General features: G+C 38.4%; 13 protein-coding genes, 1 long non-coding RNA gene and 1 pseudogene across 38 annotated transcripts; 9 read left to right on the forward strand and 6 right to left on the reverse strand.

Moving 5' to 3' along the window:
• Positions 1-10932: 10932 nt before the first annotated feature.
• Positions 10933-18437, forward strand: LOC112567073. The gene is made up of 6 exons (XM_025243618.1): positions 10933-10977; positions 14979-15134; positions 15689-15820; positions 16039-16119; positions 16590-16700; positions 17487-18437. The coding sequence occupies exons 2-6, from the start codon at positions 15123-15125 to the stop codon at positions 17625-17627; spliced, it is 477 nt and encodes a 158-aa protein (XP_025099403.1). The 5' UTR covers positions 10933-10977; positions 14979-15122; the 3' UTR covers positions 17628-18437.
• Positions 18438-18539: 102 nt separating this feature from the next.
• Positions 18540-42120, reverse strand: LOC112567071. 2 transcript variants are annotated; one of them, XM_025243615.1, is made up of 7 exons: positions 41509-42120; positions 41185-41301; positions 34688-34734; positions 33063-33681; positions 31363-31467; positions 30815-30851; positions 18540-26224 (listed from the first exon to the last, which is right to left on the reverse strand). In XM_025243615.1, exons 1-6 carry the CDS (start codon positions 41866-41868, stop codon positions 30843-30845), a joined length of 1257 nt encoding a protein of 418 aa, XP_025099400.1. In that variant the 5' UTR covers positions 41869-42120; the 3' UTR covers positions 18540-26224; positions 30815-30842. The 2 variants fall into 2 exon arrangements, with proteins under 2 accessions (XP_025099400.1, XP_025099399.1); XM_025243614.1 differs by lacking the exon at positions 30815-30851 and having other exon boundaries at positions 41509-42119.
• Positions 42121-42146: 26 nt separating this feature from the next.
• On the forward strand, positions 42147-44224 carry LOC112567074. The gene is made up of 2 exons (XR_003099742.1): positions 42147-42264; positions 42709-44224. It is a non-coding gene; the product is annotated as an uncharacterized LOC112567074 (long non-coding RNA).
• On the reverse strand, positions 43217-104831 carry LOC112567070 (protein phosphatase 1 regulatory subunit 12A-like). Of its 8 annotated transcripts, XM_025243608.1 has the most exons (25): positions 104544-104830; positions 90817-90947; positions 90246-90364; positions 88960-89119; positions 88648-88792; positions 88383-88457; positions 87890-87954; positions 85279-85451; positions 84588-84631; positions 83567-83908; positions 81452-81526; positions 80132-80329; positions 78928-79049; positions 76921-77190; positions 75937-76027; positions 75393-75695; positions 74145-74241; positions 73131-73316; positions 72675-72775; positions 70265-70324; positions 59479-59613; positions 59092-59223; positions 58323-58373; positions 56837-56923; positions 43217-53143 (listed from the first exon to the last, which is right to left on the reverse strand). In XM_025243608.1, exons 1-24 carry the CDS (start codon positions 104787-104789, stop codon positions 56837-56839), a joined length of 3408 nt encoding a protein of 1135 aa, XP_025099393.1. In that variant the 5' UTR covers positions 104790-104830; the 3' UTR covers positions 43217-53143. The 8 variants fall into 8 exon arrangements, 7 of the variants coding, with proteins under 7 accessions (XP_025099393.1, XP_025099392.1, XP_025099395.1 ...); XM_025243607.1 differs by lacking the exon at positions 56837-56923 and having other exon boundaries at positions 104544-104829; XM_025243610.1 differs by lacking the exons at positions 56837-56923; positions 80132-80329 and having other exon boundaries at positions 104544-104829.
• Position 104832: 1 nt separating this feature from the next.
• On the forward strand, positions 104833-111154 carry LOC112567072 (28S ribosomal protein S35, mitochondrial-like). Its single transcript, XM_025243617.1, has 9 exons — positions 104833-105032; positions 106079-106161; positions 106571-106690; positions 107015-107135; positions 107567-107706; positions 108153-108262; positions 109642-109711; positions 110006-110125; positions 110513-111154. The coding sequence occupies exons 1-9, from the start codon at positions 104870-104872 to the stop codon at positions 110711-110713; spliced, it is 1128 nt and encodes a 375-aa protein (XP_025099402.1). The 5' UTR covers positions 104833-104869; the 3' UTR covers positions 110714-111154.
• Positions 111155-113340: 2186 nt separating this feature from the next.
• LOC112566896 (neuroglobin-like) lies at positions 113341-139433 on the reverse strand. 2 transcript variants are annotated; one of them, XM_025243316.1, is made up of 3 exons: positions 137604-139433; positions 118901-119189; positions 113341-117401 (listed from the first exon to the last, which is right to left on the reverse strand). In XM_025243316.1, the coding sequence occupies exons 2-3, from the start codon at positions 119110-119112 to the stop codon at positions 116942-116944; spliced, it is 672 nt and encodes a 223-aa protein (XP_025099101.1). In that variant the 5' UTR covers positions 119113-119189; positions 137604-139433; the 3' UTR covers positions 113341-116941. The 2 variants fall into 2 exon arrangements, with proteins under 2 accessions (XP_025099101.1, XP_025099102.1); XM_025243317.1 differs by lacking the exon at positions 137604-139433 and having other exon boundaries at positions 118901-119634.
• Positions 122230-125582, forward strand: LOC112566897 (ganglioside GM2 activator-like). The gene is made up of 4 exons (XM_025243318.1): positions 122230-122399; positions 122920-123121; positions 124644-124812; positions 125195-125582. The coding sequence occupies exons 1-4, from the start codon at positions 122315-122317 to the stop codon at positions 125279-125281; spliced, it is 543 nt and encodes a 180-aa protein (XP_025099103.1). The 5' UTR covers positions 122230-122314; the 3' UTR covers positions 125282-125582.
• A 957-nt stretch (positions 139434-140390) lies between the features above and the next one.
• On the reverse strand, positions 140391-179133 carry LOC112565678 (anoctamin-4-like). 13 transcript variants are annotated; one of them, XM_025241306.1, is made up of 32 exons: positions 178522-179133; positions 174206-174307; positions 172827-172874; positions 171690-171749; positions 169835-169878; positions 168742-168810; positions 164726-164890; positions 164348-164446; positions 163761-163891; positions 163452-163570; positions 163151-163206; positions 162969-163025; positions 162462-162526; positions 161841-161975; positions 161144-161167; positions 159987-160153; positions 159645-159724; positions 157949-158011; positions 154645-154674; positions 152462-152485; positions 150244-150318; positions 149744-149908; positions 149387-149423; positions 148837-148948; positions 148584-148641; positions 147815-147912; positions 147155-147294; positions 146746-146898; positions 146359-146411; positions 145670-145857; positions 145040-145145; positions 140391-144678 (listed from the first exon to the last, which is right to left on the reverse strand). In XM_025241306.1, exons 1-32 carry the CDS (start codon positions 178595-178597, stop codon positions 144445-144447), a joined length of 3033 nt encoding a protein of 1010 aa, XP_025097091.1. In that variant the 5' UTR covers positions 178598-179133; the 3' UTR covers positions 140391-144444. The 13 variants fall into 13 exon arrangements, with proteins under 13 accessions (XP_025097091.1, XP_025097096.1, XP_025097098.1 ...); XM_025241311.1 differs by lacking the exon at positions 172827-172874; XM_025241313.1 differs by lacking the exon at positions 171690-171749.
• A 9142-nt stretch (positions 179134-188275) lies between these two features.
• LOC112566338 (coiled-coil domain-containing protein 174-like) lies at positions 188276-198976 on the forward strand. 2 transcript variants are annotated; one of them, XM_025242473.1, is made up of 11 exons: positions 188276-190913; positions 193213-193314; positions 193474-193580; positions 193802-193863; positions 194273-194471; positions 194855-194944; positions 195172-195323; positions 195640-195734; positions 195912-196041; positions 196223-196351; positions 196622-198976. In XM_025242473.1, the coding sequence occupies exons 1-11, from the start codon at positions 188379-188381 to the stop codon at positions 197908-197910; spliced, it is 4890 nt and encodes a 1629-aa protein (XP_025098258.1). In that variant the 5' UTR covers positions 188276-188378; the 3' UTR covers positions 197911-198976. The 2 variants fall into 2 exon arrangements, with proteins under 2 accessions (XP_025098258.1, XP_025098259.1); XM_025242474.1 differs by lacking the exon at positions 188276-190913 and adding an exon at positions 191867-192280.
• Positions 196183-201906, reverse strand: LOC112566339 (ASNSD1 upstream open reading frame protein-like). Of its 3 annotated transcripts, XM_025242476.1 has the most exons (5): positions 201804-201906; positions 200800-200853; positions 200234-200309; positions 199798-199936; positions 196183-196321 (listed from the first exon to the last, which is right to left on the reverse strand). In XM_025242476.1, the coding sequence occupies exons 1-4, from the start codon at positions 201858-201860 to the stop codon at positions 199827-199829; spliced, it is 297 nt and encodes a 98-aa protein (XP_025098261.1). In that variant the 5' UTR covers positions 201861-201906; the 3' UTR covers positions 196183-196321; positions 199798-199826. The 3 variants fall into 3 exon arrangements, with proteins under 3 accessions (XP_025098261.1, XP_025098260.1, XP_025098262.1); XM_025242475.1 differs by lacking the exon at positions 196183-196321 and having other exon boundaries at positions 199169-199936; XM_025242477.1 differs by lacking the exon at positions 196183-196321 and having other exon boundaries at positions 199169-199936; positions 200230-200309.
• Positions 201907-202893: 987 nt separating this feature from the next.
• Positions 202894-206108, reverse strand: LOC112566472 (dynein light chain Tctex-type 1). The gene is made up of 5 exons (XM_025242684.1): positions 205952-206108; positions 205657-205698; positions 205152-205275; positions 203545-203622; positions 202894-203265 (listed from the first exon to the last, which is right to left on the reverse strand). The coding sequence occupies exons 1-5, from the start codon at positions 206096-206098 to the stop codon at positions 203195-203197; spliced, it is 462 nt and encodes a 153-aa protein (XP_025098469.1). The 5' UTR covers positions 206099-206108; the 3' UTR covers positions 202894-203194.
• Positions 206109-207244: 1136 nt separating this feature from the next.
• On the forward strand, positions 207245-211376 carry LOC112566467 (cytochrome P450 2E1-like). The gene is made up of 5 exons (XM_025242676.1): positions 207245-207330; positions 207785-208107; positions 208763-209284; positions 209780-210220; positions 210509-211376. Exons 2-5 carry the CDS (start codon positions 207789-207791, stop codon positions 210688-210690), a joined length of 1464 nt encoding a protein of 487 aa, XP_025098461.1. The 5' UTR covers positions 207245-207330; positions 207785-207788; the 3' UTR covers positions 210691-211376.
• Positions 211377-213278: 1902 nt separating this feature from the next.
• LOC112566469 (cytochrome P450 2U1-like) lies at positions 213279-219235 on the forward strand. Its single transcript, XM_025242677.1, has 6 exons — positions 213279-213448; positions 215368-215423; positions 215497-215852; positions 216350-216883; positions 217135-217575; positions 218137-219235. The coding sequence occupies exons 3-6, from the start codon at positions 215501-215503 to the stop codon at positions 218340-218342; spliced, it is 1533 nt and encodes a 510-aa protein (XP_025098462.1). The 5' UTR covers positions 213279-213448; positions 215368-215423; positions 215497-215500; the 3' UTR covers positions 218343-219235.
• Positions 219236-220927: 1692 nt separating this feature from the next.
• LOC112566463 (cytochrome P450 2U1-like) lies at positions 220928-231247 on the forward strand. The gene is made up of 5 exons (XM_025242667.1): positions 220928-221172; positions 225039-225396; positions 225927-226454; positions 229105-229545; positions 230180-231247. The coding sequence occupies exons 2-5, from the start codon at positions 225045-225047 to the stop codon at positions 230383-230385; spliced, it is 1527 nt and encodes a 508-aa protein (XP_025098452.1). The 5' UTR covers positions 220928-221172; positions 225039-225044; the 3' UTR covers positions 230386-231247.
• A 3059-nt stretch (positions 231248-234306) lies between these two features.
• LOC112566460 lies at positions 234307-237997 on the forward strand (annotated as a pseudogene).
• Positions 237998-239765: the final 1768 nt, after the last annotated feature.

Here is a 239765-nt window from a genome sequence, read left to right on the forward strand (position 1 = left end):
ATTATCTTGTGACTTTTACGACTATCATTGATATTCGGTTGAGTGATTTGAAAACTGCTATGTTCAAAGACAGGCTATAAAGCCCTGATATTGCAGTTTAGTGTACAGCCATATGTTAAGTGATAATTCTACATAACCGACAGAGGTCTATATGTCAAAGTGCAGTGTCAGCAGTGTTCATGATAACAGTTTACTGACACAAGTAAAGTAGAAGACAATGGCTCTTCCTCGATGGCTGACAACAAGTTGTAACAAGTAGTCCCACATATATATCTGTCCTACATTTTTCTAGAAGGCGACCGCGTGTGTCAGTCCTGCACACTCCTCACAGGCGGCCATGATAATGTGAAGATTGAGAGAAAAAGCGAGACATGAGAGTGGAGGAATAAAAATTAAATTAATGTCATCTTGCGAACATTCTTTTCTCCTTATTTCATTCTCCAAAAACTTGCTAGCTGCAAAATAAAATTGACTGGGCTGAAGTACATCTTTTTTTTACAAAAAGTTATGAACAAGACAGGACATCAAGCTCTATAGATTGGGTTGCGGGTAATAAAACTGGAAATAGCACAGAGACTGCGTGAACTGTATGTAAAAGAAATAAAAGAATGTAATGAAGACGGAGTTTTAATCAAAGATGAAATGACCGACAACAGCATGAAAAACCTGGCAACCGTCTGGTCGTCCTCGTCTTGAGGTTCGGGTTAACACCATGGAGAGGCTTTACGGTAAAGTGATAAAATAAAAAAAATCAATTTCCTTCAGATGCTGCCGTTCGTCGGGCTGCAAACTACTTGAGTCGATAGTGTTGAAGAGTTATCGACTACGACAGACTTTAGAACACATCTCTACCTCTAGTTATGTGACAGACAGACAGACAGACAGACGGACGGACGGACGGACGAAACATTAAGGTAGTGCGTTATTTTTTTTATTTTGTGTGTGTGTGTGAATACTTTCGTCTCTTTGTACAGTGTAGATATCTAGCACAGTTAAGGGATGTAAATATCAAGATGCTGCAGTTAAAATTACGGTAATTTTACGGGATCCCGCTGTTGATGAGGGACAGATTGGCTTTCTATAAATATAACATTTACAGCTTTACCTTTATTAACCTCGAGCTCCAAGCCACAGGACGATGTGTCATACACGCTTAACTAGGGAAAAACAGTCGAGAAATGTGCAGAGTGTGGCTCTGTGGACTGACACATACAATTGACCATGTGAGGCATTTTGCAGCTACCCCTGTGAAAAAAAATCCATCCTAAAACAGGACATTAACATCCTTTTCACAAACATTAGTCTCCTACCACCACACGTACACGCCCACCCACACATTATTTTTGATTTCCTTTTTCTGATTCTACAGATTTTTTTTTTTTTACTTTCGGAATGTTGTTTTTGAAGTTTTTCTTTAAATTTATTTTCTGAACCTTTTGCACCATGTGGTCTCACAACTGTGTTTCTCATACCCGTTACTCGTACTGAAAAACAGACGTCTAGAAGAGGAAGTAGGCACTGGTCATGCGCAGTGCAAAGTTCCGGTTACCCCCACTTGTACATTTTTTATAATGTTGTTAACTGCGGCAAACAATTCCACGAGACTGTACCTTGCACAGATGGCGCACACACACACAGAAGCCGTCTGCTCAACAGGAAGTGACCTCATCTCTTTTTTCAACCCCAGGGGCTGTTTAGTCTTGCATCACGCGAATTTGTTCCAGTGCTCGGTGTCCTCGTTCCTTCAAATCTTTTGATGGTATTTTCCTGACCGGCTTAGCCGTTCGTTCCTTTGCAAAGTTCTTCCTCTCTCCCACCCCGCAGCGAGGCTGCGCCATTACCTGGCGCACAGGTGCAGCCCAGCACCTGCAACATGTCTTTGAAATATTCACCAGCATCCGATGACTCGTTAAACAATTAAGTGCCCAACGAAGTCACGCACGCGTCCGTTGCATGCAGCCGGTCGGCTGGCTGGCCGGACTTTGTTGCCTGCCTCCAGATAAGTGCTCAAGGTTCCGGGGGTTCAGTGTGATGAGACAGGCTCTGCAACATGTGTCTGTATCATCAAACTCCTAGCATCTGTGAAGTGAACCCGACAGGAGTGTGCATCCTCCTCAGGTCATATTCACGGGTATAGCAGGCCAGGTGCGCATGTGCTATGGCTGACCTGCCCAACCACAGACTGAGTGCCCAGTGTTGTTTGATTTCAAACTGTCCGACTAACATTGTCTTTCAAATGAAGCTGATTTCTAAACATTTACCTTGAAAAATACGCATTTAACCACAAGATTCGACTTGAGACAGATGCTGACATATCCGCGCCAGTAAAGGACATACTTATGGCCTACTTACGACCCTAGGGACCCAAAGTAGAGTTTGGAGGTTACCAGTACGGGGGTCCTTGACTCATGTAATTAAGGCCACATACACGCAAAAGCCATGCCAAAGTACATGGGTGACCCGTCAATGATAACGAACAGCGAGCAAATTCGCAGCCATTCGTCATCAGAGAGACAGCGAGTGCCGGAAAGAGTGTCAGAGTTATTGCCCCTCACCTCGTGTAACCCTAGAACTGGCATCAGCGACAGATACGCAGATGTCTTGTCAAGAAACAAAGGTGAAGAGATTTGGAGTCTTATTAAACCTTCTTATGTTACTGACTGTAAGAGACACGCTGGGGTCAACGGGCTGACCCCACTGTGATAGTCCACCTCGAGCGCCAGACGACCCAGTCACTATGTGGGTTCTCTGCCGTCAGGGTTGATTCCACTCTTACAAAATAAGGGGCGCCGGTAGTGTAGTGGTCACAACCCTCATTGATGCCTCCAGTGAGAAACTCAGGGTTCAGATCTCGTCTCGGGACACTGCACGTGACAACTGTCCGCAGGGCTGGGCGTCGGGGTTTTTCTCTGGGTACTCCCGTTTCCTTTCCTCGCCCTCCCTACCTTCCCTCAGGGTGAAAGCATTTTCTTACTGAACGAACGAAGATTTGTCGCAACAAGCAAATTTATTTGGCAAAAGACATGAACATATTCTTTAACTGTTTCCCTCAAACATCGAATGAAAATGTCTGCAGTGAAAATTTCATCTCACGTGACCGAATGTCGGGTTTAATGTTTTTCAAGCAAGGATTCTAGCAAAGGATTGGATAACAAGCAAGTAGCTGATAATCTGACAAACATAATCTTAATGAAAATTGTAGTCTCTTTTTTGGAGGGCGCCTCGACCCTGGTGACAGATCCGAAGATCCCTGCAGAACCTAATTAACTGATAAAGAAAACTAGTAAGCCTGTTGCCGCAGAAACCCATCGGGTCTCAGACAGACAGCAGAAATGTGGCATTCTTTTACTAAATGTATTTTTTCTGCACTGTACTAACACTAATCAGGCGCTGTAATTAAGGCCTAGATGTAAAACTCTGGTGAGCAATGACCCGACATCAATGTCCTCCATTGGACATTTAGTCCAAATCTTGTCTCATCCACATCAACCACTTCAAGGGGCTAATAGGGCGGTTGCCATGGACTGGAAGTGAACAAACTTCATGTACAACCAAAGGTCTCAGACCTATACACATCCTAGATATTGGAAGTCTCAGTCCTAGCGGTCAACTAATTTTATTCAAAATTACATTTTAGCTGACTGCTAGGCACTGTTAGCCACTCAGAGATCAGGCTAGAAGTGAACAATATGGCCAGACTAGGGTGAATTTGCCCATCTCCCCTCTGTGGCACAGATAGATAAATCTGATGACATCTCTGTTGGTCGGCCTTGCCAGTCACTTGACATTATAATCAGACCAGTGAAGCAATACAAGTTCCAAGTCCCTGCCTGGCATCTCTCCGGATTCATCTGCAGAAATAGCTAATGTGGCAGCGCCTGGTTCCAAATTGGATCTTTTCAGACAGATGTTTGTTTATGCTTCCACAATATAAAAACAGAATGCGTTTGATAGCGCTCGTCTTGTGGGGATTCTGTCCACCCCTCTATGCCCCTCCCTTCCCTACACCACAAAAGATTTACTCGACACATTATCCTGCACTTGAGATGCTTCGAACCCAGCCCACCCTCAAAAACGAAAATAAGTTAGAAAATCTTACAAGTGGAATAAAGTGCGTGTGTGTTTGTTTGAGTGTGTGCTCATGCATGAACGCATGGGTGATCTAGTGTGAATGGGCTTGCACTATTATGTGGGTTTTTTTTTCTTTTGCCGGGTGGGGAGTGAGGTGAAGGTGGGGTGGAAACGACGAGGCAAGCGCACAACCACTCCCATGCTCCTCCATGTATATTTATAATTTTATACACATGTATTCGGGGTTAAAAACAGACAACGCTCCCCCCACTTGCTGTGCTGCTCGGCAATTAAAGGTACGAACACTGATTTGCTTGACCAGGCAAGATGGCAATGAAGTCGACATCACAAACCTCTCTTTATAGATTTGTAGCAGGTGTGTGATATGTATGCCCTGGGGACCTTGTTCAAGGGAGCAAAGGTACGGAGCCGTGAAGCAGGACCACTAGAGATGTTCATGGACATGTGGAAGGTGTGCCCGAGGACAGACAATGGAGCACATAAAGACAGGCTGATGAGGAAGGGCAGATAACTCAGTACGATTCACATCACCCGAACTGTGTGCCGAAGGCAAGTGCCTTCAACTCTTTCTTCTTTTTTTAAGAAAAAAGGGGGAAAATATTAACTTAAAATAGACAGCCGTTTGGGATCAAGAATTCATTAAACAGAAATAACTCAATTGATGTCCACAGACCGACTTGTTTCTCGAGAGTGTGGCTCAGTGTGGTCATTGTTGCTGGTCCTTCTCTGTTGTTGTCTTTCTCGTGAGTCGTTAGCCGTTCATTTGCTGAAGTCATTTTTGTTGGTTATTCAATGTTCTTTTTTCTACTGCCAGTAGGAAATCCGGTATCATAATTTTCTCATCTGTGTACAAACCTGACGTCACGAGCTTGGCCTCCTGTGCATGGGGATGATTGCAGACATGAAGTCTCCAAAAACTGAATGGTCGTATTCACCCAGAAATGCACCCAACCAGAACTTCAAATGTCCGTGTTAGTCACCCTATTGAAATACTAAAATATGATACAGCAATCTTTGTTGTTGTCTGCCAGCCTGTCACAGAACCAGCGCGAGGCCAGACATGTCACAACCGAGCGGGACCAGCTAGCAAGTGTTGCTGTGTCCTTTGCAATAAGTCTTCTCTTGTCCAAATACCAGCTGCATACCTTCATGCAACCCGGAAGAAATCGCGGATTTCCTGACCTCAGAGTTCACGAACAGCTCGAGTGTTGGCCGTGTAAAGGATTCAAACCAGGACAAGAGCACGCATGTCTCAAAACACCGGCTCCAGTTCAGCAGTTTTTTTTTATGTCCAAAAACAGAAATGTTATTGTTTTCAACTTCTAAATAACCTTTGCTGAATCAAAATACGAGACACGAGATAGTCTTTGATGTATTATGCATTATATATGAATGATAGCCTAACCTCGTAATAAAATTTGTTACAATGAAAGGGTCTGTCGTGCACTGATAACAGTCTTACCTGTACACACCCAGCAATGCTATCACCTGTCGTGCGGTTTTAAATCATTGGAGATAAAAAAGACATAAATTAGAACATAGAACATATTGCATCATCTTCAACGACTGCCAGGATCACATAATCTTAAAAAAATAGTTTGTATTTACAATTATTTATTCAGTTATTTATTTGAAGCGTGTAGCTTTTTATTTCAAGTTACCCTTTGAAGCAAGTCTTTTGTGAAAGGGTGCATGGGGATTGAAATGTGAACTACGCCATGATGAAGAATCCTGTAACTGTACATGTGAGCAGAGCAAACAGAAAATGCTAATCATTATATATCACATTCAAAGGCATAGTTATAAAGGGTGTGGACGATTGGTTCTGTACCCGCTGGAGTGAGTCCACCTCTGCTTCGCTCCGTTAGTTCACCCTCCTACGACTGGTGCATGGAATGAACTTAAGGGATGAGTGTGAGAGACAGAAATTATTTCAGTATGTAAATGTATGTATTTATCTGTATATTTCTACATTTGAAAGCTATTAATGACATTAAACAATATTTTCTTGTGAGATTTTCATGATATTTAACGAATTTCTACATTTGTGATATGGTTCTTAGAGAATCGCATCTTGGAACATCTCACTCCTGGACGACCGACAGGTTAGGAGACTGGCTTTACTTTTGTAAGCTATACAGGTATACATGTCAGGACTGTCTCCCCAGTCTGTACAAACGGCTGTACAACTTCTTTCTTCAAGGCACGTGCCGCCACCTATAACTAGTCCCCACACCCCCATACACACATGCACACACACATGTACACACACATCTATACAACTTGGGAATTTTTGTCAGCCGCAGCTGTGATCCCCACCCGCTGCTTTCCAATGCTCCCTCCTGTCGTCAGATCCATCTCGATACACCTGAGTGGTCACGTGACGTCACAGGTGACAGTTTGCGATCGCTGGCGCTTGTAGGTTCTGTGACCGGAGGGAGGGAGGATCCCAGCCCCCAACTCCTCATCCGAACTCCTCTTCCTCTCCCTCCGTCCAGATCCGGTGCTGAACGAAGCGTATATACTGTTTTATTTACCGCCTTGCCACTCTGGGTTAAACAACTGGCAGACTGTCCACCGCAAGACAGCCGAAGCTTGTGACTAAAAAAAAAAACCCACCAAACAAACAAAAAAACAAAACAAAACAAAAATAACCAACAATAAAAAAAACCAAACAAACAAAAAACAAAAGAAAAAAAAACCAAGGATGAAAACAAGACCTCACCTTCTCGAGCGTGCGATGGTCGATGCGAAAGACGCACAAACAAGTCGTTACCACCCGACAAAGAAACTTTTTATCCTAAATCAACTGATGCAAACTGCTGTTACGGTTCAAAGAAAACGATCATTAATGTGTTTTGCTGTTTTATTTAGTTTTGAATAGTATTTTGTTAGACGGCTTGTTCATACTAATGTTTTTTTAATTCACAGCAGAATATTTTCACGAATGATTGCCTCCTGTTAAAGAACAGTCACGATCATACCACGTGTTTGCGAATATGTCTGTATGTGCGCGCGCGCGTTCGTTTGTGCTCAGGTTTTTTTTTCTTTTTAATGTATCTGCTGTTGGTGTGATTTTTAATGGTCTTAATGGCAGTGTTGATCGTGAACTTTGTCAACGGGTTTCGGAACGGAGGACACTATAGCTACCCCCAGGGCTTGGTGATAGGTAATAAAATATGTGGCACTATAACGGCCGGCTGAGACCCGTCTGCATCAATCAAGTGATGTGACTGAAGGAACGAAAAATGACCCTTAAGGACACACACACAAACACACACACACAAACAAACGCACCAAGAATAAACGCATATATTTGTAACGCGGGACTGAGTATATTCAGGACAACTACAAATGTCAGCTTTGAGCAACAATTCGCACGACGATCGTTAATATTTTTCACTAACTTATCCATGTTTTAAACACTCGGTAAGATGGCCTACAGACGACGGACTAGTCTGCCTACGTCACACCCGAATGTGTTGTTACCTTCTGCGTCAACCGCGAGTAACCACGGACATGGGGAACGGGTGCAGGGGGTTGATGTTTAACGCACAGCCACCAACTAACTTCCAAACAACAAGCCCTGTAAACAGGTGCAGGTGACAGAAAATGAAAAACGTGATGATAGAGAAACCAGCGATAACAGCGATGACGACACACTTGTCACAGCGTTCAGGACAACAGCAAATCTTTACCTGAAATCCGCTATCTCTGAGGTACGGCCACCCTGCGCTCATTCAAATCAGAAAACGAACAGCTGGCGCCATGGATGAACCTCCAACATGACGCTTCATTGACGTCACAGGAGGGTGCGTAATTGCTTCGCCGGGCAATTGCACGTCACATACGTCACATACGTCTCTATGGTAACTACATAGTGGCTCACGGCAGAGCTCCACTTTTTTCTCCCTAAACCTCCTTTCACAGAGCCCATCATCGGGGTAGGGTTTTGCCGGGTACTGTCGTTTCCTTTACCCATCTCTATCATCCCTCAAACCCCCTTTCCTAACATAGAGTGCGAAATAATTGCTGTCTGGGAATACTTTCTTACCAAATAAACCAACCAGATACAGTCGCTTGTCACCAAGGAGTCTCTTAGCTCGGATCTCGTGATTATTTTTCTGGATGTAGCAGCCATCTCAGTTGACTGTAAGGAGAGGGTGAGGATCTCCTTCACCTACACCACAAAAGAAATATTCACGACACACCTTCAGTCACATTACAGACCTTAATCGAACACTTGTCGACGATGGGATTATATTTGGCAACATCGTTCTATGGATGTTTCCAGAGAATCGTGACCTTTACCCGAAATGTCAGTTTACCCTCTTCTGATGTCGATTCATCTCCGCGTGTCTGTGCTTACTATGAAAATAAAAATATCAAAACATATTTAGCAAGTCACGATCAGCGTCACTTAGTTTTAAATGCACAACTGTGTTTCTCTTAAATTATGTAAACAGAGCAAGCAAAAGTACGTTTTTTAAATGACCCAAAATATATAGAGATCTTTGTGTCCTGCGGGCAAGGCCCCATCTTGTTTATCTCCGGTCACGCGCCATTTGTGAGATGAAAGACAAAGTTTTGTGAACACCCCGCGTGATCAACCGTCGCGCTTGACATGGATGGTGGCAGTAGGTATGAAGACAGTCGTCGACCACGACCTCCTCAAGTCCAGGCAGCTTGATGATTTGTTCCAACTAAGCAAAATGTTGCCCCCAACACATGTCGCACCTCAGCGCGCGTGCGTCGGTAAGCAAATTAAGACCTACAGTATTGATCTCCCTTTGCTTACAGGAAGATGGCGCAGCTGCGGTTAAGCCAACCAGTGATTCTCTACTCACTCTTTCTTTCTTTTTATTTTTCGCCTGAGGCCACAGTAACTTCTTCGTGGATGTGGGTTGTTGGTCGATGTGACAGCCGGTGACAGCCACTACGAGCTGTGAATGTACCCGTCGCCCACAGCGGCAAAGAACCCTTCAAGCTTTATTGGACATTTTCAAAGATGAGTTATCCAGAAATGGATCTTTGCCTGTGTATCAAAATGCAACCTCTTCTTGTTAAATTTTGGAAATTTGAAAAAAAAGTCTTTTCTTATAGTCTACCATCTGTGGAGACACAGGCTACTGCCATGTCCTGTCCAGAAAGACTTCTCTGTCTTTATGATTTTACTTCTTTCGCAGATGCAGAACATTTGTTTCTGACATATTATTTTTGTAACTAGTTCAAGAAACAGATGCAAGAACAAGATGTTTCCAAGTCTGTGACCATCTGGAGCACATCTACAAGTATGTCGTCGCAGAAGCTTCCGCAATATTTTGTAGCTTCGCTTTTTAGTTCATTTTACTGAAGAAAGAAAAACAAAGGAAATTGGTGCTTGAAAGGCACAAGGAAAAAATATTAGCAGAATGTGTTTTTACATTTTTTTTATTTTTTATTTTTTGCTACTTTGGTGTTATCTCAAGCATCTTAACCAGATGCTACAAGCCCCTGTGACACGCCAAACTGCCGCTTTCCCCCTTTCCGAAGGATCTACGTTAAACATCTTTAAAAAAATAATAAAAAAAATAAAGGAAGTATATAAATCGTACGATGCTACACGATACTGACCTGAGGCATGAATCCTTGATTAGAGGAAGAATTGTAGGATAGAAGAAAGGAAGAGGGAGCGAGGAGAAGGAAGTTTTTCTCGCTGAACAGATTTTTTAAGAAAATAATGGGAAAACGTGTCGAGCTCCTCATCATAGATATTTATTTATTGAAGAAGCCTTCGGCCTATTTCAAGGGGAATCCAAACAGTACACAGTACAATATAAAACAATGTAATAAATATACACCCTAAGCTTCACCAACAGTATGATGAATTAGTCAACTATTAGTTAAATTTCATACTTCACATGCCTCATGAATGTAATTTGCTAAATTATAAACTATATACTTACTAGTATTTGTTAATAGCACGGATACACGGAAAATAAATGGATATTGGTCATTTAAAAACAAAAACAAGGTACACACACACACAAACAAATTCAATTATTCTAATTATTATCATAGTTCAGTTTATGAAGCTTACATGATACCATGTTGAACGGGGCTTTAGGGACTTCCATCGCATGTCTCGAAACGGATACAAAAAACAAAAACAAAAACAAAAACAAAATACGGAGCTGCAAGCAAAATTAAGGAAAGATGAACGAAATACGAAGAAATGCAGACTATGTCCTGAAAGCATAAAGACCCGATGTGTGGGCTGATGTGTATGGATTCGAACTCGTCAGAGGACCTGACACTTTTCCGTTTGACAGCCTTGCGTAATGTGTACTTGACACTTCAGATTTCTCGGGTGACTCACGAGCAACAGCCCCCGGGTCGTTAGAAACGTGTTGCTAAGATACGTCCGACCGATACAAGTGGACTTTGGCGACGTCTGGGTCAACCAGACGTCAACCACGACATGTACGTCCTTCCAACGTAGCTTTGACGTAATGATCCTGCCCTTGAGGCTAACGGGCGTCGTACATTCGACATCGCCTATCAGTACTCTAACAATGCTTTTATCGTAAAAAATGACTAATTATTTATGAGATGCAACTCCCGTATTTGATTTGTATGTGCCCTTGCGCACGGAGAGCAGAATGGCTGGTCACCAGCCCCTGAAAATCTGTCGTAAAAAAGCCGTAAAACATATATCAGTGACACCAACAGACGGTTAACCCTTCGGTGAAGCTATGTTTCTACCTGCATTTTTTTTTTCCAGACCGCTGTGGACACTGCCTCATGCCAGTATGATCACAGACTAACCCCCGTAGCTTTTCTTTCTCCAGGTGTCCGCATGTGTGGGATATTATCCACCTCACTTCAAGAAACTCCGGCGCAAAGGTAAACATTTACAGATAGGGCATGTTCAAACAAATGGTTAATTCACGGGATTATTTAAACAATAGACAAGGAGTGTGTGTGCGTGTTTGTGTGTGTGTGCGCGTGAGGTAGAAGCGAAGTGGAGAGTATGGTATGCTCCGGCAATTTTGTATAATTAATCCACCTGTGTGTGTGTGTGTGCAAACGGCTTAAAAAGGTAAGGTCGGGTTACAAGTTCGAGGTCTACTCATTGTCTCGTTATGTGGCCTGCCAGAAAAACTACAACAATATAGGGCACCACACACACACAGAGCACATACTCACAGCACACACACACAAACACAGGGAGAGATCAGAACGCTTTCATGCCATCCTGTCTTTAGTTCTTTCAAAATGAACAGGAAATCCCAGCGCTCCCTATTGCTGTGCACACATCCGGGGGCCGTTGCCCTTGTGTTTGTGAGCGTGGATCGAGTAGCTTGCACTACACATCCCTAATGCCCTGACCAAATACAAACCAAGAAAAAAAAAGCCAAGATCATCACAGGTGTCGAGTTTAGCTATCGCCGCTTCCAGCACCAATCCCAAACGGTCGCTTCCTGCAACACATCAGGACGGTTCTTGGCCATCTTGCAGTAAACCCTCGGGATCGTATCCACATATCGACTACAGTCCATCGACAGGTGTAGGATATAGGGACGGTTAGGGGCACACATTCCCTCCGTCATGGAGTGACACCCAGCATTGCTATATGTTTGTAAACGTGCATTTCGAGAACGGAAGGGGAGTGTTCACCCAGAGTATGGGAAATTGAATCTCTCACTGAGATTTACCCATTTGTCAAAAAAAAAAAACAAAAAACAAAACAAACAAACAAACAAACAAAAAAACAACCAAACAAACAAACAAACAAAACTGCATTCCACTAGACCAGTAAACAAGTGTATAAATTCCTACAGCATCAGGGATATCTAGCAGACAAGCAAATCTCCTAGGCTTTCCAACAAGTTGAGAATTTTATTCCCTCAATTTTCCAGAAAAATCTGGCTGCTCGTGTCTTTACCCAGAACATCCAATAGAATCAACAGATGAACGGACCCAAACTGCCTCAGGAATGCTTGTGATTTGGTTTTGTAAAATAGCATGCACTTCCTGGAGTCTAATCATTTGCCCCGTTCATGAAATTTTATAAACTGCAAAATTTATTCATCAAAATTTTGCGACTAACTTTATTTACTATGATAGATCATTGGCTGTTTTTATCAACACTGTGTAAACATTTGCCAGACACCCTTCTCGTGAGTACAACATGGGAAACATTGCTCCGTGAACATCTGTGGACGAAAGAAAACTCGGAAAATTCGCTTATCCGGGATAATCTGTCCAACATGCGATGTCAGTATCGCAATGCAGCATCTGTTGGAGGAATATTCCGAGAGGACAAATACAAAAATCGAACTCTTAATAAGTAGAACCGTATTTCACTCCCTGTAAAAGTAACAGCTTTCTTGCCCCTCCTTCGCCCCCATTTTGTCTACCCCTTAAAAAAAAAAAGATATTTGAAGAAGTGAAACCAGCGTCGAAAACTTATTGATCAGGGGTTTGATTATGTTATCGACTGGCGGGACGTGTGCTAACCACTCGGCGGCTGGTGTGGAGGCAGCTGACAGATCAGTATACAGGAGGACAGCAGATGTTCCATGGCTCAACTTGCAGACGGGGCATGAACAGGACCTACAACCAGTTTCTGTTTTTGAGGGATGCTATTTGTGGATCTCTCCTTCATGTAGTACCTGTTCCATTTCCCTTGTACCTTTGAATTGTTTTCACCTACACGTGATGGCAGTTACAACACGTGCACATACGAATGCATATTATATACTTATAACATACGTACATGCTCGCATACATATATATGCACCAAATGTTTGTAGTTTTGGGGTTTACAAGTAGATAATGAGCAAAAGGTGAACGACTTCCTCCGGAACTTAGAGTCCCTCTTAACGACCGTTAAATATTTATCGTCAGATTTTAGGGAAATAGTATCTAAGAAAGATCCAGCACTCGGGCATTCCTCTAACTGCTAAATATTGTTTAGAAATATTAAACAAGGCCCGATTCTCTAGATTATATTTTCAATCCTTGTAAACGGCAAATATTGCCATCATTCTCCCCCACCCCCAACCCCCCCCCAAAAAAAAAAATCCTCGTTGTGCGTTTCATTAAAATTATCTTCTTGGTGACCCACACCCAGGATCACAGCATTTAGTCTTCCTCCTACCATAGGGTCCGCAACGCCCGGTGCTGTTTGCTCGTCTTGAATAGTCAAGGATTAAAGTGAATGTTACTGCCGACATGGTCAACTTTACCCTTGGTAAGAGACTTGAACAGGTGTTCTGTCTATTGTAATAATCATGCAAGCGCACAAAACGCGAGGCCTTGTGTTGTCAATGAAAGCTAGAAATTGGATTCTGATTAAAGCGAGCAACACTTATTGCTACCGGTCCAGGTGCTGCAGCGAGAGTTCAAAGGACAAAAGCCGCTATAGAGAAGTGCGGGCGCAGAGAACAGGTAGTAGATGGATTACATCAGCTCTTTCCAACCCCTCCGTGAAACTACTGGTTGTGACTAGTGATCTTCCATTATTTCCCTGCCACAGACCATTGTTTACACTACTTACTTTCACTGATTTTAAGACACATATAGAGAGAAAAAAAATCATTTAAAAACCCAGACAGACAAACAAAAAGTATGCTTACTGTCCAGATCATTATCTCACTACAAACTTTCCAACATATATGATGTCGGAAGAAGAGGGTATATGATCCATTACTAACATTGGAGAAAAGCATTCTACTACAAAGTGTGAAGAGAGGTGGGGTCGGTGAGATAACGAGCAGAGACTGTACATTTACTGCATTTTTCTGACAAAGTAGGTGACATGTCAGACTTTAGATGGAGAACACACCAACTGCATGAGGAGATGGGGAGATGGGTAAAGTGAGAACAAGAGAGAGAGAACGATCCATGCAACCTCGAGACTGATTTCACATCTTTCACTTACGGTAAATTTCGTTCATTTTACCGTCCTTCAGCTCGTTCACGTACTTAAGCTCACCCCTGCCCCTTTCTATTAAAAGATTTCACTCATTGCCACATTACACAAGGTCGTATCTAACTGTATGCTTGCACACCTGGGCTCAATGTTGGGGACACGCCTGGTTCATTGTTGTATGCCAGTCACCTAGTTCATACCAAGAAATGTGTATAGCCTATATACAAAGCGCTGTAAGCACAATGCTGGGCGAGACAAGGGAGGGAAGAGGGGGAACAGTTATGACCTAAAACCAATCACAGTTTAACCCCCAAGAGTTACCACATAGAAACAAGGCTGTTTTTCTGCTTTGATCAAAGAAGCGCACACGCACACAAATACAGACATGTACATACACACAATACAGTTTCAACTCGTTATTTCGCCAACCGCGCCTCTCGCCACACTTTGCAGAAGAAATGTCCCCTAAAGTTATGCCCTCGTTATGATTAATATATCCTATAGTCTCTTCCCCAACGTTTGTTTTCGATGGATGATGGCGAGATAAAGAGTTTAAAATGTACATAATATGAATGCTGGCGACGGATATTTTTATTACTATTCTGCAGAATCCAAGTCTGAATGTAATAATAAAAGCAGTTATATAAAGCACATTTCCTCACACGGAGGCGAGCTTAATATGCTTTACAGGATAAAATGGGTAGTATAGGGTAGTGATACCGTATGACAGAAAAGGAAATCACAATCAGACAATCATACAAACTATACCTGCACATTGAACCACGAACTTGTATTTCTAGAAACAAACATGGACAAGAGAAGGTGGAGACAGTCAAGGTAAACCAAGGTAATATTATATATTAAAGGTGTTTCTGAAAGAGATAAAGAAACACTATTATGTAGCACAAACTGTAAAAAGAACTGTCTTTTTTAAGCTCTGTTGGAAATATACCTTTGTGTTTTTAAGTGGAAATGGCAGTGGTGCCGGTGTCTCTCGGAGAAAAGAAAACGAAAGGAATGTACGAAGGGAAACAACTCTGTGTTACGGGGAGGTAAGCGACCGGAAGTCGTGGGAGTCGGCCGCCAGCTGATCGTCGTTGGGTTTGAGACTATGGCCAGGAAGGTACTGCAAAATCAAGTAGTCAGAAGAAATAAATACTCTCAGAAAACTTTCTTTTTAGTAGACTAACAGCGCGCCATCAGAATAAAGTGTATTTAGAAACAGCCAGTACAATACGTTGCTATAATGCAAGAACAAACTGCGCGACATCTTTGGAAAGTTCGGTTGTAAGCTAACAAAATATTCGTATTTCAGACATGAGAACAAATGCGTTACTCGACTCTGTGAGTGTATGTAAGGGGGCGATGCAGTAGAACTTAATTTGGGCACTTGGAGAATGGGAGCATCGGATGCCATAACACTTTTTATTTTACAGATAAAGGTTGGGATAAGAGATTTTTCCTCCTGGTCTCAGGTTGTACATCATGGAGTCATGACAAGTTGACAACATATGTCAATTCATGAGTTGTTCCTTTGTTTGGATGTTGTAAAGGGATTTAATAAAATATGAAGTTTAAAAAAATCTATTTACGAAAAGCAGCAGCCTTGACAAACACTGCAGTATTTTAAACATGAAAGGGAATCATGTTTTTGAGTTGCAGTTTTTTTTCTTCCAGCCAGTTTATGGAGACAGGTGGTCAGAGAGTTGCTTGGAACGTACAGAAAGTCTTGGGCTAAAAATTTTTCAAAGGGCAGCAACACGCAAAATCGTATGGCCTGCAGACAGGATTCATAGCGTCTGCGCCCAAGTAAGTTGCTTGTTTAGTAAGATTTTTCATCCTAGTGTAAATTATTTTTCTTCTAGGTATCCCATGTACCATACCTCTCAACATAAAATTGAAATATAAGGAATAAAGGCAAAGAAAACCCTTTTTTTTAGGTTATATATATATACATTTTCTGCGTAAAATATTAGACTACAGTGGGTGTTTACGTGGCATAATTTTAAAGCTTTTTTTTCTCCTAGGACCCAGTGGTACCTGTAAGCCTGGATGAAGCCTTTAGTACTATGTTGAACTTCATGTCTTTGTCTTCATGTCAGTGCAAGGTATGAAATTTAAGCCATGAAAGATAGAAAACTGGTTTTAATTTTAGGCATTATTTTAGGTTACATCGTATAAAATGCTGCCAGAACCTTTATAGGATACATCTAAAACAAAAAGCTGTCCAACAAACTTGGTTAAGAACAGTGCAATATATTCCAGCCAAATGGGTGAGTGGTTGTGGTGCACAGACTCATTTGCAGCATTGGAATGTCAAAACTAAAAAAAAGCAAACAAAAAGCCCCACTCAAGATGTGGCTTTGACAATGGCATCACCACTTTAATCAACCACATTTGTCCTCTTAAAATTTTTAACTTTTTGCATTAGGAACCTAATTATAGAATGCTAGTATAAGGTGTGTATGTGCTGTAAACTTTTACCTTGTCTGTATTATTGGCAAGACCAATCCTTTGCAGTACATTTTTAAGCTTAATATTGTACATATTGATGTCTGACTTTTTTGTGCTTTTTCAGCGTTACTTTAAAAGTGCTCATTCCAACAAATGGAGTGCACATGACTATCTACACTGTAGCAGGTATCACACCCCACCAGCAAGTACATCTAGGTCATCCCAAAGAAACCCGGTAAGATTCCAATTTTTTCCTAAGAAACAATGAGTGCATTGTTGGGTGTGTGTAGTAAATAGAGGTGTGAGGAAGAGGTATATAGGCTGCTATAATGTTTGAAACTGCCAATTATAAAAAATATTCTTGATTTTGCTGAATTATTTTTGGGGAGACTTTGGTTTTTATTAAGAGAGAAAAAAAGCAGGGCAAATTTTCTCACAGAATTTGTGAGGGTCAGACTTATTTCTCATTTCTGATTTTATTTCTTGTCCAAACAAAAAGATATCAGGGCTTCTGCTAAGGCTAAATTCTTTGGGGTCCCAGGGACCCCTTCTTCAGATTTTTAAGGGGTCCCTGTTCTTCGCCCAACTTTGGAGGGGACCCCACTGACGAAAATTGAAGGGGTCCTCCGAACTTTTAATGCGTACTGTACGCAATTTTTTGCGTAAGCAGAAGCCCTGGATATAGTTTTGAGAAATGTTCCTTTGTTGCAAATAATTTCTGAAAAAAGGAAATGGTTTCATATCTCTTTTGCATTATATAGCTCTTGATACCTGCTTAAGAATATAAAATCACCTTTGTTCAATTGGCAAACCACATTAAAAACTCTCTGATGAAGTCACTTCTAACAAACTGTGTAGCAGGAACCACTACATTGTCTATCATTGTGTTGATTTGAAACCTTCTTCCACTCCTGCCTCTATCAACTTATCCTAGTAAAGTGTGGAGAGCCTGGCCTTGTGTTGGGATTCATTCCATACAAGCCTTCTAATTATCATTATTACCTTTCTTTCCTTCTCTTAGCTGCATTGTGATGAAACGGTTCATGTGCTCTTGGCACCTGGCACCTATTCAGTGACTGCAGGAAAGGACTCCAATGTGACTCAGACACATATTGTGCATGTACATAAAGGAGAAGCTGTGAACCTGGATTTTGTACTTTGAAGTAGTCTTTATGATCCAGCTTGGTACTTGAGCAATGGAGAGTGCAATTTTTATACTTTTTTCTTTAACAAGGCCAAAATCTTTCTCAGCTGGTATGAAGAATATTTATTGTTTTGTTCATTTTTGGGTTAGGATATTTTATTTGATATATTTTTTATTTGCTCACATGCAAAAATATGGTTAATATATATACTCGTATCTTCTGTTATTATCTAAATACTTGAGGACTAATGTGTATTTCATATCTCCACAAGATAAAATATGCTATATTAGCATTTCTTGTTACTACTTGCTTTCAAGGGTCTACCCAATTACTAGAGTGCTATGTCCACATTGTCCAGATGTACAGCAAGTGTTCAGGTATCACTCGTAAATATTCTGGGGGCAAAAGCCAAATATTCTGTCATTTTTACCAATTTTGTTTTTAAACTGTACATCTTGCGTTAGGCCTCATTCAGATGACCACTAGTTATCTACATTTGTGTTTCCAGCATCATGCCCACAGGAATGTTTTACAGTATACCTAAAGCCAAACAAAAGCCTTAAGTGACTTCATAACTTCAATTTTGATACAATATATTACTATTTCTCCTCGTGTGCCATTTATTCTGGTGCTGAATCCTGAGACGCAGAGGTTTTAAGCTCAAGTAAATCAGTTTTGTCCATATTGTCCACAGGACAAACTTTTTCTGGCATAGTAGATTCTATGAAAAGTAGTTTTATGCAATCCTTATAATGCTTAAATAAAATGAGAATATACATGTATACTTTTTTGAAGATGTGTTAATAAACATTTTTTAAAATACTGAATTTGTGCCTTTTATTTTGTATTGTTCACATTTCTTGTATTTTGATGACATTATCATCCATAACCGCATAGCCATGCTGAACAAAACTGAAAAACAAAGCAAGAGTAGGTGGAATGCTTTATTTTTTTTTTAATGTGGAGAAAAGGTGAAAATACTTTTACAGAACACGGTTGCTTAAAAAGACTGAGAAGCATATTTAAAATGCCATGCCTCATATCCTTTGTGAATAACAAGTTATATTACGAACATGCCAGAACCAGCATTCCCAATCAGGAACAAATCCTGGCTAGCACTCCGAGCGACAAGTTATATCAGGCACAAACAGGCCGTTAGAAGTACACTAAGCAACCAGGATAAGCATGCTGAGTATTCTCAGTGATGGTTTGTCTCGAGCCCAGTCATGCCATGGCAAGCATTTTCACTGACCACCATCTATCACACAGCCACGTGCCATGGATGGCATCCTCAGTGCATTCACTGCACAAAATAACCCCCAAAACTCTCACTGCTTCAGCCTAGGCAACATAGGTTTATCGTTAACCCTTAATATAAATTCCCAAGATTTATGCTTAGAGGAACAGTTACATTTTTATCTGTCTTCTGCCTTTTCTAATTGGATGTAAAATACATTGGATGCTGGATTTACAAAGGGGAAACATTTCTTAGACCAAAAATAGGTTTTAAAATAAAAGGGTTCTAAAACATATGTAGTAGACTAGATGTAGATCTTACTTAAAAGTGAAAAGAAAAGTGTCAATGTCATGTTCTCCTCCAGAGTACTTGTAACCCATAATTTTTTTCTCTAGCAAAATAGGGAATTGCTGTTCCTCAAGAAATAAAAAATAAAACATGAGTTTTAAAATTCACATTAAACACAATTGCCTGGCTAAAGCCAGCACATACTTGGCTAGCTTTATATCAATGCAGTCATCACAAAACACCTTCACAACACTAGTAATATAAACTTCATTTCCATCTGTACAAAGCATGTGTTAGAAAATTACCAGATTCAAGTAAATGACCTTAAAATGTGGAAACGGTCAGCTAACAACCTAGATGTTATAAGAGTCTAACATCACCTTGTACTGTGCAATTTATTACAACCTTTGTTATTGTTCCTTTACACATGGTCTACGTCTACTACCTGACTGAGCAGAAACAAAAATCTGCTTTAATAACAATTTTATAAAATAAAGCTATCATAGTTTATGGAATGCAACACAAGAAGTCCCCAAAACAAATAGGAAATCTTTACAAATGATACCTTTTTTTTTCAGTGTCACCAATTGGAAGGAAAGTGTGTGGTCAAAAGCAGGGGAATGAGGCAAATCCTGGATGTGAAATGATCACAGAGCTAGATCACAAAAAAGCAGCCCAGCCAGCAAAGTCTACAGCTGAAAAAAAATTTCAATCACATCTTGCACTCCAGCAACACCCAAAAACATTGTCTAGGCAATAAATATGGCAAAACTGGACTTGCCTCTCATGTGTTTGGATACAGTGGTTAAATTTACGGCAACTCATTTTCAAGCAAGTAAATGTATAAAGACAAAACACAAATAGGGGAAACCTTGCCACCTCCATCTTGACTGTAAATGGTATTTACTGTATTCTTCACAACCAACTTAGAAAATGCATTATATTATAATAAGATAGTGCTGTAATTATTAGTATCTAATTATTAAAAGTGCCCCAAGCCATCAAGTTACAAGGCCAAAAAAGAAGTGAGTTACAAAACTTCTTATGCAAGTAGTCCTGTGGTTTTGTTTTAGACCTTTCCATAAAAAAAGAATGGCAATAGATTTGATAATTAAAAACAACAGAACTGCTAGTTAACACATACACTCAGATGTATTTAGATCACAGATTTAAAAGTTTTTCTTGCTCTTGACTGACAACACAGTCTGTTTTTTCGGATTACTGCTTACTGTTCACAAAGAACAGAAGCTGCAGTTGCCTTTCTTGTTGTTGATCATTCAAGCAATTGCCTTCAAGTAATTTAACAATTTTGAAAATGCATTTTATGCGAGTTCTGAGAAGACTGCTATTTTGTCCCACATAGCCAGCCATATTTCAGAGAGAGCAAAGTACTTTTCAAAGAATACAGCAGAACATCTACCTACTGTTCCCGCATATTCTTTCATGGACCATTTCTTTAAAAACTTAAGTATCCTAGAAATTTTACCAGTGTTTTTAATTTATTTAACAGAAAATTCTGCATGCATGCATGTGCTGGAACACACCCACACATGTATAGAAACTACCCCCAGACTTTGCAAATCTGTCAACTCTTGATCAGCCACTCAATGTTTATGTTATGATACAGCATTCATAAGGAGCAAAATCTTTGTATAGAGCCTGAAAAAATGGTACAATTTTGTGCACTTTCATGTTCCTATTCATAGGAAACAGAGCATATATAAATTAATAACAATAGTAGCACTTCTATAGTGCACTTTCCTGCTGGCAGCAAGCTCAATGTGCTTTGATATAATTGGTCAGCAATTGATCCTACAAATACAAGAAATATTTAAACCTATACGTTTACACTCTTCAGGTGGGTCAGAAAAAAATAACTTCCATAATAACATTCTCCATTTGATTGCTTATCAACCATAAACAGGATTATTATTCACTGAGTATTCTAACAGGAATTACCGAAATAGACTACTGCACTGTCAATGTCCATCCTGGCTTTAGTTCGTTCTCCAAGATTATAAACCCATTAACTTTTTGCATCCTCATTATGAATCAGAATATTTGCCAAAACTAATAATTTCAAAAGAAAATGTCACAAGCTAATAAACAATAAATCATTATTGCTTTGATTCAGTCAAAAATCAAAGCAGTTACATATCTCTCCTAAATCTCTTCATTATTTTCATAAAATGTAGTAATAATAAGACCTGTAAGACACTGAAGATATTTTTACATGAAGAATCTAAGCATGAAGGGCTGGAATAGATTTTTCTCAAATTTCATATGAATAAGAAAAATATGTGTCAGAAGCAGATGAAAATATGCCAGTTCAAAGACATGTCTAATATTGCCATCTTGTCCAAGTAATGCCTGCACAAAAAGGTCAACTGACAATTTACTTTTTTTAAGATGCATAATCAAACAACCATACTGACATGATCTGTCAACAATACCCGTTCTCTACTCCATCTGTGTGGGTTTGGAAGACAACAGCAGTACTGTGCCAATGGACCATCACAAGGACGTCCCATGACATTAAGGTCATCTTGTTAAACACCTTTCATACCTTATTGTCTCACTATTCCCAATCTTGTCAAACTTTCACACTTAAACACTTCTTTCACCCACAAAATGATCTTAATAATTTTTGGTTGAAATAATCTTTCATCAAAGGAATGTAACCATGAATTTTGTGGAAAAAAACACATTTGAGAGACATATTTTAAGCTTACTAAAATACAATGAATCTTAATGTGCACTTATTATATGAGCACTGACTGTAAACTTTGTTTAAAAACATTTTGATATGTTGCAAAAGTGGCTGAAAAAAATGTGCCACTGGAAAGATCACAAATTATGTAATGGCTAGCTTTAACCATGAAGAAAATGTTAAGCTAAAAATGTTTATCAATATGAAACTTTTTAGTAAAGTTCTAGTAAAAAGCTGATAAACCAAAAAAAAGCCTGCCACCTCATCATCCATGGTAAAGATCATACATTCACTTTACATGATGTGCCACAAAATCTGGTGTCCAGCACTGAATTCATACAAAATCACAAACAGTCTGAAGGATAACTTTCTCCCTCAATGTATATATTGTTCTGAATAAACCATGTTTTATAAGCTTTCCTCTTCCCTTTCCTACTAATCCAGGGAAAAAATACAGATGGTGATCTCGTTTTCCTGTCAGTAAATAAGAAAATATCTTGGGCAAACTGAAATGACTGCAAAAAAAAAAAAAATCCTTCAAATCCTGCAGTCCCAGCTCTTGTGCTATGAGGGTCAAAGTATAGCATATCACCTATGAAACATCTTAAATGCATTTGAAACTTGTCATCATCAGAGCTGGTTTATTACTTTTGTATCATGCAGATCTACGTTTATACAACATCCACTTTGATAGCAAACTATTGCTTACATCTATATTACGTGCTGTCTGAAGCAAATAATGGACTGGCATAAACAAAGCACACCATAATTATACACTTAAATAATTAATTTATAACAGATGTCAATCATTAGATTACAGATGGCTTGACAAAGCTCACAACACCTTTACAATTGTGAATGCCTTTCACTTAGATTCTCAAACGAAACTGAAAAAAAGGGTCGGGTGTAATGTGGGGCACCAAACTTGTGGAACTTCAATGAAAAACAATTTCAGTGTTTATTTCCTATAAAGAAGCACAAACTCGCACCTAACTGATATGTTACTCCCTATTAACATAGGTACACATTAATATATTTAACTGGCACATCCTTCGGCCAGTAAGGTTTGCTTATTATTTACATTGTATACTGTGAAAACTATCACAAGCAACAAACTACAGCTGCCCCTCCCCCACCCACACAACTCTACTCACTGCACCACTTTTAAGCACGCTGCCAACAATCTGTATGCTGGATAAACCCTGATCTGCTACACTCACGAGTAAAACAAACAGGTAAAAAGTGCACAACAGAAGACTTCAAGATACGACCGCACTCTATGGTCAAGTTATACTCAAGCATCTGACCAACTGATGGTTTTCTGTGAGTCAATGTGATATGCCTATACTTGAACACTATGACACTTCGAAAATTGCCAGCTAAAGAAAAAAAAAAAGGCATATCCATTAGATGCTGCAGCAGTGGCCCAGATTGATCAGGTTTCACCTGAAGTATTCAAGGTCAGCCAATCTGCTATTTGTAACAGGATTCACCAGACAAAGCTGGCAAGACCTTTCCCATATCATTCAGAGAAACGGAAAATTCTTTTGCCCGTTTAAATGAAGCTGGGTGTGTCCACTGGGTAAAAAAATCAAGAATGGAGTGCTTGCTGTTCTAAAGACAGACATGAGGATTACAAACTAAAGAAAAGGTAGACATATTTGTTACAGTCAAACTATAGATAAGATGAAAGTTTCCAATTTATAGTAACACCACAGAAATCAGGAAGGAAACCACTGAAGATGTGTTGGAAACAAGGATGGTGTTTAAATCACAAGCCCCATGCTGCAGTAGAATGCACTATCAAGTAATCTCCTTTCTCTGCCTCCCAGAAATCAGGTCTATGCATCTAAGTTCTTGAATAATTTAAAATGAAAAGATAACCACTTAAATATCTTTAAATAACGCACAAGCAAAACCTCTGATGTTTACAAACACAACAAAGTACTTTTTAAAAATCTGAACACATGAAAGAGATCTATATATTTTGTGACCATCTACAGATGAGAAATCTTATCAGTGATAATTGATATATTTTTTTGTTAAAGCTCCTGTAGTTGACATGTCATTTAGTGCACTTCATGTTTTTCTGCTGTGAAGCAACTTTTATATGACTGAAGAAAAAAAATTACATCAGAGTGATTTGCAAAAAGCACTGCTGCAAAACCAAACCACATTAAAAAGCATCAACACAATACTTTTGAGAACACAACAGAATGGAGTACAGCTGACCCTCAGCATTTGTGGGCTTTGCTTTCATGGTTTTATTTGTGGGTTTCCCTGTTATGGTTTTATTTATATCGTCAGATTTCTATTATTATAGGAATTTTTTTTTCAGTTTTGTGGCCTACCATGAAAAATTCTAGACAAGACATGTGTAGATGCATAAAGAAAGCTAAAAACAACCTAGTCATCCGTAAAGTACTGTATATGTGCTGTATTGCATCTTTTCCACGACTCCCTCTCTGGAAAAGCCAGGGAACGTTATATCAATGTAATGTTTGTATTCCCAACTTCTCAACTCAATCTCTTTTGCACATATGTGGCCTCCACCCTGTAACTACTACATCTAAGACACTTAGTACATATGTGTATGAAAGATTTTTTTTTTTAACACAAAAATGGAAAAAAATTATGCTGGTTGTAGACACCATTGACTTCATAAAGGAAGCAACTTTGACAGGAAGTTAACAAATTTCTCATCACAATCATTTTTTGCATAAAACTGGTGATTGGCAGAAGATTCAAGGTGAAGTGCTTAACTGCAGAGACTGTACCTATTAAAATATAAAACTGTAGTTGGATTGGTTTTCATCACGAGTTATGTTCATTTCATTCCACTTGATTTGCCTGCAGGAATAGAGGGTGACAAAGTAGCTCTGTAACCCTGCATGTTAGTCTTTTTCAAAAGTCCTTAGGACATACCTCATTTTGCATTTAGAAAAAAGTTTACGCTCAAGATCAACTGAGGCAGGAACCCTTGATCTCTGCTTTATTTCATGCATTTCTTATAAGTTTGTTTTCTCTTATTATCTCTTTTTTGAAAATAGAGTAATTTTGTGTGTTCCAAGGTAGCTAGCTCAATATTGTTCTTGTGCCCTCAATGAGTTAAGCACCACAAAACATGGTAATTTACTTTAGCATTAAAAAAAATGGAAAAGAACAGAAATATGGCAAACAGCACGCAAGTATTTAAAGTTTGTCTGTTATTCTCAAATTTTCATCATTCACGAGAGTCCTGCATCCCAAACCCCCCAAATATCAAGGCTGACTGTAATTATCAACAATATTTTTTCACACACGTGTGCATGTGTATACACACACACTCTCTGAAACATGCACACAGTCTACATGGACATCTCTTACATAATGCAGGAGTACTTAGATCAGCACTGAGTGGTATACATGTGGTAATAAATGCAAGAACACAACACAAAAAAAAGTTCACTTGCTTCTAGCACTCTAAACCTTTTTTTCGCATAACAATGCAGACACAACATAAAATAAATGCTACATTTACAGAAAAAGACTGTGTTTTAAAAACAAGAGGATGCATTTTCTGATAATGACATAAAACACAACGCAGGTAGCCTTGAAGTAAAAACGATATCAAGCAATAATATGACTAGGGGAGGAAATAAAAGAGCACAAAGGCACTAAAGCAATAAAAACTTTTTTTGCAACAGCAATGCAAATACTTTTAATCTAATGTTAAGAGTGGCCAATGTTTCCTCCCACAAGTCTGAGAAAAAACCCCATACTCATCAGTTCTTTTGATCTCAATACTATAATGTAAGATTTTGCTAGGCATCTGGCCATTACCTTAGATTCTGGTGGACCAGTTTTGATTCAAGCATCTCAACTATGACTTCCATCTCACAAGACTTCTACTGCTACAACTGCTTTTTGCCTACTGCTACACAAAATGAAGTTACCTTAAATATAGTTATTGAGAAGGACAATGCAAAACTGCAAAAATAAAAAAAAAGCAGCTAAAATGATGAACACAACTGTGAAAGACAAACCCACCCAAAATATGGCCTTCATGCTATAACACAAATTCTGCATAAGAAAGCCTTAGCATGATTTTTTTTTCCAGGAACCACAGCAGTTTTACAACCTGGTGAGACATTTAGGTCCCTCATCACTTTTACCATTAGGAAGTTGATGTTACCCAAGGCTACTTTCCTTATAATGGACTATTACAAAGAGTATGTTGTGAAAGCATATATGACATCCCCCACGCTGATGGTGGAAGATGGCGCAGTGAGAAGCACAGCAGACACTCAGACATTGGTGCTGAGCTGTGACATTGCACGTATGAGGGCCTTGTTCTCTTCCTGTAACTTCAGGTTGTCTTCATCCAACTCATCACATTCCTGCAATGCAAAAGACAGAAATTATATGGGGCACCACTCATTGTGTGAGCTGCAAACAACCACATATACCGGTCAACAGTTAACATTAAGAAATACTGATATGCAAAAATGTAGATAATTTTGTCCATCCTTAACACAAACAGCAACGCCAAATGCAAAAAAATCCCAGTAAATGAAATTTTAAAAATATATATATAACTGTTACATACAAAAGAAGAACAAGAAAGAACAAAAAATTGTTAAAAATCTGCCAGTACTCTATTGTTTTTGTCAATATACTACATAATATATAGAATACTAGCTCTTTTACAAAGCAAGTTAGCTTGTTCCATCTATGCTGGAATTTCTATGCCACATCTGAGTCTGGGAAAATCCACCTCTGTTTTGGCTCAAGCATCAGCTGCTGATAGCAGCAAGTTGAAGTCAATAAAATATGAACAATGACTGTCCATCCGTGAAGTCGTAGAGAAAGTAAGAATTGTATACCTGTATTCTGACTCATTTTACAAATACAGACAAAAAGTATGAGTAAACAGCTCTGTTCTTATTGACTCATGACCACATTAAGACATTTTTCAAAAAAAAAAAAAAAGCAAAAACAAAACAAAACAAACAAAATAAAAAACCCAACCCCAACAGACCCATAATCAAATCACTAAAAATATCTGATTCAATACAGATACTTAGATTCTAAGTCAGAAGATAACAAGATTACAACTGTATGAGTTAGCTTCTACTAACAAATGCCTAATACAAACAAAACAATTGTGCAAATGATATTTTTATGTCTGAAAGCATACTGCAAATAGAGCCGTAGAGGTACAATTAAAAAAACAAAAACAAAAAAGGCTATATGCATGTTTAAGGAGCTGGGATTTTGACCCGACGTTATAATCAAGGCGAAATCAGCATTCTCAGTAAGAATACAATCATGCCCTTTGATAACACTGGTGTCATGCTGTTAGGTCACATTATTTTCAAGCCAAAGAACACACAAATGCATCTGCAAGGCGAAATGCTGAACTGGAAAGCAGTCACATTTTACATTTACATCTATTTTGAAAATTTGTTACTCAAACTACTGTTCTGTGTAAAGAATTGCTGCATTTAAAAGCAGAATAAAATCTCTATAGTCTGTCACAATATTCTTTATGGTACTCTGCATGTTTTAAAGTCTTAAAAGTGCCTATCTGCCTTTTCCATCAATGTTTGGTTCACCATTTCTAATTCTGTTGACTGTCTCTCATTCTTTAAGTGTTACAAAACAGTGTTTTGTGTCCTACCAAATTCAATATTTGCTTAACTCTCAATTAGTATGCAACAGAACAAATGTGCTTTGTGACTTAATCCACTAGCATGATTTGGACATGGTTTCAATACTGAAACATGGTTGCATCAATGCAGTGACAAACCCTTAGTTGCAAGTCTCACTTGCAATGGTTATCGGCTAATATGTGATGGTTACACACTAATGTTCTTCCCTTGTCCCACTCCACCAGGTGGAATTGCCATTATATACAAACATCCCACCATAATCATGTTGCTTTCTCCCAGTCTCCGCCTTTTTCTTATTAGTTGAGTTTGTGGAAATTAACCCCAAAATAATCTTTGTCCAGTCTGCAACTCTACCAACCTCCTCACCAAGTAAATAAGCTCAATATCTCCGGGTTTTTCTCTGATTTTGATCAACTTTCTCAATCACTATAGTATTCTTCCTTGAAAACGTCCATTTTTGTCTCTCAGCCAACTCGGTGTGTTGGTTACACTCATGATGAGATCACTGCAAGATGCTGACAGCCTTATCCTCACCGCTTCTCTTGTCCTTCTGACCACTCTACTGTCTTCTGCATGCTTGATCTCTCCTCAACTTCTCATACCTATCACGAAGACAGTGGACATAACATTGAAAGTGCCAAGTCTAACGATTTTTCCTTTGAGGCACTGCGCCTCTCCTGCGTCTTCTCTCAATCATGCTACACACCATGCTCCCACTAACATTCATTTTCATCCTAACAGTCCGTCAGCACCTTAGTGCACTCTTTAAATTACTTAAGCCAAGCATGCATGCTGTCAATCTAGGCATTGCTAGTGCTCCATAAAGCTTACTATTCAGAGAACAGTGCTCAACCTTGAATCCACCACAATCTCTCCTCTTTCAACCAACTACAACTGGGAAGATTTACCTTTTCCCCCAACTTCTTTTAAAAAACAAAACAAAACAAAAACAAAACTCTTCATGAGACACAGCTCCTTTCCATTGTCTACTTAATCCCATCTCTGGTACTTCACATTCCTCCTTCCACATGACCTTCCATTTTTTAAAATCTATTTTTCTCTTTTTAACTGCAATTTGCAATTGCCCTCCCCGCCTCCTGCCAACCTTTATTTTTGTTTTGTGTGTTTAGGTGTGGCATACTTGCATGTGTTTTCCATGAATTGCTGTAGCAAGAGTGGATGCTTTATAAAAAATACTTTATTTTTATACTTAACAGACTATGAAATATATTTGTTACATCAGGATTGCATAAACATCTGGGCCCATCGGTGACTTATATGTATCTCCAAATGTGATAAACGAAAATGTAAAAACACTGTAGTAGTCTTAAACAGACCCAAGTGTAAAGTGTGCATGTGAGTATATTAAATACTGGACACTCATTGCAGGTTAACAGCTATGTCAGCAGACCTCACCGTGAGCAACAAAAATTCACTCCATCCCATGTTCAGACACACTTATCCAAATCTTAAAGCACCCAGTAAAGTAGCTGGGCACTTCTACCCACACATGAGACAACAGCAATCTCTACCCATGCACACATTTCTACAGTAATGCAGATGGGTTTTGTACGATAGCACACAGAATACTCAAGTTTATAGCTCACTGTAGTCACAGGAGGACTATATGTCCACGTTTAATTGCATGAACATTAGATGTTCTAAAATGTTATGTTGTGTTTTGTTTAGCTGTTTACATTTACCTTTCAGTAATATTTTCTCTCAACCAACCATGAACAAAACACAATGTATGATGCAAAACTCTCTACAGTCGAAGTATAATAAGGAAACACACCACTCCACTGAAGGTTAGCACAATGGAGTGCTCATGAATGACCATCGCAGAGATGTGCACCCTCCTTATTCTTGCTGCTGGCCATCAAGATGCTAAACATGTATGCAGTATGATAGCCCCTTAGTTTAGCCACTAGACTGTGCCATTTCATCCACATATGACGTGCTGTGACATTTACCTGCTTAATACCAACCAAACTTCTACCCTAGGGCATGAAAACGTAGTAAACCTGGGGAGGGATGTCAGGAGCACATCTAGTGCAGAATACCTTAATGATCATGCTTTGCTAATTGCTTTCACCTGGCACATCTACCTTCACCTCCTTCCCCAAGTCAAACCATTCTTTCCTGCTGGATGGTGGAAGTTCAGCCTCTAGGTTCATGCAGATATCCATGTGACCTTCTGCTTCCTACCTCATGCTTCTATACCTAAAAGCATTCCAACTTGGCCCAGGAGTTTGCACATGGGCTATCCTAATCACTTGTGTAAATAACTAACAACCTTGTACAATTATACAAACGCCAGGTAGGCAGATTTATCATCTGGGTTGGACGGGCACAATTGCTCATTGTTCATTACTTACATCATGAGCTTGTGTTACTGGACTGCTGGCAGATGATTTTTTTCACTTAACTACTAAAAGGAGGCATGCTTGTACAAACCTTCCGGTTTAGTCACATTCATTGGTTAGGCTTGCAGAGATTAACAGTGGAGAACTTCACAAGAGGCTAAGCGTTGGTCTTGGCAGAGAGACAGCAATCCACCTATACACATCCATGGTTATATTCATATCCTGGTTAACCTCATAAGCATTCCCCCTGAATATTACTGGGGTTTGGAATTTCATGTAAAAATGCTTAGCCCTGAGCATTACACCAGTAACCTGACAAAACAACAGATGTAGTGATAAGTGTGGAAATGATTTGCATGCCTATTCATGCCTCAGATCATGCATTTCTAAACCTTGGGAATTTAAGGGATGAAGGTGACCAAACTTTAAAACAATATATTTCTATACTCTCTGAAAGTCTTAAAAACAATCTTTAGAATCTTTATAATCACTAATAGGGAACTATTTTTTTTTCTAATTTTGTCTCAGTTTGAACTTAAGTTCTTTGCTGCTCAAGAACTACCATTTCTAAATGTTTGAATAAAACATTACAATATTTAAAGCATAATTTTTAATAGTGCCAAGAGAAAAAATATTGCTTAGGTTTAATTTGTTCATGCATTTATTCATGGTGATGATGTCTGCAATTTCTTACTAACTTGCACTAAAATAATGAACTGTGACAAATAAATGTTGAAATAAACATACAAGCAAATATGTGGCAGACGAGATCACACTAATGCAAACATAAAATGCATGTAAGAAACTCTAGCAGGACAATAACCACTCGCTAGGGATGACATGAAACACAAACAAAAGAGACAAGATTTACCATGAATCAAGACATGACCAAGGCTGGTTTAAAGTAAATAAATAAAAAAAATAAACCACCATAATCAAGCTTTGTTACCCTCGGAAACTGTCTTCCTTGTATGAAATTAGGAGTGCTGAAAGTTTAACAGAAACACCATAAACTTCAGCTGAAGAGTCTGATAAGCATTCTCAAAGGCCACATCAAGTTTATCTCGTATGTTTGACAGAACATGACTACTACCTGTCTGTCACTTATCAAATGACACCCCTTAACAATAACTATTAAAAACATACTCTACTGCTAAAACACACTTCTTTTCCAGCAAATAACCACTGCAAATCTGAGATGACAAGGTTTTGCTGTGGTGTTTTGAGAACATTTACACAAATCATAGCAAATAATATTCACATATTAAGGTATGGTTATAACTGCAAAAGAGAACAAAGACTACCACAACCTTAAAAAATCCATCAAATGTGCCCGTGCACACACACCCCTTCTCTTTCTTGCGTACACACACACATATGGTTTGGAGATAATTCGGAAAATATGCATAAGCATTCAATTACAACATACATGACACATTTAATACAAACAGCTGTATTCACAGGTGGAAACACAGCAAAATGACATGGACAGCTAACCTTATTCAACAAGGCCACCTGACGCTCAAGTTCGATAATCCGTCGGTCCTTCTGCTCCAGCTGTTGTTGTAGACGCTTGTTTTCCTCTTTCTCCTTCTCCAATTGCTGCAGAATGTGCAAAAAATGAACTGAACAAATGTTGACAACTAAGGTTGTCTATGAAGTCATGTCACATCTAGATAGCAACATGTCTCTTTTTCTCACAAGCACTTAACTCCAGCATGAAAACCTATAATATTAAACATAAGCATAAGCCAGACATATAGATAAGTAAAATATAAGTCATTGTTTTTCCATTTTCCCATTACTGGGGTGGTGTCCCTTTGCCTAACAGACTTGAGGGGGCCCGCTCTCCATTTTTTCTTCTTGATTTGTTGTGCTTGTAGTGCCTATTGTACCAATCTGCACTTCCCCCCCCTGAAGTTATCGGTATTGTGTTTGACTGGTTACCTGCCAGTGGTTTTTTATTTATTCCCCTGCTAGTTTCAACTCTCTTTTTTGTGGTTAATCCTCTCTAGTTAATGCCATCCCATTTTCTTCATTTTTATCAGTCCTGGGTGATAGACTTTACATCAGTGCCAAACGGTCATACATTTCAACAATGTACTGTAATTTCTACTTTGTGATCATCTAATAATCTCTTGATGATTTGATTTATAAACACCTATAAATTTAAGTTCATTTATTTAAATGTTAAAATAATGCTCTTATAAACCACATGCTTTTTTGTAACTATTGCAGTCACAATAAAACACAAACATTTAGTCACAATAATTTTATTTTATAAACACGTGACTTCTGCAAAAGGTTGTTAATGAAGTACAATCGACTGATGTGTGCTGGTAAAGAGACAATAATGAACTGTTGTCAGTCGAAATGACCAGGCTCAGGCTAAATGAATGGCCGAAGCGCAACACCCGTTTCACATTAACCAAAGTTCTACACATACATTTAAAAAGAAACTCTAAACTAAAGAATAATGACGATAAAAAGGCGTTTTTAGTTTTTTAAAAAAAAAAAAAGTTCAAAGAAAATCGCCTTATGATAATAGTGTGATTTGTTGTCTAAAAGTGTACTGCCAAGTGGCCATTTTTGTGTAGTAAGATTGTGTCTGAACTGGTTCAAACAACACATGGCTCTGTTGATATTTGACATTAATATCTACTCCTAGCATCGAAGATTGACTTGTCTTTTGGGCCTGGATGCATGTCAGGCAGGTGGTAGTGACTAAAGCAACAGGGTTTGGCTTGAAATCACAGGTGACACACAGAACAAGCAGTCTCTTTAAAAATATACTTATTTTACGTGATTTCTGCAGAAAATTGTAATAAAGAGTAAGCGGTCAGCCAGAAACTATTTATTTTAAAAGGCGTTTAATTTCAAATTATAACAGAGCATAAACTGCAAGTCGTAAGACGGGTTGGGGATGTAGTTCATACCAGAGATGTTAAACAGCAAAATATGTTCGTGAAAAAGTTTTGGGTCATAACTAAGATGGAGTCATAATAATAAAAAAATCTAATAAAAAGGTTTTACAGTATTAAGAACAGTTTGTAGACCGTGAAATGGCAAGTCTAACAAATTAAAAAAAGAAAAAAAATATATTGGAACATCTGTAAATGTATGTGTGATTATTCAAGTGATATTGTACATTACATTACTACAGAAGCTTTCAGCATAAGCACAGACAAAAGCCTCACCTTCTCCAGCTGAGCTGTGGCGTCGCTATTACTACTGCTGTTGTACTGGGGCACAAAGGGTCTAGCAGACTGGAAGGTGAATCGTGACGAGTGGAGATTGCTGCTACTGCTTCCCACAACTCCCCCATTACTGCCTCCTCCCACCACACCAACACTATCCCGATCCTGGAATCGAGATGACAGATAGCCACTGTATGGTTTCTCTGTTCTGCTGTATGTCTTGTCCTTGTGGCCTGTTAGACCAGAGGGCCTAGAGGTATCACTGTCTTTCGAAGACTGCTCCAATTCCCGTGGCAAGGTGTCAGGATCTCTGTTGTACCTGGACACTAAAGACAACACAGACGACTTTGGGGCTGAATGTAGGGAAGTCTTGCTTGGCTCTTGGTCAGCTGAAACTTGCTGAGCAGAGCTGGTTCCATATTTGAGTGCAGACGATGCTCTCGATGACTCTGGAGAGAACTTAGAGAAGCCAGAGGTAGGCTGGCGAGACATAAAACCCCCAGACATCTGAGTATCTGAAGACTCCGAACGGCCAATGAGTGTTAGGTTAGTTTCAGAATGACTTACAGTACTATCGTAATCCTGGTTGTCCTCTAAGTCAGCCTCCAGATCTGATGGACTGTAAAAGAGGACGAGGGAAGGGGGTGAAACTGGTTATTAAAAACAATGCATTCTTCACACACCCACTCCTACACTTCTCTTAAGACATGTTAAGATTATGTCACTGTAATAAAAACAGGCTGTGGCAAATAATCTACTCCAATGACAGACTCATTACAATTTCAAAGATATGTGCAGTTAAGGAATAATGTATCTCTTTGTTATCACAATTAAGCATCTTTCACAAAAATAGATCAACTTTGACTTAAGAATTCTCCAGGAAACTGATGTTATTTTAATATATTGTAGGAAATGTAAAATATAAACATAGTTAACAACACTTTGATTTATATTTTTGTATCGCAACAGAACGATAAGTCAGGAAAGCATGCATTTCTTACTCTTTGTGAATAAGGAGTATTATGTGAAGAGATGCAACTTATGCATCTCTTGAAAAATTAAGATCAGTTTTTCTAAGATGTTTGAGATTCCAATTCTTTTGGTTGTGTGCAGGTTTATTCAAGTAATACTGCAAGCAACTTTGAGTATGTAGTCAAAGATGGCGATGCTCTAATGACCATGTCATGACTGTTTTCTACGATTTCTCACCAATAATTACAGAGAGAATGGTACAAAAATTGTGCCAAGGAAAAAAAAAAAACAGGGTATTTTATACAGTTGATAATGCGGAGGTAAAACTAACATGCTTCTAGTAGATACTGACAATGGTGCAGCTACCATCTTTATGATTTACTTATCATCAAATTTAACTACTTTATTTTTGTTTATTTTGGAACACTTGTTGGGGACAAAATCCACGAAAGTAAAATTACGTGATTTTTAACAAAGCTCTGCTAGTATTTTAAAATTGATGCTAAAGCAAGTGACTTTGTGACTGACTGGAAATAGACATTTTTAAGAGCCAAGAAGATAACTAACACAGAAATATGACATTTGTTGAGTATTATCAAGTCATTCATCCTGGGCAACATCATTCCTGACTTTGAAAAGAAACAGCTTCTTACCTCTTGTTACCACGAGGGGAGAAATTACTTGTGGACGAATGCCGACTCTGAAACACATTTGATACCACAGATCAGTGTTTTCAAGCCATCTGCCTAAGGTAAGAAATGCCACCGTTAATAACAATAGCTTCTTTGTTGCCTTTAAAGCTTTTCCTCATCAGGTGTTAGTGAAACTAGCAGTTATTAAAAACTGCATTATACTCATGCAATCAAAAAATTTGCAGGAAACTTCTAAAAGCATTCTAACTTTTAGCAGAAATTACACTTTGGTGAAAGCTGAAATCAGATACATAAAATTGCTTTTAAAAAAGTTTTTTTTTTGAACAAGTGTGAAGAATGCACTGACCATTACAAAAATAAAATGCTATATAGCTGAAAAAGTAATCATATAAAATACAGATGGAAAAGTGCAAAATTATTAGCTTAAGATCTGTTATCAATTAATTTTATGGAAAATGTTAGGAAAAATATAGATGTGCACTAAAGTATTTTATACAGAATTTAGGTGGCCTCCATACTGTTGTGCGACTGGCATGCTACTTTTCTCTGGACTGGAGCCTTTTCAAATCCTCCAGGCATTATGCATGCTCACATATAAATTTTACTGCACAAGCTATCATTTGTCCGTTGATTGCTGAATCTAAATTTATGATCATAAAAGAATTGTGTAAAATGTGAAGGTCTTCTTTCTGATTCAAGCAACGCCCACTTCAGGCATTTATCTCCCAAAGAAAAAGAAACAAGAAAGATTAGCATAAAAAAAATGCTGAAAGAGAGGGAGATGTCTACACAAGAAAACAAAACAGGATGGAGAGATCATTTCTTGACTCAAAAATTCGATACAGTTTTTTTAACTGTCAAATTAAAATGCCTTACTTTTAAATTCACTTTTATACCCCAAACAGAATCCAAGTTCTCCTGTCATTTAAATGTTAACATAGACTAAGGCTTGGAAAAAGTAAAACATGGCGATTAAAGTTGATGGTTCTATTGTGGCAAATACTTTGGGCTATTTTGCTTTTAAAAAAAGGACACAGAGTGGAAGAAAAGATTTTACGAGGCCCCCAAAAAAGTGTCCTTACCTTGGTCTGACAAAACTACTATATTTTAGCATACAGGCATGCATGAAATTTAAGAAAATCATTTTCAAGTTCTAAGACAGCACACTTACCCATAAAAGATAAAGTCTCAAAGCCTTGTGGTCACAGGGGCAGTAAACATAAGTGGTTCAACATGTCTAGACTAAGGAATGGGGAATGAAGTCCAACTCCCTTCTGAAGCTTTTACCTTTCCTGATAAATCATGTACATACTTTTGCTCGACAGCTGCTTGGTAGATGGGGGTTTCAGCCTTATGCTTAAAAGCGAACATATGCTCTATAACCAATTTCACCAGCCACCAGGATAGGGAGCTCCCCAACAGTAATGTAAAAAACACTTGAGAATGAGAAGTGGAGGTGATTTTAAATCTGAGTGCTTTGTAATACAATCTACTATTGACTGGAGGGGGGAAAGGAAGGGGGCTCACCGATGTCAATGTAAGCAGAGAAGATGGCACTGAAAAACAGTCTTTAATGTCATTTATTCAATGTAAGGAAGAGCCTCAGGCCAATAACTGCCTTTTATAGCTAATAGGACCCCCTGAGGACAATAATCACTAGGGAGATTAATAAGAAACACAGCAAGTCAACACTCTAACCCAAGGCAGGCAGCTTCTGCCAGATGTCGAGAACAAAGGCTTCATGATAAAAAGTTTTAAAGAAAGAAACAGCCAATGCCAGAAGATTCAGCACTCTTCTCTTCCTTAAGGAAGTTTGCCATGCACACATATGAAGACCATTGGGATCAATCTAAAGTACAGAAGACCTTCATTAGGTAAAATTGGTGATCCAAAAATACCTGGTTGCCCAAGTCACCATAAAAAGACTATCTTAAGGCACATGCCACACATGCTGAAAAGAAAAAAAGAAAAATGCTGCAGTGGAGACCAACACAAAACTAGAAGTAAACACAAGAGGTAAAGGTGGACACAAATGAGTTTGCTGCATACTATTCAGGCGGAACATTTAAACAAAAAGAAAGACTTCCAGGTGTTCTGGGTCAGAAACAATAGCAGTCTGGACTATCAATTTTACGTGCAATTTTTCATCTTTAAAACATTCAACAATGCACCCTGGATATTACAAAAGTAAAAAACCAGTCAATAAGGCACCCATCTGAGGTGCCTTTTTTGGTTAAGCATTTATAGCATTTATATAATCTTACTTGATTTAGGGATTTTAAAAAAAACTCACCAAATCTTAACAGAAAGGTAACATAAACTCAGAAGGAATAAACCATCAGATTGCGGGATGTATGTGTATGTGAGTGGGGTAGTAAGCATTATAAAGATGCTGACTATGGAATAAAACCAGGAAAATGTGTGCATGTCTGCATGCCAAAAAAAAAATAAAAATAAAAAAATAAATAAATACAACCCTGCACAAGTCAGAGAGTTAACACGGTCCAGTGATCAAAACCCGCTCTAAATCCTAAGGGATGCAGGCACGTACTGCTTCAAAGGGCAGAATGCTGTAACAAGTATTACCTTACCAGGGCACGTTAAAAACAAAAAATAAAGTAGATGCTCTTTACTAAAATATTCCCTGCTTGTTTTTATTCGTTTACAGAAACAGAAAGTATATGAAACACTTATTATTACAGCTTGTCAATCATACAAATACACATTCCATCTATCACATAAGTCAAATGATACAAAAGTGCATCTACATCCAAGTGTGTATGTGTGTGAGAGAGAGAGCGCATGCACATTATCTTCAGATCTTGATGACAAATTATGAAAAGTTTAACTCATCTGCTTAGTAAAAATTAAAAGCAGCTACTACAAGTGACTTTTTTAACACATACTAATGCTTTGATAGATTGTTTCTAAACAGGGAAATTATTCTTTCAGCACAATGATCCCACACAAAAAAAAAGAAGAAAAAACCAGCCCCTTTTCTAAATTGACAATCTCTTCACAAAATCTGATGTCCCATGGTTCTGCAGTGTACTTTTGCATCTGTCACTTACAGTTAGACGAAATCATTTTAACCTGTGACTTAATAGTCTGCAGTTGAAAAGAACAACTAACCTCAATTAAAAAAGTCTCTTCCTAAAAACATTGGGCTGTGTCTTAATTTTTAAATCAACTTTGTGTGGGCTGTATTTCCAACAGTATTTATTTGGTTAGCATTTTCTTGACTGTTGGTGGTCTCAGTTGCATTCCACTTAAGTTCATAGTCTTTCCTACCTGACAACAAAATCACACTTGACTTTCCTACAAAGTTTTACTCCAGATTGGCATGCCTTGCTATAGTGGTAAAGAAAAGGCAGACAGCAAGGGCTGAAAGGCCAAACACACATACCAAGAGCTTCAAACCTGTTTTGTGTGGATAATTATGGGGGTCTGGCTTGTACTCCCAGGGCATTTTTAATCCTTCACCATGCAGGTAAACTGAAGGTAGGGGCAAGGGGGTGAGACTCAGTACTACAAAGTACTGATCACAAGTGTGCTTAGCAGTGGAAAAATATTGACACACCTCGAATCCCAAGTTCTTAACCTCCATGTGGGAGATACAGGGAATGGAGAGGCCTGGTGCATGTGTGTGAAAGAGTTTGAGTAAAAAAATTGTCCTTTGATTTCACAGGAAATATGCAAAGCCAAGGCTGTCAATCATTTTTGACATTTTTTGTGACCCCACCCAGCAAATAAATCCCCCTAAATTAAAAGGATGGCTATTTTTAGCTGTTTTCCTGAGAATATTTCGGCAAATCATGCATGTCTGTTGCAAGAAAATATTTGGGAATGAGCATCTTCATCTCTACATGCCTTCATGCATAGTATGCTTTATGCCAAACACTTAGTTACTGCCAAGTGTAGAAATTAAAATCTAAGGGACTTTGTCTTTAAATACTACTCCCTGGTAACAATAGTATCTGGAATATAAAAACTCATGTAGCTGCACATCTGATGATGCCAGAAGCAGGCCATGAGTGGGTCATTCAGCGATTTCCAGAATGTGACATTTGCTTCCTCCAGCACAGCTGCTTTTAGATGATGTGGGCTTTTCAACCTTGTATCAGATGGAGTAACTATTTTTGCTTTGTTTATTCTACTTCCATGCTTCAGAAAATGTGAAAAAGGGTTGATACCTTATCAGTAGGATTGAGGCTTTCCAGCATAGTGCTCACTGGAATAAAGAACTATAAATGGCTCATTGCATCTAAGGCACAACTGGTGGGAAGCCAAAACCAATCCTCTCCTCGTGCCTTTTATCTTCCCTGATAAAGAAGCCCATCTGCTGAGTGACCAAGGTAGGGTTGGTTGAGTTTTGTCACAATATATGGTAAGACTCAAACTGCTTGGCTGCTTTGTTGACAGAATTTAATGCCCCCTCAGCAACAAAGGCCTTATCAAGAGATAGGTTTGGACCAGAAGCAACAACAAACTCTGGCAATGCTGCACACAGATGCTGTAAACAACCTGCCACCTGCACAACATGCCCTGAAAACTGCCATAAAAAAATTACAGTTTTGTGTACTAATATGAATTCCCTGGACACTGGTGATTTACTACATTATTCTGACCGCTCCCGCATTAACATGCAATGACCAATGATTGTATAATGACAATAGCCATACATACAAACAATGGAGGCTAAAAATGCAAATGATTTAGCATTGGACTGAGCTATTTCAGGTAGGGGTTATTGGACCACAGACACTAGGGCTGATAAATAATGTCACGGAAACCAGCAAAACTGATTGAAAAGGAAAGCTTAAATAGCAAATAAAATCAGAATATTATCAGTCTCAAAAATCTAAAAGGTTTTTCACTAGTGACAAAGAGGTAAGACAAAAGTTTGGATAATATGTAACATAGCTTTAATACTACATATACTGCTGAGGCCATGTTACATCCTAACTCATTTTGCATGAAAAGGTTAATCTACACTAAACTTAAGCAGTTAAGTGAAAGCAACTCAGTTGTACCAGGCATGTACCAGGCATCTGACCTACCAAGAGACACATAAAAAATAATACACCTACACAGCTCCTCCAGATGTGCACTGTCTATAAAAAAGGGTTAGCCATCTGTCACCTATGTATCATTGTTAATCAGCAACTGGTGACAGATATGTCTTCAAATGATCAGACTCAGCAGTTTCTTTAAGCTGATGTTGTTTGTTAAGATTTATAGATCATTATGATCAGCCTATTCCACAATCCAATTTTCAACAATAGGTAACAGATAAGTAATTATGTCATGTTGTCAGGTGCCACAAACCTGTACAAAACGTATCATAAATGAGAATTCAAAGTGCAAGATTTTCTTTTAAGAAACATCACACCTGTGTAAAATCTACTACTTTAGTTACAAATTAATTCAAAAGTGCTAAATGCTGAAACCAACAGAATCAAAGGTTTATTTTTTTAAAAGTATATGCCAATTTCCTATTTAATATTAATGTACTTGCCACTTTTGGGGAGCACCAAGATATTAAGACTATGACTGATTATTTTGTATCATGCATTTCAACTGCACAAAAAAACTTGTGACACACAGGAACTGGGATTTGTTTGTTTTGCGGTGTTTGTGCTGAATCAACCGTCTTCTCTACATTTAAAACATTTTGGCTCAGCTCCAGAATTTGAATGCACAAAAGCAAATCTCACATGGAAATCCAAAATATTCTATGCTTGTTACCTCATTTTTTGTGCAAATATACCAACTATTTATTTCCAGTCATTACTGATGTCATCAGATAAAGTTTGTGTGATAACGTGTAGGAATATAGTGTGCTTATTTATGTAAGAAAGGTGCATCTGATGCCTATCCAGAAAAAGTGTGTTCATGTACCTGTATGTAAATTTGAACCTGGCTATGATGCTGGGGATAAAGAGCTATATAAATGCACATTGTAGGTATATACAAATTTATAAATATGTTTTAATTTTTCAATTTATCTGCCATGGTTTAAGAAACATTCATGTTCAGTTATTTCAATCTTAAAATACTGGCACTGCAAGTAGATCACTCACCCATAGCAGTGATTAAACTCTGCCTCAGACAACTTTGCATTCATTTGATCACTAAAGATTACTTATATATCAAAGAATCAACATTCTTTAAAACTAAATGCCCATAATAAACAGTCCCACTAAGGTTAGCTTAATATCGTTTCTATATTAATAAACAATATATAAATAAAGACAATTCTGAACCAAAAAAAAAACTTGTATATATACCTCTGCAGACTTTGCTTATGGTTTTCATAAATAATAAAAAAATAAACTAGTCAAGCATAAACAACTTTTTCGAATAACACCAACACTTGAAGTTTCAGCTGCTACGAAACGTCTCTGTTAAGTGACTATTATCACGCAGTACAGCCAAAACTATAAAGTGAAAATAATAATAAATCACATGCACGCTCTAAGTGTATGTAAACTCACCTCATAGGAAGTGTGGTGCGTGGAATTTGGTCCTTCATTATAAACAGTGTTCTTCTTGGTCTCGTGGATGACATTTTCATCGTCGTCGTCATCGTCATCAAGTGAATCCCCAGTGCTCTGAAAATTATCATTGACTTGTAAAATTTACCAAGCAGAGATAACCAAAAACTGAACCTATCTGCATAAGAGTGCGCGAACAAAAAACAACAAAGACCAAAATACGAGAGAGAGTATAAAGATTACTATTGGACTCAGAACCGGGACTGTTTTTTATTTTTATGTTTTATTACTGTTTATATTTTTCAAGTTTCGATTCGTTCATACCTCTGTAGAAGGGAGATGTACCACTCCTGTGCTTCTTCTTTTTTCCCTCAATTTCCTCTTGTCTTTTGGAAGTTTGCCTTTGTGCATATGATTTACACGACTCCTCTTGTCTTTAAGTCGAGCCGCTGCACTACGCGTCGGAGATTCATGGTCGCCCCCTGCATGTACCCCCTCAACAGTATCGCCGTTTTGATCACGATCCTTTCCTTCCCGGTCATGTACATCCCCAGCTGATCCCTCCCTTTCTCCGCTCCGATGAGGCATTGCTCGGCCTCTGTGAGTTCGAATGCGATTCCTTCGTGCCATGTTGTCAAAATCCTCCATATCGAGACTCTCTTGACTAACAGAACTGGACGCCATGATACTCGCTGGCGATCGCGTCAAGAGGTGGTTCTGTCTCACACACACACTAGGAAATCCCGCGTTGAAAACTGATATCCACGGACAGCAAGGTCAGTGAGACCGCATTATGGACGCCGTTTCCAAGCCTCTGCCTGTTTACTAGTTCTCACAAACGCGCAGAAGCCTGTTCCAAGCACACAAAGTAATCACAACTCCATTCAGTATTTACTCAACGTATGGCAGTAGACATTACGACTTGACTGCGCCTCGTTCTCGCCTTCTACCTTGGGTGACATCAGCATTACGTCATCCCGGAGTGTTTGAAATATTTCCGTCCTCGCAACTTATAATTTAACCACTTTGCCTTGGCAGGGAGCAGCCTTGCATTCTTCCTTATCTGGTGATTTCGGCGTGGTATGTTTTGCTTTGCAAACGAAAAAACACTGTTAGTCATGACGCAGCAAATCTCTTGCGAGGTTACGTGTTGTTAACGAAATGTTATGAAAATATTTTTTTGGGAGTGGGAAGGGTGGGATGCTGGAAGTACAGGCAGAAAGTGTAAGAAAGAACGATTTTTTCCCCTCTATATTTCAGTTACATCAGATAGGTATGAATAAAAATGTTCTGATCAACTTATGCTGCTGCGCTGCTTTTCAAGATGAGAATTTTGGTAGAAATGGTAAATTCGCTGCAGGACACGCCCCTTTTGTATGATTACAGACGTGTATAGGTAATACAGGTTCATGGTATGATCACGAACTATATGTCTGTGCAATGTATAATAACACGATAGAGATCACAGATAGGTGGTACGCATGTTGTCTCTTTCACCCTTTTCGTGCTTGTGGCAACATTTAGAGCACAAAGCTGACGGTTCGATTGCTACTGCACGAAGATTCTGCAGCATTTACCAGACTAGTCTACATTCATGAATACCTGAATTATAATTTAATACGTGATGTTACCAATGCGATTGTCTAATGTTTCATTGTGGCTACTATCAGTGGCAGGAACAACTGATCTGAACATGTGATACTTTTACTACTATAATTTTGTTGTGTCAAATTATTTTTACTATGAGAGAGTAAATGCAGTAAAGTTCACTGAACCAGACTGTGGAAGGGAAATTAAATTTTTTTTAACATGTACTATAACTATCAACATTATTAAATGCAACATTAATTAAATAAGCCAAATTTGCTTTTTAAAGTTGTTTTGCATGCAGAAGGTTCTCTTGTAACTACAAGAGATATTTTAGCTGATTATGATTTCTAACATATACTTCTACACTAGATGGTGACCAATTCACTACTTTAAACTTTTAAGAAAGCTTCACCAGCAAACAGTAATAAAATGCCACACAAAGTTGAGGGAATCCCAAACAAGTTGTTTATTAAATGGGTAAACTGTTGCACTATACATTCCTACACAATTATCATAATGTCACCAAACACTGATTTACAAGGCTGTATGGACAGCAGGCATTTTTAATGAAGGCAAAGAGTTGAACAAGACTATATTATACAGTAATTGTACTGGAGTTTAACAATATGCATATGATCTGGTATAATTTATACTGTCAGAAGACAGTAAGGTATAAAAAAAAATTGAGAAAAGTATACCTAGAACATTACATAATAGTTAAAGATGGCAGGTTGTGTATTAACAGAGGAACTACCTATTAACAAATTCATATTGTTACGAGGCATGGAAGCTGGCATGAATTTTAGGCCTATAACAGGATAGGAAAAAGCCTAAAATTAGCAGCCTTAACCTGCCCCAAGGTAAACTGCACATAACTTGAGATACATTTCTGAAAACCTCTGTAGTGGAGAAGTTCAGCTCATACGATTCATATACATATGCAAAGCTGGCTGTTGTCAAACTCTGAATCATTCAAACGGAGACCAACATGACGGCAGAAAATGCTTCAACGTACATTGCAAGAAGCAAACATCTTTATACAAGTTCACACACCATGGAGAATGACTAACAATTTATATACCTTGTGTTTAAGTTCCTTTAACAGGAACAGACACAAGAAGACAAATTAATGAAGTATTTTCTGTATACAAAATAATCTCCTTGACATCACAGATTAGTTAAGTATAAATGACATTTAAACATAGATGTACAAAGAGTATACCATACTTCATACCTCCACAATTTGCTTTTTTTTTCTACTTGCATGTAAATGTGGAAAATTTTTTTTACACAGTGCTTTTAGCAAATCATTAAACTATTTTCTTAAAACTCAATTTTACTCAACAGTTAAATAGCAACAATATTGTTTTTAACACGAGTGAGATTATTCGCTTATGCAAATAATTTTTTTTAAATGTGCTGTCTCCTTTCATGTAGAATTAAAAAAAAACCAAAAAAACCCACCAGTCAAAATCCAAGGCCAGTTGCAAGGGAGACAGAAAAATGCTAAGCATACTGTAGCTTATGAGTACACAATCTGAGATATTTAAAACTTCTGACCAATCCAAGATTTAAAATTCAACTTTCTGAGAACTGTACCTCTAAATTGTCAAACATGATGGAAAAAAACTTTGTATCTTAATAGACTTCTTTACTTTTTGTTATATAACAATTCACAAATATGTTTTGCATACTACTTTTAAGCACCCAAGTATGTGGGCATTTTAGAATATTCTTTGCCAACACGAACACCAAACGCAACTGTAGTCTGTACTCTACACATCTGTGTGTGTGTGTGTGGAAGTGGGGGGTGGAGGTGAAGTGCAAATAAATATGACAGCCCTTTGCAACTGTACACCTTCAACTTATGTAATGCTCAGTTATTCATCAGACTTCTGCTGCCTGAAAATAAATTACTTTCCCTCTCAACTTTTACCAATAAACTTGCTCTAATCATACTTTTAACAATCAACCTATGTTAGCTGCTATCCCCCAGTCTAACTGCATACATACAACAAATTTTCTGCTAATCTGAAACAAGGATGCTACACATTCTTAGAACACAATTTGCTTGTCTTGGCCTTTGGACAAACATGTCCCCTCTTAAGACCTTGACTGTCTTCAAAAGTTCTGCATTATTTACATGTCCAATGTGTAATGTTTTCAATATTACCAAACAGTCATGCATAGCTTGAAGAATTTTAGATTAAAGAAAAATTAACATGCCAGACTTAAGAGATGCACTTTGCTCATGTCAAAAAAAAACCCAAACAAAATATCTGAGAATGGAAGGATAAACCAATGCAACCATAATTTTATCACTGCTTGTAGATTTAACAACTATTCAACAATAATTCTGGATGCGCTGTCTAAGAAACAATGCCTGATGAGCAGAATTCTAGAATAAATTTTAAGACAAAACAACATTGAACGAGTGCAAACACAGATCTAAGTGAATTTTTAGTTTTTTGGCTACATTTTCTTTTTAAAGGTGGGATTCATGCCTGGACAATACTGATGATACTGTGACCTTACAGATTTATCAAGAGAATAATGAAGATACAAAACACTGAAGAATCTGTGATTTCAAAATATAATAACACATATAAATCACTTATTACAAACTTTTACATCACTGCCAACTTTATTTATCTTGATTTTGAAAAAAACTGATGTTTTATGCAGGAAAGAAGTGGAAATATGAAACCACTGTGATTTATTCAACAACTGGACTTAAACAGAAAGTTAAAGGCTAATGCAAGACAAACATAAAACAAGCTCAAAGTTTCTAGCGCATCTAGTTTTTTAATTTTTTTTTTTAACAAAAATGCAATTATATTTTGTTTAATAAAAAGCCCACATGACGGGTGCAGTTAACTCAAGAGTTTTCAGGATATTTTAATAAGGTGTTGTCTAATGAAAGAGCTGATATTTGTGATGTCATGAGAACTTCTGTCTTGATCTCTTTCAAAACCCTCAATGGTAACTGCAATCTTCAAAGACTTGTATCTCAGAAGATAACATTTTCCTCATATTTTGGGAATGCCTTTAAATGAGCTTAACTCATTTACTGTATTTAAAAATAATTTTGCTTTCAAGTTATCCATTAAATGACAAGGCACAAGAGAGTAAGAATCTGCAGAAAAGAACATGAATACAAACCAGTGTCGTAAAACCTAGAATAGAATGCTGAAAGTTACACTCCACTGAAGATTATTCTGGTAAAAATGATATGTGGACACAATGCAGGGTGCCTAACGAAAATCTTAGTTCTCATCAGCTGACATTAATAATGAAATACATTGATGCACAATCTCCTTTCCCCAAATAAAGCAAACAAAAACAACAAAAAAAACCTCCTCTCCCTGAAAATCAGCAATATCAAAATGCAGAGACTTTGGTAAAAACGGAAAAATATTCCTTATAAGAATCATAGATGTTCCATTCACTCAATGTGTGCATTCAATGCTGATTACTGCTGCTGAAGGCATCTACGCTTGAAATGTTCCAACCAAGATGCACTAGACAGTAATATGATTTGCTTACTCAAAACATGCTGAGGAACGGTTTTAAAAGGATTTTAAAATGTTAATGCATACATTACAAATGAACTCCTTTAAAAAAATGCAAAACTTACATTTTATTTGTTTTGTTTTTTTATCTCTAGTGCAGACACAATGATACTGGCATTGATGCGAGCATGCACACACAACATTAAATGTTAGTTCAGAAAATATGTTAGATTTCTCATTTAAGTTATACAAAGGTGTAGGGGTATGAAACATGGGTAGGAGGGAAGCATCCAGGGCAGGAGGAAAAGATAAACAATTTAAGCACCAACAGCATGTGACCCCCTTATGTTGTGTGAGAGCATTCTGCTGAGATTCTCCTCCTTACATACAGTACTCAAAGACATGAAAGGGAATCTTGCTATTATACACTGTCATGATCATTCATGCTGAGACACAACATGTTCCTTCTTTTTCCTTAAAGCTTGTTCCTTCCTTGCATTCTTCCTCTTTCTACCTAACTGCCCATATCAACCATTTTATCTGGATGTGATGTCAGGCCCTGGATGCAGTGCAACATAAGCATATAAGGAACACAACAGCTGCAATATCCCTCAACCCAGTAATCTCTGTGTATAGCGAGCATTGCAAGAAATTGCATGAATAGGTAACTATGCACTTTCTTAAAACTATGAAACACAGAGCTCAAAGAATCAGCCACCTTCTTCAGCAGTATCGCTTCATGTACCTCCGTTAGCTTTACTTAAAAACGGTTACTTTTCAAACCTTGACAGACTTTGTGCATTCCTGCCTTCTGCTGGTTTTCTGTTAACACCAGGCAGCATCTAATCAAGGCAATGTCCAACCAGGATTGCATTCGCAGAAACTCTACTGGACAGCAAGCCACCAGTCCAACATGTCACTGGTGGAGGTAAAGCCATGACCCTTAAGTAGAGCAGAGAGGTGGGTCTGCAGCATCAGGCACACACCTGAGCTCGTTAAAGAATCATGGAAACGCCAGTGCTGTCCAGCAAGAGCAACAGAGGTTCATTTCTCTGGGTTGTAAAAAAGTAAAAAAAGAGTGACAGTAGCGCACAGGGTGATACCTTGACCACTGGGTCCTCATGCTGCAGACTGCAGGCAGGCCTGGGATCCAGCATGTCACCCCAGGAGGCCTCAGACCCATGCCCAGAGTTCAGGCCAAGGCCACGTCTGGTCACCGTGCACGCCCCTCTTCAGAGGGTGGCCAAGCCTGGACTCCTAAGTCACAGGAGGGAAGCAGCTGATGCAGGTAGTCCTCAAACATAAGATCCCAGAAGCCAAGGGCTCAATACTGTGAGCTCTGCACCATTTCTCTAGTCCAACAACCATCCAGAGAACTACTAGAGGTTGCTTGTCCAAGCCTTCCATGCCATGGAGAAAATACAAAATTTGCTATATGACCAATAACCTGCATCTTCAGGTACTGGCCTTGGCCATGGTTTTTGCTTAATGAGAGATGCAAAAATATAAAAAGTAGGCGAATGGGAGAGAAAGATTAGTATTCCAGCTGTATCGATATGTGTAGACTTTTTTTGCAACTGCCCATTTGAGCAAATGGCACAACATGTGATAATATACACTACAGTACAATGATGGCTGCATTTTACCCTATGCAACACTATTTGATGCTTCAACTTTCCAAGTATCATCTAAGAAATCTCATTTAAGAAAGGAGATCATTTGATCACAAAATAGACATGTATCAGAGCTTTTCATACAAATAAATAGATTTTCATATAAAATTGTACAACAGTATATTTACAAGTTTTTATGTACAAAACAAGCAATAGTATCTTCATTAAAAGATGAAAAAATGAAACTTTGCATGCTTATAGTTTTTTTTAACTGTACAGTGTGCAAGACAATCCCACCCAATTGCAGTAAGCGGGGTACTGCCAACAGTTACACACAAACATCTAAGAGAAATACTTGGCACAAGGAGCAAACCCAAGTAAATATGGGTTGTATACAATGCTTATTTCTGAGGAACACATCCACTCTTTTTATTTTCACCTGTGGTAGCACATGCATCTGCAGACTTCTTGAATTTGCTAACTAGAAAACTGATTTAAATTACAGTTATGTCAAAACCATAAAGCAATTAACCAAGCCCCAGCTAATCCATCTTTGACAGTAAGAGGTGCATTCTAAGCAAACAATCTACCAAGAATGAAAAAAGACAAAACAAAACAAAACAAAAACAAAAAACAAATCAACGGATGTTGTAATGATGTATGTGCATAAACCAAGACACAACCATATTACCTCAACATGCTGGACGTTAATCACACACAGATCTATGGCATACCCAAGCCAGTAAAACAAGCTTAAGAGCTGAAGAGACCCAAACATGGTGTATTCTGTCAGCAACAATAGATACACTGAGATATCCTGAGATGCTTATTTCTGAGGAACACATCCACTCTTTTTATTTTCACCTGTGGTAGCACATGCATCTGCAGACTTCTTGAATTTGCTAACTAGAAAACTGATTTAAATTACAGTTATGTCAAAACCATAAAGCAATTAACCAAGCCCCAGCTAATCCATCTTTGACAGTAAGAGGTGCATTCTAAGCAAACAATCTACCAAGAATGAAAAAAGACAAAACAAAACAAAACAAAAACAAAAAACAAATCAACGGATGTTGTAATGATGTATGTGCATAAACCAAGACACAACCATATTACCTCAACATGCTGGACGTTAATCACACACAGATCTATGGCATACCCAAGCCAGTAAAACAAGCTTAAGAGCTGAAGAGACCCAAACATGGTGTATTCTGTCAGCAACAATAGATACACTGAGATATCCTCAGTGTATGTGTTTTAAATCATACACGAAAGGGTGAGGGTGCAACTCTGAAAATGAATTTTTGTTTCAAAAGAAATATATCTACATGTCACAGAGATTCTACAACAAACAAACCAAAAATAGTGGAAAATATTTCTTGAGATATGCAGAAATAATCCTACACTAGACATTATTCTAAAGCGCGAGAAATGTAGGCAGAAATGAAACATTAAAAGAACCATCAAGTCATGATTTGCAATAATTTCTCCACCCATAAATAAAACCTTTTACGCATTACTTTATACAGGAGGCAGAAAAGCTTGTCAGATTCTAAATAATTCACATAATAATGGAAAAAAACCAAAAAACAAAAAAAAAACACCTCTGATTAACTTGAACACTACAACCAGAGAACTAAAAGCAGTTATATTTAATAGTTATATTGCTACCTTGCTATTCTATTCTGCTTTGATCCTGATAGTTTTTCAATCTCAATCAAATAAAACCCCACAAGCATGCTTAAAAGTCTATAAAAGAAAAAAAATTGTGAAAGATATTTACCCAAAAAGATAATGCTAAAAGATTACTTTAAAACAGTCACAAAAAACAGAAAACATCACCAAATTATAAACCATCCTTGTAGGTGTTGCTAATCTCCCCAAAAGGATCCAAAGCCCCAAGATGCAATTTGTCTTTAAGAGAAAGTGATACTAACAAAGCTTTTTATTGGTTAATTAAGAAAAGGTCTGTCTGCCACCTCTCTCTAATGTTCATGCACACAAGCATCAAGCACCCTTTTACCACATCCCACCCATACATAAAATCTGAATATCAGAATATCACGGAGTGCTAAAAATAATTCATCTCAATTGCATCAACAACAATTTTAAAAAAAACCTGACTACAAGCAGCTGGCCAACTGGCATGATGGCCAGCAAGTAGTCTTCCCCTGTTCTTACAGTAGCACCAGAAAAAGCTGACAGCCATACAAACACCATCATGGTTGGTCTTCACATAATGTTGAATGATTCAGAGTCTGACAAACACTTTGTGTGTTCAAAAAAAATACCCTTACAATCTAGACCTGCCTGGTATAATTGCTGGGTACGTTACTGCCACCAGTCATTCAACTCCTTCCAGAAACAGAAACAGATCAGCAGAATGGAGTTTGAGAAGCACTGGGGAGCAAACTCCTAGCTTGCCTATGGTGGGTAAGTAAGCAAACATGTAAAAAGAGGGATTCTTCAAAGACTATGCTACACAGTTTCTACACGTTCAGTATCATACATATACAATCACATCAACATTTTAAAAAAATCTTAATTCTGTACAAAAAGTGCAGATACATCAAATGCTGTATCAACACTTTACTCGAATGTGGCACACTGCACATCTGTTGAAGACAGGGACAGCCAATGAAAAAGAAATCCACCAGGCTGAATGGGTGCATAGAGGGAGCAGATGTAAGAGACCACTCTTGTTCCTCCACCTCTTGCATCTGCCACCATCGGTCACATTATGCTCTCCCTTTTTCTAGCTTACCACAAAACCAGTAAAAGATATGATGAGCTAACTCATCAACGAAAGGCAAAAGTTTGGTGCAGTTTTTTTCCTTAGGTTTCTCAAGCACAGAAACCTATTTTGGATGGAAAAATAGTAAGTGCGAGTCCACTTACAAAGAGACAGCAAGAGGAAATTAAAAAAAAAAAAACAAACCAGAAAATGCCACAAAACTGTACAATGCACAGACTAATAAACAGAGAAAAAGGCAGAAAAGCATGAGAAAAACAGACAAATGCTAGTGCCCAGAAAGTGGCTATATTCTGTGATGAACCTTACTGGCCCAGTAACTACTACAGGCATGAAAAGGCGATAGGAAAATCTAGACCAAATTACTTCATTCCTCCACACACTTGTGCTGTACACTGTCACGTCAGGGCAATAAAAGCTTCATACACAGATGAAGATTCCTTAACTTTTCCAAATAATTTTACTCAGAGGAAAAAATGACTATTCATTGTCAGAAGTGGTTGCACACAACATTTCCATGCTAATAAGCCAACCCAATTACTGATCAGGATCAACTAACACCAAATGTGAGGTTTGGCAGTACAAGGGCTAGGCTAATTCCTGGATGCAAGCACATAAAAAAGACATACGAAAAATCACTGCTTGATATCATTACTCCCCACTTTTCTTTAACTTCACAGACATATATATCTGTGTTAAAAACTGATTATCTTAAATAAGACAGACTAGCCTTGCAGGTAACTTCAGTCCCTCCACAATCATAAACAACAACCAAATTTTTTTTTAAATGTACGCATACGATCCAGTTTACAATTAGTCTGTTCTCTTTCCTCATGGATGACAATACTCCAAAAAGCAAATGAAGGCACTTCTTCCAGATCATGTACATAATCTTCTGTCAATCACCTGTTCCCTGCATGCAGTACTTGTCACAGTAAGCGTGGACATTTCACCATAGCATATGGTCACAGTTTGACTTCTGAAGGGCCAACTTTTCCGCGACAAATAATAATAATGCTAAATAATAACATAGTAAGACAAAAAATATTACAGGGAGAAGAGGACAGCAAAAAGTGAAAACAAAAGCAATGGGAGACGGCAAGGTTTATTGCAGTTTAAGAGGAGGTAGAAGCCACTTTGAAAATAAAAAATCATTATAAATTGAGGGCGGGGGGAGAGAGGGATAGAATAACATATAAATGATACCTAAATCTCCCTCAGCCAATGCAGGAAAAAATAATAATTACTACTTAAAAAAAAAAAAAATACAGTGCCTCATTTCCTCTACTTTCCCCAAAGCAAATCTAAGCCATTATCTTTCGCCTCCAATGAGTAAATTACTCACAGACTAATTTTAAAACATAAATGGAGAAATAGCAGGGAGAAAAAAGCAGGGAGAGGGGAGGTGGTTGAAAAGTGTGAGGAGGTGAAAATAAATTACAAATTATATAAATTAAAAGAACAAAATTCAAGTTAATAAAAATAATTGCACAAATATGCTGTAGCATTACTTGGAAGATAACATGGATTGTTCAGGGAAGGAAACAAAATAATCAAGCTAACACAACAAAATCCTATGACAGCACCTGAAAACAACATGTAGGGCATGCAAAGGAGTAAGAAAAGGAGAGAGTGAGTGAGTGAGAAAAAGAAACAGATCAAACAAAAGAAAACTAAGAGAAAAGAGAGGAATCAAGCCAAGCCAGGCAAGCCTGACCATGACCCATGTTTAAAGATGGCTTGAAGCTGGTCTGTGGCACCTCTTCCTGCAGCCACACATGGCGTCAAGGCAGCCGCTAAAATCTCCACCAGTAGCTGGTTGAAAGTGGAACCTTAGGCCAGCCAGATAACACCAAAAGCTTGCTGAAGACTTTAGCCATTCAAAACACTTAGAGAATATCCCACTTTTACAATTGTCTTTGCTCAGCCAGTCTTTATATGACAAGGGCCCAGGGGTAGCATTTGGTAACAATGCTATTGTACCACCCAGCCCACCATTCCACCATTGCTAGGTCTGAAACCATTGCAAGTACACTGAACTCGTGAGTCTTTCTGGATGTGCAACAGTGGGGTTCCATCTTCACTAAATGATCTTGATCTTGATATCTTGTGCAGCCACATTCAGCCAGTGCAGGTACTGCCACCTTCTCTATGAGAAAGGGAGGAGATAAGGACCATACAAACACCAATTCAGTGGAAGATAATGTGATAAGCTGCATTTTGGTCAGTCATTCGAAAGTCCACAGCATAGTATGATAATCATACATTATGATACCATATTTATTATATTTTTCCTTTTGTTAACCCAAGCAGACATTGCACCTTGAGGGGAGGGGGGGAAAAGAGCTTTCGATCCTTGCACCATTATTATTCTTGTTCATTTGCACCTAAATAAGAGCAAGGAGCTATTTGGACAGCTTGCTTATCACTCGAATAAGAGCTCCATTCTCATCCTTGAGTCGCTGGTTGTCAGCCTTCAGGGCTTCCATTTTCTGTAAAGGTAAAAAAAATTTGAAGAATGATTTGGTCATCTTCTACTGGCTAAAATTAATGAATGACACATGGAATAATAAGGTTCCACACAAATATATAACTCTGATTATCAACATGTATAGGGTGGTTACAAAACTGACAAAAAAATATATATTCCTCATTTATCAACTGCATAACCAGACTTAAAATTTATGTGACAATTCCTATGACACAGAAATTGTTGAATGTCTTTAAATTTATGGAGTGAATTTTGTATAATTAGCTTTGGTTACAGATTTTTTGGCACACCAATTCATAAAAATATGGGGTAAAGATGAAAAACAAAGAAAAAAAGAAAGTGAATAAATTGTTAAGTAATCAACAGACGAATTTAAGTAGTCAACTTGGGGTGGGATGGGTAGAGATTTGCATCGTGCAAAGCCAAAAGAAATATTATACATAAATAATGTTAGTTTCCTTTAAGTTTCCCTCCAATAACCCTTCTTCCCCTAGTTCCCTCTTCCAAAATAAACAAATTCCCATATCTTGTTTTGAGCATTATAATTCTTGGTATATACTTTTATGTCGGCTGGAATAATTTGGCATAATCTCTAGCTATTTGAGCTACCTATTTTTCTGAAATGTCACTGTGGTCTATATGCACTCGAAAAGCTTTAAAAAAAAAGATCACTCCAAGACTTGGAGAAAACTCTTTGGTAATGAACCTGATTTTATAGGCTTGCAGGAAACATATTCTCTATCATCGATGCCACAGATTTCCATTCTGCTGTTCTTAAGCTCACGGATGTGTGTAGGTGCCACATAGTCTCTGCAATTCTGTGTGTATGATTGTCCATCTATTTATTAGTGCTACTGACTTAATCTAAATGAAGTATGGCATTAAAATTTTTTTTTTCAACAAAACTTTACAGTATCTTAACCCCATTTTCATTCTGTTGTATATAATGCAAAGTTTCCTTTTAAAATAAAAAGTGTAAGAATGCATATGTGCACCTGCTTGTGCATGTTCATGCACACAATTCTATAGTTTATCCATCAAAGCATATATTTTTTTTTCACAACTGATGACTGTGAATTACATACTGGATTATACAGCTTGTTAATCTTTGGAACAATAGCTTCAACTCAGGAAAAGTGTACCAACACTCAAAATCATAGAAAAGTACACACACTGAGCAATGTCTTTTCAAAATATGAATGTGGGAGACAAAGCAAATGCCATTAACTGCAAGCTGTTTCAGCACATCCAAATGTATGCACAAAATATTTCAGTCAGTCCTGTCCTGGAATGGGACACATGTAGGCATGTTAAGATACTAAGAGGACTTTTGCTACAGTATTGCAGCCAACACCAAACCCTTGTTTCAGCTATGCAACCACTAATTTCAAAGATTCTGACAAGATAGGTTTATTCTGTATGTTGTGTGCTTTCATATTCTGAATTGATAATCCCCAAGATTAAGATCAAAAGTATTTTATATAATAATATTGTTCAGTTTAGCTTATCTATTCATTAGATTCTAACATGCATTTGGGGTCATGCCATTACTTCCTGCGACATCACAAAATATTTTGGTATTATGGCCTTGCCTCCTTAGAATACTCAAAGATTTTGCTCTGGCCTTCAAGGTAAATATTAATTTAAAAGTAGTCAATGTTTCTTGTTAAAAATGCTAAATTCTTGTAGCCTTTAAAGGTCAGCTAAAACCTATACTGCATCATGCAACATTTCCGAAACAGAACTGATTAATTGTAAAGTTAAAGCTGTTGAAGCAAAATACCTGGTTTTTCTGCTATTCAGATGTTTTTTTCTCTGACACTCTTAAACTTTACAGCAAACCAGGGCTTCTGCTTACGGAAAAAATTGTGTACAGTACGCATTAAAAGTTCGGAGGACCCCTTCAATTTTCGTCAATGGGGTCCCCTTCAAATTTGGGCGAAGAACAGGGACCCCTTAAAAATCTGAAAAAGGGGTCCCTGGGACCCCAAAGAATGTAGCCTTAGCAGAAGCCCTGAGTAAACATTATTCTAAGTAGAAACTACTGTCTCAAAAGGAGGTTTATATGCAATCTTGAGTTTGTAAAGACAACTAGAGGCAAAATAAATTTTTTAAAACCCCAGTATACTATAGTTATCTGAACACTCCATTTTGTAACATTTTCAATTCATGATGTCGTTCAATACATGGTCTACTAACAAATACGAACAAAATTAAACTATATTTGAACGATGAACTTTTTTGAAGACATGGTATTTTTACAGCTCTTTGGCAGGACTAGTAAGCGGCAATTATAAGCAAGTTGCCAGTACTACTTTTAGTTTACTATTGTGAGACTATTGACCTGCAACACATTTCCCTCTTGGTTATAAATTTACAAACATTTTACAAACTTTTATAATCAAATTTTGCACGATGACAGAGACAGGAAAATGAGATGAGTGTTGACAAATGTGGAAAGAAACAAGAATAGAACAAGTGAGAGCACAACATCAAGTCACAAAGAAGATTTCAGTTAATTAAAAGCTTCTGCCTTACATAATGAGGACAATAATGATGTAATAAGCAAGAACTGACAACCAGCAAGCAATGAAACCAGAATCCCATCTTTTTGAAATAGATTTACATCCTTATTTCACTCACTGCACAATGCTCCTTTACTAGGAGTAATTCTTATACCATCTTCTGCATACTGAAAAAGGCTACATCATGGCAAGTTAGTCTAGTCCTCTAAACAAGTGGTAAACTGACAGAGATTTTCTAAAGGCAGAATATAATCACAAAAAAGTGAGGGGGATCCAAAGTTAGAAAAAAAGGGGGGGTAACCAACAAGTGTCTGATTTTCAGTAAAGCAGACTAAAACATTCTACTGTCCTTATTAGCTGTCGATGGATTAAATTACAATCAAACAATGGCTGAGAACTAAGACATTAAGAAATTCTCATAATAGTTTATGCTCCTTTCCAATGTCAAGACTGATTAAAAAAGTGGAGACAAAAGCAATTTATATACAGTAAAATTGCAGCCATGTCAAATTTTTACAAAGCTGGACTTCCACCCAGCATGAAGGTGGGGTAAAGAAAAGGAGATAGTGAGCAACTTCTTGTTAAGGGGAAACAATTTTAAACATTATTTTAAAAATCTAGCAAAGACACGTAAGAAACAAATTCCCTAAGGTTGTTTTAAAAAAAAGCTGCTGAAGTTAATTATACCAAATATACCTCAAACTCCCTACCATGAATTGTTTGTAGTTATGAAAGATTTTAATGTGCAGATAGACTGTACAGGCTGATGGAAGCTTCCAGTAAAATGTTCAATGAGGTTCTATTTGTTGACTGCTAGATTCTCTTGGATAATTAGGTAGGTGGTTTTGAGTTTCGCCATAAGCAGGCAACAAACAATAATAAAAGGAGCAACAAAGCTTGCTTGTCAAGTTGAGCCCTCAATGTACCTCATGATTTATAATTTGAGTACATGGAGATCAACTGTTCAAACAAAGCAAGCAGTTGCTACAGGACTCCAGAGGCAGCTCAAATAAAAGGTCATGCAAAAAGGATTGTAGCTATAATGGCAGGGATCAGGGATCAAGGAACACATGCACCAGCACCAGAGGCAAACCATAAACAGTTAGGGATGTAGTTTACAAGGTGGAGGAGGAGTAAAATTATGACAGGAAGCATCTTGCGACAGTTACCTATCTGGACAGTTTGGACACCACTCGAGAGAGAGCCCTATTTTCCTCTTTAAGTTTTTTGTTTTCCTCCTTAACTTTCTCCATTTGCTGGAAAAAGGACAAAAGACATGAGAGGAAAATGGGGGAGCAGAGCCATAGAAAGGCACAAACAATGATGTGCTAACAATTAAAGTGTAATGTCAAGCTGAGCCCAAAAATGGAGTGGTGAATATAAATAAAATTTCTCATTATTAAGTAACTGTAGGAGCAAAAGCAATGTTTGTTCTGCCACAAACTGTCTCAGGACATGGTACCTGGGCTAGTACTAGTAATCATTGTCTTAAAATCATTGTACGTGCTGCATAAATAATGCAAAAGTTCAAATGTGACTTCAAGAAAAATAATCCATGATGATGAATTAATTCAAAAATTAATCTGCCAAAATGTAGTTACAATATGTGATTTTATGGTCTAGGAGGGGGGGGGGGAGGAATTATTAAAAAAACTTTAAAGGAGCAGGGTTGGGTAAAACAGCTCAGGAAGAGGGTTGGGGGCAGGAGGTGGAAACCAACACATAGCTGCAGCCAAACAATCCAAACAGAATACAATACCACCCAAATCACCTGAAATCTGCAACCATCCTTACACATATACATATGTAACATTACACTTATGCTTTTGAGCAAACACCCTTCGTTCTCTCCCCTTTCCCCATCAAAAGAAAACCACACACACACATATCTACACACTCTCTCACACACACAGAGGGGTGGGGAAAAGCAAGACTATTCATTCAGAAGAAAAATAGTTCTAAATAAAGGAAATGATTCTTTCTATTTAAAACACTAGAAAAGACTACTCCAGTCACGAATACCACAAAGAGACATCGTGTAACACTAACCCATTCCAAAAAAAAAAAAAAAAGTCTGTATTGGATGATGTGCACACTAACGCATGGGAAGTAGATAAATGCAAAGAAACACCACACATCTCAAGCATCTGAAGCAACGAAGAGCAATGCATATGGAGAATTTGGTAAAAAGGAAACCTCATATGTGTTTAGAATAAGTCCAGCCGTTGCTCTTGAAAACTAAAGGTTGTGCTTTGTTGGTTTTGTTACCAAATTTGTAATGTTTGTATTGCACATTTAAGTTAATGGGGTAAAAAAGTGTAGTGAAATTGTGTTTTGCATCCAAGAAGAGACTATTTTTTAAAAAAGAAATCCTCATGTATCAGAGTAGACTCGAAAACCCTACATGAAAACAGCGATAAAAAACTCTCAACATTTTATGCAGCAGTCAAATGATATAGTAGTTAACTTGTGCAGTGAAGCCATGGAAACCTCCAGAGGATTCCAGTCTAAACACAGCCTAAAAGCAATGAAATGGAAACAGTGACCACATCACATGATGGAAATGCACCACATATTTGTGAGAGAGCAAGAGACAGAGGGTGGTAAAGAAGCAAAAATGATATCATGCAATGGAGTTTGACACAGCTGGCTTACTTTCAGCTCCTCTTCATATTCAGACACCTTTCGTTCCAGTGCTCTCTTTTCCTGTACAAAGAAATGTACTCCATAAACCAAACATAAAAAAATTCCAAAAGTTCTTACAATGTACAATAAAAATCTGCAAAACACTTAAAAAAAATCAGTTACATTACATCACTGACTCTCTGGCTATCAACTGTAAAGGACATGCAAGTTCTGCTTTTGCCTGCTGCCACAACTGCAGTCAGGGCCTCAGTTTTATCATCATTAAGCTTTTGCATGCTAGCAATCATCTAGCATTTTGAGTCAGCAATGCATTGCTCCAGCTTGCAATTAATGATATCAGTCTTAAAGGAATTGTAAAAGACATAAATGAGGCTGAAAATGACCCCTTTGACAGTATCTTCAGTGACAGGTCAGCATAAACTGAATGGAACTGAACTGACAATGGAAGATTTACTGCTACTAAAGGTGCTCAAGCTCAGGTGAGCAGCCTTAGCTCTAAAATAGTTATTTAAACATTTTGAGCAATTGACTAAGAGATAATGATAGATAATAAATATGTTGTATGCCCGTTCTTGGAATAAAGTTTGAAATCTGACTATCGTAATACTAGGTAAGGGTATGGCCGACTCAGTTGACATGCAAACTGAAAGCCTAACCAATCTGTAAACTATTTTAAAAAGGCACAAGATGACAAAGAACAGTCAAAAAAAAAAAAAAAAAAAAAATCCTTCCCCACATACTCCATGAATAAAGCAAGGTAGCTGAGCAAGAAACTTACCCTCTTGTCATTAGTGTCTATTGTGCGCTTCAAAACTTTGTCTAACTCAGATTTGGCTTCAAGTAGCTCCTTCTTGCACTGTTCCAACTCTTTCTTCAGTCGTCCATTTTCTTCTTTTTCTTCTTCATACAGCTGCTCACATGCAAAGAAATAATGCAGTCATAACACTGAAAATGTCAGCATATCAAATACTCATTTCTAGTTATTGTGTTTACCTCCACCCTTTAAAAATACTGAAGAACATAAGCAGTTCATGCTAGTGACCAGGAATTTACAAAATTTCAAAGATCATGGACTCTTAAATACATTTTTGTAAGGTAGGGGTGGGAGGGTTTTTCGCTGTCTGGAGAATAACATGTCTAAAAAAAAAAATTTCAAAAGTACCACCTTTTTGTAGTCAGCATCAAGTGTGCCTGTGGAGCGTGAATATTCTGAGTAAGACACTGGACGGTTGCGAACAGAGGAAGAATCTGTGGGTGGTACATCCGATGAAGAGTAGCGACCATACCTTGAGCCTGTGCTCTGCCAATAGAAGATTTTTTTTGTTTATATAAAATGCAGATTAACATGCGTTTAGTTTGAGCAGATTTTTGTTATCAAAAAGAATGTTCATTTCTACCTATAAACTGCTTATATCACTTCTATTATCCTCTTCAGGAAAGAGTGCCTCCTTTTGCTATTCACTCCACTTCAATCATGCAAGTAACTCAAAAGTAGTGAACATTAATATTTCATCATAGGTTCAAGGATGAAATACATTCATGAATAAAAGCACAGAAATAAATACATCTATATATGCAGGATGCATGAATACAGATAATAAATTTCATGTGCATTTGTGCACCTGCATGTTCTCAGTTATTCTTTCATGAAGCTGTTGCACTGGTTATGGTTACAATGGCCCATGTTTTTTTTTTTAGTGTAGATATTAAATATATACTATAAGACACATATAAATCCTAAACATGCAAAAGGCAGAAGGTTGATCCAGCCATAAAGACGATACAATCCTCTGTTACATGATACTAGACATTTACATACAACACTGATGTCCAATTATATGATTGTGCACAGGAACCTACAACAACAGCTCAAGAGAACGGGGAATTCCAAGGAGGGCACAGGACTGGGAAGCTGTGAAAAACAGACACAGAACATGGTGGGGAACAGAAAGCCTAACAGTTGCAGGCTGCAAGTTGTTGGTTTACCCTATAAAGACTGGTGTTGTATTTTAAAACGTTGAAAAAATATTCTTCCCAGTGCAAAGAATCAAGCAGGCTGGTACAGAGGACAAATTTAGTAGCTGCAAACATGTTTACTGATGCTCTCCACTGCACATTCCCTTTTAACATCTAAAGAAATGTGTGCCAACCACAGATTATGATTCTAAACAAGACTGGAAAGAGGGGAGGGAGAGGGTGAAACAATGACACTTTGTTAACTGCCGATTGGTGGGAAGATTGGGTGGGGCAGTGAAAGTGCTCTGCTTCATGCTGATGTCCCATATAAAACACAGTTTGTTGGAAGAGGCTGCAAGGTCTTCTTTCCTGCCTATTAGCCTTCATCTTTCTCTCACAGTTTCAGGATGACTCACCTAAACTTTGAAAGCTTTATCTATCAACCTCCAACCCCTCCCTTACCTGGTTTCCCTCAACACCTTTCATGCTCATGCCAACTGGAAGAGAGGAGGGGGTGGGTGAACGGCAGCTGGGACTGTGGCAGATAAGGCAGGGAGAGGATTACAGAGCTGCTAGATTTAGCTCTGTTCTATGCACTAAAAGAACGACAAGCATCCTATTTATAGATCCTGTTTTCCAGGCTGTCTACAGCAGCCCTCTCAGCTGGTCTGACCCTGAGAGGGTCACATGCAGAAGTTCATTCAGTCACTGCCATTCTTTCATTTCTTTTCTGTTACAGGTTGTGCTTTCCCAATTCCAATGACCACCACCTCCCTGAATATGGTCCAAAAAATAAAAATTAAAAGTGGAGCCCTCTGCACATTTGGGCTTTTTTCCTCCAAGGGTGTTAATCTGCATTCTGTAGAGGTATATGCAATTTAGACCTGCCCTTAAATCTGGCATGGTTTTCTCTCACACAAGATTTAATGAAAACAGATGATAGTTATGTTTTCATGGTATATTCAGGGTGTTTTGTAACCTGACTTTGGAATCTGTTATATCGAATGCAAATTTTTTCTCTTGATTCATTCTATTTCAAATCAGTAACTATTTATATTTGTGATGTAAATAAAAAGCCTTCTAAAGTAGTAGGTGATTGGTCAAGCAACTGATCTATTGCTAACATAGACTTCAAGGTTCACCAGTTTCATAACAGACATGCCCCTTCACCATGTCTAAAAACTGGGTAGAAAAGGCGGGGTGGAGGTGGGGGAGGGGTGCAAGTAAAAATTTTTTAATCAAAGGGCTGGGTTAGAAGCAGTCTCCCGGTGAAAGGATAGCGCCAGCTGTGTCGGTCCTGGCTCTGTACTTCTAAAGGCCGGTTTTATCAGCTCCCTCCACCACCCCTTCACCCTGTCTGCTAAAACATTCCTGCGCCAACAAGGTGTGGACATAATCACGCCAATGACAAAGCTCGGCCACAGCTAGGCCAGTTTGTTTCAGTTATCCGCGGGTGCACTTTTTTTTCGTTTTTTTGGCGGTGGACGAAGGACGATGACGACTGCGGGATGCTCCTTGGTCCATCCACATGCTAACGATTCCTTTGGTTTTGTAACACCGCCCGACCTAACCCTGCCATCTCCATCATAATCCGAAAGCACCTTGTGTAGGCCAGCAATCCCACAAGCTTTGGTCTTTGGATAAAACTTGCATGGAAAAGATTTACAAGTAACGACTGGGGATGGGAAGGATTGAGTAGGAGGTTGGGGTAGAGAGCTTTGGCACCGTTGCCTTAAAAAAAAAAGTCAGCGAGACTTTAAAGTTCCACCCGAGCGCAATTGTTTTCCTTTTCTCCCCAAGTGCCAGTGAATGTTGACTAGACAAAGGAGGAGTATTCAGATTTTAACACCACAAACCTGACATCTTATTGTACCGATTTTGCACATCGACTAAAAGGGTTGCGCGCTCAAACTTTCGGAATCAGTGTCTGGTAATGAACCAAATCTTGTCCATTTATAAGCAATTTTTACACTCGGGTAGATCTTTAACCGAAACGACTGCGAAGCATTGTGGAAGTCGAAACACCGCACATTGCAGAGTCGTTCTGCAAGACGAGAGAACCATAGAATGTTAATCCAGGGACATTCTTGTGCTCCACGAAGCAGCAACATTTTTGTTCTATAGCTGTATCACAGGTCGATAATGGAAAGCCTGTTAAAGCATCTCACGCGTCCCATTTCCTTGAATGGAAACAGTCGAACAAAAAGTCGTGCCGGGCTCGCAAATGCGAACAATCAACAACATTGGAGCTTACAGTTCGGAATTTTTGACCGAATTATATTCAGGCAAGAGGTATCGGCTGTGGGTTGCGATGGCGAGTTTCGGGATGTTTGTGACAATGATCAGTCAGCTTGCCTAGCCAATGAAGCCAGGAGAAGACGATCGCCTAGCCTACCCCCTGCGTCCCCAGACCACAAGGGCGGGAGAGGCGGATGCCGATCGAAACAAATGTTAGCCTTCTGCATCCCTCACTGCCCTTCTTTCCTGGCACACCTTTGCTGGCCCTTGTCTTCCTGCACCGTGAGAATGCCGGCCTAGCTTGAAGTGCCAAGAATCGGATGCATTCCATATACCCGTCTGTTTCCCATCCATAAAATGCAAGGGATTTCTAGACCTCACCCCAACTCCATTGTTAAAAGGAGAAGGGGGGGGGGGAAAGAGATCATATCCTCAAATAAACTTACTGGGTAAACTCGGCCACTAGCAGAAAAATGTACAAATGTTAATAATATCGTGATCTTAATTCTCGTGTCTAGAAACTGCTTTAACCAGTAGTGCTATAGTTTAAACTCTGTCGCTCAAATAACAAGCAATGACAAAATACCAGTTTTCGTATATGGATTATCACACCATATTTTATGCGATAAGACTTCCTACCTGGACGTTTCCTGACACCCGATGCCAAATCGTTGACCATTCCCCCACCCACCCCACCTTAAAATTGACTTGGATTCTTTTACGTGATGTATACTAGAAGATAGCTTTCTTCTTAATGTAGCTTGCTTTCTCTTAACAAAAGACTCGCACAAAATACCTTCCCTCTCTTCCTACGAAGGCAGCGGTTGCGTACCTGAGTTGTTCCCGCCCTCAGATGGATGCGCCCGCATGTAACCATGTGTCACTTCAACCTGTCCTGCTACTTTTCCTCCGCGTACAGACTTCCTATTATAAGTTTTCCTTCTCCTTTCCATTAAACTCAACATGCACACCAGGGAGGTAAAACGAACTCTATATCCCCTTGGCACCAGTAGGAATATTCGCGAACAGAATACCATAAGACTGACCAGTAAATATGCAGCCAAGCAGACCGACCGACTTCTGTTTTTATATATATAACACACTCAGTAAGACATTGCCGGAGGAGAATTCGAGTCACTGCGCCAGCAAAGAGAAACTAATGAAGAGATGAACGAAGGGGGAAGTCGGGGGAGAGTGGGACGGGGGTGAAAGGTTGAAGAAAGTTTTCCCAATGTCATCGTGAAGATCGACGTGTGTAAGAATAACTTTCGCACGGATATCGAGCCCTGCACTGTTCCCGCATCCATATCTTATTTTTAAAGACGGAAAATTACCAGACAACCTGCACCACCGCCAGCCCAACAACGTAAACCAACAAATACACCGCACTTCTGAAAAACGTCAGAAAAACGTAGTATCTTAAAAACATTATAAATACTATAGGCCAGAGTCTTTTACATTTACTCCACTGCCTGCTGCCGACACAAAGTGTGCCTGCTGTAACACAGACATCTCGCAAACAAAACTTTCTCACTTGCCTGGAAAACATGGAAGCGATCTTTCCAGTTCAAGAAAACGATCAGACAGCGGGTGTGTTGGGAGTGGAAGGAATGGAGGATGGGAGAGAAAACAGAGCCTGATATACTCTAGGAAAAAAAAAAGGGAGGGTTGAAGAAAAGGCATAAGCGCTTCGAAAGAGGGGGATGCCCTCTGTTTTGTGTTACAGAAATACGAGCGAAAGCCAGCTATCAGACCAAATGAATCTGTGTGATAGTGAAACATTGAAAGCCAAGAGGGAATGAGAACGAAGAAAAAACCTTTCATCACAATTTAATGCCAGGCGTTTAAAATCACGTTTTTGCTTGTCTTCTAAACGGTATCTCAAAGACAGGAATTAAACTAAATGGAGTTAAGCGGTCAGAACGGGCAAAGGGTTGTAGGGGAGTGGTGGGTGGGGGAATCAAGAATCGGATGCAAGAGATAAAATAAAGATGACAGGTGAGCGAGTGAACAAAAATCAACAAAGAGGTGGGAGGGGGAGCGAGCGATACCGGAAACAATGATGTGTTATAATGAGCGATGTGAAATGTAGGCCTCTCCAAACCATCAAAACCTCCGAGCATGCATTCACGGATGGTCAAACACGCATGTCATCCCATCCCGAAAAAGTGACCTTCAATCTAGAAACGCTTGGTTACTGCTTTGTCCAACTTCTTGTTGAAGGACTGAACAAAAAAAAAAAGGGGGCTTTAATTTCCTTGAACCGGACCATCACGAGGCCTTGGAGTGTCACCGTACATTCCTGAACCCCCTGTCATCATCACGTCATGCACCAATGGCTCGTTCATCGCCAAAGCTCTGAGAACTCGACAGTGTCATCCTACAAGACCTCTCCTCCGAACTCCTCCTCGACTTCCTCCAGAAGAGGCCACATTTCCGCGGTGTCTGGCCAGATGATGACAAGAGAGGAGCTGGTTACCAAAGTGTGGAAAGAAAACGAGTTTTAAAACTCGTGTACCAAAAACAAAACAAAAAAAACAAAAAACAAAAAAAAAAAAAAAAACAAAGGCAAAGTGACATCTCCATTAGTACTGGGTACGGCAGGCTACTTACAAAAAGTAAGAGACCACCTGATATTGGTGCAATGCAAGACTACATAAAACATGAAATATCTTTTGCGAGTAAAGTTTGCTTTTCTGCCTTTGATAAAGAACCACTAAACTTCAAATGTGAAGAATTGCAAGGTACAAGTCGTACGTCGATAAACAATCAGGAAACGGAGAAACGAAAGAAGAAGACGGGAGGCAAGTGTGAAAGTGTGTGTGTGTGTGGGGGGGGGGGGTAGAGGAATGGAGTGACAGGAACCGGATGTCTTAAATCAGATGGAGACTGTTGATAACAGCGAACAGAATATGCACGCAAAGTTATCACACTTCATACCTCAAAACAGCGCAACTGGCACGCGAAAGCTGCGTCAATGTCTAACCCCGTGGGAAAGAGACGAAAATGGCCTCTGGCTAAGCTCGTCTCTACCAACACCACTTCCCGACCCCCGACCCGCTCTTCCATCACACAACAACAAGCGGCACTGAGGCACGCACGACTGACTTAAAGCGTGACACACCCCAAGCGAAGACAGTCCGGCGTAGTAGGTGGAGGTGGGCAGTGAACTCGTAGAGCTGGAGCGCGAGCTGATGCCCGAAGTGGTGCCCGAGCCCAGGCCGCTGGTGCCGTATGTCGAGCCGTAGCCACCGCTGCTGCCGGACGTCGAACCGTAACCAAGGCTGCTGCCAGACGCCGTCACCAGGCCGCTGGAGCCGTAGCTGCTGGGGATGTAGGACGAGCCCAGCGTCGAGTACGTGCTGGCCGGACTGTATGAGGATGAAGAAGAGGAGGAATACGGGCTGCTGTACAGACTGCTGCCCACGCCGGAGTAGGGGCTAGACAGTCCACTGCCCAGGCTGGACAAGCCGGACAGCCCCAAGCTGCTCAGCCCTGGTAACCCGTACCGGTTGGACCCGTAAGACATGGCGATTGTAGTTCACTGTCGTTGGTGGAAAGCACTCGTGTGGAGCTGGCGTAATCGAGGGCTTGTCCTTCAGCAGAACAACACACACATCATTATCTGGTGGCAAACAACGGCTGCTCTCCGCATCTTGTCCTCACGACGCAGATACAGACACATGTATATGCCTTTCCACCATGAAATGCCAGAAAAGACACACGAAAACACCTACAGCTGCTTGCTACTACGCACAACACACTGGACAACCACACATCCGTGACTCTTTCCTCTCGCCTGACCAGTGCGCCAGTCAGCGCACGCGTGCACGCGCCGCACACCCTGTGATTGATGCGTCTGTCGTTCTCTGCTGTACCTTCCTCCTTCCTAGGGGGTTTCCCACCTCCAAGAAATCTTGGTACTAGCCTGCCCCGAGGTGATGGCTGCTACTAGGTCGACGCAGCGGCGTGTGACCTCTAGTAAGAGAGCACGTCTGCAGGCACCATGCCGTCTCATGCACCGAGGTATTTGGCGCACCGCCCAGTCACCTTCCACAAGAACTAATTACACAGGTGCACATGGCGTTCGCAAATCACCCTCCCCGTCTAACTTAGTTCAAAGAGAAACTGGTGTGATGTTCTCACGCACTCGGCGGAATCGCACAGTCGTGCTCCTTCCCAACACCGACCGCTTCGACACGAACACAAAGAACAGAAAAGGCAAGTGACCCAAGCAAGCTCGCCTTACGTCACTTCCGCACGTTAGAGGGAGGCAAAAAAAGAACCAAGGTAGGTATTTTGGCAGGCAGGGTTCCGTCGTGGGGCGCACGCGCGTGCTCTGTTAGTCATTCCCCGGGCGAGTAGGTATACGAAAATCTTCCCCGTTCCTTCTCTCAGTGAATGCTGTACAAGGTTTGGGGGGGAGGGTGAGGTAAGCGTGAGGAGGGTTAAGGAGAACAGCTGGCGCATCCGCGCGCGGGGATGAGTGAAGGTTGGCGCAAAGACTGCGAGATACATACCACGCCTCCTTACAAGGGGGCGGGGAAACAGCCTGCAAACGTCTGCATATGCATATGTTCGCAAGCAATAGAAACTCCTGCAGATACACCTTTAGTCCCCTCTACCCTTTTGCCCCCTTCTGAATAAAAAAATGGGAGGTTCCAACAAGCTGGTGAGGGGAAGAGCTGACGAAGATAAACCCTCAACAGAAAACCGCCTGTGAGCGAGATGCACAAAGGGCTGGGAAGGAGAGAAAAAGAGCGGCGAGCGTTGTCTCGACCCCGCCACGTTCTTCTCCCCGTCAGATACACGGCGACGTCAGCAAACCCCACAACAATCTGCCAGGATCGATGCCCCCTACCCCACACCAACGCTAAACCAGCGGCAGGTCAACGCATCTTGCAGATGCAGTGATGAGAAATGTTGCTCCGACAAGAGGTCGCGGGCCCACCGTGCCAGATGTCACCCCCACATCTATGCTATGTCGTCTATTTATTCATTTGTAATCGCGAGATATAGCGACCGAGTATGATTGTGTGGAGCCTCTGTTATTAGCAGTCTGCACTTAATTTGCTTTTTATGACTAATTTCATAATCTAAAAATAAATTTATTACTATTGTGTATGTGTGTGCACGCGCGCCTCTGTAGAGTTCCTAAGAATCCAGAATGCGTCTGTTTACTTTTCCTGAAGCAGTTGCGAAGGGACCGTTAAAACGGTAACTCGTCGTACTGCATTCAGACATTAAATCACACCCTCTGATTCTCTGTGGTCCCCACATCCAACACACACACCCTCTGCACATGCGCGATGAAAGATCAGGCATCAGCAATTAGACAACTAAGGGAACTTGCTTCATATCAACGAAGCAACCAAACAACAACAACAACAAAAACCCTTGCTTCTTTTTTCGCAGAAACTCAACATGGTAGGCATGAAGGCTTTCTCTATTTGTCAAGGGATCCGAGCAGCATGTGAATCAACAGGAAGGGAAAGCAGCACAGTAAACCTCACAAGGCACAGTATCAGTGCTACCGATCTTCGATCTAGCCAAGATTGTTCTCAATTTCAGTTTACACCCCTCCACACACTGCCTCAATCCCGCATTCCCTGCCTGCCCAGAACCCAATTTATTTCAATACCGGACTTGAGCAGTGTGATAAGATCTAGCTTCACTGGTTCAACACAACATCAAGTGCAGCGGCTGGGGTAGCAGGAAGGTGCAAGTGCACACGTGCTAGAAGTAGAATGATGTTTGGCGCAGTTTCAGAGTGTAGGTATCAATCACTGCTCTGATAATAAATATTAATAGTCTTAATGATCCATGATCACAAATTTAACAACACTGGAACGCAACTGCGTTCTAAAGAAAGACGCTGTAACAGTCAACTTCAAAGTGCAGTCTGGTCATCACAAGGCATAGAACCAGAGCCGATTCGGGATAGATTCTTTCTAACCCTATGCCAGAACACTTTCTGAGTCTTTTGCTGGAAATCGTCAGACAATTTTATTCTAATGATTTTCAAATTTTCTGGCAGTTTCATATCTGACATTGAGTAGACCAACCTCTAGCCCCTTGATACGTTCAATCCTAGACACTGCACCTAGGCACTTACACAAACACTGCACACGTTTAGAAATGTATCCGGGAGTCACCTAATTCAGACTTTTGTGTAAACGGTTTCTCAAGTTGTCTAGAAGTTTTTTTTAAAAAAATGTTTGTCTGAATCGGTGATTTGTAGATAAAGCAACAGCAAAAAGGGCTGGAGGGCAATCATTATGCTTCACTGATTATGAATGAGATTGATGAGTCATGGGCAGGCTCTCTCTCTTCCCCACCAACCCTCTTGCTCTCCCTCTCATTATAAAGCATTTCTACATCTGTGACATCCAAAAAACACATGCTCAAACAGGGTAACCCACAGCACTACTATATTTCCTATCCTGTTGCATAATAAATCCTGATAAACCAGGATGTAGATAATGTTAGCATCAAGTTATTCTGACCTCCCTACAAGGTATGGGCCACCCATTTAAGTATATATTAATAATGTGTAGATGTTTTCCTTGCACTATTGTAGTTCAAACATTAATCAGCTGAGTGGCTCTATTGCACTTCCTGCTCTAATGCTACAGGTACAAGAAAATTTAAAAGAAAATGAACACTCATGCTGCCCATTCTTCTGGCTGTCAAATTATTTATAAACTTGTACTGGTTTTAAGTAACACTTCAATGGATGGCAAAACAACTTTTATATATATCTTTAAAAAACCTTTAAGAGCAGGCATCTAACTTAAGCATGTGTGGGAGAAGCAGCAAGGAAGAGAGCTAAACCTAAAGCTAAAAATCTTATACAGGACGACAATTTTCAGGTGACAAGTGACAAACTACCACTTCATATTCTCACAAATACACAAATTCTCTTTTTCTGTGTGTCCCTGCCATGTGGCCACCTTGTGGGCTGTTATCGCGTTGAAAAGGCAGCCAAGAGAAATAATCCTAGCTTTAGGAGGTTAGAAAAGAGTTTATACTGATAACTGTCAGAGGCTAACTCCATTTCAGACATCTTGTAAGTCAGGTGGTAGGTAAGCTCAAATATGTCACTCACTGCTAATGGTGTGAACTTACGACACACTGCACAAAATATCCCAGTGATTCATAGTTTATAACAAAATGTATTCAAAAGCATGCTAATCACATAAGGAGTCCCACTTGGAACAGCATGGCCATGGACGTGTATCGGTGGATACTGTAAAAGAGATAATGTCTGTCTTCCAAGACCAACGCTTAGCCTCTAGTGAAGTTAGTATCAGCGAGCCGTAACAAAGAATGTGAATAAACCGGAAGCTATGTTGTCTAATGCCTTGTTTTAACAGTTAACTGAAAAAAATCGTCTGCCAGCAGTACACGGATATTAGTTCGTGGCATGGCTAAACTTCTAAACTTGCTGCTGACACAATAAAATGGAGGTCTCTAATGGATACCATGTTACATATGAAGAGGACTGAGAAAGTACTAGTGACAGCTAGAAGAAAATGACACACAGTAGTTTACAGAAGTTCAAGCATGGTGTTTCTGCCAAGTCAATTTTTTTTTTATTCTTTAAATTTGCTAACTTATTTAAAAAGTGTTCTTCTGATTACAAACTGTCAAACTCATTATTTTATTCACATAGGTAAACATGCAAAAAATTGCAAGTGTGCTGTAGTCAGTAACCAAATATGAAAAGAATAGTGCACTCACAATGGCACACTTACCTCTGGCTCTTTCTTTTCATCTTCTGGTTTGTTCTCTTTGTTGACTTTCTCATCTTCACCCTTCAGAAAAGAAAGACTATATGCACTCCCAGCTGTCAGTAGATATCAGACCTCAACACAAGCTAATATGAGGGTTGTTCAAAATGTTCTAAGCCTCACCCATAAAGAAGAGCCGTAGCTAAATATTTTTGTTAGCAACACACTACCACTCCTTATAAAACTAGAAAAACTCGTACAGATTTCTGTTATAATTTGAGTGCACATGAGGCCCATACAAAGATGAAGGGTAGTGTGACAAATCTAGACAAAAACAGAGGCCTGAGCAGCCATAAAGTATCTGCAAAAGAAAGATAAGACACCAAAGGAAATCCAAGAGGACATGGTACAGACACTTTGCATAGATGCATAGGAATAGGTCCTCAGCAACTGTAAAGAAGTGGGCTGATGAATTCAAGCGGGGCAGGGGCAGCACAAAAGATGACCCTTGGTCAGGTTGTCCAAAAACCTCAACCACTGATGATCAAGTTGATGCCATTAACTAATGGTTTTGGATGACGGACGTTTTACCGTCCAGCAGATAGCTAAGTCCATAGGCATTAGTTCTGTTTCAGTTCACACTGTTTTAACTGAGATCTTAGGGATGAGCAAGGTGCTTGCAAGATGGGTCCCAAGAATACAGATGCCAGAGCAGTTTGCAAAAGGGTTGACATTTTAGGACACTTCTGACTCACTATCAGGCTGACCCCTAGAATTCCCACTGCAGCTTAGTAACTAAAAATGAAACCTGGGTTCATCACTTTGAACCTGAATTAAAGATTCAAGGCAAACAGTCAACACACTGCTGTTCTACACTCCGGAAGAAATTCAACCAGGCATCATTGATTATGATAGCTTATGTTTTTGGGGGGATTCTGAAGGCATAATTATGATGAACTACCTGGAAAAAGGAAAAACTAATAATGGATATCAGAATTAATACAACTGAAAGCAGGCAAGTTGAAATGCTGAAGAAAGCTGAGGGCAGATGTACTCTTGCTCCAGGATAAAGCGCCCATTCACTCTGTCAGGTTGCAGTAGCTGAAACAGCCAACTGTGACTTAATTGCTACCCCAACCCTCTTACCAGAATTAGCTTCATATGACTTTTACCTGTTGCCTAAAGTCAAATCTCACCTATGTGGTTGACATTTTGAAAATGACGATGAGGTCATATATGCTGTGGAGAAGTTTTTGATAGTCCAGGATGCCACCTTCTTCTGTGATGGAATTGCAATGCTTGAGCATCGTTTAACCAAGTACATTGATGTCAAGGGGTACTATATAGAAAAATTGTGAAAAACTGTCTTGCTTCTCCAACTCATTCTGGGTGAGGCTTAAAATTTTTTGAACAACCCTCGTATTATCTTCCTCTCCTACAAGACACTGCTGTAGTGCAGATTTAATGACAAAACTTCTCCATTATTTCATGATTACTATACAAACATAAACAAATCTTTAAGCAGGACTTTACAGCTCTATCTATTTCATTAAAGGTCTACCAGAAGCAATTTTTTCCCTTGAACAATTGAGCTGAGCTAAATACAAAAGAGAAAATACCCCCCCCCCAACACACACACTCCATCTTCAGGATATGTTGATTAAATTTGAGAAAGCTGAAACCATAAGTTCATTGCTCTTGCCAACATGGCTTGACCTCTTTCTGTGCATGCTGATGTTTAGAGAGTTGCATCTGAAGAAAGGAAGAGGGACTATTCACTTAACAACTGGAAGTTTAACCCTTTTAACATTTTTAAGCATTTTTAGCAGACACTAACTACAGTAAAACCTCTCTATTAAGACCTTCCCGGTTAGGACCCTCTCTCAGTTACAACGTTTATCACTGACATTATCTCTTTTACAATCACCTCCCCAACCTGACTTACAACCGACAGCTTGTGCTCTATTACTATTACTATTGCAAAAGGTGCCCATTGAACAAAATGCATTTTAAAAGATTGCTTCTGGTAGCTGTTCTACATTAGGATTTTCTGCAGAAATCATATAAATAAGTAAATTTCTGGGTCACCTATTACTTCAACCCAAACCATATCACTCCTGTCATAGCTACCATATCGTCCAACACAGAAATTCAAATCCATTCATACTCAGAATATAAATAGTTTTAATGACAGGAGAAGTTATCTACATCAAATATTATCAACAGAGCCATGTGTTATTCAAATTTATGGTTAAGTTGAAATGGTTTTTGGGTGAAATGATCCCTCCCCCCCCCCCACTTAAAATAACGAGGTTTTACTGTGCTAAATGAAATGCAGAAATACCAGTAATTAACACATAATTTGATGATAACTACAAAATAATACCACTTTTACAAGAACTTGTTCAGTATACCACTACACAATAATTCTGACCTCTGTGACATAGTTGATGCCGGTTGACCGCCGCTCTCTTCTAGCCCGTCTGGCTCGGATGGCTGAAGGTTCTTTTTTCTCTTCCTTCTCCGTGTTTGGTGCTACCAGGGAAAAACCAAATTAAATCATCACAGTAGACAGAAGAAGAAGAAAACAATAAAATTTTACATCAGCAAGGAAAAAAGTAACTATGATACTTTACAATATCAAGCCTTGACCTTAAGACATACCTAGAAAAATTATCAAAATAAGTTAAGTGGGTCAGCTATAGAGAACTTGCAAAAGAATGAACTCAATTAGGATGCATTAAAATTAAAAAGTTTTGGAAGTGCTATGACTCATTCATTCCTATTCTGCATATTTTTCTTAATAAGTGGGTTAGGGAGATCTTGTTAAAACCCTCCTACAGCTATAGCACTAAACAGTGCAATGAAAGACTGAAAAAACTCCACTCACATTCTTCCTTCTTTGTTTCTTTGGACTCGTCCTTTTTCTGCTCTTCATCTTGTGTGGCTGTCTCTGTCTCCCCATTTCGTAACTTCCGTAGGGAAGAAGATCGAAAAATATTTGAACTGCTGCCAAGACTAGATGTGCTGTTATCTGATGCGGACAAGGCGTTGCGTTGACTACGAGGTATGTATGCTGAAGACAAAGTGATTGGAGAGTTGGAGATTCAGGCAGACACGTAATGTAAATAAAGCTACTTATGCAATAAGCAGATCTGGGTAAAAAGCCAAATAATACGAGTGCTAAATACAGGACAAATATACGGGCATATCTGCATTAAGAAGGAACCAAAGAAGAAGCCATAAATAACAGGATAATTTAATATCTCATTAAATAGTCCTAAGATATACACAAATTAATATCTCATTAAATAGTCCTAAGATATACACAAAACAGAAAATGTATAAAATGCAAATAAGAAATAATAAAACTATTCTCTTTCTTTTTCTGTGTCATATGCTGTTAATGTTTTTATGCCACTCACAGCTCAGCATGTGTTCTTATAATGTACATGTACAACACAGAACAGGTTTTTGGTAGTGCTAGTCAATGAGGTTTATTTTTATTTCTCAATTTTATATTTTAAAAAATTTACAAATTCCTCTTTAAAGGTTTCCATCCTTCAGCTATTCAAGTTAAACAAGTATAACTCGTAACCATTCACAAATTCAACTGTTGTCACTTCTATCAGCTTCTAATTCAATCTGTAATATATCCAAGAACCACATTCCGACAAAATCTGTACCATTTCTGTAAAGTTATTAACTTTTCTAATCAAGAAACATTACTTACAATAACAGAGAACATTTCATGGTGCCCAAACTGTGAAGTTCTTTCTTTTCTGTTTGGTCATTCAAAGGTAGTCTATTTTCAATTCATAGCTATTTTCCTAGTTTCTTAAACGTTTTTTTTTTTTTTTTAAAAAAAAAAAGCAAATACCATTGTGATGACAAAAAAACTTACATGAGGTGATATCTAAAGAGGCTGAGGTGTTATTATTATTACTAGCTGAATCCTTCTCCTCTCGGGGCCTTCGAAAGCTTGTTCGTATTGTCTCACCCTAAGGGAAAAAACCAGACAAACATCAGACAGATAGTTCATCATACAGGTGCTACATTAGTTCCTAATGGGAGATTCAGTTTTTTTTTTTTTTTAAAGCAAAAGTCATATTTTTAAAGATTTAACCCACCAGTCAAATAACTAAAATCATATGGCAGAATATTTTTTCCTTGTTACCAATATGGACAGATCATGGTCTCCTAGAAGTAGCTGCTTCTCTCAGCAGCAGATGTGCTGGATGCAGTAAGGGAATGAGTTGTTAATAAGAAATCAAAAGAGTGTCAGTCTAGAAAATAATGAGTTCTTGAGCTGTACAAATTGGTGCTAGCAAACAAGCAAACATCTGTCTAGATCCCTTATAAAATCAGTGGACTAGCACCCAGTGCTAGAAATAAAATATTAGAATGGGAGCAGCTTGGAGCCCTCTTCTGTGAAGTGGTCAGCAGCAGATGTACCAACCTGATGATGGTGATTCATATATAATCAACTGTAAACCACTTCTTTTTTTCAATCTCAAACGCGTATATGCATATATAGCTGAAACCTATATATACATATATGTGCCTGTCTGTAGCGGTTTGCCAATTTAAAAAAAGCATATGAAAAATAATATAAACAAAAACTGAAAGGAAATTGAAAGAATGACTCACAGGAAGACAAACAGCTGTTACTGTATCAATGTTTTCGTTTAAGAAAAGGGTTACACTGTAAATTAACAATTTTTCAATTTTCACTGAATACTGGGACAGCTTGACATGTTTATGTTATGCTGTCAGATCAAGCTTAGCTAGACTAAAGCTGATGAAACTTGATTAAAGTGAAATGTTTAAAATTTGCAAAGCAGAAGTTATTTTCTATATAATCAGCTTTACTGATATGTTTGGTTTTTTTCCCGTTTATTTTTTAAGTACAATTTCTGCAATGGTCAAGGTGTTCTTGTTACTGTTTATGAGACTGAACACTGAAGACATCTGGTGGAGAAAAAAAAGACAAAACCTCCTTCTCTCAAACAAGCACACTCATTAACACAGAGATGATGAATTATGAAACTGATTAAATTTGAGTATCCGTAATACTACTGCTCTAAAATGCAACACTGGTCCTATGCACAAACTATAATACTGACATGAAACTAAATAAACTGTTGCTTACATCAACTCTGTCTTCCCAGTTTCGTCGACGATAACCAGTTGTGTCTTCCCGTGACGACAAATTTCTGGAAGAAGGGTTTGCACTAGTTCTGTCTCTTTCTTTATCAGTTTGTAATGAGGAACCTGTTAACGACACTGTAGTAGAAGCTGTAGTAGTAGCTGTTGCTAATGATGATTTAGAGTCTTTATCCAAGTCTGGTATAGATGTTCTAGAAGTTGCACTATCTTCCGAATCTTTAACTTTGTTCGTATCACCTTGTCGTATGACTTCTTCTGCTTTCTCAATGTCTTTCAAATCAACACCCTGCCAAAAAGTAAGGCAATGAACTTTTTCACAAACTTCATTAAAATGAAACTGAACAGATTAAAATGTCTAACATCTGAAGATTATACTGCAATACTCATGTACTGTCATACATTTTATAATAATTGTAGGTAAAGAAAGATGAGTAATTTGTATATGACAGATTGTTCAGTTCTGCTTGTTTATTTTGAAAGGGAAGGAAATTTGCAGTAGAAGGAATAAATCTGTCCAAATGGCAAACCTGTGTGGATCGCCTTGTCTGTCTAGCATGTTTGGCACGCGCTTTTCGTTGAGTTTCTGTTTCTTCGTCACGCTTAGGAGGTTCAAATGACCTAAGAACACAGCCAGTCAAACTGACATGATACAGCTCTATTTTTAACACATGAACAGGCAAACACTCTCTTCCCCCATTCAAATAAACAATAAAATGTAAATAATTAAATCAAAGAAGACAACATAAGGATAAAAAGAGATGAAATTTAAACATGAAATTGTTGAAAGAAAACAGAAAATTGTAACTAAAAGTGCAAAGAAATATGATTGCTCACAACCTAATTAGACACATGTTTCATTCACATTAAGATCTAATTGCCACGAGGTTACGCAAGATATGAAACTGGGTTTTCCCACAATTAAATAAAAGCAAATGTTTCTGATTTATATCTGCTTAATATGAGTGACAATTTTTTATGATTGACAGATAAATCAAGTGAGCAAAAGTGAGCAACAGAATACATAAACTAAATTTCCATTGGTTAATATTTCAGACCTATCCTAGCTCTTCTGTTTATTTATCTAAAACACCAAACATAACATACAAACAATGAAAAGTAAAAGCAAGCATGAACAACTGAAACAACAGTCTATTAAAATGAAAATAACTAAACATAACAGTGGTTCACATAATTACTGTAGGAACAGGACAGATCATGTTCACCAAGCTGTACCTTTTCAGTATTATTATTATTCTGGTACAAAACCAACTTGGGGCAAGGTGTAGGGATGCAAGCATGGTGCATGTCTTTTTAAGCCAGCTATCACAAAGATGATCAAAGATTTTTTTTAGATTTTGTTCTATCAACCTAAGTGTTATAACAAATGAAGATTAAAACCCCAACAAGCTTTAACTCTAAATAACAAAGAAAGACCACTGTCTGCTATTTAACTCTTGTCTTATTTCTTTAGAGCAAGAATTAAGTCAGCTACCATTAGTCTTGATATGCACCTTCTAAATACTGAATTGGTAGGAGAAGTGACTACAGTTGTTGATGCAGTTGTTGTTGCTGCTGCTGTGTTGGTGATGGTAGTAGCTGAGGGCAGGGAGGTTGAGGGGACTGAGACAGAGGAGGATGTGGAACTGGTAGGTGCCTTGCCCTTATCCTGTTCTTGCTGGACGTTTTGCTCCTGTTTTCTCATATAGTACGGCACATAGCTGGAGCGGTATGAGTAATTGCGGTAAGGGGTATAAGATGACTGTCCTGCAGACCAGCTAGACCTGGAGACACACAAAACCAAAAAAAAAAAAAAAAAACCCACACGAGCATGCAATAAAACCATGCAAAAAGACAAAAATAAACGAAACTGCAATGGAATATTTCTTGATCCTCTAGGAATAACTGCATTGAAAAATCATATTTTCTGTTCAAGAAACAATGAAAAAAAGCTTAAGAAACACAATGGAGACAAAATAAACTATAAAAATCTTTTTGATTACAAAGCAGGGAGTTTTCTCTTTTGCATCAATATGATTTAAAATAAAAGGTGGGAATGACCAATTGGGTTGTCGGAAAAGTCATGATGCATCTTTGCCAGTTTATTTTTGGAAGTAATAGAGTCATTTCCATCTATGTTGTAGTATGTCATTTGACAGCTGACAGTTCTAGTTTCATTCTTAAAAAAAAAAAAACAAAAAAAAAACAACAAAAAAAAACTAAACAATTTGGCAGAGTTTTGGAGATTTAACAATTTGACAATGGAAGACCAAGCTGTGTGTTTTCACCTTATTTCACTGTTTTACTTCCATGAAGGGAAGAATGTGTGTCAAAGTTGTGAAAAATAACACAAAGTTTAAGGTCACAATGCTCTACAAGAACGCCAATGATGGTTCACGAAGTTCTGTGCTAATGATTTCAATCTCAAGGACGCTCCTTGGTCATGGAGGCTTATCAAGGTTGATGGTGTCATAATAAAGGTGTCTTGGTCCCAACACGATGATTCGCCTCAACGATATCAAAAGCAGACATTCCTCAGAGGATGGTTATGCCTCCCTGTTTCATCATCACAACATGAGACCACAAACAATCATCTGTCAAAAGTTATTTGAGTTTGGATGGGATGTGCTGCCACACCCACCATAATCTGACCTTGTGGCATCAGACTTCAACTTGTTTTGGTCTCTTCAAAACTCTTTATGCCGTTTTTTGCCAATAAAGACATGTCCTTTTATGAATTCTAGGAATTATGAAGCTCACTGAAAGATGGCAAAAGGTTATTGAATAAAATGAGCGACATACTGATTTGTGCATGCCCTTAGGAAAACCGAAAAATATGTCATGCCTTTTCTGACAACCCAATAGTATTCCTATTTCGAGGATCAAGATTATCAGCAATTAGTCATAATAAGGCAAAATAAATTTTCAGAACTTGCAAACAAAATTTAAAATATTTCAGACTGACAGCATTACTGCAAACACTGTCACACATCTCACATTTGCACAAGAACTCATCCATACACTTGCAAACATTTTTTTAAAAAAACCACTCAAATGGCAACAATAAAAAACAAAATGTATCAAAAACCAACCAAACAAAATTTTCATAAACTAAAATGAAAAATGCAAAAAACAAAATGCATCCAGGAAAAATTTTCAAAAATTTATGCATGCAAGGCAACAGGTCCATTTTGCTTCTTGCATACAAACTCCTTCAGCCATTAAATCTAGTTTTCTTGAGCACTCACATTCTTGTGATTAGATGGAGAAGCTGTGTTTTGCATTAAAAGTGAGGTGTGCGCATGCTCCATCTATATAATGGAGAAAGCACCCCACCTCAACAATGTACAGAAAAGACCTATTAAACAGCAGCCACTAATAGTTCTAATTCCTGCACAAAAACTGCTGGCCCTAAATTACTAGTAATCAACAAAATCATGCAGTCACAAATAAACAAAACTACCTCTTCAACAACAACAAAATAAAAAACTGGAAGGACTGCTGTAAAGCAAGCTACTGACCTGTCTCCAGGGCGGGAATCTGTGATGCTGTCTGTACTGGAACTAGAGAGACTGCTGATGGAGGTTGTTGGAACAGCTGAGGTACTGGACAGGGGACGCCGGCCAGCTAGTCTCTCTTGTAACTGCAAGAAATGCTCCAAAAATGGACCAACTAATTCTGTCAATCACTAGTGCCTGCCCACACTGTATTAAATAAAATCCCAGGAATGGAACATAAAAGATTTAGATAAATATTTATCTTTCAGCCCTTTCTCTTTTTTTTTAATGCAAAAAACTATTAAAATTAGCAACTGTGCAATCTATTGTCAAGAAAAACAGTGATGCGATAAGCTGTCAAATTATATCCACAACAAATCAACACTGAAATCCACCTCACTGACCACCCCCACTGTCAAAATTATGGCCCATATTCTCATGGGAACAAACCCAAGTAAAATAATGTCTTATTCGAAAATCTGACAATCCTGACAATACTTAACATACTAAAGAGAAAGCATCAATACTTCACTTTATGGTAATAATAGTCTTTAAGTCAGCAATGCACATCATGCAAGATAGGTTAAACTACTGCTTTGTTTGTGCTGGTGTTCCAGATGATAGCCCAAGAATTAACTACACCAAACATTTCGGCCTCATTATCAAGGGTATCATGTTTATGACCTTCCTTAAAGATCATTTTTGCTTATTATGTTTACTTCTAAAAAGAAGAAGGGGGTGGGAGAGAAGAGAATTACAATCAATGCCAATCATGCACAAAACATGCAGCTGAGGACTGTATCTGAACAGAAGATGTCTATAAAATAAATTAGGGATGCATGTTGTGCATAGTTGCATTCAACATAAGATGCCTTAACTTGCCCACATCTAACCATCAATATCTATGAAGCCATTTTAACAAATTACTGGACATCAATATGAAGATATGAAAAATGGATGCAAACATAGTGTTTTGTATGCTTTATGTTTGCTCCACAGCTATGAGATCTTGTGTAATTTCTGTAATTTTTCTGAATGACTTTTTATTCAACTTTGTCAAGTACCTATTTTGTGCACAAAATCACTTAAATTAAATTTTAAGTGATAGAGCATGGCACTGCTCTGGAGTGAAAATACTAACGACAACCACTCCCACCTCTTTTCGTTAATTAAATTGGCGGAATTTTTGAGTAACTGCCTCTTTAGAAAAAGATAGGCAGCAACTCACACTTTCTATCCGGTAATCAAGGGCAAGGCGCGGACTAGAAGCTGAGCGAGGCAAGGATTTGTCAGCATCGTTCTCTAGCAATTGCTCATGCACCATGCTTGTGCTGCCTGTCTTGCGTATTCCTCGTCTCCACGAGGGTACTTCCTGCTCTTCGGATGTGGATGTGGATGTTTGACTGGATGAAAGGCGCATGGTATCCTAAAGGACATAACGAAGAACAGGCAGGCATGCCTTGCTTCACTGAAATCACCAACTCAGAAGCAGAAACACATACTCGAAGCAACGACTTGATACATTCAAACATTCAACAAATACTGGCATGCTAAAAATTTGGCTTTTTTGTGTGTTGGGAAGGACCTGTGTTTCAAGCTTTAGTTTTGACCAACACATTCACTACTCTACACTGAAGCAGCAACAACAAAACATTAACATCACTCATTAGGGACATCATTGGGTATGTAATTAGTGTGGTGGAAACTGACAACAGAATATTGTTACAATTTACTTATTTGGAAAGATGAAGTAATCATACCAAAGCAATAGCTTGCAACGATACTAAACATCAGTAGTCATTACATTTTTTAAAATAAAAACAAATGCATAGCTTTACATATGCCAATATTATAAACTTCTTTGCTAGTATTCTGGTCAGTTAAAATCAAACAAATAAAAGAATTAGTAAATCGTTTGATAAACAAGAGTATTTTTTTCCTTACAAATTTGAGAACCTGAAAGTAATGGTTGTAACCTAAAATAAAATAGAATTTCAAAATTTCTATGGATATTAAAAGAAAAATAAAACACTGTATAAAGTGACTATGATCAAACTTTCACTGATAGATTGGATTTAATAGAAAGCAAAACAAGTTTTTTAACAAAGTACTGAGAAATGAATTCTGTACACTACATGCAAGTAGATGCTAACTGCAAAAAAAAAATAAATTAAAGGATAAGCAACTCAAGGAAAGCATGCTATTAAAACGAAAGTACCTGAGAAAAAAAAAACTAACTGTATCACAACAATACCTAAGGATTTGTTTAAGTGCTCAAAGCAAACAAGACAAAGTTCTAATTGTTGCTTTCCTGATATATCCTAATCAACTAGTGAGAAAAAGGAAAAACGCTTTCCTGTTTCTTCCTCTCACACCCTAACTTAATTTGCATGCGTTTAGTTTACTCCATCCAGTTTGTGTTCATGTGTTTGGTTCATGCCAAAAGGAATAAATGGTGTCTTAAATCATCAGGCTGGTGGGCATGTTTCTCAGGGCAGGCAAGGCAATAAGTGGCATTCCAGAATGCATGCCAATGTTTTCAACCTACCTGTTCTGATGGGAGACGGGTGGGGACACTAATTGACCGGGAGACCAGGTCTTTGGAAGAGGGCTTTGAGACACCCTACAGGTCAGAAGAGCAAGAATTGCAAGCATATGTACACAGTACAGCAGCAAGCAAGACAGACGGCCAAGTTTTACAAATAACACATACAAATTATCCCCCCCCCCAAAAAAAAAAATCCAACAACAAAAATTCCTTTAGACCCATGTTCTGTACAGCTTGATGGAAAAGGCATCCTTTCAAAAAGCAAAGTTTTGACAAGAGATATAATCATAGCTGTATTATATTGATTTTTTTATCCACTCATTAGAAAAAAGTTTCAATACTGATATGTTGTGGGATTTAGGAGTTGAACTGTAAAAAAAAAAACCCAAAACTGAAAAACATGCCAGCAGAAAACTTATAGAAACAAGTAAACTGTAAACAGACAAAAGTGTTAATTTCCCAAAAGATCCCAAAGATAGATTCTATTAATATGTGTGTATAGTCTCAACCTCTTCAAGTCTCATGGAACATTTCCTAAGTGCTATATATCAGAAAAACTGTGGCTACTGACAAGGAAAATGAAGTCTCACAAACTGATATGGGGGAGGAGAAAGAAAAAAAAAAAAGAGCAAATACACATTTCTTGAACATGCTTGCTTATCTTTCCGAGGAGGAGCTAACTAGAGAAAGGAAAGTGAAGCACATACAGGTTTGAACACAACCATCAATACATGTGCACAGAAACATTGTAAAATGGCATAAGTATAAACCAATGCATTCATTAAGTGCCACTCTCCCTCCCCAATCCCTCCCCCCCCCAAAACATACTTATATAACTCTGCACATTAGATGTCTTGCAGTGTTGTAAGTACACAGAAATGACGATCTCTACATGATGTAGTACCTAAAAGAACACCATTTTCCATGAATAGATTGCAATGACAATGTCACCACTAGCATGTCATCTTGCAGAACATGGGTTACAAGGAAGACAACAAAAAGATAAAAAAAAATATTTTTCTTAATGCTAAATGACAAAAATGGCTTCAATTCATCCAAATAGGGAATAATAATCCTGAAAATTTATAGCAGTGGAAAAAAAAACAAAAAAACCCAGACGTCACTGAGATCAAATAGGGCAAATAATGACAAGTAAAAGAAAGCAACATTCGATATGTGGCAAAGGCATTCAAATGAAAATGCACAGAATGCAAGATTATTAATCACGGCGAGCTGATAATGAACTCATGTGATATGAGATCTGATAGGAAGATATGTTTCCTTAAACATTTAGTATTATCCAGCAAAAGTTGCTTTAAAAAAAATTATCATCTATTATATTAATAAGATGCTTCTATTGTTCCTTTACAAAAGATATGAGGATGTTGCATATAAAGACTTCTCCAGATTGTTAAAATAAAAGTCCACAAATGATATGTGTATAAATACATTGTATTATTTAAAAACAAGTATAGTAGATAAGGAAAATGATAGTTTATCATTAGACTGTAAGTAGCATTATAGGAGACTTTGACTTTCTATATGCTATGGTGATACATGTCATAGAGAAAAAGCAGAAAGCAGAATACACAAGAGTATAGCAGGCTAGTATGACCATTAAACAATGTATCTATGTCAACGGGAAGCAGAAAGTGGTTTTTCATGTCAGGGTGTGAAAGTGGTCTCCCATTGTGTAATGAAGTTTTCAAGGGAAGTGGGACATACTGAAAAAATTTATAACAGAAATTGTTTATCTGTATGCCAGACTTTGACTTTATGGATTACATGGGTTTATTTAATGGTATTTTGACAGACAAATCTATTGCAATGTCAGCATGAACTCTTCACAATCAACAAACATTTCCTGAAACATTGTCTAACTGCTTTAAAAAAAATTCAATACTACTGTATTCTGTAAATAAGCTAAAAAATAAATGAAATGCTGATTGAGGTCTAAGAAATCCTGATGTTCCAATCTTTCTCCGAAAATCTTTTTAAGCAGGAAGAACAATGCCTGAATACAAGGTTCAAAGGGAAAGAAAAACTCACAAGGCAATGTAAATGAGATACATGAACGGGAGTCACAAGATGGTAAAAGATCTTGTGGTCACTTACGTTCCGCTCATCTAAACTGGGCTCTTTGTTGTTTGTCCTTAAAGTCACATCCGCAGATGATGTTTCAGTCTCCAAAGTGGAGGGAGTGGTGGACAGTGTGGATGTTGTAGTAGTGATACTTGTGCAAACTGAAGGGGTGGTAGGGGTGGTAGGGGTGGATGGGGTGGTTTTGGGGGCTGGGGTGGTTGGGGTGACTGGAGTGACTGGGATGGTTGTGATGGTGATGGCAGAGGAGGTGGAGATGACTGAGGGTTTTTCTTGCTCTGAAACCTCATCAATTTTGGGCATTTCAGGCTTGTGGGTTTCTAGACCAGAAACACTGGGTGGCCTGTTGTTCCATGACTGTCTCCGCGTGCAGAGAGAGAGAGAGAAAGCAAAAGGCTCTAGCCACCACCTCACAAGCTAAACACCACTACAATGCACCCAAGCAACTAAATCATAGCTCTCATCTTCTATAACACATATACAGCTTCAACTTTTAAAAAACAAACAAACAAACAAAAAAAACAACCCCAAAACATTAAAGATACAACTATTAATTCTATTGATTAAATGTGTATCAGCACATGACTGTAGTACTCTATGTCATTTTTCTTCATCAACATGATACAAATTAGAAACTAAGGTTACCCATTATACTGACTAGCAACACCAAAAATTTTTGCAGCAGTAAGAAAATGTTTTGAGATTTATCTATTTACATGCAGCATAAAAAATTATTATTTAGTTTACCAATCCTTAATGATCGAATAAATCAGTTATCTAAAACCCAACAAGCCTCTACAAGGCACTGCCAGGAATTTTCCTTGTGAACCACACTAACATGTATGATAAATTAATCATACCTGTGATTTGCGATTAAGAGAGCAACCTCTAATCCCACTACTTCACAAAATCAAAAATATAAAAAAAGTTATAGTAAAGAACTACAAAACAAGCATAGCAACTAGCAGAAAACTGCTAAAACTCAGTAACTGGCAAAAAATGCACACCACATAATTACAGGAAAGAAGTAACCTACCTGTGAGATCAAGGATGATTGCTTGTTCAGTTCATTCTTGCGCTCTGTGGAAATAAAGAGGGTTACACAAAAACCCAACCCTGAGAGTGAATTTTAGCAACTCACTTGTAATACTGTATCACACAGGGTAAAAAATACATTTATAAAGATTTTTCTTCTTTAGTTTTTGTGCCCTTATCTTCTCTGAAGCTGGAAGATTATTGAATTTTTATGCCCCTAGTGTCCTTTAAACTGTCTTTCAAACCTCATATCGGGACCCAAATCTGACATCCTAAGCTACATACAGGTAGGACCATTAAACTATATTACACAGGGAAAAAAAAATGCTTGCACATGTCCAAAATTAGAAAAAAAAAAAAAAAAAATGAAACTGAATATTGCAACTGACATGTAGTTTGTCTTCAATGGAAAACAACATTTTTCTTATCTGATACTTGCTCGAGAAACATCATTTGGTCAGAGTGAATAAATTTGGTTTACCATAGTTTTTTTGTTTGTGCTTTTTTCGTGGGGAGGGGGGTGGAGCAGGAGAGAATTTTATTTTTAATTAGCTTCCTTCCTCACCATCTGACATAAAACATGAGTAACAGCACTCATGATTTTAGAAAATTCCTGTCACTTAGGTAACTTCATGAACACCCCCCCCCAAAAAAAAAAAACAGCCAAACTGAATGACTGGGTTTTATTTCACCTGTTTCTGCATTTGGAGTAGATATAGATATGATGGGTGCCGTCTTTTTGTCCTCTTCCTCTTTATGTGCAGACAGGTGGGTCAAGTTAGCATCCAGGGTAGCTCGTTCCTCTTCGGATGTCTTTGATATCACATTTTGTTTTTGATCGCTACTCATTCGTGTTACTGAACTCCTGTAAGCAAGTGTAAAGAAAGACAAGATTTCAAACTAAGATTACAGTGAGATAATAAAGACTTGGCAGATAAAGCTATTTTTGTAGCTAAATCAACAGAAATTTTGGTTACTAACACTATAGAAAAACGATATTTTAAAAAAATAAATGCTAAAAGCCATAAATAAGTTTTTTCTCTTCGAAAATAAAGCAATACTTAAAATCACAGTACCATTTTTTTAAAAAGTGTTCAAAATTAGCATTTAGAACAAAGAGTTCTTCATCATGTAAAATAAAATTCTAAATCACAAAAGCTTAAATACTCAAAATCTGCAGACACTTTTTCACATTCACTGCAAAAGCAAGCACAAATTTTTCAATACATAAATGTGAAAGTTTTCCGGTTTAACAGTCAACACTAAGAATATGGTAGGACCTCCATCTTTCTGTATAAAAAGTTTAAATGTGTTTTTTCGGAAATGGTTACAAAGTTTGGTTTTCATTTGTTTCAATAATAAATGTCACTTTATAACCCTACATTTTAACACAAAGAAACATTGTGCTATGTGCAACATTTTTTATTAAATACATTTTCAGTTAAAGCATGCAAGTTCAAAAAGTGAAAGCTTGACACACTGGACAGTGCTAGTTATTTGGACACCCCATCGTCATCCTTTATTTCCTAGGCACTCTTCTCATAAGCACATCTTCTCCACCTCCAAAATATATGTCTGAATGACAGCAGTCATAGCAAAGACAAGTCAGGGTGACCACAGGTTGATACAATCAGGTATGTTTGTTTTTCACACCTAAGTCTGAACAGCTGTTCAGTTAACACCTAAATAACTTATAACCTGCAATAACTGTTCACCTTTAAAATGATCTTTCACAAATGTAATGCTTTTCCACTATAAAACCCTATGAAAAGGTAAAATGGCTTTTTAAAGGGTATTCTAAATGCATATCTTAAAATTTCCGCTAAAAAAAATCATCACACTTCATATGCACCAGGTAAAATTCTGCTTCTGTTGAGTCCCTAGTGACCCAGAAATCCAAGATGAGCAAAAGGAAGCTGAAATCTCATGACTTAACACTTGTCTATAATACAATATGACCACAAAAGAGGTGTTCAGGTTGGTGACGTAGATTAAAGGCAATTCTTAATGAGACAAATATGGGTGAGCATTTGTCCAAGTTCAGCAAGTATTTACATGATGGTTATTTAAAGACTTTGCCAAACTCATTAAACAATTATCCATATTTACCCAGGTAAGGGCATTTAGAAAGAAAACTGCAAAATATTTCTTTAAAAGCTTTTAATACATAACCACTTTATCTCTTTTATTCTTACTTTAAAGCATATATCTGGAGGATTATGGTCCATTTTGCTCTCTATTAGTCTGAGAAATAGATTTAATGCAAAACAAGCATTAGCTGCTAAAACAAAAGAAAAGACAGCAATAGCATAATACTGATTTTCACCATCTTCAGGCTTGAAACTCTTTAAACCAAGTTGCTATAATCTCAGCTGCTTATTCTTGCACCTCAGAGATAGAACAATGCAAAAGTATTTGCTAAAGCAGAATTTTCTTTTTCCACTCATGGCAAGATTTACAAACCTGTCAGAAAACTTCCCAGATGTTGACCCTCTTCTGTAAGCAATGTGCAAAAACTATACAGTGACACAGAAAGCATATCTTCCATGCCCATAATACTTTAACTGTAAACCCTCAACAAGAAAACAGGGACTTCTTAAGCCCAAGCAAAACGCAATGAAAATGAGCTTGCATATATTAAAAATCTACCTTATACTTGTGTCCTTTCATTCATACACAAAATGATGCTAACTATATAAATTGTTATAATATTTTAAAAATGTACTCGGCATTAAAAACCAAGTTGGTGTGGGTAAGCATGGGAATGTAAAAATGTACAACAAAAAATTCTTAAAAAATTTTATTTAAAATGCCCCAGAAACACATGCAAACACCAACCTTTTTTATGCTTTGCTACTAGTTTTATTCACATTCATTTCTGGCAATTTGTTATCCCCCTCCCCCATCTCTCTATCAGATCCTCCATAACAACACGCGCTCACAGATATACAGTATTTCAGTACAAACAAGAATATAAAAAAGCATCAAATAAGAAATTCCTAGTCCTCTGCATTACAACATCAAAGTGATTAAGGATATGTTTAGTATAGCAAAAACTGCAATTATTCTAAAGCCATTTTACTTCACCTGTCTGTGGGATTTTGTCAAGTACTGATCTATATGGTGTACTAGTTGAGCTAGATTCCCAAAAATCCTACAAAAAATGCTCTAACATGATAACAAAACTGGAAAAGATTATTACACTTGAATTTGTTACAAAGCTTTTTGTTACAAAGCTATTTCCACTTGTTACGTGCAACTTTTCACTGGCACAAATACAGAAAAAGAATATATATACATTACCTCCTTTTCGATATGTGGCTTGGTGCGTGACTGATTTCAGAAGTGGAGCCAGATGCAGACCTCATCTGCAAATAAAGGAAGCAAACAATTTTATTTAACAATAAACAACCATGATGTTTTTAATAATTAACCCTCCAGAATATACTCTTAAGATGTCTGGCCTATAAATTATAGCCCTTTCATAATAACTTACAAATGGCAGACTATTCAGAGGCATGGCATAATCTGCTTTCATAGACAAAAGCCTATACACAATTTTTTTCAGAGCATATCCCATGCTTGATGGGTTGTCTGGTGTTTTAAATCAATTAACCCTATATTATGATGAGTTTGGCAAGGCTTGTAGATAGGTTGCACAAAAAAGTCCTGTAAGTGAAGATATCTCAACCAACAACCTACAATCTTCACAGCCATGTGATGACAGGTGAATCACTGCACTGCTATCATTACTGGCCTTATGTGCTGTATCTTAATGGCAAAAGAGTATCCTTACTGTGGCTTGTTTTTTCTTTAGCTCTTCCAGAAGCTGCAGCATCTCCTTGTCAGCAAGGTCGAAAGCAGTGTGTCCCTGTTGAAATGAAAATTCAGGTTCTGTTTACTGATAATACATTTTCTATATTGCTGAAAAATATGTTGAGGAATACATACACAGCTTCCCCCATGCCTTTTGAATGCTTCTGTCAAGATGGAGATCCTCCTTAAAAACCTACCTTTCCTGTACCCCACTAGCAGCCCAAGATGGTAGAAGAAAGACTTACAGCATTGTTCTTGATGTCCATGTTGCACATGTGCTCCACAAGATTCTGGCAAGCATCCTCCTGTCCCCAGTGGACAGCTGCATGCAGTGGGGTCCAGCCATCATTGTCTTGTACATTCACATTGGCCCCAGCTTGCAGTAGTAAACTAGCCACAATAAACAATATGACTGACTTAATTGCCTGTTTTATTATTAGCCTATTGTGAGCCAATCCCAAACATAACAGACTGGCAAAATATAACAACACTATTCTTGAACCTTTTAAAAAGAAATTACTAATTTTGGGGATTGCTACATCCTGTTCTGAACCTACTTCATGACATTTATGTAGCCCTTGGCTGCTGCTACATGCAGAGCTGTGGCGCCTGTCTTAGGGTGAATCTTATCTTCAATGTTGTTACTGCCTAGCCATTTCTGGGCATCAGCAAGCATGCAGTTCTCTTCTTCCCGGCGTGCTGCTTCTGCATTAACACCTACAAAAAAAACAAACAAAAACAAAACAAAGCACAAAAAAATTAAATAAAATGAAATTCTTAAACTAAGTTCTGGCTAAACCACAAAAAAGTACATTATTTATGGATTCTACCTATGTTAAGCATCTAACAAATGATGACAAAAAGGCTTCTACTTGCACCCAAAAATTGTGAGAATAAGCATCAAGTCACAGATGTCATAACCTTTTCTGCAGGGACAAATTTTCCACATGACAGTTATTTCACCCCACATTACAATTCATATCTAGCATCTTACCATATATCCCAGTGAAGTAAAATCTGCTTAATTCTGGGTGTTCTTTGTTGTTGAAAACCTCTTCAAGTAAGAATTCAGGCACTTCTGTTAAGTCATTTCCATGTTTGATTCTTTCCCTCCCACAGCTTATAAGAAAAATTCCCTTACTTAATATTTAATAGAAATCTAGGCACATACTGACAGAATACAGGACACAATGACACAGACATGTTCTGTTTATAAATAATATATGCTTTTTCAATGCATGTTTGCCACACAAAAGTATGATTTTTAGTACTATTTTGTGACTTATTGTTAGCTGCTGCTTATCTCATTTTCACTCACCAATGAATTACTTGCATTTAATGTTTGTGTATCACAAACATTTTGCCATTTCCTTATATAAAAAAGAAAAGAACTACAAAACAAACTGAAAATACCAATATAGTGACTGCTCTTGATGTTCCTTTACTTTAAGATAGTAATTACAGATTTTCACAAAATATTTAGCAGAATAATGAAACACAGGTCTTATCTCCTGACCACCCATATGAACACAAAATATAGCATGGCTGTGCATACTTCAAATCAAGAATAAATCTGCTGCATTCAAACTGAATATACTTTGAATGTCCTGCATCATTTGCCACTTTCTGAAAACTTGACTTCAGGATTCATGTGTATTACTATCATCAGTTGCTTATAAAAAGCATTTAAAACAATGTATACAGCACACAAAGATAAAAAAAAGGTTAACACTCCTTTTTTCGTGCATCAGCATTAAAAAAAATAAAAATAAAATGACATAATTTACACATATTTTATATGATGTCCTTCATGTCATTAAAAAAAAACTTCTGGACAACAAACCTTTCTTATCCATTTCTTCTTGTAACAATTTTTCCATTTCTTCATCTTCTGCAATGTCGATTGCAAGATCCCCATCATTGTTGACAGCTGCCACGTTTGCACCCTTTTTCAAAAGGTACCTGGAAAATGAGGAAAAATTAGACCCCAGAGAGGGTGTAGGCTTACTAACAATATAAGTCCTATGTACAAGTACTCAATTTGTGCAAGGACATAGGTAACTTCTAGCACAACAGATCAGTAATGAGTGTTTGTGTGGGTTGGTGGGGGAATGGGGAAGGGGAAAAAAAAAAAAGAGAAATCAAAATCAAATACCTTAAAGACCAAAAATAAACTATTTTATTTCACTACCAAGAATCTGATCATGCAAATCTGTATGCATGTTTAAAAGTTGTTCCTGCTTGATCATAAACTTTACAGCTTATTACTCTTTGCTGCTGAATTCTGTCAACAGCACTGATTACATTTTTGCTGTTTATAGCTTTCAACATTTTGTCCAAACAGATTTCTTTTTTTTTTTTGCATCGAAGCCTACTTACAACCAATAAATAAATTAAAAAGGGCACACTAATACCTTGCTATCTCCGTGAAGCCACATGAGGCCGTTGCATGAAGGGGCGTCCAACCCTCGTTGTCGCATACATCAACATCAGCACCATGTTCCACAAGGAACTCCACCATGTCTAAATTATCATCAATACAAGCCTGAAACATAAGAATCTCTAGCATCAAAACAAACAGAAAATGGACTAAATCAAATCTGAAAGTCTCTATGCTGATGTATTTTTAATGTTAAATATCACAGCTTGTATATGAATACTAACCATGAATGCATGTTTTCAATGTTTTGTAATCTTGTATGATTTACATGTTACATCAGCTGCATACCAACAAATTCTCCTATGAAATAATAAAACTATATAGTGTCATACTGTACTATCATTTGCTGGATATTTACATTCAATAAAACACTAGCGAACTCTTCAACAGTTCAAAAGACTGCCACACTAGTGGTATACAATGAAAATTAACCATGCCACCATGTATACAGTGCTGAAAGTGTAAGAACAAGGTAACATACTATTTTACAAGTTTCTCAAACAAATGAGAAAACAAAAATTTCACTTTTTTTTTTTGTAATAGTAATTTGCATCAAACAGGACTAGCCTCATTCTGGGCATTTCTCTATGGACGTTTCATATGGCCATGACTGACCATTCGACTAGTAGGGCTTAAATATTTATACTTATTAAGAGTCATATCATGCTTTAATAATGAAGCTAAAACCTTTCTAAATACAGAGCATTTGCAGCTTACACAGCCATGACAACATATTTTATAATTTATTACTTGGATTTACCAACACTTCCCCACCCACCCTCTCTCTGATTTCTGTTGTATTTAGAAGATTAAAGGTGGTTTATCTCTTCTAATGTCTATACACCTCCAAGTGCCTCTTTCTCTTTCTTCTGTTGTCTCCTAACAATGAGTGAAATTTCTAATCTTGTTTTCTTAAGTCTTAGTCTTTATATATTGAAGAAATCCCTATCTTCTCATTCATTCATTCATTCTGATGTTTTAATTACTATTTTGTAATGATATATCTTCTTCTTCTTCTGTCCTATACGCCCCCAGTGGAGCACAGGGCCGCAACCACACCTCGCCATCGGACCCGGTCCTGGGCATCCCTTTTCAGTTGGGACCATGTCATGCCAGCAGTCTCTGCCTCTCTGTGGACTGATCTCCTTAACGTCTGTCTAGGTCTCCCAACCTTGCGCCTTCCCTGTGGGTTCCAGCCCAGAGCTTGTCGCGTTAAATTGTCGGCTGACTTTCGTAGAGTGTGGCCAATCCAGCCCCACTTCCGCTTCTTGATGTCTTGGCTGGCAGGGTGTTGGTTGGCTCTCTCCCACAGGTCTGCATTGGAGATCTTCTCAGGCCATCGGATGTTAAGGATGCGGCGCAGACATTTGTTGATGAATGTCTGTATCTTGTTGGTGATGGCATTTGTCACCCGCCATGTCTCAGATCCATACAGGAGGACGGACTTTACATTGGTATTATAGATGCGGATCTTGGTTGGTAGAGACAAAGCCTTGGAGTTCCAGATAGGTCTGAGAGTGTGGAATGCAAGCCTGGCTTTGTTTATTCGGCTTCTGACATCTTCATCTGAACCTCCGTCTTTGCTGCTGACTATGCTGCCAAGGTAGGTGAAACGGTCAGACTCTAATTATATATCTTCTTCTTCTTCTTCTTCTCTTCTTCTTTCCTATACGCCCCCAGTGGAGCATAGGGCCGCAACCACACGCCGCCATCGGACCCTGTCCTGGGCGTCCCTTTCCAGCTGGCACCATGTCATGCCAGCTGTCTCTGCCTCTCTGTGGACTGATCTCCTCCACGTCTGTCTGGGTCTCCCAACCTTACGCCTCCCCTGTGGGTTCCAGCCCAGAGCCTGTCGCGTTAAATTGTCGACTGGCTTTCGTAGGGTGTGGCCAATCCAGCCCCACTTCCGCTTCTTGATGTCTAGGCTGGCAGGGTTTGGTTGGCTCTCTCCCACAGGTCCGCATTGGAGATCTTCTCAGGCCATCGGATGTTAAAGATGCGGCGCAGACAGTTGTTGATAAATGTCTGTATCTTGTTGGTGATGGCATTTGTCACCCGCCATGTCTCAGATCCATACAGAAGGACTGACTTGACATTGGTATTATAGATGCGGATCTTGGTGTGTAGAGACAAAGCCTTGGAGTTCCAGATAGGTCTTAGGGTGTGGAATGTAAGCCTGGCTTTGTTTATTCGGCTTCTGACATCGTCATCTGTACCTCCGTCTTTGCTGCTGACTATGCTGCCAAGGTAGGTGAAACGGTCAGACTCTGTAATACATTCTCCATGTAGTTGGAGTGGGGCTTCTTGCTTTGTGTTGATCCGCATTACCTCCGTCTTCTTGATGTTGATGTTCAGGCCAGTCATTGCTGCTTCTTCTGCAAGCCGAGTGAGCTTTGTCTGTGCGTGTTGTTGATTGTGGGACAACAGGCTGATGTCATCCGCATAGTCAAGATCCTCGAGCTGTCTGGCGAAGGTCCACTGAACGCCCGTGTTGCTGTTAGAGGTTGTTTCTCCTCATGATCCAGTCTATGACGATCAGGAATATTGTTGGTGAGAGCAGACAACCTTGCCTCACTCCAGTCCTCACTGCGAAGGGGTCAGACAGTTTTCCCTTGTGTATCACCCGGCATGTCGAGTTCTCATACAACTGCTGGATGATGGCAATGAACTTTGGTGGAAATCCATAGTGCCGCAATAGTTCCCAGATGGTTTCCCTGTCTACGGAGTCAAAGGCCTTCTCAAAATCTACAAAGGTTATGTATAGTGGTGACTGCCATTCGATGGACTGTTCGATAATAATTCGCAGAGTAGCTATTTGGTCGGTACATGATTTTCCCTGCCGAAAGCCTGCCTGTTCTTGCCTAAGTCTCTTATCTAGGCAGTTTTCAGTCGCTCCAGGATGATTTTGGTCAACACCTTGCTTGGAATGGACAACAGCGTAATCCCCGCCAATTGCTGCACTGTGTCAGGTCACCTTTTTTGGGTAACTTCACTAGGTAGCCAAGCTTCCAGTCTGCTGGAACTTGCTCCTGTTCCCAAATTTTCTTCAGTAGGGATGCAGCATCTCTGCTGCGGCTGTTGGGTCTGCCTTGAGTGCTTCTGCAGGAATGCCATCTGGGCCTGCCGCCTTGCCAGAATTCAAGGACTTGATGGCTTCGATGATTTCTGTCTTGGTTGGCGGGTTGGTATCTACTTGGAGCTGTTCTGCAGCTGGGGGAATGTCCAAAGTGTTTGTTGGTGGTGGTCGGTTAAGTATTTCATCAAAATGTTCCACCCATCGTGATCTTTGTTCTGCATCCCCGGTGATGACGCTGCCATTCTTATTCTTTATTGGTCTGCATGCATTGGTGTTTTTCTTTCCTGACAGAATTCTTGTAATTTCGTATAGTCTCTTTGTGTTATTTCTCAAAACTGCTTGTTCTGCCTCTTCTGCCATCCTGTGTGCGAACTGTCTCTTGTCGTCCCTTGCGTTCTTCTTCACTTCCTTGTTTATCTCCCAGTATTTTGCTCTAAGCTCATCCTTTTCCTGCTGGTCCTGACATTGGTTGATCTTCTGCTTCAGCTCTTTCCTTTTCTCTATCTTTTGCCAGGTCCCTAAAGTCAGCCATTCCTTGTGCTGTTTTCCTTTTTTCCCCAGAACGTGTTATTATATATACATTATAATTATATATACATCTTTAAATCCCAATTGGGGAAACAAAGCTTCGTCATAAAAAAACAGTGATTCTTATGTTTCCTTACTGCGATCTGCTGGAGCCTGAGGCCATGAAACTGCTTGCTGTTCTGGCCTAATGATGTTTCTCTCTCTTCCAACCCAAAATCTGTGACAGGCTTCGTATTAAGTTACACTAATGGTTGCTATTGCATCCTGTTGCAACATTTGATCCTGCACAATGTGAGCTTTCTCCTAGCCTTTGTTTAGGTGATGTCCTTGTTGAGACCACTTGCCTAAAAGCTAAATCAGATTAGAGTGACTGCCAGTTATGAGATTATTATGTCTATTGCGTAACAAGTTCACTTCCTTACTCCACACCTTAGCTAATGCACACACGTTAATGATGATGCTGTTTGTCTGGTCTAATCTGCTTTCTATAGGGTACCTTAGTAAGATATAGTTCAGTTGATAGAGGAGCATGGAAAGCTGGATAATGGAAGTCAGAGAACATCCTCAAACAGGATGGCAAAAGAAAATGTCAACTCTGGAAAAGCAGATCCTTCGACCATGCTGGTGCTTCACCAGATATAATTCACAGATGATTTGACCTTGCTGGTGCTTCACCAGATATAATTCACAGATGCTGTGATCTTGCCGGTGCATTGCCAGATATAATTCAGATGCCATGACCTTGCTGGTGCTTCATCTGATATAATTGAAATTCACAGACGCTGTGACCTTGCTGATGCTTCATCAAAAATAGTTCAATGGACACATGAAGGGGGTTCTACATTCTCATCCCCTATCAATGGGGCCAGTCTGCCTTTGACACAGAGTGGATTTGGGTAAGTGGGTTTTCATCAATACATCACACACTTGTATATTTTAAGCTTTATATCAAAGTCAAAGGTCTTCATTGCCTCATACAAAAAGCTACTTGTTCCAACAACAAAGAAAAATGTTGACCTATATACAGAAAATATGTGTAACCATTTTTAAAGGTGTAAGAATTAAGAACTAGATTACTTGTGCAACTCTCTCCACACGTAGTTATATCCCCATCCATATAACACCATTAAACCAGGGGTGCCCAACATACGGCCCACTGATTTTAACCAGTCACAACATAATTTCATGTTTAAAGTCATGATTCTGACAAAACCGCCATGTTCTGGCCCGTGAGACTTTGCGGCCCTCAGGCGAGAAAAGGTTGGGGACCACTGCATTAAGCCATGCTACTGCCTGGATTTGCCCCCCTCAAAAATACAAGAGAATTCAACCTGAAATGACACAACAGACAAAAACACGTTATTAAAGTAACATAATGCATACTCCGCACCCATAGCATGTTCCTGAGAAAAGGATAACGACGACTCTGTGGCGGCTGACTGTGAAAAAACAGAAACACTTGTACAATCAAACTAAACCCAGTCAAAATTAAAGCAACCATCACCTACTAGCAAGGATCTTGGAGTCAATTCGAATATTCAAGATCTGATAGGAAGAAGTGCCCAGGCCTGCTTATGATAACATAAAAACACAAAAAGAACCCTCTTCTTTTTATAAGGATGCTGCTTTAAGTCTAGCTTGTTGACCAAAGAGTGAATATGAAGTTCCACAAGAAGAGTATTTCTATGACCAGGACAGGAAGGAACTATTGAAAAGTCATTTCACTCCCTTACCCCTTTTATCAGATTTCACCATGCCAAGGATTCATAATCCTCAACCCATTTCAAAATCAGCAACGGCATTATAAAACGTTTACCATCTAGGAAGAAAATGCTTTAATTCTTAATTCTCACGCAGATGGTAACGGCAAGGCACAGTGAAAACAATTCAGGTCAGCCTTTTGGCACTCAGAGCAGGTAACTGAAAAGTGCACCCTGGATGTTGAGGTGTCTAAAAACATGACCCTTGGGATATGTGAACAGCATGTTTGTGTAGCGCAAACTCTGAGCTATGTAAGGCTCTGCTGAATTACTCATAGGTTGTAGCACAAGCACTTCAGGTCTGGTACTTCACCTATTTCAGCCCAGAAGAAATCGTCTCACTCTGTGGCATTCTAAGGCTGCTGCTTGTTCGGAAAGCCACCTGTACTAATACAATGTGATAAGGGGATAAACTGTCATAAAATCAAAAGTTTGCACAGTACTTTTGGGGTGAAAGGTATAACATGACTGATGACTGAACTCATTACTTCTTCACTCATGGAAAAGTTTTGATTTAATTCCTTTTTCTGTGTTGTTACTCCACATTCTGAGCTATTAATGCACTGGGATGTGGTACGTACTGAAAGCCACAGGGAACAAGAAACTGTAATGCATTGTTTTTATATTTTCCAACTATGGCAAACAGCTTGGAAATCTTTTTTCAAGCAATGCAAGATCTTTATTTACAGATGACCAAATAAGCAGCAAAGCTGGCTGCAAGTAAATGAATAACTCCAGACAAGACCACTCCAAAGAAAAAGCAGAGAAGAGCAAAGAGAGTTCACACTATAAATACTACCATCTGAAGCCACTCAAATTACCATCACAAAAACCCTTAGCATTATCTCTGTGTGTTCTTTATTTCTTCATCATAATCAGTTTTCATCTCTGGGACACAAATGGCAGCATATCTACAAACAGGACCCCCTACCACCACCACCACTTCCCATAATGGATGATGAAGGTTTCAGTGCTTCTGCCCTCACTCCACTGACTGACCTCGCAGTTCTATATGTGTCTTAATTTCTAATGTCAATGGAACTTACCAGAAATACTAGCTCTAAAGATCTATTGTAAGCAAAAAAAACCTTATGTATCCCTAAAAAAGAGTGTAAGCTGTCTAAAACTTAGGATTGATTTGTCTGGTTTATATCTGATGCTATATTCTAAGAAAAAACTCAAAAGTAGCAATGAATCTACTTTCCCTTGCAATATCTGACAATAAAACCAACAAGAAAGGCAGGATAATTATACAAGGCCATAAAATGGACTAGCTCTTTCCATATGTGGAAGTATATTCAAAGCCTGACCCAAGCATCAAATTCAAACCCCAAGCAATACTTTAGTGCAAGGTGCAGTGACTTTTTACCTGCATCACATTACACTGTCAGACAAGGTTTATGTACACATATAAATGACTTGAGACATTTTTCAACCATGTTTATGTTGGGAAGTAGTGCTGCAACATGCCTTAAAATGCCTGACCATTTTAATACATTTCAGTGTGATTCAACCCTCCAACAGACTGCTGCAACTCCTCTTACAACAGCAGTTTTGTGGAGGTGGGAAGAGATGTAAAGAAAAGCCTGCTTGCCTGTGCATGCACTGTTTCAGTTTGGTCATTAGAGTTTCAGAAAGGCTTTTATGTGCGTAGGTGGAGGCCTAGCCTTCTCACACCACTACAATCTTCAAGCCTACTTTTGGGGGTGGGGTGTTAAAAGGGAGCAACTCTTTCCACTTTTCAATGTTTCCTTCTTGCCTGTGAACGTAAGGTTACAGCTCTTCCAGCAGTTTCTAACATACAGTTTCTGGAAATATATTACTGTCTTGACCCAAGACTAATCTCTTCAGGTTCTGTTCCCATTAAGGGAAGCCACAACAAAAACAGCACTGTCTGACCCACTGCCCATCCTCCCCACCTCCCAGATACCTGATACATGTTCCTTCTAATGCTCACAGGCGCCTTGCTCTGCTCAAACAGAAGCTTCACTCATACACAAGCCTTACAATATATCAGAGGTCTTTGTGCCTAGGCAAGGGTTACTCATGGGTCAGCTTATTTCTCCTACAAAGTAACCTAGAAAAATAACACAGTGAGCAAGACTTGCTCTCTCACTTGTTCCACGCTGTTCTCCAAAAATTGTTTTTGTGTTGCTACTTTCTAGTCCAGTTGCATCATACTTTTGCAACTGAATCACTCACCTACACCTTCAACACTCCCATCACACATAAGCTTCACATCAGATACCTCCAGCATGCAAGACTGTTTACATCTGCATATGTCAATAACAGAATACAATTGCAGCAAGGAACAATACCAGGTGGAATACAGCAATGAGCAACAGCACTGGTATAATGGAACAGGTCAAGTTCTTTTAATTTTACATACCAGAAAAATCATGCATGCAAACACACACACTGAATTGAAATGTTTACACCGTCACTGCTGGCCATACCTTGTAAACATCACCTGGTATCTGTGTACACTGGGTAATCCTGATCACGCCTATCCTCCCCCAAATACCCACTGAGTCTTGAGATATACAAATAAAACAGGTTTCTACAGGTATTACTTATTATCAGGGGTCATGAAAATGAATAGGAATGCAGTTGTCTTAAAATGTCAGCGCAGTGAAAAAAAAAGATGGAAACAATCATACATCCAGCTATCATGGATCAACATTTACCTTAGGAAGACTTCATCTCACAATTATGTCCTCCATTAAACTTAAGATTTTTTGTGTGTTTATAAGCGGTTCTTAGCAGTCCAAACACCTAATTCATAAGGCAAGTCCCTGAAGCAAGCCTTTTCCTATTCTCTGCTTCACTGAAAAAAACATTTGATGGACTGTAAGAAATAGCATGAAGCTGCATGGGTTAGCTACAGGTGCTTGCACATTATATTCTATGAGGGGTGAGAGATGTTCAATAAAATGCAGGCACAACAAATATAAAGTTTCAGGCAAGAGGTCATCACAAACTCAAGAAAGTTAGTCTACATCTGTTCACCAGGTGGAAAGCTAATGGCATCAGGGTTGAATGTAAAATATAATGACTAAATATTAGCCAGGAAAAACCCACAAAAAGCATTGTCTGCTATTAAGGATTTTGGCAATAAGCACAGGAAGAGACCCCATATAGAGACCAGCCACCCTAAACGACCTACCCAATCCCACCTTTCAAAACAATCAGGTTTACTGGGTACTCAATTGTTGTTATGTACCTTTTAACTACTTGAAGTTTGATGCAGTTTATGCATAGCTGCTCGGCACACACTCTTCTTAATGCTGAATAATTAAGAAAACATGTGAACCACTCTTCTTATAATGAAGCCACAATGCTGTGGTCAATGTGATCTGTACTAATTTTCTGGGGCCTGCCAATGCTATTGTTGAATTACTATAATTCTCTATAAAGCCAGAAAGTTTAACTGAAGAAATCATATCTAGTGCTGCAAGCACAGCAAGAGTGTAATGATGTGCTCCATAAACTTATTAATCATTCAAATAAAATGCCAGATACACTAATCTTCATTGAAGGCTATCAATTCTGAACTATTACAGGTGTCATCCAAATGTGGCATGCTAATATTTATCCCTCAATATTTCACATTAAACTCTTAACTTTCTTGATGCACAGACAACTTTTCAGTAGATAAGGCCTTTAGCTTACCACCATCCGCAGACATGAACTTCACTAGGTTGGAAATGATGAATAATTAAATTTTAGCTGTCAAAGTAAATGTTCTCAATTCTGTAAAATAATCATTTGTTCATTCTTGATTGATTAAATAACAGTTTTAACCATTTTAATCAAATTTTTCACTTTACTAAACTGTCCATGCAATTAGTTAAATAGCTAAAGATTTTACTTCATGGCTTCTGTTAAGATATTGTGCTACAATATATGCATGTCACAGATGAAAGCAGGATATGCTGAATAGCTCATGCACTCGCATAGGTTCATAACCACAGGAACAAAAAGGTGTAAGAGGATAAAATAACATCCCTTTGCAGCATCTGTATTAAAGTATTTCCCATCCCTGTAAATCCTTTCACAAAAGTAGGATATGGGCAGCTAAAAAGGGCAGAACACACTGCGTTTATTAACGATACCAATTTACAATCAGTAAGGTGCTATAATCCAGAAAAAAATTAATATCACTTTTTAAATCAACAGAAAGTGGTGGGGTGGATGCAATAATACTTTCTTGATGTGAGATATTGTAGTACTCAAAGCCTGATGTTAATGCTGCAATAAATCTCTATACAAATTTACACTTCAGCCGGACAGCATGTTTCACCCATCTCTTTCACACCTTAATATGCAGACTCCTGTTATTTCAACCATTTTCCTTCACAAATAGAAAATAAATTAATATTTTCTGCGCATACAGACCCTTAAAAATACTTTTAAAGGGTAGAAGAAAAGTGTTTGAGTTAAAAGAACTCATTTTAGCATGAGATTAACTGTGGTGGCAGGTGGGTGGAAGGGGAGAATGGGTTGGCTAAAAATATGAAGCTAAATTGTAGCTCTGTAGATGCCCCGAACTAGGCCCTACTAGAAACTAGTTATTGTCTCCCTAGGAGTAGTATTAGTACATTAGCTCAAAACTAAAGTCAACAGAAGCTTTGGTAATATTTACCTTATCACAACTTTAAGATAGGGGGCTTTAACTGTTTCAGGAAATTAGCTTCAGAGGTGTAAGAAAACACTATTTCTTACAAACTAACAAAAGTGCATTTTACCTAGATGGCATCAAGCACACCTGGACCTGGCCATCTGCCAAGGGAGGCTGGTTGGCATTTGCTGGAAGGAAGGTGTTTCCACAGTGCAGTGCTTCAGCACTGATGGAGAATGAGAGGTCAGATGGTACTGTAGATGTGTTGGTGAGGGAGGGGTTATGAGGAGCCTAAGTCTAACTTAAAATTAGAGCAGACAGGAAAATAAACAACTAACACCTAACATTCCTAGTGGAATGGGGAAAAAAAAGCAAAAAACAAACACTCTTTAATCCAAATTTAGACCAATGCTTTCCCTGACAATCTCTTTCCTATATGCAAGTGAAACTTTGACCCCGACAGCAGCCTAGTAATAAATAATACAGGTCATGAAGATAAGATGATAAAGGAATCTCTTTATACCTTGTATAAAGCTGGTATCACAATGAGGAAAAAGACTTAAATTACTGTGATCTACGAAGCTCTCCTGTCCTGAACAGGACAAATTAAAGAGGTATGGACACATCTCAAGATATTCAGGACATTTAAAGAAAATGCTACAGGGGACAGTCTACTGAGGTGGAAGAAGCAAACAATAAATGGGCAGACAGCATTTAAGAGTGGACAGCTATTTTATTCCAATCCAGAGGGACAGAAAATGGATTAGAACCAACAGTGATTGTGAGAGATGGTGAAGATTGTCACTATGTACCATGGTCAATCAGGGTTAAAGGAGAGTTGAAGCAGAAATCTAGTACACTGGAACTGTAAAGAATGTATGCCAAGTGCAAGACTGCTTTTAAATCCAGCATTATTAAAGATAATATATAAAGATGTATAATATTATATAGAGTGATGTCCCTTCATCTGACTGGATGGAGCAGAACTGTAGTATTTCTGTCTTATCTGACATCTTCTTTTTGTTGGGCTTAACACCTACACCTGCGTCACATCACCTTCTGTAATTTGTGAAGTGACTAGAGTGAACTTTTATTTTATTATGATTAATCATATGTGAAATGATAATGAAATTAAACGATAAGCAAATAAACAAAATGGAAGATTCCAGAGAAAACCAGAAACTATACAGACTGGAGTAGTCATTTCTACTAGAGACAGATCTATGCTAGAAAAATATTTTGGAATGAATATATTTATTCTTGAACTATTATCATTTGAATGAATTTCATCAAATCATCAAGGTTTCTGGAATAAACATTTATGAAGTGCACTGAGAGAATGATTTACATTCTGATTAGAGGATCACAACAGCATTTATCAGCTGCCGTGACCAGACAATCTTTCCTTTATAATCACAGTGCTGCTTGTGAACATCCAAAAACAGTACCAACTGACACCAATTAAAGTTCCACTGATCAACTCTTCCATAAGAAAAGCAGTACAGGGAGGGGGAGGAGGGGTTTACATTTATAAGCAGCTACCACAACTTGAATATTTCATCACCTCTGATAAAAGATTATTTTTAATTCTCAAGGATAACCTTCTGGGCTAAAGCAATGGGCATGAATAAACAAAAAGCTGCCCTGTGATTACTTGCACAGCCGCACAGTGCACAATACCAGCTCCTTGGGATACAATTGGTGCTAGCTCACTTATTTTCTGTCCAGCCATTCAATACTTTCTGACTATAAGATATAAGTATTTTCTCAAAACATTTTGAGTGGTTATCATTCTATTATCTGCAAGTTTGATTCTCTATTGTTGTATCTTCAAACTTGTCAAGAAGCCTTTCCTTTAATATCTGCATTATGATATTACAATGACTGAGATTAAGAAGTTCAATAATACTGTACAATAATATGTCTTTATGACAGCTGTAAAAGATCAGTTAGTATTGCTGATTACTTTTTGAATACTAAATATATAAACAGCATTTGGCTTTCATACTTTCCCCAAAACTCCCACAGAAGCAGAGGTATGGGCTATGTGAGTCATCAAAACACCTGCCAGGGAACTTGACAAAACTGCTTTTTGCTTTTAATTTTGTAACTACAACCACTGAGAGACTGCCAATGCATCATTCCTGAACAGCAACATACAATTAGTGTTTACACATACAAGTGCCTGCTAAGTGTTGATGGTGAGCAACACATACAAGTATTTTTGTACATGGAAATGAAAATATAAATTGCTCATGTACTTCAGCCAAGATCTGAGTGCATCTATTTCAAAATTGAAGGGAACCCTCTTATGACTCACAACTTGCTACAAGTCTAACAAACAAGGAAATAAACACACACAAGAACAGAATGAGTTAACTACAACAGAACAGTCATTAAGAAAAGCTGCTGATAAAATGTCATTCCTTTAGGATCCAAGCTGTGTTATGAAAGATCTGGTATGTTCTTTCCATGCGTCAAGAGAGCCCATAAAATTTATGAAGGCAAGTGAGTTCTAAGAGTACTTTTATGTATGAAAAAGTTGATAAGAAAGCTTCTGTGTGTCTGACATCGACATAAACCTCACATAATAAAGCAAAGGTATAACTTAAGTGAAAGCTGATGCAGTTAGCGTAACAGACGTTAAAAAAAAACCCAGCTAAGTCCTTGGTAAATTAACTGCCACAGAGTATGGCTAGCCCATTACAACAGTTAGTATAGTACATTTATGTACAACAAAAAATGTTAGATCTGCCTAAAAAGTCACCCTGTTATCTCATTTATGTTATCTGATAATTCTTAACAATAATAAAAATGTGCCACTCCTGTCTGTTACTGAAATATTAGGATGCTGACTCATCACCAATTCTGTCAAACTTTTAGGCAATTTAAACTTATTTGTAACAATTGAACACATTAGACCATTAACACATAGTCATCAACAACACAAGTTTGTCACTTCAAAACTTTTTTCAAACATTATGCTTATGATCATGCCTCAATGTTACATCTATCACCTAGTGTTGTAGTCCGGAGGTTTTATGTAAAGTCTTAGCTTCATGGTGTCCTATGATTCAAAAACGTGACAATATGACGAAGCTATCATTATGAATCATTGACAATATTCTTACTTCATCAATAGTTCTTGAAAACATCTGAAGTCACAAAAATCTGTTACCCTGAACACAAGGCAGGGTTCTGTTTTTTATTATTTATTAATTCATACGCATTAGTAGATGGATACATCTGATTACTATTTGCCTACACGCAAAACTTCAACGACTATGCACAAAATTTTCACTCGAGAAAGAATCGTGAGTGGGAAAGTAAAAACTAAGTGACCCTTATGCCACTAAATAGTGACATCTCTCTTCGGTAACATTCTCGTGCAACCTGTAACACTTCCCACAGATTCTGCTTCAACACAAATACATGCCACAGATGCAAACCTTTAACGATGATTTTGCATGACTAAAATTAAGTACATCCTAAGAAATAAATGATACGATTCCTCAGTTCCGGCCTGCCTAACTTGGAAAATCGGCAAACGATGGTTGGTGCTTGAATGGGACGGAAGGTAGTTTCAGAGGTCATTCTCTGGTATCTTACGATGAAAATGCCCAACACTAAATTAAAGTGCTCCGAAGTATGATTAATGGTACATACCTCTAAGAAAATGTTAAGATTAGGTATCCTGCAGTGTAAGCACAACTTACCTGATGAAGTGCAGTCAAACCATCGACATTAGCTGTGTTGATGTCTGCGCCCCTTTCCAATAAATTTTTCACTTCTTCTCTGTCCCCGCTAGAACACGCTGCAAGAAACACACACCCATCTTGAAATTTAACTCTTTTAACACGCAACTTCGGCGCATCTGGTTCTCTGTTAGTGTCAGAATCCTCCCAACGTTTTATTTGATCGTGCCTTGTTCTCAAGGCATTTGCCATTATATCGTCCGCCATCTTTGTCTGCAACTTTGAGCCGAAGAATTGAACGCCATCTGTCGGCCACAACCGGAAGTAGCTTGCGACTCAAGAACAACATGGCCGTGTGTGTGCAAAGCATGTCATACTTCAGCTGGAAACGATTATGTATAAACTCATTTCGACCAGCATGTTTTTTTGACAGCCGAACACAGACGCGTACTTTTTCTCGGACGTCACCTTCATATGTGAGAAATCGACAAGAAAAGAGCTTGAAGCAAGGTGCATATACGAACACCTTCAAGTATATATAGATAGCAATACAAACCATCAATAATAATGATACCAGCAAAGTATGTATATTATAGTGTGTCATAAGACCTTTCATTTGGGTAATTAGTTCAAAGTGGTTAAGTTTACAGATCATTGTTATCAAATATGATGCTTTCTTGTGGGTAATTTTTTTAATACAAATTCACTTTAACAGTCACGTTACCTAACTTGGAGATATTTGTTGCAATAAAAAAATTAAGCATATATGAATAGTTTCCTGTTGGAGTGCATTACACCTGTAAAGCAAAGGATTTCATTTATTGACGCCCACTTACCAATCAAAAATCTGTGTTCTTAATCCTCGTTAGGATTCTACTTGAGTTTTCTTTTTTTTTTTTTTTCCTGCAAGGAGGAGCAAAATTTGTGTCTTGTCTATTACATAACACAATTTGTTATGTAACTATCATTACAGAATAGAGACAGAGTCCACCCATTTTTTTTTTTTTGCCTTTTTGTTATAACTGATTTCATGATGGTACCTCAACAAGCCAGCATGTGTTTGTACTAGAGCAGGGGTGGGCAATTAATTTTCCCAAGAGGCCGCATGAGAAATTGGGATGTTTTTAGAGGGCCGGACTAATATAGTTAACTCAGTTTTACCCAATACTGTATACATAGTATATATACTGGCGGGCGGACCAGTCAGAGACAGGAGGCGGGCCGGATCCGGCCCGCGGGCCGGCCTTTGCCCAGGTCTGTACTAGAGGCAAAAATACTAGTAAAATCACCAGCATTTGTTACTTGGATGTGCAAATTATGAAGTTAGGTTATGGTTTTCTTTTCCTGGATTTATCAACTATTTTATTTACTAATGGCTACTCTTATTTAGCTTTGCTTTAATTCAGTTAACTATTTTTGTGCCTATACAATAAAGCATTAAATTAAACGCAAAGGTGCTAAAGTGTAAGCATATGAATGACAGAACTAGGTCTTCTCTGAGTTACTTTTCTTAGAACCTGCTTGCTTTATTTTTGTTTTGTTTTTTTCTTTTTCAGCTGAAGAAGAGTTTCGCACATTTGAGATAGCTGGTCTTAAGCCCAAGAGTGAATCCAAGCGTGTACTTAAGAAGAAAAGGCCAGTGAGTATCTTGATTTCATGCAGATAAAAGCTAAAAATAACAGAATAAAAATACTGATGTCATTTACTCTTGCCACACATTTTGGAGGAATTTAATCAGCTAAAAATATATATATATGTTTATGTTTTTCTGCCAGATCATTGTGCAAGAAGGAAATCAATTTTACTTGCTTATATAGTTTTTGAAATACTATAATTTCAGACTGCTACTAGATTTTAAGAAAATTAAATATTGTGATAAAGATATGTATATAACAATTTCTTTTAAAAGACAAACAAATGACTTTACACTCATGCATAAATAATATTAAATCACAGCCACAAAATTGTTTTAAGTGTATTTTAGTGTCTATAAGGATTTTAGACTTTTTAAAAAACTAATCTAATAAAGGACATTTCTTTTCTTTCAGGTACCACCTCCTCGCTTTCAGCAGATGCCAACAGATCAAGACTGGACCAATGTGTGGCCTGCAGCAACAACTTTCAAGTGGTCTGTGGTTCCCCTTCCTGTCCGTCAGGGTTTGGTCCAGGTACAGGAAACTATTAGCTGAGCAAGCAAAGAATAATAATAATGTGTTATTTCTGCTACACAAGACTTTGCTTGACTGTGCATAATGGTATGATTTCTTAGTTCCAGCTTGCTTAACTTGGAAAATCAGCAAATGATGGTTGATAGCTGAATGTTCATCATAATAATACAGCTTTTTTTTTCTTTTTAAAATCCTCCACTGTTTAGTTTTCTCCTAAATACATGTATTCTGAAATGCACAGTTTATGAATGAGGCTGGTTTATGTTTTATTCAAAAAGTTGTATACATTTATACTCAATATTTTTACATTTTTTTCTCTTGTAGACAATAACAGAAAATGATGGCGTTACTCCTTCGAAATATGCCAATGCAGAGTTGATGAAGATCCCAAACTTCCTGCACTTGACTCCAGCTCATGTGAAGAAGCACTGCACAGCATTGCGAGGTACTGTCTTCCTATTTTCTGATCAAAATTTATGTTTGTTATCAGATTTCTGAATGGATAGATGACTAGTTAAATTATAAAATTTTAATTGAAAACTATGAGATTTCAAAAAGAAGGTTGTGATTATTTTTATTTGGTGTGTTTTGTCTTAACAGTGAGGAAGTTGACATCAGGAAGTCAATATAAAACATTAATTACAAAAAAAGAAATCATTTGCAACAAGCAAAGAGTAAACTATATTGCTGATATTATTTAATCTGTAAATATACTGCAAAAAGTTTTAGGGGAATGTATGTTGTCGAAGTATTCTTTAAAATGCTTTGCTCTTTTCAAACCATTAGTCATGTTAAAAGAATAATTTTAAAATTCTACTACTGCATGTGGAACACTGTACAAAGGAGGTAGTTGATTAAAGTTGTTTATTGTTACAGAGTTTTGCACTGAGTGGCCAAAAGGTCTGGAGACAGATGAAAATTGTCGGAAGCATTTCCCAGTGGAAGTAGAATCAAGCGATTATATTTTCTCTGGGCCATCAATTCGAGACCCCCGAGCACGGACAGTTACAGTAAAGGTGAGCACATATGTACAAACAACTTCTGTGTGTACGTTTATGTGCATGCGTGCGTCCTTGTGTTTAAACTGAGCTAATATGACAGCCAGTGAAATTTTTTACACTTAATTTTTCTAGTTCTTTTTTCTCATATCATTTAACTGTTTATAGCTTACAGTTTCTTGCTTAGTCATGGAGCGGACTCTATGTGTTTGATTCAACTGTAAAGAGTTAAGTGAAGCAAACATTTTTAAACAGCATTTGCATTCCTCACATTATCCAACCCCAGGTCCTGTCTCATCCTATAATTATATGTAGATAAAGATTTTTGTTATGGCTTTTTTAAAATGTAATACTAAATGGCTGTTAAGTATGTTTATTAGGTGATTAATAAGCAGTGTTTTTTTAAAGTGTTGCTTAGTGATAAACATCCAAAGAAGATTGTAAACTGCCTTTTCTAATATTAGATTCATCTTGATGATCTTAAATTGGACTACCATGCAAAAGACAAGTTTCTGCGACTAGTTGGAGATCGTTACAACAAAGAAACAGATGAAGTAGTGTTTACCACAGATAGGTGAGTACACATCAACATGTTATTGCATTATTTTCGTCTGATATTGTCAGATGCCTAACCATGGTTGTATGACTTTTACAAAGCATTGTCATTTTTAAAAAATGTTTTACCTGCAAATTTTGAAGGATTAGGCATAAAAATAAAATTAACTGACAGCGCCATATCTCTGTCCTATATGCAAGCTCATGAAACTTTACAGAAACACACATACAACATAATGCAAAAATGTTGTCTATAAAATGCCATTTGGCAGCAAAGATGTGTCGCCAAAATTGTTTCCTGCTTGCACAATTTATTTGCAAAACTGTAATCCAGGGTGCAGATGTTCCTATCCACATCCCAGTTCTAATTATAGAGTGGATCTAATAGGTAGAAGTTTTATAGGGTTGCCAGCAGAATGCCTCTGAAAAACCATAATGAGTTCACAAACCCTCGTGAACCAGTGCAAATCCACCAATATAATACATTCAAGATGTTCAGCTGTTGTCTATCCTTCATGAGTCAGAAATCTAAATACGTTCATATATCACTTTAGTCTGGTGTGTTATGAATTGTGGAAACACTGCTATAATCTTCTGCAGGCAGTCTGTGAAGCTGGTGGTAAGTCAATAGGAAGCAGTGTGTAGGTGAAAATGGTCTGGTGCTGCCAAGAACAATCCTGAAGAATGGTAACTGCACAACAAAAAAGCACAGATCAAGAGAAGGCTTTTATCTACAAACAAGACAAAGAAAGATATCAGTTCCCTCTAGTCAAAGGGACATTACTCTGAGTCCAAGGCTACATATATGATACATATGATCTTCTTTCATTGTTGCTTACCTGATCTAAAGCTCATGCTGTTTTTTCACAGACTGTTTACTGTACTACATGTTCTGTATGTTAGATTTTGGATCGACATGCTTCAGCAATGACATCTGGTGATACAATACAACTGTATTGATCCCCAGGGGCAATTCAAAAGAGTGCTTTTACTAGCAATAGTATTGTCAATGTTGTTATTGAATGTCAAAGAAATGATGTCATCCCTTAGTAAATGATGGCGCTAAGAGTATAGGACCCTCACAAATGTGGAACATCCAGAAATAACCCTCTCTCTCTCACCCCACCCCCTTTTGAAATTCTTAACTCGTCATTGACCATATTTAACGCACTACGTACTGTGTTTGGTAAACCAGATGAATAATATATTTTAAACATTTATGACTTCTGGAAATTAAAAAAAAAATTGTGAGCATGTTGTAAAAGCTCTAAACAAAATCAATATTTTATTATTGGTAGCAAACCTGAAAATAATCAAAACTGTGAGTGAAACTCGTGAATGCCGAGGGCTGACTGTATTCACAAGCATGCCTGTTTGAATTGTCTTCTATTTTTGCAGGTGTCCAGTTAAAAAGCAGAACTTTGACTATGCAATGTATCTCCTTACTGCTGTTTACCATGAATCTTGGGTATGACATTTTATGATTTAGAAAGTTATGTTTTTCAGCAAGCTTAAAACATACCATCATAAGATGCAAAGTTGTGAGTGCAAAGCTTTATGAAAATGTAAAGAACAATTGCAGGGACTTTCATCATTTTACAACAAAACGGTTGGATCATAAGAGACAATATGTTAAATAAATGCTTTATAAAAGCCAGAAGGCAAATAAAAGGTGTGTGTGTGTTCATGTATGTTTGCATCTACTGGAGAATTGGGGATATGCATATGTATGCATTAATTTGTGTTTTTCATTGCTAAAAAGAAACGTGAGAAATGGGAAGACGAAAAGAGTGAAGAAGATATGGAAAGGTATTTCTGGGACATCAGTAAATCCAGGAAGACTTTAGTCAGTTTACTGCAGACAATCAAGTCCATTGATAAAGTAAGAAACATGGCATATCTGGCGACATGTTTATTTTGAAATTAGTCAGATATTAGGTTTCTTACATTCTCTTTTTTTTAAAGTTAGATTTTAATGGTTCAAAGGAATGGAATTAGTTTTATCATATATTTTGCAAATTGGTATAGCCCTGTTGGCTATCTCAGTAATTGCTAAACTTTATAAATGATACATGAATTTATGCAGTTAAGAAATTGTTATTTACCAGGACAGTTTATGTTGTTAAGTGTTAATCAGACCCAGATGGAAGCTGTAGATTATTTATTCTCAACATTTTTAGCTTCATTCTCTTTAGCCTTCTTCTCAAGCAGTTGAAATTATATCATTCTCAAATGAGTAGCCTTGTTGTCATGACTTCTTTTATTGCAGAAAAGTAGCGCTCCAGAACATCTGAAGCTCCAGTATCTTCCAGATGATGTTTCCGAGGACAGTCTGGTGGCCCAAAAAGAGGTGAAGCAGTATAGAGATGCAGTTTCCGATATGCTGAATGGTTCAGAGGACGAGGAATCTCTCCAGCGATATGGGAATAGTGTGCGAAAACTTTTAAATATAAAGGGTAATACACTTTGAGATCTCAAGGGAGATAGGCATGTTGGTTTGAGCATATGGTGAATAAAAGTGTAGATGTATGTACATTCAGCATTGCAGTGTCGCTTCTGTACAGAGTTTTTTTAGTCAATCACTGCTTTTGGTCTATTGGGAAGAAGCATTTTGTGTTAAGAACAGTTTAAATATTAAGATAACCATATGGAGATGTTACAGAAACAGTTCTTAGGTGAGCAATGCAGCACTGTATTTCTTGTGGGTTTTTTTTTTTTTCCCCTGATACTATTTTAGCAAAGCATACAGTTATTCTCTGTTCTGCTTGTTTATGGTAACAAAATGATATCACCAATCAGTTCTTTACAAAAGCAGATGAGATTATTGCGAAAAGGCAAGGTGCTGAAGCATGTGAAAAATGCTTGTGTGGTGTGTGCATTAATACAGTTATTAAATTTGATAAACAAGCAGTGTCACTGTTTCAACTGCTTCATGATTTTATTGACATCAGAGTTTGTGCAAGTTCAAGAGATTTGAGTGGATTTGTTTATGTTTATGCCGTGCCAGCAACTAGGGCTATATCACGGCCTGGAATGAGTGGAGATTGTCATAAAGCAAAGTATGTCATTGTATAATAATCTGCTTATAACAACATGATGCATTATCCACTCTTCTTTTTAAATCAGTGATGGCATAGTTATCTTATCCTGTTCTTGAATCCTAAAATTTTCTTATTGTTAGAACTTCATCACGCCCCGACTTAACTGTTTCTTGCAATATGACAATTTTTATGTGGTTGTCAAGTTGCCAGCTCATGTTGGGCAAGAGGGCAATTGGTTTCCAGCGAAGGGGAAGATCAAACTTCTTTGTGGTGGTGTAAGCTGGCGTTCAGCTTGCTTGCTCCCTTCCCTTGCACCCCTGTTCTCCACCCCCACTCTTCCTCTCATAGGGTACCCTCACAAAATAAGAGTTTGACTCTAGGGTTCCCTTACAAATTATGAGGTCAGATCGTCAGGACGGATTGACAGTGTCTGCTACAGTGGCGTAGCAAGATTCTTGGCTTTGGGGTTGGGAGAGGGAAGCAACCTCCATGCTGACAGTTAATGACGTTGGCACTCGCACAGCAGGAAAAAAAATAGCGGATCGCAGTCATGCACACACGCACGTACACGCTGGCAGCATTATAACAAGTGCTGCTTTCAGTGTTGAACCGGAACTGTCGTGACTTTTTGGTATGGAAGCAGACTGGCGATGCCATTTCCCATTCGGTGTGCGTGTGCCCTTCGGAGTCAGGTGACGAAGCTGAAATGGCAAAGACGCCACACATCTTAGTGATAAACGCAAAAATATTATATATATTGTGGCCTTTATTTTCATTGTCATCACCACCACAGCATTGCTGCTCTAGAACGGAAAGGTCAAGAGGTGACGTCTCTGAAGTTACATCTTCTGCTTGAAACTACGCCCTTTGGAAAACACAATATTGTGTGTCAAGAACTTGTTGCTGCACCTGACTGGTTACAACTGAAATTCAAACAGACACTGGTTCTCCAAGTCTGTCTAGTATTGGTTAGTCATGTCTGCGGCATCTTGTTGCATTAAGCACTGTATTATAGTTTATAAGATTTCATATAAAATATTTATCAGATAACTGAACTGTGTGGGAGCGAGACGTTTCCGAGGAACATAAAATATAAGCTAGCTGTCTTTTCTCGAGTGTGGTGTAGTGCTAGGCGCTAACATGTTTAAAAATGAAGGTTTATGAGTTACGACAATCCTGTCGATGAAAAATAGTATATTGGTGAACACATTCAAAATGTCAACACTTTCTTCAAATGAAATCATTTTACTGATTACATATCACAGTGCACTTCAAAGTTCCTAAATGTAGTCTGACTTGGGGAAGAGCAGAACAAACTTTACAAAATGTGGACTCGTGATTTAGGACCTGCAAGACATTTGTTGCTTAAATGACGAGGCATTGAGAATTATTATGATAATAATATAAAATGCGTTGCACTATAAAGCAAGCTCAGTACCTTTTACAAAGCAGAACTGAAAATACAGCTTCGTGAGCACGTACAATCATACTATGCTTTGCACGTGCAGACCTCTTTTTTCATGCACTTCTCTTTATTCATCTCTTTCCTTTACACATTTCAATATTTTAAGAAGTTGCAGGTGTGTAACACATTTTTGTCTCGTCCTTGGTCGAACAGACCTCTACAGAAAAGTTACTTATTCGATTAATTTGTTGGAGCGCAAATTGCATTGAGATCTTTTCACTTTGAAAGTGAAATAAGAATTCTGTTTTAAATCGGCTTCAAAGTGGATCACAGTGTCCGAGAGAAGACTCACGAACTTGAGACTAGCTGTTGGTGCAGCTCTTGAAAATAATACTTTTTTTAAATTTAAAAAAAAAACAACTGAAAAGGGCAGTTGGCGGAACGACGGCCATCTTTGCGACACAAGATGGTGGCTAGCAGAGTCTGCACGGACGTGTATAGGTGGACTGCTGTCTGTCTGCCGAGACCAACGCTTAACTTGCGAAGGTCTCCGCTGTTAGTCTTGGCGAACCTAAAGAATGCCTGAATAAACCGGAAGCTTTGTACACACCTGCCTCGTTTTAGTAGTTAATGAGGGGGGGAATAATCTGCCAGCAGTCCAGTAATACAAGTTCGTGGTTTCTTAATCTTTCAATGAAAAAATTCACAAAATAAGTTTAAACAAAATCTAATGACAGTAACACTTAAAATATTGTATTTTAAACGCTGCTAAATTGTATTATTATCATATGTTTGTAAACAATCTAAACATCCAACTATTGCAGATCGAATACGTAGTACTCAGTGGTCCAGTTCAGTCCAGTGGTCGAAGAAACATCCACTGGTGTAAACAAACAAAAACAAAAAACAAAACAAAAAAAAAAAAAAAAACACGCCCATGCAATGCATCACGAAGTTTGCTTGATATTTGAATCTGACTTTGTGCACTGCTACAAGTATCCATGGGTTGATTTTGAGAACCTGAATTTGACTGAGGGGCCGAGTCTCATATAGCAATGAATTAACAAATTACGGATTTTCCTATGTGAGCTATAATTTTCTAAGCTAAAAGGCTGATGTGAAACTTTGCTCATACTCTTTTCTTTTTACTCAAAAAGCACAAATCAAATTCTAACAAAAGAGAGCGTTCTGTTTTTCCAGACTGTTGTTTGTCTGTTCTGGTTGTTAAGTGTATTTGTCTATTTATTTTACATCAAAAACTACTCCACAATCCTTAACTCCTTCTTCCGAAATATCAAATAACGATTTTCCGGCCGGGGGAATCAAAAAGGGGGAATCAAAAAAGAAAGGATTTCCGTTTCAAGTTATTGCACTCACACAATGGTTTTCAAGATTGCAAAAACAAGAATGATCACAACTGTGCTGTTGAGAGGAGAACAATAAAGACAAGTAAATCCACTAACAAAAACTAGAACAACACACCCAAAACAATTCAGGACAATGGGCAATTCTCGGATGCATGCCCACGTAAGAACGAATATCCATCCTTGCACCGACACACGCACACAATTCACAGGGCTGGCTATGAAACTCAATTTCTCTCTCTCTTACACACACACACACACACGTACACATGCACGTACACTGAATAACAAGATATTTCACGCAAGTATTGACAAGTCTACACTTTTCCCTCTTGTCACACCTCAGTCTCATATCATACATTCCTAAATCCACGTGCATCACAAGGAATTAAAGATGGTGCTTGGAAACATTTTGATTTCAAACTCGGGGACACTACTTATTATTTATCTCCACGCTCAGTTTATCTAGAAAATTTCAGTGTGGGTATGACGGTTGATAATCAAGTGCATACAACCTTGCTGTGTTATCTTGTCATCATAGTCACTGTGAACATTTAGCAGCTGTGCATACCGTTGATGCATATTCATCAAAGAGCAGCTTAGAAACAAGAAAATGTCTTCAATGATTTTTTTCCCTTCAGAACTACAGATGTATAATTTTTGTAATCACCGGATGAGGAGATTGCGTGGCGGGATTTCTCGCAGACATCTCTGTCAATTCGTGATGACATCTTTCCCGACTTGTGATCCACAAACTTGGAAATCAGAGATGATATCGCAACATCTTCCTAATGTCTATGATGGAACTTACCTTCTCGTGCGCAGTCGTCACGTGTGTCGGTCAATTCAATTTCGGAATTAAAAAAAAAAAAAGGGAAATACTGCAAGAGAATGGCCATGCCATCCACTCCTCGCGAGTAAATAAATAAAGCAGCTCAAGCAGATCGGGGTATATCGGGTATTGTGCTCGACTCCCAACAATTCGTTGGCATTGATTGTTATTTGATGATAAAGGCCCTCGGCAGGGTATGTGCGTAAACAGTGTTGGCAGGACATGGAACAGGTTGACTCATTTCTTCACATAGAAGTCATTTTTACCTTATTGTGTGTATTTTTAGGAGAGGAGAGACTAGAAATATACGAAAGTCCTTTACAGTATTGTCACCTCGTTAACTTTAATTCGTATACATCCTGCATCACTGTCCACACGATGATTATCCAAGAGCTTCATCCATCTCTTCAGTTGAGCAAAATAATTTCAGTAAAATTGCAGTCTGTTGCCTTATCTTCCTTCAGTGTTTTTATTGCCCTCGACAAAAAAAAATAAAAAATAAATAAATAAAAAAAAAATAAAGTCTTGTCGATCACTAACGACAATTTTAGCGCTGCTGCTGCTGTGCTTGATGTTTTATCCTTTCATGATACCTTGCTTTCTTATTCCTCCCTCCGGTCTTTTATTGTTCTAGAAAAGGTCGTCTCTGAAAATACGATCTGTTTATTTACTTTGTGAATAAGATCTGTTGCAACTGTTGTTACTCAGAAGTAACAATGGAGCGTCGCAATGGTAACGGCCGGTCTCGACCGACAGCCTGCAGGTGTGATCAGTGTCGTCACTCAGGTGATTGATTTTGTTTAGTCTTCCGCCTTCTGAATGACTCGACTAATTGGCACAATACACACATAAGATGTGGGTCACGAGGTCAAGTCTCATGTCCACGGCCTCAGGTTCCTTCGTGAAATGGCCAACGGAATGAAACGTGCGAGTTCTGGCCCTGGGCGATGGCGAAAGTAAAAATTGGAGAAAATGAGGCTGGGACAGGGAACTGGGGGAAGGGGTGGCGACAAGACCGGTAATTTTCCTTCAAGCATTCTGTGACAGTCGGCGGCAATGACAACAGAGAATTGTAGGACAAGTACCAGAGACACGAGTGGTGATGTGTTGCGAAGGAAGACATGATCTTCCTCTTACGAACTACAGAACTGCATGTTTCGAAGAAATTTCCGAATAAGTTCCCATAGCAACCAGATGATCCTCTAGAGCTTTGGGAAAAGATAAAAGTCACATGGAGAAAGATCAGATAAACATGGATTCTCTGGGTTGTGTGAGCAGTTGCATTGTTGAGAAGCAGCCTTGTTTTTCTACCTTCACTGCTGCCCACTGGATATTGAGCAAGAGTATCAGACATAGTTTTATCTCGCATGATGATAAATGAAGTCCCAACTCCCCTAATTCTTCTTCATACATACTTCCAGACATTTCAGAAACAGGAATGCGTCTGTGTCTCTCAAACAAAAGGCAAATAATTATTGACAGATTTCATCAGCACTCGGCACACGGCACATGGAATTTTATGTTTGGTATTGATGGACTGTCCATGTTGTTTATGTTTGTATCAGCAGCCGATACCTGCGAGAAAATGAAATAACAAAAGAGACTCTTATTTTTCAGGACCCAGGGAAAGGTATGCCACAGAAATCATTCTGAGTTCCTTTCCCCAATCAGATCCTTCATCTGTGGGAGCTCGAACAGAAGGGAATGTAAGGTGTGCGTTTGCAAACCGGCGAAGGACTGTTTGAAAGAGTTAAAATAAAGTAGCCACAGAATTCCTTCTTAACTGGGCATTACCGTTTTTATTGTAAAGTTCAAGTTTTCCCTCCCTGCTGGAGATGAAATAACTCGTTTGCCAAGGTTTTCTCGGAATTCATTTCTTCCCCAGAAAACAACGATTCCCACCTTCTTCTTCTCTCTTTCTCTTTTGAGTAGCCAGACATTCTTAGCCATCATGTTCGCGAAGGTGAGGGAAATGGAGATAATCTTGGTGAAAGAGTGATCAATGTCGATGACTTCTTTGACGACGACGGCGATGTCATTGACGTGCCAGCATTTCTCACTGCACGCGCACCATCCCGTCTTCCGCGTCCGCCAAATGAAACGACTGATTCCTGTTGTCACGTGGGGCGGCGTCCACCGCCGGAGTCCCTCCACCCACAGCATGGTGATCATCGTAGATGAAATCATGAAGCTCTCCGCTGAGGCACATCTCGAAGCCCTGCTTCATGCGTGTCATGATGTAGTCGAAGAGAAGGCGCCAGCTCTCGCGCACCTCGGCGATGAACTCCTCGCCCAGCTCCATCTCCCACGCGTCCAGCATGCACTTGCCGAAGGAGGTGAAGTACTCGGGGTGGAAGCCGTTGAAGGTGGCGTGCTTGGCGCCCAGCAGAAGCAGCGCCTCGTCGACTTCGTGGGGATCCTCCAGGTTGTCCACCAGCGAGGCCAGCACGCCCATGAACTTGGTGGCATGCTCCCGAAAGGTCGGGAGTGTGTGCAGGTCCTCCACGCGCTGGATGCTGGAACAGGGTGCATAGTATACTAATATTGCACAACGAACTCAGTGCTGCACTTTACAAAAAAAAAAAAAAAAAATCTGAATAATTGTTGTTGTGTCAATATCTAGCTAGCTGGTGATGACAACGACTATGAAAATGATGCGCCAGGTTCTAACTAAAAGCTTCACCCTGAGCCCAACGCGCGCACGCAGTCCTGACATTTGAATAAAAATTTTTTTAAAAGCCAAAGAATAGTGCTAACATGCATGATGGGATTGTGAAAGAGTATCGGCGGTGGCTGCCTTCAAAGGAATGTCTGGCAGCAACATCGTTTTGCTTCAGCATCGTCTGACTACCGTTTGCTGGTGATGTGATGGCGCAGGGACACCAATATGTTGTCAGTAGAGATCGGACTTGTTGCGGGCTTAGAAAGTTTAGCTTCCCCTTCAACTTCCTGTCAACAGTCCTGTCACCTCAAGTCTCTGCTTGTACTAAAGGTTACAGTTTTTATGCTGTAAGTTATCACCGATGTAATGGGTGATAGGAATAAAGAGGAAAGGGAATATCCAAAATTCAACGAGTGATAGTTACAACTTGCTTGTTCAATTTATATTTGCATTTTGTGCACCGAGTTGAAAGTTTACATTTTAATTTGCTCACCTATAGTACTTATAGTAATGACTGCTTTAGGCCATCTCTTAACTCTTAATATTGTTGACAATATTAACCCTCAAACAAGGTATGGCAACTCGATATATATTGTATACTGTACTATAACGATGTGTCTCTATAATTTAAAACTAGATTGCGATTTTCTTTAGAAGGAAGCGTGTTTAGTGCCCCACCCCGCCTCACTTCTGCTTAGTGTGTTTTCTTCTGAATGATTGTTACATAATGTGTCGAGGGTTGTTTGTCTCTTTGATGTTCTCTGGACTAGAACCTTACATAGCTCACTACTCGAAACACCATGGTGTCCACCCACCAGGTAACCACTGCCGTCCATCATCTGTCAGCTATTTTGGGAAATACAAGTTCATCGTGTGGTTAATGGGGTGTAATCTCGGCCAAGTAACGAGAGTGGCATTTGTGAAGACAGTTGCTGAGACACGCTGGTGGGTGAGCTCATCTTCCGAGCGAAATCAATAAGATACACCTGGGATGCTCAGTTGCCGTCAGGTGTAATGGCCCTGCATGTGTAATACCCTAGCTTCAGAGCAAACGAAGACAGAGAGGCAATAGGCAAACATATACACATATAAACAAATACATGTACATACACACAATGACAAACATACGTATGTATATACGCAGAATTTATACATACATTACACATATTCGTAAACAGATATACAAAGGCAGCTAGGGAGGGGGAGATGGGCACCACCCTCAGAAAAAAAAGCTCCAAGAAAAGTGAGGTCTCTCACACCTCACTCCCTAAACGACCTCAAAAGGCGCGCGCGCGCGCACACACACACACAAACACACACTTTCCAGAATACCTGTATTGGTTGGTTACTTACCTGTACGCCCCGAGGCCGAAGAGTTCAAAGACGCTGGGCATCTCCCTGAAAATTCGTTTGAAGACCTCGACGCCCACGCGCACATCACGTGACAGGACGGGCCAGGTGCTGCGGATGGCGTCGATCTGGTTTTCGCTGAAGCCCGACACGTGGACCTCTGGCACCACGTGGGCCGCCGCCACCACCGTCGGTTTGCCCATCTCGCAGCCCATGGTGACGACGATGCTGTTACCTCCGGCTGCTGGTTACAAGCAGGTCGGCCCTCGTTTTACACCTATGCACGAGTTCCCTGAAACAAGGGCGCAACCAACGCTCTGAGCTTCTTCACGTGTGTGACCAGCGGAGGGCATGGGGTCGGCTGCATCACGGACCCACAGATAGGGCAGTGCTTGCATGAAGGATAGCAAGCGGGTGATATGAAAAAAAAATTGTTTAGAGAATAGAGGGCTGGGAAACGAACTGTGATTAACAGATTCTTGACACGCTCCCAGGTAAAATACTGGTCTCATAAACCTATATAAAGCTGTGTAAACACATTTCTCCGTTGAGCATTACTCCTAACAACAGTCCACTCCCTTTTCAGCCCCTCACCCGTTTCCGTTTATTGCTACTTCTCTAGCCATCATCCTCTGCTGAATCACTACACTCTTAGTTCTTGTTACCTGATTCCTCTTTCCGTTTTCTATGTTTGTCTTTTATCAGTCATCAGTACATCCTTCTGTTTTTTCATCTCGTTCTTGTCTCAACCCTTAAGACCACGCTTTTGAAGAGCCTGAGTATGGGCTTTACAAATCACGCATTTTTTATTGTTATTATTAAACATATATCTTTAGTGTTTATAAACATAAATATTTTATTACATAAATATATTTTATTACAAATAAACATTATTTAGTTGTGGATACATACACAACTCCTTGTAAGTAAATTGAATTACATATTTTTAGAAACATGCTTATAGACTATATCAAGAGAAATTGAGAGAGAAGCCAAAAGATCAAAGATGAAGAACTCGTATTTCGACTGTGATTTCGCCGACCTGTCACAAGTTTGATGAAGCTGTGACATCGACTTCACATCGGAGGAGAAAGACAGGCAATGGTGGCAATGGTGGCAATGGTGGCAATGGTGGCAATGGTGGCCTAATCTATTTTACATCAGTCCTGCCTCCAGGGATCAATAGCTTCGTCCCTTGCTTGTGGCAGCCCATACCTGCCACCATGTCTATCGACCTGCACTCTCTCATTCATTCCTGCTGTTTCCAGGTGAATCACAAGTACTACCGGTATGTTGATTAGAAGCTTAGAGTTGATTAAGTCAGATGAAGTGTTCAACTATCTTTGTAATGTTTCTTAAGATTTAATACATGAAACCTGGAAGGAGAATAATCAGATGTCATTTCGTTAAGAAAGTATCGTGGGTCGAAAAATATAATTAACGAGAAAATAATTTTTATTACATTAAAATTAAAGGTAATTTAAAATTCATTTTTAAAAGTACAAAAATGAAACACGATAAACACTACTATATAAATGTAATTCTGCTAAAAATAAATGTAATACTGTTGCAATAATGTTGCAGAATCTGGACATCAAACAGGCGTTGCCAAGCAAAGAAACATTTCTACATCTCTCATTTTTATTTACCTAGCTTCTTTACGGCGCTTTCAGTGCACGATGCCCCCGTGTTCACCTTGGCTGGCTTCTTAAAGTCCAACTCATGTTGTCTGCTCATTAACAAGCTGCCAGGGAGAGCAGTCATGAACCAGAGATACATCGATACCCTTTGGTTTGTTCTGTCCTCTAAACACCCAGAGCCCGACCAATCCAGGTGGAGTAGTATTCATGAAGCAAAATTATGTCATCGTCTGGAGTAAATCAAGAACAAAATGCCTTGGTTTTTTTTTTGTTTTTGTTTTTTTTTTTTTTTGTTTTGTTTTGGTTTTTTTTTTTAGTTATTCAGTGACTATCCGGACTCCGAGGACACTGTTTTACACCTGGGATTGCAGTTATAAATCAGTGGCAAAAATTCATGTGGTAAAGCAGTACAAAGAATATATATATAAAGCAGTGGCGTAGAAAGCTCCTAGGCCGACAATGAACGACGTTGCCACTCACATGTTACGAAAAAAAAAAAAAAAGAGGAGGAGGAGGAGGCAGCAGCCATGCACACACACACGCTCATGCACGGTAGTAGAATCGCAACATATATATGCTGCTTTCAGTGTTAAACAAGAAAGAAAAACCCACTGAAAAATGACTCATCGGGCTATCGCAATTGCAAGAAATTATGTAATATTCAGAATAAGATAAATTTTATACTCATATTAATGACAATCAAGGATGGCAAGCCAGTGTGACAAAAAAATAACAACCCTGTCTTCTTTGATTAATGCCTTTTGTTTTGTAGTAAAATACTATTTCATTTTCCAGGTAGATAAGATCAAGGATAGATAACTTATTTTGCTGCCCTCTTAAATGAAGATTTGTCCTTTCTTTCTATTCCTTTATCTTTTTTCGTATTGTGTGAAGAATCACATTTCAATCACTATATATGCGTCTATAGGTCTAAAACTGTTATAGGCCTATTCATATTTACAAAGACATAATCATACTTTAATAGCATATGGTGCCCCCTCGCCTAACTGACGAGGGAAAGGCGGGAGTCTAGCTATCAGTCTTTCTTTTCTTGGGCAGTGTGTGATGAAGGTGGACTTCTTGCCCTGCAGCGTCCATCCTTGCCTTTGATTAGCTCCGACTGTCAGGAGACGGAACGGGGCTTGAGATCGCGACTTAGCCAAGATGGAAAACGATATGACCGCCTATGCAACCCAGCCCTTCTTATCTTGACTAAGCAAGAGCTTAAGCCAGAGGAAGAGCTGTCTTAAGACAGAGATCGAGGTAGAAGTTAGGGAAAACTGACCGACTGTAAGTCAGCACCGTGTACTCCTACTTTCCCTTGTACGGGGAAAACCATTTCCAGAAACGCCCACAAGAAGTTCCGCCTTTATTCTTGTCTTAAATTTTAAGCCGGAGATCGCTTGCGTAAGGAGCTTAGGCTTAGTGTGCTTATCTTAACTGCAGTCTTAACTCAAGTTACGACCACCTAACGCAACTGTCTCTCTGTATTATCTCAAGATCTCGCTGAATACTAATTTCAAAATTTCGGTTTACTTTAAGTCTGACACGATACAAAGGGTTCGGATTAGTGGGCATCGTGGGAATTCAAGGCACCGCCCTGTTGGTCCAAACTGATTTCAAACTTCGGAAGGAATTATCCTGTAAGTATTAAGAACCGGATTTACAAAGTGGTTATAAAGAGACTCTGGGCAGCTTTCATCAGATTTGGGCTCGCATCCATTTGCTGGTTTCAGCAGCATCTTCTTCTCAGATTCCACACTCGAGGGCAGAGAACATGCTGTGGGCAAGTTTTGTAGGTGTGGTGGCTCTCCTGTCTCAACCTACAGGAGGAGTGATGCCATTTTCGGTGACAGATTGCTGTAAGGCTTTATTTATTTACTTTGTATGGCAATGAGTCGTTTACCTGTCAGCTATTTCATTGCTAGAGAATAATTGCTGATTGATAATACCAGAAACACCTTGTATTACAGAAAAGGAGATGTTTTAAAATATTTTCATAAAAAGTTATAAAAGTGTGACAATCAGTTGATTAGTTAAGAATTATATTCATGTTTCGTAACAAGAGGAGTAAAAGTATATAATAGAAAAAATTTCCCGTGTATTACATGTTCAACATGCATGGAGTTAACTATGGTTTCAACAAGCTGAAATCTTACTCTGTCTGCTCTTCTACATCATTCATTAACATTTATTTTTACTCGCTTCATGTTAACCGTTCTTTGCTCTGCTTCAAGGAGGCGACATCACAATGTGTGTAGTCTAAGTCCAGCGGATATGTAACCGGAGATTTTTCCAGCAAGTTCATCTTGTTTTTGTTTGTCATTAATTAGACTTGACTTTTATTTTCAATGTCGCTCTTTTTCCCGACTTTCCCTGTAGCGTCCAGCAGGCCAGTGCTGACGACCTCTGACGTCATGGTCATACCCTACCCTGTCCAAGTACCCGGGAAAGTGACCGCAAGGGGTAGGATCGTCCTCAATCGTCCAGTGGAAGGCGACCTGACGTTGGAGGTGACAATGAAGAAGCATGTGAAGTGGAATATATGGACGCCTGTTCCGTGCGTGGGCAACATTGGGAGCTGGTGAGCATCAGTAGGAGAGGACAGACCATGGTTTGTGCACAACTGATGCCTGACAGCTGACACACAGACGCCATTGAACTCTTCCTCGTGAAATAACAAATGTGATAAAGTCGTGCCAGAAAGCATAACATGTTTCTCCCCTTACACCATTTTCTCTCTCTCTCTCTCACACACTGGGCTGCTTCAGTCCGACTGGCGGACGAATGTTCTATTTTACAGCAGAACTCCATGCCATCTTGCTTGCCTTGCAGCATGCCCACCGCTCTTCGGAGCACAACTTTTTGATTATTTCAGACTCCCTTTCTGCACTTCAAGCTCTCATTTCAAATGATTCTGACCACCCCCTTGTGGTACAGGCTGCCAAGGCTGCATGTCAGTTCCCTAGTAAACTTCCATCACTTATTTCATCAGACTGCAAATCTTTATTCTCGGCCAACATTTAGTCCTTATGGCAAAGCCACTGGGACACTCTGGGCCAAAACAAGTTATATGCCACCCTTCCCTGCCTTTCCGACCGCCTACCTTCTTGCAACCTTTAAGGCGGGAGGAGGTGGTCCTTACCCGATTAGGGACAGGACACACCTATGCCAAGGACACCTCTTGCGAGGTGAACCACCACCTGTTTGTCCCTGGTGTAGAAGAAATTTTAATGTTTTACACTTTCTGATTATCTGTCCGAAGCTTCAGACTACCCGTTATCAGTTTTTTTTTTTTACAGAGAATTCTTTATTTCCCTTATTTAGACCCGTCCCATCGGCAGCAATCTTTTTCTTTTTTTAAAGAAGATAGGAATTTACCATCAAATATTAACATTTTGTATGTTATGGGTTTCACCAACCCTTTTTATACTTTATTCACCTCTTTACATCTTTTACTTACTATGTTGGTTTTTTACAAAATATCATATTTATATGACTTGGGAAAACTAATCCCTAAATCTTTAAAGTTAGAGCTACCTTTTGCCGTGATATAGCCCTAGTTGCTGGCACGGCATAAAACACAAACAAACACTCTCTCTCTCTCACACACACACACACACACAAGCATTTACTATTACTGCTGTTTACAATTCGTTTTCATTATGTCACCATCGTCATCGCACACATCGCCACCTTTACTATTGTCATTGTCGTTGGCATCATCACATTGGCGTTTGACATCAAAGAAGACGAGAGACTGGTTGGACTCCTGTGTGTGAGTGCAAGCATGTCATAATTCACTGCGCTCACCACAGCTAATGCCAAATGTTAATTAGGCCTATGTGTGGATATTTGTGATGACACGAGCTTGTTTGTTTCTGTGAAAATAATGTTTGTATATCTAAAGCAGAAAGATACTATTTGTTGTGGAAACAGTATTTAGCGCATCCCATTGATACCAAAAGAGTTTTGAAGTCATGCAGATTCAACTCGTTCTTCTAAGACTCGCATTATACTGTGCTTTTGAATATCCTTTCTCTCTCTTTAATTTCCTCCTATTTTCCATTCATGTATTTTTATTTTCTTCTCATATTGTACTCTAGCTCTTATAAAAATCTCTGCACGATGTTGCCTCGTCTTCCATCGAAGGTAAAGATCCAGACCCCAGACTCCGCAGGACTGGAATGTCCCTTACCCGCCGGTGAGTACATCCTGAACCCGAGTGTCTTCACGATTCCAGAGTTTACAGGACCACTTTCTTGGCTGGCAAAGGTAAATATTTTGTTTTTACCAACACAAATCGAAGTTACAGCGTAAATACTCAATAATTGTGTTCGGGTAGCCTCAAAGACATTCAAAGATTTACAGAAGAACCATAAATGCAGTGCAGTCATAGTTTCTAACAACTGTAGATGAAGATTATCTAAGAGCTTTGTTGCTTATGAGGTCTTTGTGTGTGTGTGGAGATAAAGAGAGAGAGAAGGTGAAAACAGTCTGAGTTAAGACCTTTCCTTTTCTTTCTTTCTTTGTTCATTTTAGCGAATGTATTCATCAGCATTGACCACTTTTAATATTTAATCATTGATGCTTGGTTTGGTCATGAAAGTATCTCTTATTGATGCCACTTGTTAAGAAATGTTTTTACCTTATCTAGGGGGACTTCAGGCTGACAGCCAAGCTTATAGACGACAGGACTGGTGAAGAACTTGGATGTCAACAGGTAGAACTGACGATAACCTAGCCTCCTCGGAAATGATGATATAAAGGCCGACAAGTTTTCCCCTGCGTTCAACCCTCGTCAAACTGCTTACTTTATTCTTCTGTATTGTATCTACAAAACAAGCGAGATCACTCTGTAAAATTGTTTTGTTATTTATAAGAGTTTGATGAAGACTACATAAACCTTTGACTATTTCTCTCTTTTTTCTTCTTTTCTTAGTTATCTTATGCCTGTCAGTTTTGATTCATGTATTACAGTTTTTGAACTGCATTGAATTGCATTGTCTGTTGAAGAAATTAAAACTGATCCAACCTTTCAAAAACGTGTAATTGCCTTTTACAATTTTAATCCAGCGTTTCTGTTAAATTTACCTGAAATTATTTCCAAATCGAAAATCTTATTTTCTAAGCAGATCGTTAACTCAATCCTAATTTTTTAGTCTGGCAACAATACAGAATATTGTTGACTGTACGTGAGATATAAAAGGTGGAATACAAAAGAGAAATTACTCCGGGATTACGAAGCTGGCTGGCAAAAAATCCCGTTGGATCGGAAGTTTTGGATACATGTCCATGATCTCTGGACCGCCATGGAAGTTCTGCTATGTCAAGAATGTCGGATTGGGTTTAATTTAGCAAGGAAGGGTTAAAATCTTATCTCTTGGGTCAGGTTTACGTAGAACAGATACAACTTATGCAAGAGGACTTGTGTCGCGAAGTCTTGGGGAAGAGCACGTGGAGAGGGTCAGAGGTCGTCGCCTCGGCCTATCACACTCTCGATACCTCTACCACTCATGTCGACATGCACTTATACTAAAATGCTATAGTCAGTGTAATGGGAAACATCCGCAGACCTCAGAAGATGGGATGGTCTGTGAGATTCCAGTCCTGTCCATACAGGTCTCTGCATAATGCAATGTCTGTGGAATCCGGTCAGTGCATCGTAACTACGGAGACAAGACATTTGTTCTTTAAGTTCCTCATTTTGCCCGAGGGTAACGACCTCTGAGGTCTGCGGATGTTTCCCATTACACTGATTACAGTCCGTTGGAAACTTCCGGTCTGCAGCTGGTGTCGAGTTACCTGCGTTACACCGACGGTCTCAAAGGATGAAGCAGACACGAACGATCATCTCTGTGCAGAGTCAAACACAGACACACATAGCAAGGGAAAACGGATGCATTCAAAGCAACCAATCCATAAATGCCTGGTGACCATGTTCAAAACAAACTAAATTGTTATTAATATTTTTAGTATCGACTAACAGCAAGGGTCTTCTTTGCAGGACACCCATTGTGGACTACAGACAACAACTATGTATAATTGTCATCATATATTTATGTCTACCTATATTTGACCACATATCTGTTAAGACAACCAATCAAGGAAATTCTAAAAAAAACCTGGACATATTAGGATATAACTGCTGTCGCTGTTTCTTCATCTTGGGAGAACAATCCTCATTTTCAGTAGGGTCATTTCTATATCAGGGGAAGACCACCGTGCACTGAAGACTCTTTTCTCGGAAACAACCTTTGACATTTTTGAAAAATGCGTAGACGACGCCGGAAGAGGAAAGCAATGTAAAGCCGTTTCTTTGCGAGAAGAGCTAATTATAGGAGTGGTTTACAAGCACGGCTTTCTCGACTTTCATCGACTTCAGGACTGACGTCAATGAGTTGATGATGGTCCTGGTCTCTCAGTCGGGGCAACAGGCAGACAAACAATGAGGATGAAGGCAAACCATACACATGCCAGATTTAGAAAGAAAAAATTCCTCTATAAAATGAACATAAAAAAATATATATATACTACATAAAACTAAAAATAAGTCTCAAATATAGGAACAGAACAATATAAGGGATCCAGTACAGTTCACCGCTGCGGTCTTTCCCAGGTTTTCTGGATAACAAGAGCAAGAGACAACAACAGGAAAAGATGTCATCAGCAACGGTAAACAACACCTACGACGTCCCTCATCTACTCTAACCCCTCCCATCCTTCATATTCCCCCGGATCCCCATCTTCCCCCTCTCCCCATAGTGCGAAATCACATTTAGGTGGAAAAACTTTTCCCTTCCAACGACAGCAACAGGGTTTAAAAGAGAGTAAAAGTTTAAACATACTTGCTAAACACTAAGAAGAAAATTATGCGAATATCCAAACTAAGCGATGGGAAAGTAAGAAAAAATAGGAATTAAACATTTTAGGCCGGCAAATACACGTCGGCTAACTGATGAGACATGTTCTTAATTTTTTTTTAAAAAGTTTAGACCTTATTTTCCCAGTTTGCAAATTTTGCTAAAGATATTCCGTGACAGTAAAATCGTTCCCGCATAGCTCGGTATCGAACTCTCGTTTAGACCAGTGTAACACTCAAGTGGTTTCCAATACAAAACTCACCTTTCACATCTTCACAGCCAGGAAAAAATAACCGGGAACGTGTATGTAAAAGCTCAACTCTCCATGAAACGAAGCAACAACAAATTCTCCTTTTAACAAGATCCCCTCTCATCATGTTCCCCTCAAATCATCTCCGCCCCCAAAACAAACAAACAAACAAACAAACAAACAAACAAACAAACAAACACAACTCACGGTTGTTGTCAACGGAGATGCGAGTAAACATGTGAGGACACAAACCATTTAATGTCAAGGAAGGAATCGATGAATCGGCGCTAATGCCTAACAGCCCATGCCTTTGGCAGGAAATGGGATGACGGATTAATGGAAGAATAAAAAAGGCCCGCAAGCTGTCCGCTGCACACTCCTGCCACGAACCCATTGACAGATACACTCTGGTCGATTGACTCGCGAATTAAGATGGAGACTACAGGGACAAATCGTGGAGTGAGGTCCACCAAGGCAGTCCACCTCAGTGCAAACACACACATGCCAACGCCTGTCTGCTTCTGAGCGGCGAAAACACTGGATGGGAGGGGCAGTGTGCTGATGTATTAGTATTAGAGAAGTCCTTAATTGACCACTGCCATTTTAGATGCTCACATTTCCATCGAGTCCAGCCCTCTTCTTTTGGCCGCCATGGCCAATGGCTACTTACTTCCGGTACAGGCAGAGAGGCCTGCCTTACTGGTGTTCTAATGATGTAACCATTGGGGTCACGGCTGAATTTTCTGTATTCCTACTTGATATATTAGTCTGGCATCAACTTTTAAAAGTAGTCTATTAGTTAATGTATCATGTTATGTAAGTGTCTTTTCATTTAGCATATTTTCACTAAACACATGATGAAGTCTTCAAAACAGTATACAGTCAGCTAGAACACGAACATGGCCAAGAGTGTGTACATCAACTTTTGCCAAGATGATATGGAGGGTGGCAATGTGGTCAGTACATGACCTATCCTGGCGAAACCCTACTTGTTCTGGTCTCAGTCTCTTCTCTAGTGCCTTCCTCAGTCTCTCTAGAATTACGCTTGTCAGGACCTTTCCTTCAGATACACTGCAGCATGATCCCCTGCCAGTTGTTGTACTGGGAGAGGACTTCTTTCTTTGGTAATTTGACCAGGTGGCCTAGCTTCCAGTCTGTTGGTACTAGCTCTTGTTCAGGATCTTCTGTAGGAGGGGCTGTAAAATTGTTGCTGTTGTTTCTGGGTCTGCCTTTAATGCTTCTAGGGTATGACATCCGGGCCTGCTGCTTGGACACTTTTCATGCTTTTGATAGCTTTGATGATTTCTGTCTTAGTGGGAGGACTGGTGTTCAGTTGCTGGTGGTATGTCAGGTAAAGATGGTGGATGAGGTCGATTCAGGATCTCTTCATAGTGTTCCTTCCAGCGGTCTCTTTGTCCTGCATCGTTTGTTATGCAAGCCCAGTAATTAAAAATGTTTTATAATTCTAAGAAAAGATTAATTGAAGTTTCTCTCTATATTGAATTTGAAAATCTCCTTCTGTATGCGAGCAAATAATCATTCCGGCAGATTGTATAAACTTAAAAAATATTTTAAATGCATATTCATCACATTGCTACAAACAGGTATTTAAAAGCTCTACTTTCACACCAAAAACTTCTTTAACAATGAAGGAAAATTGTCAACGAAGTTAATGAAATTTTACACAGCACAGAAATTGATTAAATAAAAGATAAAACAATTAAAGACCAATGTTTGTATTATCTTTAGCATTATCTTCCATTTCATTCACACCACTAGGAAAATTGATTAAACATCATAAATACTTTATTCACAAAGAAGCTGCTTTTGGCTAAAACTTAATTATTGACACCCTATTCAACCAACAGTAAATACAATAAATAACAGCCCTTGCTGGTGTTTAAATAATACAGTCTCTGATTTCCAAGACCAATCCTTTTGAAAGCTCTTTTCCGCCAATCCCTCCATGATGGATCTGATGTTCACCTGAAACTATCAATACACCTTTGCATGTGAAAAACTCACTTTAATCAAATGCACTCAAAACTAATTTATCATTAATTTAGTGTACTTTAATTAATGAAGATTCTTTGCCTTAAAGTGTTGTTAATGTTATAATTTACTGAAATGTAACTTGCATGTGTGCTGAAATGCTTCACACTGATCAATTGACATGTTTCAATAAGTGTTTACATTTTAACTTATAATGTATGCAAAACACACCAAAATGTGTGTATACTTACACGTGAAAAGACTTGTTGGAATCTTTTTGTCAGTTGGTTGGTGCAAGCAGCTGCACAGCACGAGCTACAGATTGTGAGAAATGGTCAGGGACTGGTCGTGTACAGACACATACCCTACGAGATAGTTTTGTTTGTAATTGAAGTTCCTTTGCTTTGTCTCCGAACTCTAGGAACTCTCAAATCTGTCTAGAAATGATAGCAGCCTGTGGCTGAGATGTGCTACCCCGCAGGTAAAGATTTATCTTGTCATCGTGCAGGTCGGCACTGACTGCTGTTCTATTTCTGTAACAAACTCCATCTCGTTATTAAAATTGATTTGTCCCTTCCAGTTTCACTGGCTAATACGGCTGAATTTTTAAAAATGCTTTCAGTAAGGACTTTAAGGAATGCTTTTAAAAAACAGATTACAGGGTGAGTGGGAGGGTAGTCTGAGGATTTGTGTAGTTTTATGTTGTGCAAATAGCAAAGAAACTTGTATTTGTGCAACCAAAAAAAAAAAAAAAAAAAAAAAGGCTGACCAGAAAAACGTCCTGGCTTTTCTTTCCATACATAAGGTTATTTGAACTTGGAAACTTCTTCTGGGTTTTTTGAATAAAAGATATTTTGAGAACGAAATGTCAGCTCAGGTAAACACTTCCGCTTTGTCTATATTGGGATGTCCTAGCCTCATCTAAACACACGTTCTTCTGTCTAGCGGATCATACAAGTCTGTAAATACTTGAAACATTACATTAATACTCCTCTTGCAAACATTTCCTTCTGGCAAAATGAGCTTTTCTTTACAATAAAGGCCACAAAATTAATACTTCTCTAAATATCAGTTCTAGGAGCTTATCCTTTGTCATCATCAGTGCAAACAGTGAGTAAACCTTTTACTTATTCTGCTAATGCATGGGAATGAGCTGTGCAAGCTGGGAATTTATATATACTCTGGGAAACTATGGCTGAAATGAATATACTCGAAAGAATATCTTCCTTTGGAACCTGAAGATCCCAGAGAGCCTGCTTTCTTTTTGTGTGAGAGGTCTGAGATATTGTAATTGTCTTCACATCAACACATAGAGTATGATAATGTAGGAAGTCTGGAATGTAAATAATTTGGTGAAAACGTGTATGATTGTTTTGGATTGTTATTGTTCCTGGGCTCTGAAGGTAAATGTCGGAGAAGGAGGAGGATGGATACTTCTACCAAGCTTAATGTTGCTTCAGTAAAGGTAACTCCAACCTCGATAAATAATTCCTTAAAAAGTTACAGTTTCAACGATGTTTTTCCTCCATCTTCTCATCATTCATGAGGAACTACAACACTCCAGAAGTAACTACACTTCATGACCCAATATATTAATGGCATTTGATACACTCAAAGACCCAGTCAATCAGGCTGGTGGGTTTAAAATTGCTCACAAAAGTCAGTTGAACGAGTAACGAACCGTAACATACCCAGTCAATATTTGCTTAAAACTTAGTTGTATGAAATCTTCCGGTGTTACTCAGAAAATGAAGGTAAGCAATCTAGAAATATCACAATAAAATGTCCTCAGCTTTCTAGAATTTCTAAAGAACTTTTCAGGGCAAAAGCTGGTAAAAATGTTTTTAATGTTAGATATTTTAAGGACGACATTATAAGAACACGTAAAAGCAATTTCTATAAATGTCGTCTTGACAATTTTAAACAAACAAACAAAAAACCCAGTAGCCTGAAGTCTTAAAAGTATCAGAAAAGGCGTTAAAGTAGTATTCTTGTGTGCAGGGTATGGAGGGGCGGGGATGTGTTGGGGGAATCAAACTCACATCAGCATCATGTCAGGTTGTCTTGCCGATGAAAAAGTAATTTAGAAAGTTTAAAGCACAAAATAATTCAACTACGACAAGAAACAACGCTGGTGAATGTCAGGAGAGGAAACATCCAACTGGCTGGCAAGGCATGGCTGGGCAAAAGTTGTCATAACCACTCAGGTTGATTTACAACAAATAATAAAGTATATACTAAACAAACCCCTGTGGGACCCCGGGGTATGCTTGCCTAGCAAGCATTGTAAGAATAGGGTCCCTGCCATCCAGCCAGGCATGTCGTAAGAGGCGACTAAGGTGGACACCTCACCTAGAGGTAAATTAGGTTGTGGTAGGGCTAACAACCCCACCATGTAAAAAAAAGTATGTTACAGAAACTAAAACCAGAGAACTCGTCACAGATGGCGGAGGTAATGAAGCACACCAGGTGACTGGACTAATGACGGACGACAGCCAAACCCGAAAGGGAGCTGGCGCCCCGACAGTGGATTTACTGAAGCCGAGGCAAAAGTTGAGGGTGGGGTGCTGGAACGTCCAGACCTTGTACCAGACTGGCAGGATGCTCCAACTAGTCAAGGAGTTTGACAACTACAACTTGGACATCCTGGGAGTCAGTGAGGTCAGATGGACCGGCACGGGAAAGAGGAGACTAGCGTCAGGACATACCATCTTGTTCTCAGGAAGATCAGACGCTCAGCACTCTGAAGGAGTAGCTCTACTCCTCAACAAGAAAACGGAAAAGGCACTGCTGGAATGGAAGCCTTATGGACCCAGGCTTTTGAGAGCAAGATTCCATTCAAAGTACACCAAGCTGACAGTGCTAGCTTGCTATGCACCAACAAATGACTCTGAGGCAGAAGACAAGGATGCTTTTTACGATCAGCTCCAAGCAGCCTCAGAGAGCGTTCCAGCCCATGACATGTTGCTCATCATCGGCGATCTCAATGCCAAGGTGGGAAGTGACAACACCTGCAGGGAGCATGTCATGGGCAAACATGGAATCGGAACCATCAATGACAACGGAGAGAGACTGGCAGACTTTTGTGAAGAAAACAACCTACTGATTGGTGGCACACTCTTCCCACACAAAGACATCCACAAGGCAACATGGACATCACCAGATGGGAGCACAAAGAACCAGATAGACCATGTCATCATCAACCGAAAATGGAGGAGCTCACTTCAAGATGTTAGAGCCTACAGAGGAGCAGACGTTGCCAGTGACCACACTCTTGTGATAGCCACAGTTTCCCTGAAGCTACGTCGATCACGAGGAAAACAGGCACGTCAGCAGAGAGTGGACTCTGGCAAACTGAAAAATCCAGTCATCGAAAGGGCCTTTGCTATGGAAGTAAAGAACAGGTTCCAAGCACTAGGAGACCAACAAGAGATGACCTTAGATGACTTCAATCGAGTCTTACAGGAATCAGGAGAGAAAATACTGGGCTTCCAACGGAAAAAGAAAGAACAGTGGATCAGAGAAGAGACATGGAAGAAGATAGAAGAGAGAAAGTCAGCCAAACAAAGAATCAACAGCACCAGATCAGAACGCCTGAAAGAACAACTCAGACAAAGATATGCAAAACTAAACAAAGAGGTAAAGAGGATGGCAAGAACCGACAAAAGAGACTACATAGAGAAACTGGCAGATGAAGCAGAAAATGCAGCAAGTAAAAATGACCTGAAGACACTGTACAAGATAAACAAACAGCTAAACAACGGGTTTAAGAACAGTGATGTGCCAGTGAAAGACGTGAACGGTAATGTCGTCGAGGGAGAGGCAGAAAAACTACAGCGCTGGAAGGAACATTTTGAGTCGGTTCTGAACAGACCAGATCCCCCTCAGCTTGCAGACATCCAGCCAGCAGCTATAGACCTTGACATCTGCACAGACCCACCAAGCCTGGAAGAAGTGACAGCAGCAGTCAAGACAATGAAGAGCGGCAAAGCACCAGGGGCAGATGGAATAACAGCAGAGATGTTGAAAGCAGATATAAATGTGACAGCTCCCAAGCTGACTGAAATCTTCAAGCAAGTTTGGGAATCAGGGCAGCTCCCTGTTGCTTGGAAGACAGGGCTTATCTTCAAGTTACCCAAGAAAGGAGATCTTGGAGACTGCAATAATTGGAGGGGCATAACACTTCTTTCCCTCACCAGCAAGGTCTTCAGCAAGATTGTTTTGTCAAGACTGACGGCAACTCTTGAGAAAGACCTCCGACCACAGCAAGCAGGATTTCGTCCTGGGCGATCCTGCTCCGAACACATCTTCATTCTGCGACAGATTCTGGAGCAGAGCAACGAATGGAACACACCGCTGTACATCAATTTCATCGACCTGGAGAAGGCTTTTGACAGCATCCACCGCGAGTCCTTATGGAAGATCCTGAGGCATTACGGAGTCCCTGCAAAACTTGTTCAGGTCATTGCAATGCTGTACAGCGATTTCAAATCCCAGGTTGTCTGTGACACGGAGCTCACAGACCCCTTCAACGTCAGTACCGGGGTGAAGCAGGGCTGCATTCTGTCGCCGTTCCTCTTCATCCTGGCCATGGACTGGATCATGAAGACTTCCACCGACAGTGAGAGGAGAGGGATCAGATGGACCATGACTATGACAGCAACAACAACGCTGGAAGACTTGGACTTTGCTGATGACATTGCCCTGCTGTCACACCGCCACCAAGACATGCATGAAAAAACAAAGGCCTTCTCAGAAACAGCTGGAAACCTTGGCTTGAAGTCAGCACAAAGAAAACGAAAAGTATGAGAGTGAACGCCAGAGTCCAAGACGGCATCAAACTAAATGGAGAAGAGATTGAGGAAGTTGACAGTTTCACCTATCTTGGGTCCAAAATGTCAAACACCGGGGATGCGGAGGTGGAGATTCGAGCCCGACTGGCGAAAGCCAGCCAGGCCTTCGCCTCACTCAGGAGCACATGGAAGGCAAAAAACATCAGCCAGAAGATCAAACTGAGAATCTTCAAGTCAAATGTGATCAGCACCCTCCTTTACGGATCAGAATCCTGGAAGATGACCAAAACCATCAGTAACAAGCTTGACGTCTTCCAAAACAGATGCCTCAGGCGCATACTTAACATCTTTTGGCCAAATACCATCAGCAACGAAGAACTCCACCGAAGAACTGAAACCGAGTCCATCACCACGCAGGTTCAACGAAGGCGTTGGCGATGGATTGGACATGTGCTCCGCCAGCAGACAGCAGACCTTTCCAGAGTCGCCCTACGATGGACTCCAGACGGCCGAAGAAAACGAGGCCGCCCAAAGGAAACTTGGAGAAGAACAGTGGAAAGGGAGATGAAAGGAAAGGTCTGGACATGGGGTCACCTACAGCGGGTTTCAGCCGATCGACATCGGTGGCGGACTCTGGTTGAGGCCTTATGTGCAACCTGATGCACCAAGAGGAATAGATAGATATACTAAACAAAATCGGAAATTATACAAATATAAACATTTAAGAAGCTTGATAAAGATACTTTTATAAATTGTGTGATGATATGACTGGTCGAGTTAAGCTGAAACATCAGCTGCAGCTCCTGAGTAGATTAACAAACGGACAAATGATATCCCACTTTGGTTACTAGGGTACACAAAAAGAAAGAAAAAAAGAAAAAAAAAGGGTTAGGGGGAAATCACATGGAAGGTAATTTCCTTCACATGCTGCGCACTCACAAAACAGAAAATTATGGCGACTAATGGACACTTCAAACCTGGGGAGACTGTTATAGGCTTATTATTATTATTTCTGAATGACGAAGACAATAAGGCAGACAACGATCTGAGCTTGAAAAGCTGACACAATCGATTGGATGGAGAGCTGTGGCCAGGTGCACAACGAGTCGTTAGGCACAAGCTGTGAGTCAACATTTAGTATTCAGCTCAAATCCTGTATCATTATATGGTAACAATGTAATGCTTCGTAGTAGCCAATTAGCTAAATTGTCCTCTCCCAAACAAATAAAACAAAACGAAACAAAAAGAAAGAAAAAATTCAGGTACCTGGAAGTTGTAAAGCAGGTAACCTACCAACTTGTTGTGCACCGAGCCCCTGGCTTTGTCCAATGTAAAATGATGGCTGCGCCTCTCTAGTCACCAATTAAGTCATCAAATAAATAAAAGGAATGAAACACCTGCTCTTCCTGCTGCATACACCCTGGTGCTATGTCATCGACACTCAGTCATCCTAGACCTGGTCAGCTAGTCAGTCTGTCTACCAATAAATAAACGAAATCGGATTTTAGGTAACACAGGGTGTAGTGACCAAGTTGGTGACCAGATAAGGATTGGGCAGGAGAAGTGAAATAACTGGGTTTTTGTAACTATATGAGGTGAGCCTTCCACTGACAACTGAGGGGACGAATGCCCAGAAGATACCTCTGGATATTGCACATAAAAACAGAAGAAGACGGGTGGAGCTCACCCCTTTCCCCTTGTCACTTCGGACAGGAGCAACAACAACCACACACATCGTGGGTGGAGAGGTGAGCTAGAGGGAGGATGTCAGCTTCCGATCTTAAAACTAAATAATTAGATTGTAAAAGTAGAGATATAAAAGTAGTTGGGGTTAGCATTCGGGTGTTTGAATTTAATCGTTATCAATTTGTTGTGGAATTAATAAGGGAGGGAGAGAAATGTAAATTGTCATGTCTTATTGTCTGGAGGGACTGGGAAAGGGTTGAGACCCGTAAGATACCTTAATTTAAGGTATTCTTTCGTATTTTTTAAGATCTTGTATTATAAAACCTAAAATCAAGTGTATTGTTACAGATGAAAATTATGATGTGTGCGTTAATGATACTGATGACATTTTTGATGTATGCATTATTATTGTTACTGATGAAATTTGTTTGGAACATCCAAAGTCCTTTCTTTTGTCTTTGTAGGATGTTTTCGGGCTGGCGAGTCAGCCATGTTATTTTATATTCAATCAATATACAGCTATCATCAAACTTCAAACAGTGTCCAGTGATTGTCGGCTGAAAGCTCGATACAGTCATCATTATTCTTTAGTTCGGAGGTTCTTATTAAATGTACATGTATATGCAGATGTTCAGTTAATAGAAACAGATACGTGTTACTCCTCGAACATTCATTTAGCCCGGGCCTGGTAGATTCGACTTTCGGTGTCGGGAAGATGTGGTCTTGGTTGGGACGAGATGGTGACTGCGGGGTCGATTTGACACAGACAGGAGGTCGACATAACCGAGGCGGTGTGGTTTGGGGTTAAAATCCCCAGCACACACCCCTCCCCCGATTCCTTGATGTCTTTTTACTAATCCACATCAATCGATTATGATTCATTAACGATCTTTTGAAGAAGTCACACGTGTATTAAAATTAAATTATTGTGATCGACTGTGGCGCTTTGTTGGAACTTTCTGCAGAAATCATGTTAAAAATATAAATAGTGCATTTTAAGACATTGTCTGTCTGCCACGATACAGATGTGTTGATCGATTGCTCTTACCTGGACAATTATTTCTCTTACAAATCTTCAGTTCAGCCTAACAATGATAGAATATGCATGACCAATGAAAGCGAAAAGGACAAAAAAGAAATTAAGAGCAGAGCCATGTGGGACCTCTATAGAAAATGTATATTGATTCAAGAATCTTCTAGAATTTTCCAAAAATATATGAGTGACACCAGTAATTCTTTTTAAAATACATGGGCTTCAATAAAAGCACTTTTACTCTTTCGACCTGGGCCAAAGATCGAAATGTCAAATGTCCCCCACCTCCAAACATAAAGTTCACGACATGAGACCCACATGTCCCCAGTTTTTCTGTGCAGGAGGGACCTGCCACAGTTAGATAACACATCATAATCACTAATGATAATTCCACTATTGGTGCAACAAGAGCTAACTCTACTAGCAATTCACTAAAATAAAATTCTCACCTTTGACGAATGGTGACAGGTTACATTCTCCAGCGATCAAACCATTAGGAACCTTGGTCAGAAATTCGAAAAAGATCGACGAAGCCAGTTTGCGACCCAGAATCCAAACCAACCATTGACGAGCAGGTTATAGTCTTGATGGTCAAAGATCCCCGCAAAATGTCTTACACTCGAATGTTCGTCCTTCTACTCTGACGCCATGTGCATCAAACAGGTATTCCGCTTTCCGGATGTCTTCACCTGATGATGATGATGAATTCCACTGAAAGGATGTTTGGTCCAATGTCAACTCGTCTCATCAAACTGATGTATCCATCTCAGTGCAGGTCAAACTGACGTATTCCGTTCAATAATCATGTATCAACTTTCACCATTAGCCGCAAACAAGTCTTCTTGAACGCAGGAAGGTGTTTGACGGGTGGACAAGCGCTGGGAACTAAAAATAGTATCTTTCAATCTTTTAAACACATTAAACCGACCATAAATGTAGTCACACACTAGTGATTGCTTCTGTAGCCGGAACACCATCCAGTCTATGAGACGAATCGCTAACCTGTCGGTCGTAAAGTTTACTGTTGGCACTGCGAGAATCGAACACACAAACGTCCCCTCCCCCTTCCCTGGGGGCAATGCAAGCAGTGGAAGGTGGAAGAATCTCAGCAACGACGCGGATGATGTACAGGGTGAGCAGCAAGCCCGCCACAGAAACGGTCGGCGCTCATGCTCACAGACTGATCGTCCTGCTGCTGCAGCAGTCTGCCTGACACACGACACCTCCGGCACACTGCAGCATGACAGGGATCGCTGTGGCGTGGTCGGGGGACGCATGGGGTAGTCACGCCTACAGTTCCTCCCCACGACCATTTCCGCTGTCGATTTTTTTTTTTTTTTTTTTTTTTCGTTCGGTCTGAAACGAAACGCCGCCGGCGTGGTCACACATGCGTGACTCCAACGCCTACTGCAGCGCAGTTCACGCGCAGTCTTTTATTTCTCTCCTCCCTTCCTCACTCGTGCGACACGGAGTGTCTGTAGCCAGCACGTGCTGAGCACTACTCACGAACGCCGACAAACAGACGAGGAGGAGCACGCACAGACTTTGATACAAAGCTCTATACTAATAATTATAAAAATGTTTAGCTATAAGCCTTATCCTACTGACAAAGGAGAACTCAATGCGTTTTCACATATGAAGTCGCAGGGGCATATGCTTATCAGCGTGAATGAAATGTGTCCTTCAAGTTCAGTCACCATCATTTAAATCATATATTCTCTCCCTCTCTCTAACTCACACACACATAGAGTTGATAAAAATTTTATTCCCAACGATCAGGTGTCACCTTCAAGATCAGGTGTCGGAGCCGAGATACGAACCCACGACTACCGACTCACACTGTCGGGCGCTTTTTATACTGCGCCACCAACCCCCCCCCTCCCAGCTCGACCGACACCACCTCCCCTTTGACTATAGCACCAGCAGCAGCAGCAGGATGTAGTAGTACTTGATCTGCAACTCGAGAAACATTCTCTCTCACACACACACAACGCACGCACACTGATCTGGTTTATACCTGCCAGGTGGGCGGCGGCGGTGTCAAAGCACCTGTTGACCTATATAGCATGCCGTCACTTCTGTACCGAGACTTCAGGTAAGCAATGCTGCAGGTTTGTAATTTCCCCCGCCTACAGCTGACATGAAAACGAAGACAGCTAGGGCTCGGCTGCATGTACTTACCTACACTGGTGGAGACAAAAGCCGTTAAAACACGGGTTATTTCTACACTCCAGACAACAAGTCATGATGTATGAAATGTGTCGTGAAAAATGTAATCGCTTGTCACACCTGTCGAGCTCGCAGACGCGATATACCATTCCCACAGGTCCCGGAACCGTTGCTCCAAGCATACCACCATGCCAGCAGGTGCTGTAGGCCGGTTTAGATTAAGCCAGATTATTTATTGCTGGCCCAGTCCTTAATCAGAATTACCTAAAAATTCATAATTACTGCCATTTAATGGCGGGGCAACCTGTAAAATTCGATTAGCTTGGTGAGAAGACAGAATACAGCCAGCTGATGATGCGGCATCGCAAAGTATATCGAGAAGCAGGAGATTGTCACAGGAGGCTGACATTCAGTTAACGAGTCGGCGCAGTGCGGGTGAACGAGCCACACCTGTTGAATGAGTAATAGGTTTTTTTTTTAATACCTGGAAGAGAAAATGGAAAGACAATACAATTAAATGTCGCCGGCCTTCACTTCTCAAGGAGGCGCGGCAAGTACCGAGACACAACGTGTGGTGGAGTGGAGGCTTCGTCTTCCTAGAAAGGGATTCATATTTTTTGTCCATCTCGAAATTTTTATACAAGTTGAATGTTTCCTCTATATAAATATTATTAATATTTTTGTTTTGTGATTGTCTATGCGCAAACTACGGCCGGGGGTAGGGCCATGGAGTGTTCGGACCTGGCAGATGCCTTGGAGTAATTGGCCCAAGTAACCCGAAGGAGGAACTTGCTAACCAAGAGCACCAAGACACCAAGAAAGGCAAAAGCCACCACCTAACATTTTTAGGTCGTTGGTGTGGTGAGGTGTTAGAGACTTCACTTTTTTCGGGGACAGCTTACCTTCCCCATCCCTCTTAGGAGTTATATAGGTACCCATTCCAGCTGAGTCGACTGGGGTAAATTTGCTGCGCTAATTCGGGATTGAACCAGCGAGCTCTCACGAGGCTGCCATTGCACACACACATACTCTCTCTTATATTTTTTGAAGAGAGATTCAAAAATATATTTTTGCAATACACTACATTTATAAAATAATTGTTTAATAGAGAACATATTTAAAACTAATAAAATATATCCATTTAAATATCATGCAAATTTACATTAGAAAAGTGAATGATTTAATCAAAAGATTTTTTTTATACAAGATCTTTTTTTATATAGCTTAGATGTCCACTTTAAGCATTAGCAAAGCAAAAATCAGGAAATATTTATAAGTAGAAACATGTATTGTTGATCCATGCATCCTATAAAGATCATAGAGAAAGGGTAGTAAAGGACATAGCAAATAAAACAAAATCATTGCTGATTCTGAAGAGCAGATAACACGATCAGAGGAATATTATGCTCATATATTAACAAAATGATAATGACAAAAGAACAAAGTTCACAATTAATGAGCCAGTTGGTAATTTTGTACATCATTTAGTAATTTCATGATGCATTGTGCCTCTCAGTGCAAGTGTAACTGTGCAAGGTTTCCAAAGCCTTCGGTGGGTACTACCATTACTCTCGCTGAAAAAGAGTAACAACAATTTACTAACTGCACACAGAAATTAATAAAAGCTACCATTTAATGTTCCTGAAAAACTTTCACCACTTTCAAAATAACATAACCTTTCACAAGTTTTGGCTTTTACAGTTTGAAGGCATGAACGGGTCAGCTGCAATACTGTTTGCATTTAAGCACAGGAATTAATAGTCACAATTCCAAACATTTAATATAGAAAATAAGTAGGCTTTAAAGCATACACATGCTTGTAAAATGTAAAAAGTCCATAATTTTCTTGTATATTGTTTATACAAAGCGGATTAAATGTAGGTAACATCTACAATTGCAGAACACATTAAAGTAACAGTTTTACTGTACTTTTTCGGTGGAAATTCTATGCTGGACTTTTAACCACAGATATAGCCAGAAGAACATTAATGAAAGACTAGTAAACAACTGAGAGAAAATGGCTACCTGCAGCCTATCACAAAATTCCCAGTTCATTTTAGAACACCCCCTTTGCTTCAATGCCAGAAATGGAAAAGTAACTAAACGAGACTGAGAACATCTCCAAACTTCAAGAAAACCAACCAACTTTATTCACTGATTTAACAACATGGAAGACATTGATCAACCTGAATGCAAAGACCAAGTAATAGATTGTAGTACTGTTGTGTTTCCATAATAACCTACTTCTAACTGTCCTCTGGAACAAATTAAATCGTATCTCATCAAATGAAGCCAAAACTGGAGGCCGAATAGATCTTAAATTACAAATTACTAAGTAGAAGAAATTGCAACATGCTCTGCTATGTAGAACAAACATAAACAATCATAAATCGAGGTGATGTTGATGACAGAGAGAGGAGGGAGGGAACATTGGAAGAAGGAAGAAGTTGGTTGTATGGTGGCTTTACTTAAAACTTCATATATTGGTTGGGAAACATGAGAAACTGTCAAGTTAAGGAAGGGACAACACTGACAACAAGAATGAACTTGTCTAAGATGAAGTGATAAACTTAAAAGTTGACAATAGCATCAAAGGTGGAAGAGTTAGCAGAAATAAGCTGGGCAAAGCTGGGTAGCCTAGTTATATCTATTTTGTAAATATGATAATCACAAAATAAATGACTATTGCACATGTGGTTTTAAAAAACATTCAGCATTTAGTGAACAATTACAATTCTCTTGTTACATAAGAGACTATTTGACCATCACCTGAAAATAATTAATTAGAATTTCAATGAATTTAAAAAATATAGATTCAAGATAAACCAGCAAGTAGGATAATACAAAAATAAGCAGCCAAATAACGCTACATAGCTACCCATAAATTTAATGTGCAAAACACTAATTTGTTTTCCAGTGGTAATAAAGGACACTCTGCAAAAAAAAAATCATTAATAAAAACTATCAAAATTTGCTTTTGAAATCAGTGTTTTACTACATGTGTTCACACACTAAACATAAAAATCTGGATCAAAATTGTTAGAAAACATAAATAACAATATTTAAATATATACTCCTTCGAGTATCAATATTGTAGGGGCAGATATCCTGCCAAAGCTAGCAATACAATTTTGGAAATTTGACTTTTGCCTGAGCCAAAAGTAGTAAAAATGAATACCTGCTAGTGCAAAATAAAAGCACAATATCACAATAAGAATACTTTTAAGAAAAAAAATGGAGATTACTTGTATGATACAGACACTTTAAGCAAACCCTAAAAAATTTAGGAGACATGTATAATGCCTTATATAAATTAAATAAATGGATGGTAAAATGTTTTTATTGAAATGGAATTTTTATTTAAAGCTGAGATATCTGTTACTTAACTGTAATGATTTCTTATTTTTGTTTTAGAATGAACAATGAAATTTCACAAGTGTCAGTCAAAAGAAACCCTGAAAAACTGGTTTCACAACATAAAGTTTGAAAAATTTCACAAACTTAATCAACATCAAATTTTATCGACATTAAAAAAAACCTAGCTTTTAAATTTTACACACTCTGTTAGAATAATCCACAACACATGAGAACAACCTGTTTAAGAAAAGTCAGTATAGTACTGCACATTTTTAGGACATGAAATTTGGAGTACTTAATGCATTCAATTTGTGCACAATTATGTCAATACCTACATTTTTAGGATTTAAAAAAAAATTTCAAACAGCCTTACTTTTTTTGATGATGCTCTTGATTGACAATGTAAGCCCTTCTGGTCTTGTCAATTATTTATCATCACCTAAATACTGATGAAGGCTACCATAGTTGAATTACTTTGCCTACGTGAAAATACACCTTTGAAAGTTTATACTTCTCATTATTTCAATGTGTTCATAGTCCATTTTATCTTTCAAACAAGGGGAAAAAAAACCTGGTCTCCTAATCTCTTTTCTAAGTTTGGGAGCATTTCCAAGCAGTTTCATTTTATCAAAGGTACAAGGTATTGACAGTAAACATCTGCTTTACTATTTTACTAAATTAATAGAAAAATTACATTAACCATAACATGAGAATTTTTCTTTTCTTTGATTTGAACAACAGCAGCGAAATTCTCTTATGAAATAGAATACTTATGAAACAGAATACTTCAATCATCCCAAAAGTTCAAGGCCAGTGCAAATTAAACCCTATTTTTTTTAAAAAAACACTCTCCACTCACCTGACTGTTAAGCTGTTTTGATGCTACTTAAAATAAAATGAACTTTCTTTCTATCATTATGTTATCAACAGCCTTAGTTGCTTTGTCACAGCAGCACTTAAAAATAACACATTTATAATAATGTCACAAACATGAAAATTGCGTTCAACAAACAAGGCACACAAAAATGTAATTTGTCTGTAATCTTCTAAGACCATCGTAGAACAGTAATAGCTGGTAATTGAAAAGGCCAGTAGAAGTAAGCTCTAACATATACATGTAGTGCTTATTCTCCCACCTGGCTTTTATTTCTCCTTTTCATGCTGTGGCGACTAATGAAACACTCTTCTGAACAATATAAAAATATATCTAAATAAAGTAGTCCAACATGTTTTTCTTTCTTGCAGAAAAAAGGTACTGCATTATATTACAGATAAAAACACACATTTACCATAAAGAAACTAGGAGAAATATTTGTCTTGCAATTTCTCCTTTTTCTTGGCTTAAAGGCAATAAGAAATATACCACAAAACAATACAGCTTGAAGCAAATATTAAAAGTTGATAAATTAATTTATAATATTCTGTGTGTAACTTAATAAAAACATTAAGGCATTTAAAAATTGTAAGATAAAGCACTTGTCATGTAAGATATCGTGAAAACTTTAGTTTAAAAAAGGACCAAAAGACAAGCTAAAACAACAATTAAAGAGACATGTTGTGGAAACATGTATCATTGCACTAGCTTTTCGTATTGTAAAGTCATTTTCACAAAAATCAAATGTAAATCACTATTCTCTCTTCTTGTCATTGATATAACCAAAGTCTAACAATCCATTATGCTAAAATATTTTTGTCCATTGTGTAAGCCTTAGTAATGACAAGTTTCCACAAGAACAGGAGTTGATCGAGGTTGGTTCACTTCTCTTAATACAGAGGATGGTGACTAGACACAGATGAACCTCCTTGCTGGGCTTCAGGTGCCTCACCTCCAATGAGTTTTGTGGTAACACCAGTATCTCCACCTTCTCGGCGTCGCATCTCTGCTGTCAAGATGGACTCTTTGGCAATATGCTTTTCCCGCAAAATTTGCAACTTGACATGTCGTGGGACATCTGGTACCAGGAATGAGATTAACCACTGTAGGAATACTACCACCATCTGCAAAAAGAGGTTTGGAATATTATAGACTTAGCAGCCAGCCTAAAGAAACTAGATCAACTTTGACTCCTTTGGACCCATGCAAAACTATTAATCACTTCATAAAACATTGTCTTCAGGTGAAATATACTCCCATCATCTTTGCCTACACCATTGTAAGCGTTCACCTCTACCTAACATAATTTACAGGTATTATCCACCTATACATATGAATGGGACAACAAATATAAAGATTTTCTTGCTTGCTCTCTCTCTCTCTCACACACACACACACACCCCTACATAAACCAGTATATGCACATGTTCATGTTTATATGTATGCACACATTCAGGCATTTGTTCACTTAAAGTTAAAACTTACAATGAAGACGATAACAAAAGCAAGGCGGGCAGTAAGTACATGCCAGTACACCATAGTGAGGGAGTACTCATCTGGTGTGCCAGGTGGGTAACGGAAGTCCCGATACCTGCCAGAATACACAAGATCATAAACCTTGAGATAACAGTAACATGAGCTATTAGTCTGAATAATAAGTAAAGCCTTCAAATTAGGAAAAAAAAATCTGAAGATGCATTTTTAGAACTTCCAGGATGAAGCTGAAAAGAGCTTTAGCTAAGAAAGGTGTGCTATCTTTCATGCTTCACTATGTACTTGGGAGCCACCCTGTCAAAAGAAACCCACATCAGGATTGCAACAATGGCAGCAATGAACAATGCTGATGCTGTGATAAAGAATTGGCTGGCAAACATAGTCAAAGGATAGACTATAGCATGCCATGCATGCGTGCTGTCGCTCAGCAAAGAAGGTCTCGGTGACAAGCTTTGGCAGATATAGCCTCCATCCAGTCATTTCCAAAACCAACACTGATAACCCCTACAAGTCAAGGATCAGATTTGGGACAATGGACAAATCACACAGCACAAGGATGATCCTATCATGTTAAAAACTAGCATTTGAATATGTGAATGAATGTTAATATAAACACTTTACCTGCATTCTGTCACAATGCCAAATTTATCTGCCTTGGAACTTTGAGGAAAGCTTTTTTTTTCAAAATCCTTGACAGCAAAAGTAGACAGGCTGAAGTCAATGTAGTTGGTGACATTGCCAGTGTCACCGTAGCCATACTGGTAGACAAGTTTGGGTATGAATTCTGAGGTGAAGGCAATTATGCAAGCCTAAAGAACATGAAAAACAGTATAAATACCACACTCTCCAACACATGTTACACAAAGACTGATCTATGATATTAGACATTAGATGTGAACATCTTTTGAAAGACAGGCTAATAACTGTTACCTTCTGGTAAAAGCTAGGTTGTAACAGGTACTATCTTGTCATATTAACATTTTAACGTATACCAAAGTTCTGTCCAGCATGTTAATTCTTGTACATCCATTAGTTGCGGTCCTATGCTCCACTGGGGGTCAAAAGGAATAAGAAGACATCCATTAAAGACTATTGCTCTAACTACACCAGGTGGCAACATAAAAATATCTTGGGTTAAAATACAAAAAGACAACCACAATTCACATACAGGCTTTCTACATGGCTTTTCACCTAACTTTAGAAATGTCTAGATCCACTGCTAAGGACAGGAGTGAAGTAGACAAGCCTTAATTAAGCTAATGTCATTATACAGCATATATTACATTGATTACAATGAACGATACACTCACATTTGAAACCACTGCTAATGTGGATATGCCTCGCAAAATCCCAAACCATATCCCTGTAAAAAATGTTGTTCATAGGATGCATGCATATTTTGTTTACACACGCATACACAAACATATATATATAAAACAAGCATGAAGTGAGAGCAAGTGCATTTTAATCTATTGCTAGTGGCAACATACCATGAAGTGAAACAAATTAATAAAATATCCATAATGTGCATCGATACAAAACCTCTTCTCTTTTTATCCCCATTTATTTCAGAGAATACAAAGTCCATTTAGCTTGATGATAGACAGTAAAGTCGATCAGCTTTTTAACAAAATGTATCACATATTTTTCTGATTAAAATAAAAATGAATGGAAGTGAGAACTGATAAAATTCTTACCAATATCCTGCGCTCTAGCTGCTAGAGGTCGGCGCCACTGGGTCACAAATTTGTAGGCATCCAATCGGATCTCTATTATGTTGTTTAAAAGTGCAAAAAGAGGAGCCAGTGGAAATGCTGCTACAAATATGGTAACAAACCCAAACTGGATTACTGGAACAAAAAATTGTCAAGAAAGATTACATAGTGCCTGTAGCTACTTCAAGTCACTGGAAAGAAATATTAACAAATACTACAAGACATTTTACAACTAAACAAAAGATAAGTTGTTACAGCTCATACTTAAACATAAATTATAAAACTACTTTAAAATAACAGATTGAGCCCAGGCAAAAATTAATCAGAAATAATAATGCACTGCATTGCATGTCGATAACTTAAACTGATGTATTTCCATCCTATGGCTCACCCATTTCTAAGTACTCATCAAAAAGACCAAGGTCAGGCATGGAGGCCATGTTGTAATCTTTTTCCCACTGAGCCACTTTCTTGTTCTGCTTCTCTTCTTCTTCCTTTACACGTCGAGATTTGAACCAGTTCAACAACTTCCTGCCAGGAAAATTAACTGCTGTTTACTAATCTTTCTCTAGTCTGAGGTGTTATCAGGTGTTTATCAGAATTGTGAAGCAGACAAATGCTTTATGTTAGCTTAGTAACAGACATACGAACTGGAAGAGATTAAAATATAGATTGGGTGGAGGAAACAAAGAAAAGAGATAACACAAGGTAAAAAAAAAAAGGCAAGAGTAAAAGAAAAATATAAAAAACAAGAACAAAGATGGGTTGAGAAGAACAAGTCCTTCATGCTTGGCTTCAGATATTAGGTTTGTGTAACTATTTAAGTCATGCCATGTGATTGTTAGCAAGGTGTAGCAATACTAAGTTTGTGTTAAAAAAATAAAATAAAAACAATAGCATAAAGGATAAACAAATTTAAAATATGAAAGGAAAACATCATTCTTAAAAAAACTTGTTAGGAAACACTTATGTGACTGCTATACAGTTTGAATGTGTCTACAAATTATATAGAGTTAAGATGTAGGAAACTAAATTAGGGCAGGTGACTTACGGAGTGATGATTTCTTTGAAATTGTTGAACATCTGCTTCCCAACCATAACAATGGCCAGCTGAATCAACAATTCTATCAGGCAACCTGCTGGGTCGCACTAAAAAAAAAATTAAAAATTAATCTGGAAGAAAACAACTAACCCTGAACATGCATGTGCATGCAGAACAAATTAGGAGAGGGAATAAATCAACTTTATGAAAAGACTATAGAGGCCATAATGCAAGGTTTTAGTAAATTGTATTAAAGGTCAGGCCATAACACAAGGTGATGAAAGAGAGAGGAGAATGAGGGACACAATGGCATAAAGATCTACAAAACTTATTTAACTTTAACAAAGTTTAAACATCTATTACAAACAAACACAAACACATTCTTTAATCTAGAAGCTCAAATTCACTAAATTTAAAAAGCTGCTATTTGATTGTAGGGGAAAAGAAAATAAATGAAAAATGTGACCTTTTAGTTGTTGGGGATTGTGGTGTTAGAGACATACTTTTATCAAAGCAAGCTCTTCTGCTTGCATACTCCCCACCTCAGATTTTTCTTCCTGTGCATTCTTCCCCCCTCCCCAAGTCCATTAAAGGGTCTGGTACTCTATTCAATAACTGGGATCTGTGGGGAAGCATGCTACACCATTTGTGTATTACAGTGGCAATAGTGTATCTACCTCTGGCCTTCAAAGGCATGCTGTGCACTAAAACGTAATCTATCTGCTTTCTATCAGAATCAAAATGCAGCAAGATGTGTAGGTTTCGAACAGAAAATTACCTCCTCATGTCTTTTTCCATCTATTTCACGGTTATATTTTCCAGGTCGACCCAGAAACCTGTGAGCAAAACAATTCCCTCAACACATAAGTTAAACATAAAAATGAACTATGGCATAGTTTCTGCAGTTTAAAAGTAAATGCTTTTCAATTATTAGGGGTAAAATTACCATGCAGACTGTCTTGTATTTTATGCATTGTACTTGGTATTAGTATTTTATGCATTGTACTTGGTATTAACACAGCAGTACATACTTTCCTTTAAAGAAAGCAATGTAGACAAGCGAGGCATTGTGGTTAACAAACTGGAAGAAAAACATCTTCAAAGTAAAGCTGTCTTCCCATTCTGTCTGTGTGCGATGAGTCTCTAAGGACAAGAAAATCCATGAAGACATATGTTTATGGTAGCAATACTTCATAAATTTAAAGATACTTTATATCTATATCACCTTTAAACAAAATTACTAAGCCACTTGATCATTGATGTCTCCTGATAGCTCATTTATTTTAGTACACATTTTAATAAAAAATAATATCATTAAGACAAATATTGATTAAGCTAACTTAATGATATAAAAACTTTGCATAAATAAACAAGCATCTATACATAAGTGCATTCTCTCCCTCAGGCACACACACACACCATGAGTGCACTCACAGAAGTATTGAAATTAAAGCTTTGAGATGGAAATAAATGAGCCAGAGAGAAAGAGAGAACAGGGGATCAAGCAAGGCAAACACCAGGTGATGACAGAAGGATCAAAAACAGGAATAAAGAAAATAAATCTTTAGGCATAAAACTTACCAAAATTAGTCAGCACCGTAGCAATCACCAAATAGACCTGTCATATAAAGATATAATATTCTATCAAACCATAATCTATTTTTGTGCATAGCTCTCATGCACACCCATACAAACTTGTGTAAGCACATATTCTTTTTATCTGTCTGGAAACTTATTTGTTGTCCTTTACTCCCTAATGTACACAAAATTTCATCAAAATTATCAAAAGAACTTATTATGATTTTATTAAATCCATACCAATAGCAGTAAATTTGTTGAATATATCTTTGCTTTAGTCTGCACAGAAAAGTTGAAATCATGATACATCAAGTAAGGCAGTCATGGCCGATCAGAGATAATATGCATACAATAACATACCTTGCTAAGAACGATGATAACAACAAGGTTGATGCAGGCTGCAGTGACAGAGGTGACAGTTGATGAGTATTTGCTGACCTGTGCCTGGTCTGTTGCATACAACACTGCTGACACTGTCATACGGTAAACAATAACTCCAAACACCGCTGCCAGGACAACAGCAAGCTGAAACAGAACAGCATTAGATGGTGACAAGCTTTCAGGAGTTTACATCCATTACCTTGTCGATACTGAACTGAAATTTTACACCCGAGCAGTTCATCATAAATAGTTAAAAATTTAAAAATAAGGAACCGTTGCAAAAAAAGAAAACCAGCAGTTAAGTGAAAACAGAGGTGCAAAAAGAGAAGAAACACACTTCACTAAAAGGAATCATTAAAGATTTACATTCTCCACATTAGGCATGTACTGAATACATTCTGGGTGATGTCACTGGTATTTTACTCTTTCCTTTATGGCTTTGGTGTAGGTATGACAGGTCAAACACAGGAATCACCTACCATAAAAATCACGACCCACAGAGAGGACACATAGCGTAGAACACGACTGAAAAACCCCAGATATGGCTCTTCACTCTGAAAACATTAAACAGAACAGTCCGCTTTAGCAAAGATCGGGACTTTACCTCTTAAACCCTACATCAGCTACAAAAGTGCACTAAATATTATCTTAACATTACATTTATAAAAAATTTATTACATTTATTAAAATTAACTGTTTCCATAAAAAAAGAGTTGGAAAGAAAATTTATTCTAGAAAGCTCACATCAATTTCACTTTCTATGTGTGCATTTTAATTGTATACATAACTATCACAAAACCTTATGCACTTATCACCTTCATGCTATTACAGGTGGTTTTCTATTAGTGCCAAGCTTTGTTAACTTTATTGCAGGACTGGGACCAATGAATTTATCCACAAACAAGTAATTTAAAAATGTACTTGTAATATTCTCATTTCAATATTCCTTCTGCTTTTTCAGTTCTAGGTATATCTGTTGAAGTGACATGCTTTTAAGACTTTAAAAACTAACCATTGTAAAAATGCTAGAAATACAAGTCTGTGTATCAGTAAAAACTAAAGTCATTTAGCTTAAAATGGAGTTAACACTTTAGTAATGATGGTAGCCACAGTAGTGATAAATTCTCAGAATCTTATCATGTAAGCAAATTTGTGTTACTGTTCCTAAATTAAATAGAAAAATACAGAAAAAATAAGATGTAAACAGAATAAGAAGAAGAGAGAAAATCAACAAATAAGGAAACAAAATTTCTGTTAATAATTAAAGATTTGCTTGATTGGAAAATGTGAATACAACAGAAGAGTGTGAACATATTTATGAAACAGTATAAAGTGCAGCCATCTACAGGATACTCTGAAGGTTTAAACATAAGTTTCTTTGCAGCATGATTCTCAAAGACATGCTTGCATGCACACATGCATAAAGAAACTTCTTGGTTAAATTTGGTGTTTAATAAAAACAATAATTAAATTAGTTTACTAAGCTTTTTTTACTAAGAAAATGCCATAAGTTTGTTATAAACAACTAGAATCTTCTATTTCAAGGTAAATATTTTCCAAAAATATATAATTATCCTTTTTTAGTATCATCCAAAACCTTTCAGAAGAAAACTTAATTCATAGTACACTAAACAGCTTGTTCAGGATTAAACAATTTAGGATAATAGGAACAAACAGTTGTATTTACCACAGGAATTCTATTTATGGTGAGCATAGTGCGGTGACATAAAGAAATAAAATGAACAAAAGAAGGTTGGTAAAGTGAGACAGAAAATAAAATGAAATCCAGAAGGATTGTAAATTTCATAACCCTCATTACCATTTTGGTGGTGTCAATGAGCAGATAGACAGAAAGTGACAAGTGAGATGAAAAGAAAACAGCCACACTATCACACCACATGTGATAAAGCTCAAATGACACAACAATCCACCAAAGCATCATAGAAATTCATTCTCTTACCAAACAAATTATTATCTCCCCTTAATTTAACAGGCGAAAAATAACCTCCTAGTAAACTAACACTATTAATGTAAGAAGCAATGACTGATGATATTAAAGACAATGATGATGAGAATGGCGACAGCAGTAAGATTTTTTTTCTTGAAAAATTAATTTTCTGAAGGCCTAAATAAACGAGCAGTCCAAACATTTTTCTCTACCTTCAAAAATTAACTAAGCTGTCTGCCGCACAGGTTTCCTACACATAGAAAAGTTTCTAACAAATGTCTGTTTCAGCCAAACAACTCCTCACTCAAAATCCATTGGTGATAAGATGCTAAAAAAGCACATTTATATGCAGAAAATAATATAAAAACATTTATAAACATCCTCAAATCAATCAAATTTTAATATTTTCCTTATTTGATAAACAATTCATGCATTTACATGAAGGAGAGGAGTACCATTTCAAAGAAAGAAATATGGTTATAAGAATGATGCAAGTAGAGGAAAGAGTACATGATCATTTCAATTTCACTGGCAGTCATCTGCTCCAAAAAACAAAAATGAAATTGATTTTTGTGGATCAAGAACCTGGCAGCTGCACAAGCAAAGCAGTATTTTGTCAATCATGATGCCACTATTCAGATCAAATGCAGAAATAACTTGCACTAGAGGAGAGAGCAAACCACACACACATTACAATTTGCATGATTTAAAAATTTAAACAGAAAATGATGGAAGCTTCAAAAAGATACCTTCCACCTGGCAAGTGAATATATCTAGAAAAATAAAATAAAGGTGACTTGATTTTCACATAGAAAGAAACAAATGATGATGAAATCTAGCGATTAAATGTCTTCAATATCAACACTTTGGTGTTTCTTAAATACCACTTTGCATGGAGTGAAATATGTTTTTAAAGTTAAATGTCACATTTGAATGATGCATCTACACTTAGCTAACAACTTAAGGACAAGATGATATTAGTGCAAGAAAAGAAAACCAAAGTTGTTTTAAATTTCATGATCCAAATTAACCAACAATCCTTACATACTGTACTCATTTAACAAGAAATTAAAATTCAGTTTGAAGCATATTAATGTTTTCTTTTTAACAAATTTTATCTCTTATTGAATCTAGGAAAATCTGATGCATAAAAGTTACATAGCTTCTTGTTCTTACCGACTCCTCTGCTCCTTTCTCACAGATGTGAACACATTAAAGTGCACAGGTATGTGTAAAAGTACACAGCATGCATCCGCATTCAATCACATGAAAAAAGTGTACAAAATGCTGTGGGAGTGTGTGATAATGTCTATACAATAATTAGTCTCTTTCTCTCCTTTTGATTCCTTGTAGCTATACACGAATGCTTTGTATATGATTACTTTATAGTAACAAAGGAATGCTTAAATAAATACTTTTTAGATAATTTATATAAAATATTAGTATTTTTGCATGTAAATGTATGTGTGTATATATTGGATGTGATTCTTATTAACAAACATTTATATATTGTGTAACCATTTGTAAAACAACCACTGCTTAGTACATGGGCTGATGCCCAAGCCAATAAAATTTATTCATTCTTTCTCCTTTTTTTCATGATTTTTTTATATTTCTTATGTTATTTTAGTATACCCATACAATAAGAAATAATAATAAAAATGCAGAATCCATAAACAGTCTATGATGATAATTGTTCACTGTGTCAATCATCAAACAGAATGAATCTATCCACATCATTATTGGAAAAGCTCAGCAAAAAACACCTTCTTGAAACATTCTTCCTACATAGGGTAATGATGAACACATGCACACAGAGGGTATGCTGCATAAACAAATATGCACATCTGTACGCAGACATATGCTTCTATTTACTCCTATGCTCTCCATTTCTCTCAATTTGATTCCATCAATTTATTTTTTTTAATCTACGTGCAGTTACTGTGCAGTCGAAGCAGAAGTAAACAATTAAGCAGCTTATTCAAAACGCCTTAGTTTGATGTCTTAGTACAAAATAAAAACTTGATATATAAATCACACTATGAATCAAGCTATAAGCACAGTAGCCTGTAAAAGAATAAAAAAAGAAAGAAAAAACACTGGCACAGAACAATACAAGCACATGTATGCCAACTGATATAAATCTTTTTAAGTATGCAAATGCAGACAATCAGACGCGCACACACACACACATGTCCTCCACTCTAAAATACAAGCACATCCACTCTATCTTGCACAGTGATATAGCTTGTTATTAAGGCAAAACAGTTTCAAAAGACCTAGGTATGCAAAGTAATTTGTACAATTAGTCTTTTACACAAAAAGTGGGTCCCATAGTGTTGTGGGAATCGGGGCACTAAATTGTATATGGTTTACTGCGATTAGAGAATGGGATTGGAAGACTAGCCTCTCCTGCAACATCTCTTTCAAACTACAGGACAAAATATTAACTCACTCAATATGGGTGTATCCACACAACTGAGCTACTGCTAAGAAGACATTTGTATTTGTAGGTGCAAACTGTATAGGAAGAGTTAAGGTCATAATTCTACTTAATTTTCTTAATTTCTAAAGGTACATAAAGTTGGAAAATTGTTTTTACTAAACAAATCCATCTTCATGATTTTGACACGCATTTTAAATAACAAGAAGCAAATTCATTTTAAACTGATTACTGATTTGTTTTCTTTCTTGAGCCCATGGCATTTACTGCCATACTGGTGGGAAAGAGAAAACAATATGTATTTGCTAGGACAGTTCATACTATCTCAGAAATGAAGCTATAGCCACTACTAAAGAAATGAGCAAAAGAGAATAAGAAATTACAACAAAACTACAAGCCAGCTGAAGACCTCTCCCTCAGCACACATGATTGCTATGTGTTACATTAAGCATTTAGCATTTTGATTACGCCCCTAATCACAAAACTTACTCTCATAGTCTGTGGCTGCCTTGACTGATCCTGGTGTGACAGTTAGTCAGTGTTAGTAAAACTAACTGTATAACTATCACAGGTGAAAGGTAAAGCAGTATTATGTGTCAGTCATATGTATAGATGTTACAGCACAACTAGTAATGCGTTTAAGTGACAAACACCAAGCATAGGTCATTAGTGAAGCAGTTTTCAGACTAAAGGTTTCATTTTGCACATGCAAGTTTGAGTCAGACATTTTTAAAGCCTCTGTTGAAGAAAAGACTGCAAATAAATAATGTACATATTGCTGCACTCAATCATCAGCAAAGTGATTCAGTTCATCAGATGCTGTTTGTTTGCTCAAGGTTTATAGGGAAGCTCGATCTTAGCTACAATGAAATCTATAGACATTCTCATTATCATCCATAGCTTACACAAAGGTTTGCTGTAGAAAGATTTAATGGCAACAATGACAAAGCTTTGAAATATTTTTCACAGCAAAATGTTCAGCAGGCTGTTGATGATTAGGTGTATTCCTAATTCCTGATAATCATATTAAGATCATTTGAAGAGCATTTAAACTGCTTTACACGTCATGCTATCACAATGCATTCACTTCTGAATCTCATAAAAGGTATATATACATTTCTCAGCATAACACTGAGAAGGAAAATAATTTGGAGAAAGAATAGAACTGGCTTATTTCACAAAAAAATGTATTGCTGTAAGTAACAAAAATCTTTAAGTGAGTTTTGATGCCCACCTATTTTTCAATTTCATAATTTACCAAATTTACATATCTGGACACAACAGCCCCATCACCCAAGAAGTTAAGTTCATGCAGTATCAGCCTGAGGACACTAATAGATCACACAGCCATGCACTAAATTTGTAAAAGATGGTTCTAAACATTCTGGAGCAGAACCTATTGTTATGCTTCTCTCTAAACTGCAACATACACTAAGTACAAAATGGTTTTACTATAAGTGCATGATTTATCAAACTCTAAACACATTCCAAAAAAGGCTAAGGCAGTTTCAAATAGAACTGACAATGGCATGCTCTTTATTACTGAGGGGTTTTTCTTTTGTATGAATGCATTCTTTGTTATTAACTGTCTATCACAGCAAGTAACAAATATTTTAATATAAACTGTCTGCATGTTACAGTTGGAAGGAAAATGAGCTGAGCACAAGATGTATGCTATGGGAAAGGAAAATACCAGTCAGACTGCAGTTTACCTTAGCTGCATGGTGTTAGATCTGTTTAAACAGATCAAATCTTTGTCAAAAAATAATTTCCAAAAATAAAATATTCAGAACATCAGTATCCATATTTCTATATTTCAAAAGACTTTCAAATGGTTTAAAAACTTTAAGATGTTCTAATATAGAAAGTTGCCACCAGCTGAAGCTTAGTCATGAACTGGCAATTAGATATGGGGATTTCACAGGCAAACCAATCCATTTTATCTACTTAGGCATTCAGGTGTACAGCTCACATTGGTTAGTCACTGCATTCTGTTACCTGCTATGGCATTCAAGTAAGGATTATCTGATGTACACCCTTGTCTACTCAGGCATAGGTACATAGGGATTTGGTGGAAGAGCTAACTGTCAAATGAAATCAGACATACAATACAGAACTTTCTCAGAGGCTCCAATCCAGTCTTGTCTAGTCATGCAATAAGTATGTGGATTTGAACACTGAGCAACTTCATTCTCTTAAGGTCCTTCTTAACAAGGAAAATGTGGATGAACATTTTCTAGTGAAAAAAGTCTTTTATCTACAATGCATAGTTCAAAAGAACAAAGTTAGCCCTGCTTACTATCTCGCCAGGGTCTGATTCATCAGCATTTGCAAAACACTGAAAGCAGAACGCAAATATCCTTCTCTCAAGACACCACATCTCTTGATTATGAACAGTCACTTACCAGAAGATGAACAAGACAGAATTGTGAAAATGATTTAAAAATAAATCCCAGTTAACCATGTAAGTATTCATGTGTGTTTGTCATGTATCTGCATGTTTCTGGGGATAATGGGTCAGGCCATGATAAATTTGAGATATAGGCTCAAATCAAACATTTTCTGGCAGTGTAGCTATGGCGGCATTTCATGATTTACATTTTAGATTAGTTTTTCTGCTTTGGTACAGTCAAGATAGACATTAACATTAACGAAATGAGCAAAATTGGTGATTTTTGAATATGTGACTGTGTAGTATGTGAACAAATAGTCTCTAAAAAAATAAAGGTGCCCCATAATGAAAAATACCTGCAGCAGTTTTTTATCATTACTGACAACTGCATGAATGGAGATTTACAGTATATCTATCTAGTGATGTGCACAATTTTGTCAAAAGTTTCTTTTTCAATGTCTTGCAAAGTTTATTGTATGTCATATTCCAATACTGATTTCCTCATAATGTGTACAGATTATTTGTATATAAAGACACACACACCCCTCCTCCCCTATAGGTGCAGCTGGGATGTATAAAATTTCTTCCTTTTTTTTTTTTTTTTTTAAAACTTTGACACTGACATACAATGGAGATTTACTAAGCTTACTATGCATTCACTAACTATAAGAAATATGTCCAAGTGCCTTGTATGCAGGAAGCCCCAACTGGATTATCATCACAACAGCGCATGAAAATTTGCATGCAGGGGCCTCCCGATAGTATGATATGGCACTGTAACAGGGGCCCCTGCGTCTGAAATTTCACGAGTATTGTGGCGATAGTCCAATTGGGGCTTTCTGCATACAAGGCCTGATGCTAATTATAGAGGTTTTCTAAATTGCAGTTAACATTTACGATCTGTTAACAACTAATGCTGGTTTTCACATCCCACACACAAGTCCCCAAATTTCACTGTAAAACTACCCTTGCAATTGTGTTTATGCAGATGCATAACAAAAGCAATACACATTATGAACAAATAATCGAATTTGTTGAGATGAAGAATGCTCTGCAAAAACTAAGCAAACTGCTCAGATTATCTTGTAACAGCTTAGATAATCAGGAAGCAAACACTGTTCTGGTATCAAGTAAATATCCCTAACTTCCTATCCAGCTGGTAATCTTGTCACATAATGGTCACTGCAGATGGTGGTACTTTGTAAACAAGTACCAGGAAAATTGCAGCAGCCTAGAACATTCAAATCTATTGGTGTTACACATCATCTTATTAAAATATTTACACAGACATATCAAGTGACCTTCATCTAGGATGATTGGGTATAGCAATGAAATCTACTTGTTTTTAAACATTTGTAAGCATGAGGTACCTGAAAAAAAAATGTCCTTCTTTTTTTTTACCTGATTGATTGGATTTTTTCTCTTTTTTCTAACAGATGCCTCGAATTCTGGACGAACAGTTTCCTGAGAAAGGAAAAGGTTTTTGTCAGTATATTCTTCCTTTTTCTCTCAGTAAAATTGTTTAACATGAATCTGCACACAGTTTTTTCTCTCAACCCTCTAACAGCCACTGGGGTCCATATGGATCCAAACCATAGTTTTGCTGTTTATAAAACTTGAACCATTTATCTCAACACTTTGAAAGTTCTTGACTTTTACACTTTAGTGGTGGACCCATCATGGATGAAATGAATATAAATGCTACATGCTTACAGATGAATTCCAAGAAGTAAAAATTGTGTCATCCAAATTTTTCCCATCACCTTCCCTGTGTGTGCCTGACTAGTGGTACTGCTTATCTCTGTCTCAAATTACTCAAAGCATCCCTTTAGAACCTATTTGTTCTCCATTTCCCCTCTTTCAATGCATAGTGGCAGATCCTAATGGAAACATGGTATAAAAATCTGCATCTGCTGTGACAGCATGTCTTATATTTTGAATTGCCAAGTATGCATGGGAAGAAGACCTGATCAACCAAGAGAACAGAACCAGGATGAAAAAGTTGTGTTGGACATGATCTTTGGGTTGTAAAATAGTGGAAGGAACATAACAAGTGACAATTTCTTCACTAGCTTTGGACTTGGAGAGCCAGATGTTGCCAACACCACAGTAGAGAAAAAGGCTCAGTTGATTTTGGACTAAAAGAAAACAGCTAGTGCTGACACAATGGACCAGCTGGTTTGCTGCTACACCACAAAAGACAAGAAGATGGCCTATGGTAATCTTCTACAACATGGCGGATATCAGCGCCTTGAATGCCTACATTGTTTGGGCTTTCCTAAACCTTGAGTGGCAGTGCAGCAAAAGTCACAAGCAAAGAAGCTTCCTGATAAAACTGGGCAAGGAACTTGCTGGACTAGGAAAATCTATGGAAGAAAAATGTTCTGGGGAGAAAAGGGCACACTATACACGAGCTCCATCAAATTCCCAGCTTTCAACAGCTGCATGGAATACAACTCCATTGAAAAGAAAGTGTCAGCATTGCTTCTTTTGCCCAAGATCGAACAAGAAGAAAGTTAGAGATACTTGCAGTTGTTGTGGGAGATTTTCATGTAGAGTTCATGCAAAGCTTGTATTTGACTTATGTGCCTGGCAGTAATCAGATTTTTTTGGCTTGAATAATCTAGATTTTTGAGACAATAGTAAAATGTAGGCCTAACTACACAATGTTCTCAGATTTATGAACAAAAGGCTGACCAAATCTTGCAATACAAACTCTTTATATCTTTTTGTAACGTTACTATGTTTTGTCATTGTAATTTGTGGTACATGTGAATTACACTGATTTTCATGTTTTAATAAAATAGGTATTGCATTTTCCACAGTGTGTGCATTTTCATAATGAAAATGAATAGCAATATTTGTGGTTAACGCTATTAAAAATTCCATGACTGTTAGAGGGTTAAGCACTTCACTGTTGTAGTAAAGAAGTAATGGAATAAGAAATACTGATGCAAAGTTAAGAAACATGAAAAGCTTTGATTACCAGATAGATTTTAAAAAAGTAGCTTTGAGATATCTAAGAAAGTCATGGAACTCTAAATCTGAGCAGCTCTATAAACTTTAAGAAAATGTAAAAACAATTCTGTGTACCAACCTCTTCCTCAAAGTCAGCAACATCCCAGTCATACTCCAGCTCTGCTGTTTTCCGTTTCCACATTTCATGAAAAGCAGTAGCTGTAAAGAATATCTACTTTGTGGAAAGTGGCATTTAAAACATTAAAATTATTTTAAAAATTAACTGCTTCTCTCAAAATAATGATGAAACAGTTTGTAAGGAATTAGGAAAAAGATGAAGGGTGTAATAAATACCAGGAGATTGATTCTCAGGAACAATTCTTCAAGTCCTTGTTTTTTTAACTGACCATCAAATAATACACTAATTCCAGTTGTACAGTGACTTATAAAATAGAAAATGACACAAATGTATGCTGCTCACCCCAGAGAGCCATAAAGGCTGCAAAGGCAACTGTGGCCTCATTGTCAAAGAGGTAGGTGACTTGGGAATAAAGACAACTCCTCTGGAGGAACCAGTAGGAACAGCGCTCATCACACACTGGACACATTACATAGTTGCCAGCTTTTGAGACATCGCATATGTCTTGGCTAAAATAACAAAAATAAAAAATGGGTAAAAACAAGATAGAAATGTCTAGTCAGTCAGAGCAAAATGAGGAATAACAGCAAATCAGACTAAAAGACAAAGACATATTGATAGGGGCATGAAATCAGAAGAAACTAGCTCTTCTTTTCTTCAGTGTCAAGAGACACTGAGGTACTGTCAGTCAGCTAGTTTTGCCAACTAGCCAGCACAACTTTGATTTATAGCCACTCTCTATGAACAGTATAGAAAGCTTGCAATCTCTGGAAATGCATCATTTACAGAAAGGATGTAAACAGATTTGGGTTTTTTTTGGATGCATCCTACATTTGACAAAGCAGGGTGCATGCAAACACTGGCTTTGTTTGTATGGGAGGATCTATAAAAATTGTACTTCCAGTACAACCAGTCTTTTTTGAATCAGAAAAGATTTAGCGTCATTATTTATTATTTAAGCTCAACTTTCATTTCCATTGCCTTTTTCTTTAATAACTTTTTTTTTTACTTCTTCCTTCTCAAGAAACTAAATGTCTATTTAGAGCAGCTGCTACATATACTGTGTACATGCATATTTTTTATCACAAACATACATTACATGCATGTACAAACACATTCACTACTTTCCAACATATGAACTAATGTACTCAAATTTTGCATGCATGTCAATACAAAGACATAGTGATTTCTATGTTTTAAAGTAAACAAAATTTAAGGGGCTTTTAACAAAAAAGTTGTCCATGCATGCATACACAACTAAAAAATTAACAACTAAAAGGTTCACCTGGCAACATCAACACAATAAAACTACTTTTTAGGGCTGGATAGGAATATGATAATGTGAGATAATCTAATTCCCATTAACTGTATTTTTAGACACTTAACAAGAAAATACAAGGACTTCATGAGAGGGATATGATGAATGCATGCAACAAAGAAATACTCTACAATAATAGACATTCCATAAATTTAATAAAGGTGTATGAAATGTCTCATACTGTAAGCCCATATATGGTCTAAATCTGGAAAGAGAAGAAATATTGTGCAAGATGTCATAAAAAGATCTGAGAGCAAAATTAAACTATTAAAGATATTAAGAACAATTATACACTTATAAGTATAGGAAATGTTATAGTAAATATAAATAAAGTCAGATTCATGACTAATGAGACATCATTGCACACATTCAAAAAAAATACGGATTTTAATCCCTGAAACAGCAAAACTTATTTATGACTACTGACACTAGATTATCGCCTGGAAAATCTCACAGGCATAATGTACTCTAATAAGGCAACATTCAAACAAAATATATATTTTATTCATAACTTTGCATCCTCTTTACTACTACAATTAAAAGCCTCATCATAGTGTAGCAACATCATTGCTATCTCTTGAAAGTTTCACTTGAAGTCAACATAACAGGCTCAGTGAACACTTCAGCTAACATGATTGTGGATAATTAAGACTGCAAGAAGTATGGACTAAGAAAAATGACCAAAATAATTAACTGAGCTAAAGCCTTTGTTTAAAAAACGGATTCTGAGGACTGCATAGCTGCATGTCTGACTGCTATTGTGTCAGCAGTGATCAAAGGTCAAATGATGGTACAGTTGATAGCCTGAGCCAGTTTCTGAAGATGGACTTTAATATGGATTGTTTTTGAAATGAAATGAAAAAGAAGTCATATCTAACCTTCCTGGATCCACATTAAATGTGCCAACACCATACAGGAAGGCAATCAATCCGACAATAGCAGAGGGGACTAGCATGCCTGTGTAGAATCCTAACCAAGCGAAGTAGATTGCTATCTTTTCTCCAAAGTATTGCCTGTATTGCATTAAAGTAAAATTGCATCTTCACAAACCTTCATAACAAAACAAAATACAGATTTTCAATTTAAGCATATTGAACAAACAAACGAAAACCAGCCAAACAAAATTTTGGCAAACAAAATAAAAATAAAAACGAAAACAAAACAACCTCCCACTGTTTTTAAAATCACTGAAGAGTCCATCTCCACGGCTTATGACACTGCATGTATGGCAAATAATGAATGTGATTCAGGCAGCGCTGCTAGTGCTTAACTCTTTACTGTTTGGTCAAACACATGTAATCTAAAATTCACATCCAGGAGGTGGCTAAGCTAAAAACCTTGATCTGTATATTAACATATTTAACATTAGGTTAATATCACTTATATTGTCTGAGGTAATATATATAAAGGTATATCATAAGACATTGTCTGGGCAATTCTGTCTGCATGTGTTTCCTGACAGAAAAACAACAGTTGGTGATCATTAAATGAAACTCTACCTTATGTGGTCTAATGGTTGGAACTTATACCACACTCCAGGCCTGGCCCAAGTCTCATACAGTAACTGAAAGCAATAGTAAAAATTAAGTAGTTCTACAATTCATTCTTATACCCAAAGCATATCAGTCAACTTCCTTCAGAAAAAGCAAGGTTTTTAATGAGTAAAATAATCTTAATGAATCGCATAAAATTTCATTACATGTGTACGTCACAGAAGACACAAAAGAGTTTAGAGATCAACACCACACTTGTGTTATACAATAATGACTTTTACAATAAACCTGTTTATTAAGGAAATGGATTCAAATAAAAAATGATTTCTTGTAAAATAAATACTAATATATAATAGGGGACTTATTTCTATTCTTAGTTATCCAGTTCAACACTTCCTAAGACATGCTTACAAATATCAAACAAGCACAAAATTAAGTTTCAGGAAAACTCAAATCATTAAGAGGAGCAGTCTCTGCATTGTTTAAAAAAAACCCAAAAAACCAGACTCTTACGTGTCGATTATTTTCTTTGCCATACGTCAGAAGTGAGTGTTCACTAGTGTAGTCACCCTGTAAACAATTCATCAGAATTTAGCTACACTTACATGGAAAAATTGTTTATATCGATGCATTTACAAAGTTTCAAAAAAACAATATATAAAAATTCAAACCATTTATTAATGGTTGCTCATTACCTCATGCAGAGGGTAAGCTGCATCATAGGCTCCACTGCTGACCATCTTCTTGATACCTGTTTGAGAACAGTAAAGAGAATGATAGAAGTATGAGAGGATCCATAAAATAAGCCATCAACTATATCGAGTTGGTTGTTTTTTTCTGAAACCTTTAATCTTTAGGCTTTTAAAGAAAGCTGGCATGTTTTTTTTTTTGCAAAACATTTCTGATTAAAATATAGCACAAAATAGTCTTCTCCAGTGTTTGCAATGTACAAAACAAAAACAAAAACAAAGCAAAAACTGTTAAAGGTTCACACACCAAATTTGTTTTTGGAAGAGTCAGTGTTATTCTCAAAAACGCAGCGCTCCAGCACCTGATACACAAGAAGACTCCGTTCAGCTGGTGAAAAAAAGTTGTCTTCATCTTCAATAATAAACCTGTATGAGAAAACATTAAGAAATGCATGTAGTGTACATAACATTCCAACATCAAGTCATGACCAGCAAAATGTTAAAAAGAGTATTCTGTTTTCGAACATATTTGACACAGATATAAAAGTAACAGCAGTTGAATAAACAAATTCATATGAACATAGAAGAATTAAAAAAATATATAAAATAAACAAACTGTTTTGCTCGGTCTCTTGAAAAGGGAGCTGTGAAATAGTCTGGTATCGGTGGCAGAATATCCTTATCATACTCAAAAGGCGTTGGGCATTTAGACCAGCAGCTCCTGTTTAGAGATGTCATGTCATTTGGCTGAAAAAAATTTCAATTAAAGAACAATTGGGATGATACAGAATGTCTTGGGTGTTCTTGTTCTTTACCCCACCTCAAAATCTAAACAGTTGATTTTTCTTACTCATGTTGTGTGTTTGATCCGCCTTAAATACCTTCAGGCTTTATGAATCAAAATAATATTTGCAGACTTTTAAAATGTAGAAGTTGGCCTTCATCTGAGTCTAGCAGGACAAAATTGAAAATGTATTGAAATCTATTTCAACTTGTGTACAAAGAAAACATTTCCATCAATGTTTCAGATTTCAGCGCTTTTGACACTTTTTTGTTTCCTTCAATACAATGATGAAAGATTCAGGGAAAGGATGAACATGGAAAGAAATAAAGTCAAAATATTGTTCACTAAATATTAAAAACAGAATGCAAAGTACTCTCAGATTTGTAAAAGTTTTATATAGGTTCACAACAAAAGCTTACAGCAAGTGGCATCTTCATGTTTGTAATTTCTGCCTGAGCTGCAAGGACACTCCATGGTGCATGAACCTTGATATATACCACCTTGTTCTTTGGGTCATACTGCAGAAATATAAATTGAATGGCTAATTAAGCGGTTAACATTGATTCACATCCTGTGGTCATTTTTGAGCACTCAAAGATCAATAAAACTTGTTACACTTATCTTTGAAAGACTAGTGCTAATCTCCAAACTGTAAAAAACATGAACCACAAAGTATCATCTCTGTTTCATGCTTCCATTTATCTTTATCTCTTTATTTTGTTATCTTTTGTTCTTTTTCCATTCTTAATACATTGTCATACATGCTGATACTTTTTAACAATTTTTGGCATCTTTACCTCCACCACGTCTTTCTCCAACTCTATATCTGCTGCACGTAAATTATCTTCAAACAATTCTCTCCACTGCTGTTTCTTGGGATCATCATCATTCGGATTGTATGCAAATACGTAGTCAATTCGACGCTTACCATCCTGGAAGAAGAGACTTTTCTCCCCTCGAGTCTAAAAAATATCCAATGATACAGAACTGTTCCTTTACTATTTTCAAAAGGCATCCTATTTCCAAAATGAACTGATCATAAATAGATGAATGCACTTTCACACACTATACATGTGTAATCATACAGGCATGCACCTATATAATTATATTTATAAAAGTACACAACATTGCCATCTAATCACATTAACATGCGGTAATTTTTATACCAAACAGGTAATCTAAAACTAGGTAGCGATTTCAATAACTGCCAAGTATTTAGTATAGAAAACAAAAACAAAACAGAAGGAAGGACAAATGCTTATACAATATCAATCAGAGTGAGAAACTATGGCAACCATATAGCATTTAAAATGGAATACTGGTGGTTGGGAGGTGAAAAAAACTTGTCAGTTAATAATCATATATTAGTTGAATGAAATGTTTAATATCTCATTATTTCAATATTGCATTTAAGTTGTAAATGAACGGCCTTCTGAATAATAATGTGTAGGGAAATCTATTCACATTTTTTAAGACAATTTGTTAGTTTTACATAAGTTCCAAATAAAAGAAGTATTGGGTAGCTGAAATGAGAAGAAAGCTATAAACATCAACTGTAATTCAAGTACCTTCAATAAAATATTTGCAATTTATGAGTAACATATGAATTTGTATTTTTAAAGCGATTTGTAAGAAGTGAAAAAAAATATTGCCACAATAACAACAGCCTCTCTAAGATTTTGAAAGCATTCGAAAGCTGAAAAATGTATTCTGAAAATTATCAATGTTTTGCAGTTGTTGATAGCAGCAGTGTCAAGCTGTTTAGTTAGTTTATTCCTTGTTGCTCCCTTTAGGAGCATAGGGCCGCAACAGTTTCAAGCTGTAAACACTTTAATTTTTTTCTCTACATTCATGTTAAAAAAGATAAAAATTACAACATTTTTATACAATATTTTATAGAATATAATATTTTATAAAATTAAAGCACAAGGAATTTTTATATAGGCCAGCATAAGAAATAAAACCAAAAATTGTTAATGCACATAAAAGTTAATGTTGTTAAAAGTTTGCAAATATGTAATACAAGGTGCACAATTATTTCCCCAACCCATATCCAACTTCTCTCTCTTTCTCGCCAAGACACTTTAGTGCTTTAAGACAGTAGTTCCTGCATAACGGTGTCAAAATGATGAGAATGCTTTGATGGAAATATTTCAAACTAATCGGCCAATACATATTCAAAACTGATGTCATGTACTCCTATGAGAACAGTGTCACTTCAGGCTGATATGAAATGTTGTCTGCATTGCTGACCTGATTAAGTACCAATGCCCACATAAACAATGTCTTTCAAAACTAAGAGGGAATGTCCCCCTGAATTAGAACCACTGCATACAGGAAATGAGACTCACAACAGAACCAAGTCCATTAGAGTGGTCTCTGAAGTGCCTCTAGGTGCTTCAAGAGAGTCTATTAAATAGTCTTTTAAATAGTGAAACATATTTTCATTCTGGCCACATCTATTTTCATTACAGGCCCAGAAACTGTGTCTGTGTATCTGCACACATGCATGCAAGCACATGCAAGCATGCTTTTATGGTGGGAATAGAGTCTAAAACGCTAAACCTTTTGGGTTATCACTTCTGTGGTGAGAAAAGCCAGTTCAGTTCAGAAGAAATTCAAGAGCATGATTTAAAAAGGCTAGTTTTATCTAGCATGTAAACATCTCTGGTTGCACTACATCATATCTCCCCTATGGGATGAAATGAATAAATGAATAAAACATAAGCCCTTTAATTCACTGCAGACAAAGTATAAATTACATCATCAGCATAAATCCTAGGGCTTTAAAAGTATAAAAATTCAATTTTCATGGCATCTCCACACCCTCTGCTATCAATAAAGGCATTTACAATAGCTGATAAGATGGACAACTATTTTCAATTTTTCTTAACTGTCTAAGTTCATATATTATTGTCAACACTTGAATGTAATGTAAAGCATAAATACATGTTCCCTCACACACACACACAATCAGAGTAAAGAAAGGTTTCAAGGCAACATGAAACAAAGGAGATATTCTGACTTTTTCGATGTAGATAGTACATCTGCACCTAAAGTATTAGATTTCTTGAGGTGCAAGTTTTTATATGGAATCAAAAGTTTTCATAAGTTCATTGTAAAATCTTGTGCTCTAGCTACCCTCTTATGACCTACTTTCCAGTCATCAATCAATAGCTGCCCACAAGTGCTTAGCGCTATTTACTCCCATTTAATCATACTGTGCAAGACCCACCCATCAGCCTGGTCTGGTTTTTGTGGGGCAGGTTCCCCTTGGGAAACCTATCACTGGTTGCACAACAAACCTACTCCCTTAACTACAAATGCTGTGTTATTTCACATAAAGAGTTGTATTTTACATGGCGTACAAAATCCAACAAATGTGTGTGCTCAGAAGTGACCATAAAATTTCTCTTGTGATTACACAATTCCTCTAAATGATTAACTTTATGTCTGCTTAGGTATGCTGGTGTGTCACGCCAGCATGAATGGCAAATAATGTTCAGGACTGCAGTGTGTTTTGCCCTCTGCTGATGAATAATTGCAGTGCCACAATTTACTGGCCATGCTATTAACAGTGTTTCTAGTTAGGTGAACACAGATGAGAATGCTCACAGTAATACGGCAAACCAACTGAAATTTAAGCATCTGATGTCCTCTGAACAGAATATGATAAAAATTTAACTTTTCTCTACTTACCATATAGGATTTTGTATTTTTTACTTCCTGAATTCTGAACATTCTTTGAATGTCCCCATCTTACCGTTTTGCTAGTGATTTTCAGCGTGCATCCTACTATAGTAATTCACCTTACAATGAGCATTTATATATTGAAAATATGTTATCAAACTGTCTCCAAATATCTAGAATATTTAAACTTTTACCTAAACTGAAGTATTTATGTTTTGTTATAACCTCACCTTCCCATAAAGAAAAAAAAAATTTTGTGGCATTTATGGGAAACATTAAAAAATTAAGGACTCTCCTTTTTAAAAGTAGCTCTTTAGGTCCCATCATAGAATTTGATCTAGGCTTCCCATGCCAAATTTTAAATGAATGTCCCCTGGTGACTTCAGACTAACCTAACACGTTTGTGCAGTCACGCAAGATTCGAATTTAATGGCCACGCCCTTTTATATGGGAACGAGTTTTTTGTTTGCTTAGCTGTGTGAACTGATAAGCTGTAAAGAATTTTGCTGATCTGTGTGGAGTTGGGAGGGGAAGCTATAACAGAAAACTATAAATGGTATTCACAGGAGGTTAGTCACTGCAACATACTAAATCAATATAGCATGCTTTAAACAATAATGTAAGACCTGGAAAAACCATAAATTCATCAACACCCTAGAAACCAAATCATACTTAGGGGACATGAACTATAGATGGCTACAATGATGGCAGTAGATATAAGTTGCCAGTATGTGAAATGGATTTTCCAGCCAGGTCACAGTGACTGCAAATCTACTGAAGAGAAGTATTGTTTTTCCTGAATTTGTATAATCTCTGATCAAGAACAGGAATTGGGTAGTTTATTGCCATTTCTTCTTCTATGACTCTTTTTGCACATTTAGTTTTAAAATAAGGGTTTTAATGATATTCTGAATAATTTTTTTAATTTGTAGAACTTTCAAAAGACAATGCTGTAAGGCATGATGATATGCCCATGATAATACAATGAGGTTAGTTTGTCAGTACCAAAGCTTAAACCCAAACTGCATACACACACAGATGCAGAATATATTCATAGTATGCCTCCATAGCCCCCAAAAAGCAGGGAATGGTGTATAAGGAAGAATGTAAGAGACTGTGTCACCTCAGTGTTGTCTTTCCCCTGTCTATTGTCTGGCAAAAGTTTTATGTCATCCTCATATGCCTCTAGTTCCTACACCAGATTATAAAGTGCAAAAGTAAGATCTAAATGTCTTATCAACTTGCATCAATCCATGAAGTCAGTGAACAAAAACTGCTGGTAACTCTATCTTGTTCTGCCACATTCTGATAAGATTTTTTGTGCACTTTATCCTCAGTCATTAATGCTTTTTCTGTGACACATCCTTAAGAACACTATTTCAAATTTATGATAACATCAAACTTAACATGAATATAACTATTTTAAGCTTTTAGTTGTTTTGAAACAGCCACCATCTTCTAATGTCATGTAATCTGTATTGTGTAACATAATCTTCTTCCCAAATTGATGATCATAGCCAACAGAATATTTTTTTAAATCTCATTATTTACAAAGGATTATCACATATGAAGGTTGCAATAGGAATCAAGTAGAGGAAAAAAAAAAGTCAGAACAAATGATAGAAATGACTCAACAAGTGGTTTTGCATTGGGATCATCACAAAAAGCAATCCTAAAAAAAGTCATGTTGATTTATTTAACACTCAGATTTATTACAGTCTCTTCCGCTACAGCTCAGCTATGTTACATGTTGTGCTTGACCTAAGTTCTTTTGTCAGCCTGTGCTGCATGTTTGCCTGACTGCTCACCTGGCAGCACACGCTGCATGTTAACAAGAGTGATTGCTCCTATCCATCATGCAGCCATATGCAGGAATTACTGCGCTAGCAGCCTTACACTGTATATTAATAAAATTAATTGCATAATAATATAATGATCACTTCTTATTTCAAAATATCAATAAAACATTTTAACCAGTTATTACAGTAACCAAACCATTTACAAATGCTGCTTGTATTTCTTTCAGTTTCGAAAGAAAGCAAGTTATTCATTCAAATCACAAAGCTGACAGAACATGTAGGTGCATTCTTTGGGACGTTAGATAGGTTATTTTCTTGTACCAGCATGTCACTGCATTCCATCTGGATTAGGTGGGTGGGTATGGATTCCATATAAAATTTATAATTTGTTCCTGTGTACAAATATAAAATGTTTACCTCTACTCCAGCAGTTGCCTGTGTTTGTGAAGTCCTACTTTCACCTGCAAAAGCCATGATTAAAACAGATTTGTGTTAGTTCTCTTTCCTGCAATCATTTGAATCAAGAGGAAATGATAATGTGGAGTTTCCAGCAAGGACACTTAAACTGAAGGCCTTGAAGCAAAGAATGATAAAAACTGATAACACTGTGTATTTTCTGTTCCTGTCTGAAATTGGGTGAATGGAGTGGTTGGCACAGGTGTGCCTGCATGTATAATCATATAAAGAGAAGGACAGACATTTGAATGGTGCTGTCACTGTGAACATACAACAACATTATGCCCAATCAGATTTTGAAGTAACAGTAAGATTACTATAGTAGCAGATAGGACTCTGTGGTTAGCAATTAAATAACTCAATCTTTGTTTACTTAACAAAAGAAACAAAAATCAGTTAACAAGGTCAAAATAGTTAGCACCATTCCTCTCAAGTTTACTGCAACAATTCTTTCTTTTTCCCTCCTTTCTTTACTGATTATCTGAACTTTTGAGCAGACCTCATCCATCATACCAAAACTGACTTGATATGGATTATCTACACATCTTCTATAGAAACAATAAATGACAGGCAGTTAACCACCACTAGAAAGCTTCTTGTGTACAAGAAAGGTTTCATTTGAAGCAGACTGTAAACTGCACCTAGATAACACAAAAACAGCATGTCACAAATATGCATGGCAGAGAAGATGGAAGGGTTATGGATCAAGACAAAAGGGAAATATATGTTTAATACAAAGCTTAGTTGACCAGAATGCTATCCAAAGCCAAAAATGGACAGGAATGCCCTTGACCAGCAATAATTTGGGAAATGAGATCCTGTTAAAAGCTGTTTCATGTAATCAACAGATAACATGCTGAGAGAACAGCATTTTGTTTCAGTGATAATGATAATGCTTAGTTACACTGTCCGCAAAGTTGACAGCTTTTCAGTTGTGAGAAGAGGCACCAATTACAGATAAAAGGCCCTGTGTTTTTCCTTGCCCAAAAAAGTTATGTGAGAAAGAAAAGGCATGCATACCCAGCATATATTACTTAGCAGGAAAAGCATGGATAGGTATGTGAGCTATAGGGTGGAAGTGAGTATTGTTGCATAATGTAGGTTATTCTTAGGTTATTGGTTATTCTTGCTTTTAAACTGAAATCTTCACTTTTCACTAACCAATGAAGAAGAATTCTTCATGCATGCTACATTTCAGAAGATGTGAAAAAATTGTCGCTCCATTTATCTCCACTTCCTATATTAATTTTAGAAGGTGATGGCATAAATGTTTTCAATCAAGTAAATACATTAATAATTTTGTTTTTTAAGTGTACTTTCTATACATATGTTTCAGAACAAACATGAAACAGTTCACAGCCAATCTAAGTAAAAAATGAAATTAATCTCAAATCAGCTAGTAAGTTAAAGGAACGCAGCGCTGATATTAGCACGTTACAGAAATCCATTGTAAATTAATTTTTTGGACCAGTACATTTGAAATGACTCAAATTCTAACTATAGGCAACCCTGATACCTGGTGCCGATTACTTTAACAGTGGCATAGAAAGATGCTGCAGAGCTTTGGGGAAGAAGGGGGGAAACTCCATGATGACAGTGAACGACATTCACATTTGTCCTCTCAGCATCTTTTTTGAGGGGGCAGCTGCCGCTGGTTACTACACCACTGTTAAACATTTTACAAACCCATTTACAGGCTGTTAGCAACAAAGAATTTCTAAAAGCATGTGTGCAATGGACACCTGTGCATGTGTGTATGACTACAAGCTGCCAACACCAGAAAAATATTGTGCAAAATTCTTTCTTTATGGTACACCTTCTGTAAGTGACTTCATCCCTAGAAAGGATACTCCAGCTGTATTCTTTTCCACAGGGCCTGGTGCAGCAAAATACAAGGCATCAATAACCATGATTCTAACAAGTCATTCTTTTTCAGCAAGTGTGGCACAACATCCCCCAAATGGTTTGACCTCATTATTATTTGCATCATCTATATTTTCAACTTCTACAATGACAGTGCTTGTTGACTACATTGGTTAGTGAGTCTCATCCCCACCAAACGACCCTCGAATGGGAAAAAGCCATAAGGGACTTAAAAATATTTTGCTTAAATGTACATTATGCCTCAGTAGTGGCGCCATGAGCAAGAAAAAAATAGGTCACAAAATGGTCGTTTTTACACTACTAACCAGTTGTAAAACTGAATAGATTATCCTACTTACTAATATTTATACAAGTGTTAACAATCTCATTTGCTAGCCAATACAAATATTTCTCCATCATAACTGACGTATAATACTGAACATCACCCTAAGACACAAACGAAATTAAGTGAAAATACTAAAATATTCCAAATAATGATTTCTCTCTCTCTTGCACACACACATATATTAATAAATATTGTTTACAGAATGAGCAATGCTTAAATTCACATGGTGATACACAGGCTGTTACAGTTGCATTCTGTGCTCTGATCTAGAAATACTGAAGGACTGTGGGGTAACATGTAGCAGACCACAACACTCCATCATTGGAAGTGCATTATGTTAATGATGAAAGTGGAATTAAACAGAAGAAACTATTTTGATAATGTTTGAATATCTAAATGGCTATGCCTTATGAAGAGAAACATAACTGGTAACACCCAAACCTTAAAAGTAATCTCCATCACCATAGGAAAATGAGTGGATGTTTTAATAAGTGAGTAAATTCTTTTCCGAAATGATTCTGATACAAAAGTTAATTGCTAATTACTTTTTTAACTAAAAAATGTTAAGACTATAAAAAAACCAATATGTAGCAAACTGGTGTGTCTTAAACAGAAGGATTACTTCTAAAGAAATATGATATGCAAAGGAAAAAGAAAAAAAAGCAAAGCTAAATGAAAAACTTAGGTCTTTCAGTGAAACAATTTGTGGGAGTCCTTTTCATCTAAAAAATGGCAAAAACATACCTTCGTTATCATTCTGGAATCCTAAGTTTCTCTGACCCTGTTTTGAGTCTAGCCAAGTAGCCAATGATGAAATTTAATATACTGACAAGCACAAAACATGTGGCATACAATCTCTAAGTGATCAAACCTAAATAATAAAAATACTACCAACAGATATCAAATGAGACTAGAAATAATCCGGTAGAAAGGTAAAAGCATCCAGTAAAACAACATTATGGTTATCTCATGCATCATATTAGAACATATACATCAAAAATTCTCTTTAAACGATTGTGAAAAAGATGATTATGACACCTGCTTTCTAAATGCTACATTTTAGAAATGAATAGTATACTGAAGCAAGTCAGCATCGAGTGGCTAGTAAGGTTAGTAAGGTATATGAATACAAATCAGGCAACATTAGGAAATATCAGCCGTCTTACATTACAAGCCATGTCAATGTCTTACAAGCTATGGCATTTTATAGAAACTAATTTCTTTGGCTTGGTGTTACTATTCAAAATTGTATATCTCAAGACAAACTATTAAACACTTCAAAAGTTCAGAACTCAATCTTTCAAATGTGAAAAAAAGTATATATATCACTCTCTCTCTCTTAATTTTTAAACAGTGGATTAGATAAATCCAGGGCTTCTGCTTACGCCAAAAATTGCATACAGTACGCATTAAAAGTTCGGAGGACCCCTTCAATTTTCATCAATGGGGTCCCCTCCAAAGTTGGGCGAAGAACAGGGACCCCTTAAAAATCTGAAGAAGGGGTCCCTGGGACCCCAAAGAATTTAGCCTTAGCAGAAGCCCTGAAATCCGTTCCGCATAAAAACTCTTTCAATCTGTCTCTTTCTCTTTCACACACATGTAAAGTCTCTCTCTCAAACTAGTGTTGTTAAAGTGCTCCTCTCTGCTGTAATTTCATCACCATCTAGATGAATAGTAGTGCTATGCATGTAGCATATACAAGCCTCATAAATATGAATGATTCAAATGCCATTAATTCATTTTTGATATATGCTGCTCTTGATCTACTTGGGTACTCAGCATATCACTACAAGCATCCCATCAAACCACTTTTCCTTATAGTTGCCCCTCTCCATGTACATGCCATCCTCAATATGCTTTGACAATACATCCAGTACTATGTTATGGATACATTTAAACATGTTGCTGTGCAGCTTATAATTTGGCAACGATCCAACAGAAGAGAAATATATCCCATCTTTTAAAATCCACTTTCCATACATAGTAGTACATTTTGTGCATGCAGAGAATTGTGTAAGCATCTTTCCTTATCCCCCCAAAAAAATCTATAAATTAGCTGCATCCTTTATAATAATAATGATTATATGATCTTTAAGAGATATATTCTTTCTGTTACTGCCTACCTGAGTAGCCACTCGTTTGTGTTCGATTATCAACTAGAGGGTCCTGCAATCCTCCATTTCTGGAGTAGTCCATGTCTGCCGGGTGTGGAGCTGGTCTGACTCCTGCAACAATTTTTTTTTATGCGTTCAATGCAAGAAAAATGTTTGCTAATAACATATGTACCTATTTAATTCACAGGTCTGAAAAACTGAAAAAAGATAAACGACAAATATTTTTTTTATAAGGGTAACAGAGTAAGCAAAGTTATGCTTTTTTTTTACATCTAGCCCTTGATCTAAGGAAAGGAAGCTGAAACGCTACTTAACTATAAAACAAAGGCATTACAGAGAGAAAATTGCAATATGTACAATGAGGGTTGTCTAATTTGACAGGCATTTTTGACTACTGAATAACATATGGTTCATGTACATTTTTTCATTGTTAATAACGGATGTTAATGTTGGATGGAAAGTCTCTGGAAGTAATCAAAGATTTTGATATAGAAGTCCTGCTTTGACCTGGTATTGACAGGACTGAAGGTTGTTCCATAGGATGCCACCTGAATATTTCAGACTAATCTTAAATAAGTCAGTTCTTGCTATGGGAGTATTGACTTGAGGGACCCTATTTTGGTAGAAAATAGTGTAGAAAGTCTAGGGAACATTTTTCCTCTTAGTATTTTATAGAGCAGCATACTTTTGTTCTACCTTACTCTGCTTATTAGTGGCAGAATCCCTAGAGATGAGAAATCATGAGGGTGTAGTTTTGGCTTAAGTAGCACCAATTTGATCGATCTCCTTTGAAAGCTTACAAGAAGCACCTCTAGTATAGTCCCACAGAGTAGAAGCATAAATGATGGCTGTGTAGAACCCGTTCTGAGAGTGAGGATTTCAAAGGTGTTTAATTCCATGAAGTAGGAGAAAGGTTTTCTATGCTATAGTTTTGCTTATGGCTAGGATATGTTGGGTCCAAGACATATTGCTATCAACAGTAACACCTAGAAGCTTATGACTTTGAACTTCTGTTATTGTTTGGGTACTTAGATGGATTTTTGGAAATGGGAAAGTTAGGTTTTGTCTCTTTCGCCTGATAGTGACCTAACTTCTGTTTTTTGAGGGTTGAGTGCCATATGGTTTACTTCCCTCCAGGACTGAAGCATGAAAAATGAACATAGGACCATGTACACTTGTTCAACACAGATTACACTATTAAGTACTGACCAGATATGTGCAATGACAGGAAACAAATCTGTGAATCCAATCTATTCAGATGTTATTGTCTTCTAAAAACAGTAAAAACAAAGTAAAAGAAGGCAAAAATTCTTTTTTAAATCTATACTTACTGGAGTGGTTCATGCCTATGCTTTTCTTTGATCATCAAATGTGGGATTGGTGGTTTTTAACAAAAACCATAATCTATGTAACTTGTTACAAGTCAGTGTAACTGCTCCTGAACAGTTAGGGAACACATAGGGCTTTGAAAATCAATACAGGTGGCAGAAACCTAGATCAGGTCCTTGAGATAACAGCTAGCAGACCACTCTGTCTTCTTGCTATGAGTAATTTGCAACTAAACACCTCCTTGAACTCACTTTTATTTCAGTTACATGACTATCATTAAACATGTCCAAAAATAGGTTTGGGGAAAAGTTTTAAATGCTGTACATAAACCATCCAAATAAGCAAAAGGTTACGATTGTTTCTGGAGTTCTATAATGATATCTGTCTGGTAAAGGCTGTTCAATGCAAAAAGACTGTCCATTTTTGGTTAGTCTTCTTTTAACAACTGTACACCCAAGAAAATGCATTCTGCTCGATGCTAAGAAAAGAATTATAAATTCATATCATCCCCCTTCCCCACCCCCACCCCAAAAAATTGCATTAAGGGTCCTTGATATTATCAATTTGGCAGCTGACGTCATTTTCCTCTGAGGCCACCTGATAAGGCACAAAATACTGGACAGTTTCTAAGTAGATAAACCTTGAAAGGGTGGGATTAAACTAACTTCTTCCACACAATTATAATCACACCATATTATTCCATCTAAAACTATAATTTCTTATTTACTTTAGTATGGTGCATTAAAATGTCTAAAGGATTTAACATAGTAAAAGCAAAAATAATCAAAACTTATTATGGTGTGTCAGTTATTGACAATTCCATAAATTATAGTGTTTGAGCTCTGAGCCATAAATCTTCATTTTATGTATATATATATGTGTGTGTGTGTGAGAGTGGGTTGGTGGTGTGTGTGTGAGGGAGAGAGAGACAAAGTGGGCGAAGTCTGACATTTAGCCCTGCTTAAATGCTTAATCAATTATTCATTGCTAATAATTCTACAAGCTTGTCTCTGGACAATTCGAGTAAGCAGGGAATGGATAAAGCTTCCCTAATGCAAATATGATTGGTCATGATTATGTGCTTTTAGTCTTGGACATGTTTATTTCATACAGTGTGCGTGCATGTATGTGTACATGCATGACTGTGCATATGCATGTTAACAACAAAGTATGTGAGTGTGAATGCACATGTAAAGCTGTTAAGTGGATCAATATCTTTTTTACAAATTATACCATTTACTGATTCCATACTCTTAGTGATGCATATGTTTAACCCAGCAGAAATTCTCATTTTGGGATGTCACACTAGCTGATGTCATTAGGCTTCTAGTTATTTTTTCCTGTTTACAGCCTTGTCTTGCAATGGCAGTCAATAATGTGTGTATATGCAGACTGTGCAAGTCTTCAGCATAGTCTAGACCTCTACTCGTAATTTGGTAATTCAGTTTAGTTTAGTAAACTTGGATAAATCTTTTTTTCATGCTATCCTTAATGTGCACTGAAGCACTCTTCAAACTGTTAAGAGTTGTCTAACACAGCTTCCAGTTCAAATATTTTAACATATAAAGACTTTAAATGCTGTTTAAAATATGCTTTTACCTCTCTCACTGTTTTAATGCTTAAGAGATTTGTAAAACACACTTAAGAGGGGAAAATAGGTTCAAGGCACTGAAGACTTAAAACATAATTTGTCATCTAACATTTTTACACAGATTTGTGTTCGTCTGTGTACATCAATAATAGATAGCTTGTATCTTGCAAACTTTATGTGATAAATTAGTGTCTTGTAATGAATTAAGTCCATTTATTAGATGTTTCACTCCAGTGGTTCTAAATACACTACAGTGGCAACCAGTGACAAAACTACATAAATGCTTCTTCAAACGTCACTGAATAAGTGCTGTGAGTAAAGAACCAGTTACTTGAAAATATTAAATTATAATAACTTAAATGGGTATGATATTTAGCAAAATCTAAAGACTTTTATACAGAAATCAGTAATGTTAGCTCTTTGTACAGTCATGCATATTTTTTATATTATCCTCAGTGCATAATTATTAGTGAAAATCACATTAACAGTGGCGTAGGAAGATGCTTGGCTTTGGAATGGGGGGAAGGGGCAAACTCCATGCTGACAGTAAATGACTCTTAATTCTTGCCTCCTCAGCAACTTTTTTTTGAGGGGGCAGCTGACCCCCTTGCCCCCCTGGTTCTTATGCCACTGTAACATCACTTATTTATAATTATTGTTCTTTGGTATGATTTATTTACACAAATTATTGTTCTCACCCTTAGCAACCAAACTAAGAATTGTGAGGGAAAGTGGTGGTAGGTACATCTGAGAGAAAGCAAGAATTCAACAGGAATACAGAAAGTATCCATCAAACACCTATTATGTGTGTATGTATTTATAAATATCTGTGCACATATGCAGTGTACGATGCGGAGTGCATGCTTACAAGCAATTATACAGGAATGAATGTAGTACATATCCTTGAAAAACCAGTTTTAAGTTAAATCTACATTTTAAATAATGTGCTCTTTAGTGTGACATCAGGAAAAAAAGTGCGTTAATTGTTTTTAATATTCTTAGTCTACCTCACAATCCATTTTTCACAGGTGACATGCCATCCATCTCATTAATATTGTAATTTATTCTTTAAAAGTTATACATTTTTTCCTTACGAAAAGTATACTATGAACTGTTGGTGTTCATTTATGAAAAGTTAAATTAATATAAACTGCTTTGTCACTCCAGTTTACACAGAGTACCACAGAAGTTGCACGGCTACATTTGCATTTTCCCACAGGATTGTAGGAGGGCGGGGCCCGTGAGAGTGACAATGTATCTGTTTTCGTGTAATGTTTACAACGCAGATATTTTTTTCACGGTTATGAAGTTTACTTATATAGCTACATCAAACAACTCATGACCCGCTGCACGCGGAGGTAAAGATCGAAGTAGATATAACCACACCTCGCACATACAAACTCACCTTCCATCGCCTGCATTTCAAAACCAATGGGTCCCACGCCCTGTGGTGAGACATATCCTTCAATTGGTGGCTCCATTTGCAGTGGAGGTGAAATAAAAAATCTTGAAATGTGATCTTTTCACTTGATGAATAACTGTGTCAGCTGAGAGTGTTACAAACAATAGCAGCACGCATCACGCATTAGTCCCTGAGAGAGAGAGTCCCATCATACTGATTAATTAACGTTGATGCTGCTGTCCATCTCTCAACTAACGTGGTCACCGAAGGTATCATAAGGTCGACTTCAACTTTTGTCCACTACCATGATGAAAAAACTGCGGTTTGCCGTTCACTGAAGCAGATCAGCCGACAGAGAACGAAGGCCCCGCCTTAAACACACGGCGTGAAGACAGTCGAGAACGCACTGACGACTTGGGGAGGACGAAATGATACGAAATTCAAATTGCACTTGATTAAAATAAGCTAAAAGACCTGTGGTCAATATATACACAGCGAGAAATCAAATGGTTAGGGTCGCTGGGTCTCGCTACGCCGACGACTGCTGCAGCGTGAACACACCCCGCGTACCGTCTGCTCAAATTGGAGAGTTATCTCTCGCAGGCAGCGTTGGTGATAAGCGGCCACAGACTTGTACAGACCACGCACAGACCATCGCCAACACCGCGCATCGCCATCGACTTCCGGTACAGGCAAAAATGATATTGCCTTAGTGATGCAAATATTTGGGGTCACGGTCTAGTTTTCTGTGTTCCTACGCGTCGTACAGTCTCAGATTTTTAAAAGCAGACAGTTGATGTCAAGAAGTATATATATATTTGTTATAGAAGATTCTATTTATTTATTACATATTTTCAAAACACAGTATTTACACAGTCTGATGGAACACGAACATGGACATAATTAAATCTTGTATGTAAACTTTTGCCAAGAATAGGTATTCAATATAGCTGGATTGGGATAACAAAGTTCATTTAGTATAATATAGAGAGAGAAACTTAATTCTGCGCATGCGTACACACAAATATATTACATGAAGACGCTAAAGCTAGCTGTAACGCGCTAAGCTCATCAACTTTTACATGTACTGTAATCATACAATCCATAATAATGTTTTCTTTAGCTGTCAGCTACAGGTTAAGCAAGAAACTATTTGTGTCTATGTACTAGGGTGACCTACCAACCGGTTCTCTCTCTAACGCTCCTTCGATTTTTCTTGGCCCGTATGTAGGGAGCACCGATTGCGCTGCTATAGGTACGAGATCTCGATCGTCACGACAGCGCGGGAATCATTATATCATACAATCCCCCAGGTCTCTTCTTCTTGCGTCATTTTATGACGCAACCCAGACGCATGAGAATTTCGTCAGAATTAGATTCACGAGAATTAGATCCTGGAATTGCACCTACTATATTTATTAAGAAAATGTTATTTATTACAAAATTGTTTAACGCCAATCAAAAATACTTTGTTGCTTAAGACTTTCAGATTGCTGTGTAACTGACAATGCACGATAATCTCAACGCACTGTGCACTAGCAAGTTTCAAAACAGACCGTACAGCTGACAACTCTGAAGAGACTGTTGACAACAAAGCATAGTATGATAAAATTACCAATAGTACCTTTGACCCTGTAAACAATGTCAGTATCTCACTTTCTCAAGCCCAAACACGTACACTGTCCCCATGAGAGTTATATAGGAACTATTATACCTATTATTCATTGTTAGCAAAATCTAACTGATCACAACTCTAATTCCACAATTTAAAAAAAAAAAGAACTTCTTCAGCCATATTTACTTAAGGATCAATAAACGTGGGAACTAGAACTAATTGTGTTATAAAATGATAACTTTGTAATGAAAAAACTTTTTTCTTTTTATAGCTCTATGGCCACAAAACCCTCTGTTACGAATCTGATGGTAGCCTGAAAATGTGCCTGTGAACAAAAAAGTCGTTGACTAAATGCATATTTTAGACAGGCTATATATTCTTAAAACTATCATTTACCATTAATTTGATGCATGTTAACTCATTGAACTTCTGCCACTTAAATCCTTTAATGCTTCAAAATGTTGTCAACTTTTTTTAGTTATCGGAAATGTCTTTGTCATATATGTTGTTATACACATCATATTCATACTATCAACATTGTATCACAGGTGCCAAAACTTCAAAGGTATATATTGTTGTCTGATTAGATTTTTTTAAATAAAAAAACCTTCTAATGTAACTTGCATACTGTGGGCTAAAGTGCTTTACACTAATCAATGGGTAACAAGTATGTTTCAAGAAGCACAATTTCACCTACAATGTATAGCGATAAAAAAAAACAAAATGCATGTCAGTAGCTCTTCTTTATAAATGAAAAGACTTTTTATAATATTTCGTCTATCGGTTGGTGGAGCATGAGCTCACGATTTCTATAATGATTTTTTAAAAAAATGTCCAGGGACTGGTTATATATAAAGACAATACGCTCCGCGCAATTTTTGCCTGTAGTGCATGGTCTCTGTACTTTGCAGTTGAACTCAAGGAATCGTTCAGTCTAGAGGTTGTAGAACTCTGTGCAGACGGAGCTGTTCGCCATGTGCTACTGTTAGTGTGGTGCTCGGTCAAATTGCGCAATAAATCACCCTAGTACAGGTAGTCCTCGACTTACGACGGGGATCCGTTCTTAACGCGGCGTCGTAAACCGAATTTCGACGTAAGTCGGATCATACATTCATACAGTACTGTACCATAATAACAGTACAGTACTGCAAACACTTAGCCTATCCAAACACCTATCTTACACAGTACCCAACATAATTATCAATAAACATAAGTACACTACAATATTGTGCAGTACAGTACGCTTTGTTATCACTGTCGCTGTCATAGGAGCAGATCCTGTCACGTGTTCAAGGATGCGATCTTTATCCTTGATAATCGTAGCGACAGTCGAACGACTAGGTCCTAATGACCTGCTAATTTCTGTTGTTGTTTCCCCCTTCTCAGATTGCCTTATGATATCCACTTTCACCTCCATGGTGATGGCCTTCCTTTTCTTTGATGCGCTGACCTCGTAAGTCGGAATGAGCGTCGTAACCACGAAACGACGTAACTCGAGACCGTCGTAACCCGAGGACTACCTGTACTATGCATATGGCATTTCCTATATAAAACTGTTTTTTGAGAGATTGGAGATATTTCTTCAATTATTCAGCGCATGCACAATCAATGCACTCGTCGTTAGAAGCGTGGATCAGCTTGTTAGCCACTTACAGTTGCCTTTACCGAGACAAACATAAGAATTCAAACGTAAATATATATATAATAGGTGGAAAAGATTACTTTTGTGTTATATAAACTGTCACAGCGGTAAATTTAAAAAGACAGGAGAAATTTACTATTATCCGCTTTCCAAATGGCAGATGCCTAAAAAAATCAAAAGACGAAAATTAATTGTGGTTGCAATTAAAGCATTTCATATCAAGGTATTGCATATGGGTACAGTGGAACCTCGGTTAGCGAACGCCTCGGATAGCGAATATTTCGGTTAACGAACAAAAATTTCGTTAAAAGTTTGTCTCGGATAGCGAACAAAATTTCGGATAACGAACAGCCACGTGAACCACACGTGACCGACCAGCATGTCATCATTCGCGCTCGAGACACAGTTACGATCAGTCGTTCCTTATCTATGCGCATCCTTCTTATTTAGTGATTTTTGTGCTTTATTTTAATAAGATAATCCTCAATCATGGCTCCAAAGAAGATTAAGAGCAATTAATAGTAGTGAGGTAATGACAAGGAAGCGGCCAACAAATGAATTGAAAAAGGAAATGATTTCAAAGTATGAAGGTGGCATGCGTCTGTCGGAGATGTGATGTCGTATTACTGAAGAGTTTTACAAAAAAGGCAGAAGGAACAGACACTGGACAAGTTTTGTCCTTTAACCTCAAAGCTACAGAAAAAGGAAGTTATCCCCGATTTTACAATGTCACGTGCTCATGGAGGGGGAATCAAAGCAGTAATTCCACCCTTCCTCCCCACACCTGCTTCCAACAACGCCGTCAAAACAGCAAGTTTTCTGATGTTTGAATGCTTTCGTTAATGTTTTTATGTTTATTTAACTCCATTTATATTGCATTATAACTGTTCTCATTAAAACAAATACCTATAGAGCCTGTAACTCTCAAATATTAGCAAGTCAACAGGGGCTGGGAACCAATTAAATCTATTTCCTTTATTTCTTATGGAAAACATTGTTTCGGATAACGAACATTTCGGATAACGAACAGTTTTCCAGAACGGATTAAGTTCGTTAACCGAGGTTCCACTGTACATGATTTCGAGCAGCTAGATGATCTCATTATTGGGGGTATGAAAATCAGCGAAAATAACGATGCGTCGAAACGATGAGCAAAACAACCGCTTACAGTATAAGCTGGAACATCTTTATCTTTGCCAAGCTTGGACAATTAAAGATGCACGTTAATTGCAGAATCAGGCATACATTCCATAAGAAATTGCCTTGTAAGTGCGAAAATTTCGCACTGTTGCAAGATTTGTGTTAATATAATATTAACAGCTGCCACAATAAACATTTTAAAAAATTATTATTACGGGAACGAAGTTATCTAGAGTAGTGTTTTGTTGACTTTTTTAAAATTTCACCGTGATTTCCAACAGATGAAATAACTGTGGCAAATGCGTGAAGGCGCGGATAGAACTATCTGCACACAACAGTCGCCATTGTTTTGCACACTTCGACAGTGAGAGATAGCGACATAAAATATTGGGTGTTATTGGATATATTCACTGAGTAGCATCAGACCTGTAGTTTTGGTATAGATCACTATATATAGATAGGCATAGGTCTAATACTGTTATAGGCCTATTCAGATTTAGAAAGACATAATCATACTTTAATAGCATATGGTGCCCCCTCGCCTAACTGACGAGTGAAAGGTGCATGAGAGGCTATAGATATCAGTCTTTCTTTTCTTGGACAGTGTGTGATGAAGGTGGATTCGTTGCCCTGCAGCCTCCATCCCTGCATTTGATTAGCTTCAACTGTCAGGAGATAGAAGGTAGACCGGAAAACGCTTGTACCCTGGGCTGCGTTGCATAGGCGGTCTTAACTTGAGCTAAGACTGCAGTTAAGCTAAGCACACTAAGCCTAAGACGTTGCATGGATCGTCTTAACTTCTTAAGCAAGCGATCTCTGTCTTAGAATTTAAGACAGTTCCACCTGCTGGCTTAACGTCTTGCTTGGCCAAGATAAGGGCTCCGTTGCATAGGCGGTCTTAAGTTTTCGTCTTAATTAAGGCTAGGCACCTGCCAAAAAAAAAACTTTTACGTTTCACGCGATAGCGCGGATTTTTTTGTATCAGCTATTTAGCCCTTGACTGAAGGTTCAAAAAATAGTTTTACTGCACTTGTCACACCATCGGTTGCCATGGAAACAAACCAAAATGGCGCCCAAACAAACATTTTGAAAAATACAAAACTTCGTCAATTTTGTGAGTAGACTCGAACTTTTTATTGAAATAGTTACTTAAAAGACAGATCTACATTTCTATGAAAAGAGATTTTGCAAAATCGGCTTAGGTTTTTTTTTATGAATTTTTTTTGTAAAACACTGTGTTAAATTTCAATAAATTTTGATTAAAAACAGTATAACTACCAAACTACTAAATATTTCTTAAAAAATCGTTCATAGAAATGTTTATATATGTATGAAGAATTACTCAACCAAATTGCACGACTATATCTCTTGTCGATAAAAAGTTTTGTCCTTTTGAAGTAAACAGTCTGTACCCAAAACAAGAAACTGAGAAAACGAGGAAAGAAAAACTGAAAGTTTAGTAACTACTAAACTACTAAATATTTTTTAAAAGTGCCCTCATTTAAATGTTGACATGTATATAAAGAAACTCTCAACCGAATTTCATGACTATATCACATGTCAATATTAATTTACAAGCTTTTGAACTAACCAAGCTTACCAAAACAAGAAACTGAAAAGGCAAGGGAAAACAAACTAAAAGCTTAGTAACTATTAAACCAATAATTAGTTTTTTTAAAAGCTCTCATGGATATGTTTAGATATGTATAAAGAAACCTTCAACCAAATTTTAAGCCTGTAGCACATGTTAATATAAAGTTATAGGGTTTATAAGTAAACAAACTGTAACATAAACAAAGAACGGAAAAAGCGAGAACAGAAAGTTCAAGCTTAGTAACTTTGTTTTATCTAAGCCTTTCATGTAATTTACCTGTTGAATAAAAACTATAACCATCTTTCAATGTGTTACTACACATAACTTTAACATTACTAATAAAATTAATTATTTTGTTCACTTTTAGTAAAGTCAACATGGTTGTGTTGTGTACCCAAATGCTGACTAGGCTTCAGAGAAGTACACAGTAATAAAAACAATGGTGTTTGCAAACATTGAGCAACACAGTTATAGGTTTAGTTAGTTATATAGAAGTTCAGTGTCCACTAGCTTCATGGTTTTATGCCATTTATAGTCCTTTGCTATCTAACATTTAGTGATGCTGTCTCGCATATTGCTTTAAATTTTTGTGAGCATCTACTGAAGTAGCAGCATTAGTAGGAAACACTCTCATCTTTCTTAGCCTTCAGTTGCAGGGTGATGGGATGAACATCAACATATAATTCTTTCATTAAAGAAATTATTTCAAAAGCTTATAGTGGAGTATAACCAATTCTTGCGTCCTTATGCTCCACTGGGGGCGAATAGGAATAAGAATAACCTATTCATGAAATCTAGAGATACATCATTGTGCACCAGAATTTGGGCAGCTGCTCATGTTCTGTTCCTCTGTATGCTAGGATTATTTTATGAATTATACATCTGTAGTCACATGGATTAAAGATGTTTGATTTTTGTGGCTAGGTGGTTCTTTTTTTCTGTCAAAAATTTATGGGAAAAGCACCAGCTGTCTGGCCTTTTAGGGGGCTGACAATGATGTGCTCTCTAGACACTGAATGGCTACAAACTTGACTAGATAGCAGTTTTCTTTCTGATTGTTAGGAGTGCTATACATAAATGTCTTCACAAATTCTGTTTGTTACATTTGGTTTGAGTAAGACAATCCAACCCCCACCCAACCTTTGTTATCTGTGCAAATGATGTAAGCTCTGTTTCCCTACATTCCTGACAAAGTACATAAATAACTAGCATTGCACGTTCACTCAAATTTGTAAATGTTCACATCTAGTCCTGATTACTACCGAGATTTGCAGCAGAAATTAAAACTTCGCTTTATTTTCAGCTCGCTTACCACATGACTGATGGTGATTTCGACAGCCGAATTCGGTTCACTAAGTTACATTTTTTTAGCTGCTACGACGGTCTAAGAATGTCCACGTGGTTTTTATTCTTTCGCACGTGGTATTGTGAGAAGAAATGAGCGTCTGACAGGCACAATGAACATTTAATATAAAGCGTTAATGTCTTAGAACGAAAATATCCCAGAAAAAGCTTTGAATTAGTGTCGACATTGTTTACATCCGGAGGCCATGACAGTTGCCTTGTGGGATACCCGAGCACTGCCGAAGTGTGTTCGTGTGACCTATGACCACGTGAAGGTCGGCGTTAGTGAATTCTGATTGGCTATATGCTAAGTATGTTACACATGCGTCCATATAAGGAAGTTTCCGACTCTTTGTGTCGTCTACAAAAGAGCTTGTATCATAGCGTGGGGCCTTCTCTGGGTTTTGACACAGCCTTTGTTTGAAAGTACACGCAGTGACCTTTCGTTCGGTATGCGATGTGACGATGTTTCCCACGTGGGCGAGTGTGTTGCTATGTCCCAAACATTCTCTATTCTCGCTAATTCTGCGCTCGGGAAAAGTAAATAGGATAGAAGTAGATGTTTTTATTGACGAAATAGACATATTTCTAGATTGTTCTATGAAAAATCACTTGGTGAGTGAATAGAACAGACTTTGAACTTTCACAACATGAAGTAATCTCAAAATGGCTAAATCTTAAAATTTTCGACAATTTTAACCCAGGTGCTTGGCCTTAAGACGACATGTTTTCCGTCTTGGTTAAGTTGCGGTCTCAATCCCTCTTCTCAATCGGCGACGCAGGGCAAATCGGCAAACAACACGATCGGAAACTGCAGCGTGCTCATGCGTAAGCAACTTGGATGCGTTGCATAGGCGGTCTTGAGTTACTTCAGTTAAGTTATGCAGACTGTCTTAGCCTAAGACGCCTTTTTAAGCGCGTTGCATGGGCCGTTTTAACCCTACCCCTGCTGTGTACACTTCCCAAATCATGTCATAGTCTGTGTTTGGCGCTTGAATTCAACAATTTGTAATTTTAAGCCAGCTATGGAAAATTATATGCAGCTGCCCTCTCTGTCATCATACTATACACTCATAATCTGTTGGGCATTCTGTTCACTTGTGGGTTGGGTTTTATTGATAAACAAAGGGTGCAGAGGTCCTTTGGGTTGAGAGTGCAAGTGTTAACTACAGGACAGTATGAGCTGTGGAACACTAACACACTTTATGCTTATTACATGTATTTAATGTTTCACACTAAAGTACAAAAGTACAAAAACCTTATCTGATTTTCCTTAAGATTTCATGTTTTGTTCAAAATTACCATCAGGAATACATATGTGATATAAAGTACATTTTAAAAAATTCCCATTTGAAAACATGATCGTCTGAAATGTTCAGATCATTGTTGTATATGTCATGCATGAAAATAATAAATTTGCATACACTTTTACCAAAAGCATTCCATCACTGAATTAAGATTGGATTGGAGTGTTCTATATAAGTACACATATTCACCTCCTGTATATATGTCAATATTATTGCAGTATTACCCTAATCATAAATGACTTCTGGAGGAACCAGCGTAAATGATTCACCACCTGTAACAAAAAGTGAATGAGAAATATACCTAATTATTTTAAATAAGTGTATTTCGGATGGAAATGTTTATTTTCAAACAGGCTGTTGTGTGCGCACTAGGCTTTGCATTTGCATTCGCTCGGTATCCCATTTTCTGCGAATGGCACAGACGAGAAAAAATAAGTCTACGCAGGTAAACAAAATGACTAACCATCGATGTATGACGTCCATCAGTTCTCCGCAATATATTAAATATATATTAAAATATTTATTACTTTCTCCATCCACCACTGGTGTTTCTGTTGGTCCCCCGCCCGTTGGTGGATGTTTTGACGATTTCGAAATGAAATCGTGGAAGACCTTAAATTTGTACATTTCTTATTTGATCTTTTTCTTTTTCTTGAAAAGCCTTTTCTTCGCCCTGGTCAGGGTTAGGGTTAGGTTTGGAAGAGTAAAAAGTGAGTTGTGGGCAAGAAACTTAATTCGTCCGAGATGCTGAAATCTAACTGCTAACCACGTTCTGTTCTTAAAGAATATCTTACAGACACCACTGTGTACAGAAAGAGTTCAAAACCTGATGTCACTAATGTTCACGTCTTTATATAATTCTTTAGCAGGAAAAGTGTCGAAGCGTCAAATCTCAGAAGTGCCCATTGTATTGGCCAATGGACTGATAAGCAAGTTTGGACTTCGCTTGGCATGTTGACCAAAGTTCCAATGTCCACCCGAACGATCATTCCAAAATGTGAGATGTGAGAGCCTATAGCGATGTGACCTCGCATCTAACCTCGTGATGTCTCATGCACGTGTGCGCCCTATGATGACGTCTTAAAAGACAAGATATCACTATGACGTCAAAATATCTTAGAAACTACGTCAGTGTGTCTGCTCCCTTCACCTTGTTGTGTACAGTGTCGTTTACGCTGTACACCACTATATTACTCCGCAGGCCGACTATTCTTGGCCATGTTGATGATACAAAATAGAACTCGTTCGGAAATCTCTCCCTACCAAGAAGCTGATTCTTCGTCCTTTACGCAAACTGCCAACATTATCCTCACCGTTCTGCTCTGCGTGTTAGTCTTGACAGCAGCAATCGGAAACGGAATCCTCATCTTCGTAGTCGTGCACAGCAAAGAACAACGGCACCAGAGCGACTTCTTTATTGTGTCTCTGGCCAGTGCGGATTTTCTCATGTGTGTTATTGTCTTCCCCATATCCATGACCTATCAGCTTGAGGGCAGCTGGCGGTTCGGAAAAACAGCATGCAAGCTCTGGATCGTTCTAGACGTGGCGTTCAGCGCTGTTGCCATTTACACCATGTCAGCTATTTGCATGAATGTGTGTTTCCACGTCAGACGATCCTTTGTAGCTATTTACGAGTTTGCCCAACGCCGGACACATGAGGTGAACGCCATGATCTGGGTGTTCGCATTCCTTATAGCTACCATTCCACTGATTTTTGACTACGAACTTACAGATCTAGGTAATGACTATGCCGTCTGCATGTTTAACGAACCTCCCGCCCACGCAGTTACCGTATCCGCGATTGTGTTCTTCATCCCGACTACCTGGAGTTTCTTCCTGTACGCAGAGTTGATGACCACTTACGTAAATGTCATGAAGTTGAAGAGATCCAGGATTGACCCCGAGGACATGACCGTCGAGCAAAGGGGTCTCTTTACAGTCAGCCCCCACATCAACGCCATCTTGACGATGGGCATCAAGCTCACCATCTACCTCCTCTGCTGGATGCCCTACTTCGTTGTCAAAGTCGTGCACGCTTTTTGTCAGACCTGTGAACACCCGGTGGCTAACAAAGTTGCAGTGTGGCTTCCGTACGTCAGTTCCTGGGTCAGCCCATTCGTTTACGGCATGCTGAACCGGCGGGTGCACGACCGCATGAAGGAACTGTGTCCAAGAATCTGCTGGGCCCTGTCTACAAAGATTAGTCCTCCCAACGATAACCCGTCTTGGCAAAACCTAGAACAAAATGAGCCCACGCCGACAGTTCGAAATACTGGATCGCCATCGAAGAAATCTTCCTGCAACAAATCATCCGAAAAAGACAGTAAATTCGAAAACGGTACCACAACCAGCAATATGCCGTTGGAGCTCAAGGGTTTCCCGGCTAATGAAGTTCCCGAAAATTTATTGGAACCCCCGAGGAACACTTTTGAGGGGGAGTCAAAAGAAGGCTACACAAAACACCTCTGGAAGCAGCTGGCCACACAAAATATGACACACAAAGAACCATACAATGTTTACTATTTTTGTAAAGGGGACGTTGCGAAAGATCTCAGTGAGGAAAGGGATGCTAAGGGTTTGGCGTATAACGCATTCCAAGGCCCTAGAGACAGACAGACTGCTGGTAAAATCCACGACGAGATTTGGCACACTAAGCAGCATGACGTTGGATATCATAACATACAAACGCAATACCAGAGCTATGCCTCGAGTTCGCATCAATCAACACATAAACTCATTGAAAACCCTCTCGGGCAAGCAGAAGAGGGAGCGGTTGATCAAACTGCCGTGAAGACGATGAAGCCTAGAAATCGTAGACGGTCCTTTGGCATCGGAGGATCAACCTGTCCTGCCACAGATGCGGTATTTCAGGCAAGGGATTTACACACATTGGCCGTCAAGCAGAAAACCGCCGCTCGTTTCTCGGAATCTTGGATGAAAAGGTTCACAAGACAGGAATCACTCAAGTCGTTAAACAAGGGATTGGTTCTTCCTCTCGCAGTTGGAAAGCCGCTGAAACTAAGAGAGAATGGTATTCTGAATTTCCTAGAGCCGGAATCAGAGGATGTTCACGAAGCTTCTGAGAAAACGATTCCCCAGAGAAGGGAAAGCTCGGTCGATCTTTCCATCTATTCCCGTCATACCTTCTGGACCGACATCGACGATAAGTCTAGCACTTTTGAAGACTTTCATAACGACAGGTCGCTGATCCGTCCGTCGACATTGAATTCGACTCAGAAAACTTCGAGTTCTTTCTTGTCTGAAATGAACACTGGAAAGAAAAAGAAATCGCTTCGCCAACGCAGCTGCAAGCAAGGTTCGGATACCTTACAAAACGCAAGCAGACCGGCTGAACGAGTCTTTGACGAGGAAGCTGGATGGGGGAGGGGCCATGGGGACCTGATCGTTAGGTTTCAAGACGAGGCCGACTTCTGTGTAAATGACCACCCGTCAGAGGGGCGGACGCTGCAGTCGTCGGAGGATGAGAACACCAGCGACGGAAACACAGAGGCGGAGGACTCGTTCTGGGGCACGATGACAGTCAGGCCGAGGCGCCAGAAGCGCCGGAGGTTGCTGGCCATGGCGAAATTGAGATCAAAGAACCGTCTAGACTTGAGAGAATCCGCCTACTCCTCGGCCAGCGACTCGAGTATTCTGTCCATTGGCAGCCGCCCCCAGGGACTCCTGGCGTTCATGCTACTGGGCACGGACCTCAGTGCCAGTGTCTCCAACAACATGGTTCCGACATCACCTGTATGTGAAGCACCCAAAATAATATATTACTGATTTTGATGTCTTTGTAAAGTACGAACTATTATCTAAATTTTCAAGCATGCTTATTTTGATATTTTTGGAAGTATTGGAGATATGTATGGTCAAAGTGGGAACACCCCCCCCCCAAAGAAAAAAACCCAACAAAATGCACCGGATAAACAGAAAATTCTTCTCTAAAAGCCAATTAGGAAAAAAAAATGCTTATATCAACAAGCAAATGTTTGTAATTTTATATTAATTATGTGTGAGCGAGACTACAAAATTTTATTACTTTAGCTTCAACTTATCTTGATTTTTTGTTTTCTTTGAGTGAACAACATCAAAGCAAAAAAAAAAAAAAAAAAAAAAGACAATGGAGAAACGGAGTTTTTCTAATTCATTTAGTGTAAATTCGGTGATGGCAGACGTGAAAAATAGTTTATTTAACATAAAACACTTTTTTCAAGGAAAATTCACTAGAACCATGTATGTATTATATGTCAAAGTATCCAAATCTGTTGTTATATTAATCTCAGCCACGGAATCCGCAAACAATTAAACTACTTTCTGGAGTGTCCTTTCTTGGGGGTCCCACATATCTTGAAGAATTTCAAAAATATGAAACTGAAAATTTAAATAATATGTAGTTTGTACTTTACAAATACACTATAATCAAAGATGTATGATTTGGGGTACTGTCTGAAAGTTACCTTGAACAAAATGGCACATTTAAAAAAAATCATTGATTACAGCTAACATTTTCATCGTAACAACTAAAAAAAATTAGTATTTTTTAGATAGTTGTTTTATAATTGATTATTCCATCACAAAATGTTATTAAACATCTTTAAAACAACAACAACAACAAAAAATTTCTAGAGTACTACCTTAAGAGGTTGGTCTGACCCATGACCAAAGCAAGTGTCAATATATAATTATTGCTGTCGGGAAAATACTAAGTGCGCTTGGCTAAACCCTCATGTGATATGAGTGAGCAATACCAGTGATTCTGCATGATGCCTTGATCCTCCTTTTCTCGTTGTCTCTTGGGCGGTCCGGTGGCGCAACGGTTATCCCGCCTCACCAGTACAGTGAGGGTTGGGTGTCTGGGTTCAGCTCTCGTCTCGGGAACGCTGTTTTTTTTTTCACTGCATATTGCATCTGACTGCCTTCATGTGGCCTTAGAAGCTGGCTTGGCTAAAATACCATTTCATCCCTCCCGCCTCCGTGATTTTTCTCTTTATTACACGTTTTGTCGCACCACGTTGAGTTTATTACCTTTCGACGGCAGTGTAAGGGAGGCTACTAGCAGTTGATTATAAACCAAAATGGCTGACGGCTCCAAGTCAAGCTTCAACGCTTCTTCAGTGAGTTGAATTTTGCTGTGAAAATTCATTAAATTTTTTTTTAAAATACAGATGCAGATTAGAGTTTTAAAATGATCTTTTCAGTTTTGTGATCCTCCACCCATTCGGCTTAAGGTAATGATGCTTCCCATCCCCACGTTCAGTCAGAGTTCGAGTGTCTTGGATACTGTCAAAGGCAATAATGTTTCTGAACTTAAATATAAAAAGACAAATAAAAATCGCGTAACATCGCCATTAAATATTCCATCAGCCGGAGATATCCGATATTTTGGGAGACTCAGACTCCCGAGCCAAGAGTCGAAATCAGACTTGGAGGATTTTGTCTGTACCCGCAAAAAAACACGCAGTGAAACGAGGCATTGATAATAAGTGAACGATAAAGTCGCATGCCTATCTTATAGCTGGTAAACACACCATAGATTAGAGAAAAAAGACAGGAACAAGCGTATCATAATAAGATTGCTGATTTCAAATTTTTGTTGGACAGCGAAAATAAAACACAGCGTTATGAAAGTGATCAGAGATTTTTTTATTCAGTACTACTGAATCTTTAAACGCCACGATTTATAATATAGAAGTCACGGTTTTGAGGTTCCCATTCAAATGAAAGTGGCCACATTATTTACCCAAAGAATAAAACCACTTCTGCCACTTATTTTCTCAGAAATGCACATATTATATACAATTCATCATACGGAAGTCAGTTTATTCCTTGAGTCTCAGCTTATAAAATATTTTTGAGGCATTACATTTTTTAATACTTGTTGGTACTAGCTTGCATTTGATACTGTTCTATCCAGATGAATGCATACAATTGTTTAGTTTGTTTTGATTAATTGATTTGCATTTGCATATTCTTAATTTGATGATCACAAAAGTGGCGCTAAATAAGACTATGGAACTGGCTAACTGATTACACTATTGTCTTGCAGCTAATAGATCTGAAAGCAGAACTTTTCAGAAAGCAAGAAGAATTCAGACAGCTAAAACTTCAAAACAATGCTGACTTTGTGAAAGGTAGAAAGGTGGAAAAGGTATGTTATCTTTTCTAGTATTTCTTTTGCTAATAAAATGCTTTGTAAACTATGTGAAAGTAAAAAACATATTCTTTGTATTTACATTTGTAAAATGTGCAAGTGTGTTTTTTATTACTAGCATGTTATGCAAGGATGTTTGATTTTATTCATTTATAGCATGGAAAGCCAGACATTTGGAGCAAGAAAAATGCTGGAGTTTCTCAGCGATCTGAGAAAGATATACAGCAAACAGAAGAGGAAGAGGACATACTTGAGAAATCGAGGTATAAATAATGGTACTTAACAGAAACTCTTGTTATTTGAAGATTCTGATTTTGATATCAGTAGTACATGTGTAGTTAATGATCACTATTACTGATTTCTACTGAGTGTCCCTTTATTATCATGCATATAAATAACTTTTTAGGCATTTGTTACTGGAAATTTTATTGCTTTTCTGTAAATACATAAACTGCATCTTTTCTACATTGTTTTATTTTTTCAGAAGGGCTTTGGAAGCTAAATCAAAAATATATGACCAGATTGCATCAACCTCTGATATACCAGGTAAGAAACAAAATTAACCACAAATGAGCTACCATAATTTAAGAAACAAGTAAAAATATTCAATTTAGTTACTTCAATTTCTAGCTGTTGTATCAAGAAGCATCACATAGAACATGCTAGTAACCTAATTTAGTCCTTCAGTAATTTATTATATTCAGAGTAAAGTTACTAATTTGTTTAGAAATTTTCCATTGGTCAGCTTATACGGGGAGTGTAATTTATCTGATTACTATTTTTATACTGCTTTTAACCAGTAAACTGCATTTTTGAGTATCCAATATACATTGTGATATTCCCTTCCTTTTTTTTCAACAAATTCTTTTGTAACTCTCAAACTGCTTGTTAAACCTCAAAGCATCTAGGTGCAAGTAATCTTGTCTAAACATCCAAGTAATATTCTGTTTTGTAGAGGATGATGGAAGTGAAGGCTATCTGGTGGACTTCCAGAAGAAGACCCTTGACAGGATTGTAGAAGAAAGAAGAAAAGAGCCTGAAAGCTACACACAAGAGATAGATGCAGATCTTTCCAACAGAGATTTGGGCAGGGTTTCAGATGAGGATGTTAGTGGCGAATTACCTCCACTTTCTTTTGAACCAGATGAAGAATGGTGAGAAATGGTCAATCTCTTTCACCACCATTAAATCTGATCATGTTCATGAAGTGCATCAATGTATGGAGTTGGAAGAAAATAGTTCACATGAATTGTTGGTGACTTTGATATTGGATTGATTGGAAGTGGGATTTATATTTTTTGTTATTCTAGGACCTAGATGATTATTCATTATTCTCTACAACCTTCAGCAGGCTTTGAAAAATGGTCTGTCATAAATTCCACATCATATATCCTTTTCATTAATGCCGTATGGCTCCTTTTATAAAAGAGTGAATTTCATTTTCTTCTTTAGTTTATAATTATGACCATATGCATTCAAGATTTTCATTTTAGAGTAACATTTTGCTGGGATAATGAATGTAGATTCTGATGCGCAGGGTTGATTATGTTGATACCTTTGGAAGATCAAGACGCTGCATGAAGAAGGATCTTCCTTACCTTGGAAAGCAAGAGAGGATTTTGGGAAAGTAAGTCCAGAATTAAACCTGATTTTTATAACTTGTGTCGATATACTCACATTGAATGAGAACATATTTTTGTGGGTTTTTTAAAAAAAACAAAACAGAATTTTGCATGAAAAGAATACTGTGATGCAATTTTTTTTGTTATTTTTTTATTTGTTTCTTGTAAAGCTTACAATGTATAAAAAATGTGTTTAAAGATTGGTTCATGTGATTCTGTTTTGGCCTTTCAGAGGGAATTCTCATGAAGGTCTTAAACTAAAGGCAGATGCACCAACATTATTGTCTGCAGACATGCGGCGAGAGTTGCTACGACAAAAATGGGAACAAGAGATGGAACAGACACAAAATGGCCCTGTGCACTACTCAAATGTCCAGTTTGATGGTGAGTTCAAAATAAATCTAATGTTTATAGAAATAGAGCTTATTTAATAGTCTAGAGTCTAGACAATGACAACCTTAAACTGAACATGAACATTTGTCAGGAAAGTCTCTGTTGAGTGGCACAGCAAATGAAAAAAGTGGTACACTGTATGTAACCAAATTAGATTATGTATGCACCTATGTGTAAATTAGGAAGATTACTATGTGTGGGCTGCATGTAAAAAATTAATAGTTTTTCATGCTGTAAATTAATTATTTATTTTTCTCTTTGTGAATATTTCTTATCATTAATTGAATTGTGCTCTTTTTATGTATAGAAATTCGTACACATGGTGTTGGGTACTATCAGTTTTCCAAGGATAGTACTTTACGAGAGGAACAAATGACTTCTTTAAATAAGCTCCGTGAACAGGTATTGCTTGTTTTTTAAATCAAATTGAAAATCATTGTGATAGATAGAATACAGGTTATCGATTATTACTAATATGTTAAAGGTTCAGGATCATACGTTGCACTTTCTTTTAGTATTAATTTTGTATGTTGTAATTTACTGTAAAAACACCCAATGTGTTTACTTTGAAAACTTCAGACATTAGAAGGACGGCTGCGAAGTGAGAGAATAAAAGAGAAACGCAAAGCTGCATTAGATGCTCGTCTGGCAAAAGTCAAGCAGCGACGTAAAATGAAAGATGGAAGTCTACCTGAAGAAAGCAGCATGGGTAAGTGTGTTAACTTTTTTTCCCCTTTAACATTTTTGTCAGCTTGCAGAAGTTGAAGATTGTTAATTTATTGCTAATGATTCTCAAAATTACAGTTTTGTGGCAATAACAAGTTTGTACCTGTGCTAAGCTCTTTGGTCTTTCAAAGGAAATATTTTTTGTTGTTTTTGTAATAACACAGATGAAAAAGCAGATGCTGCTACAGCCACAGAAGATAAAACAAAGCTGAAGCTTGATCCTGAACCTCTTGTGCGGGATGATAGCTGGCGGCTTACAGCACCTGTTAGAGAATGGGATAAGGGTAAAGAGAGTGAGTATCACGAATATAAATATTTTAATCAAACAAATAAACTCTCTTATCCAGACTCATGTAAATTTATAAAAAGAGGAATATTAGGTGATTCATGTATTCAGCACCTTACCACATTGTGTATTCATTTTCTTTTGGCATTTACATTTAAACACATCTATTTAGGGTCAGTCTTCTATTAGACAGGAAGCATGAGAAGTTAGCTAAAAAATGTTGTTATTTTGAACATGAATTTCCTGTGGTTTATTTATTAATTTGTGTCCATAACAGAAATGCCTCAATGGAGTGAGAAGCGATATATGGAGGACAGACGGAATGAACGTCAAGGGGAATTTGCTCCACCCCAGTTTTACTATGACAGTCAGTCAAAAACTAGTTTAAGTGCACCACATCCAATTAAGAGAATTGGAGATCAAAGGTCAACAGCAAATTTGGGTGATAAAAAGGCAATGTCCTCCGTTATTAATGATGAAAGAAGCACCATGCCCATGCTATCACAGAAAAGAAGCAGTGCAACATCAGAGGTTGATGGAATCATTGCGAAAGATCTTTCTGTCCATGACAGCACTAATTTAGATCTGTCAGCTATCCCTTTACCTTTGAAAGACTTTACAAACAGCTTATCTGATGTAGAATCTGTCAGCAGCAGAAATGCACCTTTGATGCAAGACCGATTCAGTGACATGTCTCAGTCACTTCCATGCCAAGTTGCAGAATCGAACACTGCCACATGCCACATGCAGTCACCATCACTTGGTTCACCAGTCTGTAATTTTTCAGTCCCACCACCAGGCTGGAACCTCACCCATCCTCCTGTTGGTGGTGGGACACCTGTGCCCAGTCATACGACAGACCTGCCCATAGCAGAAGTCTTTGAAACCCATTCGTCTTTTTCAGTAGCCACTTCTAACTTTCTGTATCCATCACAGCAAGGTGTGTTGACTCCCCAGTCACAGCAGCAGCATCGACAGTTTCACCATGAGTCTGGTTCTAACCACACCATCAGCACCCAACCTCTCTTGACCAGGTCAATAAGCTGTAAGGCTGGTATAGTGGACAAACGCTTCATGCAGAATAAAGAAGCTTCCGAGGCTGATTTGTTGGGTTTCAACTTCTCTGAATCTGAAGATGCTCTTGCACAGGTTAAACCAGTCTCTTATAAACCTGGCTTGTTTTCAGCTACCTTTGATGTTTCTTCTGAATGTGAGAGAAATGCTAACAAGTCTATCAATTATGCTGAGGGTGTTCATGTTGCTGAAAGCAATCCTGTAAAAGGAGAAACTGTCAGTTTGCCTGAGAGCAGCAGTAAGGGTCAGAAACCAGCTACTGTTCAGACTGAGAGTGTCATCTTTGGTGTGCCGGAGTTTTTGCAGCCTGCATCAGGTGTGGAAGCTAAGGCATACCAACCTGGGAGTTTCATGGCAGCAAAGGTGGCTGCAGCAGAACGGGCTGAAGAGGCTTATGAAGCAGCTCGCCAGAAAACGTCATATTGCAGTGAACCAGTTTTGTACAGTAAACCATCATCAACCACATGTGATAAAACTGATGATGGAAAGTAGCATTCCTTGTTAAGACAGATCTGTTCTCAGCATTTTGGAAGAAGTATACTATGTGCATTTTCAGATGTTTGAAATGTGTGGCCATGAATAATAATAATAAAAAAATGTATAGATATCCTTTTTCCTCCTTCCTAAATAAAAGAATACGTAGTGATGTGGGATGAAAAAAAAATTTTCTCAAGAGCTTTGGTAATTTTAAAAGGGTCGTAAAATCGCCCACGATTGGGTCTAATATGGCTTGAAGACAAACCAGTGGCTGCTTATATAAGAAAGGGGGGTGTAGAGGTGGTATATGGGGTATACAGTCTTAAGTTGTTACAGCATGCCGAGTGCGACCAGGCAGCTTATTAGAGGTGTTAATGATGCACATGCAAACACCTGAGAGTTCTCCCATACCCGCTTGGTAGGACCTAGTAGCTTGACACGGGAAGGGGAGATTAGTCACCTGTCCACTCTGCCACCTGTAGATGGGGAAAGCAAAGGGTGAGTCAGTGACAAAGGACTGTCTGCTGTCTGTAGAAATTAAAGGACTACTCAACCAGGACTTGCATGCAAGTAGAAGATCGATGCCCAGGCTGATAGAAGAAGTCATCTTCAAAGTAAGGAGAATACCTGGTGGGTTCACCCACACTCCAAAGCACTGTAGTTGATCAAGACTTCACATCAAGGTGGTGTTCGTTCGGTGGCTGTATGTAGTATTGAAGTCGTCAAAAAACTACGTATACATCCCTGGACCAGGACAGTGCTTGAATCTGTGCTGCCGGGAAAGCAGTCTATGATGTGGTTGGCAGATCAAGCGAAAAATGACGATGGACATGTCGGCATGTTGTGACTTCACCTCACCACAAGCGTATATCCGCAAGAGAGACTGGCAGTGTGAGAACAGCTTTAAAAGCTGAGATTCAAGTTGGTGTGTACATGCATGTGAAAGCGATTGGTAGTTTAACAGGAATTAACAGCACTGATACTCGAAATATGATTACAATAGATAGTAGTGGGACACCCTCTAAATGAGTCATTTTATTGTGTTTTGTCTGTTAAATAAATCTTTATTGTTGTGTGTTAAGTCACATGTATTTAAGTATTTTGTTCAGAGAAGAGCAGAGGTGGTGGCTTGTGAGCTGTGCATTGGAAATTGAGAGCAACCAACATACATATTGTTTCCTGCAAGTTTATGTTGATGCGGGCAGCAGGAGTTAAACCTGATTCTACTGATCTAAAAAATTTCACAGAACAAAAATGAAAGCAGACAAATGGGAATCTTTAAAAATTTGATATTCATTGGGACTGTCACATTCATCTTGAATATTATCAAAATGACACTTTGTAAAGTTGCTTTTACCCACCAGCTTTACCACTCAGCATCATGTTCTCACAGAACCAAACATCTATCATTTGCAGATTCATGTTATTTCAGATTCAGCTAGTTGTGAACATGGAGGTATATATTCAGTTTTTCAACCCATGACGTGACCCTAGACATAAAATTTAAAAATATCATTTTATCAATGTAAAGATGGTAAAATTTTAGCACTGAGACCTAGCTTTACCATAGACACATAACCAATAACATTAGGTCTGTTTGAGAAAGTGCTAAATTTTCCTGTAATTTTGTTTGCACAAGAATGTAGTGTGGACATGGACCCATTTTTTGTCTTGTTTGTGAAAGTTACAAGCTTGGTTAAAGATGGTCTTCGTTATTGGGAGGATGTTTCAATAGATGCAGATAAACTGCTCAGCTATGTGTTTATCTGGTGCAAAAACAGCACCGAAACTCTTTCACAAAATTGTGTAGCTGGTTGGGCTGTTAAGAAAAAGCCAGGTCTTTTCTGCCTAAAAGCTTGTCATATAGTTAGGAGTTAATTGCCACCAAAAACAGCTCCCTACGATGACTGATGCATTGTCTGTTGATCATATCATGATGGTCTAGATTGCTCCAAATCTGTGCGGTTTTCCTCTTTTCCTTTATGTGCAGACATGCTCCCCTCCATTTCCTGATACTCTTTCTGCAAATGGTCCAGAGTATCTGTGGACATGCAAAAAACATGTTTGTCATTAATTAACTGAAAAAGGTGAGCTAGTGAAAAAAATGATTTTATTTTATTATTAAAATGTTTGTAATAGTATACATTAAAATAAACATTTCCTTTTAGTGAGTTATTTTCCTGCATCATATACCAAAGTAATTTTTTCACGGAGCAACTTTCTTTGCTGTACCATATTATTACTTTTATGTAACATTCCTTCCTTAAAAATAGCTGACAAATTGAAGATACTAGAGGGTTTAACTCTATATATGCATGTGCAAGACTATTCTACTTGCTTTTTGCTCGACTCATTTCCTTGTCTAAGCTGGACAAAAACAGAATATTACTGTTCTGCTGCTGGCGATATACTTTCTGAAAAAGAGAAAACATTTACCATGCTTTTAGCCAACATTTGCTACATTGTATTTTATGGGCATTATGCTTAGATTTCAGAAGTGCCTCTAAACCCAACGAACATCTAACGCCTGGCTGAAGATAAGTACAATCTAAAGAATAGCTGACCACATGCAATTTTCATTATTTTAGGCATCAACATGGAATGTAAAAAATGTGACAAACGAAAAAATATTAGTATTAATAAAAATAAAAATATGAGCACATGGTGGCAATAACAGAATCTTGATATCTGCAAAAGTGCAAAGAAATGCTGAAAATTTGGTGAATATTCTGAAGGCTAAATTCTATGAACTAATTTCCTCCCCTACCCTCACAAAAATTTAAGTTGGTGTTTTGTTTTAATGAATAGCCTTTTGTTCCTCAAGAATGAATAACAGATGCATAAAAATGAGACATACAGAAATAATAATAAAACATCACAAACAAAACTAGTAATTAAACTTACAGCATTTTTTTTTAGGGTGCCTAGTTCACTTTGTAAGACTTTTTGCTCCTGGATCTGAGAACAAAGGTTGACAGAAAAAACAGAAATAAATAAACTATGCATAACACTAAAAGTTTGCTGTCTATTGATCAATAATAATGGTGTATGCTTTGATTGTCAATGAATCAAAGTTTTAGACAGCTAAAGTCTTATTATGCAACTATTTTGCAGCAGTGATGTCATGTCTCTTTAGATGTGGTCAGCAGTAAGAATCATGTCTGTAAGATGATTGTACAATAATCTATATGCCCCTTTGACAGTTTTATCATGAAACTGCATATTTACAAAAAGGTAATTCAATTTATTAAATAGCCACAATCATAGAAATTATTAATTCTTATTCTTTCATTGTACACTTTTTTGTTTCCTCTAGCACTTACCACAACAATAATATAAACTTGTCACAGTAATCAAAATATTTATGCTTATATTGTTAATGATGGACATATCAAGGTCCTGGAGAGTTGTGTCTTCGCTTTAATTTAGTTTTTCATTCCACTTTTCCTTTGCGTATTCGTAACAAGAAGATTAATGAGGTTAAAGATACAGTTTGCCTTTTAGACACAAACCAATTACCTTGTACAATAATAGGGACAACCAATGTCGGTAAGGTACATTCGCCGTTTGAGTGAACCCAATAATAACTTCCAAAAACCAAAAACCAACCTGATTTGATCCTTTGAAGAGATTTTGGCAATTTTTTTTTAACTTTTCGTGTTATTTAGATGTCGTCATATTCTGTATTACTACGGTCATATAATTTTTTTACTTTAAAAGTTCGAAAGACATTTTTATTTACAGTTTAGCACGACGCTGTCTCTCTCCATGCACTTCTGTCTTTCGATCTTGTTTGTAAGACTAATTTTTTCTGTCATTCTCATTATGTTTTGAATTAATGGAAAATGTACACTTCAAGACATATATAAATCTACAAGTTCTTGCAATATATCCTTCTGTAAACTCACATTTTCTTGAAGTTCTTTTAGTCTTAAAGGCAGTTTGAGTTGCGGTAAGCAATCCATTCATCGAACTTTCGTTCTTCGTTTTCGGTCTCTACGGAAATCTTGAGAGTTCTCTCCCTTAGTAAGCCATGAAAAAAATAAGAACTACTATCTACGGCCATGGAAAAACGCAGACTTCTATGATCTCTGTGGTAAATGGTCAAAAATACAGACTCTCAATTTTAAAATATCTACAATAACAAGCTAACTAGAAATATCTAGCGCGTACTTAGACATGAAAAGACTTAGAAGCTTTCGTCTGTTGGTTTAACCATCTTCACGGCATGAGCTCTATTTCTATATACAAAATTTTCGGGCACTGCACGGACGTATATATGTATTAGTTCGTGGGTACTGGTTATTTAAGCACACATTCGCCCTGCGCGCTTTTTACCTGTATCTGAAGTTCTCCGTGCTTTGCCACGGACAGAAATCTATCCAGTAAACGTGCATTTCGAGAACCAAACACAAATGTTGACACTGCAGGCTATATGTACGTACTATATTTAATATGTTAGCAGGAATCCGAAAGATTTCATGCAGCCATTAAACTCGATCAGGTACATCAAATCTGAGCAAAATAAGATCAAGTTTAAGCTGGCTGCATGAATATTAGTCAATCTGTGTTGGCTGCCTTTAGGTATGGTTCACAGCAAGGTTGTGTTGGTTTTGACAACTGTGGATGGAACTGACAATTTTACCTCGATGATATACGATCTGTTTGACATTTTCAACATCAGGACACCAGTCCCAAAGCATTATAAGAGTCTCTCAAAGCCAGAGACTTGGGATTGCATTGAAACCATGGAGTTACATTGCACCACTACACAACAAAAATTGAGCACAATATGGAACGTGCACGTCTTGAAGAATGTTTGGTTAAAAAGTGTAATAAAATTTCTTGAGGTAAAATATTCTATTAAGTTTCCATCACATGTATTCGTTCTTACACCAATGCACACCATGTTTCACCACACACATGGGATGACTATGTAAATACATCAAAAGAACCTGAAGATGGCATCCATACAAGATAAAAATTAATAAACACTCATTTATTGTGAAATCAATTTAGCAGACTTTAATTTTCAAACATAAACATGTACATGACACAACAGAAGTTTGGAATAAATAATATTTTTTCCCCTCAACCTACCTATGCTTCCAACTTTTACACTGTTAATTTTTTTCTTCCAAGAAAAAAAAAAAAAGTGAATGTCTGATATTTACTCCTTCTACACTCAAAAAAAAAAAATAGTCTCCTGAAGAAAAAACAAGTGAAACATGCCCCTGGCCTTTTTTTAAAACAGATTTTGTACAGAAAGAGTAGAAGGTAGTTGGGTAGGTACTGTGGCTTAAATTGCTAGTCCAAAGACACTAACTATGCAGTACATTGTCTTGTTTTCCCATCGCACTGTGCAGCTGCCTGTGAAACAACAAACAAGAGACTTTACTGATGAGCAATGTCACAAAGTGCTGCATTAGTAACCTTAGCATACACCTTTGTGTGAACAATCTAGCACAAATGAAATGTAAATGTGCTGTGCAAAAATTCCAGTGGGTAATATTACCACAGCATTTTTAAACATTAAAAATTCTTTTTTTGTGTGTAGATTCTCTAGTGCAGACAAGGAATACAGTGAATTATAAATATAGTAAAGAAAAAAAATTGCAACATGGTCTCTGAATACGTGGTTCAACTTACCATCTGTAGCATTATCCCAGTAGCAGGAGCTTGCTGTGTGGAGACCAGCACCATTCTTTTGCATGATGACACAGGTCACTGCAATCAGTTATATGCGCACACTATTATACAATGGTATCATAATCAAAACACTTAGACATTGTAAATAGCTGCTGCACAGTCTGTTTTCATATTGAAGGATACCTGCAGGAAAGGCAACTGTAATACAGTCATTCAACAATTATGATACAACTACTATTTTTTTAAAGGACATTAAATTAAACATAAGAATAACAGAACACTGATGATGCTTTTAATGTGAGCTTTTGTTTTGTTAAGAAAGATTTAAAGGCTTTATGAAAGACTAGGCTAATACCAACACCGATAAGTCTACTGTATTTCTCATTTCCACAAAAAAAAAAAAAGTATTCCATACAAGATTAATACAAAAAGAAAAGCAGCTATATTTTTCCAAAGAGGTTTTGCCAAATCTTTGTTACGCCTATGCATGGGCAGACATATACAATTGCCAGCCTAGCAAACCTTTGTGAAGTGAAACTGCACAAAGGAAATTGATACCAACATGTACCATGGCAGTCACAGTATAAAAAGGAATCTTGCTTCTCTTTTGCACTTGATAAAAGGGATTGCATAAAGAGTACTTTTACAACAAAAGTAATTGTTTACTTGAGGATTTTTAGGTCTGTACATTGAAGTACATAAAAGAGGAAATAGTATCTATATATTCCTCCTTACATCTTTTTTTATACCATTACATCTTGTCTCATACAATGAATACAAATACTCAGTGCAAGGTAAACTATGGTACAGTATCTCATTGGACAGTTCATGCAAACAACCTAAAAAATTAATTGTTTACACTTTTCCCAAAATAACTAATTACTTTTTCTAAGTTTTTTACTCAGTAAACTGATCATTCCACTTCACAAGGCATGTTTATCGCAGAATCAGCAAGCTTAGTGACAAACACACAGGCAGGAGACACCATACTCTCTGTAAATTTGAAGGTTCAGAGTTTATTAGCAAACACAGTCTACACCGACAACTTCAAAAATGTAGAGATATCACAGAAACATCTCTAAGTGTACTCGAAACCTTGCGGGGAAAATTTTTACTCTCACGTAAATTTAAAAAAACCATAAATTTACATCTTGGTATTTCTTACCTATATCTATATTTGTGAACAAGTGTTTCACTCTCAGTTAACATTTTTTTCATAAGGTCAGGATCAAATTTTGTCTGCTTGGCAACATGAAAGGCTGTCTGTGCATGTGTACAAAGGTTAATTGGCAGAACCTCAAGGAAAAAATAAAGTCACAAGAGAACAAATACCATACAGAATGTGTAATTCACTCTTCTTATCAAAAGTGAATTTAATAATAAGTACAACCAAAACCTAAGGTATGTAATATACTATAAGCATTTCTTACTCTTAAGAATAGCTGTTTTGTTCAACACCTGTTGTGCTCTTCTAATGTTCTTGTCCCTTCTTTAGTTGTTTTGATTTTGTTTGAATCCTGTATTTTATAAAACTATTATTTTTTTATTAGTTAAGAGATTTTTGACCCTTTATAAAACCAGTCATGCAACTATATATATAACCTTACCAATATATTTGAAGGGTTTGCCAAGCTTGGTAAGTTGGTTGAGGCACTGCTCTACAACACTGGAAGTCCACTGGTTTACTTTATTGTGCTGGTAAGCATTACCTCCGATAGCTCCCTCAATAGCCTTAGAGCAAAGTAGTTAAAATGCAAAAATAATACAATATCACTTTTAATTTCTCATACATTTTCAGTTCAGTTTATTATGAATGAAACAGCAGAAAAAGTACGCTTGGGAAAAATTAAAACAAGATTGTAACATAAGGATCCCAATCACTTGTTCTCCATAATAAGGTTATTTCTAGTAGACTAGTTGGAATTAACACTATGGGAGTATGTTGGCCTTCAGTTATTTCATTTCTAAATCAAACAACTAATCTAATATTCTACATTAGTCAGCTCCTACTCTACATTTCTATAAAACAGAAATACTGCTGAAAATAAGTCAATAAGATATGTTTGCGTGTGGCAGTAAGAAAGAAAGAAATATGAGGAACAGCTAGCATACCTCTTTGATAATGTTGGTGACCTCATCAACAACGAACGCCGTCTGGAAACCAAATGTTGACACAAAAAAGGTGTACTTTGTATAAAGTAAGAAAACAAGCAAAAATTCTGTTCACCTGATAGCGAAAATGAACCACGTAACCTCAGCAATGAGCAGTAAGCTCTTGTCTTACACTGTATATGTATGGCACCCAAACGTCAATCATCCGTCTACAAGAGGTAATTTTATGCGGAGTTATGGCTGAATTAGAATCACGAATTTAATGCGCTTAGCTGTAGAAAATATAGTTCCTCACCTCCTCTCCTGACTGGAATTCATCCATGATAACTTTGAACTTTATAAACGAGTGAAAAAGGAGTAAGCAATGTAATAATGACGATGTTGTGGAACCTGCCTGTCTCGTTGACAACCAGCTCTCGCGAGTTCCCGGAGATAACCTCATTAGCAAGGGACGTAACACGTTTTCCTTGAAATTAAATGCTTTCCCTTGGTCGGTTCTTTGACACAAGGCAAATCGTTCAAAAGAACGAAGAGCTGAAGACATTCTTTTACTGAGAGCGATCTGCTAATGATGACTTCAAAGAACGTTTATGAGACTCCAGAAATTCGCAAAATCACTGCCTGACACGGGACTGTTTTGATGAGAGCATTTGCATACCTACTGAATTAGTTCGTGCCAGTCTTATATAAAGCAGCTTCGACGTGGTCCGAAATATTTGTCCAGCACCAGCATTCATCCCACACCCAGTCGACATTTTTTTTTTAAAATACTATTTACAGGCCGTATTTTTAACATTTTTGGAGCCCATTAAAACTACTAGTTCGTTTGATTTCTACAGACACTGACAGACGATTGGAATTAAGCTGCAGTCAGCACACCACCACTTGTGGCACTGAAGTGATGCAAGGTTGCAGTACTTATGAGTAACTGCACTATTTTGACACTTCTCGCAAAGACTGGGCTATCAGACAAGGCTTTTAAAAACAGTTGCGCGCACGCACACACGCAATCACACACACACACATACACACACACAGTTTTCGACCCGTCGAGTGTGAGGTCCGATGATAGCTTCGATAAGACGAGGATAATATATGTCACATGCATATACAGTGAACTATTAATAAGTGTAACACTGGTTGTGTCAACAGTCCTGTTTATGGGTTTATACCTCCGTGGGCTTTCTCTATCCCTCTCTATTTATCTCCGAGCTTCTTTATTTATTATTTTTTTTCGAGTATCATGTCATCACTTTTCACACTTTGATCTTCCATTTCATCCTTCTTTCTGAAGGTGCATCTGTTGTACTATCGCTCCATCACTTTTCTAATGAGATTTCTTTTTTCGTTAAACCCTTTTTTTGCCCTTTTTTTCCTCCTTCATTTCTCTGTCTTCTTGTCTGTGAGGAAATAAGCGACAAATTGAAATAAGCATCTCGTAAGACCTCCGTACCCCTCACCATCCACACACACTCACACAGAAATCTACTTAATGACCTTATAACATTTTATAATCGGTTAAACTCAAAATGTCTATTTAAGTGCCAGATTACATTTGACTAATTGCACTTTGCACGGAAGGATAACAGTGTGGCCATGACCTGTGCGTGACTTGCATATAAAACGTTCTTGCTACCTGCGCTGGGTGACCAGTGGGTGAGATTACCTGCAGACGTAAGTAAAACAGTCTACATTACATAATCGTACAGTTCCTTTATAAAATGTTGTCTAGGCTTCGCTCTTATGTCTTTATTGCTTATGATTATGTTTTTAGTGATGTTTTCAGAGTTTGTTGAGTTCGCATGCTTAAACATTTTCTTCGTTAAACATCTACTTACCTATCCGCTTTTTCTAATGTACAGACCTTGTTTTTCTCACCTTTTAACTGAGCCAGAAGCTCAGGTGGTAATGTTCAACTACTGCGACTTCTGCTACTGAAGATGACCACTAAATCTAAATGCTAGCGGGAAATAAACGACTATGGCTGTGGTGGTTGTTGGTTGGTGATGAAAAACCATAACTGACATAGTTAAAAATGTAAAAAAAATGTACACTGCTAATACTAGTAGCATGTCACCTTAAAGAAGAGTGTTTCATCAACTGCTTTTCTTTACGTTTGACGTTTAAGGAAGATGATAGTCGCCTTGTTGCTGGTCGTTTTGGCGTTGTTCTCACTGTGGTGGTTGTCAACACGACGCCCGGCAGGAGCACCTCCAGGACCTGGCTTTGCTCTTCCGGTGCTGGGTCATCTGCTTCTTGTGAAGTCAGATCCTCGGAAGAAGTTTGCAACATGGCGGCGACAGTACGGTGATGTGTTCAGTCTGTACCTGGGCAGCCAGCTGGTGGTGGTGCTCAACGGCTACAAGGTCATCAAGGACGCCCTGGTCAAACACGCCGACGCCTTCTCAGACAGGTCGCCCATCCATATCCTGGGAAGCGTTCAAAGTAAAGGTGCGCAACGATGAAGACCAATAAATGTTGAAAAAATTTAACTGCCTTTGAACTACTCGTTTTAACGTGTACAAATCTCTCTTTAATTAATATTTTCCCACAAATGAATATAGACGTTTGTTTCTCCGCTTCACACACTGCTTCCCCGCCCCCTAGCACAGCAACCTTAAGGGACAAAACCCGATGTCGCACGGACGTACGCACGCAAAGAACGTTTAAAAAATGATAAATGAGAAAAAATGCCCACACCCAGAAAAGGAAAAAAGCAATAGATGCAAAAGACCAAGTTTACCGAACTCACAGATACGCAGATGGACATTTGCGAATGTACATCAAAAATACAAAACCCACACTAACGGTCCCGAAATGTTCAAGAATGCATCTTCCAACAGCTTTGAGCAGACGACACTTGACGTCAGACAAAACAACGCGAGAGGCGCGCGCGTCAACAAGAAAGGTCTGTCTTATCCCTCGAGATAAAAAATATCCTTGGAAGATAGCGCTCGATGCGTTTCCCTTTTTCTCGCGAGTCCAGCAAAAAATGTCTGTCCTTTATTGCTAAAAAAATAAGGTCTGACACGCGACACCCACCTTTATACAACTAATTATGATAAGAGGAGTTAGCCATGTCTCCAGAATCATTTTATTGTTGCAGGTATCATCGAATCATCGGGTCCTGTCTGGAAAGCTCAGCGGAAGGCGTCCCTCGAGATCTTGAGAGAATTTGGCATGGGTAAGAATATCCTGGCTGAAAAGATCCAAGAAGAGGTCGGGGAGTATATCAAGGCTCTTGCCGAGAAGAAAGGTCAACCCCAGGACCTGGCCCAAATGACCCAGGTCAGCGTGTCTAACAACATTTGTTACATTGTCTTTGGCAAGCGCTTTGAGTACGAAGACCCTGTCTTCAGGCGACACATTCGAACTATCGATGAGAATGTTCAGGGAATAGGTTCTGCGAACCTTGCACAGACACTCCCATTTTTACGATTTCTTCCTGGGGATCTTTTTGGAATTCAGAAATTGTTCAAAAATACGGTGACGATTTTAGAAACTTTCACAAAGCCTTACATCGACCATCACGCCAAGAATACCGAGAGTTCTGTGGACAACTTCATCAGCGCTTATCTCAGAGAAATAGAAAAACAACAGAAGAAACCAACGCCTTCCCTTATAAATGGTACTTAATTATATGAACTATCTAATTATATTAAAATTTTGTATCTTTGTTTTTGGCGGTGATGCTGTAATGCTTCCATTTTTCGTCTTCTCTTTCTCCTCTTCATATGGTCAAGAGAGAAAATGGAGGAAATCAAGAGATTGTTAACTACAAATAAAATAATTGTAGCGAAGAGCCCTCGGTAAATCATCAGAATTGGAAAAAAACTAAGGTAGTGGGGGAACTAATTTTGAGATAGCACCTTTCTGTTAGGAAATAGCAAGAGGCTGGACATAACTTTCTGAAACCTAAAGAGGGTGTAAGCTGAGCACTTTTCCAGTTCGCGACTATCCCTGTCAGTGTACTTTGAAGATAAAATAAAATAAAATAAAATAAAATAAAATAAAATAAAATAAAATAAAATAAAAGCTATCTTTCGAGCAAAAGGTAAAGATTTTTTCCTCATTAACTAAACAAAATAACCACAGTAATCATATTTCCAATGTTTTCAAACAGAGATCGACTTGCAGAAAATAGTTTTGGACTTGTTCGCTGCGGGAACAGAAACAACATCGACATCCATCCGCTGGACCATCGCCTACTTCCTTCACCACCCTGACGTGCAGGACAAGTGTTACGAGGAGATCCAGAGAGTCATCGGGACTGAGCGAGCGCCCACCATCCGCGACAGGACCCAGCTGGTCTACCTGGAGGCCACCATCTCCGAAGTCTTGCGATACGCTGATATAGTACCTTTCAGCTTACCCCATTCCACGGCCTACGACGTGGACTTCAAAGGCTACACCATTCCCAAAGATACTCAGGTCCTCGTGAATCTGAATTCTGTGCTGCGCGCGCCGGAGGTCTGGGGCGACCCCGACAAGTTCCGTCCTGAAAGGTTTATCGGGGAAGATGGCAAACTACTGAGATTTGAGGAACTAATTCCATTTTCCATTGGTTTGTTGCATTGTTATTATTTCCTAATTATTGCCAGCCATTCAAATCTTACGAGAATATGTCATCACTATATTCGTGAATTAGCTTATATCTTTAGCGTAGTTGCTACTTCTATGACAACGGGGAAAATGCTCAAAGATTTGTAAATTTTACGAATTTTATTTATATCATTTCTTTTTCAATTTGTCTACATCCTCTTCGATTTGCCCAAACATTCTGTTTTCACATTCTTTAATGTTAAAAAGCTTCCTCTGAATAGACTTCTTACATTTGTTGCTGTTACTTCAGGACGACGAGTGTGTCTGGGTGAAGCGCTGGCGAGGATGGAGCTGTTCCTGTACCTGGCCGCCATGATACAGCGCTTCCGCTTCCTGCCACCTGCAACTGGAGAGCTGCCATCTTTGCAAGGAACTCTGGGCGTTGTGGATGTTCCAGACCACTATTTCGTGCGTGCCATTGCGAGAGAGTGATAGCTTGAGGAAGCAGACATAGCCAACAAGTGCACTGCTTCTTACGATACCACATCAACTGATAAAGACAGACAAAAATGAGCGTGCAGGCAAGAGGGAAAGAGAGAAAGCTCCTCGAGTGTAGTTAAAGCCCTCTGCGTCATACATTAATAAATAATCTTTGTATGTGTTGTGGTGAAGTCGAGTGTGTGTGTGTGCCTGAGAAGCGATTTTACGGCGTTCATGAGTCGGTTGTTCACTGTTTATGGTTGTGTTGACGTCAGAAGCACTGCAATGCTAGGAGAAATATACGTGTACCCCGACTCTATACCCACTTTCTAAAGGCCACACCAGCCACTGAAAACAAATTAAACAATTAAACTTTTAATTCTTCCCGTTTACATTTAAGTTGCTTCTTTTTCTCATATCTCAAGTAAACTTTCAGGTCGTTTTTTTTAAAAAAAGCTTTATGTGATGTTTTGCACTTAATCTGGTACTAACATTTACGGAAGTATGGAAAATCAAAATTCTTTTCTCATAAAAACGTTTTTCTTTAAAATCAGTGAGGCAGGCGTCGAAAAAACTGCAAAAGCACTAATGCAAGTATACAAAGACTGGACATACAGGGCTTCATGTCAAAACAAGGAAAAACAAAAATAAAAAAATACAGGTAGTACTTTCAGGTTCACAAAAAACAAAAACAAAAAAATATCACCAACTATTTCAAGTATTGTTTTAGGTTTAACCCTTTGGGCACGACAGGCCACGATTGTGGATTTGCCGAGGAAACAAGGGACAGGCACTTTTCATTTCTTTTATTGCAAAGCTCAATCTTTCTCCTTTCAAAAAATGTCTAGGTTTCTTGGTCAAATGTTTACCCGAGAGCAGCAATAATAAAAAGTACACTTCACCCACTGTCCTCTTTACAGTCTTCAGTTATTAGCCGGTCTTTGTGATACTTATACTCTGCAGTGCTCAGAGGGATAAGGGTAGGTGCAGGCTTAGGCTTCAATTTTTAAAAGTGTCTTCTATTAACAGCGGTTTCAGATGTCATGGCGCACACCACAAAGCTGTTTACAAAGTGCGAACCGCTGCTTCGCATAAATTCGTCCGATTACATACAACCAGTTCAGTATTTATCATGCTGATTTCAACATAGACACGAACCTAGCTCTGAAAAGTGCAGGCAGGGTTTAGAGATGTTCGCCCGGTTCGCAAAGGATGTTGTAGACGGAATAAGATACAATCCTTAAAATAGCGATTTCAGTTCTACTCATCTTAGAGCAACAGCCAGTTGGTTAGAAGCCATCAAGCGCAGCTGAGAGCTAGGCACCTAGCTCATTCCGATCGTTATTTTGAACGTAGAATTGTGGTCTGGTGCACAAGACACTACTCAGGAAGAGCAGGTGGAGATGTGAGTACACGCATTTGCAAACTTAACATTTTTATATATGAATATATTGTTTGACCTACCTCACTAGAGTGACCTAGACTATAGGTTATTGTTTTTGAACTTTGAAAATATACTCATGGATGTGTATAGGCAAGTTCGTGATGTATACTACACGATTGGCTCGTTTTCGTCCATGCATCGTTGGCTGTCCTCGTTGCTAATTTATCCTTAATTATATAATCGATTAATTACTCCTGTCATTACTTAGAATCAACAAGATAGCTATTGTCAGCGTGCCTTCATCCGTATGTAACATCCGTCTAATCACATGAAAAGTCCGTATCTGTTTTTATATGTATCAGGTTTTTAGTACTTGCTTTCGGCTTGGCTACAGCGCGTCCTGTCTGGTAATCGCGCTCCGCAGAGCTGTGCGATACATTGCTGTAGCCACAGTAGTAGTCTGAGGTAATTTTGTGCGGATACAAATGAATACATAAGGGAGAAAACACTAGAACCTTTAGGAATTGTTCCGCTATGGATTACTTCCCTTTAAAAGCTAAAAAACGTGTACTAATCAGGTATTTCTTTATGTTTGAAAGTAGGCGAGTTTTTAGTTGATCAAGCTCTATGTCGAAGTCGGTTGCTGGTAATTCAACACGGATTTGTACTCAAACAACCGAAAATGAGAAGAAAATAGTAATATTGAAATTCTAAAGTATATTCTAATAAAATATATGCTTGTTTGGTACTTTCTAGGTGTAGATAATGTATAAACAATTTTCTTCTTAATTTCTAACTTCTGACCTACTGCTCGATTTGGGAATTCGTTGTCCGGTACAGTTAAAGTCTTTCAGTTGATTATCTACAAGAAAACAAAACCTCTAACTGTTAAAATTTACACCACGTAAATATGTTTAAAATGCTCTTTAAAGAGTATCACAGATTTGAGTTTAATGAAGTTAATAGAAATTTTTTTAAAATGCCAATCGAAATATATCATTCGCGGGTATTCGCCGTAGCTTGGCAAAAGTGCACAGCTGCACTATTGTACTTTTAAAAAATCGCATCCTGTTGGAACTTGTTTGGAGCTTGATGAATAGGGCTAGTCGAAATATTTTAAGAACACAGTCAGTTGATCTGGGAGTAGCCGTTTTTCGTAAATGCTGTATTAAACCGCCAAAGCAGAATACTGCAGACGGAATAGACATTTGACCACTCTTAGTTGGTAAATGTCACTTCTTCTCCACCAATATAGCAAACATTGTGAACAGTTACTCGCTCAGCCAGAGAGAGAGAGCTAGGCACCTAGCTCATTACGATCGTTCTTTTGAACGTAGGATTGTGGTCTGGTGCACAAGACACTACTCAGAAAGAGCAGGTGGAGTTGTGAGTACACGGTTTTGCAAACATAATTTTTGTTGTATATGAATAGAATTTTTTACCTTCCTCACTAGAGTATAGTAGTAGTGTGGGGTAATTCTGTGCGGATACGAATGAATACATAAGGGAGAAGACACTAGAACCTTTAGGAATTGTTTCGCTATGGATTACTTCCCTTTAACAGCTGGAAAAAAAAAAAAAAAAAAAAAAAAAAAAGTTAACTAATCAGGTATTTCGTTATGTTTGAAAACATAGCAAACAGTGTCCACAGTATTAATGCACTTTCGAGGTATCAGTATTCAGAACTGTAACTAAATGGAGAATTATTAAACCGTATCCCACGAAATATCGCCTCCTAGTGTCACGGGATTCACGATCACACAGTCGGCACGAACACACACCCACTCGCTCAGCCAGAGGCGGGACACAGTTCCTGTCAAACCTCTAATGAACGTAGACCACAACAATAGGAAGTGAACGTACAAATAAAACCTTCAATCACACGTAGATAAGAAACTATAAAGTGTAAAAATACATAAACACATACGCAAGAAAACACAGATGTACCCCACGACCAAGTATAAGAGATAATGAACGACGTTGGTAAGGGAGATAACAATAATAATGGCGCTATGAGTTCTCACCCTTGAAGCCTTCAGGGCCAGAAGTAGATTTAGAGAAGGTCGCAGTTTGCTTAGACTGTCTCTGTCACCTTCTGTGGCCTTGCGTGACGCTCTCAGAAAATGATGCAATAAACTCTGCATGACGTGTGCATGACGGTGTTATGCACTATTACGTCATTCTAGGCTTATTTAGGGCGTTGTGACAATTCTACAGGGTAAATGTACATGATGAAACAAAATGAACTCTTATCAAACGTAAAGTCAGTCCTTCTAGATGGATCTGAGACATGGCGTGTGACAAACACCATCGCCAGCAAGATTCAGACATTCGTCAACAAATGTCTGCGCCTCAACCTCAACATTAGATGGCCCGAGAAGATCTCCAATATAGACTTTTGGGAGAGAACCAACCAAACACCTGCCAGCCAGGACATCAAAAATGTGAAGTGTGGCTGGATCGGTCACACCTTGCTAAAGCCGGCCGACAATTTAACGAGACAAGCTCTGGGCTGGAACGCACAGGGGAGGCGCAGGGTTGGGAGACCCAGACAGATATGGAGGAGATCAGACCACAGCGAGGCTGAGACAGCTGGCATGACATGGTCCCAGCTGGAGAAGGACGCCCTGAACCGGATCCGATGGCGGGGTGGAGTTGCGACCCTATGCCTCACCGGGTGTGAAGAAGAAGAATGTAATGAATTACATTTAAATAGAGACTATTTTTTGGTCTCTCCATGTACTGATGACCTGGACAACTGTGCTGTTGAAAAGAATACACCTTACTGTTGCCTTTTGTTTGAGTTGTATCGCCTTTTTTGAACATTAGATTAACGGACCTGAATTCAGTGTTCAAACTGTAGGATACAGTTACCCAGCTAAATGTAGGACAGAATGCTTTTTTTGTGGCCCTTTGGTTTCTTTATCTACCCTGTACTCTCATTCAGCGAAATTCTCTTGTTCTTTCTACCCCGGTCTCTACATGAACCAGATTTCGTTACATTTATTTTCCATGTCGAACTAATAAGATAATGTCGACATATCCAAAACCTTTCGGCAATACAACAAACAAAGCACAATCTCTCGATTCCCAGAATAACAACAGGAATGTTCTAAAAGCATACGGGGTATCCCCGTACAAAGTCACGAGCTGTAACTAAGGGATAGCCAGATCGGTCTACACCTGCTTTACCCTTTTCACGGATCTATTTTTTGTTTTCACGAAAACAAATGTAACTGCAGTAACAGTATAGAAAAACCAAAATAAAACAACTGGTGATTTTATTTTCATTTTCAATTGTACAGTGCCCTCCCACCCCACTCATCAGTGGTTCATTCCTTTTTCTTCATCTGCATGAGCGGTAAGTCACTTATATTGTTTTTATTTTAGTGACACGGGATTTATCTAAATTAACTTTCCAATGTTGATAACAGCACCATGGCAATTCTAAAGGAAATCCTCGACATCAACACAGGCCTTGCTTTAGGCGTTGCCGTGTTGTCGTTGTTGTGGTGGTTTTCCGTCAGACGACCTGCAGGTGCACCTCCAGGACCTTGGCTGGCTGTACCACTGCTGGGTCACCTGCTGCTGATGATGAAGAAAGATCCTCCGCAGCAGTTCGCAGCATGGCGACGACAGTACGGTGACGTGTTCAGTCTGTACCTGGGCAGCCAGCTGGTGGTGGTGCTCAACGGCTACAAGGTCCTCAAGGAAGCGTTGGTAAACAACGCCGACACCTTCTCCGACAGGCCTCACCTCCCTTTAATGGATTTTGCAACCAAGAGCAAAGGCAGGTTAAATTGTATTTAAAATAATCTTGAGCTATCAAATTGTTTCCAAAAAGTGGGTCATCGTGAAAGTTTCCGTAGTTGTTGAGGTGAAGCTGCTTTGAAATTTCATAACTGTGGCAAATCCATTTGCATAAAAACCTGTTGCGTAGTTACAAGTTGCAAGCTCGTCTGTTGACCAGCACCGATTGCTAAGATTACAGGTTTTGATAAACAGTATCCAATTGTAAGTATACAAATACACTGTAACATTGTAACACGTTTGTGGATTGATGTGGCAACAGACCTTTTGGACAGATTGAGATCAATGTAGGTTGTCCTTTTTCCATCGACTGCACTCACCCTTTTTTATTGCATGTCTCATAAGTGAAGATGTACTTTAAAATTCACTTAAAAACTACTTGAGCTCTGCACCACCAATAAAAATCACACACACTAATATGGACTAAGGATCGCCTAGAAAATTAGGTAATTGTAAGGAAATGTTTATGTTTAATAGGCGTTAGTGACACCTCTGGTGTGGTGTGGAAAGACCAAAGAAAGGTTTCTCTGGATATCCTACGAGAGCTAGGGATGGGCAAAAACGTGCTGGCGGTAAAGGTCCAAGAAGAGATCAAAGAGTACATCAGGGTCATATCCGAGAGCCAAGGTCAGCCACTGGATCTGAGACACTTGACCCAAGCCAGCGTGTCCAACAACATCTGCTCCATTCTCTTTGGCAAACGCTTCGAGTATGACGACGATGTCTTTAGAAACAGCCTTAGGTTGATGGATCACGTTTTGCACGATGGGGGAGCGGGTGCAGTGGTCACTTTTCTGCCTTTCCTGCGACACCTGCCTGGAGATTTCTTTAAGTTGAAGCACTTAGTAAGCAGTATTCTACTATTGCTTAATGAGTTTATCAAGCCTTTTGTAGACGAGCACAACCGCAGGTATGAGGAGGGCATATACGAGGATGACGACTTTATTGGCGCCTACATCAGAGAAATACATCATCATCGCAACAGGCAGTCAGGATCACCTCACATCAACGGTAAACATTCTCCGATTTTTCTGTTTTAATAAGAGATTTACTATTGGCATGAGTCTACAATAAAACCTCCCTATCAAGACTGGCAAAAATTCACCAAAATCAACTCGTCAATGAGAGAAGTCTTAGTAGGAATGTGAATAATAAGAAGAACCGCAATAGTAACAAAAGCAAAATAAAAGAAAGTTTGACCTACAGCAGTTATTTTTACAGACAAGAACTGCGGCTGTTATACAAGTATTTGCAATTTGCAGATGTTAATCTCCCGAAGACAGTCTTCGACATCTTCATAGCTGGCACGGATTCGACCTCTACAGCTATCCTGTGGACTCTGGTTTACTTCCTTCACCACCCTGACGTGCAGGACAAGTGCTACGAGGAGATCCACAGAGTTGTCGGCACAGAGCGAGCGCCAACCATACAGGATAGACCGCAGTTAGTTTACATGGAGGCTGTCATCATGGAGGTTCTTCGCTACGCCAACATTAGTCCACTAAGTGTGCCACATACCACCCCATGTGACGTGGAGTTTGGCGGATACACGATCCCTAAGGGCACTTTTGTTTTCCCCAACCTGGATTCTGTGATGAGAGATCCGGAGATCTGGGGTGACCCCGACAGATTCCGACCTGAACGTTTCATTGGAGAGGACGGCAAACTGTGGAGACCTGAAGAGTTCATTCCCTTCTCTATGGGTATGTTACATCACAGCCGAAATGTTTTTCGACTGCTTATCTTTTCCGGTCTTTCTTCGCATACAGAAGTCCTTAAATCTGTACTTTGATAAGATGAGGTTATTCACCCTCATATTTTAACATATTTATACATATTTATATATAACTAACAAACAAACAATGAGCGCGTTTTTGTGGCGAAATCCTTGCATGTTTATAGTTGTGTTAGGTTAGGTGAGTTACCTTAGACGTGTGAAAGTTTCAGACAGTAAAAGTTATGTCTGTTTAAGAAGTTTAAGTAAATAATTATTTTAAACTCATTACTGAATAATAAACATTTTATATACAAGTGGTTTTTTATCTTTTAGTTTCAGCTCAGCTGCTAAATGAATGTTTAATTTCAACTCAATTTCTTAAACATTTCTAACAGACATGGCTTTTAGCTTCATGGTTGTCGTGATTGCCTACAACGATATACTAGCACGATATATCCATCTCAGGATATTCGTTTTTAGAACACGTTTGTTATGTTATTCTCGATATCGAAACTATATAAAATATAAAAAAAACTATTGTTAACAGGTCGACGCGTTTGTATGGGTGAGGCGCTTGCCAGAATGGAATTATTTCTATATCTGTCATCAATGGTACAACACTTCCAATTCCTCCCTCCGGAAACTGGAGAGCTGCCATCTTTGCAAGGCCTGCTGGGAGTAGCCTATACCCCTAAACACTTCAAGGTTCGAGCTGTGCCTAGGATGTGTTCCACAAAAGAAACATCTGAATGAAAACAGTAATGGAACGGACGTGTGTTAAAGGAAACCGAAACACATCTGAGTTTCCTATTTATTTATCATCAAAGCTGTATACATTACTGCAGCACATCTATTAACGAGTGACAGCCTCAGTTTATTTTTATCTGTTTTTTTTATGTCATACGTAGAGAACACAGATCGTTGACCAAGAAAGACTAATCAACTGAGTTTTCAATGGCGAAATGTTGGGAGAGACCTACACGATTCATAGCTAGGATAAATACATTTTAATGCAGTTTGTTGGACCACCTTTTTGTTGAATTTTATTCTTATTAATACTAATCCGCTTGCGTACAAGTTCTTTTCATCATGCATATGCTTCATTTGTTTTCAAAGCGTACACCTTAAGCAGATTTTTTATTTCTTTGTCGTGTACATCACACAAATGATATTTAAACGGACATCAATATTTATTTGAATTTGAATGTAAATAGACAAAACATGTGTTGTATTTGAATACTATCATTTAATAAGACTCCTTTTTTGACTGACTCGGATATCACTACAGTTATAAAGTTTGACGAAGGTACTTTAAAGCTGGTCAGTGTGTAAAAAGGTCATTATGGGCGTAAATTAAAGAGGATAACAATGTAAGCAAGAATAAAATTAAGTAGGTCTACTTACAGGCATTGAAATCAGTAATAAAATTTTAACAGAAAAGTGGGAGCCTTTTAACAAATTTACAACACAGCCATTTTATAAGGAATAGGAATGCATGACGATATTTTTGTAGAGGGGTGTGTAGGATTGTATGGAATTAAACTTATCACAGAACGTGGATTACTCAATCTGTGTTTGTGTGGTGGAAGCAATAAAATCCTTTGTTTTTTTTGTTTTTTTTAAAATAAATTTGATTGTCGCTGGGACAGGTTTGTGTAAATCATTTCCCTATATAACACTGCATGTTGTTCATTCTACAGTCTTTTTAAAGAATCGTTTGCAAAGTGCGGACCGTTCAATCACATTGTGCCCACTTATTCAGATTGTCATTAGACTGGGAGTCTCGGTGGTCTGCTCGAACTCCACTTCGGAGAAGATTTGTTAACAGAGAAAACGTTTAAAAATAAAAGAAAACAAACTCCCTAGCAGCACACACAAATGTTTTAGCTGCTCACATTGAAAACTGACCTCAACGTTTCCATTCAAAACTTCAAAAATATCTTTAAAAAGTAATACATCATCACTGTTGGGCAAGCTATTTTTAATTTGTAGTCGGCTAGACTACAGCTACTTTTTTTCAATATGTAGCCGGCTACACTACAGCTTCAATTTCCCCAAAAGTAGCCAGCTACTTTTGCCTACTTTTGGCTATGTTTAAAAGCTTGATGTTATAAAAAGTTAGCTGTAGCCAGCTGGCTGTAGCAACATACACAAATACCAAACGTACACAGAAAACACTATATTACTTTCTAACACAAGAACTGGTTTTTATATACATTGACCTTTATTCTGATCTGAGACCACCAAAATCTCCATATTAACAACAAAATGCAATGGTATAAAACAAACTTTTGACTTAGTGCTGATAATTTGTGAATACTGTTAAAACAAATCTACATGCTTTCAGTCCTTCATGGAATTGAACTTGGCCAGAACTTTTTCTATGTGATGAATTTAATTATCTGTCATCCAATTATTTAAAGTTTGCATATAAAGAGTACATGTGCACTTAACACATAAAATCACAGGGGAGACATCGATGGTAGATATATGATGGAACCGTGTATCCAACTCTCATTTCCCCATCAAATGACATTTCACCTACTGTTGCACCATTCTTTACCTCTCTCCTTCTTTTTCTCATATCTCAAGTAAACTTTCAGGTTTTTTTTAAAGCTGTATGTGACGTTTTGCACTTAAACTGGTACTAACATGCACTTACTGAAGCATGGAAAATTAAAATTCTTTTCTCATCATAAACGTTTTTCTTTAAAATCAGTGAGGCAGGTGTCGCAAAACCTGCAAAAGCACTAATGCAAGTATACAGATACTGAACATACAGGGCTTCACGTCAAAACTAGGAAAAGCAAAAATAAACAAAATACAGATAGTGCTTTCAGGTTCACAAAAAAAACTAAAACAAAAAATCACCAACTATTTCAAGTATTGTTTTAGGTTTAACCTTTTGGGCACGACAGGCCACGATGGTGGATTTGCCGGGCAAGCAAGGGAAAGGCAATTTTCATTACTTTTATTGCAACATTCAATCTTTTTCTTTTCAAAAAATGTCTAGGTTTCTTGGTCAAATGTTTACCTAAGAGCAGCAATAATAAAAATAAACTTTCCCCACTGTCCTCTTCACAGTCTTCAGTTATTAGCCGGTCTTTGTAATACTTATAGTCTTATACTATGCAGTACTCAGAGGGCAGAGGTGTAGGTGCAGGTTTAAGCTTCAATTTTTAAAAGTGTCTTCTTTAACAGCGGTTTCAGCTTTCATGGCGCACAACACAAAGCCGTTTACAAAGTGCGAACCGCTGCTTCGCATAAATTCGTCCGATTACATACAAGCCAGTTCAGCATTTATCATGCTGATTTCAACATAGACACGAACCTAGTTCTTTCCCTTCTGACGAAGTGTAGGGCTTAGAGATGTTCACCCGGTTCGCATCAGATGGAATGTAGACGCGACCCCTAAAATAGCAATTTCAATTCCTCTCGGGTTCATCTCAGTGCAACTGCCAGTTGGCTAGAAGCCATCAAGCGCAGCTGAGAGCTAGGCCCCTGGCTCATTCCGATCGTTCTTTTGAAAGTAGAACTGTGGTCTGGATGCACAAGACACTACTCAAGAAGAGCAGGTGGAGTTGTGAGTACACGCTTTTGCAAACTTATATATTTATATATTTTTGACCTTCTCACTAGAGTGACATAGATTATAGGTCATTGTTTTTGAACTTGAGGAAAATATACTCTTGGATGTGTATAGGCAAGTGCGTGATATATACTACACGATTGGCTCGTTTCCGTCCATGCATCGTTGGCTGTCCTCGTTGCTACTGTGTAATTAATTATATCATCGATTAATTACTCCTGTCATTACTTAGAATCAACAAGACATATATAGCTATTGTCAGCGTGCCTTCATCCGTATGTAACATCTGATCACATGAAAACTCCGTATCTGTTGTCTGAACCAGGTTTTTAGTACTTGCTCTCGCCACGGCTTGGCTACAGCGCGTCCTGTCTGGTAATCGCTACCAGTGGCGTAGGAAGATGTTCGGCGTTGGGGGGGCAAACTCCCTGCTGACAGTGAACGGCGTTCGCTCTCGCACATTATGTAAAAAAGGATGGGGGGGGGGTACTGCACACACGCACGTACACAGTGGTAGCATCACAACACGCTGCTTTATTGTTAAAAGGCAAAGCAGCATTAAATAAGAAAAAACAAATTAAAGAATGACTCCCCGGCTAACGCATTCTCAAGAAATGTGATAAACGTTATAATCATATAAATCATATTAATCAAGGTTGGCAAGTCAGTGTGCCAAAAAAACTGCGTCTTCGGTGATTTCTATTAATGAACTCCATTGCAATCTCGTCCAGATTAAGCAGATCAACCCTCTCTTTAAATGCATGCATAATGAGACAGTTATTCAAGCGCGTTTGTGTCATGGAACTTCTCAGGTATGTTTTTGTTCGTTTTAAGGCAGAACAACCCTGAGTCGTAGATAGCAATAATACCAGTCTCTCTGTCTCTAAAGAAAACTACCAATATAGGGACTCAGAGTCTTTGCCTTACTTAGGTGAAGTCAAAGCCGTCCATTCGCACTAAACCGTTGGTGCCTAGTAAGATGGAAGTCCTCGTGCTTCGCTAGCTTTTCACAAAGTGTAAGGGTTCCTGTCTGATTGGCAAGACTGGGGTATTGGTATGCAACTAATTCGTTACTGGCTTTCTGTGTTCCCCATGGCCAGTGCGGCCCCTTTCGGTTGTAAGCGATAGCAGATAATTTTAGGGTGACAGCGAGTGGGTGGGGGATGTTTTATGTTGGTCAAACGAAAACCGCCAAAGAAAAGGCGTCGCATTATGGGGGAGGGGGGAGGGAGACCACACTCGATGTACCGATGTACTGTCCGGCTGCTTTCTTCGCTCAGGCTTCAACACAGCCTGCAATTAGCATGGCAAACAATACCAACGGACTGTCCCCGATCTGATCGTCAGAGGTGTTAGAGCCTCCACTTGCCTCAGGGCCCGCTTTTGTGACGGTGATGACCGTCTCCTCTCTACGTTCCCCTACCTTTCTTCAGTTCTTTGCTCTTTGTGAGGAATTACGTCTCAAATATTGGGGGGGGCAAAAGGATATTCCTGCCCCCCCCTGTATTTTCCTTGGGGGGGCTGCCCCCGCTGCCCCCCTGGTTCCTACGCCACTGATTAGTAGCCACAGTAGTAGTCTGAGGTAATGCTGTGCGTATTTGAATGAATACATAAGGGAGAAAACACTAAAACCTTTAGGAATTGTTCCACTAGGGATTACTTCCCTTTAAAAGCTGAAAAACGCCAACCAGTCAGGTATTCGTTGCTTGAAAGTAGGCGAAGGTTTAGTAGATCAAGTCCATGTCGAAGTCGGTTGCTGGTTACACAATTCAACATGGATTTGTACTCAAACAACCTAAAATGAGAAGAAAATAGTAGTATTTAAATTCTAATGTATATTCTAATGTATAAGGCTAGTCGAAATATTTTAGCAACACAGTAAGTTGATCTGGGAGTTACTGTTTTTCTTAAATGTTGTATTAAATGTTGTATTAAACCACGTGGCCAACGCAAAACACTGCAAACGGAATAGACATACAAGATACAAGACATCTTTATTGTCTATGTTCGCAAGAGACAGAAATTTTTCTTTGTTGGGAGGTCAAAAACAAAAAGCAGAAAAGACACTTATTTAAAATACATATGCACTTCACTTTTCCATTATGATTATTCCTGTCCATCATGTGACCACTCTTGGTTGGAAAATGTCACTTCTTCTCCACAAATATAGCAAACATTGTCCACGCAACCGCTCACACAGTTGGCACGAACACACATCCACTCGCTCATCCAGAGGCGGGACACGACGTATACCTATCAAACCTCTAATGAACGTAGACGACAACAAAGTGGAAGTAAACGATACAAATAAAACCTTCAATCACACGTAGATAAAAAACTAAAAAGGGTGAAAATACATATACACATACGCAAGAAAACACAGATGTACCCCACGACCAAGTAAGAGATAATGAAGGATGTTAGTAGGGGAGATAACAATAATTATGGCGCTATGCGTTCTCACCCTTGAAGCCTTCAGGCCAAGCGTTAGATCTAGAAAAGTTCGCAATTAGACTCTTTCCCTTTCTGTGGCCTTGCGTGACGCTCTCAGAAAATGATGCAATAAACTCTGCATGACGTGTGCATGACGGTGTTATGCACTATTACGTCATTCTAGGCTTATTTAGTGCGTTGTGACAATTCTGCAGGATGAATGTACATGATGAAACAAAATGAACTCTTATCAAACGTAAAGTCAGTCCTTCTAGATGGATGTGAGACATGGCGTGTGACAAACACCATCGCCAGCAAGATTCAGACATTTGTCAACAGATGTCTGCGCCTCATCCTCAACATTAGATGGCCCGAGAAGATCTCCAATAAAGACCTTTGGGAGAGAACCAACCAAACACCTGCCAGCCAAGACATCAAAAATCTGAAGTGTGGCTGGATTGGTCACAACCTGCAAAAGCCAGCCGACAATTTAACGAGACAAGCTCTGGGCTGGAACGCACAGGGGAGGCGCAGGGTTGGGAGACCTAGACAGATATGGAGGAGATCGGTCCACAGCGAGGCTGAGACAGCTGGCATGACATGGTCCCAACTGGAGAAGGACGCTCAGAACCGGATCCCATGGTGGGGTGTAGTTGCGACCCTATGCCCTATGGGGTTAAAGAAGAATGTAATGAATTACATTTAAATAGAGACTATTTTTTGGTCTCTCCATTTACTGATGACCTGGACAACTGTGCTGTTGAACAGAATACACCTTACTGTTGCCTTTTGTGTGACTTGTATCGCCTTTTTTGAACATTAGATTAACGGACCTGAATTCAGTGTTCAAACTGTAGAATACAGTTACCCAGCTAAATGTAGGACAGCATGCTTTTTTGTGGCCCTTTGGTTTCTTTATCTACCCTGTACTCTCATTCAGCGAAATTCTCTTGTTATTTCTACTCCGGTCTCTGCTTGAACCAGATTTCGTCACATATATTTTCTATGTCAAATTAATACGATAATGTCGACAAATCCAAAACCTTTCGCAATACAATTAACAAAGCACAATCTCTCGATTCTAAGAATAACAACCGGAATGTTCTAAAAGCATACGAGGTATTCGCGTACAAAGTCACGAGCTGTAACTAAGGGATAGCCAGATCGGTCTACACCTGCTTTACCCTTTTCACGGATATATTTTTTGTTTTCACGAAAACCAAATGTAACTGCAGTAATAGTATAGAATAAGCAAAATAAAACAACTGGTGATTTTATTTTCATTTTCAATTGTACAGTGCCCCCCACCACACTCATCAGTGGTTTCATTCATTTTTCTTCCTCTGCATCAGCGGTAAGTCACTTATATTGTTTTTATTTTAGTGACACAGGGTTTATCTAAATTAACTTTCCAATGTTGATAACAGAGCACCATGGCAATTCTACTGGAAATGCTCGACATCAACACAGGCCTTGCTTTAGGCGTTGCCGTGGTGTCGTTGTTGTGGTGGTTTTCCGTCAGACGACCTGCACGTGCACCTCCAGGACCTTGGCTGGCTGTACCACTGCTGGGTCACCTGCTGCTGCTGATGAAGAAAGATACTCTGGAGCAGTTCGCAGCATGGCGACGACAGTACGGTGACGTGTTCAGTCTGTACCTAGGCAGCCGCCTGGTGGTGGTGCTCAACGGCTACAAAGTCCTCAAAGAAGCGTTGGTAAACAACGCCGACGTCTTCTCCGACAGGCCTCCTTTCCCTCTCCTGGATATTGTAACGCACAGCAAAGGCAGGTTAAATTGTATTTAAAATGATCTTGAGCCATCAAATTGTTTCCAAAAAAGTGAGTCATCGTGAAAATTTCCGAAGATGTTGAGGTGGAGCTGCTTTGAAATTTCATAACTGTGGTAAATCCATTTGCATAAAAATCTGTTGTGTAGTTACAAGTTACCTCGTCTGTTGACCAGCACCGATTGCTAAGATTACAGGTTTAGATAAACAGTATCCAATTGTAAGTATACAAATCCAGTGTAACATTGTAACACGTTTGTGGATTAATCTGGCAACAGACCTTTTGGACGGTTTGAGATCAATGTGGGTTGTTCTTTTTCCATCGACTGCAGTCACCATTTTTTTATTGCATGTCTCATAAGTGAAGATGTACTTTAAAATTCACTTAAAAACCACTTGAGCTCTGCACCACCAATAAAAATCACACACACACACACACGCGCACGCGGTGAAACAAACACTAATGTTGATTAATTATGGTTCGCCTAGAAAATTAGGGAATTGTAAGGAAATGTTTATGTTTAATAGGCGTTATTGACACCTCTGGTGCGGTGTGGAAAGACCAAAGAAAGGTTTCTCTGGATATCCTACGAGAGCTAGGGATGGGCAAAAACGTGCTGGCGGTAAAGGTCCAAGAAGAGATCAAAGAGTACATCAGGGTCATATCCGAGAGCCAAGGTCAGCCCCTGGATCTGAGACACTTGACCCAAGCCAGCGTGTCCAACAACATCTGCTCCATTCTCTTTGGCAAACGGTTCGAGTATGACGACGATGTCTTTAGAAACAACCTTAGGTTGATGCATCACGTTTTGCACGATGGTGGAGCGGGTGCAGTGGTCAATTTTCTGCCTTTCCTGCGAAACCTTCCTGGGAATTTCTTTAAGATGCAGCACATTGTAAACAAAATTCTACTTTTGCTTAATGAGTTTATCAAGCCTTTTGTAGACGAGCACAACCGCAGGTATGAGGAGGGCACAGTGGACGACTTTATTGGCGCCTACATCAGAGAAATACATCATCATCGCAACAGGCAGTCCGGATCACCTCACATAAACGGTAAAGTAATCATTCTCCGATTTTTTTCTGTTTTAATAAGAGATTTACTATTGGCATGAGTCTACATGGGTGTCAGTTATTATTCTACTCCCCAGGTAAACATAAACCTCCAGAGGAAATGTTGTGTAAAATGTTCACAGTCATTCACTTGAAATCGCTACACGCCGATCAAAAGCGCACAGCCATTCTCGTTCCCGAACAAAGAAATCAAAGAATGGATTTTTTCACAATCGATTTTATATTTGTTCAAAAGTGGTTTTCATTTACAAAGCTGTGAACTGAATTCGGAAGATCGGCAAACAACAAGTATGAAACTACAGCTAATACTATTAAACGCTTTTTCAAATCAAGGCAAACCTGGATGTTTATTAGCATTCAAATCGTCAATGCAATCATATATCAGCCTGTTATTATCTTTGAGACAGCTCCTACGAATAAATTCAAACTGAGCTTCATGGATTAGAGATGGAAAATTTTTTAAAAATTCTATTTGCAATGCATGCTGCCCCGATCTTAAATACAACATTTAACAGAGTGATTGATCAAACATGTCTAATAAGACACAATAAGCTCTTGCTCACGTGGAGAAACATCTGCTAAATTATTCTTGTTATATGGGAAGACTGAACACTCTTCTGTAACTTCTCTAATAATGTTATTTATTGAGTTGGATAATCCTGTTGTTTTTTTAAATATGAGGAGTTCTTTACTTTAAATCTCTTTCCCTATTGTTTTGTAGCTAATGAAAAAGAATAATCAAAGAATGGTCAGCTCTGTAGCCTTGGGTAATATCTATATATCGAAGACAAGATGTGATAGTTGAATCCGACAAAAGGAAGAAGTTTAATCTTCTTTGCTAGAATCGTATTTTCATATGCAAAGTATGTCGTAGTACATGTACATTCTTGATTAATTTCACAAAGTAAATCAACTAGATTCAAATTAGTAACCATCATATAAATTTGTTTTTGCCCTTTAGAATTGTTGTTATGCTTATAATTACGACACACAAGATGATAATTTAAAGCAATATTTCACGCTACTCAAATAACAGCATTTTTACCTCTAATTGTTTAATACATTTTTCGAGATGTGAAAAGAATTTTGGATCATACTTATCTGGTCTATACACACTAGTAATTGATAACTCTTTCCTAATTTTTAAATCAGTATCATAAAATAGCATCCATCATTATATATGTACATTTCCTTAAGTAAAAACTAAATTCAAAATTATTATTAAATAGAATGGCCAGCCTGCTTGAGGAAGAAGAAAGCAAATGATCCACAAAAGAACAGGTTAAACAAATGGTAATTTTCAAAAAAAAAAAAAAATAAATAAAAAAGGGGATAAAAGGAAATAAAATAGGGGAGGGGAGTTATCAAGCTTTTACCATCCTGGAAAAAAGCCCGTATATTTCTATCCTTATTTCCGCATATTTCTTTATGAATCCCGTTTTAACTTTTGTTAATTCTAAACGAATAGCGAGAGCCAATACAGACGTCTTCTTCAGGGTCAAAAAGGTAAAGCAAATATTAGTTTGTTTTTAAATATAATTTAACCAAACCAATAACCGCACAAAAATACAGTTTATTCAAAAATAATAATGACTAGGATTACATGTCAACACGAAGAATGTTACAAACTAAAGGATACAGTTGACTGTATGTACTTTTTTGGTGACCATTTGGTTTTCTAGACTACCGTGTATTTATATATTACCAGAGTTTTTTTTTTTTCTTACTACTTCAGACTCCACCCCGAACTCTAAAAACCCGATTTCGCCGCAGTTTAGTTCTCCGTGGCATCAATAATACAATACTGACAAATACCACCTCCCCCCCCCACACACACAAAAGTCTGTGATACAATAAATAAACAAAACACATCCTTTGGGTTACAAGAGTAACAAACATACTAGTATAAGTACGTACGTGTGTCCAGGGCCGCCGAGAGCCAGCCCGGGCCCCGGGACAGACCTCTCCGGGCCCCTTGTACTTGTAATCGTAAATTATTTTCCCAGTATATAATGTATGTTTACAATTCGAATCTCAATATCTACACTCAAACTCAACTTCAGCATGTGTAATGCTTGGGTGTTCTGTCCTTAGACGTTTCTTTAAAAGAAAAAGAAATGGAGAAGAAGAAAAAAAAAATCCACTGACCAAGGCCGGGCCCCCTTGACAGCCGCGGGCCCGGGTACACCAGCCCCCCTGTACCCCCCTCTCGTCAGGCCTGCGTGTGTCTCTTCCACCGAGACATAGACCGAGACAGCCGTACTCTGTACTCAGATATCCTAATTCTCTCCCTTTACCATCACAATCCAAAATCATTTCTATGTGCAAAACCTTTCCTACTAAGCTAACCAACCAATCAACCATCCTTTACCAAGAGGTACAGAGACTAATCTAGATGTGGTCTAGGTTTTTGGAAAGAGACTTTTTATTTATATGTGGAATTATTCCTTTTAAACCCCAAAGAACTAAATGTAACTGCAATCAAAGCGGCCCTGTGATCCTCTGGCGGTGAAAATGAATAAGAAGAAGAACTGCAATAGTAACACAAGCAAAATAAAAGAAATGTTGACCTACAGCAGTTATTTTGACAGACAAGAACTGCGGCTGTTATACAAGTATTTGCAATTTGCAGATGTTAATCTTCCGAAGACAGTCTTCGACATCTTTGCAGCTGGCACGGAGTCGACCTCTACAGCTATCCTGTGGACTCTGGTTTACTTCCTTCACCACCCTGACGTGCAGGACAAGTGCTACGAGGAGATCCACAGAGTTGTCGGCACAGAGCGAGCGCCAACCATACAGGATAGACCGCAGTTAGTTTACATGGAGGCTGTCATCATGGAGGTTCTTCGTTATGCCAACGTTGCTCCACTAGGTGTGCCACATGCCACCTCATGTGACGTGGAGTTTGGCGGATACACGATCCCTAAGGGCACTTTTCTTTTCCCCAACCTGGATTCTGTAATGAGAGATCCGGAGATCTGGGGTGACCCCGACAGATTCCGACCTGAACGTTTCATTGGAGAGGACGGCAAACTGTGGAGACCTGAAGAATTTATTCCCTTCTCTATGGGTATGTTACATCACAGCCGAATTTTTTATTTTCGATTGGGTATCTTTTTGAGTCTGGGTTAGAAGTCATTGTATCTATACTTTGATAAGATGAGGTTATTCACCCTCATATTTTAACATATATACACAACTAACAAACAACCAATGAGCGCGTTTTTGTTGCGAAATCCTTGCATGTTTATAGTTATGTTAGGTTAGGTAAGTAACTTTACACATGTGAAAGTTTCAAACAGTAAAAGTTATGTCTGTTTAAGAAGTTTAAGTAAATGATTATTTTAAACTCATTACTGAATTATAAACATTTTATATACAAGTGGTTTTTTTATCTTTTAGTTTCAGCTCAGCTGCTAAATGACTGTTTAATTTCAACTCAATTTCTTAAACATTTCTAACAGACATGGCTTTTAGCTTTATGGTTGTGGTGATGGCCTACAACAGCTGTAGCGTTAGGCTAACCATCGCAAAACAGCCAAAGAGGTTACAGGGAAAACTTAACATGGCCGTTACACTGTTTGCGTCAAGAAAGGTCGCCTACTAGCACAATATATCCACCTAAGAAAACTCTTTTCTAGAACACATTTGTTATGCTATTCTCGATATGGAAACTATATATGATTAAAAACTATTGTTAACAGGTCGACGCGTTTGTATGGGTGAGGCGCTTACCAGAATGGAATTATTTCTATACCTGTCAACAATGGTACAACACTTCCAATTCCTGCCTTCGGAAACTGGAGAGCTGCCATCATTGCAAGGCCTGCTGGGAATAGTCTATACCCCTAAACATTTCAAGGTTCGAGCTGTGCCTAGGATAAGTTCCACAAAAGAAACGTCTGAATGAAAACAGTAATGGAACGGACGTGTGTTAAAGGAAACCGAAACACATCTGAGTTTCCTATTCATTTATCATCAAAGCTGTAGACATGGCTGCTGCAATCTATTATCGAGTGACAGCCTCAGGTAATTTTTATCTGTGGTTTTTATGTTACACGTAGTGAACACAGATTGTTGACCCCGAAAAACCAATCAACTGAGTTTTCAATGGCGAAATGTTGGGAGGGTCCTACACGATCCATCTCTACGATAAAGTCATTTCAATGCAGTTTGTTGGACCACCTGTTTGCTCGATTTTATTCTATTTAATACTAATCAGCTTGCGAACAAGTTCTTTTCATCATGCATATGCTTCATTTGTTTTCAAAGCTTACGACTTTAGCAGGTTTTTTTTTTTATTTCTTCGTCGTGTACATCACACAAATGATATTTAAACGGACATCAATATTTATTTGAATTTGAATGTAAATAGACAAAACATGTGTTGTGTTTGAATACTATCATTTAATGAGACTCCTTTTTTGACTGACTCGGATATAACTACAGCTATTAAGTTTGACGAAGGTACTTTAAAGCTGGTTAATGTGTATAAAGGTCATTATGGGCGTAAATTAAAAACGATTATAATGTAGAGCAAGAATAAAATAAGTAGGTCTACTTACGGGCATTGAAATCAGTAATACAATTTTAACAGAAATGTGATAGCCTTTTAACAAATTTACAACACAGCCATTTTATAAGGCATAGGAATGCATGACGATATTTTTGTAGAGGGGTGTGTAGGATTGTATGGAATTAAACTTATCACAGAACGTGGATTACTCATCTGTATTTGATATATTAAAACATTGATGGTGGAAGCAATAAAATCCTTTGTTTTGTTTTTTTTAAATAAATTTGATTGTCGCTGGGACAGGTTTGTGTACATCATTTCACTATGTGACACTTCATGTTGTTCATTCTACATTCTTTTTTTAAAGAATCGTTTGCAAAGTGCGGACCGTTCAATCACATTGTTTCCACTTATTCAGATTGTCATAAACTCAAGCTTAATGATGAGAAGACAGAGGCGATGCTATGTGGTTCCAAGCTTAGCCTTAGTAAAGTCTCTCTAGACTCCATCCAAGTGGGTCAAGCTAGAATCCCCCTCTCCAGCTCCGTACGGAACCTTGGACTCTATGTTGACAATCTTCTAACTATGTCTGATCATGTCAGTTCTGTAGTCAAGGCATGTTATTTCCATATCCGCACTCTTGGACGACTCCGACCCAGTCTTAATAAGAAGACTGCAAATGCAGTTGCTGTGTCCCTCATCGGTTCTACATTAGACTATGCCAACAGCTGCCTCTGGGGGATTTCAAAGAGCGAGTTGTCGAGGCTACAGCGAGTGCAAAATACGGCTGCGAGGATAGTTGCAGGAAAGAAAACAACTGACCATATTACTCCTGTACTTCGTGACCTGCATTGGCTTCCTGTGGAGAAGCGAATTGAGCATAAATTGTTAACCTTAACCTATGGCTGTCTTCACGACCTTGCGCCTGTCTATCTGCAAGAACTCATTCGCTGTTACCAACCCCAGCGGAACCTTCGTTCAGCAGCACACTTCAGACTTGAACGACCGAGTGTTCAGTCAGGGAATACTAACAAGAAGACTGCGGGTTTCAGATCCTTCTCCAAAGTAGCCCCGCTTTTGTGGAACTCGCTTCCCCTCTCGACCAAGGAGTCTGATAGTATTGGATCTTTCAAGAAAAATCTTAAGACTCACTTGTTTAAACTTTTTTGAAGTTTTCATTTGACCTGCAGTTTGGTGGCTGCTGGGATCACCGCGCATTGAGCGCATCTTTGTGATGCGGATACTAGCGCGCTACAAAACTACAAACTACATCATCATCAGATTGGGAGTCTCAATGGTATGATGGAACTCGACTGCGGAGAAGATTTGTTAACACAGAAAACGTTAAAAAATACAAGAAAATAAATACCCTGCCAACAGCAGACACAAATGTTTTAGTTGCTCACATTGAAAACTGATCTTAACATTTTCATTCAAAACTTCAAAAGTATCTTTCAAAAGTTTTACATCATAAACCTTGGATATTTGTATATAGAGACAGTTATATAAAGATGTGATGTGTCAAGAGGTATAGGACGTATGAGCAGTTAAGCATGGTATCCGCTAAGTAAATTTTTTTTAAACACAAAAATTGAGATACTTTTCGAAGCTCCTTTAGTTTTCGCAATTTTTATTAGCTAGTTAAAAAGCCACATGTCTGTCTTGTCACACAATCACTTTTCGCATCCCAAAACTCGTCCATTTACATGACGATCTAAGAACTTTTGACATGTCAAGGGATATGGGATATATCAGAAATCCAACATGGTATCCTCTCAGGGAAAGTTTTTAAAATACACATTAATGGAAAGCAGAACGGTCGGACGCCAACGGCGGCTTGGGAGCGTTGGAACTAAAAGGCTATGCTTTGCTAGTTGAGTTTGTTTTTGATGGTGTTTATTGGAATTATGATTATGATTATGATTATGTTATGATTATTATTACAACAGCTAACAACATCAGGTCGTTAAGAGGGACTTTGACGTGGTTGGATGAAGTCGAGTCTTTGCTGCGAGTGTGGAGTTGCTATCGCCAGACGATTATTTTGGTGTAGTCACTGGTCCAGCACGATATACCAAGAGATGTTCAAGCGCACTCTGGGCTGCTGTCGTCGTAGCAATAATTATCATATGTTATAACCAGTGCTTTGGACGGCTAAAGTGCGATCTTAATGAGATAAGTTTTTCAGGTCACGACACAAGGCATTGTTTTGCTCTGAACTGTAGTCATGCTCAAGGGGTGACGAAGAGGACACTGCTATTAATATCTCCAACATCTGTCAACATCTGTCTCCGGTTTCTTTGCAGGTAGAAGGTGAAACCATCGGCAAGTGAGGAAGAAGATTAAATGTCTGTCACAATTTGTGTGTATATTGTGAAGGAGTGTTGTAAATGTTTGTGGTGATAGTGTTCAGTTGCAGTCCTTCAACAAAACTCTCCAGGTCAAACTGGATCAGTTCTTCAAACGTTGACTGGAGTTGGTAAGAACCTTTTTAAAATTGTTCTTCGCATGCTGAGTATCGAGTATATTATTTTGAAGAAATAGTTTGTAAATTTTTTCAATGAACAAAGTTCATAAGGAACAGTAGTTCTTTTTTGGATATTCGCCATACGTGTGTGCCGCACAATAAAGGTCACAATGACATTTTAATGTTACATATGTTCCGTCTTGTAACATAGGGCATGTTCCTGTGATCGGACCAGCCAGATGTAAGGACCAAAATGATTGCGTACTCATGTGGTCCGATTAACCGGAATCGACTATATTAGCTATTTTAATCAAATGAACAGACTCATTAAAACATTGAATTAAAATGCCACATTTTGTCGATCTGTATTTAAATTCAGAAATATTAAGGGACAACTCAATTGGAACATTTTTTCTCCATGATCGAGTCAAGTTCATTTTAAATTAATAGTTACAATAATTTGAAACATAATTATTGATTTCAAAGATATAAGCTTTTAAATATCGGCATTCTCACCGGCTACTAGGAAAGCAGGAGAAAAGGACCTTTCGTAATGATTTCTTCCCATTGGTATTGATTCTAATTTTGCACTACAAAATTTAGTCATTAATCATTTTTCAACTTTAGTTAATTCTGAGTGGTTATTCGTGGTAGGTTTTTGATCGAGAGTCTGCGACATTAACATTGACAAGAAGCACTTTAGTCATAACGAGAACACTCGTACTATAAATGACTGTTCATTTAGTGTAGGATCCTCGGAGGATGGAACGCACTACCCACAATACAATAATATCTACCCTAGGTTTTTGAAAAATGTCCCACCATACAACGGGAAACATTTCTTATGGACCTAACAGAGCACCATGACATCTCTGCTGGAAATGCTCGACATCAACACAGGCCTTGCTTTAGGCGTTGCCGTGTTGTTGTTGTGGTGGTTTTCCGTCAGACGACCTGCAGGTGCACCTCCAGGACCTTGGCTGGCTGTACCACTGGCGGGTCACCTGCTGCTGATGATGAAGAAAGATCCTCTGGAGCAGTTCGCAGCATGGCGACGACAGTACGGTGACGTGTTCAGTCTGTACCTGGGCAGCCAGCTGGTGGTGGTGCTCAACGGCTACAAGGTCCTCAAGGAAGCGTTGGTAAACAACGCCGACACCTTCTCCGACAGGCCTCACCTCCCTTTAATGGATTTTGCAACCAAGAGCAAAGGCAGGTTAAATTGGATTAAAAATAATCTTGAGCTATCAAATTGTTTCCAAAAAGTGGGTCATCGTGAAAGTTTCCGTAGTTGTTGAGGTGAAGCTGCTTTGAAATTTCATAACTGTGGTAAATCCATTTGCATAAAAACCTGTTGTGTAGTTACAAGTTCCAAGCTCGTCTGTTGACCAGCACCGAGTGCTATAATTACAGGTTTTGATAAACAGTATCCAATTGTAAATATACAAATACACTGTAACATTGTAACACGTTTGTGGATTGATGTGGAAACAGACCTTTTGGACAGATTGAGTTCAATGTAGGTTGTCCTTTTTCCATCGACTGCACTCACCCTTTTTTATTGCATGTCTCATAAGTAAAGATGTACTTTAAAATTCACTTAAAAACCACTTGAGCTCTGCACCACCAATAAAAATCACACACACTAATATGGACTATGGTTCGCCAAGAAAATTAGGGAATTGTAAGGAAATGTTTATGTTTAATAGGCGTTAGTGACACCTCTGGTGTGGTGTGGAAAGACCAAAGAAAGGTTTCTCTGGATATCCTACGAGAGCTAGGGATGGGCAAAAACGTGCTGGCGGTAAAGGTCCAAGAAGAGATCAAAGAGTACATCAGGGTCATATCCGAGAGCCACGTCAGTCACTGGATCTGAGACACTTGACCCAATCCAGCGTGTCCAACAACATCTGCTCCATTCTCTTTGGCAAACGCTTGGAGTATGACGATGATGTCTTTAGAAACAACCTTAGGTTGATGCATCACATTTTGCACGATGGGGGAGCGGGTGCAGTGGTCACTTTTCTACCTTTCCTGCGACACCTGCCTGGAAATTTCTTTAAGTTGAAGCACTTAGTAAGCAGTATTCTACTATTGCTTAATGAGTTTATCAAGCCTTTTGTAGACGAGCACAACCGCAGGTATGAGGAGGGCATATACGAGGATGACGACTTTATTGGCGCCTACATCAGAGAAATACATCATCATCGCAACAGGCAGTCAGGATCACCTCACATCAACGGTAAACATTCTCCGGTTTTTCTGTTTTAATAAGAGATTTACTATTGGCATGAGTCTACAATAAAACCTCCCTATCAAGATTGGCTAAAATTCACCAAAATCAACTCGTCAATGAGAGAAGTCGTAGTAGGAAAGTGAATAAGAAGAACCGCAATAGTAACACAAGCGAAATAAAAGAAATGTTGACCTAAAGCCGTTATTTTTACAGACAAGAACTGCGGCTGTTATACAAGTATTTGCAATTTGCAGATGTTAATCTCCTGAAGACAGTCTTCGACATCTTCACAGGTGGCACAGACACGACCTCTACAGCTATCCTCTGGACTCTGGTTTACTACCTTCACCACCCTGACGTGCAGGACAAGTGCTACGAGGAGATCCACAGAGTTGTCGGTACAGAGCGAGCGCCAACTATGCAGGATAGACCGCAGTTAGTTTACATGGAGGCTGTCATCATGGAGGTTCTTCGTTATGCCAACATTGCTCCACTTAGTGTACCGCATGCCACCTCATGTGACGTGGAGTTTGGCGGATACACGATCCCTAAGGGCACTTTTGTTTTCCCCAACCTGGATTCTGTGATGAGAGATCCAGAGATATGGGGTGACCCCGACAGATTCCGACCTGAACGTTTCATTGGAGAGGACGGCAAACTGTGGAGACCCGAAGAGTTCATTCCCTTCTCTATGGGTAAGTTACATCACAGCCGAAATGTTTTTCGACTGGTTATCTTTTCCTGTCTTTCTTCGCATACAGAAGTCCTTAAATTTGTTCTTTGATAAGATGAGGTTATTCACCCTCATATTTTAACATATATACACAACTAACAAACAAACAATGAGCGCGTTTTTTGGTGCAAAATCCTTTCATGTTTATAGTTGTGTTAGGTTAGGTGACTTCCCTTTGACGTTTGAAAGTTTCAAACAGTAAAAGTTATGTCTGTTTAAGAAGTTTAAGTAAATAATTATTTTAAACTCATTACTGAATTATAAACATTTGATATACAAGTGGTTTTTATCTTTTAGTTTCAGCTCAGCTGCTAAATGAATGTTTAATTTCAACTCAAGTTCTTAAACATTTCTAACAGACATGGCTTTTAGCTTTATGGTTGTCGTGATGGCCTAAAACGATATACAACTAGCACAATACATCCATCTCAGGATATTCGTTTTTAGATCACATTTGTTATGTTATTCTCGATATCGAAACTATATAAAATTTAAAAAAACTATTGTTAACAGGTCGACGCGTTTGTATGGGTGAGGCGCTTGCCAGAATGGAATTATTTCTATATCTGTCAACAATGGTACAACACTTCCAATTCCTCCCTCCGGAAACTGGAGAGCTGCCATCTTTGCAAGGCCTGCTGGGAGTAGGCTATACCCCTAAACACTTCAAGGTTCGAGCTGTGCCTAGGATGTGTTCCACAAAAGAAACATCTGAATGAAAACAGTAATGGAACGGACGTGTGTTAAAGGAAACCGAAACACATCTGAGTTTCCTATTTATTTATCATCAAAGCTGTATACATTACTGCAGCACATCTATTAACGAGTGACAGCCTCAGTTAATTTTTATCTGTTCTTTTTATGTTATACGTAGAGAACACAGATTGTTGACCAAGAAAGACTAATCAACTGAGTTTTCAATGGCATAATGTTGGGAGAGACCTACACGATTCATAGCTAGGATAACTACATTTCAATGCAGTTTGTTGGACCACCTTTTTGTTGAATTTTATTCTTATTAATACTAATCCGCTTGCGTACAAGTTCTTTTCATCATGCATATGCTTCATTTGTTTTCAAAGCGTACACCTTAAGCAGATTTTTTATTTCTTTGTCGTGTACATCACACAAATGATATTTAAACGGACATCAATATTTATTTGAATTTGAATGTAAATAGACAAAACATGTGTTGTATTTGAATACTATCATTTAATTAGACTCCTTTTTTGACTGACTCTGTTATCACTACAGCTATTAAGTTTGACGAAGGTACTTTAAAGCTGGTCAGTGAGTAAAAAGGTCATTATGGGCGTAAATTAAAAAGGATAACAATGTAAGCAAGAATAAAATAAGTAGGTCTACTTACAGGCTTTGAAATCAGTAATAAAATTTTAACAGAAAAGTGGGAGCCTTTTAACAAATTTACAACACAGCCATTTTATAAGGCATAGGAATGCATGACGATATTTTTGTAGAGCGGTGTGTAGGATTGTATGGAATTAAACTTATTACAGAACGTGGATTACTCAATCTGTATTTGATATATTAAAACATTGATTGTGGAAGCTGTCGCGTGTCGGCGATTTTTCTGCTGTCCGTGTTGTGCTTTCCGTACTGTGATGGCCTGTCGCTGGGTGTGTACGTACGGATGGGGAGAATCAAGGGACGGTTTACCGGGTCCTTGTGTAACCCTATCCGTCTCGCGAGCCCAAGAGCCCTGACTCGCGGCGTCACAGGTATCTTTTTCTTTCGGGATGGGACAGCTACCCCCCCCCCTTTTTCTTTGTCTGTTTCTTGGCTTTTCGCGCGCGTGGGGTCCTTGGCGCGTTTTTCTGTCTTTTCTGGAGAGTCTTCATCCAGCAACGGACGGCGCCGGACGTGGGGGACGGTGGAGGACCGTGGCCCTAGCGGCCGGCGCTGGTCTCTCATCATCACAAGCCGATTTGGGTGAGCAGAGTATATCCTTTTTGAGTTCCACACTATTCTAGTCTATAGGGCCCGGGTTAGCATTGGTAGTGCGAGTGAGAGGGGTTTTACATGTTCGAGTTATGTTTACGTTTTTTTTTTTGTGTAAGATTTTGTGCCTCACCATGTTAGGGTAGAATTTGTGTTGGCCGGGTCGCGGCGCATGTGGCGCGCACCCGGTTTTTTATTAATGGATTTGTATGTTTAAAGGACCGGCGTTTTAGCGGTCACATGTATGTACACTTATGCTAGAAGATGTTATTGGACACTGAGCCGTGTTTAGAGTGCCGCCTGCTGATTGAATGAATTGTTTCTCTTTACAGGCTTTTCTTTTTTTGTATATTTTCTACGTTTTTCTTCATATTCTTCATGTTGGATTTGCTCTTCGTCCATGTCGTCGTTTCTGCATATTGCCTTTCGTGCTAATGTCCGCCATTGTGTCGACCCTGCGCCTATCGCCTCGTCGGCGCGTGAGCGCGACCCTGCTGCGCGAGTGTGCGGCCTGGCCATCGAGGGAGTACCTAGGGTGGAGGTCGGCGAGCAGGGACTCACGTGACCAAGGTCTACCCGGACGGGAGAACCGAGGGGAGGACAGCTGGTCCAGAGGGAGAGAGGGGGGGTCACCGCTGTAGCGGCACGCGGGCCAGAGAGGATGGGCTGCCGCCAGCGAACACCTTGAGCGGACATTTGACTTGCCACCCAGCAGTGCGTGCGGGTGGTTTGTCTTCCCTTGTTTTGCTTTTTTTTTTCTTTTCTTCACCCACTGTAACATGCCTGTGCACAGGGCAACTCTTTTATTGTGAATTGTTTTGATGCTAGTTTTTCTTATTAGTGTTATTTTACGTTAGTTAATAAACCTGTCTGTTTTGTAAACTTTGTCTTTGTCACCGTTGTTGTGTGGTCTGCGCTCAGCCTGTGGTTCGAATGGAATGTCAGCAAGCCGTCTCCGGCCGAGCGGAGGGGGTCGCGCGTTCGTACCGGCTGTGCGAGCGGATTTCGGGCGTGCATCTTCCGCCGGCTTGGGGGCGGTAACGCGACAGAAACAATACAATCCTTTGTTTTGTTTTTTTTTATAAAAAAATTGATTGTCGCTGGGACAGGTTTGTATACATCATTTCACTATATGACACTGCATGTTGTTCATTCTACATTCTTTTTTAAAGAATCGTTTGCAAAGTGCGGACCGTTCAATCACTGTTTCCACTTATTCAGATTGTCATTAGACTGGGAGTCTCGGTGGTCTGCTGGAACTCCACTTCGGAGAAGATTTGTTAACACAGAAAACGTTAAAAAATACAAGAAAATAAATACCCTGCCAACAGCGGACACAAATGTTTTAGTTGCTCACATTGAAAACTGATCTTAACATT

Source organism: Pomacea canaliculata, linkage group LG6 (assembly GCF_003073045.1).
Source record: "Pomacea canaliculata isolate SZHN2017 linkage group LG6, ASM307304v1, whole genome shotgun sequence".
NCBI lineage: Eukaryota > Metazoa > Mollusca > Gastropoda > Architaenioglossa > Ampullariidae > Pomacea > Pomacea canaliculata.

Excerpts from the sequence above, each read along its gene's own strand:
- LOC112566463 (XM_025242667.1), top strand. The coding sequence starts at position 225,045 with ATGGCAATTCTACTGGAAATGCTCGACATCAACACAGGCCTTGCTTTA. Across the intron at positions 225,397-225,926 it reads TATTGTAACGCACAGCAAAG|GCGTTATTGACACCTCTGGT; the intron begins GCAGGTTAAATT and ends TATGTTTAATAG. Across the intron at positions 226,455-229,104 it reads CGGATCACCTCACATAAACG|ATGTTAATCTTCCGAAGACA; the intron begins GTAAAGTAATCA and ends TGCAATTTGCAG.
- LOC112566338 (XM_025242473.1), top strand. The coding sequence starts at position 188,379 with ATGTTGATGATACAAAATAGAACTCGTTCGGAAATCTCTCCCTACCAA. Across the intron at positions 193,315-193,473 it reads AAGGTAGAAAGGTGGAAAAG|CATGGAAAGCCAGACATTTG; the intron begins GTATGTTATCTT and ends ATTCATTTATAG. Across the intron at positions 196,042-196,222 it reads ACCTGAAGAAAGCAGCATGG|ATGAAAAAGCAGATGCTGCT; the intron begins GTAAGTGTGTTA and ends GTAATAACACAG.
- LOC112567071 (XM_025243614.1), bottom strand. The coding sequence starts at position 41,868 with ATGGCGTCCAGTTCTGTTAGTCAAGAGAGTCTCGATATGGAGGATTTT. Across the intron at positions 33,682-34,687 it reads TCCCCTCGTGGTAACAAGAG|TCCATCAGATCTGGAGGCTG; the intron begins GTAAGAAGCTGT and ends CCTCTTTTACAG. Across the intron at positions 26,225-31,362 it reads AGGTGGCCTTGTTGAATAAG|GAATGTGATGAGTTGGATGA; the intron begins GTTAGCTGTCCA and ends TTTGCATTGCAG.
- LOC112565678 (XM_025241306.1), bottom strand. The coding sequence starts at position 178,597 with ATGGAGCCACCAATTGAAGGATATGTCTCACCACAGGGCGTGGGACCC. Across the intron at positions 163,207-163,451 it reads CTCTTCCAAAAACAAATTTG|GTATCAAGAAGATGGTCAGC; the intron begins GTGTGTGAACCT and ends GTTCTCAAACAG. Across the intron at positions 148,949-149,386 it reads TACGGTGCTGACTAATTTTG|AGACTCATCGCACACAGACA; the intron begins GTAAGTTTTATG and ends TCTTGTCCTTAG.
- LOC112566339 (XM_025242476.1), bottom strand. The coding sequence starts at position 201,860 with ATGGATTGCTTACCGCAACTCAAACTGCCTTTAAGACTAAAAGAACTT. Across the intron at positions 200,854-201,803 it reads TAAAAGAACTTCAAGAAAAT|ATCCAGGAGCAAAAAGTCTT; the intron begins GTGAGTTTACAG and ends CTTTGTTCTCAG. Across the intron at positions 200,310-200,799 it reads GCACCCTAAAAAAAAATGCT|AAAGTATATCGCCAGCAGCA; the intron begins GTAAGTTTAATT and ends TCTCTTTTTCAG.
- LOC112567072 (XM_025243617.1), top strand. The coding sequence starts at position 104,870 with ATGGCCGTGTGTGTGCAAAGCATGTCATACTTCAGCTGGAAACGATTA. Across the intron at positions 107,136-107,566 it reads GCACTGCACAGCATTGCGAG|AGTTTTGCACTGAGTGGCCA; the intron begins GTACTGTCTTCC and ends TTATTGTTACAG. Across the intron at positions 108,263-109,641 it reads GTAGTGTTTACCACAGATAG|GTGTCCAGTTAAAAAGCAGA; the intron begins GTGAGTACACAT and ends CTATTTTTGCAG.
- LOC112566467 (XM_025242676.1), top strand. The coding sequence starts at position 207,789 with ATGATAGTCGCCTTGTTGCTGGTCGTTTTGGCGTTGTTCTCACTGTGG. Across the intron at positions 208,108-208,762 it reads GGGAAGCGTTCAAAGTAAAG|GTATCATCGAATCATCGGGT; the intron begins GTGCGCAACGAT and ends TTATTGTTGCAG. Across the intron at positions 209,285-209,779 it reads AACGCCTTCCCTTATAAATG|AGATCGACTTGCAGAAAATA; the intron begins GTACTTAATTAT and ends GTTTTCAAACAG.
- LOC112567073 (XM_025243618.1), top strand. Across the intron at positions 15,821-16,038 it reads TTCATAGCGTCTGCGCCCAA|GACCCAGTGGTACCTGTAAG; the intron begins GTAAGTTGCTTG and ends TTTTTCTCCTAG. Across the intron at positions 16,120-16,589 it reads TGTCTTCATGTCAGTGCAAG|CGTTACTTTAAAAGTGCTCA; the intron begins GTATGAAATTTA and ends GTGCTTTTTCAG.
- LOC112567070 (XM_025243608.1), bottom strand. The coding sequence starts at position 104,789 with ATGGCGGACGATATAATGGCAAATGCCTTGAGAACAAGGCACGATCAA. Across the intron at positions 85,452-87,889 it reads AGCCACATATCGAAAAGGAG|GAGTTCAGTAACACGAATGA; the intron begins GTAATGTATATA and ends ACTTGCTTACAG. Across the intron at positions 75,696-75,936 it reads AGACAAGGCGATCCACACAG|GGTGTTGATTTGAAAGACAT; the intron begins GTTTGCCATTTG and ends ACTTTTTGGCAG.
- LOC112566469 (XM_025242677.1), top strand. The coding sequence starts at position 215,501 with ATGGCAATTCTAAAGGAAATCCTCGACATCAACACAGGCCTTGCTTTA. Across the intron at positions 215,853-216,349 it reads TTTTGCAACCAAGAGCAAAG|GCGTTAGTGACACCTCTGGT; the intron begins GCAGGTTAAATT and ends TATGTTTAATAG. Across the intron at positions 216,884-217,134 it reads AGGATCACCTCACATCAACG|ATGTTAATCTCCCGAAGACA; the intron begins GTAAACATTCTC and ends TGCAATTTGCAG.
- LOC112566472 (XM_025242684.1), bottom strand. The coding sequence starts at position 206,098 with ATGAGGTTATCTCCGGGAACTCGCGAGAGCTGGTTGTCAACGAGACAG. Across the intron at positions 205,699-205,951 it reads AATTCCAGTCAGGAGAGGAG|ACGGCGTTCGTTGTTGATGA; the intron begins GTGAGGAACTAT and ends TTTGGTTTCCAG. Across the intron at positions 203,266-203,544 it reads CTGGGATAATGCTACAGATG|GCAGCTGCACAGTGCGATGG; the intron begins GTAAGTTGAACC and ends GTTGTTTCACAG.
- LOC112566897 (XM_025243318.1), top strand. The coding sequence starts at position 122,315 with ATGCTGTGGGCAAGTTTTGTAGGTGTGGTGGCTCTCCTGTCTCAACCT. Across the intron at positions 123,122-124,643 it reads GTGGGCAACATTGGGAGCTG|CTCTTATAAAAATCTCTGCA; the intron begins GTGAGCATCAGT and ends ATTGTACTCTAG. Across the intron at positions 124,813-125,194 it reads CACTTTCTTGGCTGGCAAAG|GGGGACTTCAGGCTGACAGC; the intron begins GTAAATATTTTG and ends TACCTTATCTAG.
- LOC112566896 (XM_025243316.1), bottom strand. The coding sequence starts at position 119,112 with ATGGGCTGCGAGATGGGCAAACCGACGGTGGTGGCGGCGGCCCACGTG. Across the intron at positions 117,402-118,900 it reads TTCGGCCTCGGGGCGTACAG|CATCCAGCGCGTGGAGGACC; the intron begins GTAAGTAACCAA and ends ACCCTGTTCCAG.